Below are 233,948 nucleotides of genomic sequence, written 5' to 3' on the forward strand. Positions count from 1 at the left end.
GAGAGGTTGACAGGTGTGAGGGACAGGCCACTGTGGTGAGGTTTAATGCCCCCTGCCCGATGACCAGATCCTACCCACTGCCCCCGTTACAGGCCTCCCTGTCTTTCTCCATGTGGAGGAAAGGCTCCCAGGATATTCCAGGGCTCCAGGTTCTGATGAGAGTATGGGAGGAGACCAAGTACCCAGCCTCAGGGCCTGGGTTCACCCCTGCAGATGGCAAATCCCATCCACCTGTGGGACTTCACCAGCTCATTCTTAGAGGACACCAGTCTGGAGCTCCCTTGGCCCAGGAAAGCCAGGAGCCAGGCCCGCCACACATAGCCATTGCACATGTCACCTGACACATGAGATGCGAAGTGTAGGGTGGGCAGGCCACGGATGAGTGCCCCCACCTCTGCCTTCCTCCCCACAGGCCCACCCACGAGGCTGAGCAGGGTGGCCCTAGACCCAGCACCATCTTCAATCAGCTCATCCACTGGCATCCCCCACCATCGTCCCCTCAACATGCACAGGATGCCAGCCACCCAGGCCAGTTCCTGAAGTGAAGCAAGCAAGGGGGGGTACTCGTCCCCGCCCAGCCCAGAGCTCAGATTGCAGATGAGACCTCCTTGAAGAAGACAAGGGGCAGGAGATACTGGGGATTCCATGTGGTCAGCAAAGGTGGCCTGGTGGCAGCAGCAACCTCAAACAGGCCTAGGAGCTGGATCAAGGACTGAAGGGCAGAGAGAGGACGGGTGTGTTAGGGGTGAGTGTGAGCAAAGGTATAGGAGTGACCACAGCGTCCCTTCTTCCCACACGGCCACAGTAGTGCACAAGGGCCCTCATGAAAGCACCCTGAAAGCTCACCTCAAAGGCCCCATACTCTGTCCCCCATGTCACCTAGCCTGCCACCCTACTTAATACCCAGGAAGTCCTTGGAGTCTGTGCCACATGGATGGGCTCCAAGATGGACCAGGCTTCCATGGGGGCAGGGGACAAGGGAGAAAAGAGGTCTGGGCCCTGAATAGGACACAGGTAGTGACCACCTGGTGGAGGAGAGGGAATGAGCAGAGGATGCTGGGAGCCAGGCCCAAGGCAGGGCCCTGCAGGGTGCACAGTTCTCTGGGTTGGATGGTGGACCAAGGCCATGAACATTCATGCTGGTCCAGGCCAGTGGACCAGAGTGTCCCAAGCCCCAGAGCTCTGCAGAGGGGCAGGGGCAGGGCCCAGAGAGAGCAAGGCCAAGAGTAGAGGCCCTAAACCTCAGGTCTGACCAGATCTGCAACTCTACAGGTAGCTGCATCCTGTGTTGAGATGCTATTGAGTGGCCTTATTGTCCCGTACCATTTATAAAACACGTGGACACATGTTATCCACCTGAGCCACTCAGGGATTCTGTGAGGCCACAGCCAGAATCATGGTCCCATTTCACAAGTAGGAAAATTGAAGCTCAGAGCAGTTAGATCCCAAAAAGCCAGAGCCAGCTGTGTGGTGTCCTGACTTCCAGCCCAGGGCCTCCCATCTGACAAATGGAGAAACAGACCAGGAGAGAAAGGGACCTGCCCGAGCTCACATAGGCACCCCTGTGTGGAGGGGCCCGTGTGGAGGGACCATGTGTGGAAGGGACCTGTGTAGAGGGGCCCGTGTAGAGGGGCCCATGTGGAGGGGACCTGTATGGAGGGTGCCATGTGGAGGGGCCCACGTGTGGAGGGGGCCATGTGGAGGGATCATGTGTGGAGGGGCCTGTGTAGAGTGGAGGGATCATGTGTGGAGGGGCCCATGTGGAGGGATCATGTGTGGAGGGGCCTGTGTAGAGTGGAGGGATCATGTGTGGAGGGGCCCATGTGGAGGGGCCCGCGTGGAGGGATCATGTGTGAAGGGGCCCGCATGGAGGGGCCCATGTGGAGGGGATCTGTTGGAGGGTGTCTGTGTGGAGGGGGCCTGTGTGGAGGGGACCTGTGTGGAGGGGCCCGTGTGGAGGGCGCTGTGTGGTGGGACCCGTGTGGAGGAGCCTGCATGGAGAAGACCTATATGGAGGGTGGCTGTGTGAACCACTGCCCTCTGCCAGAGACCAGATTGTTCACTTCCTCCACCATTCCACAGCTCCAGCCCCATTTCAGGGGTGCAGAAAAGAGGCCTAAAAGCAGCATGGATGAGAGTTAGGGCTACAGGCCCTGATGACCATTCCTTCCCTGTGCCTTGGGAGATGCAAGGAAGGAGGGTGGCTGCAAAGGCCTGTGAGAGCCCAGAGCATTGTTCTTCCCAAAGGGGCATCTGCCCTGGGAGCCCAGACCTCAGTGTCAGACAGAGAAGGGGTCCCCCCGCCATGCTCAGCCCTCATCAACCCTTGACCTTGAGCAATTTGCTTCTCTTCTGTAGCCCTCAGTTTCCTCATCTGCCCAAGGGGGTGATAAGAGTCCCTCCCCACAAGGTAGGTTTGCGGATTAATTGAGATGATGCCTAAGCTGTGCCTGGCCTATGGGGACCCTCACCTACCCTCAGTCATTGCTCTTGCCTGGGCCTGCGGGTGACACTGTGTGAACCTGGGCAAATGCCTTTGCCTTCCTGGGCCCAGCCTTCCCTCTGGTCAAGGAGGAACTGGGTCAGGGACCCCGAGTGCCAGCCATTCAGGAAACCAGCAGATTCCTGGGTGAAGGGGTTGGCCAGGGAGGCCTGAGATGGGAGTAGGGTGGGGGCCAGGCCAAGGGATGGGGGTGGGGGATTCGCTTTCCCAGCTCTGGTGGCCCTGCCTGCAGCTGGCCACCCCTGGAAATCCCCAGGCTAAATTTAACCCCAAGTTGGCTGAAACCAGAACTCAGAGTGACAAAAGGAGAAAAATAAGAGGAAGAGAAACTGAGCCCATGGCCACCCGGGCATGGGATGAGTGACAAACAGGCCCAGGTGTGGCCCAGGAGGAGCATGGGGCAGTTTCAGGGCTGCTGCTGGGTGTTTGTGCAGCTCACAGGTGGGGGCAGTAGAGCCTGCGCCCCACCCCACCCCCTCCTAGTCCAGCCCCTGGGCCTGATGCTGCCCCCTGGCTGCCTCCCCACACCCTGAGCTCCATCCTGGGTCCCAGGGTCCACCAGAAGGCATCTCAGAACCAGCCAGCAGTGGCCCTGATTATCAGCAGGACCCCAGGGAAGGGGGTGGCCAGGACAGGGCTCTGAAGCCCCCACCCCAGGACCTTCCCTGGGCAGAACGAGTGGGTGAGGGAGTGATGAGCAACCACAGGCCTCCTAACTTCCCAAGGTGGCGATTCTGAGAGGCCTGAAAGCTGAGACATGGTTCAGCCTTTTAGGCCCTCCTGAACGTGTCCCCTGTCTCCACAGCCTGGGAATGCACTCTCTTTTGACCCAGAAATCCTGCTCATAAGAATTTATCATGGAGATGCCAGAAGGCCAGTGCATGTGGATGTTAGCCAGGGAGCTAACAGCAAAACGTGACAGAAAAGAGCCCGAGAGCAGATGCCAGCCTCATATCCACATCCCCAGATGGCCTTGGAGAAGGGCCATAGACAGATGTTCACAACAGGGCAAGAAGAAGTGAGGAAAGAAGTTCCCATCTTTGTGATAAGCACATGATTTCATGCAGAAAAAGATCTGGAAGGCGCCATACCAACGCGCTAACAGGGCCTCTTGGGCAGTGCAGGATCAGAGACTTGCTTTGTATTCTTATTTAATTTTTCCTGTTTTCAGATTTTATGATCGGAGAACAAAACATTAAACCAACTTAAGATGTAAGATCCTATAAAAATGCTGTATTCGATGATGCGAATGGCATCTGAAAAGCCTTAAACATATTATCCCAAAGAGGCCACCAGACAAGACGTGACCTGTGTGTGCATGAATCCCTGCATTTTTATCCGTACCTAGACGCACATCCATATCCACATCTATTCCCCGGGGCTACCGGTTGCGGGGGTAAACTGTAGGTAATATTGGTTTTCATTTTGTACATCTAACTTTTTTCATTTTTTGACAATAATTATACATTTATTATTATGAAAAATAGAAGGTTTTGTCACTTAAATCAACATGTTTATTCCAATTCACTTAACATTCAGCAAATATTTCTTGTGTGTCTGCTACACCCACAACAGTCAGGGTGCAGGGTTTGAGATTACAGTGATGAGAAGACAGAGTGGTCTCTCTTGAGGAGTAGTACAATGGGGGATTATACGGAAAGAGGTCACTACGATCCTAACATGGATTCGCATCCTTTATGTCTTAGGCGCTGCCCAAAGCCCGAAATTGTCTCACAGCTCCAGCCAGCTCAGAGGCAGGAAGCCCAGGGAAAGTTGCTGAGTCATAAAAATGGAAAGAGAGGGCATTCCAGGGGGGATGAGTACCTAGCAGCAGACATTTAGCAAAGAGGATTGGAAAATGAACCCCCCCTTAAAATACAGTTAAACACAGAGGAGGGAGCAACTGCAAACAAAAAGTTTAAGCAATTTCTGCAAAGAGCAATAAAAGCCATAGAGCAGCTTGGGACAAGGTCAGGTCAGGATGAGCAGAAGTTGGGAAGGAAAGAAGGAAGCCAGGATAGACTTGGAGAGTTTTTTACCAGTTCCTCAGGCAGGAAGAATTGTATGGTAGGTCAAAGCATATTTCTAGGAAGACCAAAGTTGACAAGTTTCTCTGCCGCTTAGAGATGACAATTTACCTTGGTAACTAATCTCTCTCCTCATGTTCCCGTCTATTTGATATTGATAATATGAGTAGCTACCTCCCATGTGTATAATAGGAAATGTATGGGAGAATGCATATTAATTCCTGAATAGAATATCTGGTTCCATGAATGACGGAAGTCGGTTAGAATTTATTATTGGAAACTCACCCTGCACTACCTATAGCTGGTTTATTTTAATTATACTTATATTCATTATATAGTAACTCATATATATTTGTCATTTCTTTTCTTATATTCAAAAAGTCTACATAAATAAACTCTGCACCGATGGTCATTGCTAGGTATCTGTTCTATACACAGCAAGGAGCCAGACGCCCTATCTTACTTGTTCACTTTCCAGCTTCTCCTTAGGAAAAAAAATACAAGTTTTTAACCCAATTCTATGAGTCTAGTACTGTGACCCAAAACCCAAAAGGCAGGAACTCAACGGCCACCTCTCCACCCTGCCTGCCTCCCACCCCACATTCCCCTTCCAGAACCCTCACCGATGAGGGAAAAGATGATGTCCCCAACAAGCACAGCCTGTTCTCACATCTTCAAACTTCATCTCCCCAGCAGCCATCCAAGTGCCTGACTTCAAGGCTCTCAATAAACAGTCTGAATGAGGAAAGAAAGGGAGGGAGGGAAAGAAGGAGGGAGGGAGAAAGGGGTAGGTGAAGGGATGTATATAGATGGGTAAGTGATTGATGGGTGGATTGGTAGGTGAATGGATGAGTGGATAGTTGGGTGGGTGAGTGGATGGGTGGATAGATGAGTGCGTGGACTGGTGGGTACACGTGTGGGTGGGTAGCTGGATGGGTAAATGGATGGGTGAATAGTTGGATAAGTAGGTAAATTCTAACCATGAAAAGCACAGATTGGTGTCTGGCAGCTCTGTGTAGAGATTGGGTTCCAATCCCTGCTCTGATCCTGACTCGGGTGTGATCTTGTGCCCTTTCCTTAATGTCTTGAAGCCTTTTCCCTTCATCTGCCCTGCCCATCTCACAAACTGCTGGGAAGAACACTGGAAGGACATATGTGCATGAAGACGCTTTAGAAACCCTAGCAAGCTTCTCAGGTGTGACCTTAGCACTGGAGGGAACTTGAAGGTCATTGGGCTGACTCTCCCCATGGTTGGATCACAGTTCATGGTAAGAGCCTAAGCTTAGAGCCCAGACAGACCTGGGTTTGTGTCCTGGCTCCACCACTTGTCCGAGTGTGTGACTGTCCTCCCTGTGTACTCCTCTGTGTTGTGGAGGTGATGATGGTGGCAGCTTCCCCTCAGGGCTATGCGAGGATTCAGTGGGATCATCGTGGAAAGCCCTGGGCACAGCACCCAGCAGGGGTGCCACGATGAAATCTAAGGTCTGCCCTCCGGGGTCCCAAAAAAGAGGCCCAATCTTGCCTTTCCAGAGCAGGGTACCCTAGAGGCCATGGGATTGAAGGAGGGCTCTAGGATGTCCAGCCCATGGGTTCACAAAACCCTGAAAAGTGTCTATATAAATGCTCATTGCAGGGAAAGATCCGTGGCTTTATAGAGAAAGAGGCCATGACCCATAAAGGGTTAACCACAGTCCATCTAATCCAGGACTCTCACTTAGGAAACTGAGACCTACATTCTGTCCAAGGGCACTCTGTGGGTCAGGGGACAGCAAAGCACAGACATTCAGCCCAGCACGGAGGCTCCTCCCCACCCAGGAGCAGGAGCCTGCCTTGGAATGCCAGATCTGAGATAGGATTACTGCCACCTGGGAACAGCATACACTGGTGAGAGGCAGGCGCAGGGAGAACACCACCACAGGGGCAGGGAGAACACCACCAGGATGGGGAAAGGGAACCACAGGGCCTACTGTTTGAATCAAGCAGTAGAATTGTAAGAAAATTGCAACTTTCTTTTAAAACCTGTCTTTCAAGGTTGTTAAAATGGGGTTTTAATAACAAAACTGTGGGAGAAAGAGGTGGCTGATGTCAAAAACATCTCAACCCACTCCCCTGAGGGACCTGCAGTTCTCTAGTTCGTGAGTTTCTGCTAATAAAAAGCACACTAAAAGAGGGGCCAAAACAAATGGAAATCAAGCTTATCAAACACAGATGACATGGAGTTGACCAAAGCATCTAGAGCCGAGATTCCAGGAAGCAGATCTCTCTCCTTTCTCTGGGACCATCCTAGGAGAGGTTCCAGGGCCCCCTGGCACAGAGGTGCCACCAGCGACCTCAAACTTCAGGCGCAGGTGGGGGCAACAGGCGTAGTTGAGGCTACAGGGACACAGGTGTCAGCACAGCATAAGAGAGGGCCACCTTGTTTGTTTTCTGACTTCCTCTTAAAATACAGTTTATTGCCCTTGATCTTTAGTTTCAAATAGTAACTATTCACAGTAAACAATGTGACACAGTAAACAACGTGTACAGAAAAACAAACAGGAGAAAACAATTTGCCCCTTGTACTTCACCCAGAAGAGCCACTGCTAATATTTTGATGTATTTCCTTCTATTTTAGTTGCAAACTGTAACGACCATTAAATAAATAAATACGATGAATTTGTAAAGTTTACAAAGTAATAATAGGAGTGATGATTGCACAACATCGTGAATGTACTAAATGCCACTGAATTTTACACTTTAAAATGGTGAATTCCACATGATTTGAGTTTCACATCTATTAGCCCCCTGGGCTAGGAATACTGCCAAGACCTCAGGAACCACGGAATTCATCATCTCTTTCCTTTTCCTTAAAGTTTGACCTCCTGTGTGTGCCCTTCAACAAACTGTTTTTCAGCTTGTCCTGCTTTTGAACTTCATATGGATTGAAGAAGACCGTGTGTATTTTCCATGGTTTGCTTCTTTCTCAACACTGTCTCTTTGATATTGATGTTGATGAATTACTCATTTCACTGCTGACTAGAAGCCCACTGTGTGGAGGTCCCATCACTCAGCTGTCCAGTCTGCTGCCACTGACACATGGGCAGTTTTGCCCAGGAGCAGGGCATCAGAAACACCCAACTGGAGTCCAGTGTGACAGTTTGTCCAGGGCCTGTCATTGTACAACACATCATTTCACTTTGTTTTTCAAAAATAGTGAATTCTTTCCTAATTAAAGAAGAAAAGAGTATAAAGAAGAAGTTTCCAGTGCATCCTGGAGATCTGTAGTGGTTGTATCTGGAATTCCAGACTCAGCCTTGCATTTCACATAGCAGATAGATGATGATGATGGAGAAGGAGAAGAAGAAGGAGAAGGAGGAGGAGGAGGAAAGAAGGAAGAAGAAGAAGGAAGAAGAAGAGGAGGAGGAGGAGGAAGAAGAAGAAGAAGGGAAGAAGAAGGAGGAGGAGGAGGAGGAGGAATAGACAGACTGACCAAGATTCTCTACTGTTGTCACTTAACAACATATCCATGCAGGTGTGGATAAACCTGGGTGCGCATCACACTGGGAACAAGCAGCTCCAACAACACTGAGGCAGCCTCTTCCCAAGTCAGCTGGACAATTAGGCTGCTTTGCTCAGGTCGTTCACTGTTCTGAGCGGGACACAGCCAAAGCCCCTCGCCCCCACCTCTGTGCAAGGATCCAGTGACTGACTTGGGGTTGACCCTCTCTGCAAAGATCAAAGGTCGTGCCTGTCTAAGGCCTTGGACGCATGTCCCAGACTGACTTCCAGAAAAGAGAGCCTGAACTGCCCTGCTGAGTGCCCAAAGAGGCACCCCTGCATCCACGAAAGGCAACCATGAGGGTGTGGAAGGAGAGGCATCCACAGGCACTGGGCTCCCACCTGCCCCACCTGACCCCAGCTCTACACTGAGAATAGGGGAGATAGAGGGGCCCCCAGGGCCTCCTCCAAACTCCCCAGAGCATCCACTGTGAGGTGGCCTGAACCAGGCCCCAAGCTCCCTCCTCAGGGAGGCCTCAGACTCCTCCACTTCCACAGCCTCCACCGTGGCTGCTCTGTGTCTCTCTCTGGCAGCACCAACCACCCCCACTGCTACTGACACCACCATTGGAGAAGGCTCAGGGCTATGAGTTCAGCCTCTGGCTGCTCTGGGGATCTAGGGAGGCAGGAGGGCTGCAAGTGGGGGCTGGGAGAGCTACTCCAGGTCAGGGGTCTGTGGGCTGGAGTCTGTGAGGTGTGCACATGTGGGGCTGAGGGATGGCTGGAGAGGCCCTGTTGGTGGCCACTGTCTCCACCTTCAGAGCCCAGGAAGGAGATTTGGTCCCTCCTGCATCAGATAATCCCTAGCTCCTTAGTTCCCAAGGCTTCAGTCCCCAGCCTGGCCTTCCTGGGGTGGCTGCCCTTGCTGTGGGAGGCTGGGGGGATCTTCAGCCCAGCACCTCCAGCAGCAGGGCCTGGTGCCCCCAGCTCTGCACTGGACCAGGTCTCAGATCCTGGGCTGTCAGCCCCTCATGGGTCCCAGGTGCCCAGCCCAGCTGCCCCAGGAGGCAGGGGGGTCTGGGGGACACCAAAAAAGTCTTAGAGAATGGACCTCACCACTCAGCCACACAGAAAAACTGAGGCCCAGAGGGGACAAAGGACTTGTCATGGGCCCAGCTGTGAGCCTGGCTGCCAGTCTTAAGGCCCAGTGCTCCCCCACAGGGTGCTGTCACACACACTTGGCCCTGATGAGGTCCCCTCTTAGCTGGGATCCAGCCCCATGACCAGCACCCGGAGGCTGCAAAGGGTGCTGGGCTCCAGCACCCCAAGACTCCACATTGACCACTCTGAGCAGAGGAGCCCTTGGGTCTTTGGGGAGGTTAGAGAGCTGGCACCCCCACCCCAGTCTACCCAGCCCCGGGGTTCCTCTCTGGATAGGGGGCCCTAGTGCAGTTCACATAGGCCCTGCTCGTGTTCCTTCCTCAGGGCATGCGTGGCTGAAGCTCGCTCAACACTAAACATCCCAGCCCAATTTATTGAATGTGAGGGATACGCAGGGTCTGAGCAGAGCAGCCATCCCCTCCTGCCTCCCCTCCTTCCAGCGCTAGAGCCAGAGTGACTCCACTGTCCTGTGCCCACCCCCAGACCAAGGAGCCTCACCTGAAGAGGGATGTCACCACGTGAAGGCATCCCAGCTGCATCCTTGGCTGACATATCCTAACTGTGCCTGTACAAGGGGCTCCACACACACACACATACACACACACACACACAGTCACACTTACACACCCATTCATGCTCACACATTTATCCACGCACATTCATACTCATTCACACACTCACACACACGCATTCACACACACACACCCACTCACATGCACTGGCCAGAGCCAGAGTCCATAGGGCCCTCTAGTGGCCACTGTTGTCCCTTCTCTAGAAGGTCTCTGTCTTATCAGTCATAAGCCCCTGGAGTCTTCATCCGGAAATCCCAGGATGCACGAGTCTGGCAAGATCATTATCTCCTTTCACAGAGAGGGAGGTGACCTGGCCAAGGTCCCTCATCAGGAAAGTGGCACAGCCCTCCCCTCCACCCACCACTAATGGCCTGGGTACTCAGATTCCGAATAACTCCAGCTCCTAAGGCCCTGTCAGAGCCCAGAGGCTGGGCCCTCTCCCAAGGGAGGGGCTGGAGCAGAGGATTTGGGGGCCCTTGTACACTCACTTCTCACATACACAGGGTGCACGGTCCCCCGGGAGGGATGAAGACACCTTGGGGGAGAGGAATTTCCAGGCCAGAGAGTCCCAGAAACGGCTCTCCTCTGTGCCAGGTGGGACGAGGTATAGGAGGGGAGGGCCTGCCTGGGCTTTAGGAAAACACAGAAATGCCAAGAACATTGACACACAGCAGTAACAAATGCTGGCCTGCTGTCAACTATCACAGGCTTTTACTGAGAGGAAAATACAACTAATCAGGTTAGATTCCCCTCCGTTTCCCTCCCCCTTTTCCCTGAGAGAAACCCAGTGCTGCTCACTCCACATGCAGCCATTCAACAGCTCTGGATGTGGCTTTATGCCCAGGGGACCCAGTGGTGGCCTCGGGGGCCAAGCCCTGGAACCAAGTGCCATTGGGTGACATAGGCCTGGAACAAACACCATGTGATGCTGTCATTTGCGATGTGATGAGTTCTTTACGAAAAGGACAGGGTCAAACGGGAGACAGTGACAACTGCTGGTTTAGCTGGATGGTCAGGAAGGGACACCCGAGTGAATGAGGGGACCAGCCAGTTGTGGAGGTGCCTGGGGAGGAGCGCTCCTGGCGGCAGAAACAGCAAGTGTGAAGGCCTTGGGGTGGGACTCTGCTGACGAATTGCAGAAACAGCAAGGAGGCCATGTGGCCAGATCCAAGAAGAGAGGAGGGGTGAGGGAGGGAAGGGGTAGAGGGAGCTGGGTTGCAGGCGGGGGTGGGGGTACCTTGGGGCCTTACAGACCGTGCTGAGCAGTTTGCATTTGTTCTCAGTTTTCAAATGCACCTGAACATCATGTGGAACCTGTCACGCTCCTTCTAACTTGCTACATGTATATATCTAGTACTAGGAGATGCAACTAGATAAACAAGACAGAGCTCCATGATTCAATGTACAAATAGACGCTGGTCCTGGCCCATCCCCAGTGGATGGACATCTGGGCTGTCTGGGTTCTTCATTCACAAACACAGGCCAGTGAGCCCCTGCATGTCCCCGTGTATACATCATGCCTCCCAAGGACACACACTCACCCTGTAACTGGAGGGACACACGTCTATATTTGGGTTTGCTATGAACTGAGCTCTCCCCAGAGCAGCCAGACTAATGCACAGCCCAGCAGGGCCACCATCTCATGCCCCACAACCACACCCTGCCTTGGAACTGTGGACGATTGGGATGTTCCTATCCCCAGAGAGCACAGCCATCTGGCACCAAATGAGAACCAGGTAAAGCCCAAGGGCGAAGCCCAGCCCGCCGGGCATCACTCGAAGGTCACCAGACCCTGCCACCCTGATGCCCATTCTGCACCTGCCTTGTTGACCTTGGCCTCCCTGAGCCTCAGTTTCCCCATGGTTTTATTCAGAGGTTGCAGTCCTGGTCCCTACTCTTTTGAGTCTGCACAGACTGGGGCCCTTTCCAGCACTGCTAGCATGGGGACAGAGACCCTTGGTGGCCAAGGAGGGTGAAGTGGGCCACCGGAGCCGGGATGGGATTGCAGGGCAAGAGGGGGCCAGCAGGTTGGGTGGTGCGACCCCCGGAAAGCACAGGGAGCTGTGGCCCTCCACAGGATTCCTGCCCTCAGAGCCCCTCCCCTCTGTGCCCCAGAGCAGAAGCTGAGCCTGGGCTGTGTCCATGGTAGAGGAAATGCTCCCTCCATTGGGAACAGCGTGGCTGGCTTCTGGGCTTGGGGAAGGAGAGGGAGAATTCTGGGTGGGCGATAGAGGGGCCCAGGTTCCCTCTGGTCATGACCTTGAAGTTGCCCAGATGACCAGGAAGGAGGAGGGTGCTCCTCTCTGTCAAGAAGATCTGAGCTTCTCTTCCCTAGAATCAGCTACTCGTCTATCCCCCTAAAAACGTACAGGAATTTTGCACGTTGAACGAATGGATAGTTTACTAACCAATTTGGGAAGAATTGACATCTTTCAATCCATGAATATCCTCTGTCTTTCCCATTAGTATACTTTAATAATTCTCAAGAAAGTTGTACAATTTTCCCCATAAACAGCTTGGACATCTCTGTAGATGAACCCCTAGTTTACTGATATACATTTGTTGTGAGTTTTTGCAGGGAGCGGGTTGGGGGAGGTGTTTGTTTCGGTTTTGTTTAGAGACAGGGTCTGGCTCTGTCACCCAGGCTGGAGTGCAGTGGCACAGTTTTGGCTCACTGCTGCCTCAAATTCCTGAGATCAAGTGATCCTCCCACCTCAGCCTCCTGAGTAGCTGGGACTACAGGCATGCACCACCATGCCTGGCTAATTTTTAATTTGAAATTTTTTTGGTAGAGACAGAGTCTTGCTATGTTTTCCAGGCTGGTCTCAAACTCCTGGGCTCAAACAATCCACCCGCCTCAGCCTGCCAAAGTGCTGGGATTACAGGTGTGAGCCACTGTGCCCAGTCCAACTGATATTTTTAATGTGATTGTAAATTGTATCCCTCTTTAATACTATTTTCCATTCATCTGCTGATGTACAAAAATATATTAAATAATAGGCTTATATATCTGAAATCAGATCTGGTAAATTTGCTACACTTTCTCATAGTTCTAAAAGTGTATCCGTGCAGTCTGTAGGATTTGCTGCACACTTAAACATGTCATCTGTGAATGGTGACAATTTTGTTGCCATCTTCTCAATTCCTATACCTTTCATTTTTTTCTTTCACCTTACTCCCCCTGCTGGTATTCAGTACAATGTGCCACAGAAGGGAAGATGATGGGCATCCTTGTCCTGTCACAAAGGATGTTTATATACAGTTCACTATTAAACACGATGCCTGCTGTAAGTTCCTTGCAGGAGTCTCTCACCAGATTAAGGAAGTTATTTTATATTTCTCGTGTGGTAAGTGGTTTCTGAAAATCATTCTTCAGATTTATTCAATGTTTTTTCTGCATCTTTTATTGTGATTTTTTTCTCTTTTAATATTGCAATTTGTCATTCTTCTAATGTCAAACCGATTTTGCATCCTTGGAATGCATGGACCAGACTTGTCCATTATGTACTAGCCAGCACTATATCTGGGACTACTGTGATTAAGGCATCTTTTATCCTTAGAATTGTTTTATTCTCTGGAGAATCTTGTGTAAGGTTGGAATTTCCTACCAGTGAATCTCTCTGAGCCAGTTTTGGGGTTGTTTTTGTTAGTTTGTTTTGAGACAGAGTCTCGCTCTTTGGCCCAGGCTGGAGTGCAATAGCGCCATCTCGGCTCACTGCAACCTCCACCTCCTGGACTCAAGTGATTCTCCTGCCTCAGCCTCTGGAGTAGCTGGGATTACAGGCTCGTGCCACCACACTTAGCTAATTTTTGTATTTTTAGTAGAGAAGAGGTTTCATTGTGTTGGCCAGGCTGGTCACAAACCCCTGACCTCAAGTAATCCACCCACCTCGGCCTCCCAAAGTGCTGGAATTACAGGCATGAGCCACCGCACCCTGCCTAACCCAGTTTTCTTTGTGGGAATATTTGTCACTATGTATTCAATACCCTTAGAAGAATTGAGATTTTCTACTTCTTCTTGAGTCAAATATATGTGTTTGATTATATTTTTCTAAGAATACTCTCATTTCATCTCAAAGTACTGGCATAATGTTGTTAAAATTGACTCTATTACCCATTTTAGGTATTCCACATCTATAAAACAACCCCCCGCCCCCAGCCCTGTTTACACTCGATATGGGTGATTTGTGCCTTCTTTCTTCTGTTTTTGTTTTGTTTTGTTTGTTTGTTTTGATATATAGAGTCTTGCTCTGCCACGTAGGCTGAAGTGCAGTGGTGCAATCTTGGCTCACTGCAACCTCTGCCTCCCTGGTTCAAGTGAGTCTCCTGCCTCAGCCTCCTGAGTAGCTGGGATTACAGGCGAGTGCCACCACACCTGGCTTATTTTTTGTATTTTTAGTAGAGACAGGGTTTCACCATGTTGGCCACGCTGGTCTTGAACTCCTGACCTCAAGTGATCCACCCACCTCAGCCTCCCAAAGTGCTGGAATTACAGGCATGAGCCACCACACCCAGTCCTTTCTTCTGTTCTTGATAAATTCACCGAATCATTTTCAATTTCTGTAATATTGTTAAGGAACCAACTGCCACTTTCTTGCTGCATCATCCCACTGAATATATGATCTACTTCTTTACTACTTGTTCTTCCCTTTCTTATTTCCTTCAATTTTTCGATATTATTTTACTGCATTTTTCTGAGATCTATGCATAGCTCATTCTTTTTCAGCTTATTTTCTATAAAATTTCTATACATATTTTAAGGTAATCAATTTCCCTCTATGTACTACATTAGCTGTATCTCACAAGGTTTTCATGTAATGATTTCATTATTGCTTAGTTCAAAATGTGACCTAATTTCCAATTTGAGAATCTCTCTAAATCACTGGGAACATATTTCCTCATTTCCAAGCATATGAGGATGTTCTAGTTATATTTGTGTGACTGATTTCTAGTATTTTGCTTATAGAACATATGTGGAATGTTTCGGTCCTTTGAAATTTGTTTAGGCTTGTTTTACAGCCCCACGTATGGCCCATGTCTTAGTCCATTTGGGCTGTTATAACAAAATCCCATAAAATGGGTGGCTCATAAACAACAGAAATTTATTTTTCATAGTTCTGGAGGCTGAGAAGTCCCAGATCAAGGCACCAGCAGGTTCAGTGTCTGGTGAGGACCTGTTTCTTGGTTCACAGAGGGTGCCTTCTTGCTGTGTCCTTATAAGATGGAAGGGACCAGGCAGCTCTCTGAGGCTTCTTTTATAAGGACACTAATCCCATTCATAAGGCCCCTGGCCTCATGACCTAGTTGCCTCCCAATGGCCCCACTTCCCTAACACCATCACATTAGGTTTCAACATATGAATTCTGGGAACACAAGAATTCAGACCACAGTAGTCAATTTCTGCCCATGGTCCTTTTCTTTTTTTTTTCTTTTCTTGTTTTTTTGAGAGGGAGTCTCACTCTGTTGCCCAGGCTAGAGTGCAGTGGCACTATCTCAGCTCACTGCAAGCTCCGCCTCCCAGGTTCAAGCGATTCTCCTGCCTCAGCCTCCTGAGTAGCTAAGATTACAGGCATGTGCCACCAAGCCCGGCTAATTTTTTTTGTATTTTTAGTAGAGACAGGGTTTCTCCATGTTGGTCAGGCTGGTCTCGAACTCCCAACCTCAGGTGATCCATCTGCCTCGGCCTCCAAAAGTGCTGGGATTGCAGGCATGAGTCACCGCGCCTGGCCAGTCCTTTTCTGCTTGAAGAGAATATACATCCCATAACTCTGGATGCGATGTTCCATAGATAAGTCCATTAGCTCAAGTCGATTAAGTCTTCTAATCTTCTGGTATCTTCTTCAAGTTATTTCAGGTAATGCTTCTTGGCCATAAAGTTTTAAAATTTGATGTCAACATAACTATACCAATCTTCCTTGGAGTAGAAATTTCATGGTATCTTTTTAGCCATTCTCTCTATCTTAGCCCACCATTCTGGAAATAGGAGCTCTTCTCTAAAAGGTTTTCTTCATGCATCATTTCTGAAACGTGCCCTTATATTATGCAACAGTTGTGTCTGTTCTCCTTGCATTTCCAACAGTTTAGTCACATCTCTGTGATGGGATTTCTTGGCCTTTTCTGCACAGTATCTGAGGCAGGGGCAGCACTGCCGGGCGCCCCTCCCCCATGCTTCCAGAGCACACATGTAACATCTGTTATAGACCATGTCAGAGAGCCATCCTGCAGGTCCCAGAAACATGACTCAAATGGCCTCAGACAAAGAGGGAGTTATTGCCTTGCATAACTGGAAATCCAGACGTGGGGCACTCAGAGCCGCCTGAACCCGGAGGCCCAGCCCTGTTTCTCTGGGATTCTCTCCTCCCTGTCTTCATCTCCGCATTGGCTGGCTTCCCTCATGGAGGCAAACAGCTCCGGCAGAGCAGGGCCTCACCCCGTACATGAAGCCATCCAAAGAAGGAGGAGGTCGAGACCAGAATCCCAGGAGATGCAGAGAGGCCTATTCCTGATGACCAAGACCAGGGCTGAGGCCTACTGGCCTTCCTCAGGGCAACCAGGGGCGGGGTGGTGCAGGCCTCGGGCCTAGGACAGGCAGATGATCACCCCCACCCCCATCCTGCCAGGCCAGGGACAATGGAGATTCCTGAGCAAGCACAGCTCAATAACCAACCAAAAATTCCAGCAAGAAGAACACACTTGGCAGAACTCTGGGGAGATGCAGCAGGAACCAGGTCCAAGGCCTCTGGTGTAAGGGTCTCCCCACCTGAGCATGGGGTGAGGAGTCCATGCTGGGGACAGCACAGCATCAGGAAGTTGGGGCTGTGGGCAGACCTGTCCTGGCCCTCAGCAGCCAGGTCCCTGCTCTGTCTCCTGCCTGGAGTCCTGAGGACTTCCCTTGTGTCCACTCTCAGCCTGATTTTCCCACCTCCTTGCCAAGCATGGGCATCCCCTCTGCCCCTGCCCTGGCCCTGCTGCAGCTGTTACAGAGGGAGGAGACCATGGGATTTGGGTCATACCTTGGTCCAATTTCAGGTCCAATCACTTCCACCAGGGATATTTGGAAAGATATGTAACACCTTTCGGGGTAATGGCTACTTCAAGTTCATATGTACCATGTTTTGTTGATTTGAGGATTAAATGAACATGTAGGTGAGTGGCCTGTCATGTTACTGGGCACAGGATATGGGCTCAGCACTGGTCACCCCTTCCCTTCCTTTTGGATCAGAGACAGAGCCTGTCCCCTAGTCCTTAAGCACTGGGGGCTGACCTCACATACACTGCAGATCACCCAGAGATACACAGGCCAGCATCCACATTAGGCTGAGCCCAGAGGGATGGAGTCACAATCACACAGGGGAAAAGGTTGAAGAAAAGGGAGGGTTGGGCCAGATGTGGGTGGGGTGGCTCACACCTGTAATCCCACCACTTTGGGAGGATGAGGAGCGAGAATTACTTGAGGCCAGGAGTTTCAGACCAGCCCTGGCAACAAAGTGAGACCCACTTCTCTATTAAAACAAAATTTTTTTAAATCAGCCACGCACTTGTAGTCTCAGCTGCGTGGGAGGCTGAGGCAGGAGGATCAGCTGAACCCAAGAGTTCAAAGCTGCAGTGAACTATGATCACACCCAATGCACTCCAGCCTGGGCAAGAGAAAAGAGAGAAAAAAGAAAAGAAGAAAGAGAGCGAGAGAGGAAAGGAGGGAGGGAGGGAGGAAGGTAAAGATAGAGAGAAAGATAGAGAGAGAGAAAGAGAGAGAGCGAGCAAGATAGATTGAGAGAGAGAGAGAGTTGGCTTTGGGGCCTGAAGAAGGCAGGACACCCATTACAGGACCCAATCAGAGTTCCTCCACCAAAGTCACATGATTGAGCCTTTTTAACAACCAGAACTCACGGGACAATCACTGTGGCCACAGATGTGCAGCCTGTGAAAGATGAGTGGCTGCAAGTCACACCACCAGCCATGAACACAAAGCCTGGTGGGCCTTTATGGCTGGAGGCAAGATGTGCCTCAGTGGAGTGGGCCACGTGGACGCATCTCCCAAGTCACACACAAGGTGGCCAGTGCTGAATGGGAACAGACAATGAGAAGTCTCTGCAGCAAGCCTAAGCTCCAGTGCAGGTGTCTCTTCCACTTGGACCTTATAATCTGGCACATTCAGTGAAATCCAGTGTCCGTGGAGAGACTGGGGGTGCCACACGGAGCATCTGGCAAGCAGCAGAAGAATCATCGTGCAGACCTCTAAGACGTGGGAGCAAGTCTGTACCCTCTTCTGCAGGTGACTCTGCTTCCTCTGAGAAACAGCTTCCGCTCACCACTGGGCTTTAGCGGAAATTGAATGCCCCATAGGACACCAGGCAAGCACCCAGCCTGAGCTTCCCACCATGACCTGGGTGCCCTGACCCACGCAGCCAAAGCAGCAATCAATCACCAGAGGAAACTGCCTATAAGAGCCCAGGCTCACTCAGGCCCAGAAGGGACAAGCAAGTGTCATAAGCAGGTGGCTCAGATCCCTCAACACCTGCCCCTCAGACTCCATCCAGCCTAAGGCTTCCTGGGCTGTTCCTCAGGACCAACTGACTGAGGAAGAAAACACATGAGCTTGATTACAGCTGGGTTTGCACACGTGCTGCTGATCCCTGAAGGTGACCAGCTGCAGCACTACTGCACCACTCGAGCTGCCCTGAATGACACAGGGAAGGTTGGCTTGCCCAGGGGCTGGAGACTGATGGGGGGTATTTTGCTGGCAACTTGGTCTGGATTGAGAGACGGCAAATAACACAGATGATGGTGACACATGAGGAGTTGCTAGAGGTTTGGCTGGATGGTCAGGGACTCAGAAGGATCAATGATCAGATTTGAAAATTAATGACAAGGAAGGGTGGGAAGAGGCATAGGGATGGGCCCCTCATTATGGACACTATGAGCAGACACCAGCATTGCATATGAATGCTGACCACATGGCACATGAACACTCTCTGCAGAAGAGGCCTCGATAATCAGGTGGACAAAATGACACATTCCATAGATGTCAGTCAACCTCATTCCCCAGCCATCCCAGTATTTGCCCAGTGGGCTCGTGGACAGAGGGGACAGTCATGGTGGCACACGTAGAGGCTGTGCATTACCTCATGAGCATGGCTGCTATGGCTTGGATGTGGTTTTTCCCCTCCAAAATGCATGTTGAAATTCAGTCCCCGTTGTGGCAACGTTGGGAGGTGGGACTTCATGGGAGATATTTGGGTCATGGGAGCAGATCCATTGTGAATAGATTAATGCCTTTCCTGGGAGTGAGTTATTGGTCTCACAGGAATGGCTTACTTCCCTCGAGAGCAAGTTGTTAAATAAGAGAGTCTGGCTTCCTTAGTTTCTCTCTCTTGCTTCCTCTCTCTCCATATGGTCACTTTGTCTGCTCCCCTTCCATCTTCTGCCATCAGCTGAAAAAGCTTGAGGTCCTGACCAGATGTAGCTGCCCAACCTTGGACCTTCCAGCCACCAGAATCATGAGCCAAATAAATGTCTTTTCTTTATAAATTACCCAGCCTTGGTTATTTTGTTATAATAACACTAAATGACCTAAGACAGAAAATCTCCCTCTTCCTAAGGTTGACCTGGCTACCATTGACAAAAGTGGCCAATCTGTCAAGGGCAGAGACCAACACCAAGACCCTTATATATCATTAATGTCGGGGACCAGCCGGCCTCCTGCTGGCAGATTAATTCCATTGATCTCTTCTACTATGGAAGGGGCACAAATTCTGGATATGGATTTGCCATCCCTGCTTGTAATGCTTCTTCCAGCATCACCAACCCTGGACTCCTGAGATCCCTGGCCACCATCGTGTCATTCCTCACAGTGCTGTGTCTAATCAGGGAACTGATTCCACTGCAAAGGAAATGCAGCATGGAATTAACTGCTCTTAGTACATACCCATGCCCAGGCATGGCCAGACTAAAAGTGGAGTGACTTACTGAAGACTCAGTTGTGGCACGACTTGAGAGATGGCACCCTGAAATATGGAGGTTCTATCTTAAGGGTACAGTCTATGCTTTGACTCAAGACCATCAAGTGACAGTGTTTTAACGGTGCCTGGGATATTTTTAAATCAGGTATGGTAAGACATGCAGACATGGAAATGACTGGTATAAAGAAAAGATTTGTTATACTCACAGATCTCAAGAAAAGGGAACAAACCACACCACACAGGGCCACACAGAGAAGCACCAGCATTGGTCAGAAGGCAGAGGGGAGGGGGAGAAAACAGGCAAGAACCTCTATTGTGGTTTCCACTGGGAAGAAACAGGAGAGGCAAGGTAAGCAGGTTTAGGATTGGCTAGTTTGAATAATTTTGGTGGGCTCTGGAGCACAGGAACAACTAGATACCTACTTGTCTGGTACCTGGTCTTGGAGTGATGAGGGCAGGTAGATAGCAGCCCAGCCTGTGAGAGCCCAGGAAAGAAAGGGCTTCAGGGCCGGGCGCGGTGGCTCACACCTGTAATCCCAGCACTTTGGGAGGCTGAGGTGGGTGGATCACAAGGTCAGGAGATCGAGACCATCCTGGCTAACATGGTGAAACCCCGTCTCTACTAAAAATACAAAAAATTAGGTGGGCATGGTGGCAGGCGCCTGTAGTCCCAGCTACTCAGGAGGCTGAGACAGGAGAATGGCATGAACCCAGGAGGCGGAGCTTGCAGTGAGCCAAGATCGTGCCACTGCACTCCAGCCTGGGCGACAGAGCGAGACTCTGTCTCAAAAAAAAAAAAAAAAAAAAAAAAAGTGCTTCAGGGTATGGGTTCTGGATTGGTTGGTTTGCACAAGAAAGGCTCGCTGTTTGCCATCTCTAAGAATTAGCTAACCCTGCAAGGGGCAGTGTCCCAGGGTCAGCAAGGCCCCACATGTCAGATCATCAGAAAACAGAAAATAAAAGAGCATGGTTAATACACACAGTCTCCCCAGGAGCCACAGTACATGGGTCTGAGAATAGATGGATAGAAGTGAGAGTGGCTTCTTCCACAAATAAACCTCCTAATACGCTCAAATAAGGTTTGCTTGCTATCCGAACATTTGAGCTCTGCTGCTTTGAAGATCTTAGTTCCCAAGAATATAATGCCTCTCCCAGGGGACACCACAATGGCTCCACTGAGTTGGAACTAACAGTCAGAAACGGGGGCAACTTTACTGGAAGGACTGATTGGTGCTAACGAGGGGAAATTGGGCTGCTGTGACACACAGTGGGGGCAGGAAGGACTTCACCTAGAACCCCAAGTACTCATCCTCTTAGTACTTCTGCCTACTCAGACCCTTCAAGAATGAAGGTTTAGATCTTCCCACCAGGTAAAGATCTGTAACCAGCTGAGGTTCTAGCTGTGGAACAGGGAAATATCAAATGGGTAGTGGACAAAAGAAGTCACAGATAGCATCTGTGGCTCATAACTAGGGTTTACCAGGTTTAGTAAACGAAAATACAGACATCCAGTGAGATCGTAACTTCAGATAAACAACAAATAGTATTACTAAAAGTACTATTTGTATGTCCTATGCAATATTGGGGACATATTTATGCTTAAAAATGCATTCACTGTTTGGACATCCTATATTTTATCTGGTAATTCTATTCATGACCAAGTAAAAAAGCACATTTTTTTACTTTGCTTGTCATGTGTGGTATATGTATGTATTTGGAGTTATTAACCATTTATCTTTTCTTATTATTTTATGAGTTGTTAGCAGAGTATTCAGTGAAATTGTGACTAAAGATGAAGATAAACTAATATAGTTAGCTGTGGATGCAATGGCTCTTGGGAGCCTGCATCTCGCTTGGAGGAGAGGGTGAGAATTTCGTTCATATAAAGGATAACTGCTTCTTATTAGAATGCAACTTATTAGAGTTGTTTTTTGGTTCCTCGGAAGTTCAAATGTGTGTAGAAAGATAAATACGGAAGCTAAGTAGGAAAGCGGGTGAACTCTGCCAGTTATCAGCGGAATGTTCTAGCTGCAAATTCCCCCTTTCTCGCCGGCTCTAGGAAGCTGGCTGGTAAACAGCGCCCTCCTTCGCCCACCGCTGCAATGTTAGGCTTTGCCAAAAGAGAGCACCTGGGGGAAGCTGCGAGGCCACCGCGGCAAGAAGGCGACTTCCTGTTTCCCTGCTGTCCTTTCTTTTTATTCTGCACAGGAGCCACATATATATATATATATATATATATATATATATATATATATATATATATAGTGTACATATATATATGAGGCTTTTAGGCCATATATATATATGTGTGTGTGTGTATATATGTATATGTATCACTACATATATATACTATATATAAAATATATATACTATATATATACTATATATACATATATACTATATATACTTTCTACACACTATAAATAGATAGTGTGGCACATCTATATATTACACATTTAGGCTCTTTATAGATATGTACCACTACATATATAGTGATACATTTATATATATATATATATATACTAAACAGCATTTAGACTGTTTCCAGCTTTTTGCTACCACAAGTAATGCAGGAATTAGCAAATAAGATCTTCCAGATAATACCCAGAGGCAGGACTGCTGGATCAGGAAGAATACACATTTTCAGTTTTACTGCCCTCTAATGTGGCTGATGAATTTACACCCCACCAGCAATGTGTGGGTTCTGCTTCTCTAACTCTTTACCACACTTGATATCAGCAGGCTTTTCCATTTGCACCACGCAGCTCTTACTACAACCCTCCTTTACAGCTCTCAACTAACCCAGGCAGGCAGCATGCGTGGGCCAGATACCAGGGCGGTTCTCCACTGCAGTTAGATATTGAGTCTCCCTCCTGTGACTGGGCAGATGAAAAGGACTTGTTCACTCTTGTTTTCTCTAACACAGTGCTTCACACACAGAGTTCTTTTCCAGTTATGTGACTAATTCAATAAACTGCCTGAGCCTTAGTTTCCCAATCCTTGTCATTAAATGGTCACTCTGCCCACTGGTGTGCTGGGAAATGTTTAACAACCAACAGAGTAGCAAGGGCGGTGGGCGTCCTAATTTGTAGCATTTGCCCATTTCCATGGTATAAATAATCCCACCACGGCTGATTTCAAGCTACCAAGGTGCCCCACTGAACACAGAGTTGGGAAGAGATGCTCTTAATCATCAGCTCTCCTGAGCTGGTGCAAGCCGGTTGCAGGACACCACTGGGCTTTTTGCAACCCTGTTTCTTAATTCTCAGTTCTGGGCAGGCTGTAGTCGCCTCCCCGTGCTTCTGTACAAGTAGACAGCGACATCTGGTGGCAAAGTCAAGCAAATCCCAGACCATGTAGAGAAGGGCCTAGAGTATGGGAAAACAAGAAACACCCCCCTTCTCCCACCAGCTCCCCCACGAAAGGTTTCTGTCCTCTTCCTCAACCAACTCTGGGACCCATCAACTCCAGCAAAAACTCAATGCCTGGGGAGTTCCTATATGGGCAGCCTGCAGGTCTCCCTTCCTGTGGCAGCTGGGGTAGAGTGGCATGGCGCCTGGTGTTGGAATCAGCAGTGACCTCGTACAGCAGTCATTCCCACTGCCTGCCTGCAGACCCCTTGCCTTCCCCCGGTTGAGAATTATCAGAAGGGTCCCTCAACCCAAAGCAGTCACCACAGCACTCCTAGAACAAGAGTTACTCAGCTAGTGTGACCAGAGCACTGGTTCACCATGAGTGCTTCCTCCTGGAATTTGGACAACCATCTCAGGGCCTTTCTTTGGTCAATTTCCTTCCGATTCTGTGTGTAAGACTTGTGTGCAGAATCTCAGTGGCCTAAATATCTCAGCCTATGGTAGGATAGGCGGGGAAGTGAGGGTGGCCCCTGCAATAGCAAAGCCATTACACTTAGCCTTTGGCCACTAAAACCCCCTATGGCAGCAACAGGCTGCTGACCACCGAACGTTCACCTCCTTTTCCATAGTGTATTCCTTTTCTTGAGACAGGGTCTCCCTGTATCACCCAGGCTAGAGCGCAGCAGTGCATCCATAGCTCCCTGCAATCTCAGACTCCTGGGCTCAAGTGATCCTCCTGCCTCAGCCTCCTGAGTAGCCGGGACTACATGCACACACCACCACACTTAGCTAATTTTTGTATTTTTTGTAGAGATGGGGAATCTCATTATTTGCCTAAGCTGGTCTCGAACTCCTGGCCTCAAGGAATCCTCCCACCTTGGCCTCCCAAAGTGCTGGGATTACAGGCATGACCCACCACATCCAGCTTCCATAGTGAACTGTTAAAGAAGGCATCTGTTTAGCCCAGGACTCCACTTTCCAGATCCCTAAAAGGGCAATGTGTGAAAAGATTATCTGTGCAAATATAAAGTCCCTGGCTGCTGCTTCTACAGACAAACTCCTACTGCATCCTCAGGCAATCACCTTTCCACCCTGGGGCTGATCCTCCAGACCTGCACCAGCCCACCCACATGCCCCTGGGCAATGATAGGCCCTTCCATGGACCAGCTTCTGCTCACACTCTCTGGCAAGCGTCTTGGCCTCTGGCAGGCTACAGCTAGCAGCAAAGCCATGCTCTCCTGGAAAAGTCTGAATCTCAGCCTTGCCTGGGGTCCCATTCTCAAGCTCTTAGTTCCTTTACTCACTCCACGTGAGTCGGTAGCTGCTTTCTGAATCTGCTACTCATGAACGTTGTACAGTCCTGCTTTATCCTTTTCATGAGCTCACCACTCTTTATAGTCTAACAACTCTGAAAAATTCCCTGTTCAAATTATTGGTGTGGTTTGCCTCTTGAGTCTACCCTGATTGACACAATATCTCAGCATCAAAAGATGGCATGGAAATGAAGGTCATCTCCGAACTGTTACTATGATAGACCTTCAATCAAATGAAGTCAAATGAAGCCTTCAGGCATTCATCTTGCAGAATGCAGACAGTCAGCTGCCACAGGGAACTGCAGAAGGCAAGCGTTCTACAGTTGTGACCAAACCGTAAATGCTGGTCAGCCCCATCTAAACCAGGTTAAAATGGGGATAGATATCAGCCAGTGAGAACACAGGCAGCTTTCTTTGGAGTGGCCACTTCGGGGGTGGTGGGTGAGCAAAGAATGGATGCAGAGGCTCTCTCCTCTCCAAGGAGCAATGTGGACTACAACGCCCACAAAGATTCGTGAGATTTATTCCTAGAATAAGTACCCTAGAGAAGCCCACCCAGCAGCGTATAAAAGAAATCAAGAATTTCTGGTGGACCCAGAACTTGTCACAGCTTGGGGCCAAATAAATATACTCCTGCAAATGCCTCGGGCCTAGCTCCAGTAAAAAGTGACAGGACAGCCATGTGTCCAAAAGCTAGTGCATTGCACAGCAAGGAGGAAACCAATTTTCCTTTAGCCTTTGCTCCCCTAGAGACGTCATGTGACCAGAGTGAGGTTGGACACTCAGCTCTCTATCTTTTCAAATACTTCCCCATCTCCAAGTTCATGGAAAGAGAGAAAACCATCATGTCACCATAGCGATGACTCCTCTAATGATGGTTCAGAGTGGAAAACTTCTGACTTCAAGGATGGCCTCATACAGGACGGACGTGAATGCTGGTCCTCAAAACCCCAATGTCACATTTTTAAAAATCTGACCATCCCTCAATCAGTGTTAGGGGTTTTCATGTGGGAAACCTCAAAGAAGGTAAGAAGGCAGGGGAGGTGTAACCCACAGTAATTATTAATAAAACCAACATTCCAGGACAAACTACTGCTAAGGAGGTTGAATTTTTTTTCTAAATGATCCTTCACAAGTAAAATAAGGAATTGGAGTCCTTGGACTGATCGCTATATTATGCTAAACGGATGACAGAATACAGCTTAGGAGTCAAAGATCATGAGCTTCCAAGCGGCCACAAGGACAATAAGCCTTTCAGCCCTTGGGTAACAAAGTCAGACAATCTGGTCCGGCAGCCGGAAGACGGCTGAGCTGGAGGAACATCGACGATGGGACTGTCCCAGTGTCTGCCCTCTCTGCTGGAAGGACATTAGCTGCTGAGAATAACTGGATCCAAATTGTTAACGTGACCCCCTACTGCTCATGGGGATGAAGAAAAAGATCTGGGGTGATTGGAACCTTACAAAGCAGGGACACAGATGCTTTATGTCTTTTGAAGGTCTAGTTGTAAAAACAAGACCCAAAAGCAGCCTCTCAGTCTTTTCACTGCTGGCCAGAAAAACTGGGAGAGGATTAGTTGTGATGCCCCCAGGATATCCTTCATGATCGCCACCAAGATCTGCTGAGATAGGTGCCCGATACCCGGAAGGAACACTCAACTAGAGACCCAGGGATGCACACACCTTGCATGTTCTCACAATGAGGCTAAACCAGACTCACCACCGGAGAAATGCCAGCCAACAGCCTGTGGACATGGATGCAGGTTGACTATTCCAGCCCCTCAGTGAACAAGCTCCAAGTGTGTTTCCTTGTAAAGCAGTTATACAGGTCAAAAATCACCTCATCAAAAATGAAATACGGTCAAACTACCACAAAACACAGGGCTAAAATATCTCATCACCGGAGGGTGCCAGAGACCACCAAATATAATCCAGATTCAAGGTAGTCCATGTAAAAATTGCCCACCAGGTGGCGGAAATGCAGGGAGAGGGCCAGCCTGTACAGATAATTTGTTTCCCGGGTCCACACATTATCTGATGAGTGAATCTGACCCTAGAAGAGAACTACACAACTACTTGGTTGCATTAGGGTTCAACTAGACTGTGCACGCTCCAAAAATTCTCAAAAAAGTCAAATCCAAGTAACAAGGGTTTTAGCCTATGAACCAAGGTGTGGCTAGAGAAAAAATTATTTGAATTTGAAAAGAAGCTAGGAGGGTTGACTCACTGGGGCATCTATCCTTGAGTCTTCCTGCAGTGGGAGGCAGAGTGAGCGGTCAGCTGGGCATCCACATCTAGAGTGTTGAAAACCTCCTGGGGTTGGAGACGGGGGACTTCCACTTCCAGAATGGGCAATTGTGTGTGTGTATAAAATGTTTAAGATATATGTATTTATTTAAAGTCTCTAGAAATGGCCTTAGGGCATACAGCAAATAAAAAAAATTTAATTCAAGAACATCTATTAAAACCTGGCAAGAAATGGGAGGGTCTGTGGCATTTCAACCACGACCTGCTCCATTCCTCCCACTGCCAGCAAAATGTGACAGAAACTCCACGCCAGGTGGGTGCAGCCAAGGACACAGCACTGTCTCCACCCAGCTCCCAGTCAAGGGCTATGGTATTTTCCCAAGAAGGAAAATCCATCAGCATTTTTCTTCCCACCCCAGCTACCTGTTGCAGAGACTAAATTCCAGGTGATTGTAGTAATCGGTTGAGGCTCTCTTCTTTTGCTCAGCCCCTACTTGTGGGACAAAAGCCCTGCCTTGGGTGCAACACACTGAGAATACTGGCACCATCAACCAGCTCATTTGTAAAGTAGAGGTTCCTTGCTATGAGAAGCAAGCTGGGAATACAATAGACCCTCCAATAAGCACCCACCTCCTAAAGCAGGGGTGTCACTCAGAAAGTAGCTACCTACCACTGTCCCCACCCAGCCCCAGAGCCATAGCCAAAAATTCCTGAACATTTACCCAAGAGGAAAGGCAGGACATAGAGAGCTCTAAAGCCCTTCCCGAATGAACTGACTTTATTTGCAAATGAGTACGAAGTTCAACATTAAGGGGACTTTCAAAACAATGAAGCTTGGGCAAAAAGCAATTGAGAGGAAACTGGTAAGTTCATTAGTGACATAAACTAGACCATAGGCCAGCTAGTTTATCAGAGAGAACCAGGAAAAGACACAGCTAAAAACAGACCTCTTGGGGTCAAAGCAAACCTCAAACACTGACCTCAAAAACTATCTCTGCAAATGAGCCTCAGTTTAATTGGATCGGTCATCTCAATAAAGGTGTTTTTTAAAGAAAAAAACAGCAATAACAATTATACATTCTGGTCAACACGGAGTAACAGGAGCTGGATTTATTTTTAGGCCTGGAATAATTTTAAAAACAACACAAAATATTTAAGTCACTGGACATCAGGCAATGAAAGATAGTGGTTTATAAGAGATGAGAAATGAATAAGATGAGCCCCACGATTGCCCCAGATTACCACATGGAGAGTTTCCAGTCTGAGGCTCAAGGAGGAGAGAACGTAACCACAGCCCACTGGCCTCCCCGAGTTGAAGAAACAGAGCTGCTTGGGATCCCAGGTCGCTGGAGTTCATAGGGCAGAGTACCAAAGAGGAGGGAGCTTAACAGAAAGAGAACTCTGCAAATACGAGAGTGTAAGTATTATACTGAGTAGTGATCAGTGTATGCATATGAGGAATGTACCTGAGGCCAAGAAAAAGACTACCCAAAAGCACTGAACAGAACAATCCCCAGAGAAAATTCAGGGCTGAAAATAATGCCTGACCTCATCAACAAGTACAGAAAATCTCATAATTCATTAAGCATCAGGTAGAGTACTCAGAGGAGTCTTCCTGATCTGTGGACAAAATTAACCGTAGACTTAATGCTGTTGTGGTCTCATGTAAAAATGTTAAAAGAAAGCTGGGGGTAGATTAAACTGTTTCAAAATAATTTAACTGTGTACCAGAACACAACTTAAGAATACAAAAATATCTAGCACCCGCAAAGATAAAATTCACAATGTCTAGCATTCAACTACAAATTAACATGCAGGCAAGGAAGTGGAAGAATAGGATCCATAGTTAGGAAAATATCAGCCAGTCAAAGCTGATCCAAAATTGACATAGGTAATAAATAGATAAGGTCATTAAAGCAGTTATTATAATACTATTCCACATGTATAAGGAACTAGAGGAAGGATTAAACATTTTTGGCGAATGCACAGAAGGTTTTTTCTAAAACCAAATTAAACTTATAGAAAACAATGTGATGAAAAATACACTAGATGGAATTAATGACAGATTAGAAACTGCAGAAGAAAAGATTAGTGAACTTGAAGGCAGAGCAGTAGAAATTATACGAAATTATCAGAGGGTTAAAGGACTAAAAAAATAAAGAGAACATCAGTGACCTGTGAGATAAATGCCAGTGGTAAAATATATATGTGGTTAAAGTCTCTGAAAAAGAAGGGGGGATTTGAAAAAATAATGACAGAAAATTTTCTTAATGTGATGAAAACTGTATACCTACGGATTAAAAAAGTTCAACCAACCATAATCACAAAAACATGAAGAAAACCATACCAAGTCACACTATGATCATCAAATTTCTTAAACCAACTCATCTAAGAGAAAATTTTAAGTGGCCAGAAGAAAAAAAATACATTATATGCAGAAGAACAAAGAAAAGGATGACAGCAGATTTCTCAGAAAAACAATGCAAGTGGCCAGGCACAGTGGCTCATGCCAGTAATCCCACCACTTTGGGAGGGCGAGATGAGAGGATCACTTGAGGCCAGGAGTTCAAGACCAACCTGGGCAACATAGCGAGACCCTGTCTCTACAAAAAAAAAATTTTTTTTAATTAGCTGGTGTGATGGTGCATCACTGTAGTCCTAGCCACTCAGGAAGCTAAGGCAGGAGGATCACTTGAGCCCAGGAGTTAGAGGCTGCACTGAGCTATAATCACATCACTGCACTCCAGCCTTAGCAACAGAGTGAGACCCTGTCTCAACAAAATAAAAAATAAAAGACACAATGCAAGTTAGAAGAGAGTGAAACAATATCTTTAAAGAATTTAAAGGAAAAAAGGTCATCCTAGAATTATTTACCTAGCACAAATATCTTTCAAAAAAGAAGGCTGAGATTTTTTAGACGTACAAAAGCTGAATGTATCATTGAATTTTCACTATAAGAATTTTTAAAGAAAGTCTTCAAGCAAAAAGAAAATGACGTCGCATGGAAATCTGGGTCTACACAAAGGAATAATGAAGGGTGCCAAAAATGGAAACTATATGGATAAATATACAGACTTGTTCCTAATTATTTAAATCTCTTTAAAGAATATTAAACTATTTAAAGGAGAAATAATGACATTCATAAATTAAAATTTAACATTTATAACAAATGTAAAGTAAAACATACAACAATATCACAGAGGCTAGAGAGGAGAAATGAAGTACAGATACTGGGAGATCAGTTCCAGGACCACCCAAGGATACCAAAATCTAAGGATGCTCTAGTGCCTTATATAAAATAATGCAGTATTTGCATATAACTTAAGCACATTCTCCCATATACTTTAAATCATCTCTAGATTACTTATACCTAATACATGTAAATTATCTGTAAATAGTTGTTATACTGCATTGCTTTCATTATTGTATTATTTTTAGCAATAAAATATTTTTTAATTTTTAATTTTAATTTGGGTGGGTACCTAGGCAGGTGTATATATTTATGGGATACATGAGATGTTTTCACACAGGCTTGCAATGTGTAATAATCACATCTTGTAAAATTGGGTATCCATCCCCCTGAAGAATTTATTCTTTGTGTCACAAACAATTCAATTACACTCTTTTAGTTATTTTTAAATGTATAATTAAATTATTATTGACTATAGTCACTCTGTTGTGCTGTCAAATTTATTCATATTCATGCTTTTTAACTACTTTTTTGTACCCATTAACCATCCCCACCTCCCTCTGCCCTTCCCACCCCCATCTCATCCTCTGGTAACCATCCTTCTACTCTCTATCTTCATGTGTTCAATTGCTTCGATTTTTAGATCCCATAAATAAGTGAGAACATGTGTTTGCCTTTCTGTGACTGGCTTATTTCACTTAGCACAATGACCTCCATTTCCATCTATGTTGTTGCAAATGACAGGATCTCATTAATTCTTATGGCTGAATAGTACTCCATTGTGTATATGTACCACATTTTCTTTATCCGTTCATCTGCTGATGAACACTTAGGTTGCTTCCAGATTTTGGCTATTGTGAGCAGTGCTGCAGCAAACATGGGAGTGCACATATCTCTTCAATATACTGATTTCCTTACTTTTGGGTATATATCCAGCAGTGGGATTGCTGGATCATATGGTAGCTCTATTTTTAGTTTTTTTGAGGAAACTCCAAACTGTTCTCCATGGTGGTTGTACTAATTTACATTCCCACCAACAGTGTACAAGGGTCCCCTTTTCTCCATATCCTCTCCAGCATTTGTTATTGCCTGTCTTTTGGATATAAGCCATTTTAACTGGGATGAGATGATATCTCATTGGAGTTTTGATCTGCATTTCTCTGATGATCAATGATGTTGAGCACCTTTTCATATGCCTGTTTGCTATTTGTATGTCTTCTTTTGAGAAATGTCAATTCAAATATTTTGCCCATTTTTGGATTGCATTATTAGATATTTTCCTATAGAGTCGTTTGAGCTCCTTGTACATTCTGGTTATGAATCTCTTGTCAGATGGGTAGTTTGCAAACATTTTCTCCCATTCTGTGGGTTATCCTTCACTTTGCTCACTGTTTCCTTTCTTGTACAGATTTTTAACTTACTCTGGTTCCATTTGTCCATTTTTGCTTTGGTTGTCTGTGCTTGCAGGGTATTACTCAATAAATTCTTGCCCAGACCAGTGTTCTGGAGAGTTTCTTCAATATTTTCTTGTAGTAGTTTCATAGTTTGAGATCTTAGATTTAAGTCTTTAATCCATTTTGATTTTGTTTTTGTATATAGTGATAGATATGGGTCTAGTTTTATTCTTCTGCATATGGATATCCAATTTTCCCAACACCATTTATTGAAGAGATTATCTTTTCCCCAGTGTATGTTCTCAGCACCCTTGCTGAAAATAATTTCACTGTAGGTGTGTGGATTTGCTTCTGGGTTGCCCATTCTGTTTCATTGGTCTATCTGTCTGTTTTTATGCCAGAACCATGCTGTTTTGTTTTATATAGCTCTACAGTATAATTTAAAGCCAGGTAATGAGATTCCTAAATTTTGTTCTTTTTGCTTAGGATAGTTTTGACTATTTAGAGCCTTTTGTGGTTCCATATACATTTTTAAATTGTTTTTTCTATTTCTATGAAGAATGTCATTGGTATTTTGATAGGAATTGCATTGACTCTGTAGATTGCTTTAGGTAATATGAATATCTTAACAATATTGATTCTTCCAACCTATGAAAATGGAATATTTTTCCATTTTTTGGTGTTCTCTTCAATTTCTTTCATCAGTGTTTTATAGTTTTCACTGTAGAGCTCATTGACTTCTTTGGTTAATTCCTAGGTATTATATTTGTGGCTACTGTAAATAGGATTACTTTTTTATTTCTTTTCAGATTGTTCACTGTTGACATACAGAAATGCTACTGATTTTTGTACATTGATTTTGCATTCTGCAACTTTACTGAATTTATCAGTTCTAATAGTTTTTTGTGGAGTCTTTAGGTTCTTCTGAATATAAGATCATCTATAAACAAGGATAATTGGACTCCTTCCTTTCCTATTTGAATGCCTGTTATTTCTTTCTCTTGCCTAATTACTCTAGCTAGGACTTCCAGTAATGTATCAAATAACAGTGGTGAAAGTAGGCATCTTTGTCATATTCCAAATCTTAGAGGAAAGGTTTTCAGTTTTTCCCTATTCAGTTTGACGCTGACCATGGGTCTGTCACATATGGCTTTCGTTATGTTGAAATGTGTTTCTTCTATACCTAGTTTTTCAAGGGTTTTTATCATGAAGGCATGCTGAACTTTATCAAATGCTTTCTCAGTATCAGTTAAAATGATTGTATTTTTTTTTCCTTCATTCTGTTGACAAGATCTATCACATTGACTAATTTGTACATGTTGAACTATCTTTGCATGTCAGGAATAAATCCCTCTTGGTCATGATGAATGATCTTTTGTTGAATTTTGGTTGCTACTATTTTGTTGAGAATTTTTGCATCAATTTCATCAAAGATATTGGTCTGTAGTTTTGTTTTGTTTTTTTCAATGTATCTTTGTCTGACTTCATCAGGGTAACGCCAGCCTCGTAGAATGAATTTGAAAGTATTCCCTCCTCTATATTTTAGAGTAATTTGAGTAGAATTGATATTAGTTCTTCTTTAAACATCTGGTAGAATTCATCAGTGAAGTCATCGGGTCTTGGGCTTTTCTTTACTGGGAGAATTATTATGGCTTCAATCTCATTACTTGTTATTGGTCTGTTCAAGTTTTAAATTTCCTCATGGCTCAATCTTGGTAGGTTGCATGTGTCTAGGAATTTGTCCATTTCTTCTAGATTTTTCCAATTTATTGGCATATGATTGTTCATAGTAGCCACTAATGATCCTTTTAATTTCTGCAGTATCACTAGTAATGTCTCCTTTTTTATCTCTAATTTTATTTTTTCTTAATGTGACTAAAGTTTTGTCAATTTTGCTTAATTTTTTTTAAAAACAACTTTTTGTTTCATTGATCTTTTGCATTGTTTTCTTCATTTCAATTACATTTATCTCTCCTTTAATCTTTATTATTTCTTTCCCTCTACTAATATGGGGTTTCATTTTCTCTTGCTTTTCCAATTCTTTAAGCTGCATCTTAAAGATTTATTTGAATATTTATTTGAATATTTTTTCTTTTTTTGACATAGGCACTTACAGCTATAAACTTCCCTCTTACTACTACTTTTGCCATATCTCATAGAATTTGGTATGTTGTGTTTCTTTATCATTTGTCTCAAGAAATTTTTTAATTTCCTTCTTAATTTCTTTATTGACCCATTGGTCATTCAGGAGCATATTGGTAATTTACACATATTTATATTGTTTCCAAAATTGCTATTATTGATTTCTAGTTTCAGTCCATTGTGATAAGAGAAGATATTATATCTTGATATTATTCCAATTTTTTTAATGATTTAAGACTTGTTTTCTGACCTAACATATGGTCTATTTTGATAATGATCCATGTGCTTAGGAAAAGAATCTATATTCTGCAGCTGTTGGATGAAATGTTCAGTAAATGTCTATTAGGTCCATTTGGACTATAGTGCAGATTAAGTCCAATGTTTGTTGCTTTTTGTCTGGAATATCTGTCCAGTGCTGAAAGTGGGGTGTTGAAGTCTCCAGCTATTATTTTATTGGAACCTATTTCTCTTTAGCTCTAATAATATTTGCTATATAGATCTAGGTGCTCCAGTGTTGGGTATATATGTATGTTATATCTTCTTGCTGAATTGACCCTTTATCATTATATAGTGACCTTTGTGTCTCTTAGAGTTATTGTTTTAAAATCCATTTTGTCTGATATAAGTGTAGCTATTCCTGATTTTTGGTTTGTTTGTTTCCATTGGCATGGAATATTTTTTCCATCCCTTTATTTTCAGTCTACTTATAGGTTAAGTATGTTTCTTGTAGGCAACAGATTATTGCATCCTTTTTAATCCATTCAGCCACTCTATTTTGTTTGGAGAGTTTAGTCCATTTACATTTGATGTTATTATTGATAAGAACTTACTCCTGCCATTTTGTTATTTGTTTTCTGGTTGTTTCATGATCTCTTCCTTCTTTCCTTCTTGTCTTCCTTTTAGTGAAGGTGATTTTCTCTGGTGACACAATTTAGGTTCTTGCTTTCTATTTTTTGTGTATCCATTGTGGTTCTTTGGTTTAAGGTTACTATGAGGCTTGAAAATACTATCTTCTTACCCATTTTTTTAGGTTGATAACAAGTTAACACTGCATAAACAAACAAACAAAAAGAAAACTAATGAAGACTGTACACCTTAACTTTGTCCCCCTGCTTTTTTACTTTTGTTGTTTCTATGTATATCTTATTGTATTGTCTATGCCTTGAAAAGTTGAAGTTATTTTTTGTTCATTCATTGTTTAGTCTTTCTACTTAAGATAAGAGTTGTACACCATAGTTAGAGTGTTGTAATATGCTTAATTTTCTGTGTACTTTCTGTAATAGTGAGTTTTGTACCTTCAGGTGATTTCTTATTGTTCATTGATGTCATTTTCTTTCTGATTAAAGTACTCCCTTTAGCATTTATTATAGAACAGTTCTGGTGTATTAGACTGTTCTTGCACTGCTAATAAAGACATACCCAAGATGGAGTAATTTATAAAGAAAAGAGGTTTAATTGACTCACTGTTCCACATGGCTGGGGAGGCCTCACAATCATGGCAGAAGGCAAAGAAGAGCAAAGCCACATCTTTCTCACATGGTGGCAGGCCAAGAGAGAATGAGAGTCAAGTGAAAGGGGAAACTTCTTTAAAAACCGTCAGATCTTATGAGACTTATTCACTATAATGAGAACAGCATGGGAAATATCCGTCCCCATGATTCAATTACCTCCCACCAGGTCCCTCACGTGATGCATGGGAATTGTGGGAACTACAATTCAAGATGAGATTTGGATGGGGACACAGCCAAATCATATCATTCTGCCCCTAGCACCTCCCAAATCTCATGTCCTCACATTTCAAAACCAATCATGCCTTCCCAACAGCCTCCCAAAGTCTTAACTCATTTCAGCATTAACTCAAAAGTCCACAGTCCAAAGCCTCATCTGAGACAAGGCAAACCCTTCTGCCTATGAGCATGTAAAATCAAAATTAACTTAGTTAATTCTTAGATACAATGGGAGTATAGGTATTGGGAAAATACAGCCATTCCAAATGGGAGAAATTGACCAACACAAAGGAGCTGCAGGCCCCAAGCAAGTCCAAAATCCAGTGGGCCAGTCAAATCTTAAAGCTCCAAAATGATCTTTGACTCCATGTCTCACATCCAGGTCATGCTGATGCAAGAAGTGGGTTCCCACAGTCATGGGAGGCTCCACCCCTGTGGCTTTGCTCCTCCCTCCTGGCTGCTTTCCTGGGCTGGCATTGAGTGTCTGTGGCTTCTCCAGGTGCATGGTGCAAGCTGTTGGCAGAGAATGCCACAAAGATATCCTCGGGAAGAGCAACCCCAAGACACATAATTGTCAGATTCGCCAAGGTTAAAATGAAGGAAAAATGGTAAGGGAAGCCAGAGAGAAAGGTCGGGTTACCCACAGGGAAGCTCATCAGACTAACAGTGGATCTCTCAGCAGAAACCCTATGAGCCAGAAGAGAGTGGGGGCCAATATTCAACATTCTTAAAGAAAAGAATTTTCAACCCAGACTCTCATATCCAGTCAAACTAAGCTTCGTAACTGAAGAAGAAATAAAATCCTTTACAGACAAGCAAATGCTGAGAGATTTCGTCACCACCAGGCCTGCCTTACAAGAGTTCCTGGAAGAAGCATTAAACATGGAAAGGAACAACCAGTACCAGCCACTGCAAAAACATGCCAACTGGTAAAGACCATCAATGGTGTGAAGAAACTGCATCAATTAACAGGCAAAATAACCAGCTAGCAACATAATGACGATATCAAATTCAAACATAACAATATTAACCTTAAATGTAAATGGGCCAAATGCCCCAATTAAAAGACACAGACTGGCAAACTGGATAAAGAGTCAAGACCCATTGGTGTGCTGTATTCAGGAGACCCAACTCATGTGCAAAGATGCACATAGGTTCAAAATAAAGGGATAGAGGAAGATCTACCAAGCAAAGGAAAAATTAAAAAAATTTAAAAAGCAAGGGTTGCAATACTAGTCTCTGATAAAACAGACTTTAAACCAACAAAGATCAAAAGAGACAAAGAAAGCCACTACATAATGGTAAAGGGATCAATTCAACAGAAGAGCTAACTATCCTAAATATATATGCACCCAATACACGATCACCCAGATTCATAAAGCAAGTCCTTAGAGACCTACAAAGAGATTTAGACTCCCACACAATAATAATGGGAGACTTTAACACCCAACTCTTAGTATTAGACAGATCAATGAGACAGAAGGTTAACAAGGATATATATCTAGGACTTGAACTCAGCTCTGGACCAAGCAGACCTAATAGACATCTACAGAACTCTACACCCCAAATCAACAGAATATACATTCTTCTCAGCACCACATCTCACTTATTCTAAAATTGACCACATAATTGGAAGTAAAACACTCCTCAGCAAATGTAAAAGAACAGAAATCACAAAAAACTGTCTCTCAGACCACAGTGCAATCAAATTAGAACTCAAGATTAATAAACTCACCCAAAACTGCACAAATACATGGAAACTGAACAATCTGCTCCTGAATGACTGCCAGGTAAATAACAAAATGAAGGCAGAAATAAAGATGTTCTTGGAAACCAATGAGAACAAAGACACAATGTACCAGAATCTCTGGGACACATTTAAAGCAGTGTGTAGAGGGAAATTTATAGCACTAAATGCCCACAAGAGAAAGCAAGAAAGATCTAAAATCAACACCCTAACATCACAATTAAAAGAACTAGAGAAGCAAGGGCAAACAAATTCAAAAGCTAGCAGAAGGCAAGAAATAACTAAGAGCAGAACTGAAGGAGACAGAGACACAAAAACCCTTCAAAAAATCAATGAGTCCAGGAGCTGGTTTTTTGAAAAGATCAACAAAATAGACCACTAGCAAGACTGATAAAGAAGAAAAGAAAGAAGGATCAGATAGATGTAATAAAAAAGATAAAGGGGATATGACCACCGATCCCACAGTAATACAAACTACCATCAGAGAATACATAAACACCTGTAGGCAAATAAGCTAGAAAATCTAGATGAAGTGGATAAATTCCTAGACATATACACTCTCTCAAGACTAAACCAGGAAGAAGCTGAATCTCTGAATAGACCAATAACAGGCTCTGAAATTGAAGCAGTAATTAATAGCCTATCAACCAAAAAAAGTCCAGGACCAGATGGATTTACAGCCAAATTCTACCAGAGGTACAAAGAAGAGCTGGTACCATTCCTTCTGAAACTATTTCAATCAATAGAAAAAGAGGGAATCCTCCCTAACTCATTTTATGAGGCCAGCATCATCCTGACACCAAAGCCTGGCAGAGACACAACAAAAAAACAGAATTTTAGGCTAATATCCCTGATGAACATCGATGCAAAAATCCTCAATAAAACACTGGCAAACTGAATCCAGCAGCACATCAAAATCTTATCCACCACGATCAAATTGGCTTCATCACTGGGATGCAAAGCTGGTTCAACGTATGCAAATCAATAAACATAATCCATCACATAAACAGAGCCAACGACAAAAATCACATGATTATCTCAATAGATGCAGAAAAGGCCTTCAACAAAACTCAACAGCGCTTCATGCTAAAAACTCTCAACAAACTAGGTACTGATGGGATGTATCTCAAAATAATAAGAGCTATTTATGACAAACCCACAGCCAATACCATACTGAATGGCCAAAAACTGGAAGCATTCCCTTTGAAAACTGGCACAAAACAAGGATGCCCTCTCTCACCCACATATTCAACTTAGTGTTGGAAGTTCTGGCCAGGGCAATCAGGCAGGAGAAAGAAATAAAGGGTATTCAATTAGGAAAAGAGGAAGTCAAATTGTCTCTGCAGATGACATGATTGTGTATTTAGAAAACCCCATCATCTCAGCCTAAAATCTCCTTAAGCTGATAAGCAACTTCAGCAAAGTTTCAGGATACAAAATCAATGTGCAAAAATCACGAGCATTCCTATACACCAATAATAGAGAGCCAAATCATGAGTGAACGCCCATTCACAATTACTACAAAGAGAATAAAATACCTAGGAATCCAACCCACAAGGGATATGCAGGACCTCTTCAAGGAGAACTACAAACCACTGCTCAATGAAATAAAAGAGGACACAAAAAAATGGAAAAACATTCCATGCTCATGGATAGGAAGAATCAATATCGTGAAAATGGCCATACTGCCCAAGGTAATTTATAGATTCAGTGCTATCCCCATCAAGCTACCACTGACTTTCTTCACAGAATTGGAAACAACTATTTTAAAGTTCATGTGGAACCAAAACAGAGCCTGCACATCCAAGACAATCCTAAGCAAAAAGAACAAAGCTGGAGGCATCGCGCTACCTGACTTCAAACTATATAAGGCTACGGTAACCAAAACAGCATGGTACTGGTACCAAAACAGATACATAGACCTATAGAACAGAACAGAGGCCTCAGAAATAATACCACACATCTACAACCATCTGATTTTGATAAACCTGACAAAAACAAGAAAGGGGGAAAGGATTCCCTATTTTTTAAAATGGTGCTGGGAAAACTGGCTAGCCATACGTAGAAAGCTGAAACTGGATCCCTTCCTTCTACTGTATACAAAAATTAACTCAAGATGGATTAAAGAGTTAAATGTAAGACCTAACACCATAAAAACCCTAGAAGGAAACCTAGGCAATGCCATTCAGGACATAGGCACGGGCAAGGACTTCATGACTAAAACACCAAAAGCAATTGCAACAAAAGCCAAAATAGACAAATGGGATCTAATTAAACTAAAGAGCTTCTGCGCAGCAGAAGAAACTATCATCAGAGTGAACAGGCAACCAACAGAATGGGAGAAAATGTTTGCAATCTACCCATCTGACAAAGGGCTAATATCCAGAATCTACAAAGAACTTAAACAAATTTACAAGAAAAAAACAAACAACCCATCAAACAGTGGGCAAAGGATATGAACAGACACTTTTCAAAAGAAGACATTTATGCAGCCAATAGACATATGCAAAAATGCTCATCATCACTGGTCATCAGAGAAGTGCAAATCAAAACCACAATGAGATACCATCTCACACCAGTTAGAATGGCAATCATTAAAAAGTCAGGAAACAACAGATGCTGGAGAAGATGTGGAGAAATAGGAACACTTTTACACTGTTGTTGGGAGTGTAAATTAGTTCAACCATTGTGGGTCTTAAGAAAGTGTGGCTATTTCTCAAGGATCTAGAACTAGAAATACCATTTGACCCAGTGATCCCATTACTGGGTATATACCCAAAGGATTATAAATCATGCTACAATAAAGACACATGCACACATATGTTTATTGCGGCACTATTGACAATAGCAAAGACTTGGAACCAACCCATCAATGATAGACTGGATTAAGAAAATGTGGCACATATACATCATGGAATACTATGCAGCCATAAAAAAGGATAAGTTCATGTCTTTTGCAGGGACATGGATGAAGCTGGAAACCATCATTCCAAGAAAACTATCACAATGACAGAAAACCAAAACCAAACACCACATATTCTCACTCATAGGTGGGAGTTGAACAATGAGAACACATGGACACAGGGTGGGAAACATCACACACCAGGGCCTGTCGGGGATGGGGGGCTGGGGGAGGGATAGCATTAGGAGAAATACCTATGGTAAATGACAAGTTAATGGGTGCAGCAAACCAACATGACACACGTATACCTACGTAACAAACCTGCACGCTGTGCACATGTACCCTAGAACTTAAAGCATAATTAAAAAATTAAAAAAAAGTCATCCATATAACCAAAAACCACTTATACCCCTAAAGCTATTGAAATCTGGAAAAAAAAAAAAAAAAAAAAAGATGTCCCTTAACCACACTATCCAGGGCCAGATACAGCCTATGTTCCACTGGAAGGTCAAGTGAGTATGAAAGTTTAGGTTGGTGTCACTTATGTCCCCTAAGCTGAGCTATTAACCATTAGAGGCCTCTGCCTGGCCTGCCTCACCAAGCAGGAGTGGCTGGTGACAATGCCACCAAAACAATGCCACTAATTGCTAACCAATGGTGGAGTTTTTATTTTGGGTGGCCCCTACTCAGCTGAAGACTTGCATGCCCATGTGAACTTACTTTGGGGTGTTTATTGGGTCACAGCTTCTTACTGTGGGACATGTGGCCCTTTGAAGTATAATCTTTGGGCAATCTTGAGGGCTTATGAGTCACTGCGCTTCTAGTCGGCAGCTGCAGCAATGGAGCTGTGGACTCCTTTCTTTTAAGAGACTTTTGTATCAGAAGAGAAAATACAGGCCCTTTATTCCAAATGTAAAGGGACTCCTTTATATCTGAGATTTTTATCCAGATCATTCAAATAATTTTTAAAAATTGTCCTCAGTTATTAGAAGCATCCTTCTGGGTGGCCTGGGCAGGGGCTCTGAAGATTGAGCACCTGTTTGGGGATCTTTCCCTTAGTGCTGTTATTGAATTAGGAAGCCCACATAAAGCTTTGTCTTGGTCACACTTTGGGTCTATGTCTGGCCAAAGGCAAAGGATGAGAGAGCCATCTGGTCACTTCCAGAGGACACTTGCTGCTCCTTCCTTTCTGGAAGTCATAAAACATGCATGCAGATCCAGAAAGTTCTGATTCCTTTCCCTCTTTAGATTATCTTTCCCCTGGTTCTTTTTAAGAATCATACATTGTTTAAAAAAAAAAAAAGAATCATATATTGTTAACTACAAAAGTTTTGCATGCTCATTGTAAGAACTGAAAAATGCATAAAACCTTAAAGAATAAGTTACTGTTCTTCCCCCATCCATTCCTATCTTTCTGAAGTAACCAGAAGCTGTGTATCTTTCCTCCCCTTCCTTTTGTCTTGTCTTTCTCTCTCTTCTTTTTTTTTTTTTTTTTTTTTACAGAGTCTTTTCTCTCTTGCCCAGGCTGGAGTGTAGTGTGCAATAACATGATTTCGGCTCACTGCAGCCTTGAATTCCTGGGCTCAGGTGATCCTCCCATGTCAGCTCCCCCAAGTAGTTGGGACTACTGGTGCATGTCATAACGTCTGGCTAATACTTGTTTAATTTTTTGTAGAAACGGGTATTACCACGTTACCCAGTTTAGTCTCGAACTCCTGGACTCAAGTGATTTTCCTGCCTTAGCTCCCCTAAAATTCTGGATTACAGACATGAGCTTCCTCCCCTTTCTCAGTGCTTATGCAAACATATGAACGTATATGTAGAATTTTTGCATTGTCTTCACAAAAAGTAGGATTATATCAAACACATTACTCTGCAGCTTGATTTTTAACTTAATATATTAGAGTCCTAAGGTACAATAGATACAATACAATAGATACAGACCTAGCTCATGTTTTAATCAGCTACATAGTCGTCATACAAACGTGTACTATTCAGCTCTTCCCTATTAATTGACACTTAGATTGTTGCCAGGCTTGTTTGTTTACTGTGTTGGTGCTTTTCATTTGTGTGGTGTGGATTCCCAAAATTGAAATTGCAGAGTCAGAAGGACATGTTTACTTTACATTTTAATAGCTATCGCTAAATGGCAATCCCCAAAGGTTGTTGACATCTGCATTTCACACTGGCAGCATATGAGCATGCCCTTTTCCCCAAGCTCTCCCCAGCCTTGACAGCTGCTTGTTTAATTTGTGCATGTGCCAATCTGATGGGAAAGCAGTGATGTTTCATTTGCTCTTCCCAAATGCTATTGATACAGGAGTTAAGAAGAAATCACTTAGGCAGATAGTAACGGTATGGAACTCCTTGGTAAGGCTTTTCTCATTAATAAAAAGCAGCCCCAAATTATTTTCTTACAAAGAACAGCCTGTAAATTCAAGCTGCAGCCATAGATAAGCAAGATGCGAGCTTGCACAGGTGAATACTGGCAGGAACTAGGGACTAGACATGTTCAAGACGACAGCTCCATATTCCCTTCTCTTTGTCAGCCACGTGAACAGTAAAGAGCAGACAAGATGGCACCGGGCAACTGGTAAGCTCAATTGCATAAGATTACTTATTATGCAATGCTATGTAAACATCATACCTGATTGAACCAATCTGTGAGCCTTATGTAAATCAGACACCACCTTCTCCAGCCTACTTATAAAATCTGCTGCGGTCCACTATCTCCCACTTTTCAGACATCTCTCTCTCTCACAAGGAGCTTCTCTTCTCTCTTTTTCCTATTAAACTTTCCACTCCTTAACCTACCCACATGTGTCCATGTCCTCGATTCTTTCTTGGTGTGAGACAACAAAACCCAGGGTATATACCCCAGAAAATGTAGCCATTTCAGTTGGGGGTTCTCATCTGGGATTGGGATCAGAACAGAAGGCAGAATCATTGGAGTGGTAAGTATGGAGTGAACCTCAAAATCTGTCCTTTCATTCTGAGGCTCTCAGCCTCCATTTTAAAATCAAATTAAATCAATAACACGTATACATCAGCCATTTAAAAATATGATTATCATGGCTACCCTTCTTAAAGACTCAGATGTCAGGCTTACTGGGGAGAATATGGAAAATCCCCCAATACTCACAGGTCATTGGGTTCACTGGCCATGCTTTGAACAAGCTTCCTTTCATGGAGAACCTAACTATCGTGTGAGGCCAGAAGTCCTGAGCAACTAAAAGTTTCCGACCAGGGCACACCCTCGTGTTATTCAAAGGTTTCTGGACTGAACCCAGCTTCTGACAGCCAATCTGGGTGTTAGTAAAGGATCCGCAGCTATCTTGTTGCAAAATTTTCCTCCTTTTCCTATCTGTAGTCGCTATGTCTCTATCCTCTCTGTGTGCTCAGCGTGTGGAAAGTTTTACAGTTCAGGGAAGTAATCATGTTTGACAAGATCAGGGAATGTCGTACTAACCAGGGATATAGCTCAAGGGAAGGCAACTCTGTGATTTTCTATGAACAGAGGGTCCCCCCACACACAGTGAGCATCTCTCTCTCTGCCCTTGGTCTGGAGAGCACATGGCATTTCCAGGTCTCTCCCTGCCCTTGGTCTGGAGAGCACATGGCATGTCAAAGTCACTCTGCCCTTGGTCTGGAGAGTATATGGCCTTTCAAGGTCCACCGTGCCACCTAGTGGAATAGGGATCCTCTCCACGAGGCACTTTGTCGGTCCTTCACCAAAACAGCCTCACTTTCCAATTCTCTCCCCTTTTTATGCCTCTCTACTAGAAACCAGGCTTCATGCTACTTCTGTAAATGGGAAAAACCTGCTGTCAACAATTAGGAGTAAAATATCCTCCAAAACCGAATTTTAGTCTCGGTACTGTCCCATCAGCAGAAAAAATGGCCATTTGGTCCTTATGTTCTCTTAAGGCACCTATTCTGTCTCCAATTAGTATGGCTTCCAGTCTCCCTTATCTGGGGCCACCTCCAACCATGCCACCAGCTCTTCCACCTCCACCATCTCCAAAATTTCCCACTCCCCCACCTTCACTCTTACCCCTACAGGAAATGCCCAATGGAGGTGATGCCATTAGGGTTCAAGTTCCTTTCTCATTGCTGGACCTTAGACAGGTAAAGGGAGACTTAGGCCAATTTTCTAATGACCCTGATAGGTTTATAGAAGCTTTCCAAAATTTAACTCAGGTACTTGACTTCTCACGGAGGGATGTTATGCTGCTGCTAAGGCAAACCCTAACTGCGGCTGAAAAACAGGTAACTCTGCAGGTGGCAGAGAATTTTCGAGATGAGCAATATGTCTCCTATAACAGGCAAAAATGAGAAAGAGAAAATAGGGAAAGTGAAGAAATAGGGAAAACACCATTGTCAATAGGAAGGAAAGCAATACTTCTTGACAAGTCTAATTGGAACCCCAGAATTTTCTGTGGTATTTGACCTTCTTTCACAGTTTAAAATGGCTTCTATCTTCTTTTATAATGTTCTTCCAACCTGGGAAAAGTTAATTTTCCAAACCTTAAAATGATTGGCTTAGAGTTGAGCTAAGGGGAAGGGAACCCAGAAGCCTGACATGCTAGCAGAGTAAAAATTTCTTACCAGTCAGGCTTTTGGCTCCTCTCTCCCTGTGCAAACCAGTAAAAGGGATAATAAGGATCATTGTTTATACTCTCTGTAAAGTTTTAACTAATGAAAAAGGATTTGTGAGTTTGGTCTTAAGCTGTAGCCAATCTGGTGTGCTTTGTGTGTTTTTCTGTATGGTTCTGTCAAAAGAAAGGGTACTTTAGGTTAGGTTACAGACACAGGACCCCAAAAGCCTGTTGTTCAAGCAAGCCAAACAAAATAATCAGTAACAAACTTGGTTACAGGCCACCATCTTGTTTCATGTCCTTGGGAACATGACCTGTAACCACGTGGCAGTACTTTGTTTTAGTCTCTGCCATTTTACAATGGTGGCTGTCTTCTTGTGCTAAGTCAATTCCTGGGTGAGGGCCACAAAATCAGATAAGCCAGTTTGTCAATCTGGGTGGTGCCAGCTGATCCATCAAGGGTAATGTTTATAAAATGTCTTAAGCACTGATCTTGAGAGCAGTTAAGGAAGGGTCAAAAATCTTGTAGCTTCCAGCTGTGTGACTCCTGAGCCATGGTTTCCAGTCTTGTGGCTAGTTTTTTGGTCTGGTCCCCAAACAAGAGGGAAGTATATCTTAGGAAAGGACTGTTATAATCTTTGTTTTGGACTACAAACTGTGAACCAGGCCCCTCCCAAAGTTGGTTCAGCCTACACCCAGGGATGGGCAAGGACAGCTTGGGGGCTGGAAAGAAAATGAAGTTGGTTGGGTCAGATCTCTTCTACTGTCTCAGTAACAATTTTTTAAAGACAGTTTCAAAAGCGCTTATCACCCCTTTAAAAATACTTCGTACACTCGTGGTTAAGTCATAACCTAATTAAGGCTTGTTGGCTTCAACTGTGAGGTTAATTTTTGTAAAGTTCAAAAACCAAAAATTTTAACTCCTTGGCATGGCTAAAGTTGAGTAATAAAAGAATTAAAAGAATTTTCTTAAAGAACACTCAGTTTAATTAAAAGTGGATATTCAAGTTATAGGTATATTTAAAAGACCTTTATATTTTTCTCTTCTTAAATTTTTCTGGGAAAAGGGTTTTTTTCTCCATCAACTGAATTATTTTTCTCCATTCTTTGTCTTGACATTTTTAATACATGCACAAGAGGCCCTAAGATAACTTCTGGTAACATGGGATTCCTTGGGAAAAACAGAGACCACAGACTCCATTTTGGGGGGGAAAAACCCTCTGTTTTCCTCATAAAACCCCAGGAATTAAAAGCAGATAGTTTCCTCTCAAAATCAAAGGCTCTGTACTATTTTGCATTGTGTTATCCGACAGTTTTAAGTTTGAGGGGCATCAAATTACTGCACATTACAGACACCTTTGGTGTCTAATAACCAGGTAAGGAAAACACTTTAAGGGATGGCTAATAGCAGTTATAAATCAGAGAAGCATGTTATTGGCCACCTGAAAGACATGGAAATATCCCCACCCCCCACTGAGAGATGAGGCTCCTGTGGGAAATGGGCTGATTACAAAATAAGCCAATTGTCTTTGGGTTGCCTTGCAATGAAATGCATAGTAGAGGCACTGCACTGTCTTCTCCCATAGAATCTCCCTCCTTTTGGGGATCCAAGATCCAGAATAAAATGGCACCCTTAATTTTGAGGATCTGCCTTTGCCTTCAGCTGTGCTTGCTTATTTTGCCCTAGAAATGCAAGCCTTCCTGGCACTGTTCCTCCAAGGGCTCCACCCTGAAGCGAGTAATCCAATTAAGAAATTGGCAAATACAAAAATCGTACAAGTGTTGAATCTTCTGTTTGTGGTCGCTATAAATGTGTTGTGTGTAATGTCTATAAAAAGAGCTCTAATTGATTGGCTTAAAGAAAAATAAGCACTTAAGTCAAACATTTTTTAGTTCATATGACTTTAATCTTTAAGAAATAAAAATAGTCTTAAGGATTATCGGTAAAATGCAAGTGTCATCAAAATTCAAATAGGTGGTCTAAATCATACAACTTACATACTAGGTTTGCTAAATGTTCCAAGCTTGTATTCCTGGTTGCTTTACACATAGGTAAGGCCTTGGACACGGAGAGTTAGATACTAGAAAGAGTCAAACCTTATCTGCACTTCTATCTGGGTCCTAGGTTCCACACCTGGTAAATAATTACAATCACTTACTAACCAGGTTTTTCACCAATGTAAAAATTGCTAAGAGTTAACAGTGCAACATGTATTTGAGATGACTAAACAGTTTTATCTGCAAAGTGTATAAAAACAGTAAAGTATGTCTTTTAGTAAAAGATTATAAGAAAGCATACAAATGTAAATTTTGCCTAGGGATAAGGGATTATCTTAAATTTGATATGATAAAGGTAAAGGTTTAAGTAAGCTGTGGAAGATTGTAAAAATTAATCTTGCAAAAAAATGTGTAAACATTAACTAAATTCAAAATGGTATTTTATAGTCTTTTCATAGATTGAACATTGAAATAAAAGCACAGCAAAGCTGTCTTAAGACAATAATCTTCCCTTTAGCAAAAGGGGTTATAAAAGTTTTCTATAGATTTCACCTCATGGTTAAATTGGTTAAGATTAGATGGAATTGTCTATGAGGTTTCATTAGAAATTGGGGTTTAACATTAATAAACTAATGCAAGGGAAGATTTTGGCTTTGAACAGGATTTACATGCAGTAGTAAAGGCTAATGAAAGGTTTTTGCTTTTTGAGTCATCATTTTGGCAAAGTAAGTAATTTAGGGTAATGTGGAATTCTATTTTGTAACATCAAGTGTTTTAAACCTCTAACACTTAACAGCCATTCCAAAATCAAACTTCAAGTTTCAAAATTGTCTTTCCTGATGCCTGGCATTCTGGATGGTTCAGAGGGCCCCTGAAACATTCAGAAAAAGAGGTGAACAGGATTGTTTGACCTGTTTAGTCACATGAAATTGCCAAATGATGTCCAATTCTCTTTAAGTTATATTTTGGTGAATACTAATATATGTTCCAAAATTGTATGGGATTTCTAAAATTCTACCTTCTAAGTATATGCTATCAATCATAATTAATGGTAAAGTTATTGTAAACCATGGAGATAACCGAATTTCATCAGTCATGTTTTTAACTGTAACTACCCTGGAAATTTCATCATTCGCGGACAATTGTTGTCTTGCTTTGTTCCTTCTCAAAAGATGGTTTATAATCAAGCTATATTAAGGACTTTAACACATGTTCTCTAATGCAGGTTTTTAATAGCTTTGAAGATTGTAACATTGGAATAGAGAAAGAACATACAAGGCTCATGAAAAATTGAAATGTTTACAAATGTCAAGCAAAACAAGAGTTAACTAAATGGCCTGCCCTCAGAAAGTTAAAGCAATGTTTTTGACTTTTGCTTGGAATATTACTGATCCTTGTTTTGTTTTTCAGAGTCAAGGAAGCTTGTTTTGAACTATTTGTGGCCTTTATTAATTGAGTAAGGTATGCCGCTGTGAACAAAATTTGGAAGATGTTTGTTTCTGTCTAGTTCCTCTAGAATTTGGAAACTATCTGTGAGTATTCTTAACATATGGCAATATAGTTGTTTAGATCAATGCAATACAAATCCATTTTTTTTTTTTGCAACAGGACACAATTGGAAAAACTGGCTATTTTATCAAGGCTTTGACTGGACAGGTATGCTTCCCTTTAAGAAGTCAATCTTGGCCTGCAGAGCCAATAAAAGCCCCTTGGGGAAGACTGGCCTCATACCTTGTCTACACAGTCCATGTACAGGGTTCCTGACCTGTGGTCAGTAAAGAATGTCACTTTCTAACAGGTTCAGGAGCTCACAGGTATTTGAGGAGATGAACCCATGGCTGGGCTCAGCTCTAAGGGATCCTATTTAAGATTCCTTGTGGAATAGAGTTCCATCAAAGTCAATCCAAAAGGCCTATGTAGAGATAACCATTGTTGCTGCACTTTATGCAAATGATCAGGCCAAGTATAAGACTGAAGTTTATTCTACAAACAACACAGTCCTATAATCATTTGTGAAGTGAGAACTGGAGAGAAAAAGATTACGCTCCAAAGCTTACCAACATTTGTCATTAAATCCTAGTCTTACAGCCGGGCATGGTGGCGGGTGCCTGTAGTCCCAGGTACTCAGGAAGCTGAGGCAGGAGAATAGCGTGAACCCAGGAGGCAGAGCTTGCAGTGAGACAAGATCGCGCCACTGCACTCCAGCCTGGGTGACAGAGTGAGACCCTGTCTCAAAAAAAAAAAAAAAAAAAAGAAGAAGAAATGATCTTGTATGGTAAATACTTGTCTCAAAGAGAATACTTGGTTGTTTAAAACATGGATGTTAAGGACAAGTCACTAGCTTCAAGCATGTTGTAGATGGATCATGGAAGTAATGAAAGGATTAAAAGGATGATAAATACTTGTCCTTAAATAAAGGGTTGGTTGTTTAAAAAGAAGGGTCTTTAGGACAAGTCAGAAAGTTTAAGCATGTCTTAGATGGTCTGTGGAAGTCATGAGGGGATTAATAATTGCAGGAAAGATTTAGCCAAGGTTAACATTGAAGTTACTGTAGCCACCCAAATTCAATGCCACTTATTCTAAAAAGAATGTTACTTTTATATTAATGTTTCAGCAGCATCTGGTGGAAGGAAACCAGTATCACAACCCATTGGAATGACTGACAGCAATCAAACTCCAAATGGTGCTGCAGATCAAACCACACATGGACACATCTTTCTTCCAAGGACCCTTAGATCAACCCAGGAGGAGTCCTAGCTGCTGTTCCCCACATGATGGCCCCTTTCAGCAGGAAGTAGCCAGAAAGAGTCATCATCCAGTTTCCCCAACAGCAATTAGGGTTAACACTCCAGATGGGGGAGTGATATAGGAGGTAAGAAGAAATCACTTAGGCAGATAGAGCAGACAATATGACACTGATCAACCAGAAAACCTATTTGCATAATAAGATCAGGGTGAGACAACCAGGCTTCCCTGCATGCTATGTGAATGTCATACCTGACTGAACCATTCTGTGAACCCTGTGTAAATCAGACACCACCTTCTCCAGCCTGCCTATAAAATCTGCCGTGGTTGGCCACCTCCCCCTTTTTGGATGTCTCTCTCTTGCAAGGAGCTGCTCTCCTCTCTCTTTTATTAAACTTTCCACTCCTTAACCCACTCAGACATGTTCATATCCTGAATTCTTTCTCAGTGAGAGACAACAAACCCCAGGGTATATAGCCCAAACAATGTAGCCATTTCACTATGAGGTTGAGCATCTTCTCATGAGTTTCTCTGTTGTTTTTTGTCTTCTGTGAATAGCCAGTTTATTTGGCCATTTTTGAATTGGGTTGTTTGACTTTACTTTTGTCAACCTGTCATTTCACTAATGATTTTTCCAAAGTACCAGTTGTCTAGACCAGTGTTCCTCAATCTCAGCACTACTGACATTTGGGGCCAAATAATTCCTTGTTGTGAGGCATCTGTCCTCACAAGCATGCTTAGAAGTATCCCTGGCCCCTACTCAGTTGCGACAACCAAACATGTTCCAGAGGTTGCCATATGTCCCCTCAGGGGATGGTGGAAAATCACCATTGGTCTAGACTCTGCTGTTGGTGGTTTTTTCTCATTTGAATTTTTGTTCACTTTTCAATGTCAGCATTCTCTTTTCCTTTCTACCTTCTAGATTTCCTAGCTTGCTTAGGAATGTTTTTCCCACTTCAAGACTATACAAATATTATTCTAAATGTTCTAACATTTTTATGTTTTTTAATGTTTACATTTCTAGAATATCTAGAATTCACCTTTTTGTATGATGAGATAGGAAAAGTCTAGCTTTATTTTATTCCAGTTATTGAGCAAATCAGTCTTTTCCCACTGAATTGAAATGTCCACATTTGCACAGATGAAAACTCCTTTCTGAAAGCATGTGTAAGCTTCTGCCTGCTGGGCCCCCACAGGAAACCGAGAAGCCTTGATCTTTGTTGCTGGTGCCCTGGCTCTTATAGGAGATTAAGGTAGGGGAAACATACACTTTTTGTTTGTTTCTCTTTATCAATTTTGGCCCAGAGATCTTTGAGAAAGTATTAAATATATCTTCCGCTCCCCCACCCAAGTCTGGCTATTGTGACTGTTGTATTATTCCAGAAAGGGAACAGGGAGGAAGAAAGAGTCAGAGACATGTGGTTAAAGTCATCTTCTTTCTGGAATCTCTTCATCTGGCTTGTTTTTTGTTGTTTTGTTTTTTAGTGAAAAGAGGGTGACTTTCTTCATCTGAGAACATTTTATAAATTTCTTTCAAAGTTCTAATGCCCTTCTACCTACCTACCATTGATAACTTCTATAAGAAAGGTCAACTATACACATAGTAGGCCCTCAAATACTTACTGAATGGATGAAGTAAGATTAACTTAATGTGATTCAGGTGTTCTGGTTTAAGCCTCTCTGATGTGAAGAAACTGCCTGTAAAATGCAGATACTGCTGGTGGCAGTAATAAGTTCACTTGTTGCATGGAAAGTATTTCTGCCAACAAGTTGTCATCCTTAGGTCATGCTAGGCCCAGGTAATTAGGGAAATCTCTAATATTGCCTTTTGGCCTACCTGGTCTGGGGATCAGGGCTGGGGACCCTGAGTAGAGAGCACTTGGGTTAATTAGAAGGACACTATAGCAACAGCAATGTGACTGTCCTTTTGGAAGAAGCAAGGCATCTATTAAGCTTTGCCAGTCCTGATTGATGCATACATTCACTAAACCACTTCTCTCCCTGACCCTGCTGGAAACCATGGTACTGCTTAACTATTTGGGTGCGGGGGGAAGAGGCAATCTTATTTTCACATGAGGAGAAATTATTTAGTCTTGCAGTTTCATAGCTGGAAGGGACTGTAGTCTCCACGGGCTCTCCTCTAACTTAGGGGGTAGCAGGTTCCATTCCTAAAAAGAAGGGAGGAATGGACTTGGGGACAACTGAAGGTCGTTGATTTGAGAGATCTGTGTCTTTGGAGCAGTCTGGTATCTTGTATTCCACTGTGACTTTTTGGTTTTGTTTTTAGGCTGTAATGATGAGCAATCATGGAACCATAGGAAACTTCTTCCTGGCTGGCCAAAATCTATCATGGTTGCCAGTGAGCAGGCCTTGCATCCACTTTGGAAGGTATGTGTAAGCTTGTCTGTTACTTTGATTTAGATGTCTAATCCCCAAAATAATGTGAAGTTGCTAAATCAAGAATGTTATTTAATTAGTAGTTTCCTTAACTTTCAAGTAGTTTACCTAAATGTGTGCATTCAACTCCAGTTTAGTTCAGTAATTATATAATAGGTGCCCAGTGTGGACAAGGCTGTGTTGTAGGTTCCACAACATAGATAGGAAATAGCCCTGTCTTCTGTAAGCACACAATCCAGAATGAGAATTAGACACATATTCAACTAATTATAGTAATTACATCACTGGACAATAAGTCTAATAGGAGGTGCATGGGCCGGGGATGGGTGAAAAGGAACCAAGGGCTTGCTGGGTGGAGGGAGTACGTATTGCAAGATAGGAAGGATCTTACTGAAGTGGGGTTATTTGAGCAGCATGTGGAGATGAAATCGGTGTTTGCCAGGTAGATTAAGTGAGAGGGCATTCAGGGCAGAGAGAACAGCATATGCCAAAGAACGGAGGTGTGGAACAGCATGAGGCAGGCTGAGAGGGCTAGAAACATTTTTTGTTGTGTGTTTAACTTATTGATTACGCAAAGTTATTCTGTCCAAGAATGACTCAAAAACCCCATGGCAGTGGAGGCAGCCGCCCGCACTGTATCTATGATGGGGGTGGTGGTGGGGGTGCCCTAGGGAGGAGGAGGATGTGGGGACCCATGCCAAGTTTGAGCCAGGACTGCTTTATAACTTACTATGTAAAAATATGTATGCATTTCCCACATAGGAGTGTAAGGAATATTTAGAGAATTGTGTGAGAACCAGGCCTTTGTTGAATAATTTATTGAATGTCCTCAGTTTCTCACATTGGGGTAACACTTGATAGAGAGAAGTCTTGCCTCAGGAGGAGAAAAGTACCTTATTCCAAGGGAAGAAATAAGTGCAATCATTAACTCTGCTGAATCAAACAACCTAAAAGAAATAGCCTTGCCTTGGTTATCTTGGAGACTGGGGGAAATCTTTTTTCCTGGTGTTAACTCTCTGAATGATGTCTTGGTTTTCTTCCTTTGTAAACCCAACTTAGAGAGATTGACACGGCAAAAAGATGTTTGTAATGGGCCTCCTACCTTCATTTCTTTTTTGGCAGAGGAGTCTAGCGATGCATTTCTATTCCTAGGCTGTGAGGCTCCCAGTCTTTTGTCTGAGCCACTCTTTGGCCTTAAAGTTGTATTTTCTGTATCCAGAAAAGAGGAAATCTGCTACCTGTGTGACCTTGTATAACTGCGACAGCTGTAAAGATTTTCAGAAGTCCTGAACATGCTTTAACCTCCCAATGTTTACATACATTATGATTTATTAATTTCTATACTATGACTTATTTTTTTCATTATTAATTGCTTTACGAACAAAACATATTATGGTGTCATTAAAGGAAATTAAAACCAAAGAATAATTTTACTACTCTTTCTGCACTTGTATTTTTCTTCAATCAGCACACATCTGATGAGTGTCAATAGCTCTGGTCAGGGACCCCAGCAACCAGCACACTGCTTATTTTTGCATTCAATTCTGAGCCCCCATCTTGCCTGGCTTAGCTGTGATGTCTGAAACCCTCAGACTCCACCCTCCCTACATGGTCACCTGGCTCCCAGGCCATCGCCCTCTCCTTCCCCTGCTTCACCAGCCCCTGCTCAACTCCCTGCCTTGTTCTTTCCCATCTCCCCAGCTTCTTCATACTGGAGGTCCCCAGGACTTTGACCCTGACCTCTCTTCTCCAATTGCACTCCTCACTTGGCAATCTCATCCCACCTCCTAGCTTTAAATGCTAATTGGAGGCTAACAACCCCCAAATTTACATCCGTAGGCCAGATCTCTCCTTGAACTCCAGACTTATGTTGTCTGGCTGCTTGTTTGACACCTGCCCTGGAAAGGCCTCTCAGGGCTCTCTGCCTGAACATGCTACAAAGGGAACTCTGGGTTTTCCTCTGTAAATCCTCTTCTCCCGTAGTCTCCCCATCTCATTCACAGCAGCCTCCTCCTGCTTGCTCAGGTTGGCAAACTTTGAGTCAGTGTAGGCTCTTCTTTTTCTCTCATACCCAACATGCAATCCATCAGAAAATCCTGTGCTCGATCTAGAAGATACTTGGAACCTGACCAATTCTCACCAGCTCTACCCCCAGGGCCATGCTGCCATCATCTCTCATCTCAGTTAAAACAGCCTCTTTGGGCTCCCTGCTCCCACCCTGGCTTCTCTGCATGAAGACTCCACAAAGCAGCTAAAGGAGCCTATTCTAACTCAAGGCACATAATGGCACTTTCCGGCTCAGAGCCCTCCAGCGCCTCTCCAACACCAAGAGTGAAAGCCCAGTTGCTTACAATGGCCTACATCAGGCTGCAGGGGATCTGCACCTCCTTCCCTCTCAGGCCTTGCCTCTTAGGACGCCTGTCCCCAGCTCTAGTCAGCATCCTTCAATGTTTCTGCCATGCTTCCACTTCAGGGCCTGTGCCTGGATGCTCTCTCTGGATATCCCCACGGGTCCCTCCCCTCACCTCTTCTGGTCTCCCTTGGCTCTCTCCTATGCAGTCAGCCCCGACCACCCTGTTACTCAGGGTTCCTGGCCACTTCCCCACCTTTCTTTGCTATATAGTGCTTATTGCTGTCTGTTATGCTATAAAATCATCCTCTAATTTATTGTGTTGTTTCTCTTCTTTCCAAAAGCATGTTGGCCTCATGAGGGCAGGGATGGGATTTTTGTCTATTTCACTCACTAATGTGTCCTTAACACCTACAATGGGCCAGGGGCAGTGGCTCACGCCTGTAATCCCAGCACTTTGGAAGGCCGAGGCAGGTGGATCACCGGAGGTCGGGAGTTTGAGACGAGCCTGATCAACATGGAGAAACCCCGTCTCTATTAAAAATACAAAATTAGCTGGGCATGGTGGTGCATGCCTGTAATCCCAGCTACTCAGGAGGCTGAGGCAGGAGAATCACTTGAACCCAGGAGGCGGAGGTTGCAGTGAGCCAAGATCGCACCATTGCACTCCAGCCTGTGCAACAAGAGCAAAACTCCATCTCAAAAAAAAACAAAAAACAAAAAACACCTACAACGGTACCTCACCTATAGTTGGCAATGGACCCTAATGCATATGAAATTAATAATGACTTTTTTTTAGATGGAGTCTTGCTGTGTCACACAGGCTGGAGTGCAATGGTGCAATCACAGCTCACTATAACCCCCATCTCCCGGGATTACACGTGCCCTCTACCATGCCCAGCTAATTTTTGTATTTTTAGTAGAGATGGGGTTTTACCATGTTGGCCAGGCTGGTCTCAAACTCCTGACCTCAAATGATCCACTCACCTCAGCCTCCCAAAGTACTGGGATTACAGGCATGAGCCACCGCACCCAATCATGAATGACTTTTTATTCTACCTTTTCATTTAATAATGTAATAAGAATATATTTCTAAGTCTATATAAACACAGATAGAGATACTTTATATGCAGTTGCGTGGTACTATATCATACAGATATTTCATTATTTATTCACTGCATTACTGGGCAACTTAGACTATAAATAAGTTTTCACTGTTCTGATACAGTCAACATTAACAGTAAAAATAACCATTACTCAAGCACTTATGTGCCTCTTCTAGATTTTTTTGCTTTATATTTGTCACTGCTAAGATGTTTAGGAAGTAGATTGGTGGCGGTGGTGGCTTTGGCAGCTCAGGACCGAGTGCAAGTAACATAGAATCAGCATGACTCTTCAGAGGCTCTTCAGGTTCTCCTCTGTCATTCTGTCAGCAGTCTCAGTCCATTTGTGGAGGAACATCAGTGTTACAGCAGTGGCATTTAATAAGGAACTTGATCCTATACAGAAACTCTTGTGGACAAGATTAGAGAATACAAATCGAAGTGACAGACATCTGGAGGACCTGTTGATACTGGTCCAGAGTATCAGCAAGAGCTGGAGAGGGAGCTTTTTAAGTTCAAGCAAATGTTTGATAAAACAGACATGAATACATTTCCCAACTTCAAATTTGAAGATCCCAAATCTGAAGTCATCGAAAAACCCCAGGTCTGAAGAAATAAAGTGAAATTAATCTGGTAATTTATCATGGGTCAATTGTACAACTAGTTAGAAGTTTCAGAATAAACATACATTTCATAACTGTCAAAAAAAAAAGATGTTTAAAGCATGTATGTTCCCAACTGTCTTAGTATATTTTACCTTTTATATTTATTTTGAAAAACTGTTTTCTTTAATGCTTTTGGGTTTTTTTTTCCCAAGATCTCTCTGCTGCCCAGGCTAGCATGCAGTGGCACAACCATGGCTCACCACAGCCTTGACAACTGCTTCAATTGATCCTCCCACCTCAGCCTCCCAAGTAGCTGAGACCACAGGTGCATGCCACCATGCTCAGCTAATTTTTGTATTTTTTTGAAGAGACAGGGTCTCACTATGTTGCCCTGGCTGTTCACAAACTTCTGGGCTCAAGCAACCCACACAACTCAGCCTCCCAAACTGCCGGGACTATAGGCGTGAGCCACCACACCTTGCCTGCTTTGATTGTGAATGCTACTTTATTTCATATTAATATCATCGATGCTGTTTTATTTTTGTTTTCATTTACCTAAAAGACTGTTGTTTTCAGCCTCTCTTGATAATTTGGGTTTAAATGTGTCTCATGTCAGCAGCATAATAGTGAGGTTTTGGTTTCTATTGCAGTGGTTACCTCCACTCCATTCAAAACTTATTATTGGTTTAGGAGGTATTTTATTCATTGTAAATGCTTCTAGGAGTTTTTATTTTGAAAGTAACAGGTGTTGATTAGTTAAAAAAAAAAAAAAGTTACAGCCCAAGCATAGAATTTGAAATTTCCTCCCTACTCCATCTCTATAACCAATAATTCCAGCCCCCAGAAATATTGTTATATCCACTGGTAGAATTACTCCCAGGCAAATATAAACATATGTGCACAAGTGTAATAGACATAGATAAAATTTTAATGAGATTATATTTATTGTTTACCTTATTTTTATGACTTAATAAAGCTACCCTATTATTTTTGTATGCTATGTTATATTTCATCATATTCATGTACAACAGTATTCTAACCAGTCTCTTAATCCTAGATGTCTGTTAGATTGTTAAATTTTTAAATTACAGTATTTCAAACAAATTACACTCCTACAAATATTTCTGCATTAGGGAATTGCAAGTACAAGTTTAGTATCCATTCTCCAAAGTGCTTGAGACCAGAAGTGCTTCACATTTTAGATTTTCTCAGATTTTGGGATATTTGCATTATAATACTAGTTGTGATATAGGACAGGCAAGCCCCAAACAGGGGCCTGGCCCATGAAGGCTCTTGGCTTTGCCCAGGAAAGAATCTAAGGGCAAGCCAGAGGTAGAAGAAAACAGTTTTATTGAAGAGGCAGTGTTACAGCTCCATACTGCTCTTGCAAAGCAGGGATACCCCATAGGAGCAGTTGAGGGCAGTTTTGAAGTCACATTTATACCCACTTTTAATAACATGCAGATTAAAGGACAGTTTATGTAGAAAGTTCTAGAGAAGGGTTAGTAACTCTTGGGTTTTCAGGTCATTGCCATAGAAAGGGGCGGTAACTCCCCAGTGTTGCCATGGCAGTGGTAAATTGACATGGCACACTGGTGGGTGTGTCTGATTGGAAAGCTGCTTCCACCCTGGCCCTGTTTTAGCTAGTCCTCAATCTGGTCCAGTGTCTGAGCCCAGCCTCTGGAGTCCAGTCCCACCTCCTACCTCAGTTGAGCATCCCAAATTAAAAAACCCAAAATCCAAAAACGTTCTAATGAGTATTTCCTCATGTTAGTGCTCAAAAAGTTTCAGATTTTGGAGCATTTCAGATTTCAGATTTTCAGATACAGGACGCCCAACCTGTATATCAGTGGAGCACATGAAGAGCAGCAGCAGCAGAACAGTTATTCTACTTTTTTCACTTCCTTCCTTGTTGCCTGGCTTCTAATTCATGGTCAGAGATTATATGGAAGAAACATTAATGGGAATTCTGCCCAGGGAATAATTCCTTTTGAGAAAATGTGAAATTCAGTGAGAATGTGCATTTGTGAGCATTAATTCTTGGAGTTAGACTAAAAGTTCTGATATGTAGTCCTCTTTTGATTTTCAGATAGGTATATCTCTTTTGGCCTTGAATATTGGCAGTAGCCATATTATGGACATGGCTGGGATAGACGCATCTTCAGGAATTGCTATTGGGGCTGGTAAGTGGAATGTAAGTAATATTATTTGCAGCAACAAACCTCCATCTTTATCATTATCCAAATAAAACTATATAAACATAAAAACTTGCTTTCAACTTTGAGTAAATATAAAAGAATTCTTGTGAAGTCATAGAGGAAAGAAGCCAAGTCTTTGACTTGTCAAAAGGATTCTGCTGATTTTCATTCTACTTAGTAAATTAATGGAGAGAGAATGTTTACATTCCAAGGAAATAGGAATGCAGTGAAGAAAGAACTGTTAGTAGATAGGTTAAGAAAAGATCATATTTAGCCGGGCATGGTGGCGCCTGCCTGTAATCCCAGCTACTTGGGAGGCTGAGGCAGGAGAATCGCTTGAACCCAGGAGGCAGAGGTTGAGTGAGCTGAGATTGCACCATTGCACTCCAGCCTGGGCAACAAGAGCGAAACTCTGTAAGAAGAGAAAGAGAAAGAGAAGGAAAAAGAGAGGAGAAGGAGGAGGAGGAGAAGGAGAAAAAAGGAGAGGGAGAAGGAGAGAGAGAGAAAGAGAAAGAAAGAAAGAAAGAAAGAGGGAGAGAGGGAGAGAGGGAGAGGGGAAGGAAGGAACCATATTAACATTAAATACATATGCAGATACATATGTATATGTGTGTATATATGTGTGTGTGTGTGTATATAGACACACACACACACACACATATATATATACACATATATATCTGTATGTATATATTCTGCCCTTTGCAGTACATACTGAGAATGGGCTCAGCCTATCTCCTTGAGATATTCAACTAGTAACTACAAATCTTCTGATTAATCTCCCAGGAGTACCAGGTTTTAATCATATAAATATTTGATTATTTATTTAATTTGTGGCATATCTTCATAAAAAAGGATGAGTTCATGTCCTTTGCAGGGACATGGATGAAGCTGGAAACCATCATTCTGAGCAAACTATCACAAGGACAGAAAAACAAACACTGCATGTTCTCACTCATAGGTGGGAACTGAAGAATGAGAACACTTGGACACAGGTTGGGGAACATCACACACCAGGGCCTGTCATGGGGTGGGAGGCTGGGGGAGGGATAGCATTAGGAGAAATGCCTAATGTAAATGATGAGTTAATAGGTGTAGCAAACCAACACGGCACACATATACATATGTAACAAACCTGCACGTTGTGCACATGTACCCTCGAACTTAACGTGTAATTTAAAAAAAATTGTGGCATATCTTTGTTATAGGAAATAGAATTTATTCTCCTAAATTATAAATGATTTTATAATTCTTTGGTAATTAACCTATCTCTGTATAAACCATTTGACATTTTAGAAATAAATCAGAAAGCTCCATCCTTTCTGAGTCTCATCTTTTTTCTCAGACTATAAAAAAATAAAGAATACTTCTGCAGTCAAAACCGAGTAAGAAGCCCTGGCCTTCATAGCCATTTACCCCTCAGAATTTTCTGGGGTTTGTTTGTTTGTTTTGGTACCTGGTAGTCATCTTAGTAAGATTGTGTTATACTTTCCATAGTTTCCATACACATTGTTTCAACATAATCAACAGACCAAATGCAGAGAAGCTGGTGGAAGCCCAAGGCTGTGGAGGCTGCTGGAAGACAGCCTCCCAAGCTTTAGAGATGCAGGCCTGACTAGAAGCAGGTGCAAATTTTCCTTCTTATAAGGTGGGGAAATCAAGTCCAAACATTACTCCTATGTAATCCCTTTTGTAAGTCAAATTTGTTTTCTCCATGAGCCACTTGGTTTTAAGTTTCCCAAGTCATTTAGTGGTCTTGCTGCAGTTGTTGAGATCTACCTGTGGCCCCTTCCTGGAATTGGGCAGTGGTTTGACACCCATCTGCCTCTTCCAGAAAGGTTCCCACCCAATTCAGCAGTCCCAGTGAGGTCCAAGAATGCCATCTTCATTCTTTCCTAACTTGTATGCTGTGGATCAGGCACAGAGACAGTACTGGTTCCTGCTTTAGAAGCTGAGCTTGGCCAGGTTTGGTGGGAGCCACAGAAAACCAGTCGGTTCATTCAAAATGGTTTCACAAGCCATCTTTACATCTTTGGAGTTATCTACACATTTTACCATATCTCATCCCAAATCCTCAGTTCCTGGTGAGGGGGTGAGAAGATGTAAGAATGTACCTCCCTCAATACAGAGCAACAGGGCCATTTTCTCTCATAACCAGACCAGTCTGCTCTGATGGCACCAGAATGACAAATGTGGCTCAGTTCTGAGGGCCTGGGTGGCAGGCTCTGAAGGTGGGTGGAACATCTGCAGGATGCCGCTCCTTCCAAGAAAGCCTGTGGGCTGAAGATCTGCTAAAAGTCTACATGTGGGCAGCAAGGAAAAACAGCCCCAAGCCTGGGGCCAGGTAAAACCCCACATCAAGCCTCTAAATTGGATTTCCTGGGTCACGTCCTCATGTGACTAGGAAGCAACCTTAGACTTGGACGCCACACTCCAACGTTGGGAGGGGCACCTTGCTGGCTATAAATCTCCAGGTGACAAACTCCACAACAGGGAGTCAGATCACCTACAAGGTAGGCCTGGAGCTTGAAGAGGTGCCTCTGCGAAGAGCACTCTGGGCACTTCGAGATCTTCCCACAGCTAGAAGCTAAGCTAGGAGTGAGGATTCCCAGGAGAAGGTAAGAAGGAAGTTAATAGATGGAGGGCACAAGACCTCATTGGATACATCAGGAAATAACCATTTAAGCACAAGTGTCCTGATGAGTCCAAAGGTACTCTGGTTCCTCTTGACCCAGTGGGAGGCAAGCTTTACAGAGGAAATTTCTGAACTCCAGGGGCTGGAGGAACCTGGGGCTTCGGTGATCATCACAGGGTTCTGTGAGAACCAGCTGCCTGGTCTCTCAGAATTTTCAAGTATCTTCTTTCTTCACATATTTAACTCATCTTATTCCTTCTTTGTAAAGAAAATCAGAGCCAGACTTTTTTAATTTCAATGGTATGGAATGTTAGTATAGTTTATTTCCCTCTTCCCTGAATGGTTATTTTTCTTTCTTTTTTTAAACTATCTTTTAAATTTAATTATAAACCATCTTTATTCCCATCTGACAAATAAATTAAAAATAAATGCCTTGAAAATCAGCTCAAATAACCACCCCAAATTAAGAATGTATCCTTTTACAAGTAAAGATCACGTTCCTGCAAATTAAGTTTCTGTGCTGGAAAATGTATCCAAGCACCTTTATTGGTAAGGTCCCCAGTAATGACACATTCATTAGGCAGAAGACAAATAGGAAATAAGCTTCCTTTTCAAGCTTGGCCTAGATGAGATCCTGATTTAATTGCTCTTTTTCTTCTTGGTTTCAGGCTGTACTTCTGCTCTATGGCATTGGTTGGATATTTGTTTCTGTTTATAATAAGGCTCAGGTAAGTGGCCATTACCACTCTATTATTTACAATATGTTTCCTTATAAATATAATGTGTGTACTAAAAACATCCTAGAGGAGAAGTTAAACTTCTCAGTCTTTTGATCCTTGTGCTGACTTCCCCAAATCCTGAGATGGCTGAAATACCATCAGTCTGTTTGGGGCAAACAGACACCTGTAACTCTCCACTATTTAACTCTGACCTTATTCAAGAGTTTACCTCTTAAAAGATTTTATAGTAAACCTTTTAAAGCTCTATGAAAAAATAAGACCTAAATAAATGAAGAGAAAAGCTATGTTAATGAATGAAGACTCAATATCCCAAAACTGTTGGTTATTCCCAAATTGATCTATATTGAATGTAATTCCAAATTTATCCAAACAGTCTTTTGAGGAATTTGACAGGCTGATTCTAAAATATATGCAGAAGAGTAAAAGTAAAAGAATAGCAAAGATACTCTTACCAAATAAAAAGACTTGCCCTACTAAATATTAAGACTTACTATAAAGTTGTAACAATTAATACTGTGTGACTTTGACACAGGGATAAACACTGATAAGTGGAAGAGGGGAAAAGCCCAGAAACACCACATATATGGACACTTGACTGATGACACTGATGCACTGCAGGTAACTGAAGAAAGGAGGGCCAATTGACTATCATATGGATAAAAAAAATTAGATTCCTACTGTATACAAAAATCCTTTTAGATTGATTTAAAACCTCAACATAAAAGGCAAACATTTTTAACTTTTATAAGAAAGTATAGAGTATCTTTATGTCCTCGACATAGAGAAGGATTTAAAATAAGACATAAAAATCTCAAACCCCTGGTTGACAACTAAGCACATATGCATGCATGAGACCCCAGGGATACCAGTTAGAAAAAAGCAGAAACTAGAATGAGATCTATTCTGGAAAGACACAACTGCACCTGGTAAGATTTGTGAGTTAATTGTGCTTTCAACTGAGTACATTCTTCAACTCACACAATGTAGGCAGTAGAAATCGGAAGTTTTACTGGTTTTAGGGGTCAAAGGACAAAACCAAGGACTAGTAAAGCAACTGGAAATGTATGTGGGAGCTCCAAAAACAAAGGAACAAAAGAGAGAGTGAGCCCCCAAATTGGAGTATAAATTTGGTTCAGATTTTTGGCTGACTGCCAAATTACACAGGTACAGGGGGAACCTCCAGAAAGCCAGACTAAATTAGCAGCAGCTGGAAGCTGATTAAGAAAAAAACAAAAAACAAGCAAAAACATCAGCTGCTGCACATTACAGAGTGGGTATGGGGGATGGCATAAAACATTTTGCAGCTTTGAATCCAGTAAAGTTAATTGCCTACTAAAACAAGAAACAGCAAGCCCCAGAAAAACAAAACAGACCGCTACATTGTATTACATATGATAGCCAGTTTTCTGCCAATAAGTACTAGACATACAAAGAAATGGGGAAATAAATGTAACCCACACTCTGGGAGAGAAAAGGCAATACACAGAAACTGACTCTAGGCTCCGATGTTAATTTAATGAACAAAGACTCCAAAACTGCTATTATAAATATGTCCCAAAAGTAAAGGAAAATGTGATATTAATGAATGAACAAATAGGTCCTGTCAACTGATAAGTTAAAACTATAGACAAGAACCAAATGGAAAATTTAGAGTTGAAAAGCTAGTAACTAAAATGGAAAATTTACAGAAGAATTTCAACAGCAGATTTAAGGTGGCAGAAGAGAAAACTAGTGAATTTAAATATCTTAAGAATTACCCAAGAACAAGGAAAAAATTGAAGAAAAAGAAGCAAAGCCTCAGAGATCTGTGATAGAATATCAAGCAGTCCAACATACATGTCATTGGAGTCACAGAAAAAGAATAGAAGGATAAGAAAAAATTTTTTTGAGAAAATGACTGAAAACTTACCAAGTGTGGCAGAATATGTTACTTTACAGATCTGAGAAGCTTACAAAACACCAAGCAGAATAAGCATAAAGAAAACCACACCTAGGTACATCATAGTGAAGCTGCTGAAAGCAAAAAAAAAAAAACAAAAAGTTTTGAAAGCAGTAAAAGAAAAATAATGTAGTACATACAAGGGAATAATGACACACTTAATGGTTGACACCTCGTCAGAAACTGGAGGTCAAAAAACATTAGAATGACATATGCAAATGCAAAAGGAAAGAAAACACTGTAAATCAATAATTCTACATTCAGTAAAAATGTTTTTTAAAATCAAGGCGATTGAATAAGTAATGGTTTTTTAGATAGGCACAAACCATAGAAGAAGAAATTGATATTTTGGACTTCATCAAAACTTAGACTTTTACTACGAGATATTATTAAGAAAATAAAAAGTCACCTGGGGCCTGCCACCACTATCACCAGTGCCTGCACACTCCACTCCACTGTGGGACCTGAGAACTAAGGACCAACTTGCCCAGGGCTCCCCTGCGACCATCATCAGCACCAACACAGACTGCACAGGGGCCCAAGTGCCAGTCCATCACTGCCAACACCCAGGTGAGCCATCAGGAAGCCTGTCACTTAGGAGCCTGAGGACAAGCATCCTCATTTTCAGCAAAGCCTCACCACAGCCTTCAAAAACAACATAAGCCACTTGAGGGACTTGAAGACACCACTAATGTTGCTTATAGCTGAATAAATCATAAGGAGTTTACACTATGGAACCCACCCAAAACCAAAGCCAAAGGATCCTACCCAACCAACACTATAGATACAGGTATAGGAAAAGTCTTTCCCTATGAAAGCTACTTCACAAAACTGGAAGAAGCAACCATTGTACCAGATGCACACATTTCAACATAGGACCCAAGAAACAAAAAACCAAGGAATCATGACACCTCCAAAGGAACACAGTAACTCTTCGGTAACATATCCCAAGAAAAAGAAATCTATGAAGTCCCTGAAAACGGATTCAAGCTAATGTTCTTAAGGAAACTGAGTGAGATATAAGAGAACACAAGCAATATGAAGAAATCAGGAAAACAATTTATAATCTGAATGATAAATTCAATAAAGAGATAGATATTTTTAAAAGAACTAAGCAGAAATTCTGAAACTGAAGAATTCAATGAATGAAATAAAAAATATAACTGAGAACTTTAACAATAAACTAGACCAAGCAGAATAATTTCTAAACTTGAGGAGAAGTCATTTGAAATAACCCAAAGAAAAAGATTTATAAAAGCCTACATGACATATGGAACACCATTAAGTGAAAGAATACTCAAATTTTGGGAGTTCCAGAAAGAGAAGAAACGGGAAAGTCATAGAAAACCTATTTAATAAAATAATGCCTGAAAACTTCCTAAGTTTTAGAAGAGATATAAACAGCCAGATAGAGGCAGCTCAAAAAATTCCCAAATAGATTCAACTCAGAAAGGTACTCTCCAAGGTACATTATAATCAAACTGTCAAAAGTCAAAGACAAAGAGAGAATTTTAAAAACAACAAAAGTGTCAAGTCACATATAAGGGACTACTCATCAGACTAAAAGCAGATTTCTCAGAAGAAATCTTCCAGGCCAGGAAAGAATGGAATGATATATTCAAACTGTGGAAAGGAACAAAATTGCTAGCCAAGAATACAACACCCAGCAAAGCTATCCTTCAGAAATGAAGGAGAAAGAAAGTCTTCCCCAGACAAGCAAAAACTAAGGAAATTCATCACCAGTAGACTAGTTCTACAAGAAGTAAGAAGGTTCTACCTCTGCAAGCAAAAGGACAATATTTACCATCATGAAAACACTCAAAACTAAAAAACTGACTCGGAGCAGATAGACAAATGAGAAAAAGGAATCAAATTTTACCACTATATAAAACCACTAGATCTCAAAGATAAACAATAAGAGAGGAAGAAAGAAACAAAGGATATACAAACCAATCAGAAATTAATTAATAAAATGACAGGAGTAAGTTCTCACCTGACAGTAATAAACTTGAATGTAAATAGTTTAAATACCCCCATTAAAAGATATAGACTGGTTGAATAGCTATGCTGAGGTAAGACAAAGTAGACTTCAAGTAAAAGAGCATAGATACAAAAAAAGTCACTATATAATGACAAAGAGATTAACTCAGCAAAAGGATATAATGATTATAAGTACACATGTACCCAATACTAGTGAACCCAGATATAAAAAGCAAATATTACTAGAGCTGAAGAGGAGAGATAGAGCCCATACAATAATTGCTGTGGACTTTCACACCCCAATTTTGGTGCTGGACAAATCATCTAGAAAGAAAATCAACAGAAAAATTGCACTTAATCTGGTCTACAGACCAAATGGGCCTCACAGACATTTACAGAAAATTTTATCCAACAGCTAAAGAATATCATTTGTCTCATCAGGACATGGAACATTCTCCAGGATGTATCATATGTTAAGCCACAAAACAAATCTCACCAAGGATTTTAAAATTGAAATTATATTACCTATCTTCTCAGACCAAAATGGAATTAAACTAGCAATCAATAATGAGAGGAACTGTGGCGACTGTACAAATACATGAAAATTAAATAACATGCTCCAGAACAACCATTAGGTCACGGAAGAAAGTAGAAGCAAATCAAAAAAATTCTTGAAACAAGTGAAAATAAAACACAACATACCACAATCTATGAGACAGAGCAAAAGCAGTGTTACAAGGGAAGCTTATAGCAATCTTTCTGCACCTATATCAAAAACATACAAATATTTTAAATAAACAACCTAATGATCCACCTCAAGGAACTAGAAAGCAAGACCAAACCAAATCCAGAATTAGAAGAAGGAAAGAAAGAATAAAGATCACAGTAGAACTAACTGAAATCAAGACAAAAAAATACAAAAGGGCCAGGCACGGTGGCTCCTGCCTGTAATCTCAGCACTTTGGGAAGCCGAGGCAGGCAGATCACTTGAGGTCAGGAGTTCAAGACCAGCCTGTCCAAAATGGTGAACGCTGTCTCTACTAAAAATATAAAAATTAGCTGGATGTGGTGGTGGGCACCTGTAATCCCAACTACTCAGGAGGCTGAGGCAGGAGAATCACTTGAACCCAGCAGGTGGAGTTTGCAGTGAGCAGACATTACACCACTGCACACAAGCCTGAGCACTGGAGTGAGACCTTGTCTCAAAAAAAAAAAAAAAAAAAGATCAACAAAAGGAAAAGTTGGTTTTCTGAAAAGACAAAATTTACAAACCATTAGCTAGACTGAAAATACAGAAGACTCAAATAGATAAAATCAGAAACAAAAAGGAGACATTACCATTCTATGGTAATTTTCTGATACCACAAAAATACAAAGGGTCTTTAGAGGTTATTATGAACAACTATATGCCAACAAATTAGAAAACCTAGAGGAAATGGATAAATTCCTGGACACATATAACCTACCAAGATTGAACCAGGAAGAAAGAAAACCTGAACAGAGCAACAGTGAGTAATGAGATTGGATCAGTGCATTAGTCTGTTCTCACATTGCTATAAAAAACTACTGGAGACTGGGTATTTTATAAAGAAATTTATTTGACTCACAGTTTCAAGGATGTACAGGAAGCATAGCTGGGGAGGCTTCAGGAAACTTAAAATTATGGAAGAAGACAACGGGGAAGCAGGCATGTCTTACATGGCCAGAGAAGGAAGAGAGAGTAAAGGAGGACGTGCTACATACTTTTAAACAACCAGATCTCATGAAAACTCACTATTACAAGAACAACAAGGGGAAGTCCACCTCCATGATCCAATCAACTCCCACTGGTCCCTCCTCCAACATTGGGGATTACAATTCAACATGACATTTGATTGAGGACACAAAGCCAAACCATATCATTTTGCCCCCTCCCCTCCCAAACCTCATGTCCTTCTCCCATTGCAAAATACAATCATGCCTTTGCAACAGTCTCCCAAAGTCTTAAGTCATTCCAGCATTAACTCAAAAGTCCACAGTCCTAAGTCTCATCTGAGACAAGGCAATTCCCTTCTTCCTATGAGCTTGTAAAATCAAAATTAGTGCGTTACTTCCAAGATACAATGAGGGTACAGGCAGTGGCTGAATACTCCCATTCCAAAAGAGAGAAATTAGGCAAAACAAAGGCTACAAGCCCCATGCAAGTCCAAAACTCAGCAGGGCAGTCATTAAATCCTAAAGCTCCAAAATAATCTCTTATGACTCTAAGTCTAACATACAGGCCATGCTCACACAAGGGGTGGGATCCCAAGGCCTTGAGCAGCTTCACCCCTGTGTCTCTGTGGGGTACAGCCCCACAGCTGCTTTCCAGGCTGGCATTAAGTGCCTGTGGCTTTTCCAGGTGCACAGTACAAGCTGTTGGTAGATCTACCATTCTGGGGTCTGATGGACTATGACCCAATTTTCACAGCTCCACTAGGCAGTGCCCCAGTGGGGACTCTGTGTGGGGGGTCCAACCCCAGATTTCCCTTCAGCGTTGTCCTAATAGAGGTTCTCCATGAGGGTTCTACTCCTGCAGCAGACTTCTGCCTGGACATCCAGGCATTTCCATACATCCTCTAAGATCTAGGTGGAGGCTCCCAAGCCTCAACTCTTGCCCTCTGCGCACTTACAGGTTTAACACCATGTGGAAGCCACCAAGGATTATGGTTTGCACCCTCAGGAGTAGTGACCCAAGATGTGTCTGGTGCTCTTTTAGCCATGGCTGGAGCTGGAGCATCTGGGATGCAGGGAGCAGTGCCTCAAGGCTGCACAAAACAACAGGTCCCTGGGCCTGGCCCACAAAACCATTCTTCCCTTCTAGGCCTCCAGGCATGTGATGGGACAGCTGCCACAAAGGTCTCTAAAATGCCTTCCAGGTATTTTCCCAATTATCTTGGTTATCAACATTTGGTTCCTCTTTACATATGCAAATTTCTGCAGCCAGTTTGAATTCCTCCCAGAAAATGGGTTTTTCTTTTCTACCACATGGCCAGGATGCAAATTTTCCAAACTATTACACTCTGCTTCCCTTTTGAATATAAGTTCCAGTTTCAGATCATCTCTTTACTCACACATAACAAAAGTGGCCTTGGCTCCATTTCTCAATAAGTTCCTCATCTCCACCTGAGACCTCCTCAACCCAGACTTTATTATCCATATCACCATCAGCATTTCGGTCACAATAATTTAACAAGTCTCTAGGAAGTTCCAAACTTGCCCTCACCTTTCTGTCTTCCTTTGAGCCCCCCACACTCTGCCCATTACCCAATTCCAAAGTCACTTCCACATTTTCAGGTATTTTTATAGGAATCCCCCACTTCTCTGGTACCAGTTTTCTCTATTAGTCCATTCTTGCACTGCTATAAAAAAGCTACCCAATAATGGGTGATTTATAAATAAAAGAGGTTTACTTGACTCACAGTTCCACAGACTGTACAAAAAGCGTGACTGGGAAGGCCACTGGAAACTTAGGCAGAAGGTGAAGAGGAAGCAAGTATGTCTTACATGGCCAGAGAAGGAGGAAGAGAGACTGAAGGGGGAGGCACTACACACTTTTAAACAACCAGATCTTGTGAAAATTCACTCACTATCATGAGAACAACAAGGGGGAAATCCACCCCCATGATCCAAAGGTCCCTCCTCCAACACTGGGGATTACAATTTGATATGAGATTTGAGCAGGGACACAAACCCAAACCATATCAATCAGTAATAAAAACTCTACCATCAAATCTGAGGACTGGGTGTCTTCACTGCTGAATTCTACCAAAATTCCCAAGAAGGACTAACACCAGTTCTCCTCAAACTATTCCAAAACATTGAAGAGGAAGGAATTCTTCCCAACTCATTATGTGAGGCCAGCATACTCTGGCCAGAGTGTCAGTACTCTGTCTGGTACCAAAACCAGACAGAGACACAATTTAAAAAAAAAAACAAAAACAACTGCAGGCCAATATCCCTCATGAGATACAAGAATCCTCAATAAAATAATAGCAAGCTGAATCCAACAACACATCAAAAAATACACCATAATAGAGCAGGATTTATCTCAGGAATGCAAGGGTTGTTCAACATGCACAAATCAATAAATGTGATACATCCCATCAACAGAATGAAGGACAAAATCTATATGATCATCTCAATAGATGCAGAAAAAGTATTTGATAAATTTCAACATCCCTCCATAATAAAAACTTACATGACAAACCCACAAAAACTTTATACTGTATGAGGAAAAGCTAAAAGCCTTTCCTCTAAGATCTGGAAGAAAAGGAAGCCTACTTTCACCGATCTTATTCAACATAGTACTAGAAGTCCTAGTCAGAGTAATTAGGCAAGAGAAAGGAATATAGGACATCCAATTTGGAAAAGAGGAAGGCAAATTGTCCCTTTTTGCAGACAACATGATCATGTTCATATGTATATGTATATATATACACATATATATATACCTAAAGATTCCACCAAAAATCTCTTAGGGTACAGGTAGTTAGGCATGAGTGGGAGAGGAGAGGGCTCTCCCCCCACACCCACTAGAAATGCTGGGAATGCTGGGTGATGGTTCAGCAATTGTCACATTGCTTCTCTAAAAATGATAATTCAGCAGCACCAGGGAGAGGCCATTTCCTGATGATCCACACCTGTTAACATCAAAATGTTAACTGAATGCAGACCCCAGGGTAAGCAACTTTCTAGGCATGCATGTTAAGAGATAAAAATGGTGAAGTATGATCTTCCAGGGGCACACTGCAACAGAAGAGGGAAGAAAGCCTCAGATGGGCATGTGTATAACCCCCTAAACACACTGTGCAAGCTCAATTCCAAAGGGTAAGGAAAGCACTGGGAACACGGAAAGCCCACTTTAAGGGAAGAATCATGGGAAAGAGGTGAACTTATAAAAGTCCTAGGATCACAGTTAAACAGAGCACTTGACCTTCTCCCTTTAACCTTTAAGTGCCCTCTTCCAAGCGCACTTTCCTTTCTTTCCTGTTCTAAGGCCTTTTTGAATAAACCTCCATTTACGCACTGGAATTTGCCTTGGTCTCTTTTTCTGCTTTATGCCCCTCAGTGGAATTCTTTCTTCTGAGGTGGCAAGAATTGAAGTTGCTATGGACCCTTATGGATAGGCTGCTGGTAACTCAGGGTAACTCGGACCTCTGCCACTGGTAACATTGGAACTGATAAATTCAGTGATGTTCAGGATATACAATTAACATACAAAAGTCAGTAGCATTTCTATACACCAACAATGAACTAGCTGAAAAAGAAATCAAGAAATTAATTCCACATAGAATAGCTACCAAAAACATAAAATACCAAAGATGACATTTAATCAAGGAGATAAACTATATCTACAATGAAAACTACAAAATGCTAATGAAAGAAATTGAAGAGGACACCAAAAAATGTAAAGATATCCCATGATCATGGATTAAAAGAATATTGTTAAAATGACCATACTACTCAAAGCAATCTACAGATTAAAAGTAAGTCCTATCAGAATACCAACATTCTTTACAGAAATAGAAAAAAAATGATAAAATTTGCATCGAACCAAAGACTTTGTGTAACTAAAGAAATACTGAGAACAAAGGACAAAACTGGAGGCATCACTCTACCTGACTTTAAAATATACTAAAAAGCTATAGTAACCCAAACAGCATCATATTAGTATAAAAATAGACACATACACCAATGGAACAGAACAGAGAACCCAGAAATACATTCACATATTTACAGCCTACTGATCTTTAACAAAGGCATCAACAACATACATTAGAGAGACAACACCCTCTTCAATTAGTGGTGCTGGAAAAACTGGATATCCATATGCAGAAGAATAAAACTAGATCCTTATCTCTCACCATATATGAAAAGCAACTCAAAATGTATTAAAGATTTAAATGTAAGACCTGAAACTATAAAACTAGAAGAAAATATAGGAGAACTGCTTCAGGACATTGGTCTAGACCAAGATTTTACGAGTAACTTCACCACTATGCAATCTATACATGTAACAAAGTTACACTTGTACCTCATAAATTTATACAAATAAGCAATTTTATAGGTAAGATTTAATAGGTAAAACTTTATTTTATGGGTAAAGCACAGGCAACAAAAACAAAAATGGACAAATGGGACTATATCAAACTTAAAAGCTTCTGCACAGAAAAGGAAACAATCAGCAGAGTAAAGAGACAGCCAGTTAAATGGGTGAAAATATTTGCAAACTATTCATCCAACAAAGGACTAATATCCAGAATACGCAAGGAACTCAAACAACTCAACAGCAAAAACCCCAAATAATCCAATTTTAAGATTAGCAAAGTATCTGAGTACACATTTCTCAAAAGAAGACATTTAAATGGTCAAAAGTATACTAAAAATCTTCAACATCACTAATACTCAGGGAAATGCAAATCGAAACCACATCTCACCCCAGTTAGAATGGCAATTATCAAAAAGACACTAGCAAATGCTAGTGAAGAAATGGAGAAAAGGGAACTCTTATACACTATTGGTAGGAATGTAAATCAGTACAGCCATTACAGAAAACAGTATGGAAGTTTCTCAAAAAACTAAAAATAGAAATATCACATAATCCAGCAGTTTTGCTCCTGGGTATTTATCCAAAGAGAAGGAAAGCAGTATGTTGAAGACATACGTACATCTGCACACCCATTTTACTGCAGTGCTGTTCACAATAGCCAAGATAATGAATCAGCCTAAATGTCTATCAATAAATGAATGGATTTTTTAAATGTGGTATATTTACACACTGGAATACTATCCAGCCAAAAAAAAAAAAAAAGAATAAAGTCTTGTCATTCCCAGCAACATGGATGATCCTGGAGGAAATTATACTAAGAGAAATAAGTCAGAAACAGAAAAATACATATCACATGTTCTCATTTCTATACGGGAATTTAAAAAATTGAGCTGATATAAATGGGAAGAGTGGGCGGTCTGGAGAAGATAGAGGTTGGTTAACCATCTGAAGTTACAGCTGATGGGAGGAATAAGTTCTAGTGTTCTGTAGCACTATAAGGTAAAGATAGTTAAAAATAATTAGTGTATATGTTTGAGAAGCTAGAGAAGAGAATTTTGAATGTTCACAACACAAAGAAATATTACATGTTCAAGGTGATCAATATGCTAATTGGCTTTATTTTATCATTCCATATTGTATACATGTATTAAAATATTATTCTGTATCCCATAAATATATACAATTATTATGTGTCAATTAAAAATAAAAGAAAAAAGTAAAACTAGTCTAGCTAGAGACTGGGAGAAAATATTTGTAAAACAAAAATTAATTCAAGATGGATTAAAGACTTAAATGTCAGACCTAAAACCATAAAAACCCTAGAAGAAAACCTAGGCAATACCATTCAGGACATAGGCATGGGCAAAGACTTCATGTTTAAAACACCAAAAGCAATGGCAACAAAAGCCAAAATTGACAAATGGGATCTAATTAAACTAAAGAGCTTCTTCACAGCAAAAGAAACTATCCTCAGAGTGAATAGACAACCTACAGAATGGGAGAAGATTTTTTCAATCTACCCATTTGACGAAGGGCTAATGTCCAGAATCTACAAAGAACTTAAACAAATTTACAAGAAAAAATCAAACAACCCCATCAAAAAGTGGGCGAAGGATATGAACAGACACTTCTCAAAAGAAGACATTTATGCAGCCAAAGGACACATGAAAAAATGCTCATCATCACTGGCCATCGGAGAAATGAAAATCAAAACCACGATGAGATACCATCTCACACCAGTTACAATGGCGATCATTAAACCTCTGGGGACTGTTGTGAGGTGGGGGGAGGGGGGAGGGATAGCATTGGGAGATACACCTAATGCTAGATGATGAGTTAGTGGGTACAGTGCACCAGCATGTCACATGTATACATATGTAACTAACCTGCACATTGTGCACATGTACCCTAAAACTTAAAAGTATTAAAAAAAAAAAGTCAGGAAACAACAGGTGCTGGAGAGGATGTGGAGAAATAGGAACACTTTTACACTGTTGGTGGGACTGTAAACTAGTTCAACCATTGTGGAAGACAGTGTGGCTATTCCTCAAGGATCTAGAACTAGAAATACCATTTGACTCAGCCATCCCATTACTGGGTATATACCCAAAGGATTATAAATCATGCTGCTATGAAGACACATGCACATGTATGTTTATTGTGGCAGTATTCACAATAGCAAAGACTTGGAACAAACCCAAATGCCCATCAAGGGTAGACTGGATTAAGAAAATGTGGCACATATACACCATGGAATACTACGCAGTCATAAAAAAGATGAGTTCATGTCCTTTGTAGGGACATGGATGAAGCTGGGAACCATCATTCTGAGCAAACTATCTCAAGGACAGAAAACCAAACACTGCATGTTCTTACTCATAGGTGGGAATTGAACGATGAGAACACTTGGACACAGAAAGGGGATCATCACACACCGCGGCCTGTCATGGGGTGGGGGGAGGGGGGAGGGATAGCATTAGGAGATATACCTAATATAAATGATGAATTAATGGGTGCAGCACACCAACATGGCACATGTATACATATGTAACAAACCTGCACATTGTGCACATGCACCCTAGAACTTAAAGTATAATAAAAAAATAAAAAATAAAATATTTGTAAAACATATTTACAATAAAACACTTATATCCAGAATCTGTACATATTTAAAACTTGTAACTCAGTTAACAAGAAGGTTTGAACAGATGTTTAACCAAAAGATATATACAAATGGCAAATAATTAAAAGGTTATTAATCATTAGCGAAATGCTAATTCAAATAAGATACCAAGCTGGGCATGGTGTCACACGCCTATAGTCCCAGCTACTTGGGAGGCCAAGGTGGGAGGACTGATTGAGCCCAAGAGCTCAAGGCCAGTTGGAGCAACAGAACAAGACACCATTTCTAAACTAAGTAAATAAATAAGATACCACCACACACTCTATTTTGTATTCTTTATGAGCTGGTCAGATGGGTTGGGTGCAGCCACAGGAGGAGACATAGAAGCTCAGAAAAAAAAAAACGTTTATTATACTCACAGGTCCTAGAGACAGGAGGCATGGCATGCCATGCAGGGCCACATGGGAAAGACATCAGGTGGTCAGGAGGAAAAAGACAAAGGGAAGGGTTGGGATACTGCCTTTATTGAGGTTTCTGCAGAAAAGGCAAGGCAGTGCAGAATGAACAGTTTACTTTGTCATGGCAGCCCTAGCAAAGATATAAGTAGTAAGTGTGAAACAGCTTGGGAAGCTTGGGACCTTGCTAAAAAAGTGAGCCATCTACGATCTAGAGCCAAATCAAAGGTGAAAATAATAAAAGCTACAGGTATTTAGAAGAAGAGGGCATATGGTTCTTGTGAAGTCCCCAGGTAAGTCTTGATAAAGCAGGTAGAATTTGAGATAGAACTTAAAATAGACATGTTTGAGGTCAGTGGACAAGAACATATGAGAATAATCAGGATAGAAAGTGGAACAGTATTCATTAGTATCTATTCACCTACCATGAGCCAGGCACTAAGCCATGGTCCAGGAATATAGTGAACAAAAAGGGCATGGTTCTTGTCCTCTTGGTGTGCACAGCCTGAGATAGAGCAGGATCGTATGGGACACCAGCATGCACACCGGCAGTGTTGGCACAGGACAAGTCACAGAGCTGTGTAGTCAGGACCTGTCTCTCTTGAACACTGGCTATCTTTGTACTATGTGATTAAGCACTTGATTTTGCTCTATGATTATTCCATAAAAGGGATTTGTCATCATTACCATTCTCAGCTGGATGTTCTTCTGCATCAAATATTGCACAAGAAGCTGGATTCCAAACTCCTGGGAGACAGTGGTGTTTATTCTCCTTTCTTATTTCTCCCATCTTAACAGATGCCAGAGGCAGTGACTCCCCATCTTGAATTCTTGGGCTACTCCCAGAATCAGCCATGTCTCTAACAACCAGAACTTGTGAGCAAGACTCATCCCCGTGGGTCTGCCTCTTCAGCACTCACTGTTGATGGTGACTTGTCTCATTGCTTGTACAGGTGGTGACAGTGCCAGAATATTTCAAGAATAGGTTTGGTAGCTATCAGAGTGAGATCCTTCTCTCCATTCTGTATTTATTCCTCTATATCTTCAATAAGATACCAGTGAGTTGTGTAAAATCGAGCCCAAGAAACAGAACCAAGAAAAAAAAGCAAGAGGCAGGACTCAAGATTATGCTGGATTTGTCCCAGCGATTTACTCTGGGGCGTCTAAATTACTTGTTGGCCTTTGTTGTGAAGCCAGAGTAGAAAAAAATGACTTAATATCCACAAAAAATAAAAGAAGCATCTTCTTTACCTCCCAAGCCTAGGTTACAGGTCCCTCCTCTGTATTCCCAGGAACCTTGGGCTTACCCATCTCATATCAGTAGGTCATGTGCTTAAAAGAATCCAGGAATTTTCACCACCTGTACAAAACTTTAACTTATTCTGGCTTTTAAAGGCTGTCCTGCTGAAGCCCCAGTCTACCTTTCCAAATGGATCTCCTTATTTCCTACTGGTTACACACTGTGCTCTAGTCACACTGCTTGCTTCATTGATTCTCAAGTCCAGCAAGCTTATTCCAAATCAAAACCCTTTAGACTTGCTCTGCACTGTGTCTGGAATGTTCTTCCCTCAGATCTTGCATGGCTGACTCCTTGTATCATTCCTTGAAAGAAAAATAGCACTTCCTTGAAGAGGCCTTCCAAGGATGCACCCAATCCATCTCTACTCCATTACTCAGGTCTTGGTTTTTGTCTTTAATTAGAGACAGGGTCTTGCTATGTTGCCCAGACTGGAGTGCAGTGGCTATTCATAAATGTGATCATCACTCACTGCTGTGGCAGGCCAGGTCTCGCTAACACAGGCCTCTGTAACAACTGTTTCAGCACTGACTGAGTGGTTAAGTTAAATATTAAAAGCTGATAGAGCCAGTGCTCTAATACAAATGCTGGAATGTAACAAAGGCTCACCAAGAGTTTTGTCCAGGCCTTTCCTGGGCCTTGAAGCATGATGAGATAAAAAAGGAATTCTTAAAAGGACCCATTTAGAATTAAGCAAGTTTCATTGGGGGTCTGAAGAAACTCCCCAGGTCTCCACAAACAAGTTTACTGGAGGTCTGCAAGAACTCATCAAACCTCCATGATTTAGCAGGAGACAAGATAAGGGTAATCGCCCCAGCACCTGGGCCCGTTTAGATTAAGAAAATTTACTAAGGCTCCAGAGGAAGGTCTTCAGGACTCAGATCTCAGTTACAGAATAGAAGTTAGTCACTTATGCCTTTAGATAAATGCACACTTACACGTAGACATATAGCTTAGAAGGCACATAAGTTCTAGAAAACTAATTTAGAGTTAGTCCAAATTTTGATAATTTCTAGGCCTTCTCCCTGTAACCAGTTACATAAATAAAAAACTCTTCTTTCCCAGTTCATCTGCATCTCATTATTGGGCCACGAGAGTAAGCAGCCTGACCCTCGTTTTGGTCCAGGAACACTTGAACTCCTGGGCTCAAGCAATCCCCCTCCTGAGCCTCCCAAGAAGCTGTGATTATAGGTGTGCACCACTGCACCCAGCTTCACTGCTGTTTTTATTTTCTGTGAAATGCCTGCCACCATGTGAAAGCAATTTATTTGCTTGCTTATCTGGCTTCTCCACTTCAGTGCAAGCTTCCTGAGACCAAGGGCCTCCTGCCTTGTTCACTGCATTACCTTCCCCCTGTACTGAGAACATGTTTAGCACATAAGGTGCTTCATAAATGTTTTTTGAATAACTGGAATAGTGGCACTTATCACACTGCATAGAAAATGCCTATTTTGTGGTTTGTCTCCATTAAACATAAGCTCTTGAGGATGGCAACTGAGTTTTGGTAACTTGTGTCTTCTGAACACTGCTGAGTGTCTACGACATGGTTGGCACTCAGTAAGCAGTTAGTGAATAAATGGATAGATGAATCTGTCCATTTTATCCCTGGCTTTGGAGATCAGAATAACAAAGCAAGGGGTTATCCAGTTAAATGATGTGCAGATGTTTCAAAATCAGTGTCAACTAAGCCAGGGGTCAACAAATCTGGTCAGCAGGCCAATCTGGCTAATGATGGGCTTTATGCAGCTCTGGAGCTAAGAATGATTTTTATAGTTTTAAAAGGTTGTAAAAAAAAAAAAAAAAAAAAAACAGAGATGGTATGTGACCAGGAAACTTGCCTTTACAGGAAAAGTTTGCTGATCCCTGAGAAGTCATTCCCGTTCCCTTTTTCCAGTGGTGGAACTGTAAAAACAATTAACTCTCTGAACTAATTCCCTCTCTGAAGCTCCAGAGTGGAAGAGGCTAAGTTGTGTCACTGGAAGAATGGGGTTAACTCAAGCCCTAAAAGTACTAACCTTGGCTGAACTCATGGGGCACAAGCCTACGCTCAACAAAACTTGGATGAACCTTACCCAGTGTCCACTGGTGATGTAGTGCTATTCAGATACCACCTCTGGTAGATGGCTTCTAAGGTCAATGTCTTTGTGGAATCATTGTGGATTCAGTTGGAAGTGAAAGTGCAGCCTGCTGACTCCGTATTCATTTCAGTTGGAGGTTTGTTTGCTCTTCTGCCGTGTTCATGAAGATAGTTTAGGAAATGGGTGTTTAACTGATCACAATCTCGCTGAAAATTGCTGGCATTCATACCATCTCAGGTGAGGCTACTCTAACCACACAAGTACTTACATTGGCACACTCTACTTAGTGGATGACAGAGAAGTCATTCTACCTAATGACAGAGAAGTCTATCTCTGTGAATGACAGAGATGTCATTCTACCTAACATCTCTGCAGTTTGTAGAAAAACTCTTTATAGAGTCTGTAGACATTGAAGCAGCAGTCTCCAGCTTTTGCATTTACCCTAAGTCTGTAAATGACATTGCTAAGAGTGTCCTCCCACTAGAAATCAGCTTGGGCTGGCTGGGTCCCTCCAAGGGGTCTGACAGGGACAACAGAGATTATGTCTGGGGTAGGGAGGGACACTGCAGGCCACCAGGTAACAGACTGGGAGCACAGAAGACAAATGATGGGGAGGCAGCAGCCATGGGCCACCTGGTCAGGCCTGATCAGATGGGGTCTTTTGTAGGGGCAGTTCTGTCCTAGGCAGCTACTGCCTAGGTTTTGAGAGTGGAAGCTCTCACCACTCCTTCTTTCCAGCAACAGTGCAAATCTCGGATGCTGGGTGTGTCCCTGGCAGTTCACCAGAGACCAAGGGGAAAGAATCAAAGTGAGGCACAGAATGCCCTCAATCAGTGGTTCGCAGTGCAGAGGAGTGGGAATTGGATTTTTCTTCCCAGAGGGCACTTGGTAATGTTTGGAGGCATTCTGGGTTGTCACAGCTGGGCCAGGGGGAGCCCTGCTGGCTGTTAACTGTTGCTTCCAGCTCAGGTGCAGTGGCTCACGCCTATAATCCCAGCACTTCAGGAGGCTGAGGCAGGAGGATCCTTTGAGCTCAGGAGTTTGAGACCAGTGTGGGCACCATGGCAAACTCTGTCTCTACAAACATTTTTAAAATTAGCCGGGTGTGGTGACACACACCTGTAGTCCCAGCTACTCAGGAGGCTGTGGGAAGATTGCTTGAGCCTGGGAGATCCAGGCTGCAGTGAGCTATGATCATGCCATTGCACTCCACCCTGTCTTAAAAAATAATGATAAAAATTTTTAAGAAAGGGGATTAAAGGGAAATTAGGAAATTGTGACACAGAAGGGCAAGATAAGAATCCAACAAGAGATCATGAAGGACATTAAAGAGAGAAAACAGGATGGACTAAAACTAAGCATAAGTCACTCACTGAGTTAAAGAGACCAAGCACCTGAATGTGGAGAACTGGGGGTGTGGTGGGGAGTATACAGAGTACTTGATGTGGGAGTAACTTTCAGAAGAGTGAGTCAAATGTGGCTTGCTTTCTTTCTCTCTCTTTGCCTGTTCAGGTGGTTTGATAGCTGTGGTTTATACCAGCATCTTGAATGCTGGCATTATGCTTTGGGGATCAGTCATGTTAATAGGCTTTGGGAAGTAAAACAAGACGACTGGGTACCATGGTGGAACCTTTGGCTCTAGAGCTGCCTGGGCCATCAGCATCTTTGTCTCACAGATGAGGATGATACAGAAGGACCGGGCTCTCGGCTAAACCCCAACCTTAACCCTGGAACCATAGCTCTAAGTGAAAACAGCTGACCCTGTTTTTCCACCCAAATGTTGCCTTTTTGGCCTGCTCCACCCCTATCCTGTGCCCATAAAAAACTTCAGAGGCAGAGCAACACAAACAGCTGAGTGTCAAGGTATAAGCGGCTGAGTGGCAGACAAGCAACTGAGCGTCAGAGACTACAGAAAAACACAGCTAATTTCAGACAGTGCAGTTTTGGAGAAGGGTCTGACCAGAAACGGTTAGGCTTTAGGAAAAGATCACTTTCCCATCCTTTTTCCAGCCAAGTGGGAGGTGCCAGCCATCTGGCTACATGGGACCCCTAACCCGAGGCTTCCCTGGGGACTGGGAGGTGTTCGCAGCTCATTGCTGCCTCGCTTAGCCCTTGAACATGGCACATGCATGCAGCAGACACGCCCAGGCTCCTAAGCAGGGAGGGGAGGGGGTGAGCAGACACCACACACCATGCCTGCCTGTGGCTGTTGGGGTGAGTGTGGGGATGGCACCTCTAAGAAAAAATTGGAATCACATTGTTCTGAATTGCACATCTAATGGCTAGGCCAAACACTCATTCTACCTAACATCTCTGCAGTTTGTAGCAAAACTCTTTATGAGAGAGATAGAAGCCAGTCAGGCACGGTGGCTCACGCCTGCAATCCCAGCACTTTGGGAGGCCGAGGTGGGCAGATCACCTGAGGTCAGGAGTTCGAGACCAGCCTGGCCAACATGGTGAAACCCCATCTCTAGTAAAAATACAATTAGCAGCCGGGTATGGTGGTGGGCGCCTATAGTCCCAGCTACTCAGAAGGCTGAGGCAGGAGAATCACTTGAACCTGGGAGGCGGAGGTTGCAGTGAGCCAAGATTGCACCACGCACTCCAGCCTGGGGGACAAGAGGAAAACTCCGTCTCAAAAAAAAAAAAAAGAAAGAAAGAAAGAAAGAAAGAGATAGAAACCATTTGCAGCCATTAAAGAAGAAAAGATACAAAGATATCACAGCAAAGTCTGCAGATTTGGGCCGACGCCTGTTAGGGCAGTCATGGATGGAGTTTAGTCTTGGGGCCTTCCAGCAACACTGAGGAGTGGCCTCAGTCAGATGCCTTTGGTTCCCCAGGACCTTATTCCCATCCCATATGACAGTTTGACCACCGTGAAGGAAAACAGCCACAGAGCCAACATTCTTTTCACCCAAAAGAGACACTTCCTCATGTACTCACTTGTCTGACGTATCCAGGGCAAGCCTTCAGAAGAGATGGGATAGTTCCCTTGATCCCCTTCATGGGCAGAAACTGGAGTGGCTCATTTCACTCAGCCCGGCGTTGGCCACTCCTCACAGGAGACAGCATGCAAGCGAGAGTGTGCAGGAACCAGAATGAACAAATGCTGGAACCGCCAATCACTCCTCTCTGCTAGGAGCAGGTTCTGTGCGGGCCCAGCAGCGTCGTCCAAGCATGTTACAACCAATGCTCTTTCAGCTCTTATGTCTGGAAACAGCCAAGTGCCAACCTCCTCAGCCCTTGGGCGGTCCATGGGACTGGGCGCGGTGGAGCAGGGGGCGGTGCTCGTCCGGGAGGCTCGGGCAGCGCAGGAGCCCACGGCGGCGGGGGGCGGGGGAGGCTCAGGCATGGCGGGCTGCAGGTCCCGAGCCCTGCCCCGCGGGGAGGCAGCTAAGGCCGAGCGAGAAATCGAGCACAGCCGCTGCTGGCCCAAGTGCTAAGCCCCTCACTGCCCAGGGCCGGGGGGGCCTGCCGGCGGGCCGCTGGGAGTGCGGGGCCCGCCCAGCCCACGCCCACCCGGAAGCCGCACTGGCCCGCAAGCACGCGCGCAGCCCCGGTTCCCGCCCGCGCCTCTCCCTCCACACCTCCCCGCAAGCTGAGGGAGCCGGCTTCGGCCTTGGCCAGCCCAGAAAGGGGCTCCCACAGTGCAGCGGCGGGCTGAAGGGCTCCTCAAGCGCGGCCAGAGTGGGCGCCAAGGCCGACGAGGCGCCCAGAGCGACCAAGGGGTGGGAGGGCTGCCAGCACACTGTCACCTCTCACTGAGACCGCAGGTGCTCACAACCAGGCCCGGCTATTTTAAACTTTTTTTTTTTTTTGTAGAGATGGCATCTTGCTATGTTGCCCAGGCTAGTCTCAAACTCCTGGCGTTCAGCAAATCTCAGCCTCCCAAAGTGCTGGAATTACTGTCAGGAGCCACCATGCTCAGTCAGTAAGAACTTTTTAACAAAGAACACTATAAACAAAGTTGCCAGATGACAGATTAGGGAAGATTCTTAGAAATGTTTATAATGGACAAGACACTAATAGTAAAATCAACAAGAAAAATGACCTCCAATAGAAATGTGAACAAAAGATGATGACAATTTACAGAAAAAGGACGAGGCGTGTGGAGCACAAGGTCAGGAGTTCGAGACCATCCTGACCAGCACGGTGAAACCCTATCTCTACTAAAAACACAAAAATTTAGCCGGGTGTGGTGGCGGGTGTCTGTAATCCCAACTACTCGGGAGCCTGAGGTAGGAGAATCACTTGAACCTGGGAGGCGGAGGATGCAGTGAGCCAAGATCGCGCCATTGCACTGCAGCCTGGGCAACAGAGCAAGACTCCGTTTCAACAGAAAGAAAAAGGAATTTCAAACAAGCGTAACTTCTAACAAGCGCTTAACTCAGAGGTATCAGGGAAATGCGATTTGAAGCCACAATGCACCTGGCAAAAATGAGAAAGGTCTGTAACACCAAGCATTGAGGATGCGGATGTTTAGGGCCCCTCGTGCAGTTCTGGAGAAGGTCTAGACTGTGGCTGTCTGTTCTAGGGGGCAATCTGAGAGGATTTAATAAAATTAAATATGTTGTACTCCATTACCTAGCAATAATGTTCCCCAGAATCTACCTAAAACATCCTCACAGACGTTCATAAGAGAATATGTGTGAGACATTCATCAAATGTTGATTGTGTCCATTACTGTAAAGTGGGTAGATGACATGAGGCGGAAACATTTTGGAGTGTTATGCAGCGGTTACAAACAATAGGCTAGATGCACCCTATGGATTGTGAAAATGTACTGAGTAGAAGAGCGAGAAACAAGGTGAGATCTGGAGCACAATACGTGGGTATTCTCTATAATGTCGTTATCTTTTTTATTTGTTTGTATTCTTTCCCATCTATTTGTTGTGTTTTTATTGTGCTACTTTACCTAGAAAATTTAAAAAAACTTTCTATGTTTTTCTTTTTCATTTCTTCTATAACCATAACTGGAAAAGTTGCCTCTGAGACTTCATGTCTGACAATAAGTGAACTTCCTGAACTACCTCCCAATAAAACACCTAGGAATGCTGGGCAAAATAGAGAAACATTTTTTAATAGTCACAGAGGAGCTCATCAGAAAGGAAGAAAATCTCCAAAGGCTGAAAACAAAGAAATAACTGAAATCAAGAGAGCTAGGCTGACAGTGATGCTAAGGGTGCATTGGTGGCATTTACCAAGCTTGGTTTCCAAAGTCTTAGATTTCAGTGGCCAAGTGAGAAAGGAGAAGGGCCAAACATTCATGAGTGAGTGGTGAAGAGTAAGCCCTCCGGTAGAACTTGGATTCTTTTTTTTTGTATTTATTTATTTATTTTATTTTTTGAGACGGAGTCTTGCTCTGTTGCCCAGGCTGGAGTGCAGTGGCTCGATCTCCGCTCACTGCAAGCTCCACCTCCCAGGTTCATGCCGTTCTCCTGCCTCAGCCTCCCGAGTAGCTGGGACTACAGGCGCCCACCACTACACCCGGCTAATTTTTTGTAGTTTTAGTAGAGATGGAGTTTCACCGTGTTAGCCAGGATGGTCTCGATCTCCTGAGCTCGTGATCCGCCCACCTCAGCCTCCCAAAGTGCTAGGACTACTGGCGAGAGCCACCGCGCCCGGCCTTTTTTTTGTTGTTTTTTTGGGAGAGTCTCACTCTGTCACCCAGGGCTGGAGTGCGTTGGCCTAAAGGGCTCACTGCAGCCTCGAACTCCCAGGTTCAAGCAATCCTCCCACCTCAGCCTCCCAAGTAGCTGGAACTACAACTGCACACCATTACACCTGGGTAAACTTTTTTTTTTTTATTTTTGCAGACATTGGGGTGTCATATGTTGCTCAGGCTGGTCTCAAACTCCTGGGCTCAAGTGATCCTGCCACTTCCATCTCCCAAATTTCTGGGATTACAAGCGTGAAGAACTTGAATTTTTGAAAGGTCTCAGTGGGCTAGGAGAAAATCTGGCCACTAGCAAAGAGAAATAACAATAGAAAAAAAAAGTGCCTTAACCTGGGCTCCAGGAGATGGAAAAAAAGTCTTCTCTGAGCATTCATAATGGTGAGCCTGCTGTCCTACATATTTGGGTTTTTTTTAATTTAACCTTATGGTAAACCCCATGTGAACAAGTGAACATAATATCATCTAAAATTTGGCCGGGTGTGATGGCTCACGCCTGTAATCCAAGTACTTTGGGAGACCGATGCAGGCGGATCACAAGGTCAAGAGATCAAGACCATCCTGGCCAACATGGTGAAAGCCCGTCTCTACTAAAAATAGAAAAATTATCTGGGTGTGGCGGCACACACCTGTAGTCCCAGCTACTCGGGAGGCTGAGGCAGGAGAATCACTTGAACCCGGGAGGCGAAGGTTGCAGTGATCCGAGATCATGCCATTGCACTTCAGCCTAGGCAACAGAGCAAGACTCCATTTCAAAATAATAATAATAATAATAATCTAAAATTTGTTATACTCTGGACTGGCAGGGATAATGGCAAATTCTGTCTGCAGGGATGCAACCTTGCTGTAATTGGAATGCTTACGTCCCTTCCAAAATTTATATTGAAACTTAATCTTCAATGCATCAGGAGTAGGAGGCAGGGCCTTTAGGAGGTATTTAGGCCGTGAGGGCTCTATCCTCATGGATGGTACTACTGTCTTATAAAAATGCTGGATGGAACTAGCAAGGCCCTTTTTTCCCTCCTGTCCCTTCCGCCATGTGAGGAAACAGTCTTCAAGGCACCATCATGGAAGCAGAGATTGGGCCCTCACCAGACACTGAATCTACTGACATTTTAATCTTGGACCTTCCAGCCTCCAGAACTGTGAGAAATAATTTCTATTGTTTATAAATTACTTATTCTAAGGTATTTTGTTATAGTAGCAGGAACAGATGAAGACAGCCCTCAACCAAAATCTTGCATGATTCCCATAAATAAATTGCTGCTCAAGTTAAGCCCTCAACCCAAAATTAGAAGACATGGAAGAATGAAACTACCATGAGGAAGAATCAGTACAATCAGTTACCCTCAAATGTCAGAAAATTGAAGTGTTAGATACTAAACACAAGAAATAAAAGTGGAACTGAAAATATTAACAAAATTTTGTCAGACAAGATCAGTCAGACTTGAAAACTCAAACCTCTAAAAGTGGAAAATAAATTTATTGAAATGTCAAATTCAGTAACTGATTAAATAGCAGATTACACACAGCTGAAGGAAAAAAATTAGCAACCTGGAAGATATAACTGAACAAACTCCCCAGAACACACACAAAAAGTGTAAGTGTAAAAGAGAAACAAAGTGACATGGAAGACTAAATGAGTATCAAAATACATGTCAGTGGAGTTCCAGAAGAAAAGGAAAGAGAAGCAATATTTGAAGAGAAAGTGGCTGAAAATGTTCATAGTTTTTGAAAGAGCAAAAATCATCAGAAATCACAGAGCAACTTGATAGTACATTTTAAAATAACTACAAGCGTGTATTTGGATTGTTTGTAACACAAAGGATATATGTCTGAAGGGATGAATACCCCTTTCTCCATGATGTGTTCATCTCACACTGCATGCCTGTATCAAAACATCTCTTGTACCCCATAAATATATATACCTATTATGTACCCACAAAAATTAAAAATAGAAAACTTTTTTAATTTTTAAAAAGAAATCACAGTGAATCTGAAGCATAAATAATTTTATTTATTAACTTTTATTTTAAATGTAGGGGTACATGTGCGGGTTTGTTATACAGGTAAACTCATGTCACATGGGTTTGTGGTACAGATTATTAACACCCAGACATTAAGCCTAGTACCCATTAGTTATTTTTCCCAATCCTCTCTCTCCTCCCACCCTCCACCCTCAAGTAGGCCCCAGTGCCTGTTGTTTCTTCTATGCGTCCATGTGTTCTCATCATTTATCTCCCACTTATTAGTGAGAACATGGGTATTTGGTTTTCTGTTACTGTATTAGTTTGCTGAGGATAATGGCCTCCAGCTCCATCCCTGTTCCTGCAAAGGACATGATCTCATTCTTTTTTATGGCTGCATAGTATTCCATGATGTATATATGTTGCATTTTCTTTATTCAGTCTACCATTGATGGGCATTTAGGTTGATTCCAAGTCTTTGCTATTGTGAATACTGCTGCAGTGAACATACAAATGCATGTGTCTTTATGGCAGAATGATTCATATTCCTTTGGGTATATACCCAGTAATGGTATCGTTGGGTCAAATGGTAGTTTGGGTTTTAGGTCTTTGAGAAAGTTGCCACACTGCTTTCCACAATGGTTGAACTAATTTACACTCTCACCAACAGTGTATAACCATTCCTTTTTCTGCACAGCCTTACAAGCATCTGTTATTTTTTTGACATACTCTGATGGGTGAAGCCACAGGGGCAGAGCAGGCAACTTCCATGGGAGGAATTTGCTGCCGTGCTTTCGACAAGGTCAAAGTGTAGAACACTTTCTATTGCTAAGTAATGTGCAGGAGACATCGCTAACCCTAACTCATCTTTTAATCTGCCCCTGAGACATGCCTATTTTTAAATAAAAATTCCTTTCCAGTTTTCACAGAGAGGAGCGCTCTGTTTCCATGTTCCCGGGTTTGGTCTTCAGCTGTCAGGCAGCCCTTTGTTAGGTCTCTAGGTAGTGCTTCCTCACGGGTTAAGAAATAGCTCCCTGGCAGGGCTGGGTGCAGTGGCTTACACCTGTAATCCCAGCACTTCAGGAGGCCGAGGCAGGTGGATCACAAGGTCAGGAGATCAAGACCATCCTGGCTAACACGGTGAAACACCGTCTCTACTAAAAATACAAAAAATTAGCTGGGCGTGGTGGCGGGCGCCTATGGTCCCAGCTACTCGGGAGGCTGAAGCAGGAGAATGGCAGGAGGTGGAGATTGCAGTGAGCCGAGATCATGCCACTGCACTCCAGCCTGGGCGACAGAGCGAGACTCTGTCTCAAAAGAAAAAGAAAAATAGCTCCCTGGGTCTCCAAGATGTTAGAGCCCCAGATACTCTGAAATAACACCCCCATCATGGCTAAGGGAGTGAGGTTGTGAATTGCTCATACATTAGTGCATAAACAAGTAATCTGTTTGCTTTTCTGAAACCTGGCTGGCATCACTGAAAGGCTTGTTGAGGTTACATGACTTGCTTTGGGTCACACAGTGAATAGGAAGAACATCTATATCACCCTAAAAGCCTACATTATTCTTAATGAAGAAACTAGAGAGGAATAGTAACAGTGTCCCCCTCTCACCACTATATTTAGACAGACAGAGAAACAGAGAGAAAGAGAGTGAGGGAAGGAGGGAAGGAGGGATAAGAGAAAGGGAGGGGTAGACCCACAGGTGATATTAGCAGACAAGGACTTCAAAATAACCATTTTCGTCTGTCTTTTTCCTACTGGTTCCTGTTCTTTATGATTTCCTTTTTCTATTTGCTTTGGATTTACTGCACTGTTCTTCTTTCTGGCTTTTTAAGTGGAAATTAAGATAATTGGTTTAAAACCATTCTTATTTTTTACTATAACTATTTAAAGTTATAAATCTCAATTTCTAATTTACTTCCACTGTGATTCAATAATACACTCTAGGAGATTTCAGACTTTTGAATTTTACTGATACTTTTGCAGATGAGGAGCCAGAGGCTCAAAAAAGGCTACTTGCTATCTAGGTAAACTTGGCGTCAGTTTCTATTGATTGCTTTTTGTCTAAACTATGGGTCACATTTTCTTATTTCTTCACATGCCTAGTAAGTTTTATGTATGCTGGACATAGTGGCTAACATGTTGTAGAGACTCTGCATCATGTTCCTCTGGCTTTTGTTCTAGCATTCAGGTAAATTACTAGCTGATCACCTTAAACTTGTGGAAGTCTAGTTTTAGGCTTTTTTGGGGTGGGTCCTTTCAGTTTTGCTCTTAGTCCTTAGGCAAGTTCTTAGTCCTGGGGTACAGTCTCTACTCCAAAAGCATGATCTTTCTGAAGTTTCAATGACAGGCCTGTGGTGGTTACACAGTCCCTCTAACTTGATGAGACTCCAACTCCGATTTCTGTCTCCTTTGCTCTAAGCAGTGGCTGAAATCTTTGCTTAGCTTTTCCTGCCTTCCAGTGGTGGCTTGTTGGTGGAATCTTTGGAGATTCTCACACACATGCACAGTTCAGGCATCAGCCAAGGGTTGAAGGGGAGTATCCATTCAGATTTGGACCCCTGCCCTCTGTGGCTCCCTCCCTTCTGAAATTTTCCCCTTAAATTTTCAACCACTCTAAATCCCCAACCTCTCCTCCATCTCCTCAACTCAGCAAGAGTGGGGCTTTATGTCCAACTTCTGGCCACCCCACACCATGAAGACTAGGGAAGTCACCCAGGAGAAAATCTGTGTAAATGCAGCTATCACCCAGTGTGGTTCCTTTCTTTCAAGGATTGAGTCCTATCCCATTTCTTCCTGCTTTGGGTGGCTCTTCAGTGTCTTCAAGTTGCTTTTGCATTTGGCTCAGAGTTCATCATTGTCATCTGTGGCAAGGTCAGTCCACTGCCAGATACTCCATCATTCTTGGAGTAGGAACTCACATCCTTGCCTCTTCTTTGACTGTCAATGAATTAGTCCTTTCTAGCTTCATTCACTCTCTCCAAATTATAATTTTTCAGCCCTTGTTGACATAGAACTAAGTTTTATTCATCTTTGAAGTGACATTTGATCTAGTGTAATTTTATACATGGATACACATTAGAACATTATTTACTTAGAAAAAATACTGAGCGTTGGTTGGGCACGGTGGCTCACGTCTGTAATCCCAGCACTTTGGGAGGCCAAGGCGGGTGGATCATGAGGTTAGGAGATTGAGACCATCATGGCTAACACAGTGAAACCCCGTCTCCACTAAAAATACAAAAATTAGCCAGGCATGGTGGTGGGCACCTGTAATCCCAGCTACTCGGGAGGCTGAGGCAGGAGAATGGCATGAACCCCAGAGGCGGAGCTTGCAGTGAGCCAAGATCACACCCCCACATTCCAGCCTGGGCGACAGAGCAAGACTCCGTCTCTAAAAAAATAAAATTAAATTAAAATTAAAAAAAATTTTAAAAAGTACTGAGCATTTGTAGCCTCTAGTCAGTTCTTTAAAATTTTCAGCAAAATTTAATAAAATACATATATGAACTTAATTTGTTGAAATCTTTTATATCATGTGCTATACTTATCTCTCTGAAATTTTTAAATATATTACCCCTCAAGAAATTAATATTTGCCATGTATTATGTGTTTTAAGCCTGACTGCCCCAAACGTACCCTCCAAATTTGCTGAAAATTCATCCATTATCCAGTAACAGGCAAACAGACACTTGGTTTTATTTGTTCAGAAGTTGAAGTGTTTTTCTATGTAGCTCAGTAACACTCATTTGTGTTTAAGCATATGGCTGTCTCCTCTGCTCCCACACTTAAAATGGGCATCTGAATTTAAACTAGGGAATAACTAAATTAATAGCTTATGGTTTGTAGATATTTTATTGGCAAGAAGAAAAAACTCACCAAATTGTCATTGACTGTTGGTTCAATTTACTGTTTTTTTCTTACAGTCTTACTTGTTTCCCCGTTGCATCCCTATTATGGAGATGAGTCAAAGAGAACAATTGTTTGCACACATGCAGGCATTTAGGAGTTACCTGATGCCACCCACTATGGTAGTCTCCCTGCTTGCTGTTATAAACCAAACTAAAATGTTAAGCCCTCCAACTGACTGATGGACCCCCCAGCCAGCCAAGGGCATTCCAAAGTAAAGCCGAAAAACTAGTTCAGGCTATTATGGGAAGTGGTGGGGGTGGGGGAAAGGTGGGACATACCTCATTATATCATCCTGTCTTTGGAATTCATGCACAACTGACCAGCATTATCATTAAAACAGAGATTTTTAAGATTGGCAGGGCATGGTGGCTCATGCCTGTAATCCCAGCACTTTGGGAGGCCGAAGTGGGTGGATCACCTGAGGTCAGGAGTTCAAGATCAGCCTGGCCAACATGAAACCCCGTCTCTACTAAAAATACAAAAATTAGCCAGGCATGGTGGTGTGTGCCTGTAATCCCAGCTACTTGGGAGGCTGAAGCAGAAGAATCGCTTGAACCTGGGAGGCAGAGGTTGCAGTGAGCTGAGATCACGCCACTGCACTCCAGCCTGGGCAACAGAGTGAGACTCCATCTCAAAAAAAAAAAAAGATTAACGGTATAGATTTTTTGTAGCAATAAGACACCAAATTCCAGCCTGACACTAGTATAGCATCACATGATGGATAGCAGGCCCTGAGAGAAACCAAAGTATTTTATCCCCAAAATATATTTATTTGACATATTTTGAAATGACCCTGCAAAGCTGTCTCTCGTGGGGGAAATATGAATTCTGTAGAGAATTCCCTTTTCTTCACAGGTCTTTCCTTTGATCCAGGAGAAAATTATCTAAGAGCCTGGCATGTTTTTTGGTCTGATAAGAGCTCTGAAGCCTGCTACCTGGAGGCTTCACCTGCGTGATAAAACCTTGGTCTCCACAACCCTTTATCTGAACCCAGACATTCTTTTCTATTGATTCCAGGTCTTTAGATAATAACTCTTTTAACCAATTGCCAATCAGGAAATCTTTGAATCTGCCTATGACCTGGAAGCCCCTCCACCTTCCCTGCTTTGAGTTGTCCCACCTTTCTGGACTAAACCAATGTACATCTTACACATATTAATTAATGTCTTATGTCTCCCTAAAATGTGTAAGACCAAGCTGTGGCTTGACCACCTTGGGCACATGTTCTCAAGATATCCTGGGGCAGTGTCACAGGCCATTGGTCACTCATACTTGGCTCAGAATAAATATCTTCAAATATTTTACAGAGTCTGACTCTTTTTATCAACAATAATTGGCACCCAACATCGGGCCTCAGAGCCCCCAAATGAGTTGCCCAAATCTGAAGCTAAGGGACCAGCAGGAACCCACTGAAATATTGACTTAATGAAATTGCAAAAAGGTTTTAATTTTTAAATTCCATAATCTCTTTCTTTTTGAAATTTTTCAAGTTGGTATCTCAGAAGTTCAACTTCTGCTGTACCCCTGCTGCTTCAGCTCTTTCTTTGAGAAGGCCTGGGATGGTAACCTTTGTCAGCTCCTGTGTGTGTGCTCCTACAACTTTTTTTATTAATAGTCTAAAGTAAGCGAGAGGATTTTTTAAAACAGGCAAATCTTACAGGATCTGCCACTGTCTGTGTGTCTGTTATGTCTACATGTTTATATGTGCCATGTGGAAGTGATATTTTACTACCAAACTATATAAAAGAGCTCTAATCAGTTGGCTTAAAGAGGCCAGGCACAGTGGCTCAGGTCTGCAATCCCAGCACTTTGGGAGGCCGAGGCGGGTGGATCACTTGAGGTCAGGAGTTCAAGACCAGTCTGGCCAACATGGTGAAACCCCATCTCTACTAAAAATACAAAAATCAGTCTGATGTGGTGGGGCATGCCTGTAGTCCCAGCTACTCAGGAGGCTGAGGCAGGAGAATCACTTGAACCTGAGAAGCAAAGGTTGCAGTGAGCCAAGGTCAGGCCACTGCACTCCAACCTGAGCAACAGAGTGAGACTCCATCTCAAAAAAAAAAAAAAGAAAGGAAAAAAAAAGAAAAAATTGGCTTAAAGAAAAGTGCTTGTCGACTAACAGACGGTAGCTCAGATGCCTTTCACTTCACATGATTTTAGTAATCTTTGGTAAGATTAACTTGGTAAATTGAAGCTCAAAATTGTCTCCAGTTCTTAAGAAATTTAAAGTCATGTTATGTTAAATTAAGTAATCCTGGATTTTCCACTGGGAATTTGGATTACTAAAAATTAGAATAGTTGGAGAATAAGATGTGTTTTTGGTGAGGATGTAAAAACATGAGGATATGGTTTTGCTAAAGAAAATGTATTTTTTTCTAGTTTAGAGATCATTTAAGGGTCACTTTAAAATAAAATTTAAAAAGAATTGTTTCACTCTGTTGCCCAGGCTGGAGTGCAGTGGTGCCATCTCGGGTCACTGCAACCTCCACCTCCCGGGTTCAAGCGATTCCCCTGCCTCAACCTCCCAAGTATCTGGGACTACAGGTACACATCACCACATCTGACTAATTTTTGTATTCTTAGTAGAGGTGTGGTTTCACCATGTTTGCCAAGCTGGTCTCAAACTCCTGACCTCAAGTGATCCACCCGCCTTGGCCTCCCAAAGTGCTGGGATTACAGGCATGAGCCACCACGCATGGCCTAAAATAAAGAAAAAATTATACAGACTAAATGGATAAAGAGAAAAATAAAAGGGTGGAGAATGGATGTGGTCACCCATCTTAAGGAGCTGCAGCTGGGCTGCATTCAGTTACTAAAGGTAAAAGTTACCAGTAGAATTTAAAGATGGATCATGCTCCCAGGAAGTTGGTTCACTGGATGCATAAGGAAATACAAGCTATAACCACAAAATAAGTGATAGAATTTTTAAAAATAAAGAAAATGCAAACTAATAAGGAAGAAGGAAAATATTTAATCCCTTGGTTATTGTTAGCTGTAATAGCTGAGATGAAAACAAAAGAGAGTGCTGGGTTGGGCCTTAAGACTGACCCAAGCTCAGATGTGGGTCTCTCTCAGCTCAGGCCACTAGCCTCAAAGGGAAACAGGAGAGGTTCCCTTGTCCCCCTCGCAGGGCATGCAATGGGGGCGTGGCTCGTTTCTTCAGTGCCCCACTGCTCAAACCTCTAGGGGAGCATACAGACGGGCAGCCTGTGGGGCTCCCACCCCACAGCAGTGTCTAGGGGTGAATGTTTACAGCTGAAACCCCAGTGGGCGTATGTTACAGGGTGCTCTGTTACAAGTTTGCGGCCTATAGGCGGCTTGTGTAAACCCTCTCAATTAGACCCTCTACCTTGTCACAAGGACAGAGGGCTTTCTGTATCCTGGGTTCTTGCCTTAGTATACCGGAAGAATCAGATCACACGTGGGCTTGGATAATGGGTGCAAGGTTTTACCGAGTGGAGGTAGCTCTCCACTGATGGAGGATCCAGAAGGGAGATGGTTTTCCCCTGTAGTTGGGCCACTCAGCAGCCCCGGCTCTCCTCCGACTGCTCCAGCCAAACTCCGCATTGTTCTGCTGGTCATGGCCTTTCAGCAAGCTGGCATCTGCCAGCGTGCTCTTCCACCAGCGTGCTCCCTCGGAGTCCTCTTGCCATCCAGCTGCTTGTGTCTTCTTCCGGTGATGTGCTCCTCTCAATGTCTGGCTGCCTGTGTGTTTGCCTGCTAGGGTCTTGGGTTTTTATAGGCCCAGGATGGGGACATGGCAGGCCAGGGTGGTCTTGGGAAATGCAACATTTGGGTGCAAAGGCAGGAGTGCCTGTCCTCACCTAGGTCCATGTATGTTGAGCCCCAGCCAGGGACCACACCCTCCTCTTTCCAGCACTTCCCTTTCCCTTTTCATTTAAAGGGACCACACTCTTCCCTTCCCAGCACTCCCATATCAAAAGCTACCCACAAATGGAAACATTAAGCCAGGGTGACAAAAGGTACCTCTGAGGTATGTAATTACCAAGAAGGTAGTCAATGTAGGGGAAGGGCAAAACCAAGTAACTATTAAAATAAGAGGGTATAATATAAAGAAATTGTACCATTTGGTAGATTGATATCAACAGCTTCCTGAGAAACCTTTGCTAAAATGGACTGTAAGAATAACTACTTTAAGGACAGTATCTTTAATTTTAAATGCTACAGAATGAAAGAGCATCTCTGGGTTGATGCAGGACCCATAGCTCACTATTAAACAATTGCGGCTGAGTATATGTGATCCAAATGCCCAGGAGGTTATTCCTGAGCAAATGGCCAGCCTAGTGAACTGGATAAATGCCCATGTAAGATCTGTTTACCCTGAGAAGGGCATTTCCTAACTCTCCCTATAAAATGCCAAGTGGAGCACCCCAGATGAAATAGCTGATATGCTTCCTATACAAGCCATCTAGGACTGGCTTTATCATGACCAGGATATTCACCCACTGAATATGGCTATTACCCAAGTTATGGTAAATGCTGTAGTTAAGGGGGTCCCTTCCACATGGGCACCCCAGGTTGTAACCAGAAAGGGGTCCCAATCTAGACTCCAAGAGAGGGTTCTTAGACCTCATGCAAGAAAGAATTTGGGGCAAGTACATAAAGTGAAAGCAAGTTTATTAAGAAAGTAAAGAAACAAAAAAATGGCTACTCCATAAGCAAAGTTATTTCTCACTTATATGATAAATAAGAGATGGATTATTCAAGAGTTTTCTGGGAAAGGGGTGGGCAATTCCTGGAACTGAGGGTTCCTCCCACTTTTAGACCATATAGGGTATCTTCCTGATGTTGCCATGGCATGTGTAAACTGTCATGGCACTGATCGGAGTGTCTTTTAGCATTCTAATGCATTATAATTAGCATATAATGAGCAGTGAGGACGACCAGAGGTCACTTCTGTCGCCATATTGGTTTCGGTGGGATTTGGTTGGCTTTTTTTTTTTTTTAACCACAACCTGTTTTTTATTTATTTATTTATTTATTTATTTATTTATTTATTTATATTTTTTATTCTTTTTTGAGATGGAGTCTTGCTCTGTCACCCAGGTTGGAGTGCAGTGGCACCATCTCGGCTCACTGCAAGCTCCACCTCCTTGGTTCACGCCATTCTGCTGCCTCAGCCTCCCGAGTAGCTGGGACTACAGGTGCCTGCCACCATACCCGGCTAATTTTTTCTATTTTTCAGTAGAGACGGGGTTTCACCATGTTAGCCAGGATGGTCTCGATCTCCTGACCTAGTGATCTGCCCACCTCGGCCTCCCAAAGTGCTAGGATTACAGGTGTGAGCCACCACGCCCGGCCACAACCTGTTTTTTATTAGCAGGGTCTTTGTGACCTGTATTTTATGCCAACCTCCCATCTCATCCTGTGACTTAGAATTCCTTAACCTCCTGGGAATGCAGCCCAGTAGGTCTCAGTCCTTTTTCTTTTCTTTTTTTTTTTTTTTTTTTTTTTGAGATGGAATCTTCCTCTGTTGCCCAGGCTGCAGGGCAGTGGCACAATCTCGGCTGTCTGCAAGCTCCACCTCCCAGGTTCAAGCGATTTTCTCTGCCTCAGCCTCCTGAGTAGCAGGGATTACAGGCACCCGCCACCAAGCCTGGCTAATTTTTGTATTTTTTAGTAGAGACAGGGTTTCACCATGTTGGCCAGGCTGGTCTTGAACTCCTGACATCAGGTAATCTGCCCACCTCGACCTCCCAAAGTGCTGGGATTACAGGCGTCAGCCACCGCACCTGGCCGGTCTCAGCCTTATTTTACCCAGCCCCTCTACAAGATGGAGTCACTCCACTTCAAATGCCTCTGACAAAGTGACATTACTTCTGCAGAACAAATTTGCTGTTCTTCATGGGTCTTGCATATGCTAATAAAACATTAGGTTTAAAAGAAAAATAGGAAAGGTAAATGGGAGTCAAAAGACTCTTCTAAGATGAGTGGTTATTAAGAAATGAAATAAATAAAATGAAAATTGATGGGGTTAAAACAAAGGTCTTTACAACACTGTCAAAGGTTATAATAGCTTTGATAGTGGCTATTATATATAGCTTGGCTATAATAGTCCCCTAAAGACAAACCAGGTTATAATTCCCTTCCTGATGTTTTCAGTTGATGCCCTAATGGAATAGGTTTCTTTTTCTGTTCTGACACACAAATTCTCTTCTGATTGTCAAATTATTGACTAAAGGGAGCCCCTGCTGGTCCCCAACATTATAAAGCCCGACACCAGTTTTTAGTTTTCTGCTTTCTGCATTTGCTCCAGATTGAAGAAATTTAAGAAAAATCAAAAGACACGGAGTTAAAATGAGAGAGCTGACATTGCCTGGGGCAATGTTGAGGCAAATTACGATAATGATTGACAAAAGGGCCTGAGGCCCTTCACCCAGCCCCCTGCTGGAAACCCAGATTCCCTCTCACCAGGGAAGATAAAATGGTCTGGGATAGAGAAGAAATGTTCCTAGAACAAGAACGTAAAAATATAAGGGACCTGAAGCTATCCCTGCAGTAATGGAAATAATGATGCCCAAAAGAGTTCCATGAGAAAACAAATGGTTTATGTAAGATCTTGCTTCCTGGAAAATGCAAGGAGAAGATACTTGCAAGCAGGGAGCTTCTTTTCCCCCTTAGGATTAACACTGCATGAGGAGCTGCTAGATTCTACAGTGTTTGATAAATAGCTCTTCCCTGACTGACAAAGAGCTGCTTAGTTTGCGGATGGCCGTTCCTAGGTGAACAACCGACATCCTATTTGGAAGGCTGCTACTCTGATTGTGAAGTATACTTTTATGAACAGAATTTACCTTTCTTGCTACCTGAGTTCCCCTAAATTCGGTAACTATTCATGAGTATCCTTATTTTATGGCAATATACTTGTTTGCATAAGTTCGGTTAACAGGACACAATTGGAGACACTGGTTATTTTACCAAGGCTTTGACTAAATAATATATTTTTAGGAGTCCCAGCAAAGCCAATTTGAAAAGAGCCTATGTGGCCAGTCAATTCTTGTTGAACTTTATGCACATAATTAGGCCAAGTATAAGCCTAAAACTTAACTTACACACAAATTGGCCTTACTATAATTTCTCTTTAGTGGAAAAACAGGGCTAGAGAGAGAAAAATTATGTTTCAAAAGGAAAACTATTCACACACCTGTTACTAGATTGCAGCCCTGACCTTTGTTTCTGAGCACAGATTAAATCATGAATTATTTCTTGGCTATAACAGTCCTCTAAAGACAAACAAGGTTATGATTTTCTTTATGATGTTTTTAGTTGGCATTCTAATGGAAGAGGGTTATTTTTCTGTTCTGACACACAAATTCTTTTTTGATGGTCAAATTATTGTTATTTAGCTCACATAGCTTTACTTCTTCTGAGAAAACCAGAATTATGGTATTCTGAAGGCTAGAGACAATTTGACAAAGCCTGTGAATCTCCCTCATTTGAGATCCTGCTGGGCCCGATGTGTTTTTCACTGCCAATGCCCTGCTGCTAAAACTATACAAGCACCTGGCTGGGCGCGGTGGCTCACGCCTGTAATCCCAGCACTTTGGGAGGCCGAGGCAGGCGGATCACAAGGTCAGGAGATCAAGACCAGCCTGGCTAACACCGTGAAACCCTGTCTCTACCAAAAATACAAAAAAAATTAGCAGGGCGTGGTGGTGGGTGCCTGTAGTCCCAGGTACTTGGGAAGCTGAGGCAGGAGAATGGTGCACCGATTTCCACATGCAAAAGAAAGACTCTGAAACCCTACTTCACACTATACACAAAAAGTCATTTAAAATGGATCAACAGCCTAGGCCGGGCACGGTGGCTCATGCCTGTAATCCCAGCACTTTGGGAGGCCGAGGCGGGCGGATCACGAGGTCAGGAGATCGAGATCATCCTGGCTAGCACGGTGAAACCCCACCTCTACTAAAAATACAAAAAATTAGCCAGGCGTGGTGGCGGGCACCAGTAGTCCCAGCTACTCAGGAGGCTGAAGCAGGAGAATGGCATGAACCTGGGAGGCAGAGCTTGCAGTGAGCCAAGATTGTGCCACTGCACTCCAGCCTGAGCGACACAGCAAGACTCTGTCTCAAAGAAACAAAAAAAGAAAAAGAAAAAGAATGGTAAGGGTTGATGAATGCCTGTCCACCTTTATTCCTGTCTGGCTCAGAACATTTAAATTATGTCTTTTAGCTCTAAGTCTCTTGGCTGTAGGAGTCCCACTTAGAGACAGAAGGGACCCATGGCAGGCAGCCACACCACCCCAGCAATGCTGTGGGACGAAATAAAAGTTTGGTGGCTTGCTGTTTTCTCTGGGAAATCTTGGCCAGAAGGAGGAGAATGTAAACCAAAAATAAAATTCTAAGTCCCGCAACTTACCGATGGACACCCCTCTTAACCAAGGGCATTCCAAAGTAAACCTGAAAAGCTAGTTCAGGCCATGGTGGGAAGTGGAGGTCAGACATGCTTCATTATACCCTCCTCTTTTTGGAATTTGAGCATAACCAGCATTAACATTAAAACAGAGATCTTAAGACTGACAATACAGACTTCTTGTAGCAATAAGACATCAAATTCCTGGCTGACTCTAGTATAGCATCACATGACAGATGGCAGGCCCTGAAATAAAGTATTTTAGCCCCAAACATGCTTCTTTGACATATTTTGAAATGGCCCTGCAAAGCTGTCTCTTCTGAGGGAAATCTACATTCTGTAGAAAGTCCCCTTCCCTTGCCAGGTCTTTCCTGTGACCCAAGAGAATTAACTAAGAGTCTGGCACCTTTTAGGTCTGATAAGAGCTCTGAAGTCTTCATCTACATGACAAAACCTTGGTCACCACAATCCCTTATTTTAACCCAGACATTCCTTTCTATTGATTCTAGGTCTTTAGGTAATAACTCTTTAACCAATTGCCAATCAGGAAATCTTTAAATCCACCTATGACCTGGAGCCCCTCCGCCTTCCCTGCTTTGAGTTGTCCCACCTTTTTGAACTGAACCAATGTACATCTTACATATATGGATTGATATCTTATGTCCCCCTAAAATACATAAGACCAAGCTGTAGCCCCACCACCTTGGGCACATGTTCTCAGGATCTCCTGGGGCTGTGTCATGAGCCATTGGTCATGCATATTTGGTTCAGAATAAATCTTTTCAAATATTTTGCAGAGTTTGACCCCTTTCATCAACACCATGTTTTGCAAGAGAGTCGTTGAGCAGGTGGGTGTTGGCATGGCCACCGCATGGACCAGGGTGATGGGTTGCCTTCACATTGTAGTTGTCTTTGCAAGTGTTGCCCTAGAAGGTCTATTTCACCTCATGGGTTTACACCCTGGCATCATTTGCTTTCTGAGACATGATTGTCTCCAGGCCAGGGTTGATCCAAGCTCCTTCTTGCTCATGGAGGCAGAGAGCTCTTATTTGTTTTCCTCCCTTTGTAGTGTAATCTGCTTTTAGCCATGCCATAGATTATGCAAAATTGTAAATGGTTCTCTCTCACACAATTTGGCTGTAGGAAAATATTATTCTGTGGCCTCTGTACACGGATGTGTCATGCTTACAGATTTCATGCCCACGGGGGATGCATAGCAGTGGGCTCCTTCCACCTTCCCTGCAATGAGGAGGTAATTATTTGACCATCTCTTTCAGCCACACTTAACACCAAAGATCCCAACTAATGGCTCGATATTTTATCAATAAGACTGAAAGTGTAGCTTGTCAGATATTTTCTTTCTTTTTATTTTTGAGTCTTGTATTAAATCTTGTTTCCCCTAACAGCACTGCATAGCTGGGCATCACAAAAGCACAGCACCGGAGGCTCTGTGATCTGGTCCTGCCTGCCTCTCTGGCCTCACTCTCTGCATGCACAGCCCTAGGTCCCAGCCACTCCAAACGCACACAGTGCTGATTACTGAATTGTCGTGTACCTTCTCTGGCCCTTCTTCATTGGCAGAGACTGTTTTCTTTGCCAGAAATATCTTTTTACTCCTCCACCTGGCCAGTGCTTCCTCCCTTGAGTTCAGTCCTCTAAACCAACCTGCCAGTGCTCCCTGCACCACCCAACTTAACAGGACTCAGCTTAGCAGCATGCATGTGGAAGGAGAGCACTAGGCTTCAGGGATGCCAGAGCTACCTCTCTTTGCTCTCCCTGGGAAGGGCATGAGCAAGAGGGCAGGCAGTAATGGGACTCTGCCTCCCACCTGGGATGCCAGCCTCAGGGTATTGGAACTTATCACCACAGAAAACTGGAGGATCCAGTCAGTGGTTCTCCTGCTACCCATGGTCTGAAGTTTCGGACACATTGCACATACTCTCCTGGATTAGAGAACTCTCTAAGCCCTCCCTCCTGCCCTGCTTCAGAGAGCATGCCAATTTGGCTTCTGCCCATCTCCAGCAATGGTTCCTGTGGATCCTCTGCCTAGCAACAGGATTTACCAATGGATCAGTGGCAGGGCAGAATAGAAAGGAACCAGGGATGGCTCCAGAGGATGTTTTACCTTAAGCAACCAGAGAGATGAAGGTGCCACATAGACAGATGGAAAACTGTTATTTAGGACACATTTGGAATTCAGCTAGTCAGGGGAGCAAGGATGAAAATGGTTTGTCTCATCACCCACCTTCCTGCCAGGTGACTCCGGTGGGCTCCTCTTTGGTAGGGTGCCTTCTGGGGGCTGACTTGTGGGATGGTGATTGGCTTCTTTCAATTGGGGGTCCATTGGGCCTATAGCCCCTCGAGCTGCATGGAGAACAGCAACGGCCCTTTGCTCATCTGCAGCTTACAGCACTGTCTCCACTTCATCTTGATGCTGCTCCTGGTCAGTCTCAGCATGCTAGGGATCTCCTTACTCACAGACCCAACTCCTGATAAACAAGTAATTGCTACTAGGTAGGGTGCTCTGGGGTGGACCCCAATAGCACTTTGGAAGGCCGAGGCAGGCGGATCACCTGAGGTCAGGAGTTCGAGATCAGCCTGGCTAACATGGAGAAACCCCATCTCTACTAAAAATACAAAAGTAGCCAGGTGTGGTGGTGCCTGCCTGTAATCCCAGCTACTCGGGAGGCTGAGGCAGGAGAATCACTTGAACCTGGGAGGCAGAGATTGCGGTGGGCCGAGATCACGCCATTGCACTCCAGCCTGGGCAACAGGAGCGAAACTCCATCTCAAAAAAAAAAAAAAAAAAATAGGGGAATTCCTGCATTCTCTTTGGAAAGGGGAGGGCTGGGGGTGGCACTGGAGTGAATTAGAAATAGGAGGGTAACCCTGGAACGGCCCGGCTTAATGAAACAAAGCTGAGCTCACCTAATGCTCTGCAGTGATCTGTCAATTAGGTATTCATTTAGATGAGAAGTTTGGCTTTTAAAATGCAAATTTTCTTTGGAAGTATTAAGTTCACCAACCTCAGTATGAATTAATGCAATCAGGGCAATCCCAGCTGCTACCCACCCAGGGGGAATTAAGCCAATGGCAAGGGGAAGGGGCGGTGTTGTGGGCAGCTGCCTACAGCCTTCTCCTCATGAGCCATTTCTTACCTCCCAGGAGGCAGGTGTCAGTCACCCCTGTTTTGAATATTTATTACAAAGTCTGGGTTCAGAGAAATTAAGTAATTTGTCCAAGGTAACAAAACTACTAAGTGTCAGGCCTGGGCCCCAACCTGGCTCCAGAACTCATGCTGGCTCCACCAGGTTGTTATAAGTTTAGATAAGTGTGAACAGGGCAGGAGAGGGCTCTCCCCTACCCACTAGAAATGTCAGGTGATGGTTCAGCAGTTATCACATTGCCTCTCTAAAAATGATAACGCAACAGCACCAGAGAGAGGCCAGTTCCTGATGTTCCACACCTGTTAACAGCAAAATGTTAATTGAATGCAGGCCCCAGGCAGAAGCAACTTCCTGGGCATGCAAGTTAGGAGACAAAAATTGTGAAGTATGATCTTCCGGGGGCACACGCCACTGGAAAAAGAAAGAAAGACACAGATGGGCGTGCATATAACTCCCTAAACACAGTAAGCATGCTCAATTCCAAAGGCTACGGAAAGCACTGGGCATGCGGAAAGCCCGCCCGAAGGGCAGAATCATGGGAAAGAGGCGAGCTCATAAAAGTCCTAGGATCATGGTTAAATGGGGCACTTGACCTTCTCTCTTTAACCTTCACATGTCCCCCTGGGTCTCTTCCAAGCACCCCTTCCTTTCTTTCCTGTTCTAAGGCCTTTTAAAATAAACTTCCACTCCTGTTCTGGAACTTGCCTCAGTCTCTCTTTCTGCTTTATGTCTCTCAGTTAAATCTTTTCTTCTGAGAAGGCAAAGACTGAAGTTGCTACGGACCTATATGGATAGGCCACCAGTAACTTGGGGTAACTCGGATCTCTTCCATCAGTAACAAAGTCACCCACTTTGCCAACTTAGCAGGACAGGGACTTGGCCCCAACAGAAAGCAGCAGGAGAGAGGGTGCTGAGGGTTCAGCCAGCAACCAAGAGGGTCTGAAGTTCAGGGAGGACCACAGAAGGGACCGGGGACAGAAGACCTGTACCTTTCTACCAACTTCAGCCAGGGTCTGGATAAAAACTGGCACTTGGAAGACTGCAAGCCCCAGGGTCCCCCAGCTCCATCGTGGAGATTTTCCCTCTGGCCACCCCATTTTTCTGCTCAGCATTTTCCATTTGGTTCATTCCTCTCTTGCACACACAGCCCTGCTGGAAGAGGGGCAAAGCACATGGGGAAAGGAGCTGGCTGCTCACACCCCACGTGATTGCCACCTTCATCAGTGACACACATGGGAGACTTCCCTGCTCCTGGCACTTTGAGAAGCTGGGGGTGGGTGACTTTCTATTTCCTGTTGCTCAGGGTCTCATCCGTTTTCTGCATTCTTTTCTGCTGTTCTCTTACTCTTAACTTCTTGATGTTGCTCGCTTCTTGTTTAGTCAGCCACACATTTTTGGAGTGTTTCCTACCTGCCTGGCTCTAGAGAACACAAAGAAAGTAGCTGCTGAAGCTGGGCGCAGTGGCTCACACCTGTAATCCCAGCACTTTGGGAGGCCAAGGTGGGCAGATCACGAGGTCAGGAGATCGAGACCATCCTAGTTAACATGGTGAAACCCTGTGTCTACTAAAAATACAAAAAAAATTAGCTGTGCATGGTGGCACGTGCCTGTAGTCCCAGCTACTCGGGAGGCTGAGGCAGAAGAATCGCTTGAACCCGGGAGGCGGAGGTTGCAGTGAGCCGAGATTGCGCCACGGCACTCCAGCCTGGGTGACAGACTGAGACTCTGTCTCAAAAAAAAAAAAAAAAAAGAAAAGAAAAGAAAAGAAAAAAGAAAGTAGCTGCTGAAAGAGGAAGGGGAGAGGAAGATAAAAATGAGTGTTTATGGGTCAGTGACAACGTGCCAGGCCCTGGTCCACTGTGCATGGCACCTCTGCTCACCACTGTCAGGGAAGGATGACTCTGTCCCCGACTCAATGCAAGCTCAGAAGCCCACAGGCACCGTGCAGCCCTTGGCCCTGGCTCTTCCAGTGACCTCATCCACAGGAAGCTGATTGTGTCCTTGAGAAGGCAAAATGTGCACATATGGCATCACCAGGAAGCAATTAAAGGCTAAGCTGAGTCTCTGTCATCAACACAGCAGAATCTGAGTCCCAGAATTCTAGTCTGAGAGGTGGGGCTCAGGCTGGGGAGGCAGCACAGCCCAGCACGGCTCCTAAACATCCCTGCCATGGTTTAGCAGGAGAGAGTGTGGGGCAGAGCTTCAAATATCCTCTGCTGAGGCTGGGGTAACAGGTTCCAATGTATCTACTCTCCTGACCCCAGCCCTTAAAACCAAACAAAACCACAACAATCAGCTGGGTTTTGTTACTTCCCCAAGTTCCCAGATATGTTTTTTGGAAGAGGAAAAAATGACAGACCAGAAGGGAAAGGGAGTGCCCCCCTTAGGGTCTGCAAAGGTGCAGCTGAACTAGGCCCTAGGCCCAGGTGCTGGCTCTTCTGGACTGAGCTAGCACCGTCTCTGATGCCCATAGAGGGCTCTGGAATGAAAGCAGCTCTGGGGCTGCCCTGTCCTGTGCATCCACATGACAGAGCTTCTCCCAGCACCACCATCAGAAGTAGACCCCAGCGTGATGGGCAGCTGCTCCCCATATGAAGAGGTTCACATTCCTGCACCCTCAGACTGGGAAAGAGCTCTGAGCTTATTGCCTCCAACCCCTGCCTCACAGCTGAGGGACACTGAGCCCCAGAGCAGTGTGTCACCCTTTGCCAAGGTCACACACCACACGGTGCCAGAGCCAGAACAAACTCCAGGGTCCTGATTCCTACACTTTCCCATCCACATTCCATCTTGTGTTGGAGTCTAACAACCAGATCTCTTTTCAGTCCTTTGAGATCCTGGTGTCCAGCTGTGGGCCAAGGTACTGTGTGGCCTTCGTGGCAGGGTCCCAGGTGGTGACACACCCCTCTCCTCCCTCCATGGCTCCACCAGCTCTGTTGGAGTTTATGCATTAGCCAAGAGGAAATGGTAGATCAGGATGCAGAGACACAGGGGAGCAGAATCCCCATCCCCCCAGCACAGCCAGATGAGAGGAGGTTCCAAAGTCCTGTGTGCGGTACTCAGCACCCCTTGGCCCCACACTCTGCACCCTTAGAAATGTCCCTCCAGGCAGGGGCCCAGGCATTCACTTGTCCTGAGACACCTCATGGGGGTGTTCAGGGCAAGTGGAGGCACCTATGAGACAGCCAGGTGGAACCATCTGGGCTGGTGGGACGGGCATGGGAGAGGACAGAAAATGCACTGGTAGGCTCCCAGAGGTGCATATAAGGGAAACACAAGGGGTGCGAGGGCCACCCCATGGGAAGTGGAAGAGACAGTGCAGGGGCAGAAAAGCAGAAGTACTTTGTTTCCTGGAAATGTTTTAGGGAGGGGGAGGTGGTGAGGATCCACTGAGGGAAATGCTGATGGCTGAAGAAAGATGAGGCCTGATGACTGGTAGTTGGGTTCCTACACATGGAGACCACGTTGTGCCCCACAGGAGCAATCTGGTGGTGTGGTGTCGGGGAGGGTGGAGGAATTGGGTTACAGAGCCTGTGCAGGGATTTGGAACCAGAGGGCTCCTCAGAACGGGTGAAGGAGATGGTCTGTAAGGACCTGTTCGACTCCAGTGAGGGTATGAGGGACAGGGAGGGAGGAAAGCAGTCCCACATAGGAGGACGCCCAGAGTGGGGAAGCAGGTCTTGGGGAGAGCTAGGTTTCAGTCCGAGCGAGAAGGGAGAGGATGTTCCAGGGACAGGCTGAGACCCTGGGGCCTCCAGAAGGCTTGAAGGAAAGGTTTCAGCAGATGGGGTCAGAAAAGGAGTGTTCAGGGCCATAGGGGGAGGGTGACCTGAGCTTCTTGCAGCCCCTGACGCAAACAGGGATAAAGGACATAATGAGATTAGTCCTGAATCTGAGGCAGAGAGTGATGAGGAGGCTGTGAGTTTGCAGGAGGGAGGGGAGGGCCTGGCTGGGAGAAGGCTGGGTTCTAGGTTCCCTATAGTCCTGCCAGAGAAAGTCAGAGCCCAGAGAGTCAATGGCTCCCTCCTGACACCTGCACAGGGAAGTGTACACCTGGCCAGGGTGGGTGCTCTGTAGACTGCTGTGGGGTGAGGGAGCAGCTTCTCCTGGGCATAGGACCCAAGGCACCTGCAGGATGCAGGGCTCCAGGCTCCCTCAGTGCCTGCTGATGGCTCTCCTCTGAGAGGGGGTAAACTGGCTTCCTGGGTACCCACAATGTACAAGGCACTTGTTCTCAGTAGGATGCATCAGGAACTGTCAGAAGTATACCTATATGTGACAGGCATGATTACTACCCCGATTTTAGAGCTAGGGAAACTGAGGCACTGAGCAGTTAATCAATTTGCCCCAGGCCCAATAGATAAACAATCAGTGTAGAGCTGGGGTCTCAACACAGCAGGCTCCCTCCACAGTGTGGGCTCCAAGCCACACTGGCTGTCCTGCTGCCATCATCCAGCCTTGGCTATGTTTAAAAAGAAAAACAATGTCAGGCGCAGTGGCTCATGCCTGTAATCCCAGCACTTTGGGAGGCTGAGGTGGGTGGATCACGAGGTCAGAAGATGGAGACCATCCTGGCTAACACGGTGAAACCCCGCCTCTACTAAAAACACAAAATATTAGCCGGGCGTGGTGGCATGCGCCTGTAGTCCCAGCTATTCGGGAGGCTGAGGCAGGAGAATCACTTGAACCCAGGAGGCAGAGGTTGCGGTGAGCTGAGATTGCGCCACCGCACTCCAGCCTGGACAACAGAGCAAGACTCTGTTAAAAAAAAAAAAACAAAACCCTCAGCCAAATTAAATTTAACAGACTTTAATTGAGCAAAGAATGATTTGTGAATCAGGCAGCCTTCTGAGCCAGAGTAGGTTTAGAGAAACTCCAGTGCAGCCACTTGATGGAAGAAGATTTATGGACAGAGAAAGGAAAGTGACACAGAAAACAAAAGTGAGGCACAGAAACAGCCGGATTGGTTACAGCCCAGCATTTGCCTTATTTGAACATGGTTTGAACAGTTGGCCCTCTTTGATTGGCCAAAACTCACTGATCCGCACCAGAGTAGGTTACAGTCTGTTTATACCTCCATTTAAGTTATAGTTCACTACGTACAGGGAAACTATGAGGGCAAACTTAAAAATATGTTAGGAGGAAGCTTTAGACTAAATTTGATGTAATGATTCCCCCCTTTCAGTCATGCTCTCAATTTTGATAGATTGACCAAAACTGTAGTCATTGATGTCACTATCACCATTGTAAACATACTTATTTGGTCTCAAAACCTACAGAAATAGCAGAAGAGTGGATTTTGTAAGGCGAGAACAAGGACATCAGGTTATTTTTTTGTAAGGGTTAGAGTAGAGAGTACCTCCTCATGCTGGAATGTCCAGTTTACAGAAGAAAAACAAAACCTGGTCTGTTCTAGGATATATTTGTATCCTTAAAGTCTTAGTTTGATTATATCAAGTTTACCATAAGTGACTCCATTTTGGTTTGATCTGATCTGTTGGGGTTAGTACAGGAGCTCAGTCCAAAACAATGGTCTTTCATAATCTCATTTAAGAATTCCTCCCTTTTGGTCACATTCTCACACAGGTGAGAGTCTGACCAAAACTTACAGCCTTAGCACCACTCTCAGTTACCATCATTTTGGGTTTCCAGTCCCAACACATCATTCATAGGTTACAGTGCCCTCGTGGTCATACATTTATTTGAGCTCTTGTCATTCCAGTTGAAGAGACACCATCTGAAATTCTAGAGATGGCTGCAAGCAAATATTTAAAACTTTTGAGAGAATACAGTGCACCAGTGAGGCTACTATTACGACTATCAAGAGGATAATACACAGAGTTTGGAGTATGCTCCTTAGCCAGGGTCCCCATAAACCAAACCACCTAAAACCAAATAGATCAAAGAATGAGCTAGATGAAGAGTCTACTCGCTTTAACCAAGCAGCCCGTTCATTCATTTCTTACAACCAAATCTCTATAATACCTGATTTATTTCTCCACAGGAAACAAGAAGTGCCACCAACTGCAGAGATACTTCTCTGTTTAGCCAGTAAATAATCTAGAGAAATTCTGTTATTTAGCATAACTTTCACAAGAGAATTTATTTACTGATTGATTGATTGATTGACTGATTGACTGAGATGGAGTCTTGCTCTGTCACCCAGGCTGGAGTGCAGTGGTGTGATCTCAGCTCACTGCAACCTCCACCTCCCGGTTTCAAGTGATTCTCCTGCCTCAGCCTCCTGAGTAGCTGGGATTATAGGCACCCGCCACCACGTCCAGCTAATTTTTTGTATCTTTAGTTGAGGCAGGGTTTCACCACGTCGGCCAGGCTGGTCTCAACCTGATCTCAGGTGATCTGCCTGCCTTGGCCTCCCAAAGTGTTGGGATTACAGGCATGAGCCACTGCACCTGGCCTTCAAAAGATAATTTCAAGCCTGCTGTGTAACCACGGCCTTTACAATAGAATCTGCTGTACAGCCTATCACCAGGGATACATTTCTAATCATTGCCTCATTTACTCCAAACCATGGAAAAAGAGACCTAAGAAACGATGCCCATCTAGAAGAATGAAGGATCATGGAAATGTTCTCTTTAGCATGTGATGCATCAATAGGTTAAGAGGAGTGAATGAATATTCTGTTTCTGACTGCTTATGAAGCAACACATGTGCCACTAAAATTTCTTACCTATATTGGCCTTTTATCTTCCATCTGTCAAGACATAAGTTTGTCCATGTATAAGGCCAGCTGTAAAATTCTTCATTTAAAAGTATACCCCATGCGTGCACACAAAAGACCCCCTTTTCACTCCTATTGTTTGCAGAGGCATAAGCAAGGAAAAAATTGAAAGATAAGAGTCTCATGCTAGCAGAGAAGTCTTGATTCATGATCTTGGAAAAAAGCTGTCCACATCAAGGATGCTGTCTACTTCTGGGGAGAAACTTCCCTGGTTAGCTTTACCTAAGGTTTCCAATGGATGTACAGTTCCAAGAGTGTGGAGGGGCCCTTATGAGTTGTGAGATTAAAAACCCAAGATTCAAGATCTGGAAGTTTTGCTGTAGTGTGGATGGCAAGTGCAGTCTTTCTCCAATTTTCTCAGAAAATTCAATCTTCAGGTTCTAGATTGTGAAGGTGTTGATTGTCCTGTCAGGGGACCATGAAAAGCTTTCTTTACCTGAAAATACACTTTGGCATAATGACCTACTGTTATATCAGCACTCTTGCATGCACGAAAAGTTTTTATACGACCAGAAAACATGCATTGGAAATGACAATGGAATGAAATCCCTCTATAAAAATTTAAATGACTCTCCATGTAGCAAAAATGTACCTGAAGTTTTGATTATCTTTCCAGGAATGTGGGTTTGACAAACTAAATATTGGTCATAAACTATTTTAGCAATTTAGAACAGTCACCACATACACATATATATATTTAATTTGAATCATTTTATCTCTTTCACGATTAGTCATGGAATGCAAAGCTTTTAATAACAAAAGCTTTAAGGACTCAGGAAGGACGAGGTGGGCATCCAGGTTCTCCATGAGTCCACACTTAACACTGAACTTACGTCCTCTTACATACCAGCTGTTTCTCCAATGTAGGTGCATAGCACTGATAACTGATAGGTTATCATAGGTAATTTGACCTGGACCATGGAATTCATTTGAACTGCGTATCTAAACAATTCATTGATTTAGCATAAAAATCTGGCAAAGTACCTTCTTGGTATTCAATTTTTTTCCTGCTTGTGTAGCAGTTTTATAAACCAGTCAGTCTCTTTATTAGAGTTCAGGAATTCTTACCCAGTCCAAATGATTTGATCTGAAAGTTATCAGAAACCTGTATTCGAGAGTGTTTTTCAGGATCCTTTTCATCCCTTCATGAACCTCCTTAAAGACACCATATTCTAAGACTTTGTGTGCCTGTGAAGTTTTCAGAAACTGCATCAGAATTAAGCAATTAACTGTGGAAATAACTTTAAATGGTCATAGTTAAAGAGACAATTTACAAGGAAATTTGGTTATTTCTGTGGCTTCTAATAATTTAACGTAATAACCATAATTATGACTGATAGCATATACCCAAACATTAGAATTCTATAAATGCCATATAATTTTGGAATATATATTAATAACATAGTCACTAAAATATAACTTGAAGAAGGTTAAACATTATTTCTTATTTGACAGTGCCTCCCACGTAGTTTAACATGTCAAATAATTCTATTTATCTTTCTTTTGGATGCTTCAGGAGCCTTTTTTATCATCCAAAAGTTAAAGATAAAAAATACTTAATTTTGAAGGTGAAATTTGATTTTGGGAAGCCTGTAAAATATGTCAAAGGTTTAAAACATGTAACCAAATAAGATCACAGGCTACCATAAAATAATAGTCATTTATTTAGCCAAAGTGATAATTAAAAGATTTTTTTAAACCCAAAACCTACACTCTTTGATAGAGGATACTCAGTTTTCCAAATAGTCAAGAGACCTGAGAAAGACCCTATGAGATAGAATCTATCTCTTCCCTTCTCTCTTTTTCTCCTTTTTGCTCTTTACTTAAAAGATGAACATAAATATTTTACTATGCCTTATTGATACTACACAATATTTTTGTTCAAAAGAGAAAACCAAATTTTACTTTTGTATTAGTGTACTATCAACACTAAAGCTAATTTTTATAAAATCTTATAAAAATTTATCAAATCTGTCATTTTTAACTACACAAGATTTTCATAAGCCTTTTGCTTTACGTTTTCTCCCCAACTTTCTATGTTTATCTGGTTTTATCTATTTTTCACTCCTCAATTTGAAATCTTTAGTAACTTCAAACTAAAAATTTTTAACAAACACATTTTTATGCCTTTAAAACTTCCTAATCAAGGCATAACTTACTTTTGTTTAGATACTCTTTATACAGAATTGTTTCTCTCATATCTAGTATTTTTAATTACATATATTAACTATAATTTTAACTCTTAGTAACCCTAATTTCTAGTGAAAACCACACCAACCAAAAAGTAATTTTGAACTGTTTTATATTAGTATTTGTAGAAAAAATTATAATTTTTTAGAAAGATGTTTCTTCAAATTACTGTTTATTAACAGATCTAAATATGTTTGGCTTTTCTATACCATGTTAATAAAAATGTCAAGGTATATAGGCTTAAACTCTTGTTTAATAATTAATATTTCAGGTCGGGCAAGGTGACTCACGCCTGTAATCCCAACACTTTGGGAGGCCGAGGCAGGCAGATTACAAGGTCAGGAGTTTGAGACCAGCCTGGCCAACATAGTGAAATCCTGTCTCTACTAAAAATACAAAAATTAGCCAGGCATGGTGGTGAGTGCCTGTAATCCCAGCTACTCAGGAGGCTGAGGAGGGAGAATTGCTTGAACCCAGTAGGCAGAGGTTGCAGTGAGCCAAGACCACACCATTGCATTCCGGCCTGGGTGACAGAGTGAGACTCTCTCAAAAAATAATAATAATAATTAATATTTCAGTATTTTAAGTTATAAATGACTCAGACATTTTGTGATTATCTGTTACTTTGGCATAACATGACTTTAAGATTTTTAATTACTAAAAAAGAATTTTGAAACTATAACCCAAGTACCATCCCTAATTGTTGTAGAACTCTTAGTTCAGCTAAAGATGGGGGTCCTTGTCACACGGCCACAAAAAAATTAGGCTCATAGAAAATTTGAAGGATGAGGATGGCAGGGTTTATTGAGTGAAAAGGAAAAAAGATAAACAGAGATTCTCCACAAAGCCAGAGTTCTGCTAGTGTGCTTCCCACCTCACAAACTGAATCCCAGGTACCACCCAGGAAGAGGAGGGGCCAGGCTCCTCCCCATTGCAAATGGCACGAACTTCTGTGGCTCTCATAACATCTCCCCCAGGTCATCTGGGGTCTCAAGTAACCATGTAGTACCAAGGAGGACTATGAAGGTCAGGGCCTGTCTGAGTCCTGAATTTACATACCAGGTGTAGAGGCCAGGACAGAAGACAACTGTAAAGACTCTGCCTAGAGGATCCAACCCCTTTCCAAAATAGCCAGTAGGCAAGTAGGGAAAGCAGGGAAGAAGGGTCATATTTGGCTTGATTCTGACTTGTAGCTGCTGGTCTAGGAACTGAGAACATGTCTCCAGACCTCATCATGGACACTTATTCACATCCCTAAATCCAGAGGCTCTAAACCAAAAAAACACAAGTTCACAGTCAAGTCAAGCAGGTATCTAATTATATTTAACTGATAATTGTGAACTCATTCCTATTTCGCCAAAAATAAACCAGTTTTATTTATCAAATATTATCACATACACATAACACATATAGACATACAAACACACAAAAGCAGATCTTATAGCTTCCATAAAGGATTTTTATTTGCCAGATTTCAAATAGTTTTTCTTTCCCCCATACAGACTATAAATCTTCCAGTTATCTGTTTCACTGCCCTAAGCAATTGTTAACTAGGCAACAAATTTGCATTTCTAAAGGGACAGCTCTTACATGAAACAAAAAAAATTATATTTCATAAGCACAGAGCTAAGATTTTAGGCATAAATATTGTATCATCATTTGCTCAAATCAAGGGAAAAAATGGTACATAAGTGAAAGTTGATCAAGATAAAGTGGCCAGAAAAGCACCTTAAGCAAAGGCATGACTTATTATGTAAATTTAAAACAACGGCAAGAGTTTCTAATGTACATAGGCAGACTCCCTTACAAATGGAGGTTTCCTTTATAGATGTAAATTTCTTTTACAAAAGGCTTTTAAGATTGCCACTTCAATTCCAGAAAGGTGTATTTTAGTTCAGTTGGTGTTCTTTTTAACTTATCTACTGTTTCTTAGCTAAAATTACTAAATTCAGGGTGGAGCCTCTTAAGGAATAGGGCAAAGAGAGCATTCTGTATGCCTGGACTTAGCATGAATAGATCTGAAAAAGAAGCAAGGCTATTTTAACTGAGGGTCTACCTTTTATAAATACTTTATCTAGGATAGCTTTCATTTCACCTTTGGGGCAGCATAGCAACTAAGCCAAAAGGTTAGCAGATTTAATTTTTCTTATCTATTAGTAACTTAAGCTTTTTATTTGCCTTTTTTAAAGTCTTTAAATAAAAATATTGCAATCTGTTTAGAAGCTTCTGCATATCAATAGACATCCCTAGATGAGACTATATTGGGAGACCTCATTTTCACATGCACTTCTTCAAGTGCAGGGTTGTTCATTTGGAACATTTCACTGTAACTTTAAATTATCTTTAGTAAGATTTTGCCATTTCTGTAGTCCCAGCTACTCGGGAGGCTGAGGCAGAAGAATGACGTGAACCTGGGAGGCGGAGCTTGCAGTGAGCCAAGATTGCACTACTGCACTCCAGCCTGGGTGACAAAGCAAGACTCTGTCTAGCAAAAAAAAAAAAAAAAAAAAAAATGCCATTTCTGTAAGCCTTTGCTACTACTAGCACCCTCTAGGGCCTAATACTGATACACATATTAGCCAGAAGGTACTCAGCTCTTTAGAAATAAAGGATCCCATTTTTACCTCAAATATTGACTTTGGCTCTCAGGTCCCCTCAAGCAACTATGTCAGTGATTTTTTTCCATACCTAAGTGTACAGGAAAAAAGAAACAAAGGAAGTAGAAACACAAAAATCCCTGTGGACTTCCAAAAGCCAAAGTTTACACCCCCTGCAATATTGCCATCTGCTACTGGTTTCTTTCTGACCCAGTCAGACAAAAGAGGCCCCTAACTGTATCCAAGCCAGTTAATTATCAGATACAATCCAATTGTAGACTCAGTTCAGTTTCTGTCAGAACTTCCAAACCCAGTGTTGATCAAAAATTTGCTCAAACAAACTCAGAGAGCTCAAATCTCTGAGCAAATCTGTGGAGCCTCAGAATCTGAGGGAGAACTTACCAAGATCCCCAGTTGCTGTGAGAGAGCAATGGAAACAACAGGCACAGTGGGAACTTGCTTGCTCACTTGGCACTTTGGGGGTTACTAGAAGTTCTAGCTCGGATCCCACTTCTGACACCATCTGTTAAAAGAAAAACCTTAGCCAAATTAAATTTAACAGAGTTTATGGGTTTTTTTTTCCTGAGGATCAAGGCAGACAGGAGGCAGAACTAGATAGCAGCTTTCACTCAAACGGACCAGAGCAGCATGTGGAGTCTCTAGAACTACTGCAAGAATAATTCAGGAAAGCCAAGAGAACCCACAGACCCTCCTAAGGAAGTGGATTGCTGCTGCAGGACCTGGGAGACACCCCAATTACCATGAGTGCCCAAACTGTGGGAGTGAGAAAGGGAGATTATCTGGCCCTGAATACACACCCTCACTGGGGAACCTGAAGTCTAGATCACAGGAGAAGATTCTGACAATACCTGGAGCTGAGTCAATTTAGAGAGCCGAGGGAAATACAGGGGTAGGGGAAGCAGTGGGAAAAGCTCTGTGGACTCTCTGGGTTCCCAGCGAAGCCATTTCTGACTTGTCTCACAGGGTTACCTGGAGAGGGCTGCCAGAGGAACTGGGAAAAGGCCACAGAGAGAAGGAAACCTCCAGCTGAACTTTGCAACAATTCCAACCAAACAGGAAGTCTCCTGGCCAGAACTCAGGGGAGGGCGTCAATCCAGTGTGCAGACTCCACAGACAGGGAAGCCTAAAAGCCCTACTTGCTTTCGCAGCTGGGGGCTGGTAGCCTGGGGCAAGTTCCTGGCCCTGCTCGCAGACTGCCTGGAAACAGACTCAGTGCTGTTGTGGGGTGGGGCACGGTGAGAGTGAGACCAGCCTTCTGGGTTTCATGGGAGCTGGGTGAGGCCTGTGACTTCCAGCTTTCCCCCACTTCTCTGACAACCTGCATGATACAGCAAAGGCAGCTACAATTCTCCTAGGAGCATAACTCCATTGACCTGGGAACCTCACTCCCATCCCCCACAGCAGCCGTAGCAAGATCTGCCCAAAGAGAGTCTGAGCTCAGACATGCCTAGCCCTGCCCTCACCTGATGGTCCTTCCCTACCCACCCTGGTAGCTGAAGACAAAGGGCATATACTCTTTGGAGTTCTAAGGCCCCACGGCCCCCCCCACCACCTGATCCTCCCCATACTACCACAGCTGATGCTGTCTTGAAAGTGTCACCTCCCAGCAGGAGGCCAACCAGCACAAAAATAGTGCATTAAACAACCAAAACTAAGGACCCTCACAGAGTCCATATCGCCCCACTGGCACCTCCACCAGAGCAGGTGCTGGTATCCACAATAAGAGACCCACAGATGGTTCACATCACAGAACTCTGTGCAGACAACCTCCAGTACTAGACAGGAACTTGGTAGACCTGCTGGGTGGCTAGATCCTGAAGGGAGACAAGAATCACTACAGTATGGCTCTCAGGAAATCACATCCCTAGGAAAAGGGGGAGAGTACTACGTCAAGGGAACACTTCGTGGGATAAAAGAATCTGAACAACAGCCTTGACCACTAGACCTTCCCTCTGACAGAGCCTACCCAAATGAGAAGGAACCAGAAAAGCAACTCTGGTAATATGACAAAACAAGTTCTTTAACACCCCCCAAAAAATCACACTAGCTCATCAGCAGTGGATCCAAACCAAGAAATCCCCAATCTGCCTGAAAAAGGTGTCAGCGAAACTAAGCTTCATAAAGGAAGGAAAGACCATCTTTTTCAGACAAACAAATGCTAAGAGAATTTGCCACTACCAAGCCAGCCCTACAAGAACTGCTAAAAGGAGCTCTATATCTTGAAACAAATCCTGGAAACACATCAAAATAAAACCTCTTTAAAGCATAAATCTCATAGGACCTATAAAACAAAAATACAAATAAAAAGCAAAAAACCAAGGTATGCAGGCAACAAATAGCACAATGAATGGAATAGTACCTCACATCTCAAAACTAATGTTGAATTTAAATGGCCTAAATGCTCCATTTAAAAGATACAGAATCACAGAATGGGTAAGAATTCACCAACAAACTATCTGTGGCTTTCAGGAGACTCACCTAACACATAAGGATTCACATAAACTTAAGATAAAGGGGTGGAAAAAGACATTCCATGCAAATGGACACCAAAAGCAAGCAGGAGCAGCTATTCTCATATCAGACAAAACAAACTTTAAAGCAACAGCAGTTTAAAAACACAAAGAGAGACATTATACAATGATAAAAGGCCTTATTCAACAGGAAAATATCACAATCCTAAATACATGTGCACCTAATACTGGAGGTCCCAAATTTATAAAACAATTACTACCAGACCTAAGAAATGAGACAGACAGCAACATAATAATAGTGGGGGGCTTCAATATTCCACTAACAGCACTAGACAGGTCATCAAGACAGAAAGCCAATAAAGAAACAATAGATTTAAACTATACCCTGGAACAAATGGACTTAACAGATATTTACAGAACATTCTACCCAACAACCACAGAATATACATTCTATTCATCAGCACATGAAATTTTCTTCAAGATAGACCATATGATAGGCCACAAAACAAGCCTCAACAACTTTAAGAAAACTGAAATTATATCAAGCACTCTCTCAGACCACAGTGGAATAAAACTGGAAATCAACTCCCAACGGAACCTTCAAAACCATGCAAATACATGGAAATTAAATAACCTGCCCTTGAATGATCATTGGGTCAACAATGAAATCAAGGTGGAAATTTAAAAATTCTTTGAACTGAATGACAACAGTGAACAACCTATCAAAACCTCCGGGATACAGCAAAGGCACTGCTAAGAGGAAAATTCATAGCCCTAAATGTCTATATTGAAAAATCTGAAAGAGCACAGACAATCTAAGGTCACACCACAGGAACTACAGAAACAAGAAAAAACCAAACCCAAACCCAGCAGAAGAAAGGAAATAACCAAGATCAGAGCAGAACTAAATAAAATTGAAACAAAAATATTTAAAAGATAGATAAAAAAGCTGGTTCTTTGAAAAGATAAATAAAATTGATAGACCATTAGCAAGATTAACCAAGAAAAGAAGAGAGAAAATCCAAATAAGCTCAATTAGAAACGAAATGGGAGAAATTACAACTGACACCACAGAAATACAAAAGATCATTCAAGGCTACTATGAACACCTTTACATGCATAAACTAGAAAACCTAGAGGAGATGGATGAATTTCTGGAATGATACAACCCTCCTAGCTTAAATCAGGAAGAATTAGATAGCATGAGCAGACCAACAACAACAGCGAGATTGAAATGGTAATTTAAAAATTACCAACCAAAAAAAGTCCAGGGCCAGATGGATTCACAGCTGAATTCTATCAGACATTCAAAGAAGAGTTGGTACCATCCTGTTGACACTATTCCACAAGATAGATAAAGAGAGAATCCTCCCTAAATCATTCTATGAATCCAGTATCACCCTAATACCAAAACCAAGAAAGAATGTAACCAAAAAAGAAAACTACAGACCAACATCCCTGATGAACATAGATGCAAAAATCCTTAACAAAATACTAGCTAACTGAATCCAACGACATTTCAAAAAGATAATTCACCATGACCAAGTGGGCTTCATACCATGGATGCAGGGATGATTTAACATACGCAAGTGAATAAATGTGATACACCACATAAACAGAGTTAAAAACAAAAATCACATGATTATCTCAATAGATGCAGAAAAAGCATTCGACAAAATCTAGTATCCCTTTACGATTAAAACTCTCAGCAAAATCGGCATGCAAGGGACATGCCTCAATGTAATAAAAGCCATCTCTGACAAACCCACAGCCAGCATAATACTGAATGGGGAAAAGTTGAAAACATTCCCTCTGAGAACTGGAACAAGACAAGGATGCCACTCTCACCACTTCCCTTTAACATAGTACTGGGAGTCCTAGCCACAGCAATCAGATGAGAGAAAGAAATAAATGGCATCCACATCAGTAAAGAGGAAGTCAAACTGTCACTGTTTGCTGATGATATGACTGTATACCTAGAAAACCCTAAAGACTCCTCCAAAAAGCTCCTAGAACTGAAAAAAGAATTCAGCAAAGTTTCTGGATACAAAATTAACGCACACAAATCAGTAGCTCTCCTATATACCAACAGCAACCAAGCTGAAAATCAGATCAAGAACTCAACCCATTTTACAATAGCTGCAAACAAATGAAATACTTAGGAATATACCTAACCAAGAATGTAAAAGACCTCTACAAGGAAAACTACAAAACAGTGCTGAAAGAAATCATAGATGACACAAACAAATGGAAACACATTCCATGCTCATGGATGGGTAGAATCAATATTGTGAAAATGACCATACTGCCAAAAGCAATCTACAAATTCAATGAAATTCCCATCAAAATACTAGCATCATTCTTCACAGAACTAGAAAAAACAATCCTAAGACTCATATGAAACAAAAAAAGAGCCCACATAGCCAAAGCAAGACTAAGCAAAAAGGACAAGTCTGGAGGCATCACATTACCTGATTTCAAACTATACTATAAGGTCACAGTCACCAAAACAGCATGGCACTGGTATAAAAATAGGCACATAGAACAATGGAACAGAACAGAAAACCCAGAAATAAACCCAAATACTTATCTTTGACAAAGCAAACAAATACATAAAGTGGGAAAAGGACACCCTATTCAACTAATGGTGCTGGGATAATTGGCAAGCCACACGTAGGAAGATGAAACTGGATTCTCATCTCTCACCTTACACAAAAATCAACTCAAGATGGATCAAGGACTTAAATCTAAGACCTGAAACTGTAAAAATTCTAGAAGATAAAATCAGAAAACCCCTTCTACACCTTGGCTTAGGCAAGGATTTCATGACCAAGAACCCAAAAGCAAATTCAATAAAAACAAAGATAAATAGCTGGGACTTAATTAAACTAAAGAGCTTTTGCACAGCAAAAGCAACAGTCAGCAGAGTAAAGAGACAACTCACAGAGTGGGAGAAAATCTTCACAATCTATACATCTGACAAAGAACAAGTATCCAGAATCTACAGCAAACTCAAACAAATTAGCAAGAAAACACAATCCCATCAAAAAGTGGGCTAAGGACATGAATAGAAAATTCTCAAAAGAAGATACACAAATGGCCAGCAAACACATGAAAAAATGCTCAACATCACTATGATCAGGGAAATGAAAATCAAAACCACAATGTGATACCACCTTACTCCTGCAAGAATGGCTGTAATTAAAAAAATCAAAAAATAATATATGTTGGTGTGGATGCAGTGAACAGGGAACACTTCTACACTGCTGGTGGGAATGTAAACTAGTACAGCCACTATGGAAAACAGTGTGGAGATTCCTTAAAGAACTAAAAGTAGAACTACCATTTGATCCAGCAATCCCACTACTGGGTATGTACCCAGAGAAAAATCAGCCATTATACAAAAAAAGCTATTTGCACATGCATGTTTATAGCAGCACAATTCGCAACTGCAAAAATGTGGAACCAACCCAAATGCCCATCAATGAGTGGATAAAGAAACTGTGGTATATACATACAATGCAATACTACTCAGCCATAAAAAAGGAATGAATTAATGGCATTTGCAGCAACATGGATGAGAATGGAGACTGTTATTCTAAGTGAAGTAACTCAGGAATGGAAAACCAAAATAGTATGTTCTCACTCATAAGTGGAGCTAAACTATGAGGATGCAAAGGCATAAGAATGACACAATGGACTTTGGGGATTCTGCGGGAAAGGGTGGGAAGGAGATGAGGGAAAAAAGACTACAAACTGAGTGCAGTGTATACTGCTCAGGTAATGGGTGCACTAAAATCTCACAAATCACCGCTAAAGAACTTACTCATATAACCAAACACCACCTGTTCCCCAATAACCTATGGAAATAAAAAAATTAAAAATAAATTAAAAACAAATTAAATTTAACAGAGTTTAATTGAGCAAAGAACAATTCATGAATCAGGCAGCCTCCTGAGCCAGAATAGGCTCAGGGAGACTCCAGTACAACCACATGGTGGAAGAAGATTTATGGACAGAAAAAAGAAAGTGACATACAGAAAACAAAAGTGAGGTAAAGAAATGGCCAGGTTGGGTACAGCCTAGCATTTGCCTTATTTGAACATGGTTTGAACAATTGGCCCCCTTTAACTGGACAAAACTCAGTGGTTGGCACAAGAGTAGGTTACAGGCTGTTTACACCTCCATTTAGATTATAGTTCATTATGTAGAGAAACTTTTAAGACAACGTTAAAATATGTAAGGAGGCAACTTTAGGTTAAACTTCATTTAACTGCTGTGTGGGATGGCATTTGTGCCTTTGGGCTGTGGGGTTGAATGACCAGCTGCTTTTTCCAGACTGGCTCCCACACCTCTTAGGTCCCAGAAGCTGATAATGGTATAATTAATGGGCATTTGAGAATAGAGGCAAGGATGTGGTCCTCAGGACTTCTCAGTCCCAGCATAGGCTATCTGTGTTCCTGCCCCTCCCCTTGTAACAGAGGCTCCTCTGTCCCTGTCTGATGAGTTCCTTCATTTCTGCTTCCTCCTCAGCCTCTGCTGCAGGGGTGGGAACACAGGAGATACTGGCATGGAGGCTGCCCAGCAGGATGACACCCAGAAGACGTCACAATGCACACTGCTGGGAGCCTGATCTGAATGAACACAGGGTCATCTCATCTTCCAGGAGGGAATGATTCCCAGGAGCTGACCATGGTGCTAAGCCAGGTAAGCAGGCCCCAGGGGACAGGCCAGCGCTGCATGGACATCTGGGTGATGTTCAAGCCCCTCAGTTAGGTGTTTCCCCTAGTTTGGCCTACAGAAGTGAATGGCAACCTTCCTGTGATTTCTAGGCTCTCCTCCTGGATAGCACCAAAAATGTGCCTTCAAGGGCCCCAGGACAGCCTTACTGTGGGCCAAGTGCAGTGAAACTGGGAGTTGCCTTGAGAAGACACTCCCCAAGAGGTTGCCAAAGAGAATGGTGCCTATTTCCATGACTCAAAGGGCTTCCTCTGTCCTCCAAAGAGCAGTGTTTGGAGCGTAGAGGTGAAATGTTCAGAGGATCAGGGACCATCTGCCCTAGACCCATAGGGACAGAGAAGGGTGGGCAATTACTGCAGCACCCCAGGGAGGGTCAAGTTCTTGTAACACCACCTCCGCCAGCCAGTTACAGGGATCTGGGCATGCTAAGGTCAGTTCTTTCTTATTAAGAGTAAGCCCATGGGTCTTCACACTGGACTCGTGGAGGCTGAGATGTTGTGAGTCCCTACACAGGCTTCCCTCCTGTGCCATGGCCTGCCTGCCTCCTGACCTTTGCCTATTCCTTCTGTTCTAGATGTAGGCAAGGAGACCAAGAGCTGCACCTGGATGATCTGGGACATGTTCTGTGGGCTGGAGTCAGGAGGGCCCCAAAGTGGCCCCAGCAAAGGCAACAGAGGAGGTAGAGCATGGTGACACGTTGCAAGGTGCAGAGGCGCTGGCCCTGGGAGAGGCAACTGAGAAAGTAGAGGTTGCTGAGAAGACGGAAGGTACAGAGTGGGGCAACATGTCAGACAACCCCTACTGGAGGAGAGTTGTGGGCATCAGTGGGATCATCCTGATCACGCTCAAGGTCCTTGGTGTCACCTACTTTGCCTGAAGCAGCTGGGCTGGGGCCGTCCAGGAGGAGGCAGAGCTGCTGCTTCTCCAGGATCATCATCAACAGGGACAAAGCGTTTCCTACTGGGAGACCCATGGGCCTGGGGCCAAGGATTACATTAATAAAAATGCTCCCTTGGTGTCATGCATCAAGGGCTACCAGCAGCAGCACACACATGCCGTGTGGCAGGACACAGCAAAGTCCATTCGCCATTACAGAAAGTATGCAAATGAGAACATCTGTTCCTTTACAAAATGAGTCATTTTCTCCAAATGGCTGCACTGCATAAACACTTTCACTTTAAATTTAATTTTGGCTTTTCATCTCTATATATATTTGGAATTTTTGCTTGTGTTTACTTCACTGTCACCAATTCTTTCATGTACCCAACTTCCATTGCTTGGTTCTCTCCTTATTTTCCAAGGTATGTCCCTGCTGGCCAAGATGCCGAGCTGTGGAAGCCCCACCCCACCCCTGCAAGGGAATCTCACCTATAGGTGCTCTCCAGCACTGATGACCACACAGGCCATGGGGAAACAGGTGCCAGGGATGGAAGCTTTGGCCCCTGCCTGAACCTCAGTGGGACTGAGGCAGGCTCTGCTTTAATAGAACAGGCCTCCCCACCACTCAACTCTGTTTAGCTTCTGCTGTGCTGCATCCCTTGAGGGCAGGTTAAGAAGAAACTCCCTCCAGGCCAGCTCTCCCCAGTCACACTCACAGCCTGCCTGGCATCGCGACATTATTGGGAGTTGGCCCCATAGGTTAGATCCACTTGAGCTATCAGATAGAGGACACTCCTCAGCCGTGTTTCCATAGGGGTTCCCTAAACCTCTCCTTCACTTTTCTTCTTCCCAGTCCAAAATAAATGATTTGTGTCTTTAGGAAAAGTTCCAGGTGCCTTGAAGTTATTTCATCATGAGAATCACACTCTGAAGGTATATTCACATGACCAGCCCTCATCCTTTCTCTAATCCTTCAGCTGACACTTTTGAGTGCCTAATATGTGCCAGCCACCATGTCAAGCTCGAAGAAAATAACCGCAAACAAAGCACATGGGAACTTCTCTCTGGAGTATATGGTGTATGGTGGAAAATAAGCAATCACAGCAATAGCCAGCATTTCATGTGTCCTGCTGTTTTCAGGCAAGCCCAGGGTAAGTGCATTATCATATTCAAGCCACAGAACCACCCTTGTGGAGGGACAAGAATTAGCCACATTTCACAGGGTGCAGTGTGTGCACTGCAAGAGAATCCAGCAGAAACCTCCATCTAGCCTCAGAGTCAGGGAAAGGGGGAATCAGTTGGATGGATAACAGAAGGGACATGTGTGAGAAGACATGCAGCAAGAGTACAAGGTATGTTTGAAGATGCTGAGATATGGCATGTGCATGGAGAACAGTGGGAGGGAAAGAGTTGGAAGCCTGACCAGCAGGCCTTGTATGCTTTGGGGGCCTATGTCCCTGGAAGTGTAGGCAAGGAAGTGATAGGATCAGATTTGCTTCCTGCTGCTGGGAAGATAAAAGTGAGACAGGAACACCCACCAGGACACTGCTAGAGCAAAGCAGGCAAGTTGGTGGCAGAGAGGTAAAGAGGTGGAGACCTTTGGAGGGAGGGGCCAGGGATGACTCTCTGGCTGGAGCAGGTGAATGAAGGGGGCATCAATTCCAGAGACAGGCTGCACTGGAGTAAGTGCAGGTATGGGGAAAAGATGAACTCATTTCTGATATGTAGAGTTTGAGCTGCATGAAGATGTTTATTGCCATCTTGATAATATTAAGTCTTCTAATCCATGAACATGGGATGTCTTTCCATATATTTAAGTCTTTAACATCTTTCAACACTATTTTGTTTTCAGTGTACAAATCTTGCACTCCTTTTGCTAAATTTATTTCTGAGTATTTTATTCTTTTTGATGTTATTGTAAATTAAACTGTTTTCTCAATTTTGTTTTTGGATGGTTCATTGCTAGTATCTGGGAATACAATTAATTTTTGTATATTGATTTTGTATCCTGCAACCATGTTGAACTTATTCATTAGTTCTAATCATTTTTAAGTGTACTTCCTTGGGAGTTTTCTTATAATCATGTAATCTGTGAATAGAGAATTTACCTTTATTTATTTGCAATCTGTATGCTCTTTTTCTTGCCTAACTGCCTAACTAGAACCTCCAGTACAATGCTGTATAGAGAGGTCTTGTTTCTGATATCAGGGGAAAGCAATCAGGTTTTGCTATTAAATATAATGTCAGCTGAGTTTTTGCAGATGTTCTTTATTATGTTGAGGAAATTACCCTCTTTTCCTAGTTTTCTGAGAGTTTGTTTTTCATCATGAATGGGTGTTGAACTTTGTGGAATGCTTTTTCTGCATCTATTAAGATGATTATGTGACTTTTGTCCTTTATTCTACCTATATGTTATATTACATTAATTGATTTTCATATGCTAAACCAACCTTGCATTCCTGGGGTAAATCCCAGCTGATCATGCTGTATAATGCTTTTTATATGCTGCTGAATTTGGTTTGCTAATATTTGGTTGTGTTTCTGTTTCTATAATCATAACAAATATTGGTCTGCAGTTTTCTTGTGATATCTTTGAGTGGTTTTTGTTTGTTTGGCTGGTGTGCAGTGGTGTGATCTCAGGTCACTGCAGCCTTGACCTCCCATGCTCAGGTGATTCTCCTGCTTCAGCCTCCCAAGTAGCTGGGACTACAGGCACGCACCACCACACCAGGCTAATTTTTGTGTTTTTTGTAGAGACATTGGAATGACAGGCATGAGCCATCGTGCCCAGCTGATATCTTTGGTTTTGGTATCAGGGTAGTATTACACTCATAGAATGAGTTGGGAGATATTTCTTCCTCTTCTATTTTTTGGAACAGTTTGTGAAAGATTGGTATTAATTCTTGCCTGGAGACATTTAAGGGTAGATGTTAAGTTGAACATAAGAATCCAGAACTCAGGAGAGAGGCTGGGGCTGGAGTCCCAGATCTGGGGGAGACAGGGGAGAGAGATCAGGCCCAGCTCAGAAGGGAACCTGGTAGAGAAAGCCCAAAGCCAGGCGGATGAGATTGCACAGGGAAAGTGGGAGAAGGGAGAGCCTAGAACAGAGGCATGAGAAGCATCAGCACCACTAGCCATGTAAAGAAAGAGGGTTCTACAGAGGAGACCAAGAGCACAGGGTCTTGCAGCAAGGAGTTTGATGATCTCGGCCAGAGCCTGTGGAAGGGGGAGAGCCAGCCTGCTGTGTTAAGGCAGGACTGGGACATGAGGAAATGTTTCCTGAAGGAGAAAAGGTTTCCTCTTAGGGGGCCTTTTTTAAAGTTTTATTTTGAGACAGAGTCTCACTCTGTCACCCAGGCTGGAGTGCAGTGGCATGATCTCAGCTCACTGCAACCTCCACCTCCTAGGCTTAAGTGATTCTCGTGCTTCAGTCTCCCAAGTAGCTGGGAATACAGGCGTGCACCATCATGTCCAGCTAATTTTTGTATTTTTAGTAGAGAGGGGGTTTTGTCATGTTGGCCAGGCTGGTCTTGAACTCCTGGCCTTGAGTGATCTGCCCGCCTCAGCCTCCCAAAGTGCTGGAATTACAGGAATGAGCCACTGCACCCAGCCCTCTTAGGGGCAGCTTTTTTGAGAATGGGGATGAACCTGAAACCCCAGCTGGTCCCAGCTGCCCGTCCCTTCCACAACAAGAGGCCCTACTTGGATTCATCCTGTGATCCCAAGGACAATAACTTCCCTGTGTTTCTTCTGGGAAAGTGAGGGCCCCTGGGGCTCACTGAAAGGACTGCAAGAAGGGGCTCCCTTTGAGATTCTGGCTTTGCTGAAAGGTTTATTCTGGGAGGAGTGGGCACCTCACAGGAAATATGACTGCCAAGGGGTGATGTGAATGAGGGAAACCTTCGAGAGAGAGAGCCTCAGAAAGCTCCTGGAGAAAGAGTAAGGCTCCAGCTCAGACCCAGACGAAAGGGCCCAGCCCGGAAGCTGAGTTCTGCTCTAGCAGCTCCTCCAACAGAGGCCAGGACAGTCTGCTTCTCCCCCGAAACGAGGAGAACCATTGCCTCACCAGACCATGTAGAGATGAGTAGGAGATTAAGGAGCTCTCCCAGTCACTCCCCAACCTCAGCCCCATGCCCCATAGCCCCCTGCAGCTGGGCTTCTCCCCTCCTCCACCTCTCAGCCCACCTCTCTCTCCTTGCCTAAGCTCCCAGCCTGCTTGTCACCTTCACTGCAGGGAAGGAGCCCAGATGAAGGCACAGGCAGAAGAGGGCTGCCCTGGGGGCCACATACACCCAAAGGGAGAGAATGGAGGGTGGGATGGGCTTCAGGCCAACCTGGGGGCGTGCTTGAGTGACTTCCTTGCTTTGGAGAAGAATGCGGCTGTTTGGGGTAAGACGTTAAGGAGGAAACCAGAATCTACCCCTGTCCTGAGCACTCATCCCTGGGGGAGCCTCTATGACTGAGTCACCTTCTCCACGAAGAACCTGCATGGGGTTTCACCTATCACCTTCCTTCCCATCACCCAGGGTGGGGAAGGGACAGACCTGGCTGAGCAGAGCCACACCCAGCCACACCCCAGGGGTCAGTCACTGGATCTTCTGAAACCTGGGTGGTGCCTGGCACATCTGGGTTCCTTCCTTCCCCCAGCCCAAGTCCCTGCCCCCAGCCTTGTCTCTGGAGGGCTCAGCCCTACTCTCTACCTTCTGAGGGGAACTCTTGGCCCCAGGAGAGAGAGCACAACTCCAAGGCCACCTCCCACCCATCCCCCGCACTGGGTTCAGCCTGTGCCACCCAGACCCGGTGCTTCTGGGCCTCGCATTTCCCCTTTGGCAGGAGAGCAAGAGAAGATGTGACTGTACTCCAGGAACAGAAAGTGCCATTCGGACCCGAGATAAAGAGACTTAGTGCATTTATTCACTCACAGAGATGAATGAGGGGCTCAGGGTTTGAACTCGATGACACTGATGGCGATCCGGGCTGCCCGCTGTAAGGCTTCGGCCACTTGAGGCTTTTCGTAAGTCTCCACCTCCATGGCACGGAAAGTGGGCACGTGTGTCTGCAGGGCCTTGCGGCCCTCGGGGGCCTCTGCCAGCATGGTAAGGGCCTTGGTGGCATTCAGGCGTGCTATGGTCATGGGGGAGTGCAGCAGCTCCAGGAGCGGGCCGATGGCTTGTGCCTCCAGGGCCGCATACTTCCCTGCAGGCCACCAACACAAGGCGTTCCAAACAGCCCAAGGGACCCTCTTCTCACCCCCCTCACCCTAGCCCTCTCCTGACCCTCCTCCTTGTGCAGTCTCAAGGGGTTTATGCCTGGTTTATGCCCCACCAACATGCCCTCACCCTCAGGGCTCTTGCATCTTCGCTGAGTCCGGCCTGGGCCTGGCCTCTTCATCTCCTGCCTTTCCGGCCTCAACTGGCTCCTCTCCATCCACCCTCGTATCCTGCCCAGGAGTTCAAGACCAGCCTGGGCAACATAATGAGATTCCATCTCTACAAAAATTTAAAAATTATCCAGACGTAGTGACAGGTGCCTACAGTCCCAGCTACTCAGGAGACTGAGCGGGGAGGATCACTAGAGCCTGGGAGTTTGAGGCTGCAGTGATCTTGACATTGTACTCTAGCCTGGGTGACACACTGAGACACTGGCTTTTTAAAAAAAGTAAAGCCAGCCGGGCACGGTGGCTCACGCCTGTAATCCCAGCACTCTGGGAGGCCGAGGCGGGTGGATCACGAGGTCAGGAGATTGAGACCATCCTGGCTAACACAGTGAAACCCCATCTCTACTAAAAATACAAAAAATTAGCCGGGCATGGTGGCGGGCGCCTGTAGTCCCAGCTACTCAGGAGGCTGAGGCAGGAGAATACATGAACCTGGGAGGCGGAGCTTGCCGTGAGCCGAGATGGTGCCACTGCACTCCAACCTGGGCGACAGAGCAAGACTCCATCTCAAAAAAAAAAAAAAAAAGTAAACCCAATAGTTCATATATGTTGCCAATATTTCTTGAGCACCTACTCTGCACAAAACACACATGGTTCCTGAGAGATGCCCTCCTCAACCCTTCGCTGCTCCTTCCTGCTGTCCTTGCTGGCCCTATGCTCCTGCAGTGCCCAGCGGACTCTCCCCTTTGCTGGTGGAACCTCTCAGCCTGGGCCCTGCCAACTCCCATTGCCCTTGGGATTGATCCTAAGCCCTTCCCAGAGGCGACTTGTCCCCTGTGTTTGCCCCACCCATGCTGGGCTTCTCCTCCACATCCCTCATCACTGCCTCCTAGGGCCTGGCACGTGGCAGGGGCTTCAGGACCCTCAGCTGGAGTGCCAGCTTGGGAATAAGTGGCCTCATCTCCCTGGGTCTCAGCCTCTTGTGTCTCGAGCCCCGTGGCCCTCCAAGCACTCCTACAGAAAGCCTGGACCGAGAAGGACACTGGGCTGAGGCTGCCCCAAGATAAACACGCAGGGGGAGCCCCTGCCACCGTGCAGTCAGCATCCTGACTACACCAGTAAAAGGAGGGGCTGTGGACTCCAAGAAAGCCCCAACCTCTCCCATCTGCATACCTCAAGCAGCATTAGGGTCAGGTGTGCAGGGCCTGGGAGGACCTGTCTTTGGGAGGCTGATTGCAAATCCAAGCCCAGATGGTCCTCCGTGGAACTCAAAGGAAGCACAGGGCCCCAGGCTGGTGGGTGTGTAGGGGCCAGAGGGAAAGTCAAATGCTTTCAGGGGTCCTGGGAGTGCCACGCCCCAGTCTGCCAGGTGTGGAAACAGCCCAGGGTTCTTCCATTAGCCCAGGGTTGGGTGACTTAGAGGGGAAGCCTGACTGGCTGGGAATCCCAAGGTGGGGGGCTCGGGGGAGATAATTCTGAATTTGCCCCCTCCTCTAGTTTAAGAAAAATAATTAGGATGAATAAACACCATAGAGTCAAAGGCTCCAGGGTTTGCTTAGACCTCAGGGTAACAGAATCATGGATGGCAAACTAATCAACCCCTGAGTCACAGCTCACGAGGGGCCTGGGTGGGAGGCGGGAATTCCAGGCCCAGGGAACAGACTGCTGCGAAGGCACAGAGGTCCTAATGTGAGTGACCGGTGAGGGGCCACTGTGCTGGGGAGAAGCGGGAGGGCTGGGCCTTGGACCCAACTTTGAAAGGACATCAGTGATAGGCCAAGGGGAGGTTTTTTTTTTTTTGCAAAGTGTGGAGTTTGGGGGACGATACCCAGCCCCTGAGTACAGAAAGCTCATCACGGCTGCTAGCCTGCTGGGGTCTCCCTCCCTGCGGCACCCCCCACCGCCTCACCTTCAGTGATCACTGTGGCGAACATCAGGGCACCGGCAGCGTTAGACTTCACATGCTCCACTGGGTCTTTCAGCAGATGGACCAGGATGGGGATGACGTCAAAATGACACACCTGTTTCTTGCCCTCTCGAGATATGCTGGGGCAGAGAGGGAACAGAGAGGGCCTCTGCTTGGAAGGGAGAAGAGGCGCAAGGCCCAGGAGTGCCCCAGGGAGACACAAAAGAAATAATTGTGTGGGGGCTACCCCAGGTAGTCCCGGGACTGGTCCCCATGATCCAGGACTGGTCATGGCAGGGATGCTGGGCTGCAGAGGAGCATTGGTGTGAACACGGCCCACTGCCAGTGAAGACCACGGGGTGACAGGGCCTCATTCTGAGCCAGCACACAGAAAAGAAACAGGGCATGTTCTCCGTGGCCCCAAAATGGGGAACAGCAGGACCCAGGGGTGTCAACCACAGGGAGACCTGTTTTGACTTTGCCTAAGAGCCAGAGCTGACAGTGATGGGCCAAGCTGCCCCCAACAGCAGCAGCTGCCGGGCACTGGGCAACTGCAGCTAAGGACTCAGACCAGGTGACTTTTAGGCCACTTACTCTGGCACTGAATGAAGTTGTGGAAATGAGGATGATGGACTCCCCAAAAGTTTCCTGAGAGAGGGTCAATTCTGTCCCCTAAAAAGAAAGGGCTCCCTGGGCCAGGAAACACTGTTCACAAGCCCCACAGGAATGCCACAGTGCAAAGACCCCTGTGTCACTTAGTTTAATCAACCTTTCCCAAATGTAGCCACCAAAGAACCCTCATTTTTGTAGAGCTCTTAATGACCTCAAAGACACAGGTGTTCCCTGGGAACACAGATTGGGAAATGGGGTTGGCCAGCCACTAGCTGTGACATTGGGAGCCTTTCAGGGCAGTGGGCCTCAACCCCGAAGCCCATGATCAAAGATGCAGAGTCCTGGGCCCCACATGCAGGGATTCCCCGATTCGTTCACACAGCAAGACACTGAGACAAGAGCGATGCAGGGATTGCCCGATTTGTTCACAAGAGTGGGGACAAGAGCAGGGTTTCTCCAGCTCAGTGTTCTTTAGGGCCAGATAATTCTCAACTGGGAGCCAAAGCTCCCCCGCTGCAAACCCTGGGTTTAGGGCAGCAAACAGAGGAAAGCCCTGTCCTCAGGAGCTCCCCTCGGGGATGACACACAAAGTAACGGCAGGGATGGTGGTCACAGTGGACATGGGAGGACAGGGGACAGCAGGGAGGTTACAGTTTCAGAGAGAGAGCTCTCTCCTGGAAAGCCACTCTCATGGTCCCACAGAAAGGGGACCTCTGAGCAGACCTAAGAATGATGGGGCTGGGACAGGGCCCAGGAATCTGCATTTTCACAAACCTCCCGGGGGCTTGGGTCAGGGGCCCCACTTGCAGAAATACTGGCCTGAGCCTCTAGTGAGACTCTCAGAAGAGAAGCCAGGACTTAGGGAAGGCAAGAGGGCCTCCACTAAAGAGACATAGCCACAGCTAAGGCAGAGACTCTGGGGTTCGGTGACCAGCCTGTCCTCGTGAAAAGGGGCCCAGTGTGAGAACACACACCGCACCCTGCCCTCTGCAGCTTTGAGGCTTTGGGCTCCCTCAGTTTCCAGGCCAGGATGTAGACTGTGATCCTGTGTGACCTGGTGTGAGACACAAGACACTGCCTCCTTTTCTCACATGTGAAGGCAGACATCACCTCCCTGGAGGGTTGCCTAAATGTGAGGTTTGTAGACAACGCCTGGCACACAGGAGGCACTCAGTGACCGCTGGGTGTCATGATCATCACCAGTGCATCTCCTGTGCTGGCCTTCCTCATGGGGAGGGGGTGCACAATCATCTGGTTTTGTCCAGGCTGAGGGGTTTCCTGGGATACAGTACACTCCCAGGCCAACGGGATGGTGGTCACCCTAGGGGAGAAGGTCATCCTCCGTCCCAGCTCCCTCCTGCCCCTAGGCACAAGCAGGCAAGGGGAAGCAGGCCCAAGGTGGCCGCCCTTGAGCTCTGGACCAGTCCAGCTCAGGTGCCTTCTCCCAGCTTTGGTAGAAACCCAGCCTAGGCCAGGCCTCACCTGACATTAAGGAGCGCACGGGCGGCCTTGCTGCGGATGTTCTGGTTGGCGCTGAGGAGCTTCTGCTTCAGGACAAGCACCACATTGCTGCCCAGGGCCTCGGTGGCGTCCTCCTGCAGGCAGAGGACCAGTGTGTCCAGGATGAACTCCTGGAACTCCTCCTCCTCCACCTCCACCTGCAGCTTCCATACCAGTGAGGAAATCAGACCTTTGCTGATGATCTCTTGGGCCCCTACAAGGCAGGAAAGGGCACTGAGGGCGGGCTGGCCACACACCCACCCACCCATGCCAGTTGGCCTGCAGGGCTCAAGGAGGGTCTTGCAGAGCCAGTGGGTGGGTTTGACAAGAGGACTTGCAAGTGCCACCCCCACACACACGTCCCACCTGGCCAGGGGCCTGAGCGACCAGCAGGCAGCTGCAGTGACAGCCATGTCAGGGGCTGAGGGCGGAGGCTCAGAGAACCCAGGAAGGACCAGTCTTTTGTCGCCTGTGTCTCAGGGGGCATCTACCATAGCAAGCGCACAGCAGCCGGAGAGGCAGTAGCCACCCCTCGGAGAGCTGACAGCTCACTCCTGCAGGGCCCAGGCACACCAGGAGACCTCCACTCTTCCCTCCCCCTGCCCCAGAGTTGGGGAGCCAGCCAAGCCCCCGCTTCCCATCCACCAAAATATTTCAAAGCTGCTGGAGACCCCACACTGGTCTGACCAGCCCTTGAGAAGAGCTTGGGTTTGACTCTGAGACAGAAGACCTAGAGTGTAGGCCAGTGTCACACACACCAAAAAGAGCTGTGCCCCAACTAAAGGTGACGGGAAGCCATAGGCTCTGGTCTTCAAGGGACCTGGGGCTCTGTGGGAAGGGGGCTCCACATGGCACAGCTGGGGTGCAGGTACTGGGAGAAGCACAATGAGGCAAGGCTCCCCCATAAACAGGCCCCACCTGGCTCTCCCAGCTCCCTTCCCTCCTGAGGAATGTCAGCATGTGGTTGCCTAGAGAACCCAGCACGAGTGGCATCCTGAGCCCAGGACGGTGGGCAGAACAGCCCTCCTGAGTCACTGAGATGAGAAGCACAGGGAATGTGCACAGTGCCCTTCCCTACGGCACGCGGCTGCCCTCGCCACTGCCCTGCAGCCCACTGCCTACTGCAAAGCCATCTACAGCCCCCAGGGAGGTGGCCACCAGCAGACACCTCTTTCTTCCACCCTCCCCAGCTAAACCCTCTAATTTACTCTAGAGAGAGAAATAAACAGGTTGATTAGCCTAAAGGTATCCAAGCGCCAATTAGTACCAGGGATTTCCTCTTTGAAGACATCACCCCAGCCTTCTTCCCCCACTCCCTGAGGACATCAAACAGCAGGTGCCCAGGGTGATGGGGTAGAAAGGCGGAGCAGGGTGCTGAGTGGCTCTTACCGCCCCCCCGCCCCATGTCTCATAATGTCCAGCAGCTCTCCATGCCCCATCCCCCAGGTCCTCAGGTGTCAGGTGGCTCCCAGTGCCCCTGGCCAGCTTCTCACTGTGGTATCAGATGGAGCAGCTAGATCTGCCTTGTTTGTTCTCAGGGCTCTGACCACCCAGGAAAAGTGGGTTCCTGTTGCTTCTACTGTGTTGGCCTTTTTTATTTAATATGCACAGATTGCAAAAAAAAAAAAAAAAAAAAAGCCTAGGTCTCATTTAAAACATATCCTTTCCAATCTGTGTGACCTTGGACAAGTTACTTAACCTCTCTGAGTCTAGTTTCCTTATCACTGAAACGGGCCTACCTGGCAGGGGGTTGTGGATGAAAACGTGTTCCACGTGCTGTGGATTTCTTCATCCATGTAAGGGTCTGTCCCTGTGTGCCCAGAACATCTGGGCCTAGGGTGGCAAGAGTCTCCTGAATTCCACCAACACTGAGTCCCAGCTATAAGCAAGGGCCTGCTGGAGGCTGAAGAGTAGGATACAAGACAAACGCTGCACAGCCCAAGCCCTGCAGATCCCATCAGTGCAGAAACCCCCCGCCCCACCACCCCTCCTGAGGCCTGATCCTCTCTGTCGCGCAGCTCCCTGCTTTGCCCATACCACACACCTGGCCTCCTGCTCCCGCTCTGCTTCCCCTCAGGTTCTGCCCATGGTCTCCCTACCCGCTCCTGGCTATAGAGTCAACTCAGTGGTGACCTGGACGGCCCTCTTCCAGCTCACAGCAGGGAGGTGACAATTTGACCTTCTGTTAATTTTGCTGGCAGATGGAAGGACAAAGTTCTGGGATGGGGACACTTGAGCAAAGACCTGGGGGTAAGGAAGTTGTTAATTTTCAAATCAGGGCTAGATTGTAGCCTCGTCTCACCTATCTGAGCTTCCCAGGAAATCCCTGGGACAGGTGTCATTGCTGAGTCAGGATGGGCACAAGTTAGGGGAGGAATATAGAAGGAGTTGAGGTCAGAAAAGTCAACATTCAAGGTGATCACCTCCATTACCCACCTCTCCTTGGTGAGGAAACTGAGGCCCAGAGAGGCAACTTGAATACCCAAGGTCACACAGCAGATGGTGGCAAAGCCAGGCAGGGCCCTCAGCTCCTTGGGTTTTGTTTCTCAGGCATTTGTCTTGTACTTCTGCTCCTAGAAATGCTTAGCATGGGGACCGGGGTTCATTTTGAGACAGAGGGAGAAGATTAAAAATAAAACGCGTGCCGGGTGTGCCTTTCTGCTCGTTCACTTTGCTTCTTTTCAGCTAAAAGAAGAGTCTCGGGCCTGGCTATTTATAACTAACCCAGATCTGCGATGGCTTGCTCAAGTGGGGGTGGGGCACACAGACCCCAGGGAAACAATCGGGGAAATCCACCCAACTGGGCGGCAGCCTGAGCGTCCGCTGGGGGTGGGGGGTGGTTGCAGAAGAGGTAGGACAGGTGGGGCACAGAGAATCAGCCAGATGGGGTGGCACCAGAGCAGGCCAGGCTCTGGGCCATCCATGGTTTAGAGACAAGCAACATATGCCCACCCCACCCCCGGGAAGTGGGAAAACTAGTGGAAGAGTCAGCTGGGGACAGGTCACTACAGAACAGGTTGACATGTGTGTAGACCAGGAATTCCAGGGTCCTAGGGGCTCTGGAGGTGCACAAAGGGAGGCCCCGGGGAAGCTGGTTCTCATGGAGGTGGAGGAGAGCCCAGAACAGCAGGGCTCAAATGTATGTGTTTGTGGGGAGTCCCCGATCTGGCCTGGCTGATATGTAGGGGCTAGGATGGGTTCAGTGGTTGATGAGCCAAAGAGATCCAATGGGATTGAGGGGTCACGGATGTCCATGGTGTGGAGCCCCAGTGGTGGAGCCTGGGTCATTTTCTTTGTGGTGGGGCAGGGCGGGTGCTGACACCATGTTGAGGGGCCACTCTTCAGCCAGCTGTGCCTGCTGGGTTGGGGAGGTGCTGAGTGGGCTCAGTCACCACCATGGCCCCCTTCCTCTGACTACTGCAAAGCCCCAGCTGTTGTCTCCCAGCCAATGAGGGCTCAGGACAGAGCACCAGCACCCAGGTTCTGGTCGCAGCCACACCCTTTCCTGTTAGGGGACTGCACATCCACACATGGCATCTGGGGCCCACCTTGCCGCAGGTGACCCACCTGTCCAGTTTTAGCCTTGCGTGGCCCTGTGCCCTGAACTCCTGGCCCACTGGGCCTGCCTTTGCTCCAAGGGGTGCTTCTCTGTCCTCAGCTTTCTCAGCTTCCCAGTAGCTGGGAGCATGGTTAACAGCTTCTTCCTTTACCATATGCTCTCTTCCCGTGCCTCTGGTACCCTCCATTCTCTGGTTCCTGACCACCTCCCCAACTGCTCCTCCATCTTTTTGGTAAGCACCATCTCTTCCTCCAGTGGTCCCCACCCTCTCCCCTTCTCTCATCTCCCTGGGTCCTGATAATGCCCCGCCACTGTCTCCTAACATGCTCTTGGTCTCCCTGCCATCTCACAGCCACAGCGGACCATACACTGAACTCAGCCTCACAGACTGACTTCTGTGCTCACTCCCACTTCCTCTGGACTGACTAACTGATGTTTTTGTTATTTTATTATGTCCAGTAGGACAACTCACATTGTCTGTGGGACCACGCCTACTGTAAACAGGCAATTAAAAACTTCTCCTCCTCCTTCTCAAATTTAAAAGACTAACGTTAAAACTCTCTAGCAGTTCTTAGGCCAACGTCCCTGATCCTACTGCCCCGAGCTGGCATCTGTGCATGGGCAACGACCCTGGCCCCAGCCACACTGGTCTTCTCTGGGTTCTTCCTGGCCTCGTGCTCCTTCATGTCCTGCACCCTCCCCGCCTTGGAACTCACTTCCCTCCCACCCTATGTCACTGGCCACCTCCACGCCTGCTATGGCCTCATTCCAAGCATCTCTTCCTTTGGGAAGCTGGCCCAATGCCCAATGCTCCCCCACTCCACGTGCCCCCAGAGCCCCAGTGGGTCTCCTCAGATAGCCTCACATGACTGTAAGGCCCAATTGTTGTTTGCTTTCTGCCCCTGCCCTACAGGCAGAGGGTCTGCCAGAAAAGGGCCGGTCTGAATCCTAGAACTGTGCCTACAACTATACCCTGGTGGAGGAGGCTATCTGTAAGTGACTGCTGCATGAATACAATATTGGTTTGATGCCAGGTGAGATGTCCCTCTCTTACTTTGAGGTCAAGTCAGGGAGGTGTCAGCCAGCCCCAGTGGACCCCTCCGCAGGCTAGCCTCTGCTCTGGACCACTGGAAAGGGCCATCTCACTGTTGCATGTGGGCTTACCTCTGCAAACAATTCAACTCTGACCCCCAGACTCTGCAGTGGAAACAGCCTCTGGCTATCCCAAGACATGCTAATATGCATTTCCTATATACATTAACCCTCAGAGCCACCCTCTGACCACACTCTGTTACATTCCCTTTCGACAGAAGAGGAAACAGAGGCTCAGCCAGGTAGCACAGCTGCTGGTCTCTGTGTGGTCCTCCTGGCAAGAGGTCCAGCCTGACACAGCCTGGTGGTGTGGAAGGCAAGCACAAAGGGTAGCCCCTCAGCCATTGGCTGAATTCCCTTGGTCCTCACTGGACACCTCCAGTGAGCACTAAGTTCGCCTCCATGATGCCCATAACAAATATACATCCTGTTCCTGACAGTTGAGGCAGCACCCTCACAGGTGGCCCATGACCCTGCAGGTACGTAACACAATGGTCTCCATCTCACAGCAGAAGAAACATTCCTAGGGAGGTTATGGGATGATGCTGAGATGCCACAGTGTCCAGCTGGCAAAGCCAGGCACATGCCCCTGCCTCTCCACTACAGAGCTATGATGGAGAGACCGCTCCATGGACCTCTGCCATGGTCAGGTCCAGGGCTGCTGCTCAAAGAATGGCATGATCCACACCTTACAAAGGTGTAAGGTGATAAGGAACGCGTTAGCTGGGAAGGCATTTGCACTTTGTCAGGGATGCTCTAGGATACACAAAGCTTCAGATTTACAAAGATGGAGAAGAGAGACAGGAGCATTCACGTCTTGGCCCTCTGGCTTGAGAGTCTTTTAAGCATGGAACTGAGGGACTCCTGGCCCTGAGGTCCACAGATAGGCTTTGAAATTGAAAACAGAATTTTGCAGCCTGGGTTCAGCTGCGTTTTGCTGAAGGTCTGATGCTTTCCACCAGCTTCCCAAAAGCGCCAATCAGTGGCCTTAACTGAACTGGCTCTCTCACGCTTGTCTGGGCTGGGGGCCAGCTCCTGGGTCCTTCTCCCTTCCTTCCCTCCCAAGGCCACCCTTCCGTGTGCCAGTATTGCCAGGGACGCCAAAGAGCCCCTAGACACTGGGCGGTGGCGGGGGGGCGGCGGCAGAGATGACTAATGCCCCCTCCCATCGCTGCACAAACCTCACCGGTGTAAATCGTCAGGGTTTGCATAGGCCTTTCACACGTTCTGAAGGATTGGTGAGACAATTCAGGAAAGCAGGTGCCACTAGCCCCACTTTGCAAACAGAAAGGCTGGGAGAGGTCACTCGGTTGCCCAAGGACGTAGAGCTCACAAGAGGCCGAACTGGGTTTGAACCCGAGTGGAGAGAAGGCGAGCCGGGACTGGCTGCAGTAAAGAGGGCCAGGACCATGGCTGGGCTCAGGCTTGGTTTCCCGGGCTGCCAGAGGTGGCCCCTGGGGCTCGGCTACCAGGCCTCAGCGCAGCGGAGTCGGTGAAACGCCGGCGCGGGGAGCGCTTGCGGGACTGCGGCGCGCGCGGAGCTGCAACCCCGCCCCTGTCCGTCCCCATTGGGCTATTGGCCCGTCCGTCAGCTGCCTGTGCCCAATGGACAGAGGGCCGGCGCTCGTGGCGGGGCGGAGGTGCCCGGCGCGTGGTGCCCGGCGGGCGCGCGGCACCCCCCCGCCCGCGGTTGGCCTGGCAACGGGCTGCGCTCGCGGCTCCGCCCCCTGCCGGCGGCGGCGCGGCGCGGGGCGGGCGGACCCGCGGACTGGCGGCTGGCGGCGGGCGGCGCGGGAGGGCGGGCGGAGAGAACCAGGCCGGCCGGAGCGTGTGCGCCGCCCGCGGTCCGGTCACGTCCCCGCGTGGGCGCCGCCGCCCGCGTCGTACGGAACGAGGGCGCCGCGGCCCCGCGCTCGCCGCCCCGCCCCGCCCCGCCCTGCCCGGAGCAGCTCGGCAGATGCTCTGTGCTGCGGCCCGGAGGTGAGTGAGCCGACCCGCGGCCGGCCGCGCGCCGCTGAGCCTCAGGGGTCGGGGGCACGGCCGGGGCATCCACCTTGCCCCCACTTGGGACTCTTCCCAGGCCTTTGTGCCCCGGATCCGCCAGGACGCAGCGTCAGGGATGCCCCTCAGGGGTGGGGGACACCAAGGGCGGGGACGCCTGCGAGGTGGGCAGGGGGCGGCCTCTGGTCGGGCAGGTGCTGGGGGAGGGATGCGCCGCCAAGCCGATGACCCCGCGGGAGGGGGCGGCTGAGGACCCGGGAGGGTGGACAGAGGGCGCCGGGGATGCCGCGCGGGGCCGCCGGGCGCCCCCAAGCAGCGGCTGATGCGGAGCCCGGGCGGGCCAGGCGAGCTGCGGGAGCGGCGCTGAGGCGGGTCTCCCTAGGGGGGGGATCAGGGAGGGGCGGCCGGAGCCGATGCAGGGCCTTGCCTGAAACCGAGGAGAGGGCCCCAGAGGCCTGGGCCCGAGGACCTGGGCCCGCAGACGGACAGCTAGCAGTTCTCGGTCACTGCTCTTGCAGCGAGCAGGTTCCTCACAGGCATTTAGAGGAAGAGATGAGTATCGACCTGCTGCGATTGTAATACGTTCCCGGCTCAATATTTTTTCCCTTAAAAGGCGGTGGGGGTGTTTGGGGGAGGGGAGTGAGGGCCTCAGGGCTGGCGCTCCGTATCCTGCGGGCGATCCGAGGGGGCTCTGCCTTTAGGGCGGTGCTGAGCCTTCCTGGGTGATGATGGCAGGATACGGCCTAGGCCGATAATGGGGGCTCCTGTTAACTGAGACAAGAGGATGATGCCAAGCGAGACCAGCGTTCCGCGTAGTCCGTGTTGGGGTGGAGGGACCCGCCTGGTAGAGAGGTCTGTCTTGCTTGGGGAGACAGCTGAGCCCCTGACCGGCTCCTTTCTGCCCAAGTGATTTCCCTGCCCTGGGGATTGAGCTCTCTGGAGAAGGCTCCTTGGCCAAATTCAATTAAGCAAATATTTATTGAGTGGTCACTCCCCCAGAGCTTGGCGCTGGGGTGCACCGGGTGGGAGTGGACTGGGCCTGCCCTCCCAGGACTGATTGACCACCGCATAGGGGAAAACGTCTCTACTGGACCAACCCAGCTTGAGTGCAGGTGCAGGGGCCTCGGGAGGGACCTCAGAGTGATGTCCTGGGCTGGGGGGTCAGGTGAGCCCGTGGGCAACATGACATTTGAACTGGAGCTTGAAGGACATGGGCACAGCTAAGCTGGGCATTGTGGGCAGAGAGGAGAGAATAGATCGAGGCACTTGGGCAGTTAGGTCTGATGGGAGCACTCAGCATGTCTGGGGAGTAGGAGGAGGTATGGCGGGAAAGGCCGGTGGGGGCTGCACGGGGCTGAGGGAGCTGGGAAGTGGAATGACCCCACTGCTGGTTAACTGTGGCTGTGGTGGAGACCACGGCTTCCTCATCTGTAAAAGCGAAGCAGTTCCATGACCCCATGAGCTGGGGTGGGCCTGGAGAAGAGCTAGCTTTAAAGACTGGGGAAGGCTCCTTGCAGTCTGAGACTGTGCTTCCAGGCACTTCTCCCTTGGGCACAGCCAGGGCACTGGGTAACCACCCAGGCAACCCCCTTGTTAGGATTGAGTTGCCTGTTTCGGGGATGATGCTTAGCTAGTGACTCTGTGCCTCTGGGATGTGGATGTTTGAGAGCAGTAATCGTGGCAGCCTGGGAGCATCCATCTACGGGGTGCAGTGGGGGTGTGGATGGCCTGGCGGTGCTTGGATAAAATATGCGCCTTGAGCAAGCCTCATTCTCTAGGAATGAGGAGATGCTGGCATCTGGTTTAAAAGTCTTCCTGTGTGTTCCTCTAACTGACGTTGATTTTCTGAGACAGGAGGTGAATAAGACATAATTTCTCCCCCTCGGAAATTGGTGTCACTTTCCCCCCTAAGTCAGCTCCCTCATTTCTGGGGATGTTTTTGCTCTCCCTCTGAAGGGGCTGTTTGTTACTCATCTTTGTAGTGTGCCTACCCTCCCCACCCAACGCACACTTGGCTTTGGCCAAGGCCCAGGTTGATGCAGCGAGAACAGGGCCTGCCCTCGTGGGGTGTGCAGTCTGTGCTGAGCAGGGTGAGCTGCTGCACTCTGTGCCTGTCGCCTGGACTGTTGCAGGGACCTGGCATGTGACTGTGGGTTTGGGACACAGGGAATGGATTCTTCCCTCTGTCCCCAGCCTCTCAGTCCTTTTGTTTTCTAGAGTCTCAGGAGGAACCTCAGAGACCTGGAGGCCCCACCAGAGTGGCCGGAACCTGGTGCAAGAGTATGGGTGGGGTCTCAGTCTGGCCCTCAGGAGCTTCTAGAACAATTCCAGGAATTTGCAGGTAACTGGATTGACTTCACAAGGGCTGCCCAGGGCCCCCGCAGAGAGGCCAGTGGGACAGGAATGCTGAATATAGCAATTCAGGAATGCTGAATTTAGTCATCTTGTGTGTGAACACATGTGTGCGGCTTCCTCCCCTGGAGGCAAGGAAGGCAGCCCTGTGCTGTCTGTCCCACGCTAGCCTCAGAATACTTAAGACGGTGTGTGGCGGCAAAGGCACTCTCACTGCTGCTGACCGTGGCAGGTGCACGGGCACACTGGAGGAGGCAGGTCAGCACGCTGCTCTCCCGAACCCTCCAGCAAGGAAACCTGGGGTAGCCAAGCCTCTGGGCACCTGTGAGCACTGTGCTTGGCTGGAAGGAGCACAAAGCGAAATGAACAGAGGCGTCAGTGCAGATGCCAAGGGTCAGCCCCAGGCAGAATCCCAGAGCGGAGGCTATGCTGCGGCCTGGGCAGAATGAAGAGGGACGTGGGAGCACCCAGACTGTTGTGGCCCCAGGGTGGTGAGGTGAGAATTCCAGTCTAGGTGGCAGAAGACCTGGAGTCAGGCCCTGGCCCCACCATCCTAGGTCCAGCCCCTTTTTCTCTGAACCTCATTATCCTCATCCATACCCAAAGCCAAGAGTGCCCTGCCCTGTCCCCACACCAGTCCCTGCCACACATTTTGGCCCTTTCGTGTGAACACCGCCAGGGGAGGCGCTTCACAGGATTGAGCCAACAGACCGCTTGACAGATCCTAGAGCACATAGGAGGAGACATCAGCCCTCTGGACTGAGCCGGAGGAGCAGAACCTCACGCGATTCATCCATTCATTTGTTCAGCTAACATTTACCAGCGCCTGCTGCATGCCAGGCACTGTGCCAGGTGCAGGGGTACAGCAGGGACATAGCATCCACTCACAGTGCTCACACCAGACGGGCAGGGGTTGACAGTAACGCGTGTAACTAAGTGCTGCACTGTGGAGAACACTAAAGCAGAAGGTGGGGGACACGAGATGGGGGTGGGGGGGCTGACACAGTGCCATGGAGAAGTGCTGGGTGAGTGGTGTGGCTGAGCAGGGGAGAGACAGCAGGTGCAAAGGCGCTGAGCAGACACTCCCCGGCCCCTGGAGGCCCCACCAGAGTGGCTGGAACCTGGTGCAGGAGTGTGGGTGGGGTGTCAGGGCCAGGTCCTGCAGGACTCAGTGGGCCCCAATGAGGCAGGAAGACCTTGGCAGGGTTGGAGCAGAGAAGAGACTGGAGCTGCCCTCCCAGGAGGAGCTAATCTACACTTTGAAAAGATCTCTCTGCTGAGGTGGGAAAATAGGCTAGGGTGGGGTAAGGCTGGGGCCCATGACGGGCCATTGCAACATTCCAGGCAGAGAGGCTGCTGACCCAGGGGTGGGAGCTCTGGAGGCCCTGAGAAATGCAGGTGGGAGATTTGTTTTTTAAAGCTGCAGCTTTTAAAGGACAGCTGCAGTTTTGGTCTGAACCAGTGGAAAGATGGAGCTGGTATTGGCTGAGAAGCAAGATACAGAAAAACCCATTCTGGAGAGGTGGGGAATTGGGAGGTGGGTCTGAGACCTGGAGAGCCATTGATGGGCACATGTGGCCAGAGGGAGAGCAAGGCTGGAGGTGGCAACCTGGAGCCCTTGGCACTGAGGTGTGTGGGAGGCCGGGGACCACGTGAGGTCACTTAGGGATCAAGGGTAGGTAGGATCAGAAGAGGCTGAGCTGGGCCCCTGGGCCTCCACTGTGGGGAGGATGAGTTGAGAAGTATCGAGAAAGAGAGATTGAGGATTGACGGGCAAGTGAGGTGGAAGCACAGTCACAGTGGCGCCTCGGGAGGCTGGAGAAGAGCGGGTCCCAGAGAGCAGGTCCCCTGTGTCAAGCAGGCAGGGCATGCCCAGGGACTGAGCAATGCAGGCACAGCTGGCCACATGATTTTGGGGGCCCCCTATTTGAAAATTATTAAGGGCCTGACATGATGGCCCACACCTGTAATCCTATACTATGGGAGACCGAGGTAGGAGGATCACTTGAAGTCAGGAGTTTGAGACCAGCCTGAGCAACATGTAAGACCCTGTCTCTACAAAAGTAAAACTAAAATTATGCATTCCAAAACAGCAACAGCAGAGCATTAAAACTGTATGGATGCCCAAGTGAGTGCCCAGGAAGCTGGCTGGTCACAGGGACCTCAAGGATAATATTGGGGCTGTAGTGGCCCCTGTGGAGAAGGAAGGCCTGGAGGGTGGGCCCGCAACCTGCCTGCTGCCCACTCCCCACAGCATTTCTCCTCCCTTCCCTGAGTGGGCGGGTGGGTTGCGTTGGACTTTCAGGGCCGCTGGAGTCAGTCACACCCAGCCTGTGAGCTTCACCTTGGCTCCATGGCCCAGGGAACCCAAAGTGAAAACTGCAGCAGGCAATTGCCTGCTGCAATTCTTCACTAAATGTCTTGCTTCTTGCCCCTTGGTCTGTGGACCCTTGGGCAAGAGGCAGCAGGAGGCACATCTCGAGGTTGAGGTTTAGATGGTCCCATCAGCAGGCCCTGGACCTGCATGGCCACAGCTTCACACAGCAATGGCTTCTTTGCGTTCATCTCTTTTCCAAAGGAACCTGCCACATCACAGAGTTTTGAGTTATTTGCTTCTAAATTAAGGTATAACTCTCTTTTAGAGACGTCCCTGGAGAATCCATCAAAAAGTGCTAAGAAGCGAGACTGTTAAAAGCCACAGTGCAGGGAGGGGCCTTACACATAGTGTCAAGCCCGGGGGTGTTCCTTCTAGCAGCCTCCAACCAGAAACACACCCCGTCCCCGAGGGCTCAGCCAGGCCTCTCATGGCCATGGGGGGCCGTGGTTAGAGCAAACCTTTCAGGAGACCCTTGGCCCCTGGGATGGAGAGCTGCCAGGACAGAGGTCCCTTTGTAAGGTCTGCCCCTGTGAGTCATGGAGGCCAAGGTCCTTTGTGAGGTCTGCCCCTGTGAGGTCTGCTCCTTTGTGAGGTCTGCCCCTGTGAGTCATGGAGGCCAAGGTCCTCTGAGGTGTGGAGAGTGGACCTCATGTGCCCAGTGCCTTAGTAGGTCTGGGCAGCCCCGCATCTGGGCAGCATGGTCCCTCTCACCCTGGTTGGTCATAGGAAGGGTGGCTGAGGAGGAGGCTGTGCTGGAGGCTGGCATGGCAGTGAGGGCTGGCTCTTAGGCTGTGGCCCTGCTCCAGACAGGGCTGGTGGGGCCTCTATGTAGAACAGCGCCATGTTCCTGACCATGTTTCCTATGCCCTTTCCTGCTGCTATTTTTTTCCCCTTAGCACTCGCCACAGCGTGACCTGCTCCCTATTTGATTCATTCATCATATGTGTTTGTGTAAGCTCCATGAGGGCAGGGACGTTGCGGAGTCACCATTGAGAATCGCCACCCAGGGAGTTGCTGTGGAGGGACTGAATATTCGCAGACAGTCATGCCTCAGTGGCCCTGTCCAGCCCCTTTCGCCCTAGGGCTGGGCTGTGTGCTCATGCTCTGCAGAACCCCTGCTCCAGCTCAACCCTCTGCTCCTAAGAGGTTGTACCTTTGGGTCCCCAGAGATGTGTCTCTGGGCCTCAGGTTTGGCCACCAAACACAAACCACCCTCAGGTGGATGCTACCAGCTGGGCCCCGTCAGGCCCAACTGTGGGTTACTCTCAAGCCAGAGGCAGGTGGACAGATGCCTCGGGCTGACGCTGGGCCACTCAGTGATGCAATGTGACTCAGTGGGGCCTTTGTCATACACGGGGATTCACAGAGTGATGACCTTCAGAGGCATGTCTATGGAAAACTGTCCTAAGGGGATGAGCCAAGACCCTGAAGGTAGTAAAGGAACATGATGATGGTAGAGTGGCCTTTCCAGGTGGCCCCTGTGCCCCAAGATCAAGGAGTGGCCTCTCAGGCCAGCAGAGGAGCTCAGGGCAGGGGAAGGCACCAGGCCTGGGTAGAAGTCCAGCTCTGCTTGTGATGGTGACCCTGCAAATGCTTTCCACTCTCTGGGCCTTGGTTTCCTTGCCTTTGAGTTGGAAGCTCTGGGCTGGGTCAAGGGTACAGATAGTTTCCTTCCTTATCTCAACTCTGGAGTGGCCGTCCAAAGCATGCTGTGCTGAAGAGGATTCTAAGGCTGTGCTGCAGCCCAGAGGGAAAGAGTCATGGTCGATTAGTGATGTCTGCAGCGGGCACGGGAGGCAGGATTTAGATGAGCTTGCCAGTGACTGGTGAGCCTCACCACTGTACCCCCTCCTATCTAGCAGCTTTAACCCACCCTATCTCTCCTTACATGCCCCTTCCTTAGTGACACTGATGCTAACCCGTTATTGGGAAGGACTGGCCTCCGTCTTCCTGAGTCCCATGAGCAGCTCAGGTCATTGCTTGCTGACTGTCTCTTCTCTCATTTGATGCCTCACTCCCTGTAGTGACCTCAGGGTCCAACCCCATGCTTCGTTCATGGCAGCCTCTTTCTGTACACTGAAGAACGAATAAGTGAATGAGTGGTAGAGACTCAACCACTCTACAAGGCCGGGAGCCTCCTCTTGGATGTACACCTGATGTTGATCTCTGTTCCAGCAAGGAGCCCCTAGAAGCCTTCTTGGAATTGGGAGGCTGGATGGCCACGGAAACAAGGTGCTAAACCGTGTGGTTTCAGCTCCAGGTGTTGCAAGAGTGGGGTCAGCAAGGGAGGAGGGGGCAAGGTGACTAAGGAGGGCTGAGGCATGTAAAGTACCAGGCTCTGTGTTTGTGGGGCCCGGTGGTCCTGTCTGACCTTGGCTATGGAGCAGCTAATCAGGCTTGCCCAGAGGCAAAGCTGGGAAAACCTTCCAAGCTGCCAAGAGGGGCCTTCTGAAGACCCTTCTGACTATGGGTGGGAGAACTTAGCACCTACAGCCTTCACCCTGACCCCAGCAGGCCCTGACCCCCTATGAACTGGTGGTACCCCACCCCTACTCCTCTTGCACCCCCACACTAGTGGCCCTACCCCTAACTGTGGCCAGGCCAGGGGAGGAGCAACTCCACCATGAGGGCTTGGCCCTCATGCCTCCTCCTGCCCAGCTCTGCATGGCATGTCCTCTCTGGCCTTAGCTGCCCCAGCTGCATGTGGCCCCAGGCCAGCCCCACCCAGCCCTCTTGCTTCCTGTGGCCCTGTAGAGTGGCTACCAGGACCCCTGCTGGTGAGGGCGGGTGCGGGTGGCCTGTCTCCGAGCTGGGCTTTCCTCCAGCATGGTCACCCCCTCACCCGCTCAGTTACCTCTGATATGCTGTGCAAACATATTTCTCGATGAAATGCTGGGAAGAAAAATAATTAGAGTGTTGCCTCCATTATCCAATTTCTGATTAATCAAACTCTCTTTGTCCTCGGCCAAAATCTATTCATTTCCCTTAAACACTGGGCCAGTGCCAGGCATTGATTTCCTCTATGATAACACCACGCACGCAAGCACAGCCATGCCCAGCCTTGCCCCACCCCGTGGCTGGGACACAGAGGCACTGGTGGGGCTGCCCTTGTCCCCCCAACACTGCCCACCTCCTCCAAGGAGTCTCCTGGCCACACTGACACCCCCATCTCTGTCGCGGCTCCTGGAGTGCTTGGCCTCAGTCTCCAGTGTGTTTGTCTTGCCACGCTGGCTGTTCTGGGGCTCTCCCTCCTCCCAGGATGGTGTGGAATGGATAGAGGAGGTGTGGAGGGTGTGGCCACTGCGGTCCCCAGGGACCACAGGGAATGGGCTGCAGCCCCAGGCTCTGGGTGGGCCAGGGTTTGGGGGATTATCCCCATCACTGGCACAGGAAGAAGGCCAAGGGTGAGGGCCAGGGCTTCTAAGGGGGCTGAGGGGCCATGCAATGTATGTGGGGTGGGAGCACACTTGCAGGGGTAGCAACAGAAGCCCAGCCCCAAAGGGCTTACAAGATGAGGGGACATCCTGGCTCCCGGGCCTGAGGGCTTAGTAGTGGGGCAGCATCAGGATCGGCCAAGTCCAGGTGGGAGGGGGCTGTGCGTCTACCCGTGTCCACCCAGGGAAGGCCACGGGCCTTTCCAGAAGACCTCCCAGAAGTCCCCAACTATCCCCTCCGTGAGCCATGTTGACCGATTCCTCACTCAGTCACTACAAGGGCCTGGGATTGATTTATTGGCACCTGCTTGGTGCTAGGTCCTTGTGGGCACATGGGATACATCAATGAACAAACAGACGAACAGTCCCTGCCCTATGGCACAGTGGGAAAGAGGTGGGCGGTAAACACTCTAAGTAAATTATACAGTGTGCTAGAAAGGGACCATGCTTGGGCAAGGCAGCACACGTGGTGTGGCTGTGTGCGAATATGGGGGTCATTTTCCATCGTAAATAGGATGGGCAGGGAGGCCTCCTAAGGAAGGGACATCTGAGCCATTGGATGGGGAGAGGGCGCGGAAGCCAAGTCCACTTGGCTTTCTGGACAAAGAGTTTTCCAGGAGGAAGGAACAGCCAGTGCACAGGCCCTGAGTTAAGAGTGAGGGATGGTGCTAGAGAGGCAGCTAGAGGCAGCGTGGCAGGAGTGGGGGAGGGGGAGCATGGGCGTGGGAGTCAGAGAGGCCAGGCATTGCACAGCCCTGGTGCCCTGGCTGGACTTTGACTCGGGGTCTGCCCATGTCAAGCAAGCGTTGGGAGCAAGCATGAGAAGGTTTCAAGCACAAGTGAGACATACTCTGCCTCATTTTTACAAGGATGCCCCTGGCTGCTGGTGGAGCACAGGGCACAGGGGGCTGGAGACAGCAAGACCAGAGAAGTCATACTGCTGCAAAACAGATGAGAGGCTGGGGCTGGCTAGCGGGAGCGAGTGGTAGAATTCTGGACAGTCAGGGCAATTAAGGGTTCCCCTGAGGCTGGCTGGGTCCAGCCACAATCTGTGGTGCCAGCCTCAGTTCTCAAGGAAAGGGACACAGGGAAGGCGTGCTGGGCATGTAGTGGACACCACTCATGCCCCTAGGTCCCCAAGGTAGGGGATGGGATTGTGGGATGCCACACATGGAGGCAGAGGGCAGGAGGTTGCAGGGCCTCAAAGACCCAGAAGGTGAAATCAGATTCCCCACTCAAGTGAGGGATTTGATGGAGTCAGCAGTTTCCTTCCCTGGGGAAACTGGGGAGCCAGGAGCCTGGGGCTACGGCTCTCTCCAAGGCAGCAACCTCTTTGATTTGGCTCTTAATGAAGGCCCCACTTCTTCTCTGCTGTCATGGCCACCCTCTCCTCCATAGGCGGAACCTTTGCATATTGATTTATTTATTTACTCCTGGCCCAGAGAAATATCTGGCTTGATTTCCTCCTGAGTCAGTGTTCCTCAGGCGACACTATCACACTTTGTCTGGTCAGCCGTGGTGGCTGTGGGCCAAAAGACAGGACAGGTGGCTGAGGGTGTCCAGAGCCAGGACAGCACAGGGTTACAGGGAAGGGCCTCCCTGTTCATCTCATCTCCCCGGTCATCTCATCTCCCCTTCCTTTAGCAGAAGGACACTGGGAGGCCCAGCCGGGGCAGAGCCTGGGGTTGTCTGTAGGATGGGGACACTGTGTTCACTAACCGTAGTCCTTCCTCCCATCTGCTCGGACTATGGTTTCAGGATAGACAGAGAGCTTTGAGGAGGCAAAGAAAGGAGGACCTGTTTCTAAGGTGAGATCCGTTGCAGATCTGCAGGTGCAAGGCCCATCAGGCAGGTTGTGGGGAGAGTGTGGAGAAGCCAACCCAGTGGCCTGGGCCGTGGTTACTGTGGAGTGGCTGCAAAGAGCCCACAAACACGGAGTCACATGTCCCCAAGCCATGAATCAGTGATGTCTTGCATGTGCGTATGCTCTCATTTTTCAAACACTGCAAAAGCTATTGTGATGAATGAAATGCAGAGTCATTTACAAGCCTTGAGGAAATCTTGGCGCGCAAAAACCCTTTTTACCTCTGTCATCAGCACTCACTGGATTAATGGGTGCTCTCCCTTCTCACTGTAAAGCATGCTGGCTTGTGTCAGTACAGGGTGGGCCCTCCAGGGCAGCGGGCACTCTCTAGAACCCCCTTGCCCTTCCACATGTATCCCTTTGAGTCTGTTGTGATTGTCCCAAACCTATTTGTGCCAGTTGTACTCATTGTAATCACAGCCTGGAATACTGTGTAAACTGATGGGCTGTGACTGTATAGAGGGCTTCTGTGGAAATGAAAGTGGATGCATTGGAAAGCCTCAGTAAAAGCCGTGGTTAGGTTTGGTGTGGGCAAGCCAACCATGAGTTTGGGGACAAGGAGTATAACAGCCTAAAGTTCAGATTCCGGGTCCTTTGCCACCTCACTTGTGTTGGAAAAAGTAAACCAGATGTCACGCAAGGTGTGCTGTGGTTTAAGCAAGAAGTGGCATAACCCCAGAACCGGAAACTCTGATTTAGGAAGAGTTTGTGTCTCTGAAAATTGACAGATATATGAATGTATGTTTATCTGAGTTAAGTGAAAATAAAGTACACGTGTGTCATTTCTTAGGTCTTCCTGCTTTAATTCACTTTTCAGTAGATCAGCCAGCCAGCAGTCTCAGGTTTGATTGCAACTTTTAGCCATCAACAGTTACTAGAAATATATGTTATAGGCCAATCAGGTTATAGGCCAATATGTTATAGGCCAATCAGGTTCATGCCTGTAATCCCAGCACTTTGGGAAGGAGACGCAGGTGGATCATTTGAGGTCAGGAGTTTGAGACCAATGTGGCCAACATGGCAAAACCCCGTCTCTACTAAAAATACAAAAATTAGCCAGCCATGGCGGCGGACACCTGTAATCCCAGCTACTTGGGAGGCTGAGGCAGGAGAATCACTTGAACCCAGCAGACGGAAGTTGCAGTGAGCCGAGATCGTGCCACTGCATTCCAGCCTGGGCAACAGAGTGAGATTCCATCTCAAAAAAAAAAAAAAAAAAGGCCAGGCGCGGTGGCTCACGCCTGTAATCCCAGCACTTTGGGGGGCCGAGGCGGGCGGATCACAAGGTCAGGAGATTGAGACCATCCTGGCTAACACAGTGAAACCTCGTCTCTACTAAAAATACAAAAAATTAGCCGGGTGTGGTGGCGGGCACCTGTAGTCCCAGCTACTTGGGAGGCTGAGGCAGGAGAATGGCATGAACCCAGGACGCGGAGCTTGCAGTGAGCCGAGATTGTGCCGCTGCACTCCAGCCTGGGCGACAGAGCAAGACTCCGCCTCAAAAAAAAAAAAAAAAAAACACCCCAGAAATATATGTGTAATAATGTCGGAATCTGCAGGTTGGTCTTTTTCGTTGTGTTTTTTTGTTTTTGTTTGTTTGTTTATTTGAGTCTCGCCCTGTTGACCAGGCTGGAGTGTAATGGCGCGATCTCGGCTCACTGCAACCTCCACCTCCCAGGTTCAAGCTCCTGTCTCAGCCTCGAAAGTAGCTGGGATTACAGGTGTACACCACCACACCTGGCTATTTTTTTTTTTTTTTTTTATCTTTAGTAGAGACAGGGTTTCACCATGTTGGCCAGGCTGGTCTTGAACTCCTGACTTCGTGATCCACCTGCCTCAGCCTCCCAAAGTGCTGGGATTATAGGCATGAGCCACCGCGCCCGGCCTCGTTGTGTTTTTTTGTTTATTTTTGTTTTGCATGTGGAGGATCATTCCATAATGCTTGGAAAGGTTGTAAACCAGGAGTCTACAACAGAGCCAAGGCCACAGGGGCCAAGTATGAGGAGGAGGCTGCTTGATGACACTGCAGAACTCCCATGGCAGGCCAGCCTGGAAGCCCCTCTTTCCCCAGGACTAGGATTCACAAGGCCCTTGGAGCCCCAGCCCACCCAAGCGGAAGAGTCCAGGGACAACCTGCAGGGAAGTGTGAGGTTTTCTAGCATAAGAGGACATGGGGGATGGGCCTGAGGACCAGGAGATGCTGGTTTCACAGAGCTGAGGCTAGCTGGACTCTCAGCCTGCGGTGTGCAGAGTCCACAGTGTCTTCCCCCCAAACCTTGCCCCCAGAAACTCCCATTTTAATTCAATAAGGTGTGAAGTGGTCAAGATCATATTAAGGTGGGGCGTGAGCTGGCTGGGATGGGAAAGGGCACGTGGGAGACTGGGAGACCAGGCAGGAGGCTCCAGGGAAGTTGGGAGAGTGAAGGAGGAGGGTGGGCAGGAGAAGTTTCAGGAAGAGGACTCTCCACACAGACAGAAGGAACTGGAAACCATACCAAAGGAGGGGTCCTTAGGGGCTAGCCTGCAGCTCGGAGAGGGGCAGGTGTGATGCACATTTGAGAAATATTTGTGGAAAGCAGAAGCAAGAGGGCTGTGGGAGGCCTGGGGTATTGGGGGTAGTAGGGGAGGGTAGACCCAGGCAGAGGGGTCCCAGGGGAATCCAGTAGAGCTGGCCCACAGAGTCCCAGGGACATCACGGGCTCCAGGAGCAGGCCATGGGTCAGCAGTGACCTCAGGTCCTGAGGCCTGTGGACTGCAGGGTGACCCCTTTGCAGGCTGCTGGGAAAGGTCATTTTAGGTAATGCTCTCAAAAGGGAGTGCTGAGGAAGCTTCTGAGCTCTGTACAAATATTTTTTGGTGTTCCTCCATCTATCCATCCATCTGTTCTGTGAATCTTTCACAGAGCACCTGCTTCGAGGGAAGCAGAGCTGGTGCCTGGGGGAGGGAGGGCAGAGCAGGAGCCCAGACCAACCTGCGGTGGGTACCCTGGGGAAACCACACACAAGCCATTGGAGGCGAAGGTGGGAGGAGGGGATATGGGCCAGATGTGGTCAGGGAAGGTGCCTGCAGGAGGAGCCGGCAGCCCTGAGGCTGAAAAAGGACCAGTTTGTGGGGCATCCCTTCCATTTCTTCCCCAGGGGAGGTCCAGTCCCACTGCCGAACCAGCGGCACACCACACCTGTTCAAGGTCGCGCGGGCCAGGTGGCAGGCCCAGACTGAGTCCACTGGGGTTCCAGGGATCCTGATGCTGCAGTAGTCAGGGGTCCTCATCAGGGAAGGAGGTTCTCCCTGGGCTTCACAGGGCTGTTTTCAGCCAGGTGGGGTGGAACAGGGCACTGTGGGTGTGGTGGGTGGGAGATGCAGCCGGAGAGGCAGGAACCTTGCTTCTTGTAGAGTTAACAAGGAGGGAGGGGTGAGCTATGCAGGCGATCTTTCCCCAGAGGGCAGTTCCTGGGAGGGTAGCTTGTCCCTGCCCATGTCCAGTGTCACTGGCATTAAGGCAAGTGGGGTTTTTATCTTCTCCGGAAGATGTGGCTTTTTAGTCCAAAAATACAAGCAGTCCCCAACTTAGGATGGTTTGACTTGCAGTTTTTCAAGTTATGGTGCAAAAGCAATAAACACTGAGTAGAAGCCTTACTTTGAGTACTCATACAACCATTCATTCTGATTTTCCCTGTCAGTACAGTATTCAGTAAATTCCACAAGATACGGGTTAGATTCTTTTGTCTACCTGCAGGCTAATGTAAGTGTTCTGAGCACATTTAAGGTAGGCTAGGCTAAGCTGTGAGGTTCAGCAGGTTGGGGGAAGTCAACACATTTTCAACTTAGGATGGGTTTATCAGGACATAACCCCATCCTAAGTCAAGGAGCATCTGTAGGTGTTGTATCAAAAGCCTTAAACCATCAGGCCTTCTTGCAGACAGCCACACTGGCCAGGATGAAGCAGCATGGGGAAGCCCTGAGCACTGGATGTGAACATATCCTTGCTCATTTTTGCCTTCATCCCCACCTGGTCCTGAGCACCTGCCCTTCGTGGCCCATGATGCAATGCAGCCTTGAGAGCTGCAGCCCCGCCCTTCACTACCCCAAGGCCCAGTGGGGACCTGGACAGGGAGCCATTCAGTGGGGATGCCACAGACAGTGTCGTGCTGGGAAGGCAGGGAAGTCAGGTCCCTGCTCTCCCAGATGAGTGTGGGCGTGGACACCAACCCTGGCTCACTTGCCAGAGGACACACTGTCTGCGGTTTTGTGGTGACCCTACCATTGCATGTCCAGGTGACATCACACGTCCAGGTGCCATTGCACACTGGAGGTTATGATGCAGAAGTGCTGCTCCAGGAGGCCATACCAACCCCCATCCTGTCCTGGGTCCCCTGGGGCCACCTGCCACTAGGTGGGGAGCCTCATCTGGAGCCCCTGAGTTTTCTGGGGGCAGCTCTCAGGTTGGAACCCCCACCTCAGATAGGTGGACATGGTTTCCAGGCAGCTTCTCCCCAGGCTAAGCCCGTCTGCTGCATCTGCGGGGTCAGCTCTGGGAATCACCCCACCCCTTGATGTCCTCAGCAATTCCTCACTGCTGCCATTCTACATTTTTCTCTGTGTCCTCTTCTCCATGGTGCTGAGCTTTATTTGAAATGGCCTGGCTGCCTTATGTGCTCACCATCTCCCCAGGGAGAATACAAGCTCCTTGACACACAGACTCAGCTTGTTCCCCACCATGTCCCCCTGTCCCCAAGCAGGGCCACACACAGTGGGGCTGGATTCTGGGAGAGCAAAGTATTGATCATAGCAGGTTGAGTGACTGATCAGTTGCCCATACAGATCTGAGGGTGGAAGGCCTCAGGCCTGGGCGCACGTGCTGGGTGATTTAGGAGCAACGGGAGAAGCAGTGGAGGATGCTCTGCTGAGCAGACAAATGGAACTGAGCCAGGGAGAGGGTGACCCACTTTGCTGAGATAAGAGATGGGCTCCGGCCTGAGGACAAGGGGTGCAGTGTTTATACCACAGCCCAACAGCCTCCATCCCTTCAACACCAGTACCAGTGCCTCCGCCCTGGTTGTCCCAGCTTGTCCCAGCAGAGAGGGCCTCTGGCCCTGGTTCCCCATGTACCCCACTTGTGTCCCCAGGAGGCACGGGCAGTGGGGACAGAGCAGGGGGCTGCAACACCATCGAACCCTAGGAGGTGGCCTAAGGCCACAGCTGTGAGTGGCACTAACCCTTCCCCAGAGGAAGGTAATCCTTTTTGTTTCTCTCTCAATCCTTCTCTTTCAAGGAGAAAATCCCAGTTTGGTGCCAACGTGGCTCTCACACCCTCCAGCAGGCGCTAATCCCCGATGTTTAAGCAACAGCCAGTGGCCTTGCCTGGCCCCTCCGCAGGGTCCCGCCCCTGGCTAGTGGCAGAAGCGGTTCCTCTACACTGTTTTGTATTTAGATTACTTCTGTCTATGGCGGGTGACCCTGGCTTTCCACTGAAAGTAGGACTATGAAGTCATTATGAAGTACATTTTTTAAGTAAAAAAGGCAGTCAATTTAAAGAAAAATGCTGAGTAAAAACAGCAAGTGATACCCAGGTGTGGCCAGGTTAGGCAGGCTGCAGTCCCGTGGGGCCCAGTCGGAGGGCTTGGTGGGAGCAGAGGCCTGCAGACTCCCAGCCAGGCCACCCCGGGAAATCACCTCCATCTTTGCGCTTTGATTTCTACAGCCGTAAAGCCGAGGCCACCTCCCAGGCCTGCTTTTAGCATGAGATGACGTGTGTGAGCAAAGCACTCGGCCCAGCAGTGGCAGCAGACGGGGTGGCACGGAGGTGCAGGTGTCCCCTGCATGTCTCCAGCCACGGGCCTCTGGACCTAGGTTCCCTGGGCACCTTCCTCTCCTCCCAGTGGCCTCAGCCACCTGAGCAGGCACACTATAGTTGAGGAAAGCACAGCAGAGCCACAGCTGGGACCCAGAGTGCCCTCCCTGACCCCACCATGCCCAGCTTCCCTGAGACAGACCCTCCTCGGGGCCCAGCCCGCAGTTGCCCCTGACCTCCCATGAAGATGTGTGGAAATGGCTCCATGAAGAGCCTGTGAGGACACTGGACCATGACCAGACCACTGGACAGAGGGGAAATGCAGTCATGGGGCTGCAGCATCTGTGGAGCCCACTTCCCACTGGGTGGGGCCAGCATGACAGGATTGAAGGCAGTGGGACAGAAGAACTGGGCAACACAAAGGACACCTGGCTCCTCAGCAACAAAGAGCTGCCACCGAGGAGGCCCCTACAGGTCCAGGCCAGGCCCTGGGAAACCCATGATGGGACACATGGCTGGGGCAGGACAGGGAGTGTGCAGCTTGTCAGCTGGAAGCAAACGCGGCTCCGATAAGTCGGGCGTAAAAGGGCAGTGGAAAGTGCTTCCTCATTCGGCGAGGAGGAAACCTGGTAATCTGCAATGGCCACAGGCACAGGCTTTTCCAGACCTTCGGTTTCTAAAATAGTATCATGGTGGGAGCTGATGTAGGGACGGCGGCTCCAAAGTTGGGGGCAGCACCCACTCTTTAAGAGATGATAGAATGAGCATGGTGGCTCACACCTATAACCCCAGCACTTTGGGAGGCTGAGGCAGGCGGATTGCTTGAGCCCAGAAGTTCGAGACCAGTCTGAACAACATAGTGAGACCCCCATTTCTCCAAAATTAAAAAGATTAGCTGGGCGTGGTGGCGCGTGCCTGCAGTCCCAGCTACTCAAGGCTGAGGTGGGAGGATCGCTTGAGCCCAGGGGTTGAGGCTGCAGTGAACTGTGATGGTGCACTGCAGCTGGGTGACAGTTAAAATAAGATAAAAATGCCTCAATTGAGCTTATAACCGCCCAAGGGGTTCACCTTGCCCGCTGCCTAGACAGAGCCGATTCTTCAAGACGAGAATTGCAATAGAGAAAGAGTAATTCATGAAGAGCCGGCTGTGCAGGAGACCGGAGTGTTATTATTACTCAAATCAGTCTCCTGGAGCATTCAGGAAGCAAAGTTTTTAAGGATAACTTGGTGGATGGGGGTGTAGCCAGTGAGCCAGGAGTGCTGATTGGTCAGAGATGAAATCATAGGGAATTGAAACTGTCTTCTTGTTCAGTCTGTTCCTGCTCAGTCAGTTCCTGGGTGGGGGCCACAAGATCAGATGAGCCAGTTTATTGATCTGGGTGGGGCCAGCTGATCCATCAAGTGCAGGGTCTGCAAAATATCTCCAGCACTGATCTTAGGAGTAGTTTAGGGAGGGTCAGAATCTTTAGCCTTCAGCTGCATGACTCCTAAACCATAATTTCGAATCTTGTGGCTAATGTGAGTCCTACGAAGGCAGTCTAGCGCTCAGGCAAGAAGGAGGTCTGCTTTGGGAAAGGGCTGTTACCGTCTTTGTTTAAACTATAAACTAAGTTTCTCTCCAAGTTAGTTCAGCCTACACCCAGTAATGAACAAGGACAACTTGGAAGTTAGAAGCAAGATGGAGTCAGTTAAATCTCTTTCACTGTCTCAGTCATAATTTTGTAAAGGCGGTTTCAAGCTTGGCCTGCAGGTTCCCATACTCACGCAGCAAGTCAAGTGATCTGAGTTATATGAACCATCTACACGCCCAAAATGTGGGTTCAGGGTACCCCAGTGCATTTCCTCCTGCTGGTCCCTGCATGCTCTGAGCTGTGGGGTGGCTTGGGGTTGGAGCCTTACCCACTCTGCCCCACATCCTTGTGTGAGGAAGGGCCTGTGGTCACAGGCATCAGTGAGCCTGGAGATCTGTCACTGCGCGGGCCTCCTCCCTCCCCCAGGTCACCACAGACCAGCTGCTGGGTGCCAAGGTGGAGCTGGCAGGTACAGGAGCCACGGCTGCCTGGATAAAAGGCGTCTCAGCAAACTGGGGTCGGGATGGGGGTGGGGCAGTGCTGAGTCATAGCCCCACTTGGGGCATGCCAGGCAGCTCAGCCTCCACAGGGGACTCCAGGACAGGGTGAGTGGCAGGTAGGTGCAGGCAGCCCTGGGGTCAGCTCCGGTAGGGTGGAAAGGACTTGTTGGTCTGAAATGGGTTCCATGACTCCTGTTGCCACCCCAAGCCTGGGACAGTGAACACCACTGGTCCCCACATTGAGGCTAGAGAGTCCTGCAGGTTCAGGGTGTGTGGTATCTGGGGAGGGCTGGGAGCCCATCGGGCATTAGGGGTGTGGCCTTGCTCTCCCTTGCTGGCCCTGTGGCCTGGGCTGCCTGCCACCTCTTGGGGTCCTAGCTTCTGTTACCAGCAAAGGTGGCCATCTGAGTGGCCTCTATTGGGCCTCAGGCATGACTGCCTGTGCCTCTCCCCCAGTCACAGTCTGGGTACAGTTCCGTCTCCTCAACAAGCCTAAACTACCTCCCTGGGGGCAGGGTCTGTGTGTTGAACCATCACTTCGTCTTGGCTCACTCTTTCCGTCGCCCAAGCTCAGCGTGGGGCAGGCGTTCCTGGGAGGTGAGGAGGGAGGGAGGCAAGTAGCTAGGGACCTGGAGAGTGAGGGGCTGGACTACCGTCTCTGAGGAAGTCAGGCACAGTGATGAGGGAGCTGGTCTATAAGCTGATAAGTCTTCCCACCCCTGGCTTAGCCGGCTTGGGCAGTGAGACCTTCGGTGACCTTGGCTGTGGGCTGTCTTCTTCTGCCTCAGCCGGGGGCACTGACTCTGTGCTGTGCTGGCTGTTGTGGAGGAGGCCTTGAGCAAAGCTTTGGAGACAGCCTGGAGGTTACGGGCAGGGCAGGCTGGCTCCCATGGCCTGGTGTGGTCCTGGCGAGCTCAGGCTATGGTGGGTGTGGCCATGGGTATTATGTTGCCCCAGCTCTATGCCTAGCAGCAGGCTGAGCCTCCAGGGATTGTGCCTGGGGAGGGAAGTGGTTCCTAGAGTGGAGGGCATCCAGGATGCAAAGGTCCCAAGAGAGGTGGCAGCACTTTCCCTCCATGACCATGTCCCCATCCTGACTCAGGGCTATCACTCAACATCTGTTACAGGAACAGACTTGAGAGGGCCATGTCTGGAAGGAGGGTGATGAGGGCAGGCCGGGCCTGCTGGGCGGTGGGTGAGAAGGGAGGGTCTTGAGGGGTAAGTCCATGTGTGGGCTGAAGGATCTGTCCCGAAACCACAGGAAGCAAGCGGCTCTCAGCAGAGGGTTCCTGAGTGGGCTCAGGGCTTGGAGATCGTGCCTTAGGAATCTTTGGGTAGGTGAGTCAAGGACCAGGATGGAGCTCCTTAAGAGCCTACAGCCAAGAGATGCTAGTTTCCTGAGGCTGCTGGGGAGGAGGCAGGCAGGTGCAGACTCTGGCCTGAGCACAGCCCACTAGGGCTTCTTGGCCTCTGGCTGCCAGCGTGTCAAACCTGGTGCCTGGCCCTATGTCGCACTAAGTCCTAAGTGACCTCCTGGTGAATTTGCCACACCCTTCATGCTGCAAACACTACACATCTGCTGGGGGCGGGGGCCAGGGACTGGATACTAGCTGGTGTTCACTGATACAGTCCACTCATCTGTACTGAGCCCTGGCCATAAGCACAGCAGGGTCCTGTACCACAGGGACAGCTGACAGTCCCCCTTTCCCAGTACCTGCCACTTTCTCCTAATATGTCCCCTCTCCAAGAGCAGCCCCTGCTTCAGCCTACTGGCTGGTCCCTGGAGTTCCCTGATCGTCTCCCTGTTCCCACCCAGCCACCACTCCATCACCAGGCACTGTGCACCGTACAGCTCACACATCTTGCAGAGTTCCTCACTGCATCCACTTCCCCCAGCCCTCACCCATGTTGCTCCCCTTTTATCACCTGGATGTTTGCATCCAGGAGCCTCCTCTGGTCTGGCTTCAGCGCAGCAGCCAGAGGGATGCTGGTCACACAGGGCAGGTCATGGCACTTCTCACCCAAACCCTGGCTGGCTCCTGACTCGCCCTTAAGTGACCTCCTACCCTCTTGGCACCAGCCACATGGCCTCCTTCCTGCCCCTCAGACTGGTCAGGCATGCTCCCACTTCAGGGCCTTTGCGCCGGTGGTTCCCTCATCCCTGATGCCTGCTTGCCTCTCTCCTTCACCACCTGTTCATACTCATCTCTTACCTATCAGGAGGCCAGCCCCACCCACCTTTGCTGACTTGCAGCCCACATGCGCCACCCCCAACCCTGCCCACCTGGAGCTCCATTTCCACTGTAGCACTGGGCACCTTCTGCCACTTGCTGCTTATTTACTGCCTGTAGTCTGACTCCTGCCCTCCCACCTGAGCAAAAATAGGGAATAGATCTTCATCTACCTCATTCAGCAGCCCCAGCCCAAGTGCCAGAATCAAAGCCATGGTTTAGCGAGTAAGTATGGGATGCTGGAGAGCCCCTGACCCATCTCCCTTCTGCCCCAGTCGCCTCAGCCTAGCTCCACACCACAGCTGGTTCCTCCTCTCCAGGGCATCTCTGCTCCCAGGATGCCACATGCAACCACATGCAGATGCCCACATGCACCAGTACACATGCAGCTGCACACACGCACAACCACATGCAGACAGAGGCATGGACCTGTGCATGCACACCCAAAGATTTGTACATGGACCTGCTCACAGACATGTACATGGATCTGTGCGTGCACGTGAACAGACACATGCACACACTGGCATACAAGCAACCAGACACAGACACATCCATGCACCTGCACTCTCACAGACACAAACAGGGACCTGTGCATACACGCACACATACCGCAATGGACCTGCATACACATAGGCACCTATGCATACACACACACATACCACAATGGACCTGCATACACACAGGCACCTATGCATACATGCACACGCACCACAATGGATTTGCACACACACAGGGACCTATGCATACACGCACACACACCGCAGTGGACCTGCACACACACAGGGACCTATGCATACATGCACACACACCGCAGTAGACCTACACACACACAGGGAGCTATGCATACACGCACACACACCGCAGTGGATTTGCACACACACAGGCACCTATGCATACATGCACACACACCGCAATGGACCTGCATACACACTGGCACCTATGCATACACGCACACACACCACAGTGGACCTGCACACACACACACGCACCGCAATGGACCTGCACACAGGCACCACATACTGCCACAAACATGCAGGTACACACATGGCTTAAAACCTTTCAGTGGCGTCCTGTTTCTCTCTTCAGTGAAGACCAAGGGCTCAGTTGGACTTCTGGTGAGCCCTGCCCCTTCCTCTTGCCTGGTAGCTCTCTCCTCCTCTCCCTGAGTCCAGCCACTCTGACCTTCCTTCAGTTCCCCTGTGTGTTAGGGATGGTTTGTCCCTTTCATCCCTAACACACATCCCCACACACCGCAGGGCCTTACAGCATGTTCCTCCTCTGCCTGGCACACTCTTTTCCTGGCCCATTCCTCTGGTATTTCTAGCCATGCCCAGAGGCACTGTGGTGGGGGGTCCTGGGTGTTGAGCTCTAGTGACCCATCAGTGGTTTCTGGGCCAGGGAACAATGTGGTCATCCAACTCTTGGCCTTTGTCTCTTGGCCAACCATCATCAGGTTCCATCCTGGGACTTGGGGAGTCCTAGCATGTCCAGTAAAGCCCGGGTTAGACTCAGAGAGAGGGCTGGCTAGAGCCTTGTGTAAGAGCCAAGAAGTCAAGCCTCAGAATAGGTGGGACTGTCATAAGGTCCCATTTGGACCACAGCCAGGCTCCCAACGCAAGGCTTCCTTACATCCATGCATAGCCCTGTCCCATGCGTGGTGCCCCTGCACAGGGCACTCATACCCTCAAACACAACAGAGCCCCACAGAGCCGCAGGGAGAATTCTGGGTGGGGCCTTCTGCTTGTTTGGTTCAGGTGATCTGAAAGACGAGGGTCCTCAAGCAGGGGACCTCCCCTTGGCTGTGACTGTTCGTCACTGCCCCATGCAGGTGACAGACTTGGCCCTGACGCATGTGATTGCTACCTGGCCTCAGTTTCCCCTTTCCTCGCACATTGCCCTGTCGTTGCCGGCGCACACTGATCAAAGACTGCATGGGCAGCCCTTAGCTCCAGGCTTCCAGACAACAGCAGTTCAGGGCCCAGGCTGCCAGCCCAGTGTCCCCAACCTGCTCTCCTGATTCCCCAGCCTTGGAGCCAGGGAGCACATACATCCCAAAGCACAAATCACACATCCTTGGACAGAGCAGCTTCTCTGCCCACCACTGGGGACAGAAGGGGCGCCTGGCTGTACCTCAGATTTTCAAACGCGGAATTGAGAAGAACAGTCATGACAACAGAGGACACCTCCCACTGGGTTGGACACTGCCTTCTGAAAGGAGCATGTTGGCTTCCTGCTGGAATGGTGGTGCTGGTAGGGAGAACCCTGGGTCCCCAGGCAGTGGGCTGAGGGCTTTGGACACCTTTCCACACCTAAGGGGCTGTCAGGTCGGCAGCAGGGACAAGGGAGCAGCCACAGGGTCTCCATCCTCCATGCGCTCATGGTTCGTGTGCATATTACACATATCATGTACATGTCATCTTTAAGCAGATGTTCTGCCCACTGTGTGCTGGAGTGGGAGGGTCATCTCGAGGCTTCCATTCTCAGATGTAATTTTCAGCCTCACTGGGATTGGGCTGAGTGACTGTTTAATCACTGCCCTCTTGGCAGAGATGTTTCTAGGGCGTTCCCTGGTGCACTTCTCATCGGTGGCTGCCTGGTGAAGCGGGAAAGTTCCTCAGCCTCTCCATTGATTCCTTCCCTCCCTCCCTCCTTCCACCAACCAGTGCTTACTGAACACCCACTGTGCACCGGGCACTGCTCTGTTCCCAGTGGGGAATGAGGCCAGGACGGGCCCTCCTCACCCGCACTCTGGCTGGGGGTAGGGGCGACGGCAGCACACAAGGTCATGTAGGTCACACATTAGCTGAGGGCTGCTATGGAGGAGGAGGACAGAGGGCAAGGTGATGCTCACAGCGACAAGCACAGCAGGGCAGTGACTGCTACTGGCTGTCACTCTCTGAGGACCAGGCTTGTGCTGGATGCTTTACTCTTCACAGATACCTGTGGCCAGTGAGGGACAGGCTCTGAGATGGGAGTAAGTCGCCAGAGGCCACACAACCTGGGAGAGGCAAGCAAGGCATGAAGGATGAGACCACCCTGAGAGTGGTGGGGGCAACATCAGGGTTTGACCAAGGGAAAGAGGTGGCATTAGAGCCTCTGGCTGTCAGAGGCTGGCGGGGCTAGGGAGCAGGTGTGAGAGGCCACCACCACTGCCAGGAGAGACTAGAACCTCTGCCCAGGGAGAGGACAGCCCACCAGGGGCCTGCTTCAAAGCAGGATCGCCAGGACTAGTGGTCAAGGTCTGTGAGGGGCAAGGGACAGTGAGGGGCACGGATGGCTGCTGGGAGGATGAAGTGCCATTTGCTGAGGGTTTAGCAGGTTGAGTTTCAGATGCTGGTCACACCCAGGAGTTGAGGGTGGGGCCTTGGCTGTTGGGGTCTCTCTGCCTCGGGCCTTCCCACCCCAGGGCCTGTCACAGAGTTGATGGGTGGTATTAAAGGGGCGAATGCTGCCTGTGGCAGGATGGGGAGGCTGCGTGGGTCTCCGGACAGGGACAGAGGTCAGGGAAGGAGCAAGAGGGGTGCGTGCGAGTTGGGTGGGGCCTGGTGCCACCCTGGGCTCACAGCCGGGGCAGAAGCCCGAGCTTTGAGCTGCCCCTTGTGTGGGGAGGCCTGGCCTAAGCACCCGGCAAAGTCACAGGGGCATCCTAGGGTGTGCCCCTCCCTGCTGGCAGGAAAGGTGGATGGGGAGGCCCTGACTCGCGGGGTTGGTGAAAGATTCTGCCTGAGGCCTCTAGGCCACCCTGCCTTGCCCTGGCCTCAGTGATTACTACTACCCTTGGGAGCCACTGTGACATCTGGTCTCCCAGGTGGATTTCCCCGCAGCACCACGTGCAGCCCCCAGCTCCTTGGTCTCAGCCCAAGCCCCGCTCTACCTCCTTCTGCAGGAGTGAGGCAGCCCCTGCCCACTGTGCTTAGGCACCTCACGGTGCTCCCACAGCCTGAAGCCTCCACCTTGCTCTGGTCCCTGCCTATCTGCTGGCTCCTGGGCTGGCCCATCAGAGTGCCCTCAAGGGAAAGCAGGGGCCAGGTCTCCCTCCTGGTGCTTTTCCTCTCTGTGATCAGAAGTGACCCAGCTCCTGCGGGGGTAATGAGAGTCAGGGAGGCGCTCAGTTATCCCAGGGCTGGGCCGAGGCCTGGCCACCCGTGTAAAACAGGGCAAGGCTGAGCTCTATCAGTGCTGTCTGGGAGAAGGGCCCCAGGGGGCATCACAGCAGGGTGACCTTATTGAATCCTAACTGGATGCGGTAGAAGTGAGTCCAGCATGGGGGCTGGGTGGGCAGAGGCCTCGCACACACCCTTCTCTCCCTCATGCACCTGGCTTCAGGTGGACTGTCCAGGCAACAGCAGACATATGTGTTACACCATGGTGTGGACCCTACAGCGCCCCATGGAGGAGAGGGGGTTGGATGGATTGTTGCCGGCTCATTTTCCGAGGCCAGTCTCTGCTGCTTTGCTTTCAGAAGAGCTCCCTTTCACTGTCCAGCCTGAGGTGGGGCTGCGGGGAGGAGGCTCATGCTTTTCTCTGTGTTTGGCAGGTGAAGGGCTGGATGCACAGTGGGAGCCGGAGGCGGGGGGCCGCAGGGAACACACCAGCGACCGGCCCTCCAACCCTCCAGCCACTCAGCAACATCGCCACAGCAACCAGCAACCAGACGGCAGCAGCCGAGGCCAACACAAGCGGACGGCTTCCCACCGTCGCCGAGGACAGGGAATGACTACGGCAAATCAGGCCACTTTGCCAACTAGGGAGGTGGAGTGTCACTAGTGGGGAGGGGCGGCCACCGCCCGCTGCACAGAGCGCCATGCCGGCTGGAGAAGAGGCGCTGGGGCAGGGGCTGCAGTGTGGCTCGGCCTCACCCCCCTGCTGGCACTGAGTGCCTCCAGGGCAGCTGGGCTCTTGTCTGCCTGGTCTCAGTGTCCCCTGTGGCAAGAGGGAGAGGTGCCCCATCCCGTGCTCCTTGTCTGGGCCCGCTGCTGCCAGACCATGGGATGTCGGCAAAGCTCAGAGGAAAAAGAAGCAGCCCGGCGGTCCCGGAGAATTGACCGCCACCTGCGCTCAGAGAGCCAGCGGCAACGCCGCGAAATCAAGCTGCTCCTGCTGGGCACCAGCAACTCAGGCAAGAGCACCATCGTCAAACAGATGAAGATCATCCACAGCGGCGGCTTCAACCTGGAGGCCTGCAAGGAGTACAAGCCCCTCATCATCTACAACGCCATCGACTCGCTGACCCGCATCATCCGGGCCCTGGCAGCCCTCAGGATCGACTTCCACAACCCCGACCGCGCCTACGACGCTGTGCAGCTCTTTGCGCTGACGGGCCCCGCTGAGAGCAAGGGCGAGATCACACCCGAGCTGCTGGGTGTCATGCGACGGCTCTGGGCCGACCCAGGGGCACAGGCCTGCTTCAGCCGCTCCAGCGAGTACCACCTGGAGGACAACGCGGCCTACTACCTGAACGACCTGGAGCGCATCGCCGCAGCTGACTATATCCCCACTGTCGAGGACATCCTGCGCTCCCGGGACATGACCACGGGCATTGTGGAGAACAAGTTCACCTTCAAGGAGCTCACCTTCAAGATGGTGGATGTGGGGGGGCAGAGGTCAGAGCGCAAAAAGTGGATCCACTGCTTCGAGGGCGTCACAGCCATCATCTTCTGTGTGGAGCTCAGCGGCTACGACCTGAAACTCTACGAGGATAACCAGACAGTAAGTGGGGCCGGGGGTTTTCCTCTGCTTGTTCCTGCTGTCGTGGGTTCCTGGAAGCAAGAGGACGCGCGAGGTCCAGGACAGTCTGCAGCCAGAAAGGGAACCAGGCTCAGGCCTGGCCCTGCTGCACGATAACTGAGGCAGCTCCAGCAAGGTGGGGGCAGAGGGAACAGGGTGTGGAGTGCAGGTGTCATCTCCCATGCCTGAAGTACTCAGGGTGTGGAGGCCACAGGGCAAGAGAGTGTGAGGCTCCGCCGGGCATCCATGATCAATCCATGTGATAGTTTGGCAAATCCATGAAGCTCCTGCCAGCACCAGTCTCCTACCAGCATATAGGTCCAGGAACAGCAGCCATCCCTGCAACCCCATCTTGAGTCTGCAAATCTGGCAGAGATGGGGTTGAGAGCTGTTTAGAAGGAATAATCCCAGGTCCTGCTGGAAAGGGGACGACGTAAAAGCAGGTGCTGGGATTATTTCACAGTGGCATGGGCGCAGCCCGAGGGAGACCTGGACCCAGTGCGAAGCGGTGAGGGCTTGAGAGTGGAGTTGCTGGAGAGGGTGGGGAGCCGGGCGAAGCAGCAGGGCAGTGTGCTGAGGCCCAGCCAAGACAGAAGGTCTAGCACACGAAGCGGGCCACAGCTAGGAGTGGCAGCGGTGGAGGCCGTGGCAGACAAGGGAGGGGCTGTCTTGCCCAGCAGGATTCCCTGAGCACAGATTTCAAGTCTGCCCTTAAGAGAGAGGCCTTTGACCCTGGGGATGGAGGAGTGGGGGCAAACAAGGAGTCACGAAGTTGTGGGTACCCTGGGGCTAGGGGAGGGTGATGCTGGGAGACAAGGGCTCAGCCTCCCCACTTGGGAGCACTGGCCTCCGAGGTCACTCCTTGCTTTACCCAGTCCTAAGGCAAGCTTTGTTCTTTAGGTTCAGCCGAGAGCAACAATGGTTCTAGCTTTGGACCTGTGCTCCAGCCAGGGAACCTGGACAGCTCCAGGCAGTGGCCATGGTGCTAGGAGCCTGAGTGTTCTGAGAGAGAGGATCTTTGGCTTTCATCAGGCAGCTGGGGAGGCGGGCTTTCCTCCCTCCCCTCCTCGCATCAGGGGTCTCCCTGGAACTGTGCCTAGGTGTTGATGGTGTGCCTGGGGGAAACGAATGACGGACGGGCAGGCAGGTGTGTACGCAGGCGGCTGCGTCCACCCTGTTCCCAGTGTGTATCTGTGTGCTCTCCAGGGTTCTGGCCCCTTACCCTGTGGTTGCCACAAGTTCAGCCCCATGTGTGGTTCTGGGCAGAGGGGACATCTCAGCAGATGCGTGAGGTCAGGCTCCCTTGATGAGGCATGGCCGTGGACAGAGGGCTTGGGGCTGAGAAGCTGCAAGGCAGAGTGAGGTGCTCAGGCCAGACCCTTGGGACAGTGCCATGGTGGGTCTGCCAGTCACACGGGCTTGCACCACTGGCCTCATCCATCAACTCAGTGGCAGGCATGGCAAATTCCCCAGGCGCCAGGCCTGGCCCCCAGTTGCATCCTTTGACAGGCCGTGCCCACAGGTGTGCTGGACACAGGAGGCAGGATACCTGGGTCTTGAGTTAGTCCGGTTTTTCATGGAGGGCTTTGGCTGTCATGTTTGCTTTCTGAACTTGTCAGTGAGGAGATGACCGAGGTGTCTTCACAGATGGGCCCAAGGCTAGGCCTTTGCCTGCCTGCAGCCCTCTCGGCTCTGTCTGGCCTGTGCCTGCCACCTTGCTGCCTCTCTCTCGTCTCCTTCTGCTCCAGCCGTGGTCAGCTTGTTTTGCTCCAGCAGTACTGCTCTGTCCAGCCTTAAGCTTGTAATGATCCTGATCCCTGCCTCTCGTACCCCTGCCCTTATCCTCCAGGTCTCATCCCAAGTGGCGCCTCCTGGGAGGCCTTTTCTGACCTAGCCCGGCACCTGCTTACCCCTCCATCTAGTGATGTGTGAGTGAGCTCCTCGGGGCAGGCCCTAGATGGGCTGGGTGGCCCCTGTGGGGCCTCACATCTCTAGCTTTCCCTCTCCCAGGCCTGTCCCTGGGGAGAGCCATGGTGGGCAGCCATGGGCAGGGACAGCAGCCACTGGCCTGGCCTCAGGGATCCCTGTGAGGTTCCAGGCATTCAGGGCACTTTCTAAAGGGAGGGGCTGGCAGCCAGGCTGGCACACCCACCACCATCACCCTGGTTTCTGCAGGCCTGGGGAAGTGGTTGTTCACCAGAAAAGGAAATTCTTGATGAGAAACCCAAGCGAGGCTGGAAATTCACTGGATTCCAAATGATTCTGACCTTTCATGCTCTACCAGTAATATCTGGAGATGGAAAACAAACAGGCTGCGGAGGAAAGACAGTCTCCTCCCACGATTCCTCCCGCAGGCTGGGCTGGCCCCGGAGGTGAGCTGGCCCCCAGAGTGGTGCCGGCAGTGAGGACAGCCCGTCTCCAGCCGGGCCAGAGCCAGAGCCAGAGCCAGTGCTGGCACGGGCTGGCACAGGGCTGCCACTCTCTGCTGTCTCCTTTTGGAATGTGCTGAACTGTCCTCCCTGGGCCCTGTCAAAGGCAAGGCAGCCAAGAACAGGCCATGCTCGTTTTCACAAAAGCCGAATGAACCTTGGGGCCCAGTGCCAGGGCTCTGGACACGGCTCCTCCATAGCTCTCCTTCTGTGCTCAGCTTCCAAGGCCTCATCTTCCCTGATGCTGGCAGTGCCTCCCCACCCCCACGCCTGGCGAAGGAGCCACAGCCCCCCGGCCCACCCGCTGGCTTCTGCGTCAGCACGTTGCCAAGGAGAACGTCAGTGTCTCTGGGCTCCCGGGTGTGAGGGCTGCAGTGAGTGCAGGGCAGCACCTCAGAGCAGGGAAGGCAGATTTCCGGGTGTCTGTGGAGCATGGCAGCGAGCCACATGGGGAGCCACACCCCTCCATGGCCACGGTTCCCACCCTCGTCCGAAGGAATTGGCAGACCCTTGCCCTGACTAGGGCCAAGTCCTGCAGGTGTGTCAGGCACCCCGGTGCCCCCAAGCCCAACACCCAGCTGGGGCTTCCTCAGGCAGCACAGGAGGCCTGAACACAGCCCAGCAACACAAGGGGGTTTTTCTGGCGCACCTGTCCCCTGAATGATCCTGTGGGGCAGCAGCGCCTGTTATTTTTGTCACAGGTCGAGGCACTGAGGCTCAGGCACACAGCTGGCGCTGGCGGGCCCCCAGCCCTCAAGTCCACAAGGACAGCTCCTGAGAGGCCACGTGTCACAGGACCCACCACGGGCCTCCCACTTAGCCAGAGCCATGGCAGAGGCTCTGCCCCTCGTCTTTAGTACATTCACACAAGGGTCAGCCAGCAAAGACAGTCACTCTGCTGCCCTAGGAGGGAAAGGCAAAGTGGAGAAGCTGGCACCTACCAGCCCACACTGAGGGACAGACACAGGTGGCTGTGACTAGCAGAGCTTGGGTCTTCACTCGGCCCCACTGGAGGCACCTGAGGGGGTAGGTGGGCACTTGTTGCCCAACCTCTGCCCTTGCGGATCAGCTAATGGACTCTGCCGGCCACCAAATGGTGTGGGATCCTTCAGAAGGCAAGATTAAAAGGTCTAGTTGTAAAGCATCAAATGTTCTCATGTGGAAACCCACAGGGAGCTCACTGCCCATTTCCCGACGGAGCTGTCAGCATTCCCAGCCCTGCGGCGGGTCTGTTTTGCACCTGTGATGGACCTGCTGTGCAGGCGCAAGGCTCAGGCTGGGGCCAAGTATGAGGGTGAGCACAACTCTCCCAGCAGCACAGGGAACTGGGGGACAAGGAGGAGGCAGTCACACCAGCCCAGCCACAGCTTCATTTCCACAAAGCCTCTGCTACCAGGGATACCTGCCCTGTCTTTCTAGAGCTGGCAGGCAGCAGTTCCCAGCAGTGTCCCCATTGTGCTTTCATCTAGGACCCACAGTAGTCACTTGGGCCCCACAGGTAGGCTGGGTCACAGCAGGGTTCACCGTGGGAGGCCTGGTGTCTCTGCCACTTATCTGAGAGACAGGTGGTCAACATGTTATCAGTGAGGGTATCCAGGGGACGGGGGACATAAGAACATGCCTTTTGTGGGGCAAGTTCTGCAGGTGGCAATTGCTTGAGCAGCCAGCCTCCAGGCAGGTGGTCTCTGCCTGGCCCTGGATAGTGGTCCCTTGTCCTGGGGCCATTGGCTTCCTGAGGAACCCCTCCCCACTCCAGGGCAGGTCAGCAGCCTCAGCACACCACAAGGGCAGGTCCACACCCACCCGGCACAGCCTGTGCTCTGAGCAGAGGGCCTGGCACACAGTGGGTGCTCTGCAGACTTTGTGGAGCGGGCGGGAGGCGGTAGGCTTGGGAAGAGCTGGAGCTCCAGAGCCCTGGCTTCTGGGTGCAGAGCAGCTGGGACACTCAGCCCTTCCCAAGGAGACCCTATGGGTGCTGGTCCATAACGAGTGTGTGCAGTACCCTGAGGAGGGGCTGCCCAAGGCCGTCCTGTGAACACAGCGTGTTCCTGCCACCCTAGCGCTGTGGTTTATCATTTAGCCCAAAAAGGGTGCTTGTTTTAGTGCTTTAAAAATGGAGTTTAAACATTTGTGCCATAAAATGGCGTGTTGTGGGTGAAACAAGGTATTTCCAGTAAGACAGGCTTACACCTATTGATGACAGAGCTGGTTATATTTGCCCAAGGAGGGAATTACAAATGGGCAATAGCCAGACACAGATGATACCCTCTCCCCAGCATACCAGGGCTTAGATTGAGAAGGGACCTTGTATATCCTTTAGTGTTCTTAACCAGCCGGCTTTGCAGATGAGGAAACTGAGCCTCAGAGGTTCCTTCACATACCCCAGGGCTGAGACTCTGGCTCTCAGGGAGGGTCCTGGCACTGGCCTCTGGGAATTCCAGTGGCCCCCCCTCTTCACCCTACTGGTCCCACATCCTGTGGGTGCTGGGGTTCTCCAGCAAGGGCCTTGGGGGTATAGACCGGGTTCCACCCTTGGAGCTGCTGTGTAGCCAGCCTCCCCTCAGGAGAGTGGAGGACAGTGACACCTGGGCTTGGGAGAGGTGAGTGGCTGTGAAGGTTGACACTCCCCTCGTCCCCTTGTCTCCTGGCCTAGTCAGTGGCAGAACCACAGGGAGCCCTAGCAGAACATGGCCTCACTCTGCCTCCTGTTCCTGACCTGGTCAAGGGCATAGCTCCAAGCCAGAAGGCCTGCCGCCCTTTTCCCGACACACACAGGTCTCCCAAGCAGTTCCTTCTGATCTTGCAATGTGCCAGGGCCACATGCAGTTTGTCTGCAGCATCCTCAAGTTATCATGACCCTGGAACAGCAGAGCCTCCTGACCAGATCCAGAGGCAGGGCCAGGCTGGCACACTGGGCTCCCAAGGACTGGACGGCCCCCATGGCAGTGCAGCTTGAGAGGCTCCACAGGGGTGAGAGACACAGAGGACCAAGCCCACAGCAGCACCCTGATGGCACCTCGCATGGCAGGCATGGAATTGGGAGCAGGGCTCAGCTGGCCACACGATATCCCCAGCCCGCATCCCTCTCTAAGCTTGGCCTGGCTTCCTCTCTATGGCCTGTTATCCTTCCCGAGCACTGGAGCGATGGGGCCAGCCTCAAGAGGGCTGGGCACATACCTATAGCTGGGCCACCCGTGGCCTAGAGGCCCCACCAACACTTGTGAACAGCCCCTGCCGTCCCTTCAGCACCGGCTCCCCGCATCCAAGTTCCCTTGCCTCATTGCCCAGCACTCAGCCTTAACTGGGGCTGCGGCCACCTCAGTGGGCCTTCAGCCGCTCTGAGCCTGTGGCCAGTGCTCAGTGAATGATGGGTATCTGCTCGCCTAGGGTCCCAGGCTTTATGCGTGACACCATGGGGTGCTGGCTCAAGCCCAAGATGGGAGGGGGATGAGCAGGGAGGGGTGGAGAGGGCAGCATGTCCTGGCACCTATTTGAGGCCCTTGCTAGCACTTCAGTCCTTGGGTTAGCTCCTTCCTTCCTCTGCTCCCAGGGAGGATGCAGCCACAAGGCCCCTCAAAAGCAGCTTCTCCTTTCCTGTCACACTGGGAGCTTCCAAGGGTGGGGCCATTTCTTAGCCCAACTTGTGCAGTGGCTCCTTGCCCTGGGTAGGTCCTTGGTCAGAGGTCAGCCACAAGGCAGGAGGTGGCAGGGCCCTGGGCTCAAGCCCTGCTGCTTGGGCTGCCCCCACACCTGCTCTGCCTGCAGGGCCTTTTCCTTTGGCCCCCAACTCCTCATCATCGTGAACCTGGTGGCTCTGTCGTTCAGTGCGTCAGCCACCCCTCCATGATGGTCACCTCCTGCTGTGTCACTAGAGGCCATTCCCAGGGCACAAGCTTTCACTGAACACAGCAGTGCAGCAGCCAGGACGCCAACCCCATCACTCTGTCTCTTCCACCATGATGACGTTGCCAGGTGCCTTGGCAGAACCTCCATGGGGATGCCCATGGTGTTCCTCAGATCTCTCAGACAAGTGCTCCTGCCACAACAGGAGGTCAGCCAGCGTGGGCTCTGCTGGGGCCTCCTTTATGGGAAGGCAGGAGTCGGTCTCTTGCCCTAGTGCTGGTAAGCCTTGAGGGAGGAGGGAGGAGAGAACAAGAGAGTTCTCTTTGGCACCATGCCAGGCAGGACTGCTTCCTGCAGAGGAGAGTGCTGAGACCCAGGGCTAGTGGTGGCAGAGCCTCCCTCTGTGCATGCCAGGGCAGTGAGGGGCTAGAGCTGGCTCATACTGGCTCACAAGAGCTAATTTTTCAATTTTCAGGATGTTTGTGAGCTGTTTGACATTATATTTGTGGCTTCAAAGCAGCCAGGTGGGAGTAATCACACCCCAGGAATTGGCAAATGCTACAAAACAGTTCTACTCCTCCCCAGCCCCCGCCTCCATGCCAGTTGTTAGACCTTTACCAGTGCACCACAGCCAGTGACTCCCAAGCATGGCGGGGAGAGTCTGCCAGCCAGGCTCAGTCAGTGGTGCATGGCAGGATTGATCCGCTGCTGCCATCTTACTGAAGAACCCGACAGTGTCCTTGCCTGTCAGTCTCCCACTGTGCTTCCCCAGTGACTCCCAGCTCTGACCCTGTGGCCGCATGGGTTGCATCTGTTCGTGTTTACCCCACTGGAGAAAGGGAATTTGCCAGAGCGGCTCTTCACTTGCCTGCCTCCCTCCCGCTCTTCCTCGGCAGATTTAAGAGAATCCTACTCCACAGAGAGCAACCTTGCATTGGCTAACATGAGACCACAAGCTGGGGGCCATCTGATGTTCTCCATCTGAGAACAAGCCCTGTGGCATCCTTGCAGGAAGCAGTCCTTGTTCACCCAGTATGTGTGGGCCCTGGGCCTGACAAACTCACAGTCTAGGGACAGAGGCAGTCCTATCCCTTCCTCCCTCAGGTCAGCTGGGGATGGCATCAAGCAGGCCCTGGAGGACCCGTGTAGCCAGGGCTGGCCTCAGGCTGGCTTCCCCAGTGCCTACAAATGCTGGCCGCATGCTCTCTGTGACTGGCCCTGAGCCTGCCCTAGGAAACAGTTTTCTAGGTGCAGAGAAGCCAGGAACAGTTGCCTCCTCTGTCCCAAAGACCAACATTTGCAGGAGAGAAGGGGACCTAGACGTTGGGAGCAGGCCTGCACAGATGGGATGAACGTGGGGGTGGTGATCTGATCTGGACCTTGCAGATCCAGTCAAGGCTGTGGGGGAGCAGTGGGGACAGTCAACAAAGGCAGGACTGAGGGGGCTGTCAGGGGCCATGGAGAGCACAGAGCTATGCACAGTGCCCTGCAGCGGGATGACGGAGGACCAGGCGGTGTAAGGTCTAAGCAGGCAGGGCAAGGTCGCAGGCACAGTGTCCAGTCCCCAGTGTGGCCCGGTGGGTGTCACTGCCTTAGCGCCCTGTGATGACGGAGCCAGGGTTCAGCCCCAGGACTGTGTCCCTCCCAGTTTATACACCTCCTGCTCTGCCTCGTGATCAGGCTGGATGCTCACAATGATACCCTGTCTGAACTGTTCCAAGAGCTTCAGGGCAGAGCTGCTTCCCACCCCACATCCCCTCAAACTGCATCCGCTAGGCTTGCCCAGGCCAGTGGGTAATTAATTTCCTGAGCGCATTAGCTCTGCTCAGTACACACACATGAGAACAGCTCTGGGTTTTAAGACACAGATTACTATTGTTTTAAGGGATTTGTATAATCCAGTAACTGAAAAACAATTTTCCACTATCTAGAACAGACTCCAAGGTGGAGGCTAAGAGTGCTGGGGGCCTTGCTGACTTGGGGATCCCTAGTAACCAGTGTAGATGGGGGGATCTGCCACTCAGGGGAGTCCTGTGACTGGCCATGAACAAGACAAGCAGTGAGGACAGGATGCAGCAGCAAGGCTCTGTGCTGACCGGATGCATAGCCCTCTTCACCTGAGGCCCCACTGGCTCAGTCTAGTTTCTGGAGGGATTGGAATGACAGTCAGCTAGGGTGCATGGCCCTGGGCATCTCGGGGGACACCCAGTGTTGGCCAGGGCAGAGTGAAAGGTGCTTCTTCTCCCTGCATGTGGCTCCCGTCTAGATAGTGGACAAGCTTAGGCCAGCCCAGGAGCCTGGCTGCAGCTCACCCTAATCCCTGCTTCATCACACCTCGTGGTGGACATGTCCTCAGCTCAGGTACTTTCTCTAATTTCATTAATAATGAAACCAGAGTCGACTGGGGGCCCTGGGCCTTGTATCCTAAGGTTCCCAGCCCAGGCCGGCCAGGGCCACAGCCCCACACACCTTTTCCTGGCCTGTGGTGACCACGGGAAGCACAGCAGCATCCTGACCAAGGGGGCCCAGAGCCTCGAAGGCAACTTGGCTCAGCTGGAGGAGTGACTATGGGCAAGGTCCTGCCCCACAGGGCCACCCAGCTCAAGCAGTAACAACCCAAATATGTTTTTTTAAAGGATGAATATTTTTGAAAACCATCTTTTTGGCCATAGGCAGAGGTTCCCCACTGGGATCTCTCCCCACTACCCCCAGTTTCTCATGTCCCTCCCAGGAAAGAGCCTGAGCCTGCTGCAGAGGGGTTCACAAGCCCTTGAGCCTACAGGTGTGGGTCCGAGGCTGCAGTGCCAGTGGCTAGGAGTGCAGAGTGCACCCACCTTGCTGAACAAAGCAAAGGCAAACCAGGCAAGGGTGTCGGCCTTGGGTTCCTGGGGATCCTCTGGAGCTGAAACTAGGAGGGGTTTCTCACACTGTGCTTTCTTCGCATGGTGATGGCGTGCAAGCTCCTGGCCAGGCCTGTGTCTGTGTTGACAGCTTCCAATCTACAACACACCTGTGTCATGCTGTTTGTTAATTTCCCTTCAGCGACTGACACTGGCTGGTAGGGAGCAGGGGTGCGGGTTACTTAAAAGCAGCAAGATTTAACACAAAAATAGGAGACAGTTCTCAGCTGAAACAGAAGTGGACTGGGGCTTTGGAAGAGGCCAGTCCTCCCAGTTGGGCAGGAGAGCATATGGGGTCAAGGTGAGAGCAGGTGGGACCCAGGTGCTGAGGGTGCCCACGGCCTCCCTTTCTGGGTCTGGGTGTGAAACCAGGGAGCAGGACACAGGAGCTCCAGGCCCTTTCGGAGCAAATGCTCCCACCATCTTGGAATTTTCTGTCCTAGGACTGGGAGTCTTTGAGCATTGTTAAGCCACCGCCTCCAGTCACGTGACTCCCACCACATATCACACTTACCCTGGGGCTCTGCCTCCTCAGCAACTTTGACCAACACCTGTGGGAATACAGAGGGTCCCATTTGGACCTAAGACCCTGCAAGTCAGTGATGGTTGAGATCTGGTGAGAGCAAAAAAGCAAAACAGAGTGACATGAGGGTAAGGGGGGTGGTGCCTTGGGCCTGTGCTGGAGAACAGCAGCCACCCACCTGCAGGGCTGGACAGGGGTGCCAACATCCTGGAGGCTGCACACAGACTCCTGGGAGAGCTCTGCCCAGTGGGTGAAGCCCAGCTGCGGCATGAGAAAGTGCTCTGTGTACAGCACCGTCTCCATCTCACACTGGGCCCTGGCACTGTGGGTGGGGCCCTGGCCTGGCTGTGGCCCAGGGTAGTCATGTGGACCTGTGTCCATCTGGACTGCCCAGGTGAAGACTGGCCCAGCAGCACAGCTCCTGAGCTCCCGCCCCTCCCCTGGCTAGTGAGGAGGTAGGGCAGTTCTGGAAGTACTCTGAAGGCTCAGGCTGTAGGATAACATGCGTGTGCTGGCTGACAACAGAATAGTGGAAATGGAAGGCCCAGAGACGTGAGCGGTTGGCAGAGCCTGGCGCAGGGCATGCTGGTGCACTGCATGCACAACCTCTAAGCCTCCCAGCCCGAAGGGGCTCCCCACCACACAGATGAGGAAACTCGGGTTTCAGGAAAAGTTGTCCCTCTGGCAAAGTGGGGGCCTTCTGACCTGGACATCCCGCCGCTGCCCAGGGGAATGGGCAGGGCTGGGAAGCAGCCACCCTTGCCATTACTACGGGTCACCCCACCCCCTCCACACTGCACACACAGGGAAACCAGGGAGGGCAGACAGGACTGCCCAGGCAAGGTGGCAAAGCCGAACTGCTGCGGGAGGCAGGGAGCAGCACGCTCAGCTGTTTCTGGCAGGTTCAGAGCAAGGGCTTTTCAGGCCATTAGGGCCTGAGCTAGGGCTTTAGCGGCAGCCTGTTATCTTGTTTAAACAGCCCTTGCTGTTTGAAGTGCCAGGCTTGGCTGGTGCTGTTACTATGAGCACTACAGTTGTCACCAGGCATAGTTGCAGGGGGAAGGGGGCCACCGGCAAGCAGAGGCTCTGACTTCTGGACTCGGCTGGAACACACCCCTGCCCTGGCCCCCATCCCAGAGGAGCCCCATCTGTCGCTGGCCTGGGACCTACAGGCCTGAGTACTCTGTAAAATGGGCCCCTCCCAAGCTGCCCGTGCCCTCCTGAGCTGCCTACATGGGCAGCTGAGCAGCCCTGTGCGGGTGGGCAGGAGCGGTGGCCCTTCTTATCCCCAGGGAAAAGTTGAGGGCCTCATGAAAACCCAGGGCCTGAGAGTGTCTGAGGACAGGAGTTGTGGCCACCCCAGGTTGTCAATCCTCCTGTGCCACTCGAGAGTCTCCACTTCAGCCAGGCAAGTCCTGTGAACTGGGGGCCTCTGTCTGCAGGTGGCAGCAGCTGGGGTGTAGGGAGCAGAAGCTGGGGCAGGAGCAGGGGTCCCAAGCACAGTGTTCCACCAAGAAGCACCGGAACCCACCAAGGGAGCGCAACAGTGGAGTCGGGTCCTGGGCCTCTGCACACAGAACCCCAGGGGGTTGGCCACAGGGTGTGAAAATAAAACCCACATTTTCATTCGCCAGAATACAGGATCAGATAGTTCCTGATCGTTTTAAAGCCGGAAGAGCACCTGCTTATCAAATGCCTCTTCAGTCTGTTCTGCCAGATTGACCCATTGACCGACGAAGCCACAGTGAGGAAGGACACAGGCCAGCTGTCACTGGAGGGCCAGCCCAGGGCAAGGCCTGCTGCGGGGGAGGAAGGCCCAGCCCGAGTCCCTTCAAAGCCTCCTATAGGTGCCCATCACCCACCCCAGCCACACCCTAGGCATCCACAGAAGTGGCAGGTCTGGGTGTGAGGCCTGTGCCCCCCGCCCTGATCCAGCCCATCTGTGGGCCAGGAGCAGGTGCATCTGTGCAGAAGGGTGGGGCCAGGGGCACACGGGTGGGGAGCAGCCAGGCAATCCCAACCCCTGCCCCTGTACACAGCTGCCACACCACACGCCTGCAGCATGTGCCATCTGGCCTTGCCTGCCATCCACCCCGTGCTGGGCAGAGCCGGGGAGAGCGGTCCCCAAGCAGACAGCACTGCTCATAGGCAGGCCATGGGCAATGAGAACAGGGGCCAATGGTGCTAAAAGCTGTGCAGCAAATTAAAAGGGTTGGGGTTGTGACTAGGGCTTACTTCAGGTGAAGGAGTCTGATAGCTGACCAGCTACACAAACCCAAAAGAGCAGCCCATGCAGGGTAGCACAGCAAAGGCCTCGAGGCGACAGAGACGGAAGCAGGAGTCAGGAGACAGCGGGAGGGGCCTGGATTACACAGCCTGCCATAGAAGGCACTGGAGGGTTTGCACAGGGGGCAACCCCAGAGCAGAAGCAGGTAGATGGATCCTGAGGAGACATGACCGTGGTAGAATGGGAAGGAGATTGTCCAGGAGGTGCCCTCATGGGGCAGAACTCAGAGCCATAGCCCAAAACTGGACCCTGCATGCAATGTCCCAGGGCCCCAGCTTCCTGCCTCATAGGCTGTGTCATGGCCTAGGACCTTTCCTCCCAGGCAGGAGTCAGCTCCACCTGCTCTCTGGCTGGCACAGCCTGGTGCTGGCCACCCCAAGTGTTAGCATCCTCTGCCTGCTGGAGAGGTGGTGTCCCTATTTGGGGACTCAGTACTCTGAATTCAGGGTTTTGACATGCTCTTCTCTGTCCTTCGAGGCAGGAGACATGCTGTGCATGCTACAGGAGCTTAGGAATTGTCTGAGGGTGATCAGTGGGGGTCCAGAGGAAAGGTGCTAGGAAGACATGGAGGCTTCCAGGGGAGGCTGGGCCTGAAGCTCAGCTCCATATCCGATGTGTCATCTTGGGAAGTGCAGTGTCTTCATGAGGCCTGGACAGTGCCTGGGTGGGAGATAGCTCCAGCCTCCTTGGAAGACCTATTGACCACGTTTCTCTTGTGACGCACTTCACTGTCACCCAGAATAACTGCTGTCTCACGGCTACCAGGACCCGAGCCTCTGGGGTAAGGTAGAGTTCAAGGAGAACCAAGGCAGCCCAAGTGAGCCTGGCAGCAGAGCCGAGGGCAGCCCCACCAAAGCCACGGAGCCAGCCCTGCTGGCATCCAGAGGCCGGGGTGGGCCTGCCCTCCCATGGCCCCGAGCTCTGCCCCCACCCTTTAGGATTGCACCCTGCCTTGTTAAGGGATCAGCTGCTGCTCCTCTCAGGTCTTTTTGGGAGTCCTGAATCTGAAGTGAGCCTGGGAGAAAGGGAGTCAGACAGGAGAGGGGTGGGTGCTGAGCCAAGTGAGGGTCTCAAGACCAAGGGGACCCCAGAGCATGGGTACCCAGGGCCTACACTTGGGAGGCCTGTGGCTGGGCCAGGAGGATGAAGCAGTGTGGAGTTGAGAGCCATGGAGTGGCAGAGAATGGGTGCCAGGAGCTGAGGTGTTCAAGCTGGAACAGAGCCCTCCGTGCAGGCAGGGCCGAGCCTGTCTCCCTCAGCATCTCAGATGCTCACAGAACCACGGGGGCAGCAGGGTTCAGTGTTAAAGGCCAGGCTAGAGGAGTGGAAACAGCTGCCCCAGCCCTGGAAGCTGTGGGAGTGGTGGTTGCCCTGCAAGAGAACGCTCAGAGCACAGGCAGGCCTTCTGCTGGGAGGCAGGACCGAGCAGTTGAGCAGGTACCAGCCCCCCACCTCTCAGTTCCTGAGGCTGGCCGTCAGCACCATGTGCCCTGTGCTGTCCCCGCAGACTGGCTCCAGGGACAGACAGGAGCTCACTGAGTCATTAACCCTCAATCCAATTCTCCAATCTGTCAAGGTAGCATTGAGGTTTGCGGGAGGAAGAGGGAAGCGCTAACCAGATTGGACTGTAAGTGACCCTGGTCATCCAGCTCTGTCCCCAGACACCTCCCCATTTCCTGAGGCTAGTAGCAGTGGGAGGATGACCAGGCCTGAGGGGTGGTTCGGGCTGTCTGGTGCTTTCCTTGGGGCAAGGGTAGTGGGCCAGGCAAAGGGGCCTAGGCAAGCCAGGTAACCCCTCTGAGCACCACTTTCCACATCTAGAATGGAAATGTTTTGAGCCTCGTGAGCCCAGGAGCCTCTCACAGTCACTTCTCGGAGGTGAACAGAACTGGAGGGCATCACGGCAGCCCCCACACAAGAGGAAGTCCAGACTGACGAGGCCACAGGGTGACAAGAGCGAGCCACGTTCTGGGGCCCTCCCTCCAGTGTCCCTTCAGTAACAAGGACGCCTCCCCTCCCACCAGGAGGCCCACCCCACCCATGGTGCTCCAGCCAGGAACAGGTCACCAGAGGTCCTCCCCTCTCCCCTGCCCACTGCCCTGTCTCTCAGGGCACAGCAAGGCAGGTCCTTAAAGAGACAGAGGGAGAGCAGGGTACCCTCACTACCAGAGACACTCTCCCACCACCTGAGCAGATGGGCAGTAGACAGTGTTTGGCCAACCAGGCTGTGTGCCCCTGTGGGCACCTGCCCCAGCTCAAGGGTCAGCAGCTTCACCTGCCACTGGTCTGCTGTGGTGTGAGACTCTGAGGGTGAGGGTGTCCACCCTGGTTGTCATGGAAACAGCAGTGCATCTGCAGAGAGTTCATGCCAAGCTCAGCAGAGGGAAGAAGCAGCTGGCCTGGGAGGCAGCTGTTGTCATTGACTTCTGAGAGCTCAGTGTTGGGAAGGACCCAAAGGCCCACCACACTCTGAGGCTGGCGAGCACACGGGGCAACTCAGGCCTCCCTGCCCACCATCTTTCTTTGGGCAGCTGCACCATGTTGTCTGTCCTCTTGTCCACTTGGGGTCAGTGATGATTCCATCTAGGTGCTGGGTGAACCAAGCACAGGGGCGCTGCCTCAGAGCCACTTCGAATGAGGGGGCAGGATAGCACTGGGATTCCAGCAGGCGATCATCATTTGCTGGGGGGCCTGCGTGCCTTCCCTGTGAGCGTGAGCAGGAATGACTCATGCCTCCTCCACCTGCTCTCACACTGAGCCTCTGCTGGGGAGTGGCCTCACTGTCTGCCTGGTTTTTGTCTGTCTGCCCCTTTGTCTCCCAGTCCCATTACCTGTCGTGCATCCTAAGCTCCTGAGGACAGAGAAGGTGGAGAGTGGCAGAGCCAGAGAGGCTCTCCTGTGACGTGGCTGGATGTGTACCGAGCAGGGGGTGCGGCCACAAATCTCCAAGCCCAGGCCAGGGGAGAGAGGCAAGCGCACTGGACTCGGTTCCGCCTAGCGGCAAAGAGGCCCAGAAAAGTCTCAAGTGCTTGGGACAGGGCCCCATCCGCATGTGATGTGTTGGGGCCTCTGGAAACGGAGATGCCAAGACAGTCTTCTCTGAGGTCAGTGGTGATGCCAGAGAGGTGAGGCTCAGGCCAGTGCCAGCTGCACCAGAGACACCAAAGCACTCCAGGGTCCCCCAAGGTCACTTTAGTAGAACCCAGTGACCATCTTGGACAAACAGCTTATTTTACTGAGGCAGGAGTTGCGGCCCAGAGCAGAAGTGACATGCCCAGGGTCTCACTGCAGTTTGGTGGGAGAATTAGGTTTCAGAACAGAAGACAGCCAGTACCTCCCAGGCCCCTTCCTCAGGGAGCCAGCAGGGTCGTGGGCAAGCGGCCAGGCTCCACAGGGCAAGCCCCTTTGGACTTAACCCTGTTTGTGACAGCCCTGGTCCCTGACAGTCCTCAGATCCCGGTGGCAGTGGGCAGTGGGCTGTCTGAAACCAAGGTGCTCCTTATTTCCAAACCAGAGGTGTCTGATCACAGAGCGTGTCACTAGGAGCATGTTCTGAGAAGCCAGGGAGCCTGGTGCCCAGGTTCCCATCCTTAGACCAGTCCTCTGTCCCTTGCAGCCTTAGTCTCATCCACAGCAAGACTGGAGCCTTGGGGGTAACAAGGAAAGGACAGGCATTGCCCCTGGCATTCATGCAGGGACCAGGAGGGCCAGAACACAGGCACCCTCAGCCTCCTGTCTTCACCCCGCAGCCCAAAGGAGGGCTGCCTGACCCCCCGGCCTCACTTCTCTCCCAGCACCAAGGAAGAGGTTCCCAGCTGCATTTCTGGTTTCTGAGGGGCCCTTCTGCTTCCCCAGCTGCCACAGCCCCAGGCCCTGCCTGGGGGTCTCTGGAGGAAGCAGAACAGGCATCCTTCGGCCCCGTCCCAAGCACACCAGGCTCTAGGGCCCAGTGCTCACCAGGCCATTTGCTCTTTGCCTCCCAAGACCGTGGGAGGTCCAGGGACCTGGTCAGTGGCAATGCCTTCCACCAGGTACATGGTTGAAGAGGTGCGGGGAGCATGCCAGGGTGCAGCCAGGAGGCCAGATGACCACAACCAGGGGTATGACAGCCCTGGACACAGCAGGTCTGTGGCCACGGCAGGAGGGCGAGATGGACACTTAGCAGGAGGCTGGGCTGAGCTCCTGGTGGAGTCAGGGTGGGACTGTGGCAGGGAGACCCCCTTCTCCAGCAAGGACAGGGCCACTTCCTGAGAAATGGAGCATCGGACAAACACCAGCGGGGTGGGAATGGCAAGTGCTCAAGGTGAGCACGGTGCAGCTGCGACCTGTAGACTGGCTGCAATGGGGAGCCTGACCAGGAGAAGCCAGAGATGGACACCAAGGTCAGATCCTGAAGCACAGAAGACCCTCAGTGGGGATAGGGACCTGGCTGCAGGGAGCAAGGTGGCCAGTGTGGACCCATCAGGAAGGCAGGGGCCTGGTCTGGGGACCCCACAGCTCCAGCTGGGCAGAGCTACCCCATGCTGTGCTGTGCCATGGAACACCAGCCAAGAGACCAGGAGCAGGGAGCGTTCTGATAGGAACATCCAGCTTTCAGGTCTGACGTGGCCCATTTTACCAGAAGAAGGGGACCTGCTCTGAGCATAGCAGCCCCCTCTGCCTGGAACCTCACAGGGCTCACCTCCAGGCTAGCACCCTGCCCCTGCGGCTGACCCTGGCCAGGAAGACACATGTTAGACAGCTGGCTGGACTTGGTGTCTGCTGTGGCTGCAACTCCCCTGGGAAGACAGCTGAGTGTTCTAACGTTGGCTAAACTGCATCTTTACAACAGCTGGGGCCCCAGCGCCACCTGGCCCTGTGCCCAGGCAAGGCCCTGCTGGTCCCAGCATCCTTCTCTCCCACAGATCTTACCCCGGCTCCCACCCCAGCACTCTGGCCAGCACCGCCTCCCTGTTTCATAGTCCCGTCAACCCCTCACACACTGGCTCCCAGCTGCTGCCACCACCTTGAGCTGTCTCCGATAGCCTCCTGCCCATACCCCTTTGGCCTGAGGGTAGATGTAAGCCAAGAGCTTGCACCTACAAGCTTCCCCAAAAGGGAAGTGAACTCAGGAATTCCTGATGAGGATTCCAGGACTGGCTGGGGAAGCACGGGGTTGCAAGCGAATAAGCTATTTCCTTTGCGACTGATACCATCCTTGGAGTGGATTTCCTCTGGTGCCTTCCCTGTTCCACAGCTGCAGAGGCATCTAGCACAGGGGCCAACACCACAGGCCCCTCCACTCAGTACACCTCCCAGGACCTCGGCGCATCATCAGATGGTGGGGCCCACTCGCCCTCTCCCCACTAGAGAAGTCTGGGAATGCCTGTGTCCCAGACCCCCTCGGCAGCACTCAGGATGGCCCAGGCAGGTTGCAGAGGCTCCTGCCCACCAGGCCTATCACACAGAGCTCTGGGAAATGGAGATGGGCAGTCAGTGCCAGCCAAGGGCAGGCACCAGCTACCGATGGAGGCATGTTGGTCACTGTGTCAGCAGTGCCCCATGTCCCTCCAGCCACACCCTGCGCAGCAGACAGGCAGCCCCACCAAGGTGTCCCCAAGCTTCCACCACAAAGGGAGGCCCAGAGGGGTGAGAAGCTTGGCTGGTACTTTGTGAAAGGTGATGGCATGAAGCTCATCTCTGTATGAAACCTCTGCCTCGGCCCCTCAGTCAGGGCGCTGCCCTCAGAGCCTGATACTCGGTGGCCCTGGTCAGGCCTGGTGCCTCAGCTGCAGGCTGGGTGGCCGCAGGGCTGGCCCGTCCGTGGTGAATGGAGCGCATTCATGTCCACAACCCAGCCCCACAGATCTGCTCTCAGCATGAAAAGCTGAATTCACGGTTCGGATGAACACTCCCAGCTTTTCTACAGTGGGCTGATTTGAGCTTCTCAGTCTGTAACAGAACTGAGGACTTGCTCTACAGATGAGGAAACTGAGGCCCAGGGTGGGACAGACCGGCCCCGGCCCCACCCTTCCCAGCAATGCAGCTGCATCCCCATGCCTCTGTGCCTTTGCCGGCCCCTCCTGCAATGCCTTCCCTTCCCCTCAGCCCCCAGAGGTCCAGTCAAAACGTCCTGCTCCTGTATCACCCCTCGCCCCCTGCATTCCTGTGGTGTGTCACCTGTCAGAGTTGTAGCTGGCCAGCACTATCTGCAGCAGTGCCAGCTGCTCACAGTCACTTGTGCCTGGGTGTGGGGACTAAGCTGTCCATGTGTATCCCACATCAGCCCTCAGCCCCCTCACGAGGGAAGTATGCTTACATATTCTGTGTGTGTGTGGTTATTTTTTTGGAGGGGGGACAGGTTCAGAACAGCTGGCAGAGCAGGAGGTTGGGCCTGCATTGGCCACTCCGCAGCTGCCACACCGGCTCCAGCATTTCCTCCTGCCTGTCCTCACCCACCTTGTTGAGAGCAAGGCTGTCTGCTTGCCTCCATCCCTCACACAAGAGCACCTGGAGAGCCTCTGCCCAGGGAGGTGAGGAAGGGGAGAGGGCAGTGGGGACTGCCATGAAGGCATCTCAGAAGCTGGCAGGGCTGGGGGTTCCAGGTCATCTGTGTCCCAGGGATGATGCTGGTTCCAGGAAGAGCTGAAACCTTAATGTCACGTGCATTTTATGTGAGGTTTGAGGCCCCTAGTTGGGCCAGCTGGCCTTGCTCTGTGCTGTGGCCACAGCAAACTGCATGGGGTCCTGTGGAGTAAGGGACCTAGTAGAGAGTGAGTGGACAGGGAGACCAGATGGGTCAGTAAAGAGCCTTCCCCAGCCATGTGGCCATATCACACTGGCATCACCCACCTATTCCCCAACACAACACAGTCCGGGGGCCCCTCACCTGGCTGAGGTATGTGACAAGGCTCTGAGCTGATGGTGTATGTTCAGCCTGAGTAGGTGTTTGCATGTGGTTGCCCCCAAACCAGTGTGATTTGCGGCTGCGTGGATCCAGAGTAGGGAGATGACGGTCCCACCATCTCTGGAGTTTGTGCAAGGGTCAGGGTTTGGGAAGGGGTTGGACAAGACCAGTGTCCCTGAGGACTGCCTACCTGCTGGGAGCTGACATGGGAATCTGGGAGTGTGTCTGGCCTCCTGGAGGGGGTCTCGGGTTGCCCAGAGGGGAGCGAGGAGGAGGCCCAGAACATACCCCTTCCTAGAACAGGAAGGTGGGGTGTCCCTGCAGGGTGGCCTCCCACACCTCAGTGATGCCTCGGTGACCCCTAAGGCAGAAGATGCGTGAAGCAGGCATGAGGCCCTGAGCACTGCTGGCCACCCCTGCAAATGGAGGGGCCCCACCTGAAGTTGGGGGCCAGGGCTCATGTTTGAGCCATTTTGACTAGGTCTTTTTCAGTTTATTTTCTAAACCTCAGTTTATTTGAAGCACAGTACATGATTGCTCACTTCAGGAAATTCTGTTCAAGTTTTCCTAGCAGAGTTACTCATTCCTTTATCTGTGCAAGGGGAGGGTGGTGGTCATAATCACCACCCTGATCCCCCTACCCCCTGGGCCCTGTGTGAAGATGACAAGGCAGTGCGGTTGGCTGAGGGCCTGGGCCAGGCCAAGCACACCAGGAAGGTGCCGCGCATGTGCCAGATGGGCCCTGAGGCCGCTGGGGTCCCACAGCAAACAACAAAACAAGTCAAACACGTGCCAGCCTCTGTCATGTGCTCACCACGTGCCCAGGACCACGTCTGTGTGTGCGTTTGCCTGGGTAAGCCTTGCTTTGTGAAGCTGCCATGACCTCCGTCTCCTCACTGAGGGGCACAGGGCAACAGGCTGCCAGGTGAGGGGCTGAGGGGCCTTCTGGGGCCACTGGCCTACTCGAGGCACAGTGAGTTGTGGGAACGAGGAGTAACTTGGAGGTGGGGCTGCGGGTGCAGAGGGAAAAAGACACCTGGGTCATGAAGGGCTGGCCTGTCCACCTGAGGGGCCCAGAAGTGCAGTGAGGGGATGACGTAGCTACGCGCCTGTGACAGGGCACCTGAGGACATTTGCAGTGCAGGAGGGAGAGCGCTTCAGAGCAGGCCAGTGTCCCTCCCACCCGGCCCAGTCCCTGGTCCCTGGGTAGTCACTGAGCTACCACATGCAGGACCATGGTCTTAGCAGGACACCTGTGGTGGCCTGTGAGGCAGGGACAGGAAGGATGCCCCACTCTGGGCTCCTCAGGGAGCTGCAACTACAGCGCAGGATGGGCTGCGGTACTCAGCACTGTGGATGTCTGTCAAGGCGGGGTGTAATGGACTGGGGGTCAGAACGTGTGAGGCCCTGGATGAGCCTCTCACCTCCCCACCCCCAGCCCAGGCGCTTGTCCCACACAGCTGCCTTGGATGTCATTAGCTGGAAAGCCGTGAGTGCCTGATGGGGAAGGAGTGGGGTGTGGGGAGGTGTTTAGGCTGTGACAAAGGGATGCTAACTCCAAAAACAGGCCCCCAGTCCAGAGGCCTCTTAAAATGCAAATATGCCGCACCTGGGAGGGGGACAGGCCCCTGGCTGAGATGAGGAAGCCTGGAGGATGCCTCTGTTCCCTCTCCCACCAGAGGCCCATGAGCTCTCAGACCAGCAGGAGGCTGATGCTGGAATATGTGCGCACCTGCTGGGGGATCTGTGCGCCTCAGCTCCAAAGTACAGGAGCCAGACTCCAGTGTCCATGTCAGGTCCCATCCAGCTGGGATGCAGGAAACCAAAGGCAGCCCTCCCATGACCCAGCACTGAGGGCCAGACCTGTTACCCAGGAACGTTGGTAACTGGAAGAGCCTGGTACTTGGGGCTGTTCTGTGCCCCACAAACAGAGGGACCGACTGTAAGGAGACTGGCCTGATGGGGAATGAGAGAGGGGCTGAGCCACAGGTGCCGACATGGTATGTTTTAAGTAAGGTCCAGGTGGCTGCAGGCGGAATGGAAACACATCCACCATTCATCACATCGGCCATTGCATCTCCAGGCTAAGGGGCCACAGGAGCCTCCCAAAGAGCCAGGCTGACCTGGGCCCTGTGGCCAGCAAAGAAGTGTTGCTGGCTGAATCCCCATCTGCAGCATCGAGACCTCTCCCACTGCGTCCCGCTGAGCTGGCCCTGCATTTGGGTAGCCTTCCCTCAGCTGCCTCATGCTGGGACAGAGGGAAGCAGGTCTTCCGATGAGACCTCGCAGGTGAGAGGACGTCCCAGTGCCAAGGCGAATCACAGTGGGTGTGGCGTGGAGAGGGCCCACTGGGGTGCCAATGGTAGCCACAGGGCAAGGCCCAGCAGCTTGGGGTTCTTCCCATGTCAGCACCTTTGTGCCTTCTCACAACAGTCCCAGCATTGTACAGATGAGGAAACTGAGGCCCAGAGAAAGGAAATGACTTGTCCAAGGTGCAGCATGCACCGGCAGTGAGTAAACCCCAGACCCTGTGTTCATGGCCAGGGACATCTGCCCCTTTGTGTCACCAGGAGAACCTTGGTGGAGAATCAGGAGTGAGAGGCCTCACCACCCCTACAACTAACCAGGTGCAGGCTCCTCTCCACTCCCCACCTTGCCCCGGCCGCTGACCTGGGAATGTCCTTCCAGGTGCCGGACCTGGTCTGGCCAGCAGTCTGGCAGCCACGTTCAGGGGAAATACCCCAGACCCGCAGGCCAGCAAGCTGGAAGCCCCTTAGGGATGGGCTGTCAGCTCCCCTGCTGTAGTGAGAAAGCCACGGCCTGGGGCAGAGTCCCTTCCACAATGGCAAGTCTATTTGGACCTGTCTGAGCAGGAGCTCTCTTCTCACAAATGGCCAGTAAATGACTTCCACACCACCCCAGGGACTGCATCCAGCTGCCTGGTGGCTGAAGGCCTGGTTACAAATCACCTCACCATTCCCCGACGCCAAGCAGTGAGATTCCCACCATTGCACAAGCTTCTCACAGGAACTGTCTGCTCCGTGTTATTTATATAAATCAATGTGCAGACAAACACCAGCCTCCTAGAAGGCGCCATCTTGCTGGTAAGCAGGCCCTGGAGAGAGCGGGATGGGCACTGGAGCCCTGGGCTGGCATCACAGCAGTGAATGGTGGTGTGTTTCTGCCTCCCTCTTCCCCGCCCCGCCCCCCGCGGCTGCCTTGGCAGCCATAGAGGTGAAGGCAAGGAGGGCTTCTTGCCAGAAGAGGACACTGTGGCAGTTGGAAAATACCAGGCTCTCAACTGCACCCTGGGGAGTCAGCCCCTCTTGAGGCCTTGGGCCCCATATGTGAAGTGAGGAGCCCTCCCCCTTGCCATGGGGTCATGGTTGGCAGAGGCAGCTCCTCTGAATCCAGGGTCTGTCAGGCTGATGGAGGAAGTCACTGCAGGACAAGGGGGTGATGCACTACCATGGGGCAGGGCCACATGACTCCAAAGCTGCATCCAGCTCTACCCCAGTGGCCCACAGGTGGGCTGCACCAGGACAATGTTTAACCCTGCCAGGCCAGGGAGGGCAAAACCCCATGCAGGCCAGGACAGGCCAGGAAGGAGAACAGAGCCACATCCACCAAGGGCAGGAGGACCCAGGGGAGCCCACAAAGGCCAGATGGGTGCAGGAGGCACAGCCAGTCATGTTTTGCAGGGTGAGCAGAGCATGGACAGGTCAGAGGGCTGTGAGGCCAGGCCCTGGAGGCCAGCAGAAGGCATGCTGGGGCTTCTTGCTTCCCATATGCATGCCTGAGTCACAGTTTCCAGAGCTACAGCCTCAAATGGACGGCTCTGTTTTCAGTGGTGGTGATTTGAGTGTCAGGATGCCACTTTGCCCACCTGTCTGCACTCCAGGCTGCAAGAGTGCAGGCACCGCTGTGACACAGGCTCCCGAGGTCACCAGGCAAGCACCGGGGGCCAGGCTGGGCACTAGGTCAGAGGACAAGACTGGGCTCCTGGCCTGGCAACACCTTTCCCCACTGCCTCCTCTGCAGTTGATCTTTCAGACCCAAATATGAGGCTCTTCTCTAGGTTTGGCCTCCTCTCATCAACTTCAGCTGGTCAGGGTCCTGACTTTGTAACCGTCTGTGGTTCTTCAGCCTCCTCCTGTGTCTTGTCCCCCATCTCTGAGAGCTGCAGGCCTCTGGTCTAGGAACAAACCCACGATGCAGCTCCTGCCTCACTTGCTGGTCCATCAGCACCACACTGTCCCATGCTGGGCCCTCTGACCTTCTTTATAGCCTTCCTGTTCTATAAAGATTACAGGATGGGCACCCACCATCTCCTAAGCTTCACCTCCTACTAGGGTGGAGCCCATGTGCAGTGAAGGCTCAGCCTGCGTCAGGGACGCTGGGATGGAGTGAGGCGGCAAGCTCAGGTGCTTCCCACGCTCTGAAGCTTCCTGTCTGAGCCCGGAAGTGAGGTATGTGGTTGGTGCCTCCTGCAGGCTTTCCTGACTCCTGCCAGACAGGGCCCAGCCAAGAAACGAGACCAGGAAACCAGGCGTCTACACAGAGATTTTGTTATTATTTGAGGCCCATCATCTCCTCGGTGCCCACTAAATATTAGTCATTGTGGTTCCCATGGTTTGTCTCAAGGAATAGAGGAAACCAGGAAGCCTGAGCCTGAAATGCCTGCAAAGCAAGGGGAGCCCTGGGCACGAGCAGGGGCCTGAGCTGAGGGAAGGGCCCACACTCGGGAGATGTTTGTCTGTCCTGATGAGGCTGCCGCAGTGGCGGAATCCTGATGAGAGTGTACTGTGAGGCACCGTGCCCACCTCCAGCTGCCTTGTGAGATAAGTACCTGAGTTTCCATGACCTCTAAGTCAGGAACAGGAGGCTCAAAGAGGTGTCCAGGGTCCCCAAGGTCCACTGAGAGGCATCAGCAGGGAAGCAGTTTAGACACCATGGAAGGGGCTCCTAGTGCATTGGGACAGCTTGACTCACCCCAGGACTCACGGGTGCTACAGTCAGGAGTGTTTCATGGCATTGGACAAGAAGAGTGGCTGCCTTGGCCTTGGAGAGAGGGGGTCCATGTGGTCTATCGGCCCCTCCCACTGCTGCCAGCTGAGCTCTCCCCACACACAGGTGCCCTGCAGAGGACCAGTCTGGTTTAGATCTGAGGCTTCAGATGACCAGTACACGTGAACTGTTTCCGCATCAGTGAGGTGGCCCTCCTGCTCCTCCTCTTACCTAAATTCCACTGCCTGCCCAGGAGGTGATGGGCTAAGCTGGGTATTAAAACCATCTCAACTGTCATCCCCAAGTGACCCATCAGGGCTCAGAGAGGCAGACCCAGGCCTAGCACCCACTCTGTGCTTGTCCCCTCACCCTTGAACCCCCAGGTCCATACCCTGCTGGTGGCCAGATCACGCCCTTCCCCACCCCGGAGGAAGCCCCCTACCCCAAAAGGACCCTGCCATCCCTGCCTGGCTCTATTCCTGCAGCCCCAGGACTCCCACCTCAAGCTCCATCACCTGGCATGAGAGCTGATGTGGACTCAGGGCATGCTCAGCAAGTGTTTGCTCAGTAAATTAATAATACGTGCTAATGGTCATATCTGTTATTTAACTGATGCAAAATTTGGGGTCAGAAGCATAGCCCCCAATTACAGCATCATTTCTATGAGAAACGACAGCTCTGTTACCACAGTCCTCTGTGATGTGGCTTCCAGGAATCCATTAGAGCTAATTACTCCCTCAGCAGAATGTGACATTCCTAGACCACCACTTGTCTCACATTTGGGAACGTGCAGCCAGGTTCACTGCGGAGGCGCTGGCTCCTCTCTCCTCTGCTGGGGATGAGATCTTATGTGTTGCTTGTCTCTGCAGAAAGGCCAGCACCCCCCATCCCCAGACCTGAGGCTGCTCACTCTTCAGGACTCCTGTTATTCCAAAGCTCATTCTAAAGAAAGAGCAAGATTGGTTTGGAAAAACAGTCTTCCAGGTGGAGTGCAGGGTTCCAGGGTAATGACAGGTACCTCTGGGTATCCTTCCTTTCTCTGCACAGATGCTGCCAGAGCTGTTCCTCAGAGAACTCAGGGGCTCTGGAGAGCAGGGTTTCTATGCAGCATCCTCCTGGGCACCCCTGCCCTCAGGCAGCCTCCTTTGGGCCCACCCTGCAGGAGCAGCAAGCCAGAGCACCTGGTTGTGGGGCTTGGAGCACATATCCTGCCTCTCTGAGCCTCAGTTTCTTCATCTGTAAAACAGGAGTGGGCAGATGTGAGAACAGACTGGCAGCTCATGTCCAGCTGTGGTTACCAGCGTCATTGTCACTGCAGTCATTGGTGATGCTGTTGCTTCGTGCCTGAGTCATCACCACCAGCTGCAGTTACCACTTGCATTACCACGGTCACTGGTGATGTAGTCTAGTCAGAAAAGTTCCTTTTTTTTTTGAGACAGAGTCTCGCTGTGTCGCCCAGACTGGAGTGCAGTGGCGTGATCTCGGCTCACTGCAACCTCCACCTCCCGGGTTCAAGTGATTCTCCTGCCCCAGCCTCCCAAGGAGCTGGGATTACAGGTGTCTGCCACCATGCCCAGCTAATTTTGTTGTTGTTGTATTTTTAGTAGAGATGAGGTTTCACTATGTTGGCCAGGCTGGTCTTGAACTCCTGACCTTGTGATCCACCTGCCTCAGCCTCCTAAAGTGCTGGGATTACAGGCGTGAGCCACAGCGCCTGGCCAGAAAAGTTCTTAAATCCAAAGCATCAGATCTAAGCCAGATTGGTTCCAGATTTTTGATATTTTGCTCATTGAGTTTATCTTAGAAGCAGGGGTAGCTTTTGCCAGCAGCAAATTCCAGGTAGTTACTCCTTTTAGAAGTTAGAATTTATTCATTTTGCAGGGAAATGGTGAACTGGGGAGTCAGACAAGAGCATCATGCTTCTTAAAAGCCCAGACCCCTGACTATAACACATCGAAGGTTCTCAGAAGAGAATTGAGGAGCGGACAGGCGCCACACTCCGTTGTGGTCACTGCCTCTTCCTGGGCCACCACACTCCTGTCCTCTGCATGTACTGAGAGCTCTGTCCAGGATGCCAGGGTCCTGCCTCGGCAGAGAGGCGGTGCCAGATGCCCCACAGCAGCTGGTGGGAGTGCCCACAGCTGGAGGGCAGGGGAGGAGCCTGGCCTCTGGCTGGTGTTTCCTTCCCAGCTCTCAAGAACTGGAGACTTTGGTTACAGAAGTGAAGGCTGCTCCCTCACAGACTTCCTAGTGTCCGATGGTACCACATGGAAGGATCAGAGTTTTGAAGGACTGGGCCAGAACCCAGATAGGGCACAAGGCTGCCAGCGCCTGCATTGAGGGAGCTGTGATGTGATGGGGGCTCCTGCAGAAGATGGCCTTCCTTGTACAGGTGTGGGGCAGCCTGTGGATGGGCAATGGGAAGATGGGGGTCCTCGGAGCTGGAGGTGCCCAGCGGTTTAGGAGGCTGTGCTTGGCACATCTGTAGCCCCAAAGCTATATGTTGAGATCACTGGCACCCAGAGGAGAGACCCAAAAGGGGCAAGAGAACATCTTCCAAGCACTTGCCACTGGCAAGGAGGGTGCTGCCAGCTATTTCCGTGGGAGGTGGGTGAAGACATTTAACCTGGGCTTCCCCAGCAGAAGGAGGTGCCATTGCAGGGACCAGTCTTGGGCTGGAGACCCTAGCAAAGGCTTCCTCTGGCAGGGCTGCAGGTCTAGGATCTGTCTCTGCCTGCTGCGGGCCTGATTAACGCCAGTACTTTCCTTTCCCCAGAGTCGGATGGCAGAGAGCTTGCGCCTCTTTGACTCCATCTGCAACAACAACTGGTTCATCAACACCTCACTCATCCTCTTCCTGAACAAGAAGGACCTGCTGGCAGAGAAGATCCGCCGCATCCCGCTCACCATCTGCTTTCCCGAGTACAAGGGCCAGAACACGTACGAGGAGGCCGCTGTCTACATCCAGCGGCAGTTCGAAGACCTGAACCGCAACAAGGAGACCAAGGAGATCTACTCCCACTTCACCTGCGCCACCGACACCAGTAACATCCAGTTTGTCTTCGACGCGGTGACAGACGTCATCATACAGAACAATCTCAAGTACATTGGCCTTTGCTGAGGAGCCGGGCCCAGGCCCGCCTGCCTATGGTGAAACCCACGGGGTGTCATGCCCCAACGCGTGCTAGAGAGGCCCAATCCAGGGGCAGAAAACAGGGGGCCTAAAGAATGTCCCCCACCCCTTGGCCTCTGCCTCCTTGGCCCCACATTTCTGCAAACATAAATATTTACGGATAGATTGCTAGGTAGATAGACACACACACATGCACACACACACATCTGGAGATGGCAAAATCCTCTAAAATGTCGAGGTCTCTTGAAGACTTGAGAAGCTGTCACAAGGTCACTACAAGCCCAACCTGCCCCTTCACTTTGCCTTCCTGAGTTGGCCCCACTCCACTTGGGGGTCTGCATTGGATTGTTAGGGATAGGCAGCAGGGCTGAGGCAAGGTAGGCCAACTGCACCCCTGTCGCCTGGAGGAGGGCCAGCTCACTGCCCGAGCTCTGGCCTAGGGACCTTGCCGCTGACCAAGAGGGAGGACCAGTGCAGGGTCTGTGCACCTTCCCTGCTGGCCTGCACACAGCTGCTCAGCACCACTTTCATTCTGGACCCGGGACCTTAGGAGCCGGGTGACAGCACTAACCAGACCTCCAGCCACTCACAGCTCTTTTTAAAAAACAGCTCCAAAATATGCAGCAAAAACCAATACAACAAAACGAGTGGCAAGATTTATTTCAAACTAGGCCAGCTGGGATTCCAGCTTTTCTTCTACTAGTCTGATGTTTTATAAATCAAAACCTGGTTTTCCTTCTCTGACATTCTTTTTTGTTTTTTGTTTTTTGGTTTTTTTTTGGCCAAATCTCGTGGTGTTTCGCAGAAAAAAAATCCATAAAATTTCAAATGCAGTTGAGTATTCTTTTTTAAATGCAGATTTTCAAAACATATTTTTTTTCAGGTGGTCTTTTTTGTGTCTGGCTTGCTGAGTGTAAAAGTTGTTATCTGGACGATTCTGTCTCTCTGCTCCAAAGAAATTTTGGAGTGAGTGGCAGTCCTGCGCCAGCCTCGCGGGACACGTATTGTACATAAGCCTCTGCAGTGTCCTCTTGTTAATGGTGGGGTTTTCTGCTTTGTTTTTATTTAAGAAAATAAACATGACATATTTAAAGAAGGTTCTTTCACCTGGGAGCAATTGAACAATAGCTAAGTGTCTTGGTATTTAAAGAGTAAATTATTTGTGGCTTTGCTGAGTGAAGGAAGGGGAGCAAGGGGTGGCGCCCCTGGTCCCAGCATGCCCCGCGCCTGAGACTGGCTGGAAATGCTCTGACTCCTGTGAAGGCACAGCCAGCGTTGTGGCCTGAGGGAGGCCCTGCTGGGACCCTGATCTGGGCCTTCCTGTCCCAGGGCCTATGGGCAACTGCGTTGAAAGGACGTTCGCCAAGGGCCGTGTGTAAATACGAACTGTACCATGGAGAGGAGAGGCACTGCCGGAGCCCTTGCCAGATCTCCCTCCCTCTCTCCGTGCAGTAGCTGTGTGTCCGAGGTCAGTGTGCAGAATCACAGCCAAGGACGTGAAGAGATGTACGGGGGAAAGAGAAGCTGGTGATTGGATGAAAGTCAAAGGTTGTCTACTTTAAGAAAATAAAATACCCTGAATGGAGCCCAGCATTGTCCCAGTGTGCTATGTGTGTAGCTGACCTGTGGCTGAACTTGGTGCCATCTGGGAGGGAAGCCGGGGACACCTCCATTCTGAGGTCCCATATTCCAAACGCCACCCCTATACCTCCACACATTTAGGTAGAGTCATTTTGCAATGAACATCACGAATAAACATCACGAGAGGAAAGAAACTGCAGAGGGGAAACCTGCCAGGTCCATGCAGTCCTGGTGTGGAGGTTTGGGGGTGATGATGACTCCTGCCCCTCCCGCTGCCCCCAAGACCCCGCCCAACACTGACCCAGGCTGTGCCATACCCTGGACCCCTCCCACCATGTGGACACCTCAGCCAAGGTCAGAGTCATCCTGCAGAGTGGAAGAGGTGCCCTGAGGGCCTGGAGGCCTGTGCCCCCAGTAGTGTAGGGCAAACCTTGTAGGGTTTTGGGGAGGAGGGGTCCCTGAGCATGCAGTGCTCGCTGACTGGCTTGTGTGGTTAGAGGTATCTGGATATAGTGGAAAAGTGCTGATCAGAAGTCAACGAAGTGCATTCACCGAGGTGCCGATCAGAAGTCAACGGAGTGCATTCACCAAGGGCCTGCTGTGAACCACACACGGAGCCGGGCTCCTTACTAATGCTTTTATGTAACACCCCACCTCGGCAGGTTGCCAGAGGTGCCCATTTTACAGATGAGGAAAGGTGCCTGAGGTCAGGGAGCAGTCAAGCCAGGATTCACCAGGCCAGGGAGCTGTTGCTCCCACTGGAGGAGCAGAGACGCTGATCCTTCCTCCTGCTGGAGTCCTTGCCTGGCTTGACACCTGCACAGGATGGAAGCCTACAGGGAGCAGCACAGAACCACCCTGCAGCCTCCTCCTCAAAGCAGGACCTCAAGCAAAGTGGGGGGTCAGCAGGCACACACAGGCATGCATGCACACAAGCACATGCACACATGCGCAGATACGCACGCAGCCCTGGTGCTATCACCACCCCATCCCTACTCCTAAGCCCACGCAGGGACTCCCTTCACACCTTCCTACGTTACCAAACAGCCAGAACCCAGAGGGGCTTTTGTTTGTGAAGAAATAACGTGTGACTTAAAATCGTTGAGACTTATTTTGTGCTTTTAATGCCAACTGTGAAAAGAGCAGTAATTTCGCCGTGAGCATCTTTAATCTAAAAATACATGGCTAAAGGGAGAAAGGGATTGAGCCTCCCTTCCTAATGTGTGCAAAGATCAGAGGAGGCCTTCCCTGGAGGGAGGTTTCTCCCGGTTCCCAGAACCTAGTCAGGAGTCTCCAGTTCCCCCATAGGCTGCAGAGAAACCTCAGGCGCTGTCGACCTCTCTGGCCCCGTCCTCCCCTGCAGTTCACCTGCACTGGTTCTCCTCCTGAGCCTGCCTTGTTCCGCTCTTGCCCCCAATGATCCCTTTGCCTAGCATGTCCTTCCCCATCCTCACAGCTCAAAGTCACCTGGGCGGCTTCTTGGAAGTCTCCTCCTTCCCTGCATTCCATCTGCCAGGGCTCCAGGGTCGAGTGGGAAGGGGTGTTGGAAACTCCATTGAGCAGCTCAAGGCCAGTGCCTCTGACCCACCTCATTCCTCCAAACAATGCCCCACGGAGAAGGCGCATGCTGAGCTGGGATGGTCCAGGAGTCTTAGCCAACGGGAGGTAAGCACCAGGACTCACCAAGGTTGCTGGTGAGAGGAGGCTAGAGCAGGGTGCCTGAAGGGGAGGACCTGGGGATGGCTGGGCCAGCCCTGCCCACTGCAGGTGACTAATCCCGCCTTGTCCTACTTCACGCAGCCCCAGCCTCCTTTCCCAGGACCCACCATCATGTGGCTCCCTGTGGGATATTGCCATCCTCACCTATAGCCCATGTGGTCACCCTGGTGGTGCAATGGGTCAACAACAGTGGTCACGATAATCCCAGCTCTCCTCAGTGACTGCCACTGGGGGGCACACTCATGGGAGGCCAAGATGCTTGATTCCATTCTACAGAAGTGGAAGCAGAGACCAGGAGAAGCGATGACTTATCAGCATCACACAATGTGACCCCACCAGGCCAGGACCTGAGGGGCTTTACTCTGTCCACATTCCCCAGATCCCCACAGTGGCAACAGGCCCTGGCACCCTACTTCCAACGTCAGCCGTCCAGAACAAATGGTCCATCTGGCTCAGGGGACAGTGCCAGGAAGGGCTGCACTGCACCATGAGGACTTGAGGCAACACTGAGGCTAGACCTTGCCCTGGATGAGTTCACCTCACCCAGATGAGCCTGACGAGATGGGGATGCCTGACAGGCTGGGAACCAAGAGGCCAGAGTGTCCCTATCAGTGACCATCATTCCTGCTAAGTCCAGGAATGGGGTACAACTACCCACCAAAGACTGTCAGGCTGAGGATGTGCCTGGGGTTCTGGTGCACCCTGCCCTGAGGGCAGGCAAGACAGAAAAGGGCCTGCTCCTCTAGGGCAGCTGGCCTCCACCCCTCACCCTGTGGCATCAAGGGGAGGAGGAGGAGGGGGCTGCTCTGGGTCCATCAAAGGAAGCCGGGTGTCCACGGGTGGCTGCTGAAGAGGGACAGGGTGCAGTGGTGGTCCGCCCAAGGCCACTACCCTGGAATGAGACATACGGCTCACTGCAGTGGGAGCACCTACTTTGCTTCTCCAGCAGCCCATGTACCTGGGGTTCAGATGACATTGGGTGCATTCTGGGTGGTATAGCTGTAGACCCCCAGATTTCTCCCTAGCTTAGATGCTATGACTCCAGGGATGTCCCCTGAACCCCCAAATGACTTGGATCAAACTGCATCCAGACATTTCACCCGCGGCACCCTCCCCTTCCCAAACCCAGTTCTGCTCCTTTCCAAGGTCAAGGAGCCAATTTCCAGAGGCAGGGCCCAGGCGCATCCTTGCTGCCTCCCTCCTCCTCTCAGGCTGGTGCTCTCCCCCGGGCTGGGAGGGTCATCCATCTCCACCCCCAGGCTGCACACGTGTGGAGTCAGGGTCAGAACAGGCCCCATCATGCTGCTGCTAAAGCTGGGCTGGGGTCTCAGAGCCTGGCACAAGGAGAGGGAGACTGGAGGCAGGGCCAGAACAGACTCACAGGTGTGCCCAGTCAGGACCAGTGGGATGGTAGAGGGATACTTCCGGGGGACCCTGAGCTGTTCAACTGCACCCCAAAATCTGGTTAGAGAAGAATTGTCAATCTCAGCCACAGAACACTCTCTCCCACAAAAATGAAACCTGTTTTCTCATGGGGTTCTACCCCATTCCTGGACTTAGCAGGAATGATGGTCACCGATAGGGACACTCTGGCCTCTTGGTTCCTGGCCTGCCAGGCCTCCCCCTCTCATCGGGCTGGGGAGCAGAAGCAGACCCTGTGCATCACTCAGGGCCCAGCTGGCAGGGAGCCTGGGCTGGCAGCCTGTGTGTGACATCTGTCTCTACAATCCTAGTTTCTCCTCTCCTGACACGGCACCACCACGGGGCATGAGTAGCCAGCCTGGAAGGAACTTAGAGGAATGCGTGTGGGTAAGCGCAGCAGCTTGGGCCCAGGGCCCCTGCAGGGCCAGGGCCCACCTGGGACAATCCTCAGTCCTGGGGTGCCCCCTCCTGGTTACTCTGGGAAATCATGCAAGTCAGACTTGGCCAGAGCAAGGATTCTGAAACCACTCTCCCACAGACACCCATGACACAGGGGAAGAAACTGAGGCACAGTGGCCAGAACAAAGCAGGGGCCCAACACATACTGTCAAATGAATGAAGGAATGAGCAAGCAGGTAAGTGAACTGTAGCAAGAAGACAACCAGCAATTGATCCTTTAAAGTATGACATAAAACCTACTAAACAGCCAATATTTGTTGAGCGCTAGCCACATGCCAGGCACCCTGCCAGGTGCAGAGGGTGCCATGGTGAAAACGGCCTTCCAGTGTGGCCACTGATAGGAAACCATACCAATGGCCACCAGCATTCACTGGGAGCCAGCTAAGCCCTGCTCAGAGACTGTCCCAGCTAAGCCACACAGGTGACACCCACATTCCCACAGGTGATGGTCCTGCCCAAGGTCACACGCTGGTAAGAACAGAGCCACTGAAATAGATGCCCTCGCCACCCCCCAGGCCCCCCCACCCGGAGGCCCATGAAGGACACCACCTGGGGCACAGTCACACTCGCTAATCCAGAGGCCACGACACTCAGTGTACCCCCAGAACAGATCTCCTGGGCATCTGCCACATTGCCTCCTTCCCTTCCTCCCTCTGCTCATTGTCCAACTGTCCCCTGCATACCCGGTGTCCCAGGCCTCCCCTTCTGGGCCCTTCACAGATCATGAGCAGCACTCAGTAAGCCCCGCGATGAAGGGCCGAGGCTCCCCACCCTGACCCTCACTGAGGCTTCTGTTCGTGAGCTTGTCAGTACCACAGCCCCCTACTCCTAATGGTGCACCCAGTGTTTGTGGACTGCAGAAAAAGACAAGGGGAGGAGATGGAGGAAAGCAAACTCGTACATTTTAGAAGAAAATATGGCAGAATATCTTCATGAGTCAGGGTAAAGAAAGATTATCTTACACGGCACTCAAAAAAAAAAGCCCAGAGGAAAAAAAAAATCATGAAATTGACTACATTATTCAAATGAAAAACTGCGAAGGCTGGGCGTGGTGGCTCACGCCTGTAATCCCAGCACTTTGGTAGGCCGAGGCGGGAGGATCGTGAGGTCAGGAGTTCAAGACCAGCCTGGTCAACATAGTGAAACCCCGTCTCTACTAAAAATACAAAAATTAGCTGGGCATGGTGGCACACGCCTGTAGTCCCAGCTACTCGGGAGGCTGAGGCAGGAGAATCACTTGAACCTGGGAGGTGGAGTTTGCAGTGAGCGGAGACCATGCCACTACAGTACAGCCTGCGTGACAGAGTGAGACTGCATCTCAGAAAAGAAGGAAGGAAGGAAGGAAGGAAGGAAAGGAGAAAGAAAGAGAGAGGAAGAAAGAGAAAGACAAAGAGAGAGAAAGAAAGGAAGGAAAAGAAGGAAAGAAAGAAAGGGAAGGGAGAGAAAGAAAGAGAAAGAAAGAAAGAAAGAAGAAAGAAAGAAAGAAAGAGAGAGAGAGAGAGAGAGAAAGAAAGAAAGAAAGAAAAAGAAGGCCGGGTGTGGTGGCTCACACCTGTAATCCCAGCACTTTGGGAGGCTGAGGCAGGCGGATCATGAGGTCAGGAGATCGAGACCATCCTGGCTAACACGGTGAAACCCCGTCTCTACTAAAAATACAAAAAATCAGCCGGGCATGGTGGCGGGTGCCTGTACTCCCAGCTACTCGGGAGGCTGAGGCAGGAGAATGGCATGAACCCAGGAGGTGGAGGATGCAGTGAGCTGAGACTGCGCCAGTGCACTCCAGCCTGGGCGACAGAGTGAGACTCTGTCTCAAAAAAAAAAGAAAAAGAAAAAGAAAAGAGAAAGAAAGAAAGAAAGAAAGACTGCTGCACCAGTAAATCAACAAAGGCACAGTGAGAAGCCAAGAAAACAGCCTGGTTTGAAATGATATTTGCAATGTAGGTAACCGACAAAGGGTTGGAATCCAGGATAAATTACACACTCCTTCAAATCAATAAGAAATGGAAAAACAACTCGGCAACAGAATGAACACACTCTCTCCAGAGGCACTGGGCAGGAGAGGAATCTGACGAGGTGTCAGGCAGAGGGAAGATGTTTCCTCTCACCAGGACAGGGACAGTAAAGCCATATCACAGTGAAACACCATAGCACATCCATCAGGCTGGGATATGCCCCGGGCTCTCTGGAGGCCAGAGGCTGGGCTGGAAGCAGTTGCAATATCCAGCAAAGCTGAAGGCAAACGCATTCTCCCTGGCCCAGCAATGCCCTCCCTGGCAGATGCTCTAGGGGACTCTCCTTCCAGGGTACCAGGAAGCCCTGGGCAGGAACAGCCATGGCACAGTCCTTCTGCAGTACAGGAGTACAAACAACCAACAAGCCTGCCAGCCTGGGATGGGTGAGTGTATCGTGATACATTCAAACACCGGAACAGTGTGCAGTGATGGAAATGAATGAAATACAGCCAGTGGCGCAACATGGATTCATCTCAAAATTTCTATAAATCTCTAATGTTATTTAGGTTTTTTAAGGTTTTGGAAGTAACAGAGGGATACATACAGCGAGATCCACTTACATAGTTTTAAAACATGCAAAACAAGATTATATATCGTCCATATGTAATTATATCTGTGGTAAAATATAAAGATATGCATTTTGGGGACATAGTCACCAGATTATTAGTAGCTCAAGGAAAGGCAGGAGGAAGAGTGCTCTGGGTGGGGGGAGGTTCACAGGGTGCTTGGACTGTACCTATGATTTCTTCAAATAAAAATTTCAAGCAAGTATAAAATATGGATACAGAATGTAAAGATTTGGCAAAGCTGGCTGGTGGTATCCAATGTTCCTTATCACCATCTCTGTACTTCTCTGAATGCTTTAAATAGGTCACAATCATTGTAAGAGGACTGGTTGAGAGCAGCAAGTCCCCTGTCTCCACACTCCAAGAATGAGGGGACAAGACCCTCGCTTATTCCTCAGGTTCCTGCATGGTGAGCACAGGGCATTAATTTAGCTCAACCCAGCACTGGTCCCCTGTGGATCACCCTAATACCCCAGGGGCTCTCAACCCTGGGGCATGCATGACTGTCATTCAAGGTGCATTTTCAGAAATATGTGTGCAGGGCCCCACCCCCAGAGACTGATCCTGGTGGCCTGGGAGAGGACCAGGCGCATGGTGGTGTTTTTAAAAAACCACAGGCCTAGTGTGCTCAACTCCCAGGCCAGATCAGCTGGAAGAAGATGTGCTTCAGGAGCCAAGCAACAATCCCAGACCCTCACAGGCTCTGCTCTGTTGGGCCCGCCTATCTGCACCTGATCCCGTAGTCATTTCTCTCTGAGCCTTAACCCAGGGAATGCTCACGCCTGGCCTTGAATGTTTGCACTCCATCCTTGGGCAGGACGCTGAGCTATACACCAGGCTAGTGTTTCCACTTCAACCTCATTTCTGGCCTCTGAGGCAGGTACTTTAGACATGGGAAATAACCTGTCCAGGGCACACTGGGAGTGAGGGGAAGGGCAGAGGGAACCCAGGTTCATCTGACTGCTGGGCTACAATATCTGTTTGTCCACCTTGAGCTAAGGTATCCCCTTCAAGGCCTCCTATCACGGCCCTTGAAATGATTCCCTCGTCTAAAAATACTCATTGCATCATGCGACCAGGCAGGTATCAATCTGCCATAAATCTTAACTCTCGAGCCGTGGTATTGGGTAGCTGTTACCCCGGACTCCCCATCTAGTCAGCAGGGCCAGTGGGACAGGAACTGTATGCAACATTGCTTCTGGGACGGGCCTTCTTTATCCCTTAAATGTGTGCTATGGTATTTCACAAAAGAAAACATTTACAGGACATCCCCTTTTAATCATCAGGGAAATATAAATTAAAACCAAAATGAGATACTACTACACACCCACCAAAATAGCTAAAATAAAAAGACAGAAAAAAATCTATGATTAATGAGGATATAAATCACCTGGAACTCTCATATACTGCTAGTGGAAGTATAAATTGGTAAAAGTATTTTATTCATTTTTTTTTTAGAGACAGGATCTTGCTATGTTGCTCAGGCTAGAGTGCAGTGGTTATTCATAGGTGCAGTCCCATTACTGATCGGCACAGGAGTTTTGACCTGCTTTGTTTCTGATCTGGGCTGGTTCACCCCTCCTTAGGCAATCTGGTGGTCCCCCCATCTCGGGAGGTCGCCATATTGATACCAAACAGTGCGGACACCCGACTGGCGTAGGGCACTACAGCCTAGAACTCCTAGGCTCAAGCAATACACCTGCTTTAGCCTCTTGGGTAGCTGGGACATGGCATGTGCAGATGCAAGTATTTTAGAAAATCATTGGGTAGTACCTTCTAAAAGCTGAACATAATCTTACCCAGGCCAGCCATTCTCTTCTTAGGTATGTTTCAAAATAAATGCATATACATGCCCATCAAAAGACATTTATAAGGGTGTTCATAGCCACTCTATTCTTGGTAGCCATAAGCTAGAAACAATTCAGATGTCCGTCAGCAACGGAATGGGTAAGTAAACTGTTGTATACTCACATAGTGTAAATACCATACTCCAGCATAAACAAGCAAAAATCAGTAATACATCCCACAAGTAAATCTCAGAAATAAAACGTTAAGCAAAAGTAGCTACAAGCAAGATATTACAAGCTGGATGTTTCCATTTATGTAAAGTTTTAAAAGGGGTATCCTCTGTGGTCTTATAAATTGAAGATACCATTTATCATTGGTAAGCGTAATACCCAGTATGGGCATGTGGGAAGTTTCTGGAGAGGTGGTAAATACTCTCTACATGTCTTGATTGGGGTGGCAGTTACACCACATGTTCACTGAAAACAACTTGACCAAATGTTCGTTTAGAATATGTGCTTTTCTTTTTTCTTTTTTTTTTTTTTTTTGTCTTAAGACAGAGTCTCGCACTGTCGCCCGGGCTAGAGTGCAATGGTGCAATCTTGGCTCACTGCAACCTCCACCTCCCAGGTTGAAGCGATTCTTCTGCCTCAGCCTCCCAAGTAGCTGGGATTACAGGTGCCCACCACCATGCCCAGCTAATTTTTGTATTTTTAGTAGAGACAGGGTTTCACCATATTGGCCAGGCTGGTGTCGAACTCCTGACCTCGTGATCTGCCTGCCTCGGCCTCCTGAAGTGCTGGGATTACAGGTGTGAGCCACCACACCCAGCAGATATGTGCTTTTCTAATATGTATGTTGTAATTTAATAAAAAGTGGACGATCTACACCCTGGTACATATGTGACCTGGAGAGGAGACCGACGGACAACTTGAGTGCCCGACAGATCTGTGTGCAGGACGCAAGCCTACCTCTAGGCACCTGGACCAGCTGCATGTATGCCTTGTACAGGTTCCCCCGGCAGACTGGGCTGGGGTCATTCAGCAGGAAGGACAGGGCAAGGACGATGTCGTGCTCTAGAAAGGCGTATCTAGGGAAGGGAGGGTGGACAGTGACATAAGTGAGACCATGCCGTGAGAGGCTCAAATTAGAAGAGTCAGGGTCCCTGCTGGAGTCTGATCCATGCTGTCTGGGGTAGACCACATTCCTCTGGCTTTGCGGGAGCAGACAAAGGCTACAGGTGCATGATCCATCTCACCTGAACCTCCAGGGGAGTGAGCTCAGCAGGCCCAGCCCACCTTGGCCCCTTGTTCTTCTGGTCTCCCTTGCCTCCACATCTATGTACACCAGTTATGCTTGTTGTTATCATTATATAAGTTCAGTAAATATTAGGCAAGCCAATTAGATGAGAAGAGGATTTTCTTTTTCAAATTTGCTTATGAGAAAAAGTTGAATGCTTTGGAAGGACTCAAAATTGGGCCCCCACCCCCAACCAAAAAAAAAAAAAAAAGGAGATGATTGGCTGGGCACAGTGGCTCACACTTGTAATCCCAGCACCTTAGGAGACCTAGGCGGATAGATGACTTGAGGTCAGGAGTTCGAGACCAGCCTGGCCAACATGGCAAAACCCCGTCTCTACTAAAAATACAAAAAATCAACCAGGCTTGGTGGCACATGCCTGTAATCCCAGCTACTCAGAAGGCTGAGGCACAAGATCACTTGAGCCCAGGAAGCAGAGGTTGCAGTGACCTGCAACTGCACCACTGCCCTCCAGCCTGGGTGACAGAATGAGACTGTCTCAAAAAAGACAAAAAAAAAGAGATGATTGTAAAAGATTCTAGATAGTTCACACCTAATCCCAGTGCTTTGGGAGACTAAGGTGGTAGAATTACTTGGGCCAGGAGTTCAAGACCAGCCTGGGCAACATGGTGAGACCCAGTCCCTACTAAAATGTTAAAAGTTAGCCAGGCATGGTGGTGTGTGCCTGTGTTCCCACCTACTCAGTAGGCTAAGGTGGGAGGATTGTTTGAGCCTAGGAGTTTAAGGCTACAGTGAGCTAGGATCATGCCACTAAACTCCAGCACGGATGACAGAGCTAGACCTTGTCTCTTAAAAAATAAAAAGATTCTAGGCCAGGCGCGGTGGCTCACGCCTGTAATCCCAGCACTTTGGAAGGCCAAGGCGGGTGGATCACTAGGTCAGGAGATCGAGACCATCCCGGCTAACACAGTGAAACGCCGCCTGTACTAAAAATACAAAAAAAAAAAAAAAAATTAGCCGGGTGTGGTGGCGGGCGCCTGTAGTCCCAGCTACTTTGGAGGCTGAGGCAGGAGAACGGCATGAACCCGGGAGGCGGAGCTTGCAGTGAGCCAAGAACACACAACTGTGCTCCAGCCTGAGTGACAGAGCGAGACTCTGTCTCAAATAAGTAAATAAATAAATAAATAAATATAAATTAATAAATAAAAAGATTCTAGAAGGGTTTTGCATACAGGTTATTTCATTAATATCTTTGAGTTCTTGCTCTACTTTAAAAAAACCAAAGCTGCAAATCAGATGATGTTATGAGTATGGTTTAAGCAAAAAAAACACGATAGGAAACACCAACCAGTGGTCTCATATCCAACAAAAAGCCTGGGTCCCACATGGGGATTGATGAATGCCTTATCATTTGTGTTTTGGGTTAAAACGAACCATTTAAAGGAAACCATTTCTTCGGTTCCTTGCTTTGTAATCATTTCTTTTGATTAACCAACTGACTGCTGGGCCTGAATGCATCTGAAAGAGGCCTTTTGAGGTCACGTCTCTGAGGGCTGGGTTCAGGAATGAATGAGAATGCATGTGCAAACCCCTCAGCCAAGTGCCCACAGGAAGTGCCCAACCAGCTGTGCCACTGCGGCATTTATTATAAATAAAAATAAATTTTATTTATTTTATTTATTTATTTATTTTCACTTATGGTGTGTTTTGAATCGTCTGGAAAAAGAAAGTCACCGTGGGACACACAAGTTGCAGCGGTCTTCCCTGACCACGGGGGCCTCCTTGGTCAGTGTCTAGTCACCCACTCCATGTCTCTCATGCTTTGATAGTCAGTTGTGTTTGCCTGTGTGCCTCCTCACCAGAGGCAAGCAAGAGGGCAGGGAACAGGCTGCCAGGAAGCTCTCTTGTCAGTGAGATGTCATGCAAATTAACTCCTCAAGGTGACAAGATGCCAAGCCCAGGGCTGCTATCTTCATTCCCCCTTCCTGTCACTACTTCTGTGGGTAGAAGAGGCAGAAGAGTTTCAACCTGGGCAGTTCAGGGCAGCTACTTAGAGCTTGATGGGCTCTAAGTAAAGGTTAGGGGCACACAGGAGTCAAGTCACCTTTCCTGCTGTTTTTCCCTTCAAATCCTGAACTGATTTGAAGCCTCTCTGAATGGCTGCCTGTTTACACCAAACAACCCCCAAGGCAGTCAGCACCTTGCCTTTCTTGTCTTTTCTTCCTTCTGGGCCTGTGCACACTGGGCAGTGGCCCCCTTTATCCGAAAGACCTGGGCCACGGCTTGGGGGTGTTTGTGATGTGGGGTTCTGTTTTTTTGGGGGGTGGGGATGGGGGCTGGTGGGGAGAGGTTCCAGTGAAAACTGGAAAACCTGCTAGAAAAATTCTAAAAGAGCTGTAACACTGGGGTTTTGTTTCTAATACAAAGTAAAACTGTTGATCGCCAGTCAAGAGGGTGAACCCAGCTGATGTGGGAAAGCACCTCCAACCACCCTCACCCTGTTGCCCCAACACCTAACTAAAATACTCTATAAAATTTTTTTTAAGTGTAAAAAGTGAAGCTGTGCTTACACAGGAAAAGGACACTTTCAGGTGCCAGAAACCAAGAACTCAGCCATCATGAACAGGAAGTGAGGCCACCAGACCAGATACACACTTTGAGGATGTTATTTTAATACCCTCACAGGGACAGGAGCCAAAGCCACAGCCCCTGTGGGGATCTGGGTTGGGGAACTGGGCTCTCTGTAAAAAGCTAAGAAGTGGCAAAATTGTTGCAGAGGTAAGATCTGAACTTTCTTCCCACCTTGAAAGTGGGAAGCTCAGCTAGGTGCAGTGGCTCATGCCTGTAATCCCAGCATTTTAGGAGGCCGAGGCAGGCAGATCACTTGAGGCCAGGAATTTGAAACCAGACTGGCCAACGTGGTGAAACCAGTCTCTACTAAAAATACAAAAATTAGCTGAGCGTGATGACACATGCCTGTAGTCCCAGCTACTCAGGAGGCTGAGGCACAAGAATTGCTTGAACCCAAAGAGGCAGGGGCTGCAGTGAGCTGAGATCATGTCACCGTACTCCAGCCTGGGTGACAGAGTGAGAGACTGTCTCAAAAAAGAAAGAAAAGAAAGAGAGAGAGAGAGAGAGTGCGCTCAGAGCTTGGAACTAACATAAAATAAATAAAAATCAGTCTGGAACAGAGGGCCCCATAAGATCCACACAGAAGCAACCAAAACCACCCCGCAAAGAGTCCTGCTCTGGCTAAATAGAAGCCCCTCCAAAAACTGGTGCTGCAGACAAAACTCCAGAGCACTCTAAGCGGCTCAAGGGCATCCACCCAGGGGAGAAGTGCGGCTTGCAAGCGTCACACTGGCTTCCAGAACAGCATCCCACCTGCCCACGCTATGGCTCGCCGTGATGTAGAGCACCTCGGTGGTCTTTATCCGCACCATACTGTTGCTATCCTTCAGCAAAGCTTTCAGGTTCTCCATACAGCCTACAAAAAACAAACCAACCAACCAACCCTTGAATGTTTGCCAGTCTCAGAAACCAACTAACCCAGAAGTCAATAAGTGGGCCAGTTGGGGCAGGAATGTACCAGAGTTTCTGCTGCTTTGGGGCACTGGGGAATCATGTTGGTTAAGCAGCATTTCAGAGTCACTGAAGAGGCTCATGTCTCATCCAACCCTCCTTGTGATTCTCCCTGCACACTTCCTACCAGTGCCTTCTCACAAAGTCTGTCATGAGGTTAAGAAAATGGCCTTTGCCATTTCTTTGACCTCAGGAGAGATATGGGGTCAAATTATAACCCTGTGCCAAACTAGTCATATGACTTTGAGTGGGTTACACCCAGGGATGCTAGATTTAGCAAATAAAAATCCAGCTTTGGCCAGGCACAGTGGCTTACGCCTGTAATCTCAGCACTTTGGGAGGCCAAGGCAAGCGGATCACCTGAGGTCAGGAGTTCAAGACCAGCCTGGCCAACATGGTGAAACCCCGTCTCTACAAAAATACAAAATATTAGCCAGGCATGATGGCAGGTGCCTGTAGTCCCAGCTACTCAGGAGGCTGAGGCAGGAGAATCACTTGAACCCAAGAGGTGGAGGTTTCAGTGAGCCAAGATCGTGCCATTGCACTCCAGCCTGGGCAACAGAGCGAGATGCCATCTCAAAAAATAAATAAATAAATACAAATCTAGCTTTATTTATTTATTGGGCAACCCTAGACTTACAATCCTTCTCTGAACCATGCTTTTCTTATCTGTGGGTTGAGAATGGACTCTCCCCTGTAGGTGGCCTTTCTAAGGATTAAGATAATCCAGGCTGGGTGTGATGGCTCACACATATAATCCCAAAACTTTGGAGGCTGACCTGGGAGAATCAATTGAGGCCAAGAGTTCAAGAACAGCCTGGGCAACACAGCAAGATCTTGTTTATAAAAAAAAATAATAAATTAGTCAGCCATGGTGGTACTTGTAGTCCTAGTTACTCAGGAAGCTGAAGTAGGAGGATCTCTTGAGCCCAAGATTTCAAGGTTACAGTGAGCTATGATTCTGCCACTGCACTCTAGTCTGGGAGATGGCAAGACCCTCCCTCAATAAATAAATATTTTTTAAAAAGAACCTGGGCACTGCATCTGTAGTGGAAATGGCCTGGAGTCAGGCTCAAACAATAGCAACCCTTATTACTGAAGTTCTACCCAGTGCCCGAAGCCATGCTAGGACCCCAGTCATGGTCACCTGTGCTGTGTCATGCTCACCTATGTTCATGGCCTTGTAGATACACTCGGGGTCATGCATGAGGTCACACAGGGCCATGAGGGCTTTCTGCCTTGTCTGGAGGTCCTCTGACTGCAGTTCCTCCTTCAGCTTGGGCAGGGCCCGATGGCCATAGGCAGTGGTAATCTGGGTGGCATTGATGTTAATGGGAAGCTCCAAGGAGTTCTGGGAATGGGCCATCTTTCCCCAACTACAGAGGCCTTTCCAAATGAAGCTCTGCAGAAACCACTCACTAAAAGAGACCAAAAAGCTGTCATTATTTCTATTATGATTTAAAAGCTACTTCTCATTTGATCCTCCAAACTGTGAGGGCAGGCAAATGGGTATTTTTACTTTCATTTTACAGATGAGCAAACTGAGGCTGAGAGCAATGAAGAGATTTGCTCAAAGTCCCAGTGAAGGTAAGTAGCAGCCCAAACTGCAAACTCCAGAGCCCTCCCACACAATAGTGCTTCACAGAAGAAACCACTGATACTTTCGTCTGGATCTTCAGTCAAAGGCATTAAAGGACAAAACAAACCAAACAAGCAAACTCCAAGTTGGTCACTCTGTTTAGTGCTTACCTTGTGCCAGCAATAAGTAGTATCCAATTCAACTACCCCATAAGGAGGGGGCTGGTATTATCCATATTTTACAAATGAGGAAACTGAGGTTCTGGCCAAGGAGCTTACTGGAGGCCATGAAACTGGTAAGACTAGAAGCCAGTGTTCAAATCTGGGTCTAGCTCATTCACTGCCAGGAACCCATATTCAGATGCTTCTGACACATCCATGAAAGGGAATTAATGTTAAAAGGTGATTTATGGCCACGTGCAGTGGCTCACGCCTGTAATCCCAGCACTTTGGGAGGCCTGAGGCAGGCGGATCACAAGGTCAAGAGATCGAGACCATCCTGGCCAACATGGTGAAACCCCGTCTCTACTAAAAATACAAAAATCAGCTGGGCGTGACGGCGCGTGCCTGTAGTCCCAGCTACTCGGGAGGCTGAGGCAGGAGAATCGCTTGAATCAGGGAGGCGGAGGTTCCAGTAAGCCAAGATCGCACCACTGCACTCCAGCCTGGCGACAAAGCAAGACTCCGTCTCAAAAAAAAAAAAAAAAAGTGATTAACTTTTATTGCAGACACACACACACACTTTCAGCAACTATGGGCAGTGTAGGTTAGTAGTTAAGAACTGGCTCCAGATTCAGGCCTGGGTGACCTTGGCAAGTTACTTCCTCTATCTGTGTCTTTCTGCAGCTTCAAAGGGGAGATGATAACAGTACCTCCTTCCCTGCCTCCCAGAGTTGTCATATTAACGAATACACGTAAGCCTGGCATACCAGGGCTTCAGATATGTTGGCTGTGGTTATTATTACGGTTATTATCATGGTTAGTAGAATGGACAGGCCACAGGCCTGTAGGAATCTACTCCAGTAAAAGGTAAGCCAGATGCTCACGCGGGACACCAGATGACAACGGTAGAAGTGGGGGCCGGACTGGGAGGGACGTGGCCATGTTTGAGTTGAGCTCCCCTCACAGGAACGGTGGGCGCTGGAGACAGAGGCCTGCCCTCTTCTAAGCGGCGTGGGCTGCGAGAGTCCGGCCGGAGACGAAAGACCGTGATTTTGAGTGTGGGGACACGGCCCCGTGTGAATGGGACTGGGTGGGTCACTGGGCCCCCCTGTCCCCGGGCCCCTAGCCCACCACCGCCGCCTCACCTGCCTCCGCAGCCCTTTCTGCTTCCAGTAGCCCGCGCCAGTGGCCAACCTATTCAGTTGCCAGGCGACATCGTTGCCAGGCGACTCCAGCAGCGTCCGCGGCGCCGCGGTCTACATACGCAGCACCCACTGCGCAGGCGCAAACAGCCCAAGGCTGCGGCCGGCTGCAAAGCGGGAACAATCATTTACAGGGTTGCTGTGGGGACCAAAGGCGGCTCAGCTTTGTTCAAAGTACAGAAGGGAAAGGAAGTGACTTATTTACGCCCTTCTCTGTACTGGGTACTTTGCATGCCTCTGATCCTCAGAGTAAATTCATAAGGTGGTAACATCTAGTTTAGAGACAAGAACCTCAGAGAAGTTCAGTCGTTTCTCCCAATTTTTTTTTTTTTTTTTTTGACGGAGTTTCGCTCTTTCACGCAGGCTGGAGTGCAGTGGCGCGATCTTGACTCACTGCAACCTCCGCTCCACCCCCCCAACCCGGGTGCAAGTGATTCTCCTGCCTAAGCCTCCCAAATAGCTGGGATTATAGGCGGCCGCCACCACACCCAGCTAATTTTTGTATTTTTAGTAGAGACAGGGTTTCGCCATGTTGGCCAGGCTGGTCTCGAACTCCTGACCTCAGATGATCCACCCGCCTCGGCCTCCCAAAATGCTAGGATTACAGGCGTGAGCCACTGCGCTCAGCCAGTTTCCCCCAAATTACATAGGCCTGATCTCAGGACTGCCTAGCCCTGCCCATGCCCCTTGCTCTTCAGGCTGACCGCCTGGTAATGACAAAGATTAGCCTCTGTAGTGGACCCAACACACTGCTGGCCAGCGTAGCTGTTCTCAAAAGCAAGCCAGACCCAGCCACCACCTGCATAAAACCCTCCATGGCTCCCCACTAGTCTCAGGGCTGAGTCCAAACTCCTAGCCTAGTGCTCCAGTCCCTGGGTGATGGCCTCCTCCAGCCATGCCAGACTCTCTCTTAACCCCTCAAATGCCACCTCGTTCATGAAGCCTGAGCGCCCTGTAACACTATTACCTCTTTATCCTTCAGGATGCAACTTGGTGAACACTTCTTCCATGAAACCTTCCTTCTCCCTGAAGGAGTGAAGTATGGGCCATCCCAAAATATGCTGGATTGGTATATTGACCATTTTGAGTGGACAACATTGGAAAAATAGTGGCCTCAGAAAGGGCTAACTGGGCCAGGTGCAGTGGCTCCTACCTGTAATCCCAGCACTTTGGGAGGCTGAAGGGGGAGGGTTGCTTGAGCCCAAGAGTTTGAGGTTACAGTGAGATATCACACTACTGCACCCCAGCCTGGGTGACAGAGTGAGACCTCAACTCTAAAATAAATAAATAAATACATAAATAAAAATAATTTTTAAAAAAAGATACAAGAAAAGGCAAACAGATATGCTTCTTTCTGCATTCAGCAAGCCATAAAGATTCCTCTAGGAGCGGTACCCTCACTGTACCAGGGCAAGAAAATAGCCCTTGTCACCTGAGACTAAGAATTGGGGACTGCAATGGACCTGAATAAATATACTTAACCCTGTCTTCCACTAAGTTTATGCCCCTCATATTATCTCCTAGTGAATCCTCTAGAATTTACTGCCCCTAGCCAGATCCCCTTTGTCCTGCCATTTCTTCTCAAATTTGTCATCCTTTGTCTAAAAAGTATAAAAGCATCTTGCTTTGGCGACTTCTCTAGACTTCACTCTGGTAAAGATCCCCATGCGCATGTAAAACTAATAACACCTGTATGCTTTTCTCTTGCTAATCTGCCCAGTGTCAATTTGGTTTCTAGATCTAGGTAAAGAGCCCACTTAAGAGCTAAAGGAGGATTGGGGCCGGGTGTGGTGGCTTATGCCTGTAATCCCAACACTTTGGGAAGCCAAGGCGGGCAGATCACATGAGGCCAGGAGTTCAAAACCAGCCTGGCACACATGGCAAAACCCCACCTCTACTAAAAAAAGTTAAAAATTAGCCAAGCATGGTTGGTGCGCACCTGTGGTCCCAGCTACTCGGGAGGCTGAGGCAGGAGAATCGCTTGAGCCGGGAGGCGGAGATTGCAGTGAGCCGAGATCACACTACTGCACTCCAGCCTGGGCAGCAGAGTGAGACTCCATCTCAAAAAAAAAAAAGAAAAAAAAACAGCTAAAGGAGGAGTTCAGGGTTATCTCTAGCTCCTGCCAAATCCCCAAATCCAAATTAGTAAGTGACCCCACAGCTTAATCTTCCCTTCTCCTGAATCCCATTGGCACACTCCCTTCCCCTAATTCTCTATTTACTTCTCTGCTTCCCGCAGTGGACTCCAATTTCCCTGAGGGTGGACACCATGTCCGTTCTCTTTCCTTGTCTCCCCAGTGCTAGGCATATACCAGGAAGCTTTCAGTACATGTAGGACAAATGAATAGTTAATGGACTTGAATCAAGCTTTACAGTATAAAAGCACTTTCACCATCTCAGGTGATCCATTGAAATAGATAGTTGCGTTTATTTTATAGTTGAGTAAACTAAGGTGTGGAAGGTGGAACAACTCACCTAAGTTCACCCCCTAAGCCTCAACCTTAGCAGTGAAACTCACTAAAAGACATTAAACAGAGCCAGGTGTGGTGGCCCTTGCCTGCAGTCCCAAGGACTGGGGAGGCTGAGGCGGGAGGATTCCTTGAGCCTCGGAGTTCGAGTCCAGCCTGGGCAACATAGCAAGACTCCATCTCTTTAAAAAAAAAAAAAAAAAAGACATCAAACACCAGCCTCCAGCACACTTAGCTTTGAATTGAAGATGACTGAGTTAGATCTGTGTACCAAGGCTTCCATATTGTGATGCAGAAAAGTTAAGGAGCTGAATTAAGTAGGTTCTCAAACTGAACCCCTGACTTCGAAGCTGGTTCCACGGTTTTACAAGGGCCACAAGAGGCCATCTAGCCCAAAACAGCTAACTTTCCAAACCGAAACTAGTTCAGAGGAAATCACTGACTCAGGTCAGCTTTTTATTAAGGAAATTAATTTTGTACCGTGAGCTCTAGAAGCCAGGCATATGATATTCAGACAGCACTGGATTCAGAACTATGCAGACTAAGGTCAGTAGATGGTAGGTCTATCTCTTGCAGCTGCAGGGTGCTTGACTCCAATTAAACATCAATACTACATCAGGAGCTCTTATGCCATGACCGCCCCATCTCTCCCAGCGAAGCTGATCACCAGAACCTGCGCGAATCTCTCCACGGTCAGCCCCACCCAGAGCTCAGGCTCCGCCCCCGGGCCTTCATAGCCCCGCCCGCCGCCCACCCATCCAGCACCGCCCTTGTTGTCATGGTGATCTCCGGCTCTCCAGGGTGTCCAGGAGTCTCTCTGCTGCCAGCCCCGCCCAGACTCCAGGCAGGTTCTCGTTGCTATGGTGATCGCCGGTGCAAGCTGGATGCTTGGACGCGCCGCTGCCAGTCCAACGCAGACCCCGCCCACGGCGTCGACGATTCGTGTAGCCCGCAGGTCCCGCGTGGCTCTCGTTGCCATGGTGATCGCCGCCGCTGGCTCAGGCGGACCAGGCAGTGCGGAGCCCCAGCTTTCACAGCCGTCGCTGGTGAGTCAGCTCGCCCACTCTATCCGACCCTCCCGGTCACCCAACCCCGTGCTGGCACATCCCGAGGCCAGGGCCGCGAGGGCACAGCGTCCGCGCCCACTTTCCGCCCCTATAACTTGAAAGCGGCCTGCGGCCCCGGGGCGTCTTCATTTCCGGAGCGCAAACTCTGGGCCAGGCCCGCGCTGGTTTTGGAGGAGAGCCAGGTCAGATGCGGACTCCGCCAGGACCACCCCAGCCCAGCCTGGAGAGGAGTCCGGACAGAAAAAGGAGACAGAGGGGCTGTTGAGGAGGCTCGAGGAGTCAGAGGCCTGGTGAAGTGAGGGTTTTCAGGGAAAAGGCCTAGTTGGCTGAAAGTTAAGGCCCCCAGGCCCACCTAGAGCCTTCGTCCTTTGCAGACTAGGAGCAGGAAACCCCTCCCCACTCTACTTCCACTGCCTGAGCTGTGCCATGCCTCACAGCCCAGTAAGGTAAGCTCAGAGGGGAGCTCCTCCTGTCAAGGGGAGACCCAGGTCTTCTGACTCCCAGGCAGGGTGGGGCAGGCCTGGTTACCCCATACTATGCTGCCTGCTGTATGCAGGTTGAGAGAAATGGCTTCTGCCCCATATTCCTGACAGAGAGGGAGGCCTGGATCTGGTTTTATTTATAATTCTTGAGACAAGGTCTTACTCTATCACCCAGGCTGGAGTGCAGTGGCACCTTCACGGTTCACTGCAGCCTTGACCTCCCAGGCTCAAGCATTCCTCCCACCTTCCTCCCAAGTAGCTGGGACTGCAGGCACAGGCCACCATGCCCTGCTAATTTTTTTGTTTTTTTTTTTTTTTAGAGACTGAGGTTTCACTTTGTTGCCCAGGCTGGTCTCAACTTCCTGGGCCCAAGTGATCCTCCCACCTTGGCCTCCCAAAGTGCTGGGATTACAGGCATGAGCCACTGCACCCAGCCTGGATTTGATGAAATGTTAGGTGGAAACTCATGGGTGAATCCCCAGGTATTTGCACAGCTCCTTAACTGTCTTTCTCCTGGTTGGGTCCACAGGACTGTGGAAGAATGAGGTCCTCCCTGACACCTTTGGGGCCCCCTGTGAGCCGCGACCGTGTCATCGCCAGCTTCCCTAAGGTAGAGAGTCATTACGTCTGCAGTGCTCTCCTGGCCCTGCAGCCCCATCAGCTCTCCCCACTCTACACTCATGCCTAGAAGTAAAGCAGGTGAATCAAGGAGGTCTGTCCATTGTCAGATTTACCTTGAGGAGCTGGGAGACTGGCTACTGACTGCCCAAGGTGGGACCGCAAGTTAATGGTGACACTGGGCAGCAATGTGGCCTGGAGGTTACAAGGGCTAGGATTTTGCAGCCAGACAGTCCTTGATGTGAATCCTTCGTTCTGATTCTGTCATTAAGCTGTGTGGCTGTGGGCAAATTACTCAACCTCTCAGAGCCACTGTTACATGGAGGTAATTCCTCTCGTATTGGGTGCCTGGCTCATGGTATGCAGGAGCTCCCCTGCAGTCATAGTTGCTGTTGTTCTCATTATCGTTGTTGTTATCAAAGCAGCATTCCAGTTCCATGACCCCAAATCCAGGGCTCTCTCCTCTTGCCATTCTGCCTCTGTGAGCTTGAAAACTCACAGCTCTCTTGTGTCTGTATTAAAATCCAATATTAATTGCAGCACGGAATACAAATTGAGTACAACCTCCATAGGGGGCAGTGGACAATATTTACCAATATGGAAGATGACCCTGCCCTCTAAGATCCAGCCATTCTGTTTCTTTTTTCTTTTTTTTTTAGAGACAGGGTCTTGCTCTGTCACCCAGGCTGGAGTGCAATGGTGCCATCATAATTCACTCCTCTAACTCCTGGGCTGAAGCAATCCTTCTGCCTCAGCCTCCCGGAGTAGCTAGGACCACAGGCATGTGCTACCATGCCTGGCTAATTTTTAATTTTTTTTTATGGAGATGAAGTCTTGCTATGTTGCCCAGGCTGGTCTTGAACCCCTGGCCTCAAGCAGTCCTCCCACCCGGGCCTCTCAAAGCACTGGGATTATAGGTGTGAGCCACCACAACTGGCCTTGCTATTCCATTTCTAGGAATTTACTTGGCAGATATTCTGGCATGGGTTTACAATGTGCATAAGGATAGAGGTTGGAGCAGTTTGTAAGAATAGAAGATAAGATACAACGTAAACATCCTCGCAGAGGAGACTGGTTAAACAAGCAATGCTTCCTGGCACAGACATGAGGAAGAATGAGGCAACCTCTTCAGGAGCTGACATGCAACGAGAGCCAAAGTAAACCGTTAAGTAAAAATGCAGGGCATGGAACAGAGTGCAGTAGAGTGTGTGCAGCACACTCCTGTGTGTGAAAACAAGGAGAGGGAGAAATGTCTGTTTGTTTATATATGCAGAAAATATTTCTGGCAGGATATATAAGCCCCTACTCTCAGTGGTTGCCTCTGTGGCTTCGGACAGGTGCAGAGGGAGAGATCCTCTCCATGGAATGGCCTTTTGCATCTTGGATTCTGTGGCCAGGCTGGTGAGGAGGAGGTGACTCTAGACAGGTCCTGGGTATTTGGAGTATGTGGCCATTCCTCCTTCCCCCTTCTTTACCTTCCTCCCTAAGTTCCTTCTTCACACACCTACAGAGAAAGCCTTTGTGTCTCAGACCTGTGGACAGTTCCCCATGGGTTTTCCATCTCAACAGAGGCTCAGGCAATTATTCTCTCTGCAGAGCTTGACAGTGGTAACTAGGGATGACAGAGACTGGTCTTTCTGGAGTCAAAAGGAAGGAAAGTGTGATTGGCACAAACAGTCCAGGTATCATGAGATGAAGAACCTCATTGGCAGAGCAGATGGCGAGGATCAGAGTTAAGGAGGGTTGCCTGACATCACACAGCTGCTCCTGGTACCTCTGGGATTTGACCTGGCCGTGTCTGGCTCCAGAGCACCCTACCCCAGGGAAGCAGCTTAGGGAATCCATCCTGGTTTCACAGGTGGCATTCTCCCCTCCTGCCCATAATAGTCAGGGATCAAGGCCACTGCTGGTCAAGTTCATCCTGCACCCCAGGGCCCTGAGAAATTCAGTCAGGTTGAGCAGTGTCTTCAGACTGCTTGCCAGGCAAGTCCTTCCCTTTATGCCATGTGCCTTAGTTTCCCTGTCTCTGAAATCAGCTCACACTTCTTACCCTGCAGCCTTCATTATCACAGTCTTCCAGCCATCCTGTAATGACCATTGTGTCTGGGCCAGTCCCCAGCTTAAAGCTGTCATGGAAGCTGACAGAAAGAAGCAGCCAGCTTGTTCATGGTAGCTGCTGCTCTTCTGCAGGAAAGTAGACTATCAGGCTAAGCTGCTCACCTGCATTATTCAGTTATTCCTCCAACAACCACATGAAAAGGTGCTATTATGAGCATCCCTGTTTAATATTTAAGGAAACTGGAGCTCGATAAGTTTCTGTAACTTGCCCTTTGCCAGTCTCCTTTCACCATCCCTGCTGCCTCAATCACAGCTGAAACTGAGAGGGCAGATGGGCCAGGCAGAGCCCGAATCCATGGTTGAGACACTGGGGCTGAGGGAGGGGAGCTGTGGATCCAAGCAGTGTTCAGAGGGACAGAGCAGGTGGCTGTGGCTGTGCAGGGGTGGGGGGCGGGGGGCGGGACCCTTGCCATACACAGATCACACCAACAGCCTCAATGGTGTCCTTCTCCCCACATCCTTGCCACATTCTGTATTTAGCCTGGGCCAATCCAATGGCAAAAAATAATGGTCATCTTTAGTTTGTTTAATCTCACTTTTTTCTAATTACAGACCAGGTGAGGGTGGGTGGGGTACGTGCAGTTTTTTCTGACCCTGAGGCCCATGCTCTTAAACCACTGCTCAGGTCTGCCTTCCAAGAAACGTGGACAGCAGAAAGCGCCTCCTAGGACATTTTCCAGGCACATGTATGCATGTTTTTAAAACAAAATGTCATCAGAGATTCATAGAAGGTATGGATTAGAGACAGGGTCTCACTCTGTCACCCAAGTTGGAGTGCAGCGGCATGATCATAGCTCACTGCAGCCTCTGTCTCTTGAGCTGAAGCAATCCTTCCACCTCAGCCTCCTCAGTATCTAGGACCACAGGCATGTACTACTGCACCTGGCTAATTGGATCTTGGAGGATCTTGGCACCAAAAGAGCTCCACTCGTCTCGCCCTGAGAGGGTTGAGGCCCAGAGCAGACAGAGGCCTGTCACATGCATGCAGCAAGGGGACTGTGGCCCCAGGTGTGACACAGATCTCCAAGTCCCTGCCTGGGCTCGCCCCTCTGGACTCACAAGGCCCCAGAGCCTCAAGGCCTAGGAAGGAAGGCTGGGAAGATCATCTCCCCTCACTGCTTGGCTACGAGGGCGGAGCCACAGCTTTGCAGGATGATGTGTCCGTCTGTCTGTCTCTTCGCAGTGGTACACGCCGGAAGCCTGTTTGCAGCTCAGGGAGCACTTCCACGGGCAGGTCAGCGCTGCCTGCCAACGCAGGAACACGGGGACTGTCGGGTGAGTCTGCAGGGTGTGGGATGGGGGAGCAGGTGGCAAGAAGGAATGAGTGCATGAAGCACATGTGAAAGAATGAACAAATGAAACACACACACGAGGCTGGTGCAGCCCTGTACAGGCCTGAAGATGACTCGGGTTTTCTTTTTTTTTTTCTTTTTTTTTTTTGAGACAGAGTCTCGCTCTGTCGCCCAGGCTGGAGTGCAGTGGTGCGATCTCGGCTCACTGCAAGCTCTGCCTCCCGGGTTCATGCCATTCTCCTGCCTCAGCCTCCCGAGTAGCTGGGACTACAGGCGCCCGCCACCACGCCTGGCTAATTTTTTGTATTTTTAGTAGAGACGGGGGTTTCACCATGTTAGCCAGGATGGTCTCGATCTCCTGACCTCGTGATCAGCCTGCCTCGACCTCTCAAAGTGCTGGGATTACAGATGTGAGCCACCGTGCCCGGCCAGATGACTGGGGTTTTCATCTGGCTTCAGTTAACACACCTGCCATATGGAACAACTTTCCCTCTTCTAAGTTACACAGGTGATTTTTCAGCCTGAGGTCTTGGTACAAGTTCATTTCCTCTGTCTGGAATGTCTTTCCTAATCCCCTCGCTTCCCCTTCCCCTTCCCCTTCAGGTCTCAGCGTAAGTGTCAAGTCCTCTGGGAGCCTTCTCTGACCCCCCACTACCCTTGCCCCTGGACTGGGGAGGGTACCCCTCCTGGGTGCTCTTGTGCCCCCAAGAACTTATCTCACAGAATTGCAGGCTGGATTCCTCACTAGACCTAGCCCAAGAGGGCGAGGGCTGTGTCTGTCCTCTTCCTGCCGCGGCAGCTCCTGCCACCACTGGCACAGGGATTGTGAAATAGTCATTCCTTCTTTTAACAAATAGGTACAAGGGCCTGCTTTTGCCCCTCTTCCTTAGGAGCTCATAGTCTGCTCAGGGAGTTGGCTGAGCTCACAGGGGTCACACAGGTGCGATGAGGCTGCCAGAGAGCGCAGCTAGAGGTTCCCAAACTGCACAGAGTGGGTGAGGCAGAGCTGAGATCAGAATAGCCGAAGTGGCCATGGTGGTAGGATGAGAGTAATGGCATCTGTTGGGGAATGCTGGTGCCACATCAGGTGCTTCACACAGATGATCTCCCTGATCCCTTATGGCAGCACTGGAGGTGGGGAAACTGAGGATCAGAGGGTACCTGCTGTAAGACCTTGTCAACACCTTTACTCATTCATAGGAGAAATGGAGTCAGAACGAAAGGGCCCTCTGGGAGCAGGGTAGACACAATCCCTGCTCTCACGGACCTGGCAAGGTGACCTGCAGCCCAGGTCACCAGGTGACATAGTGGTGCCCTCTTGCTGTCTGCAGGCAGAGGAAGTGCCTGTCAGATATTTACCCAGGTTGGTTGCTGTGACCATTTGGCTCCTTGGGGATGAGCTGCAAAAACTCTTAAAGTGTTGTCAACAGTCCCAGGAAGCTGGGACAATGGCACCTGTAGTCCCAGTTACTCAGGAGGCTGAGGTGGGAGGATCACTCGAGCCCAGGAGTTTGAGACTACTAGCCTGGGCAACACAGCGAGACCCTGTCTCTAAAAAAATAATAAACAGTCCTAGAAACGCCTCTGCACAGAGTGTAGGACACACAGAGGGTGAGGGTGGCGGCTGCTCTTGGGGAACAGTGACCCACAGAGAGCCCAAGAACCTCAGAGCCGATTTGCCTCAAGCCACAGCCCGGATGCATAGAGCCTCGGCCCTGTTCGGGGTGTGGCCCTTGGCCTGTCGGACCCTTACAGATCTCTAAGTGAGCAGGGCACGGTGGTGTCATGGTCAGGGAGTGCCTGCTTGCAAGAGGCCGGAGCCCACATCGGCACACAGCCCCGGGGGTGCATAGGAGGGTGAGGGGCGCCCGTCCCTTTTGCCGGGGTCTCCCTGCACGTGGACCCTGTGTCTGCACCCTCAGCACAGCTCCCGGACAGCATAGACGTGCCCACGGCTGTTGGTTGGTTACCACAGCCACACCCTGGCCTCCTGCCTCTGCCCCTCCACCTGTGACTCGGCCTCTTGTTATGCCCATTCCTAATTCTCAGGATGGGGACTTTGGCCAAATATGGTGAGAGGTGCAGCTGTAGGGGCAGCAGAGTCCCCAGCCATTCCCATCTCCCCTCTGGGGACTGTGAAGGGGGAACACAGTGTCTCAGCAGGGTGGCCCATCCTGTGTCCAGGAGTGAGGGGTGTCTCACCAGCAGAGAGCTCAGGGAAGGAAGGGGCTGTGAGTGTCTGAAGACACCCTGGAAGGCATGCCCGAGGGCAACACGGCCATATTTCTCACAGGCTCAAACTCTCCAAGGTGGTGGTGGTTGGCGATCTCTACGTGGGGAAGACCAGCCTCATCCACAGGTACAAGGCTTCCTCTGCCCCTTTGGCCACCTCCCCCAGCACCAGGTTGTCATACCTTCGCCTGGGTGGCCCAGATAATATCAACATAGCAGAAACCGTGTGGCTTCCAGGAACTGCTGGGCCTCAGCCTGCTGGGAGCCGGATAAGAGGGGGTGCAAGAAATCGGGGAGATGGCAGGGCTGGGCAGAAAGTGTGGCATCCCAGGAGCCTGGCGCTTGTCAGACTGTCCCCTTGGGGCCACGGGCTCTCCCTTCCACTGCCCTCCCTGCAAATGGCTGCTCAGTTTCTAACTCACAGCTTGCCTTCCAAGCTCCTGCAGCCTCCCTTTCCCCACATTGTCCTTGCTGGCTGCCCTGCCCACCCATGGCCTGCATGGACCATCGCTTTCTGATGGGAAGTGGACCTTATTTGCCTAAAGACTTGCAGTGTTACAAGTGAAGCTTCCGGGCACATTTCTGTGAGTACACCCCTGTGACGACTTCCTCATCCCCCACAGGTTTTGCAAGAATGTTTTTGATCGAGACTACAAGGCCACCATTGGGGTGGACTTTGAAATTGAGCGCTTTGAGATTGCTGGGATTCCCTATAGCCTCCAGATGTAAGTTGCTGGTTCCCCCATGGCTCGTGGGCGGCTTCCTACAGGCACCTGAGAAAGGATTTGGGGAGCTCCTTCACTGTGTCCATGTCAAGGAGGCCTGGTCTAGACAAGCAGAGCCTGGGGGTGTTGTGTGACACTTAGCTTCCTGACTCCCAGAGCCCCCACATGCTCTGTCAGTCCCAAAGTTGTCTCATTTTGGTCATTGGCTCTGGGGAAGGTGCTCACAGCCTGACCTGCCCACCTGCCCATGACCTCCCCAATGCCCATCCCGCTCCTCTCGAGGCCCTGGCTCCAGTCCCTCCCTGACCTAGGCCTCCTGTGATCCCACTCACCAGGCCAGCAGGGTGGCCTCCTGCAGGTTGCTGCTGAGCTCTGAGCCTCTGTTCCCACCTGTAAAATGGGGTCAAATCCAGTCCCTGCATGCCAGGCTTGGGCAAGGAGGGCTGAGATGGAGTACACAGCACCCACATCCTTCCTCAGGTCTGAGACACTCGTCTTCCTCCTCACACTGCAGCCTTCACTCCTTCTCCCCTGCCTCACTTTCCTTCCACTTCTGTCTTTTTTTTTTGAGACACAGTCTTGCTCTGTCGCCCAGGCTGGAGTGCAGTGGCGCAATCTCAGCTCACTGCAACCTCCACTTCAAGCAAATCACCTGCCTCAGCCTCCCAAGTAGGACAACAGCTGTGTGCCCCCACACCCAGCTAATTTATTTTTGTATTTTTAGTAGAGAGGGGGTTTTACTATGTTGGCTAGGCTGATCTCGAACTCCTAACCTCAAGTGCTCCACCCGCTTCAGCCTCCCAAAGTGCTGGGATTACAGGTGTGAGCCACCGTACCCGGCCCACTTCTGTTTGTCTTCCTTGCTAGGCCCTGGGAGTCTGACTCACGATGGCCTCCACTGGCCTTACCCCTTCCCTCTGCCTTCCATCTGAGTGGCCCAGGGCCACTCTCCCACCCCTTACCCTCTCCCACCCCAGCTGGGCAGCTTCCCTCTGCCCCGGCACCTGGAGAATGCTGCAGGGCTGCCTGGGCTCGGGCCCTCACCTCTACTCTCCTGTGAGACCCTTCTGTGCTCCCCTACATGGCTAGCCCCACCCCCCTCCTCTCCACTTGCCTGCTGGCATTCACCAAGCTCCTTCCTGGTGCCTGAGTTCGTTCCTCAATCCTCCATGCCCTGCCCGGACTGAGCCTTCAGATCCTGTGGATGTCAGCTCCTAACTCTGTCGATATAGTGCCCCCTTCTCTCAGGACTTCCACAGCCCCAGCAAAGCCCTGGAGATGGAGGATAACAAATCTTGCCCAAGGGAGAGTACAGGCCAGTCAAGAGCAAAGGAGGCTGGGAGAACACAGGGCTGCAGGACTGAGGGATCCAGAGAGCTGAGAAGAGCAAAGGGCCGGTGGGGGTAGCTGAGGTGGAGCCAGGAAAGACTGGCTGGGGGCTGGGCTTACCCGTGTGACCACAGGCCATATCTCATTAGAGGGCCCTGGACAAAACAGGGACACTGTCCTGGCTCAGCCTCTCATTGTCTTACATTGAGGCCTTTGCCAGCCTCCCTACAGGCTCATCTCTAGGCCACCACCACCAGCTCCTCCCCCAGAGTCTTCAGAAATGAAAGAAAATATGAATGAATTAATGAAAGAATGAAGCCCAAACTTCTGTGTCATACTGGATCACTTGAAAAAAATTCAGACCATAACCGGGCGCGGTGGCTCACGCCTGTAATCCCAGCACTTTGGGAGGCCAAGGCGGGTGGATCACCTGAGGTCAGGAGTTCGAGACCAGCCTGACCAACATGGAGAAACCCCATCTCTACTAAAAATACAAAATTAGCCAGGCACAGTGGTGCATGCCTGTAATCCAAGCTACTTGGGAGGCTGAGGCAGGAGAATCGCTTGAACCTGGGAGGCAGAGGTTACAGTGAGCCAAGATCGTGCCATTACACTCTAGCCTGGGCAATAAGAGCAAAACTCCACCTCAAAAAAAAAAAAAAAAAAAAAAAAATCAGACCATGGATGTCTTGTTTGTGACTTGTCTACTTTGCAGTTTACTGAGAAAAGTTCAATTTTGATCAGTTGACCTCAAAAAGTGATGGATTGGGGAACAATTTTCCGACTCAGCCCTGCATAGTAACTACCTGCCTTGTTCTAAGCCAGGGCAGGTAGATCTCAGTAGGTGCTCTTTCCCCTCTTCTAGACTGTGCCCATGGCAGACATCATTAGTCGATTGTTGTACTCTTTTCCATGGAGCCAGGGCTTCGCTTCTAATTTCTTCTCACTACTGTGCTCCAGAGAGCTGGAGCTAACTGCTGAGACCCACCTATTGCTCCAGTGTTAGGTATCCCCAACCCCTGCTTTGGGACCTGCAGTGTGGAAGGTGAAGCAATGACCCAGTCACACCCATCACCCAACCAAGTGGCAGAGCCACTGCTGGAGGCCCAGCCTGGAGCCCCAGTGCCATTCACAGAGCCTTCTCTACAAGTGGACTGCTACATCTTCAGAGCGAGTCATGTCTTGGGCCGTATGTTCCATTTTAATGTCTCAGTCAGAAGGGAGTGAGCTGCAACTCCATCCATCCAGGCAGCAGAACAACTAATGCCACACACTCCCGTCCACTAGGAATGAGAGAAGTCCACTGGGGGCACCCTAGGAAGAGATCATAAAGAGCTGGGGGTAGGGACAGCTGGCTCACAACAGGCACTTCCTGAAGCCCATGTAGCTGGCACAGGCCCTTAGGGTCTCCCACCCATGGTCCCGTAGCCTGTTGGCTCAAGACACTGTGATTGTGTAGCCTGACACCATTTCCCTTTCTTTCTCACCCACCTCACAGCTGGGACACAGCTGGGCAGGAGAAGTTCAAGTGCATTGCATCTGCCTACTACCGGGGCGCCCAGGGTGAGCAACATGCCACGTCGGGGCTCAACCGCATGCAGCAGCGGGGTCCCTGCCGGGCTCCACAGTGGGAATCCTGAGTTCTCTGCGCAGGCACCAGTTTTTTGTCCTCCAAGACCCACTGAGAAAACACCAGGCCACTGCTTGGGAACAGGGAAGCTGCCTTCATCCCCAGGCACTGGCTGACTTTGGCGATCACATCCTTTAAGGACCCTGTGGTAGTGGGTGCTGGCTTTAAGTCTCAGCCCCAGTTTCAGCTCATAAAGATGCTCAGAGATGAAAGTGCTTTTCCAGAGGCTCAGAGAAGGGCAGCACTGGACTCCAGGGGGAGGTCGGAGGAGGCTTGTCCTGTCTTAGCAGAGGGGGCTGGGCCAGGGAGTAGGAGTGAAAGGGGGACCACGGGAGGACTGGGAGGTCCCAGGTGGGGGCCAGCAGGGCCGGGTGCTCACCACTTCCATGGCCAAGGGCAGCCAGGTGGTGCTGGGCAGGGCTCACCATCAGCAGGGGGCGGCAGCATAAGCTCCGGATGCCTACCCCACCTTCCCAGGAAGAAGACAGAAATGGATTTCAGTGGGAGATGTGAGAGAACCTCAAAAGTATCCAAAACCAGACTCAAATTATAAGGCACCCTTATGTCTACTTGGTAGTGGTGAAAAAGTTACAACATTTTCTTTTAGACTTAAAAGAAGCAAAAATAGGAAACAAACCAGGCAGCCCTCAGCTGTGGGTTGGAGCTGCAGCTCTGCCCTGGTCGCATGGCCTCCTGCACCCTTCGCCTCTTCGGGCCTCTCCTTGAAAGGCTGCTTCTCCCCTGGGAATAAGAGGTGCGAAGCGCCTGGCCCACCTCTCCACATGGCAGCCTGGCTGCCGTCATCCCTTTCCTCAGTTTCCCCCTTCCTTTCTCTTCCCATCTGCCTTGGGAGGGGCGTGGGTCTCCCTGTAGCCTTCAGCCAAGGTGCAGAGGAAGCCCCTGTCCGGCCCTGGTCACACCCCTGGGGGCAGTAGAGAGCATTTGCCTGGAATGTTCTCCACATAGGGCTCCCCTCAGGACCCCAACATGACCGGGGTGCGGCCAGTGATGAGAGGAGCTGAGAGCCCAGGCTGCATCTCCCGGTTTTCTGCCCACCTGCCTCCCCGGAAGTTGTTTCGCTAAAGCAGGTTGTTGCTAACCATCACTGCTGTAGCTGCTGTTGGTTGAAATGAAAGTTGGCCCTGGACTAACAGGTTTTTTTTTTTTTTTTTTGAGCCGGAGTCTCGCTTTGTAGCCCAAACTGGAGTGCAGTGGCGCAGTCTCGGCTCACTGCAAGCTCCGCCTCCCGCATTCACACCATTCTCCTCCCTCAGCCTCCCAGTAGGTGGGACTGCAGGTGCCCCCTACCACGCCCGGCTAATTTTTATTTTTTGAGTATTTTTAGTAGAGATGGGGTTTCACTGTGTTAGCCAGGATGGTCTTGATCTCCTGACTTTGTGATCCACCCGCCTCAGCCTCCCAAAGTGCTGGAATTACAGGCATGAGCCACAGTGCCTGGCCGACTAACAGCTTTTTAAAACAGCTGCTCTTGTTTAATCCTCACAGCAACCCTGAGAGCTACAGGTCTCGTCCTCACCGTTTTACAGGTGGGAAAACTGAGGCTCTCAGCAGTTAAGGCCCTCACCTGAGCTCCCTTAGCCATAAGTGGCAGAGGGTGTCTGACGCTAAAGCCCATGTGCTCGCTCCACGCCTACCTTGTCCTGCCTCCCTGGATCCCACACTGAGGCTGGGCTGCCGGGTGCAGGCTGGAGGGTCCCGGTGGGGGACAGCCATGGGGTGTTTCCTCCTCAGCCTTCATTGTAGGAGGTTCCGGTGCTGAGTGCCTGGTGGGGGGGCTGCCCTGGCAGTTCCTTGGGAGCTGGGCACCTCCTGGGGAGCCCCCTTGCTCGCCTCGCCTGGCAATGATTCGCTGTTGGCTTTTTCCGGGTGTCTAGTGATCATCACGGCCTTTGACCTCACTGACGTGCAGACCCTGGAGCATACCAGGTAAGTCTGGGCTCTCTGGCCCCTGCAGTCTCCCTGGGCTCAGGAAGCTGCCTGGAAGGGCTCCCAGACCCTGGCCAGTGGACCCTGACCCCATGGTGGGTGTGAGTGACCAGGGCCCCTTGTCAGAACCAGCTGCCCACGGACTACTTACTGTCCAACTGCCTTTATCCCTCGAGATTTGTCCCCATTTATTCTGGAGGAGCCAGCACATGAGTGTGAGCCCAGCACAGCCACCCCCAGGCACGTGCTCAGAGGGGCCCCAACCTGCTTTAATACACTGCCTTTGCCATGTTGCAAGTCCGGATACTTTTTGAATGAGGTGCCCCACGTGTTCAGTTCACTGTGGGCCCTGAAAACTGTATAGCCAGTCTTTGAAGTGACATGAATTTGGCACTTGCAGTCTTGAGAAGAGAGAATTGGCAATGTGACCCATTCAAGAGGCTATCCTACTTCTGCTGGGAATCGGCCAGCTACTAGAGCAAAGCCCTCTCACCTTACCTTGGTCTGGGGCATTCACACCCAGCAACTTCCACACCCCGTGAGGGAGGCGGGGGTGATGGTTCTAGTTGATAAACGTGCAGGGCTCACACAAGGTCTCACCGGGAGAGGCCAGAGGTGGGGCCAGGAGGGGTCTTCACCACCTCCAGCCAGTGCTCTGGTATTCCCACCCCTTTGGGTCCAACCAATGCCCTTCCGGCTGGAGGTGCAGCATCCTGCTCAGCCAATGTGGGCCAGGAAGCCCTCCTTGTCCCTCCCAGCCCAGCACTTCAGCCCTGGGGAGGTCCCAAGTGTGCCCTCTGCCCCCTGTTTGGGGTGGGAGGATGGGTGAATCTCTCAGCCTCTCTCCTTACACTCCAGGCAGTGGTTGGAGGATGCTCTGAGGGAGAACGAGGCAGGCTCCTGCTTCATCTTCCTCGTGGGAACCAAGAAGGACCTTTTGGTAAGCAAAGTGGCACTGGTGGTCTGGGTGGCCCTTGGGAAAATGCCTCCCCTTACAGCCCTCATTGGAGGCGCCGTGGGGAGGGAGGGAGGCAGCACAGTGGGAAGCAGGCAGCTGCCTATCCCCCGGGCCTCCCTGCAGGAGAGCCGGGATGCTGGGTCAACAAGGGCCATTTCTCCCAGTCAGGGGCCGCGTGTGAGCAGGCCGAAGCAGACGCTGTGCACCTGGCCAGGGAGATGCAAGCCGAGTACTGGTCGGTGTCGGCCAAGACTGGTGAGTGGGCCAGGGCTGTCACCATGGTGGGGCAGAGCCCTGCTCTTGGGCCAGTCCTGTGGGGCCTGCCATGCGGTGTTTCCCTCTGTAGCCAGCCGTCTGTTCCCTCTGTGGCCCTGGTGCACACTGGCATCACAGCCCTGCTGTGCTGGTGCCTGGCAGCACTTTCATTGCCTAAGAGGAGCTGCGTCATCTCTAGAAGGAGGCTGGGAGGCCTGCCCCACGGATGGGGGAATAGTGACCCCAACCCTGTGTCATGCCGTGCTGGCCTGTTCTCCAAGGCAACCCCATAACTACTCATGAGGCAGGTTCCATTTTAGTCCTGTGAAGTAACTTCCAGGGCCACAGGGTGGCAGGGCCAGGATCCAAACACACCCTCACCTGTAACCACTGCACTGTCCTGCCTCTGGCCCTGAAATGCCAGGCATGTGACATCACCTGGCATAGAGAAGGGCCCAGTGACAGGGGCTCCCATCCCTTCCCAGTATCACTGTGGCTCACAGACCCCAGCTCTCACTGAACTCACTCCCCACCGGGTCTACCCCTGGCCATACTGGGCCCCCAGCCCAAGGCAAGATGCCCAGCATCTTTGAGCCTCCATCTCATCTGGGAAGCAGGTGATGCCATCCATCTCCCTTTTTTGTGAAAAAACATTTTAAATGACAAAAGCTAGGTGTATTTACTGAGGAAAACAGAAAATCCAAAGACACAAAGAGCAGATGGCAAACACAGGTTGTTGGGGGATGAAATGAAGTCATACACAGGGCCTGGCACATAATAGGCCCCCAAGGCTCTGGGGACTCAGGAATTGGGCCCAGTAGTCTTTACCCTGTGTAAGAGGGGACAGCAGATATCTAGTCGGAGACTGGGTGAGCACTGAGGGTTGGCATCACAAGTAGAAGCACCACTTTCAGCCCAGCGCAAACAACTGGCAGTGCCTTCCACTGCTCCTTCCCAACAGTGAGAACTGCTCTGTGAGAACCCTTCCTCCTTTATCAGAGTAACAGTGAGTTCACTGACAGCTCACTATGGACCAAGCAGGACTGCCCTATGCGGTTGTTCAGGTTGCTGGCTGCACAAGGGCAGTGTGCGTGTTAAGGGCTGGAAACCGGCCCGCTCTCTGATGGGCAGCCACCTGTACCTGGAGGAGGATGCATAAAGGCTCCATGTGGGGGCTGACAGCAAATCAATCCTCACAGCCCCACCGGACAGGTATGGAAAGTGACAGGAGGGCAGGCACACATCTGTCCTGAGTTCCACATCTTCCAACACTTGGGCCATAGTAGCATCTGATTGGAAGAGTAGATGCTGGGAAGCAAAGGCTCAGAAGTTTGAGGGAGTGGCCCAAGCAGGCAGTGGGGTGGGAGTGGGGAGGCTGGAGCCAGGTGGGAGGCCAGGCCAGTGGACCCTGCCCCTGGCACTGTGCTGCCTGTGTAAGTAGGTGGGGCCATGCCCTCCTGGGGTCACTGTTACTGTCAGGGTGCTCTAGAAAGGGCTACGTGCCAACCTGAGGGTGGGCTGGCCTGGCTTTCACACCCAGATGCATTAAGGGGCAAGGAGAAACACTGATGAGGTCCCGGCTGTCTTGTGGGCCCACAGGCGAGAATGTGAAGGCATTCTTCAGCCGCGTAGCCGCCCTGGCATTCGAGCAGTCGGTGCTGCAGGACCTGGAGAGGCAGAGCAGTGCCCGGCTCCAGGTCGGCGATGGAGACCTAATCCGTGAGTATAGGTGTGACTGGGTTGGGCTGGGGAGCAGGCTGGAGGCCTAAAATCCACATGCGCCATCCTCATCACCTGAGACCTTGCCATTTCCTGAACTTGTGGCCCTCTCCTGTCCTTTGACCCTCCTCTCGGGGTGTCACTGCAGCCTCAGGCCTGTAGCCCCCCTGATTCCACCTGCCAGGTCAGACACTCTCCCTAGCCCTCCCTGTTCTCCTGACACATGGACCTCATGGGCATCCATGAGGTCCTCATAGCCCAGGCTGGGCGTCCCAGGCTCTGCAGATGTGTCCTGGCCCCGGCTCTCCCAGTCTGCACCTTTGCCCTCTCTGTTCCAGTGCCTGGAATGCCCTCTCTTGGCTTGTGTCAGGCCATTCAGGCCTTGAACAGCAGGCCCAGAAGCTTCAGCTCACAGCTCTAACTGTCAGGGCTGGCATCCCCTGCCCAGTGTCAACTACAGGATTCTTGGTTGATGCTAAATTACTTTTCCCCTCCTTACAGAAATGGAAGGGAGTCCGCCTGAGACCCAGGAGAGCAAGAGGCCCTCCAGCCTGGGCTGCTGCTAACTGGGGCCTGCGTGGAAGGCCTCCGCTCCCTGCACACACACGGACAGGAATTTCCGTGACTGTGGTGCGGAGACTGGAGCCCAAGCTCTGCAGCATGTCGCCCTCAAGCTGTAGGCCCATGTTCCAGTCCCTCCACCCACCCACCGGGCTCAGCTCCAGGGCACAGTCACTTCTCCGTTGCAGGTTGGGCGCTAGAAAAGGCCCCCACTGGCTGCCTGGGAGCCCCACACCACCGGGCCAGTGCAGGCACTGTGGTGATCCCATAAAAGGCCAGTCTATTTGCAGGGTCATCAGACAGTCACCTTTGGCCTCAAGAGGCCTCAGAACTGCAAACTCCTGCGTTGGTCTATACCACTCGGCCATGGCCCACATCAGCAGTCAACCCTGCACTCTTTCCCAGCGATCTTGGATGTGTCCCCAGGATCCGTCACAGTGTTCCAGGCAACCTGGACTTGTCAAAGTCAGCACCTGAAGGAGAGGCCACCTGCCATTCCCCCTGGGAGTTTTCTGTTGTCAGCAGGACTTATGGTTCTGGGTCTCAGAGCTTCAGGCCTCACTGTCCTTCTGCCCCGGATGCTCAAGGTTCCTGGGCAGACCAGCACCTCTGGAGGACAATGGACAAAATGTCTCTTAGACCTGTTCTGGCTGAAGGGTTATCTCTGGCACCTCTGAGATCCCTAGGTCCTGCCCTCCTGGTCCATGGGCCAGGATGCGCAGAACAACCACTCAGGCCTTTCTGGCCCACCTGGACAGTGCATTTACCTATGTGCTGCGGGAGGCAGACTGCACAGCTGTCCTAGGGTAACTCACTCTGCAGCCCTTGAACATGGCACTGCCCTCCTCTGGCACTCATGCTGGGCCTGTGCCCACTGCTGCCTCTCCATCCCTCTCTCATTGGCCTGTACATCTCTTAGGACCTTTGTAATGGTGTCCATGCACCTTTGGAGGACTTCAGAGGCCCTGCCAAGTCTAGCATGTTCCTGTCTCCAACACCGCCTCCTGCACATGCAGAGCAGACAGAAATACCCCACACATTCCCCAGCCTCTCTGCCCAGTATGCTCATCCACAGGGTTTTCTCACTGCTATGAACCAGCCCCACAGCCCCAGGCTCCTGTCACCTGGCTATGCCCACTCATCCCACCCATCTCGTGCTGTTGCTTCCCGTAGATGGCGAGCACCCTGCAGGCAGCCTTCTGATCAGTACTGTTCTCCTAGGGCCTGGCACACTGCAGCTGCCCTGTAAATGTTCAGCTCAGCGATTGCCAAATACCAGTTAGGGAAGAACACTGGCATCTTTTTCTATTCATTCCCCCTTCAACATATTTTTTTGTACTTTTTTATATAAATGCCTTTTTTTTTTTTTTTTTTTGAGATGGAGTTTCACCCTTGTTGCCCAGGCTGGAGTGCAATGGCGTAATCTCGGCTCACTGCAACCTCTGCCTCCCAGGTTGAAGTGATTCTCCTGCCTCAGCCTCCCAAGTAGCTGGGATTACAGGCATGCACCACCATGCCTGGCTAATTTTGTATTTTTAGTAGAGATGGGGTTTCTCCATGTTGGTCAGGCTGCTCTCGGACTCCTGATCTCAGGTAACCTGCCCACCTCGGCCTCCCAAAGTGCTGGGATTACAAGCGTGAGCCACCATGCCCAGCCGTAAATGATTTTATTCATTCTTATGTTTTCTTTTGGGCGGCAGGATGGAGTCTCTGTCACCCAGGCTGGAGTGCAATGGCACGATCTTGGCTCACTGCAAGCTTCCCCTTCCGGGTTCATGCCATTCTGCCTCAGCCTCCCGAGTAGCTGGGACTACAGGCACGTGTGACCATGCCGGGCTAATTTTTTATATTTTTAGTAGAGAGAGGTTTCACTGTGTTAGCCAGGATGGTCTCGATGATCTGACCTCGTGATCTGCCCTCCTCGGCCTCCCAAAGTGCTGGGATTACAGGCCTGAGCCACCGCGTCCGGCCTCCATAAATGACTTTTAAAGGGGTTGTATGTTTAGTGTGAACAAAGACAGTACAAAGCATATAAAATACAAGGTGAAAGCCCACCCCCCCACATTAGCTGCACCTCTGAACTGTCTCCAGCAGAAGAGACGGATGAATGGAAGGACACACAGACGGACAGAGAGCAGGAAAGACTGTTAGCTCTGCTAACAGTCAGGACTATTCCTTCTGGACTCTGCGCCTTTGCCTGCACAGCCAGTGTTGATGGCTTGTTTGTTGTTTTCACCAGAGTGAGCTCCTTCTGGACATACTGCCTGGCAGCCTGCCTTCCTAGGGAGCTGGCGCCAAGCCCTCTCCCTGATGGCACACAAGGAGCCTCCTTCCTGTAGCAGCGCCCAGTTTTCCTTCATGTGGATGGATTGTAGTTCATTTGACCCTCCCCATCCGCGGGCCATCCGGCTTGTGTCCAGCTTTTAGCTCTTGCCAATGGTGCTGCAGTGGCCATTCTTGTAGTTATAGCTTTGCGTACTCAGGAAGGCCCTTCTCCCGACTGCGGCCCCCAGCCTGGTCCACTAAGTGCAGCCTGTGGTCGGGCAGACAGCGTTGGGGTTCATTAGGAAGACCAGGTTTGCTGGGCATAAGCTTCACAGGACGGGAGAACCTGCCCATGGTGGACTGTCGTTCTCCACAGCTCCCTTCCCTTGCCCCTTCGGGCCTCCAGGATATGTTTGCGGGGGTGGGTGTGGTGTCCAGCTGTTAACCAGCTTCTGAGCTAGAGCTGTACTGCCTCACGTACACCCCCACCTCTGTAAATGGTCCTTGATTAAATCGTCCTCATATTACCTCCTGCAATGTGCCAGCTGATTCCCACACACCCTGACTGACACAGTTGTGGCCTCTCGAACTTTGATATTTGGCCTGGGAGGACAGAAGAGTAAGGTCACCACGGAAATGCAAGGGGCTCAGTTGTCTCCCCACCCCAAGTTGATGCAGCATCTTCTCAGTCAGAATTGCTTCAGGGTGGTTTGCGCACCCTCACTTTGATGATTTAATGAAGACATTTCCTTCATTCCCAGCATCGGGCAGTAAGTTTCCTGGGCGGAGGCACTTTCTGTTGGTCTGGTCCTGCGGGCCCAGGCAAGCAGCCCCCTGCAGCCAAGGTGCGGCAATGACCACAGTGACCGCATCCAAGTGCTGCCGAAACGCCTTTTTCCTCTTCCCTGCTTCCCTGGACCCTTTCCTGCTCTCTGTCCATCTGTGTGTCCTTCCGTTCACCTGTCTCTTCTGCTGGAGACACGTACCTGAAGCAGGTCCTCTCCTGTCACTTCCTGGCTCCCCAGGGTTAGGTCCCAGGGTGCTCTCGCTCTGGCTTTCGAGGCTCCCCATCACCCAGCCCACCCCACCCCCACAGGCCCCTGTGCTCCAGTTTCATCCCTGGTCACAATGCAGTCTTTGCAGATGCCAGACCCCTCTTCTGTGCCCAACAGCTGGGACACCTTCACTCCCAGAGAGGCCTTTGTGGACACCCCCACAGCTCTCGCAGCACTTGATACCTTGAGTGTGATTGGTCACATCTGGGCTTTCTCCCCTACCCATCTGTGGAACCCCAAGAGCCAGGACAGTGACCTTATCACCTCTACTGTCTCCCCTAGCACCTCTGGGAGGAAGGGCCCACAGTAGGTGCTCAATAGATGTGTAAAGAAGGCAGGGAAGCAAGAAGGTTGCTCAAACAAGACCATGTTCCCAGCAGACAGATTGCACTCTGACCCAGATGCCACCACACGAAACTTAGACCTGCCTGGGGAACAATCCTGTGCTTGGCTCTCCTTGGTGGCCAGGGACAGTTGTGCCTCATCCCTCACTTGCAAACTCCAGTCCTGTCTGACCCAGAGACCCTCACAGGGCATCAGCCAGCGAAGGCGGTTTGGGGCTGGAGGATATGTTCTGATCTTGGGAAGAGCTTGGTAGGAGCCAGCCACAGAAAGTTTCAGGGCAGAACTGAACAGGTCTCGGGAAGGACACTTCATGCCAGCTAGAGAGGCTCTGGGCACAGGAAAGAATTGGACTTCGGGCCGAAAAATGTTTGTGCTATTTAGTAATATGTAACAAATCACTCCAAAACTTCATTGCTTAAAGCAACAAGCATGTATTATTTCTCATGATTCTATGATTTGACCAGCTATTCTTCTGCTCCCTGCTTGGTAGCTGGGCCACTAGGATGACTCTCCCAGAGTCCAAAATGGCCTCCCTCATATGAGTGGCAGGTGGTGTGGCTCAACCTGAATGCTTGGCAGGGCCTTGTCACATGGCAGCTTGGGCTTCCTCACAGTGTGGTGGCTGGTTTCTAAAAAGGACTGTTTTCAGGCCGGGCACAGTGGCTCACGCCTGTAATCCCAGCACTTTGGGAGGCCAAGGCGGGCAGATCACGAGGTCAGGAGATAGAGACCATCCTGGCTAACATGGTGAAATCCTGTCTCTACTAAAAATACAAAAAATTAGCCAGGCATGGTGGCACGCACCTGTAGTCCCAGCTACTTGGGAGGCTGAGGCAGGACAATCACTTGAACCTGGGAGGCGGAAGTTGCAGTGAGCCGAGATCTTGCCATTGCATTCCAGCCTGGGTGACGGAGTGAGACTCTGTCTTAAAAAAAAAAAAAGGAGTGTTTCCAGAGACAAGCCCCACTGTATAAGTGCTTATCAAGCCTCCGTTTACATCACACTTGCTATATTTGGCCAATATGGGGCATTTTGGCCAAATGTCCAAAGTCCAGAGTCAGGTGGGAGGGGATTTCATAAGGGTGTGAAGAACTGGAGGTCTGATGCATTGGGGGCCAATATGGGGGGGTGGGGTGCAACATAGGGAACTAAGGGAGAGAGTGAGAAGATGAAGGGCTGTGTCCCAATGTCTGCTCCTTTTTTGTCCTGAGGCAAAGCAAGGGCTTTCTCCCTAAGCAACAGCTCCTTACCTTGACCTTTGCCAATGAACTCAGCATAGAGGTGCTTCCTCAAGAAAGCCTGCTTTGGCCTCTCCAGCTGGGTCAGGTTGCCCTTGATCCCTATCCTGGTCTCTTTACAATTCCCTTACCGTCCTGGTGGCCTTGGTGGTCTGCCTTGTTCACTGCTGCGTCCTCAGCACCAGCCTACTAAGTAAGCCTTGGAATGAGTGCACGGCTAGTCTCACAGTGCAGCCTCACACGATGTTGTTAACTGGTGCTCTACACCTTGGATCCCAAGAGGGCGAGGCCAGAGCCCAGGTCACCCCTGACCCCAGCAGGCACCACCACCCACCACCCACTGGAACCCACTTGCAGTGGAAATTCTGACCCACTGTTCCCCAAAGCAGAAGTCATCCAGGAGTGGGGTGCCTCCTGGGGGAGTAGCAAGAGGCCACATTTATGGAGCACGCTCTTTGTGCCAGCCCCGTATGCAGTGAGGTGCTCTGGAAGCTCGTTTAACCACAGCAATGCTGTGGGCTCACTACCACCCCCGCCCTGTCCCCGCCTGACAGGTGGGGAGACTGAGGTGCAGACAGCTGAAAAGATGGGACACACCTGAGCACCTCCTCCTCCTCCGAACTCCTGGTCCCTCCCCTGCCTCTGCTGCCAACCCCACTTGGAATCTAATCCCAGTGGGAATCTGCTCCAGGTGCCCTCACCCCTGGGGCTCAATGTCTCTCAGTCAGTTGCCCCAGCACACTGCCACCCAGGGTCGAACCCCAAAAGGAGTTTATTCATATGGCCCCAACCAAGCTCAGCCCTCCTCAGGGTCCCCCAGCTGAGCCTTCCCCTTCACTGCCGCTCCCTGCACCCTCACAATGTGAGTCTATGATTCTGTCCTTCCCAGCCCAGCAGCCATGGTTGACAGAGGCTCCACAGGGACCGGAGCAAGGCAATTGCTCTCAGCGTCTTTCAACCCTGTCCCCTGGGTGCCTGCCTGCCTCCCCCTCCTCCCAGCCCTGCTGCAGGCCTCTGGAGTGGAGAGGAGGCCAGCAGGATCCATTCGACTCACATTTCAGCCTGGGGGATGGGATGGACCACTGTCAGACAAACCTCACTCTCTGGAGGGATGCAGGGCATCTTAACCCAGGAGAACTCAGGTCACCTACAATCTAGGTAACTGAATACTGAAATGGACAGAGGATCGGTTAAATTGACACGTTCACTCATTCATTAACTTTTTTTAATTTAAATTTTTTTTTTTTTTTTTAAGGCAACACAGCCAGGGTCTCACTGTGTTGCCTGGGCTGGCCTCAAACTCCCAGTCTCAAGCAATCCTCCTGTCTCAGCCTTCTGAATAGCTGGGACTACAGGTGCACTACTGCACCTGGCTTCATTGACTAATTCTCATTTTGTTTTGAGATGGGGTCTCGCATTGTTACCCAGGCTGGAGTGCAATGGCGTGATCATAGCTCAGTGCAACTTTCCATCATCAAGCAATCCCCCTACCCCAGCCTCCCAAGTTGTTGGGACTACAGGAATAAGCCAGCATGCCCAGCTAATTTTTAATTTTTTTTTTTAATTTCACAGAGATAGGGTCTTACTGTGTTGCCCAGGCTGCACTAATTCTTACTTGTTCATGCATTCAGCTTTTCTGGAGCCCCCTTTCTGGCCCAGCCCTTTGCATTCTCCCATTCACTCCTCCCGCAGCCCACACGGCAGATGCCAGCCCGACCCCATTTTCACAGGTGAGCCAGGCTTGGCATGGGGCCTAAGCCCTGGGTCCACACAGGCAGGGCTAGACTGGGAGGCAGCTCCCTCCAGCTCTTGAAGTCCTGGGCCCCTGGGGAGCTGACAGGTAGCCAAGGAATCCCAGGCTTGGAGGGGACTGCAGAGGGACACAGCAACCAAGGGAGCCCAGGACAGGGATGAGAGAAGACGTGGGGGGTTTCAGAGGAAGAAACTCACAGCACAGAGAGGGACCCCTCCTCTCCTGAGGGAGAAGCGGCTCCTGGAGACTTGGTGGACCCTGGGCACCGCCCCCCGCCACACACACACACAGACACCTGCCGCTTCAGGCACTGTGTGAGATGCGATGCTCTCCCAGCAGTTCCCAGGCTCCTCTGCCATCTGCTGTGGCCTACCAATGTCATCTCCCATATGTCAGCCTTCCCCTGAAGGAAACTGATGAGCAGCCAGGACGTGTGACTGTCACATGCTCCTTCCAGACAGCACAGACCCTTCCTGGCCTCCTCCCCTTTGTCCAGGCACCCCCTCAGTATTCAGGGCCACCAGCCAGTGTCTGAGCCTGGGCCCCAGGAAGGTGAGGGAGCAGGCATGGGACTCCTGTCCCTGGGCACTGTCAGCAGGCTCACCCCTTGTCTTCTGGGATACATGGTGGGTGGTCTGGGAGGCAAACCAGGTGTGGGCTCCCTCTTCCCTGACAGGTGGTTGGCACCCCTAGCCTGAGGGTACTCTAGGCCTCTGCTCACTGGAAGCCACAGCCTGGAACAACTCACTGGCCCTGTCTTCGGGAACGAGCTCATCTTGTCCCAGCAATTTCGCCTCCTGTGAAGGCTGCCAATGGTGGCCAGGAGACTCCGCTGGGATTCTCCTGACTGCAGGGACCTCATCAATAATTGATTCTGCAGAAGGCAGTGGAGTTCCTGAGGAGGGGCCCAGGTCTGGAAGGGAAGGTTCACAGCCCCAGTCACTCGGAACCTGTGACCAGCAGCTCCACAAGGGCTCGTTTCTCACTGGACAAAGGTGGCCCTCAGATCTTTGCTCCGCACTCTGGCTGGGGGCAGGGATAAAGGACAGCTGTATTGATGGCCCAGTTTTCTGATCTTGCCCCCAGCTCCCTAGGGTTGACAAACGACAGATGATGGATGACAGATGATGGATGGTGGTCACATGGCCACATCCCACTTGAAGGGAGCCCTCCTCTGGCCTCCAGCCTCCCAAGTGGGTGGGGACAGGGGTGGAGACAGCGCGGAAAAGGAGCAAGAAAGAATAAAAGCTCACGCAGGCTTTTAATTCGGGCTCAGGCAGATCTGAGGGCAGAAAGCCCAGCCATCTACAATGTCTTGTCTGATGGTACTGATTGTGACTCAGGAGGTTGGGCTCAAGTCTGGGCCCCCAGTTATTGCTATGTGACTTGGCGGGGTCA

At 49.0% G+C, this 233,948-nt stretch overlaps 3 protein-coding genes, 1 long non-coding RNA gene, 1 other non-coding gene and 1 pseudogene across 14 annotated transcripts; 4 read left to right on the top strand and 2 right to left on the bottom strand.

The window, feature by feature from the left end:
• The first annotated feature begins 55,188 nt into the window (after positions 1 to 55,188).
• On the top strand, positions 55,189 to 55,538 carry LOC101134714 (ATP synthase-coupling factor 6, mitochondrial-like; annotated as a pseudogene).
• Positions 55,539 to 119,270: 63,732 nt separating this feature from the next.
• LOC129529603 (uncharacterized) lies at positions 119,271 to 120,570 on the top strand. The gene is made up of 2 exons (XR_008675145.1): positions 119,271 to 119,350; positions 119,958 to 120,570. It is a non-coding gene; the product is annotated as an uncharacterized lncRNA (long non-coding RNA).
• A 4,584-nt stretch (positions 120,571 to 125,154) lies between these two features.
• On the bottom strand, positions 125,155 to 206,549 carry RSPH14 (radial spoke head 14 homolog). Of its 4 annotated transcripts, none has more exons than XM_055375096.1 (8): positions 206,436 to 206,549; positions 204,718 to 204,968; positions 203,353 to 203,455; positions 199,680 to 199,798; positions 129,640 to 129,871; positions 127,549 to 127,685; positions 125,602 to 125,751; positions 125,155 to 125,458 (listed from the first exon to the last, which is right to left on the bottom strand). In XM_055375096.1, exons 2-8 carry the CDS (start codon positions 204,914 to 204,916, stop codon positions 125,202 to 125,204), a joined length of 1,197 nt encoding a protein of 398 aa, XP_055231071.1. In that variant the 5' UTR covers positions 204,917 to 204,968; positions 206,436 to 206,549; the 3' UTR covers positions 125,155 to 125,201. The 4 variants fall into 4 exon arrangements, with proteins under 4 accessions (XP_055231071.1, XP_055231073.1, XP_055231072.1 ...); XM_055375098.2 differs by lacking the exon at positions 206,436 to 206,549 and adding an exon at positions 206,175 to 206,400; XM_055375097.2 differs by lacking the exon at positions 206,436 to 206,549 and adding an exon at positions 205,300 to 205,805.
• On the top strand, positions 136,050 to 190,754 carry GNAZ (G protein subunit alpha z). 6 transcript variants are annotated; one of them, XM_055375099.1, is made up of 3 exons: positions 136,050 to 136,288; positions 160,967 to 162,138; positions 187,913 to 188,795. In XM_055375099.1, the coding sequence occupies exons 2-3, from the start codon at positions 161,416 to 161,418 to the stop codon at positions 188,369 to 188,371; spliced, it is 1,182 nt and encodes a 393-aa protein (XP_055231074.1). In that variant the 5' UTR covers positions 136,050 to 136,288; positions 160,967 to 161,415; the 3' UTR covers positions 188,372 to 188,795. The 6 variants fall into 6 exon arrangements, with proteins under 6 accessions (XP_055231074.1, XP_030861536.1, XP_030861537.1 ...); XM_031005676.3 differs by lacking the exon at positions 187,913 to 188,795 and adding an exon at positions 164,332 to 165,272 and having other exon boundaries at positions 136,053 to 136,288; XM_031005677.3 differs by lacking the exon at positions 187,913 to 188,795 and adding an exon at positions 165,287 to 165,734 and having other exon boundaries at positions 136,054 to 136,288.
• LOC115932001 (U7 small nuclear RNA) lies at positions 202,314 to 202,373 on the bottom strand. Its single transcript, XR_004068391.1, has one exon. It is a non-coding gene; the product is annotated as a U7 small nuclear RNA (small nuclear RNA).
• Positions 206,550 to 209,723: 3,174 nt separating the features above from the next.
• Positions 209,724 to 229,985, top strand: RAB36 (RAB36, member RAS oncogene family). Of its 2 annotated transcripts, XM_031005678.2 has the most exons (12): positions 209,724 to 210,006; positions 210,402 to 210,473; positions 211,039 to 211,119; positions 214,429 to 214,520; positions 216,831 to 216,896; positions 217,393 to 217,494; positions 220,322 to 220,386; positions 222,349 to 222,400; positions 223,259 to 223,340; positions 223,523 to 223,613; positions 225,213 to 225,332; positions 225,834 to 229,985. In XM_031005678.2, exons 1-12 carry the CDS (start codon positions 209,821 to 209,823, stop codon positions 225,896 to 225,898), a joined length of 1,074 nt encoding a protein of 357 aa, XP_030861538.1. In that variant the 5' UTR covers positions 209,724 to 209,820; the 3' UTR covers positions 225,899 to 229,985. The 2 variants fall into 2 exon arrangements, with proteins under 2 accessions (XP_030861538.1, XP_018873619.1); XM_019018074.3 differs by lacking the exon at positions 210,402 to 210,473.
• The last annotated feature ends 3,963 nt before the right edge of the window (positions 229,986 to 233,948 follow it).

Source organism: Gorilla gorilla, chromosome 23, assembly GCF_029281585.2.
Source record: "Gorilla gorilla gorilla isolate KB3781 chromosome 23, NHGRI_mGorGor1-v2.1_pri, whole genome shotgun sequence".
Taxonomy (NCBI): domain Eukaryota; kingdom Metazoa; phylum Chordata; class Mammalia; order Primates; family Hominidae; genus Gorilla; species Gorilla gorilla.

Coding starts and splice junctions, on each gene's coding strand:
- RAB36 (XM_031005678.2), top strand. CDS start 209,821: ATGGTGATCGCCGGTGCAAGCTGGATGCTTGGACGCGCCGCTGCCAGT. Junction 210,474..211,038: donor ATGCCTCACAGCCCAGTAAG/GTAAGCTCAGAG, acceptor TTGGGTCCACAG/GACTGTGGAAGAATGAGGTC. Junction 222,401..223,258: donor CAGACCCTGGAGCATACCAG/GTAAGTCTGGGC, acceptor CTTACACTCCAG/GCAGTGGTTGGAGGATGCTC.
- RSPH14 (XM_055375096.1), bottom strand. CDS start 204,916: ATGGCCCATTCCCAGAACTCCTTGGAGCTTCCCATTAACATCAATGCC. Junction 203,456..204,717: donor CTACAAGGCCATGAACATAG/GTGAGCATGACA, acceptor TGTTTTTTGTAG/GCTGTATGGAGAACCTGAAA. Junction 127,686..129,639: donor CGTGCGCTCCTTAATGTCAG/GTGAGGCCTGGC, acceptor TCTCTGCCCCAG/CATATCTCGAGAGGGCAAGA.
- GNAZ (XM_055375099.1), top strand. CDS start 161,416: ATGGGATGTCGGCAAAGCTCAGAGGAAAAAGAAGCAGCCCGGCGGTCC. Junction 162,139..187,912: donor TCTACGAGGATAACCAGACA/GTAAGTGGGGCC, acceptor TTCATTTTGCAG/GGAAATGGTGAACTGGGGAG.